The sequence below is a fragment of the Lates calcarifer genome, linkage group LG3 (genome assembly GCF_001640805.2).
Source record: "Lates calcarifer isolate ASB-BC8 linkage group LG3, TLL_Latcal_v3, whole genome shotgun sequence".
Taxonomy (NCBI): Eukaryota; Metazoa; Chordata; class Actinopteri; family Centropomidae; genus Lates; species Lates calcarifer.
Window position 1 is genome coordinate 3690151 of NC_066835.1, and position 288358 is coordinate 3978508.

Below are 288358 nucleotides of genomic sequence, written 5' to 3' on the forward strand. Positions count from 1 at the left end.
CTGTATGTGGAGGATGGCTGCTAAAAATAGCCTGAATGCTGATGAGGCTGCAATGAACAGGTTGGTGTTGAGCTGAAACTTAGAGACATGTGGAAAGATGCTCAGTTCTAGGACATTTTAATTCACATCACCGACAAACTGAGAGTGGAGCATCAAAGGAAAGAAAGACAAGGATCATTTATTTGGTTGGAAGCATTTATTCAGATCAGTGTAGCACTTGAGGAGAACAGAGACCAACAGGCGATCTTGGAAGCAGCTTGTTGATGGCACTGCGCACCGGGAGGACTTGGTTTGGGCAGGTCTTGCGCAGGGTCTCTCGGCTGCAGGGCTCCTGGTCCAGGCGATCGAGCAGTCTCTTGTGTCTCTCCGCGAACCAGGAGCAGGATCTGGGGGTCTGTCACCACAGGGATCACCACAAGGCGGGGGATTTCCACCGCTGCTCCGACTCCGGCGTCCACCGCGACCACCGTCACCGGAGCGCACCTTTCTGCGCCTCCGCCTCCAGGCGCTGTCCACACGGCTTCCCCCACGCTTGCTGCGCCTTCCCGGGGAATCCGAGGGGACATGAGCCCCTCGGTCGCCGGTTCCTGTTGGCCATGAAGCGGCAAAACGTGCGGACCTTGTCCCTGATCATTTGCACGTTTACATACCTGCTCGTCGGGGCCGCCGTCTTTGACGCCCTGGAGTCTGACTTCGAGATGCGGGAGAAAGAGCAGCTGGAAGCCGAGGAGAAGCGTCTCCAGGGGAAATATAACATCAGCGAGGATGATTACCGCAAACTGGAGACCATCATCATGGAGGCAGAGCCCCACAGAGCCGGGGTGCAGTGGAAATTTGCAGGGTCATTTTACTTTGCCATCACGGTTATCACCACCATAGGTAAGTCTCAGTCTTTATTCATGAGTCCCAGTCTCTGAGATCAGTGTAACCGAGCCCCCATCACCAGTACAGGTGCCTCTCGGTGTCTTATCACTGTTACGCAACAGGACGCGGTTTATTATGAGGACAATTACATTTCCAAGGCAGTAAAACGGTCTGTAAGCAGCAGTTGCGCCGGAGCACATGTTCATATTCAGAGCAGTCGCACACAGTCCGACCTGATCACATCAACATCAGCATTTAGACCGGGCCACAAGTCTGTAGGTAAAGTTTTTAAAGCAACATGTTGCAGCACTCTCAGCGGCCCGGGGGGGCAGTTTTAACTGTGAGGACGTGAGCTTTGTGTCATCACGGTCAAACATGTCATACATCTGGGTCTATACTTCTAAAAGAAAAAAAATCACCTTTGTAAAACGGAGGGGTGACGTAGAGTGGCGCGCTCGGGTGCGCTCAGAAGACCGTTAAGACAAACGCATCAGGTCCTCTGGTGCAGCTCCACTACTTGCTCTGTTTACAGTGCGTCACCAGGATGCAGCTCAAAGTCTGACACAGTGGAGGGGGAGTTTGGGGTGTTAGACATCCCGAGGTGTGTGTGTGTTTGTGTGTTTAAAAGGTTGTAGAGAGGAGATAAGGAGCTGAGGGTAAGGAGGCTGTGTGAACAGTTGTGGGAGCAGCAGCAGCAGCAGCAGCGGGGCTGTGTTTGTGGTGCTGAGAGGACAGCTCCACTGAGTTGAGCCGCAGGCAGGACTAGACCTCACCAACTGAAATCTGACGTCACTGATCCCACTCCACTTTCTACATGTAGCGTAATATTTCATGGTTCCTCTCAGGGTGGGCCCACAGCACATTATGAGGCAGCATACGGAGCACTTATTTACCACAGCTAATGACAGTAAATGAGAAAAGATGGTGAACTATGGGAGATGGTGATAAAAACAGTTCCTGTAGGCACAAATCAACATGCATTTATTTATGTTATAATCTCCCCCTCTTTCTTAATGGAAACACATTACATCGGTTTGACGCTTCTTACGATGATGCATGTGCGTCATTAAGATTTATTTCAAGCTGTGAAGGAGGGGTAAAGTGAGTTCCTCTCTGTTTACGCTCCACAATCACACCGCATCCTTTCTGCATTTTAATCACCACAGCACTGAGCGAAGCCTTGGTGAATTAAGTTGGAGTTAATTGAATTAATTCCAATGTGCGTCGCAGTGTTAGGAGGAGGAGGAGGAGGAGGAGGGAAAACCAACAAGAAGTTCAGATTCAACCTTTCAATCAGAGTTAGATTGTGTGCTATAGGCAAGACATTTCAAATGAACTTCCCACACACACAAACACACATAAACACACACACAGCGCATTCTCCATTATGGAAGTCAGATTCTGTTATTCAAGATGAGGACTTGTAGCTGGGGGGAAACTAATGCACCAGGCCTCTCCTCCAGTTTGCCGGGCAACACTTAAAAGGGACGACTGCACAGAGCAGTGGAAGGTGGATCCACTGTTGTTTCTAGGCTACAGCAAACGAGAGCCATTGTAATATTCATGTTCTGTGAAGTGGTTACATTTACTGCAGCGGCCTGTGGCTCCTCTGTAGGAAACAGGACGCTCTTTAGCTATTATCGTACTCTTAACAGCAGTAACAGGCAGTTTAGGGGACATTCTGACTTTTCCTGCAAAATGTACAAGAACGACTCTAATTTCACTGCCTCATGGATACTCGTGGGAATAAAAAGGCAAGCCAGCACTCAGTTCTTTAGGAATAAGTTGGAAGATTTGTCTCATCATGACAGGGGTGAGATAAACCTGCTTATGCGACTGGAGCAGACTGTAGTGGAGGAAAAGACAAAAGAAAAAGCTTAATTTCTTTGTTGGTATTTCCATATTTAACTCCTTTTACAAACACCTCAGAGAATTGAATGACATGGTGAAACAAGCCTGTGACGTGAAGTTTATTATTATTTATCAACTCTCAGTGGAAATACTGAACATTACTGTGTTATCATTTTCTAAAAAGACTGATTGTGAGCAAACTGTTTAACAAAACAAAACAAAATCAGTTATTCAAGGATTCATTACACAGTTTAGTTTGAAGACTTCTGTATGATGTAAAGCAACAACAGAGCATAGCTCACCACACTGAACATCAGTTTGATTCTTATGTACTTATTTCCTGTCTGTGTATTTAAAGCCTGATATATCTTATTCCTCTGTGCCATAGAGCTCCATTCTTGTCCAGAAACTATTAAAACATATAAGTGAGCCACAGTGTTGCACTGGGTGACATGTTCCTTCATTATGACAGACAAAGGTGCTGTATTTATTCAGATTCAGTCCCAAATTCACAATTCTGGTGTTGGAAATGCTCACTGTAGTGCACTAAATGTGTCGTAGTCTGCAGCTGGGAACAATCCCTGACAACATACTATTTATTCCTGGTCACTCAGTGTTTGCTGAAAGCTACAGGGCCCAGCTGTTTAAGAAGGTTATTTGGCCTCTTTTTAAAATGGAAGTATATATTTGTGATATGCTATTAAAAATGCATGTCCTCAGTAAGCTGGTAAGCACAGCTGGTTTTGGTCTTTTTGTTGGATTTTTTGACACTAACAGAAGTATAGAATGTCAGCAGCCTTATCCTTCACCCACAGAAGGAAGGAGAAGGATAGAAGAGAAGCCAGAAAATGAAGGAAAATGAAGGCACAGGTAGTACCCATCCTCAGGTGGAACAGCATGCAGTCATCTGGTCATATTTTAGCAGGTACAATATGTTTGGTACTGTCAGTGATATTTCACCAGGTCTGGGACAAATGTAATGTTCTTGAAATTAAGACAATCAGAGGAAACCACCTTGATGTCAGTTTTCTATCTTTCTTTGTGATATGTTCGACTATCTGGACTTCATAAGTTGGACCCATTTCACCTGGCACTCCAACTATGGCTACAAATTATTCACAGGCAGTCTTTGACCCAGCCATCAGGGTCTTCAGGCGGTGCAGCTTTGATTTGCTGAGTTAACTTGATGATTGGAAGGCCCTGCTCAAACATACCGCTCAGCTGCCAGTGTGAGATCTATCACCTCATACTCTCACCTGTTAATTCCTCAGAAAGAAATTTTTCCTCTTAGAAATAATGAAACTCAATTTGTTCTTCTGCAGCGTATCAATAGATATTCAAATAATTATTTCTGCCACTAAAACTCAAAGAACTGAAACTGGCTTTGTGCAAAATGAAACTGCGAAGATAAGGAAACAATTTGGACTGTGTCAACTATGAGCTGTTTGTGGAAACTAATTAAATTTAGTGTCATCATGTGAGACTGTAAAAATAGGATACAAAGATGTCTATTAAGATATGTGGAGACATGCGCTCGCGTTTCAAGCCGGATGTGTACATTAACGGCAGAATAAATCACGAGAGAGACCAAATACTGCACCACAATACAGATCACCACAGTCCTGTAAAAACACACGTACAGAAAAACATTCAGCCTCACACATTTATCATTTTGTTATTATAAAGCGTACTTCTCTCAATATATTCTTTTCCAATCATTCTTATAGTGTTCTTCATCATTTTAATTAACCGCACATCCTGATGGATTAGGTTTAGGATTATGGCTAAGATACATACAGTATCACAGGCAGGTGACGAATGAAAGGACAGAGTGGAGAAACAGGCAAACAGGCTCGCTGAATGCTTTGGTGTAAATGAATCATATGCTGTGGCCTCTGCAATTACCAGACCCTAACCCCGACTGAACACTTATGGGAGCTTTTGGAGTGGCAGTGCTCTCATCGTCATCACCCCCCCCCCCCAGTTTTCAAAGACTTGGAGAATTTACAGAGTTGCACTGAAGCTCATGGAGGCCTTTGCTGGACAGCTTAGTGAGACGCTTTATATTGGATCTTTGTTTAATTTGTCACCCATATGTATAGTATTACTGTATATGCAGGCAGATTTGTTGGCTTCACATTAACAGCCTCTCCTCTTTCTCCTGCTTTGTCTTCTTCACTGTCTTCCTGCACTGCATTCACTCACCTTCTTATCATTATTCTGAAAAATAACAAAAGGCAAATCGTATTTCCATAAGTCAAAGTCAAACATATACAAAAATGAAGAAAGTCTGTAAAACTCAGTGTAATAAATGATTTAAAAGCTGGTATCAATTTTGCCAGACTAAACTGTTCAGGGACGCAGCAGTTGCTCAGTCAAGGATAGTTAAATGTCTCAGAGGCTGAAGTGGGAGCAGTGGTAATATTAGTAGTATTCATAGTAGAAATACAAGTAGCAGCAGCAGCAGAAGAAAAAGTGACTTTTGTAGTACTAGTAGATATTACCACTGTATAGTAGTAATAGCAGCTAGCAGTAGCAGTATTGGGAGTCATAGCAGTAATAGTAGCAGTAGTAAAAGCAGTAATAGTAGTATTAGCAGCAGAGGTGACAGCAATAGAAGTAGTAAAAGTATGGCAGTAGCAGTAGTAATAATAGTAGTAGCCATAGCAGTAATGGTTGTGGTAGAAGCGACAGAAGTAGGGCTGTAAGTACTGTTGGCAGTAGCAGTATTGCAGTGGTAGAACTTGAAGTAGCTAATTAATAGTCATAGCAGCACCAATAGTAGCAGAGCAGTAGCAGCAGTAGAAATAGTAGAAGCAACAGTATTGGCATCAGCAGTAGTAATAATAGTAGTAGTTATATATGTAATAGATGTAGCTGTATTGGAAGTAGCAGGGGTAGTGATAGTAGCAGTACCAGTAAAAGCAGCAATAGTAGTATTAGCAGAGGTACCAGTGATAGAAGTATCAGTAGCAGTAGTAATAATCATAGTAGTTGTAGACATTGTAGAAGTAGCAGTACTGGCAGTAGTGGTCTAACAAGACACCACAAAATATTACAAGCCAGATCCAGAATCAGATTAAAACATGTACTATATAATGATTATAGTACTGGAGAAATCTGAATGTATTCTAATTAAACATCCATATTTTGCTTTAAGACATCTTATTGTGGTGCTTGACACTAGAATAAACAAACTTCACATTGACAATTTAGATTTTAATCTGTTCTACACCAGAATTATTTTTGCAATTTCATGGAAAATTGAGACTCTTAAAGAAAATGGGACTCACTTCTTCCAGTTCACACAGTTCACACTACCTGTTTTAAATCTCCCTCAGTAACCCAATAACTTACTACTTACTAATTGTGGATAAGTGAGCTATTATGTATGGTTTTGTTTACATGCTGTTAAGTGTACACACTGTACATATATATTTTCTTCAAATGTATGAAAAAAGCTTACTTTAAGTTGAAGTAATATTACAACAACATCAGCCATCTTAAAGACTAATTATTACTTCACTGTTATTGCAGTAATAATAGCAGCAGTACAGATTTCTACCAAAATTCTTGTCTTTGATTGTACATCAGGCAGATGCGATAGCAGACAGATACAGTATAATTGAAAGTGTCATTGAAAAAATGTAATAGTAGATGTAAAAGTAGCAGTAGTAGTAATAGCAGGTGAAGTGGCAGCAGTAGTGGTTCTGATAATAATAGTTGTAGTTGCAGTATGTGAAAGGTTGAATCTCAGGCCTGCACTTTCAACTGAGGATCCACACTCACTCATGAGGGAATAAAGCGTTTATATAATCTACAGCCTGAGGCCTCACTTACAGTAACTGTGCTTTATTGATAACAGGCTAAACAGAGTTTCAGCGAACTTCTGCTGCTAATCCACGATCAGGTGCTCATCCTCATTATCATCACACATCCATTATCTGTGTGAGCATGAGAAAAAAAGAGGCCGGAGGTCTGAAACTGGAGACTAACTGTGATACTGTTAGCACATATCAGAACAGCTGTCTTGAGGGGCCCATCTCAGTTGCCCTGATGAGGTTGTTAGCACTCCCCACATACCCTCCCCCAGCATCCCATCCATCCAGATTGACCTGCAAGTTGACTCTGTTTTATTCCTGAGACTAATTGCACTGAATGTGACACTTAGTGATGACAGCATGTGGTGAGCGCAAGGTGTTCTCACTGAAACCGCTTAGATGGAGAAAAGCAGCCACAGCATGCAGCAGTGTGTATATACACGTACCTTTCTCACAGTATCGAGTCGCCGCTGTTGCTGGGAGACTAAAGACAGCTTAAAAGGTGAAAGTCATCTCTGCTAAGTGTCTGGAAATATCAACATGTATATATACAGTAGATATGCAGCTTAAGGTATGACTGAAATTGGACTTTTGAAGAATGAAACCAGCAACATTTATCAGTAAAACTCTTCCTGAAACCCAAACTAATGAAGTTTAATCAGGGTGAGCAGCACTTTAAGCTTGTATTAAATGGCAGACGAAAAACATAATTGCTTTTTAATGAAGAATATATTTGCTACAAACAATAATTAAATGAAAAATGTGTTCCGAGACTTAAATTTAATAGGAGATTTTACAAGGCGTTTTTTTGCCATTTGAACTTAAAGCGCTTTGTCCACGGATGTCAAACTGTCTAATTTGTCACATTTAGTAAAAAGCCAGTATCAGGAAAATGGGAAGGCAAACAGAAACAGAACAATATACACCTGATGCCACTGAAAAATAACGATTTAGAAATTTTTGGACACTTTTCATGAATGGAAAAAGAGAAGAGCACCACCTACAGCAGTGAACTGTTTGACTGAGGCAGTGGCAGGGCATTAAGCCTTTTTTACTTTTTCATATTTGATTTTAAAAATAATGATAGCAATAATAATCATGAAAATATGAAATGAAAACATAATACATAAATGTATGTATTAAGATTCTACACATCTAAGAATGTAACCACAGTGTGTTAAAGGTGCTATATGTAAGTTTTACTATCGTTTCATAGCCAGCATTAACAGCTGTTTACTGTAGAGCTACGGGAAAGTGCAGAATTTGGTTTGTCACTGCAAGCAACTATGAGTCTTTCACATTAGATATAGGTCTGGTCATCTGACCTGTTGCTGACATTACAGTATTGATTAATGCAGCTTTAATTTAATACATAGTAACACATTACCCCTGAACAGTGGTTGTAAACATGCTCAGTGAATGTTACTGCCCACACTCAGACAAGAACTTACTTAAGGAAATCCCAGTATCCCAAATGTCAACTTAACATGAGTCACTAGTTTGAAAATCGTGCATGATTATTTACATAATAGTAGAGTCAAATGCTGCTGTTTTGTAGTGCTATACAAGTGGGTACCATCCTCACAAATGAATTCATCACCCGTCCTTTTTAGTGAAAGCGCTATGTGAAGATGAGTCAGATGCCGTGTCTTTGTACCTATTGTGCCACTCACAGTTTCCATTACGCCGCACAGCAACTGCCACTTGCAGCACGTCTCTCTGCAGGATTTCTTGACTTGTGGTAACACATTAAATCCAGTTTATGTGCCAGTATGACGAGTCCACTCAAAGAGAGTCCATTATGAATCAACCTATTCAAATAGCCATTACAGAGTATATGGCTTTTTATGATATTTATAAATGATACAGTTGTTGCATAAAATTTTTATTCCTGTATTCTTCAAAACAAGTAGGTGTCCATGTGTGTTTATCTTCTAGTCCAGCCAAACACTATTTGTTTAAAATCCAACCAGTTCCACTAGCACAGAAAAGTATTTTCATTTAGATGCAACATGAGAAACATTTTACTCATCCAAGGAAATAATATGGTTCCTATGGGGGTTAGGGTATTCAAATGTTTTCAAGGGTCTGTTTTCAAGAGGTGTGCTCTGTGATTTGTTGGAGGCCGAGGGCTGCTAAAAGCTGCACTTTGCTTCCACTCAGCTCAACCTCTGGTTGATAATACATACTGTAATCTGAATAAGGATTGTTTGATGGAGCACGTGAAGCATGTGTGTGTGTGTGTGTGTGTTTAAATATATATATATATATATATATATATATACACAGATACATGCTTCACATGCTCCATCAAACAATCCTTATTGAGATTACAGTATGTATTATCATACAGAGTTTGAGCTGAGTGGAAGCAAAGTGCAGCTTTTAGCAGCCCTGTGTGTGTGTAGTGTAGTAGTGTATGTATATATATATATATATATATATATATATATATACATACACACACACACACAGATTGTATTCCTACTCTGCATCTTGTTAAGAACTGATTGGAGGTCTGGATGTGCAATACCACTATACTTGACAGCATTTTTCCCCTTTGCTTTTCCTGGCAGGCAGCAGACTTCATTCATTCTGGTTTCCCAGTTGTGTTGGTGTCCTTTGTTCATGCTCTCATTTGAACATCAAAAAGCCCAACCAGCAGGGTGGTCAATAAGCCCACTCACTCATCTGAATTTTCCTGATGACGTACGGGCTGTAACACCCCGGGTTTCCCATTACTTAGTATGGATTATGTAAATCTCCAAAACATCAAGGGCACCGGATTTCATGACATCTTTTCTCAAGCAGCAGTCAATAAAACGATGAGCATATTCTAAATCCAGGTGATTTGCTCATTCATAATGCATGACACTGAGTTTCATTACATGTGTATATATAATGATTAATGGCTTGTGTCATGTTTTTTATGGTCTGATTAGAGCTGCTCGATTAAAGGAGCAACTTCTAAATGCCATGAAAGTGTTTTTCACTGATTTAGCAAGACTTAAATATTCATCTTAGCAAAATAAATGAATAATTTAGATGATTTGACAGAAATTACACGTCTCAACTCATCTTATAACAGGCAATAAAAGATAACCTCATTTACCCTCGTTCTAAACCACACAACAACCTGTTCTGTTAAAGTGAACCACTAATTCTTCCTGGACTGATAACTAATAGTAGTGAAGCTTCCTTATGGATGTTTCTGCTAAATCTACCAGCATTTGTGATCCCAGACTTTTCCTCCGGTGCCACTATGAGGCTGACTTTTGCGGTTTTGAGTGAAACTTCTAGACAACTTTTGAATTTAATTGTAATGAAATTTAGCACACGCATAACTCACCTGACTTTTCCTTTCAATATCATTTCAGTTTCTTTATTTGATGTGAATTTGTAAGTTTTAGGGGTGCTGGTATGTCAACTTTGCAGTGCTATGCTAGCTTTTTGCCTGTTTCCTGTCCTTATGCTAAGCTAAACTAAGCTAATCATTCATTGCTGCTGGCAGTAGCTTGATAATTACTGTGCAGACGTGAAAGTATAACATCAAGCTACTCATTCATTTAAAGATTTTACATCAGTAAATTAACATCAGTATTTGCATCTGGAATTTTAAATAATAGTGTTTTGAACTTGTTTTACATCTGATTTAATACTTAAATGACAGACCAGTGATTAAAATGAGAAGTAGAACTATTTTCTAAGTCAGTGAAGATTCCTCTGATGTTTTATTACCTGGACATATCCAACTTAATAGAGTGTTTCTGAAGCGTTTAGTGATTTTGTTCACTTGAGGGTTTATTTCCATGCCGCCAGTTTGTGAGACCAAATCTCAGCTGTAAATTAACACCCTGCTGTTTGGCAGCCTGTAATTCCGTCTAATGTAGAGTGAATTTGTGCACACCTTTCTTCTCGAAACAAGAGAGTTGTAAATGTACTGTGTGACTGCTGCTTATTGAAAAATGATTTCAGGCATTCACCCTAGTTGCACTTTGTAGCCAGTAGATTATTTTCACTTTGCCGGAGTGTCCTACCGGGAGCTTGATGGAGGGCTCCACACAGATCGATGGCAATGTGTTCCTGTGGCGCTGATGCTCTCTGTGGGAGTCACTTCTCTGGAGCTGCTCTGTTTTCACTGCTCAGAGGGTAAACTGTGCTCACAAGGTCCCTGGGTGCAGTACAGTTTGCCCCTGTAGCTTTATCCTGAAAAAACAAATGACATGAGATATTATTAGCCCAAAAGAGAGATATAAAGGACTCTAGTATGTCTAAACTATCCTCATGTCAAAAGAGATTTTATCCATCAAAGTCTTAGTTATCATGAGTTGTGGATGGCTCACAAGGGAGCTTTTTAAATTCTTAGACAATTATTTTCTGATTACACTATGAGGATTTATTTCTGTTTAGGATTGGAGACAATGAATGTGTAATAAATCACTTGTTACGTAGGTAAGGTAAAGGTGTGGGTGAGGAGTCTGACAGATGTGGACATTTACCTAGGAACAAAAGATGCTGTTTGAGGTGCATGATGGGAAGGATCTAGTGTTTTTGGTTTTGACCATTCCTTTTAGTTCAGTTGGTCCACTGCTTTAGTCCAGGCTAAACTATCGTAACAAGTATTAAATAAAATGCCATGACATTTTGTGATTTGCAGGGATGAAGTCTACTGACTTTTGTGATCCCCTGTCTTGTTCTGCAGCATCTCCAGTGTGTTGACATTTTTAGCTTTTAGTGAAATATCTGTTGGAAAACTGTTGGATGGATTGCCATCATAACAACTTCTACACTTATTTGGAAGAGAAGACAAAGCTAAACAGAAAATAATGACCTAAACTGTCAGCTGTAAACACACACATCAGACATCACTGGTGTCATGGTTCAACCTCGACCTGCCATACTAGGTATAACTGTGAACACAGTTTTCCTCTGCAATGAGGGATTGTCACATTTCAGTTGCAGTTACTTCATGTTTTAAGATGCAAGATTCATAAATATTATTTATTACATACTTTATATACACGCAGTAAAATGTGGGGTGTTCTTAAGGCTGTGCACAAGTTTCTGGGGTGCAATGAAGAATTATTGTATGAATAGGAATAAAACTAGGAATTTTAAAACTAAACAAAAATAGACATGATAGAGATATATGAGTATTAAAATGGTTAAAACGATTTTAGGATACTACATATTGGGGGTACAGTTTCGCAGTTAGATGGGCTGTGCAATTATACCACCAAATAAAGTCATTTAGATAATCTGGCCATGTTTGCATGTTTATAACATGTCTGATTTCATTGTTAAAGAATACTTCAGTATTTTTCAACCTAGGCCTTATTTTCCCATGTTTTTGGATGTAAATGATTGATATGGACAACAATCTTTGAAATCAGTACAGTATTGAGCAAGAATGTTGTACCCAGCAATGGCAGACAGCTGCTACAATGTAATCCAATGGCCAATTCATGTCAAAGTATGTCCACAATAAAGAAATAAATAGACCAAGGCATGTTGATGTCACAAGTGATAGAAATGATGACTGAAACTATTAAAGGTTACAACCCAAATAGTGATAGACCAGAAAATTCATACTAAAATTCTAAGGCTTGAACTATAAAAAGAATTCTGCATTCCTCCTTCTGATTCAAGTCAGGTACTTCAACAACTCTGAATGACGTGAAAATGTTCACCCATCACAGTCGAGCCACATATCTCAGGGAGCAAGGACCCTCAGAACTATAGTATCAACTCTAGGCAGAACATGCATTTTGAAATCTTGCTGCACTCTCCTCAAGTCGGTCTAATGCCTGGCTCAACACTTTGAGCCAGGCAGAGGTGTCTACATCAAAACAACAACTAGCCTTAGACTGAGGTAAGCAGCAGCCATGAGGATAAAACAGGAGGTGAAGAATCAAACATAGGTAATCTGAAACAAAAAGGCTGAATAGATTCTGTTTGCAGCATTTTTTGCTTCACTGGACTGCACAGTTGTTACTACTTTCCTCCATCATTGTTAGTACCACTTCTCTGCTCTGTGCCACTGATGTCATCCATCACAACAATGTCTTTTTATGAGTGTCTTCTCATCTGTCTGAGGAGAGAAGTCTCTACCATAGAGATAAATGTGCTCAAATGCTCACAGGCCAGCAAGAGGCTTCCGCTCACCCTCTGACTTTCTTAGAGGACTCAAGTGGTGGCGACTGGCTGTTCCACTCCAGCACAGATGAAGCCCGAGTAGAGCGACAAGCACAGTGGGCTCATCCAGGCTCAAGTGGACCAGCGTGAGTGGAGAGTGGGGCTGGCGAGCTGTTACTTGATGAACCAGTGGTGCCACTTTGTAGTCGGGGGGCCCGGATCCAGGTGGTGTCCTTCTTAAGCAGCTTGCAGAGAAAAGCCATATTGGCTTAACACTGAAGATAAAAATGGAGATAGAATGTTGCAGGAGTCAAGAAGATAGAGGGAGATATCTTTGATAAATGACAATATATTCCAAGGATATATTGGATAGGGATGATTCATTATTATATATATATGAGGGGTTATCACCATGACTCAGCTACTCAAATCTTGTTTTCAGACTCTCTGAAACTGTGCTTGGCAGAAATGTCAAAATACAAGAAACTTGATATTATTAGATGCACCAGCTCTAACAAACGTGAACATTGAACTCCTGCACTTTGCAGTTAATACAACATGCACACCTTTTCACCTTCCTGGCACAATGTACTAGCACTGAATATCAATATAAAAGTCATATTTGGTTGACAGAGTGATCCAGGAAGAGGAAAGTTTGCACCAATATACTGCATTACATTAAGTACTTTATACTATTTAACCTAGCTTAGAACTTTGATTTGCTCGTGTCATATCTGAAATGACTCTAATGACTATATGTGACAATAAAAATAACATGAAGGACACCCACTGCAATGGGTCTGCTTATTAATTATACAAACATATTAATGCAGTTACAGTATTTTAAATCATGCATGCTGCACTGGATTATATATAAGACAAGATGAGTTTTTAAAATCAGATTCTGCACTTACACGACTGTGTCAAATACTGACATAAGCATACACTGCAACACATTTAATTCATACCTTAAATGAATTCAACTTTATCCTTCTGCATGGAAACTTATACACCATTCACTTGTTTTTGTCCTGCTGTTATACAGACACTAGTGCAGTACCTGTACTGAAATGTGCCTGTTGGTAGGGATTGGTTGCTTGGCCTTTGTTAACCTAGCTTGCAGTTAGTTACAACTATTGGCTGCTCTGCTCTGATAGTGTCTGGGTGATGGGGTGGAAAGTGCTGTCACAGTGGAGTTCCATCTGTCCTAAAACCCTGGCATGTGTGCAGCCTTTTTCTTCATGTCAGTTATATGTAGAGAAGTGATGTTTAAAGCTTTCTCATGAACCACCCATCCAGAAAACTTCACAGTAGACACTGCACTTTCTCAGGTCCTCAGCAAAACACCTGTAAAGTTTGAAGTTGATTGGATAAGTGATTGTCGAGAAAATCGATGGACAGATAGACAAACAGAGATTCCTTCATCTATAGTTTGATGTTTAAACTAGCCATGATCCCTCAAGTTGCCCATGGACTTTCCTCTGTCTTCAGGTTGTGACATTTAGTCACCAAAGAACTAGGGCTTATGGGTAATGATGTTCTTTAAAGGCAGCTGTAAACTAGAAATACCAAATAAACAACAATATCAGATCATTTATTGTTATTTTTTAAATGATTGAGACATATGAAATGAACCACATGTTGAGAAAGGCTCTGCTCCAAGCTTTGATTGTTAGTGCAGTGCATTATTACAAATGTCAGTTGGTCTCTGAAAGAGGTTTTACCATTTCACTGGCACTGTGTAATGCTCCCTGAATCCACATCTTGACATTTTTGCTTCTTAGTCTGTGTACATTTGAAACAGACAAGATACAATGTGTTAATTATGAGTTTTAGAGGTGCTGGTAGATGCATTTGTTAACTTTGGAGAGAGCCAGGTTGTTCCCCAATGCCTCCAGTCTTTATGCTAAGCTAAGGTAATCGTCTGCTGGCTCTTGCTCCATACTTAAAGGAGATGAGAGTGGTATCGATCTTGTCATCTAGCTCTTGGCAAGAACGCGAATAAGCCTATTAACCAAAATGTCAAACTATTCCTTTTTTGTAAATCTTAGTAGCAACAAATGGGAATTCATAGGAAGTCTGAAAGAATGGAGAGATGGAGTAATGCACTGTTGTTTCCTTTGTTTTTATGAATTTGTTGACAAAAAAACATAGAATAATAACACCCTTTAACTATCTTGGATCATGCGGGTATCTAGTGCATTCTTTCACTGTCATATAACTTTGGAACTTTGAGCTTCATCACCTGAATATAACAGATATTTCACAGCAGTCTCTGAATCAAGTGGGCACTGCAACACTAGTTCTCACGTCATCCTTTGGCTGCTAGTTGCATTTTGATCCACTATGGCCGCCCCAGGCTGTGAGTCAGCATGACACAGTGCCCAGCTGCCAAGCTGCTGGGTGTTCCTTCTTGCAGCTCAGGCACAAGAGGGATTTGCATTTCATCTTATTGTTATGTTCATACACTTTGGTTCCCAGAGTCACACATTCTAATATTCCTTCCTGACATGTCATTCCCTTAAATCACCTGCCCTTAAAACTCCAGGGTATTTTATGTAATTTGTCAGCAAGTGAACTAAGAGTGCAAATGACCACTGCTACTCCATCACCACCACCTGCTGTTAATTCTCTCCTGCTGGACCCTGACAATCATCTTCCCTCTGTAGCGCAGCGCTGTAATGCACTCCCACACAGTCTTATCACAACCACTTTATTCCATCTGTAGAAAGAGTGGGAGTGTGTGGTCTCCTGTATGAGTTATTGCCATGGAACAGCAGCATGAAATCAGCGTCGGCGGCTTGTGCACAGTGTGTGGTCTGCTAGCATTTTTGATACATGAGTAGTGTCTCTGATACTAAATGCGGTACCCCTGGAGGCTGGAAAACAAATACAGTGTGATAGCACAGTGACAGTAGAATTACATAGGTTGGAAAAAACAAATAAACCAGCGGGAGGAGAGCTACAATTCTCACAGTATCACCTGCATTATAAAACAGCATTGCTGTGCTTGCATGCAAACATAGTTTCTTCATAATAGTATGATAATCAATGCATGATAAATTAAGAGACTATAATGTGCAGCTGAATTATTATTTTGAAACATGATATGCAACATGTGCTCTTTGAGACTGCTCAGTTGTGTGATTGCTGCAACATTATGCATGCAGGTGTTCAGTTTGTGCAAAGTAATTGTGATATATATGATAATTTATGTAAATAAAAAGCTTGATTAGTTTCTAGTCGTTGCACGTGTATTAGAAAGACTGATCTCCTGCAGAAGTCACTGCCATGAAATGAGATGTGAAGTGTACAGAGATGCCAGTTTACAGCCTGTTCTGTTTCTACAGCCTTGAGAGGCCACGTGACAAACAAGCAGCAGCATGGAGCCAAGAGGTGACTAGCTGACCATTAGCGAAGGCTGCCCGGCTGCTGTAGTTCGACATAATCACAGACCGGCTGGGACTAACATCGCATGTCTCCATCTTGCAAAAAATAGCAGAGACATCAGTTTGAGATGGCCTTCTGACTAGAGCAAAACATATCCCTGTTACAAGTCTGTTGGTAGAGAGGCGGCAGGGCACGCCAGGCCAAGTGGTGTCAGTTTCTCTGGGGAGGTGATTTTAGTGAGAACAGCGCGAGCGCCTGTTGCTTAGCAGCACTCAATGGCTGTATTTCCCGATGCCGGGCAATGAGCTTCATTAGGTGAAGCCTAACAGGGGATGTAGAGTGACACCTGGGACAGCTCAGAGTCCTGCCAGGGCCAGGCTGCAGGATGTGAACACAACGTGTCTTTAAATATCTGAAGAAATGGTAATGATTCTGCACTGGGAGGATTGTGATGACCACACTGGGCTACAGCTGCTGTAGAATGCTTTCAGTGTAATGTTCTCTACAGAGGTTTAATTGACGTTTTATAGGAAGCACAAGGAGATTAAGCTTTGAAGTTAATGACAGTTATCGACACTGAGCAGAACTGATGCTGTTATTGTGCTGAAGCCAGGTTTCCCCTGACTCTCTAGTTCAGCTGGTAGAACATAACACTACAACTGCCTGAAGCAGTATCTCTATCAGCAGAGCTGGAGAGAAAAACTCCAGCTGGGATGGAGAAATCATTGGTTCTGTGTTTTGAATTTTAATGTTATTCATTCATTTTCACTTGTACTTTTACAGCCAGCATTAATCACTTGACAGATGTAAGCATGTGTGAGAATGAACTAGAATTCTTTTAAAACAGCTGTAATCATTACTTTGAAGTTGTTCATGTTGTTAATGATGAACATAGAATCATCACCATCATCACTCTGCATATTCCTTCAGCTATACAGAGTGTATTAGCATCTTTCAGCTTGTTGTCTTGGTTTCAGGCCCATGAATTTCCTGTTCTGGTTCACTCTCACTGCTCTCATCAACCTCTTTTCCTGGAGCAGCAGCAGATAACCATGAGAAAGCTGTAAACCCCCACTGTGCACTAACTGTCTAGCACAAAACTACAGACAGACAAGAGTTAGCAGCTAGTTGTGAACACAGAGGAGCTTTTCACACCTAAAGAGCCTGATATGTTTCTCAGGAGTTGATGTGGGCCAAAACAGAGCTGTAGTGAGAGTGAATATTGGACTTACACAAGCCACACAGTATATCAACTATCCATCCATCCAGTATCTATACCGAGGGGTGGGGGGTGGGGTGCGAGGGTACACCCTAGATAGATCACCAGTCCATCGCCAGGCCAACACATACAGACAACCAACCATTCGCACTCACATCCACACCTACAGGCAATTTAGACTCACCAATTAAGCTGCATGTCTTTGGACTGTGGGAGGAAGCTGGAGAACCTGGAGAGAACCCACGCAGGCACAGAGAGAACATGTAAACTCCACACAGAAAAACCTGGAGAGAACCCACACAGGCACAGAGAGAACATGTAAACTCCACACAGAAAAGCCCCAGGCTCAAACCGGGGTTTGAACCTAGAACCTTCTTGCTGTGAAGCGACACTGCTAACCACTGCACACCGTGCCGCCCCAGTATATCAACTATACGCGGTAATATCAACTAAAGAGGTGCTGGCATCTTATGGTCTTAAGACTGTTTTGATTAGGAAGGGAAGAGAAAAGTAATATACTGCACATTTCATCATTTTTATAATGATAACAATGACTATATATATATTCTTTCTTTCTTGCATCATTGGTACACACCGCATTACCTCCACATCACACACACAAAAACATTCCTACTCTTACATTTTACACAAAACCTGAGATTTAAATTCCTCTTAACACCCACTAAAAGGCCTTGTTGTTAATATTCTTGCAGATATTTTAGCATAGCTGCATATGAACAGTATGTACTCAGCAGGAGTGTTTCAGTGACAGAGAAATAACCACAAATTGAGTTTCGGGCTGTTAAATCAGATACAGGCTGTGGTGGGATGTAGCACAGTGTAGAATCTCGATCTTCAATGATGAAGCAGAAATCCATACAGCTCCAGCCCATAATTGTCTGCTAAGAATGGGTAAGCCTCCCTGCACAGCACTAATTACTGGCCTTTACATTATTGACAGTTCATTGACATTTCCCTGACTGTTTATTGGTGAAATAACTTTAAAGTTTGAGCAGCTGTTTCTGGAAATAGCTTTCTCCTTCAGTTGCTTCAGTCAAAGTAATCTGGCAGCTCTGTCATTTAAGAAGGTAATATGTTTGCTTTAAATTGAGAGGACCCAATAGGAAAGTGAACTGAGGGGTGTTGACTCAGCTCAGAACCATACTCTCAGTGTATCACGTTTTCAACCCTCCTGGACTGAAGGTCATAAGGGATAATTCCAGTTTATTAAAACTCTGGGCTTATTTTCATAGTTGTGACTATCATCCGTATCAATTATAATAACACCATACTCACCAAAGAAACCAACAGGTATGCCAGATTATATGAACCGCTTTTCCTTTTTAAAACAAATGTTGGTTATAATTTCTCATTGCTCACTGGAGTTGTGTTAAAATTTTCACCATCTGCCTTAGTTTTCTCCTCCAGGTAATTTTGGCTAACCCGGGAGTTTGTTTACAAGTTGTCTGACTGCTCAGGTTTCCCTCTCAGTTGAGGTACCTGAAAAATGTCATCAGTTTCTCATTAGATAGTAGTCACTCAATGTATTTGCATTACTTTACTTACTACTCAGCAGCAAAAGTAATCAGTGACACTGCCAGTTGTATTACTGGTGTAAGTCAGCACAGTTCCACCAGAGGTGCCTTTAAACAACTCCAGAGCCATCACAACCACACCATATAATGTATATTTAAGCTGTGCAATTCAAACAGATCTTTGTACTGACTTGTCTTATTTCTGCTTCTGTTGGGATATTAAATACATACCAGTTGGTGAATTTTTGTTTATTTATGCCATAATAATACACAGTTAACACAGGGAATAAAGTAAAACACTGATTGATTTCAAAAGTTATCAGGCTTATGGAACCTATAGCTTTATATTTTGTGAGGATTATGAAGAACATATTGCTTTTCTTCTACTTCTACTTCCAATAACTTACTAAGTAATGATTTACTATTACTAAGTGACACTGCAATAAGTAGTTGTCTTACTGCCCAACACTGGTGAATGATGACAAAAATAATGTATATGACACCACAAATAATAAACTGAAATGATCTTTTAAAATTGTCTCACAGAACTTTGACAGTGACAAATGGCAGCCACTTTGAAATTTGGTTCATTTTGAATCCTCAGTAATTCAGTAAGTGGATGTCAAAACTGCACACAGCACATTTCATTTTTAGCACCCAGGCTTGTCTATGATCATTTTTAAACCAGTTCATTTTTTATTGGAAGTGAGCGGCAATTGTTTAAAAAAAATGTCACCTAGTGTGTGGTTTTAATTATCATGAAGACTAATATACGAAAGAGCCGCGACAAAATGTCAGTCTAAAAAGAGCTCATACTGTGAGCCTTATGTGGGTTCAGCTCCCTGAGGATTAATCCAGGTTTCACTCATTAATTCACAAATCAAAACAAACCATACATTTTTGACCCAAGTAATCTCCCGAACCGATCCTCACGTCTGGTTGCCCGCTGTGAAGCTCACATGATCGCTGTAGTGTGCCGCTGACAAGCTCAACATCTCACAGTAAACTCCTCCAGTCATGTTTATCAGTGCAGCCGGTGTAGTAGCTCGCTCACAGTCTGAGATCACTGGCAGAGGACACACACAAACAGTCTTCAGAGGGGAGACTTCAAAGACAGCTCACAGCACGCATTTAAAAAGGGGAAAATTAGTGAAACATCCTTTCAAATGAAATATGGAATTATGATTTGCCTTGAAGGTTGCAGAAGCATGAGTCACCTTTGTTAATACTCATCTCCCCCGTGGTGTTTTATCACTGAAATTGCTCCCAGGCAGCGCTGTGCTGGGAGCTGAAGTGAAAAACAGAAGATTGAAGAGCGGTGCTACAATGACTATCTGATAAGGTGTTGGGTGACTCATTGTTGATTAGTAGTTTTCAGGTGATAGGTAGGCCTCTGAGTCCCTTCAGTGAGAGCATGTGTGACTGAAAGATAAACAGAGGAATGTAGGTGTGAATCTTAGTGGGCAGCACCGTTACAATTTGAAATCATTACCATTGACCTCAGATGCTTTATATTTAATCAGTCAGTGTATAGGAATCTTTTTTTTTTTTTTTTTGCTTATCCTCAACTAATCTCACCTGATCCTGCAGCCAGTGTCTGTTTAGCATTTTTAAAGTGGGATTTACCATGACAATAAGTCATATCACTCCACATACATACCTGTGGCAGCTGGCATATTTTTGGCATCTGCAGCAGCTTGGCTGAGTCCATTACGAACACAGAGAACAACAAAACACAACAAAGGCGAGAACGATAAATAATTCAGCCAGCACTTCACATCATAGCTGAATTGTGTTCTAAGCAAAGAAATGGGTGGTATTTTTTGATGTTGTCACTGTGTGGATGTGGGTTACATCCCTCAACAGAACTGCAATCCAAATCCAGTGAGAATGAGTCTGTGTTGTTCTGCTGGTAATCACTCTGAGCAGTCTGATATATAAGTTATCTATGATGTGTGTATCTGGTGTCTACAGTATATATACAGGCACAGTCAGCATGGAGGTGTTCAGATCTTATATTTACATAAAAAATGCTGAAAAGTAACACTTTTTTTCTTCATAATTTCCTTAAAAAAAATCATCTGGTTTTTAGTTGTAAATTAGTCTGATATTTCCAAAAAAGGCAGACACAATTTAGTACTAATCATAAGGGAAATTAGATGTTAGTTGCCACAATTCTTAAATACTCATTATATTCACATTTCTAATTCAAAAAATAGGAATTAATGGGTAAGTGACCAATAGTTCATAAACAAATGTCAATCTCTCAGTCTATCAGAGTTTCCTAAAATGACTCAGATAAATTCTTGTCCAGTCTTGTAATGATAAGGGCAAAAACCTATCCTCAATGATCAGACTAAATTATGACACTGCAGAATGTTCTCAGCTGCTCAGACCAGTTCACCTGCACAGCACTGACATGGCACCTAAACTGCTGTATATTGACAATAGACTGGGCTGAATTTGGTTTAAAAGACTGTTTTTCAGTTGTTTAAGCTGCATGTTGTTTCAGTAGTAATTCTCTGACCACAGTTCATTGAAAAGGAGCTGCTCCTCTTTGAAAGTAATATTCATGCCAAGCTAATTTAGCCACATTTGAATGTCTAAGCCTTTCTCAAGAAAATTAGATATATTTTTTCACCATTTCTCATGATGCTACTGATGCTTGCTGGATATGCTACACATCACTGTTCTCGCTCTGCCATCCCAGCTTCTTCTTCTCCACTTTCTCATTACCATACTTGGCGATGGCATCTCCTGCCTTGTGCATTCTGTGTGTCCCATATCTCAGTGACGTGTGTCTGTTGGCTTCTGTTCTTTATAGCCTTAGGGGGTTGTTTGTTGCGCTTCCCGCTGAATCTTGCACTTCTGCTGGGATTCATCAGGGAGCACACTCATGAGAAGAGCCTGTTTCACAAAATAAAAGTATAACCATTCATGGAATAAATGGATCTACATCCTCTGATGTGAGTGCCATTGAGAGAAGTGCAGTGAGGATAGAAATAACAGGGCTTACTCATGAGATGGATTACATACCTCACATACATTGGCTTTATGCAGAGGTGGGTATCAAATTCTCTGCGGAGCTACAACACCCAACTTCCACAGGCTAGACTGAGGATTACCAGCTTCTCTGTTCAGGCTGCTCAGCTTCTACCTTAGGCTGTTTTTTTTTTTAAAAGAAAAACACTGTCTACCTTGTTTCCCCAAGAAAAATTGAACTCTCTAGAGCAAACAGACAACTGAGGGGACTACAAATTCCAGACAAGACTGTCCTTATTGTAGGCAGACTGTGCAGAGATCCACTCACATCTCTTAATCCAACTGGTCTCACATTGTCTTGCTTGGCACACAAAAACAAAATGACCCTCCACGTACAGAATCCATCCTTGTTTATTTAGCCTTAATTCCTGTCACAGGCAGTCCAGCACTTTTGCTTATGCAGTAACCTTGAGAACTTCACTCCCCGACAGGAAATGCGTAAATATGAATTAAATCAGTGTGAGCCTTTGATGTGCTGGAGCACAGCAGCAGTTTGGTGAGTAATACAGTATTAGCCTTTTGAATCCCCTCATTGCATACTGTCATAATCATGGAGTCTGTCTTTTCTTGTGTTTGTCTTGCATACCTGAAATTAGTCTTGATGTGTCAGGTCACCCCTGTGTTACTGTTCCTGGGGCCAGTAAATTAAAAAAACTGAGAAAAGAAAGTGGAGAGTGCAGGTGGAGTTTAAGGATCAGTAAACAGAGATGTTGCAATGTTAATTATTGAAGAATAAGTAGAAAAAGTGGACGGAACATGACAGAAGTAGCTTTGCAGAAAGTCTTAGGGTGGAGGTCGGGGTGGCTGGGTCAGCACAGAATGTGACTTTGACACATTAGACTGCAGTTTACATCCAGGTTTTACCAACAGCCAGTTCTGGTGTCTATTAATAATGACAGCAATGTTGTCTGAGGTGGATACGTTGGTGTAGTGATAAGAGTTCTCCACCTGGTTTTTTTTGATCATTTAAGGTTTGTGTGTCACTCTTTTAATCACACCATCTCATTGTGGCCTCTTTTTCTGCAATACTTACATGGCATCTGACTGATCAGCACCACTCCCTGTTCATCTTTGCAAATAATATTGGATGAAAATGCACAATAATTCACATCTTCTTTTGCCAATTTTCTGGAAACTAGTTGCAAGTTGCACAAAATTTGGATGGAAACTTGATTTATGTGTAATGTGAAAGGTGGTTCTTTGAGTGACGAACCCATAGAGAGTTATCACTGAACTCTGCAGTTCCCCCCAGCTCTATGGAGAGAGTTTTACGGTCTTTCAGCTCACTGTTGTTATGGCCCCAACATTTTTTTATTATTATTTTGGTTCACTCACTGCATCCATCCTGTTTCCAGCTGCAGCTGTTTTCATAGATAAAAGCTCTGATAAATCTACTGTACACCACCTGCCCAGCACCAAATGGCAAACAGATGAAGTTAGCAATTAGCTGTTAAACACAGAGGAGAATTGAGCAGCTAAAGTGCCAGAAATTTCCCCCAGGAGTTGGTGTAGACCAGAGCTCTGACACTGTGGGCACTCCCTTCAGACAAAATCAAGACAACTGTCTCTTTTTTTGGCAGCGATGCTCTTGTTGGTATTAGAAATCACTTGAATTTGCTACTTCAAGTACTTTAATTGCATCCATGAGCTGCGTGTCGAAGCTACTGCTGCAGCTGGTACTGCTCACTGTGTTGGCCAAATAATTGAGCCAAACTATAATAACTAACTTCTGTTGAACACCAGCATGCACCTGTCCCTTTCACCTCATGCCCACCCCCACCTCTCTTCTGCAACTCTTCCACTCTCCCTCTGTTGATGACCAAGACAGAGCTAAAAGTCCTAAAAGTGGAATTAATATTCTACTTACATTCATTAGGGTGGCCAGAGATATGGTAACTGCTTGATAACACATTCACCACTCCAACAACTTTTAAAGGTGATAACACATCAGTGTGTTGCGTTAAGGGTTGTTCCATTTCCCCGAAAAAGTTCCCATTCGTAACTAAGTACTTTCAGTTGTGTAAATTTAAACCTAAACCATAAAGGTGTCAGTTCAGAAAATGCAGTGATAAATCACTTTTGTAATTTTGAATTGAACCTATTTTCTGTTTAGATATGAGGAGTTATTGGAAATTTGCAGTCCATGACTGAGTGTGGCTGAGACAAAGGAAAGTGTAGATATTCAAACCCACCCTATCCCTGTTCAATGCTTATTATAATTATAGTATTTTTTTAACCACCACCCAGACACACATTAAAAACCATGAAACTTTGAGACCTAAACTAATTGTGGAATGTTTTATGGAAAGTTATGGAAAGCTATTGGTCATTATTAAAATTCCATCTTCTCTGTGGCACTTATATGGCACTGTTATGTTCTCCAAAGCTCCAAAGGACTTTGAGAACACAACAGAGTCGATGGAAACCCCTTTCCTGCATCAAGTCTTCCTTTTCTATTGATTAAGTTTGACTGTGCTGTATGTGACAGCACAAAAAGACATCACTTCCTGAGCCAGACGATTTTTCTCTAGAGCATCCTACAGCTCAGAATAAATGGAAAAAAATTCTTAACAAACATTCATTTATGAGACCGTTGGATGATTACTTTAATGTGAATCTGGTTTTGTCTGTAATTGTTATGTTATTCAATGTGATTCTGTGCTCATTTTAACTCTTCTGAATAACAGCATCGGACGAAACACTTAAAATGTAAATGTGATTTTTCTAAGCTGCAGGCAGACATCTCTGATATCGGTGGAATTGCCTCTTCATCGACAGAATTTCATGTTTGACATTTTAGCCTTAACAATACAGTTAAGACGACTAACAGTAGAAAGACCATAACCATTATAGTAGCATAACAAAGTGGAATTGTGGGGAGACTTAGTGTTTCAAAAAGCACTAATAGTGAAAGGTTCCCTGCCTGTAGTAGGTAACCATGGTGTTCCCACTTCTCAGACACATTAAGCTCTTGTCAGTGACGTGGTGGAGACTGAGAGAGCTGAGAGCTGAACAAGGTGTTCTCACCTCTGTGCTCCCTGCTCTTCTTGACCTTCATTAAAATGCCACGGCCTGTAGCAATGAATGCCACTGGGGCACCTGAAGTAATATGTGGCAGATTAACCTGTCGGATCAAACAAGCAAAAGGCGCTGGTTTAAGCAACTGTTCGACACTTGTAGAGTAACTACCCAGGCTGTGTGCGAGTGCTAATGAGGAACTACCTTGATAGTGTTATGCATAATGGATGATACATATTAGATAACCAGCTGTGTGTGAAAATACATGAAAACCAAAAAGAGGTATCTATTACTTCACTGTAGTCTCTGACAAAATGCAATGTTTAGAGGAGCAAATGTTAAGCACATATTAAATATGTTTTCTAGGTTTCAATTTGGTGTGGATATTAGAAACTGTTTTTCACATTAACAATTTACATGTTCAGTTAAATTAAAAAAAGATAGAATGCAGCAATTTCTTGCTCTGAAGAGTCCTACTGAAAATTAAAGTGTAGTTATAAAATAAAAGTTGCACTTACAGTTTTCTAATAAAGAATACAAATGACATAGAATTCAGACTTAGGTTTCCAACTCTGCCCTTCTCCAACCTAATGCCTGTTCTTGGTAATACAAAAATAAGAGAGGAACGAAGCAAAAATATTAAAGCTTCACAAGTCAATATTCTTATAACAATGGATCAAATGTATAATGTGAGATTAGTTGCTAGTAGTGACAAACCTACACAGGATTAGTGTCAGTGATGTAGTTTCTCTCAGCTGGACTGAGCTTTTTAGCATCTTTCAGCTCATTATTTTGATTTTACGACGTGTAGCTTTAATGTCGTCGTCCATCCATTTCTCACTGACTTTGTGATGAAAGAAGTACTGACTTGAAGCAGTAATATTTATGTCAGGTTCAATTTTAGCTGTGTGGATGTTTGTTTGTGTGTTAAACTGTGTTAAACTCTCTCTCTCTCTTTATAAATAATACCCAAGGATGTTTCCCAGACACTTTAACTTTGATATTCTCTTGTACTTTTTCTTAGGATGTAGGCTGTTGGTTGATTCATTAAGTCACCATTTGACCATGAGATGTCTCTTTTTCTTCCAGTGGAGGAAAAAATTAAATATTTATGGTATAATAGAATGGTATAGTAATTGAATTTAGGCTGCCAGCTGTGTCGTTTTTGAGTTTAAGCAACAATGAGTCACTCTCACTCACACAGACCTATGGAGTTCACATTGTGGGTGTAGGCAGACATTCAAAATAAGTCATAGTAAAGTGGATTGAAGCCAAACAAAGGTTGAGTCATGCAGTTTATGGTGAGAGCTGCCTTGGTGTATTCAGAAATGTGTAAACCATTAGAGGCACTTTGGATATGACTGTGGAGAGACACAGAGGGCGTGATACAATTATTCAATTGAGATATCTGGAAAACACATTTGCATTTCCTTTGAATAATTATATCTATCTGTTTCTCTGTGTCAGTGGGTTTGATGTAGTGATATACCTCTTGATGTAATATCTGTCTAATATTCTGATTTTCAGTTTTCAATCATCTTGGTCCACCACTTTGCTCCAGACTGAAAATCTCAACCACTGATTGATGGTGTCCCATGATACATTGTGCAGACATTCATGGTCTCCAGAGCATAGATTCAAATTCAATTTGGTGACTTAGGACTTTTCTCTTAGTGCCACCATATGGTTGATGTTTTAAGTTTTTAGTAACACATCTTGACCACTTTTGGTTGGACTACTGTTACAAGGTACAGATACTTACAGTGACCAGAGGATGAATCCTGGTGATTAGGGTGATTCCCTGACTTTTTATGTAGTGTCACCAGCAGATAAAAAAAATCACTTATCTAGTGAAATAGCTCAACAACGTTTGGACTTATTGTCAAAACATTTTGTATACACATTCATGGTTTCCAGATGATGTATCCTAATGACTTTTGTAATTTCAGACTTCTCTGTCAGTGCCACCAAGAGGTTGACATTTGTGGGTTTTTTTCAGAGCAAATATCGGATGGATTGTCTGGTATTTGGAGACTGACTTTCATGTTCCTCTTAGGGTGAATTTTAACCACTTATTCCCTCAAGTTTTCATCTAGTGCCAAATTTAGGTCAACATTCCAGTATGTCTTAGATTTTTCTCCCATCAGCCTCAGCTGAAATTTGTGTTAAATGTTAATTAGCAAATGTTAGCATAAAAACATGCTAAAGTAAGATGTTTGTATGCTATACAAATATGTTAGCATGCTAATATATTAACATTTCGCTCAAGGCACCTCTGTATCACAGCCTCATAGAGTTGTTAGAATGACTGTAGACTCTCAGTCTAGTTCCACAGTAACCAGTGTTGTGGAAAAGATTATGGCATGACAGTGTATTGAGCTACAGTTTGTACCTCTTACTGCGCAAAATGACACTAAAACTATTTTCAGGGGGGACCTTTGTGCAGACATGTTATCACACTTCCCACTCTGGTTTGTTCAAACATTTGAAGAGTGACTGAACAGATGTGCAGTGATACAGAAAACTTTTTCAAATTGAAATGTTCTTGTAGAGAGGCTGTTGCGTTAAATTGACCTAAATTGCTGTTCTTTTAAGCTCACATTAAGACTTCTCATTATATTTTTTATGTTTATTCTTTATTAGCAGATGGCCAGTAGCTTTAGTTTAATTCCATTTTTGAAAGCCAGGCTTATGGAGTAATGCCATAAAGTACTGTAAATGATTTTAAGCTGCAGTTTTTTCATGAAATGTGTAATTTTTCCTGAAAGCAATTGTTACATTGTTTATTATAATCCAACTACCTTGAATATATTAAGATGCACTAAAGGAGACCCAGAAGGATTTCTGGAAAATCTGCTTAGGAGACAATTTTTCAAAGATTTCTTTTGTGCATCCCCACATCAGATTTACATTTGGTCATATTTACAGCATCTGATCCATTAGTGGATTGTGGTGTTCTTCTCTGTTGTGGACACACTTTGTGCTTCTGGCTGATAAGAGTGGTGTGTTTTTGCAAACAAATCTTGCCTGCTACAGCTTGTAGGAGAGTATAGATTAAAAATATGTCACATGTCTTCTTTTTGCTTCTTCTGAGTACCTGCATGGATGTACAGAACGCAACCTTCAATTTTCAAAATCTGTCTTATTGTGTAATAGTTGAGTGACCAGGCCTTTCTTGTGCTTTTATCATTAATTAAAGACCGTGACTCTCTTTCCACTGCACTACACACCGCAGTGTACACAAACATGCGCGTTCACCTGTGCACACATGAGTACAAAAGCACCTGTGCATGGCAGGGCTCTGTGTGGCAGAGCAAATATGTCTGTTCCCAAGACAACAGCAGATAATAGAGTCATTATAACAGGACAAACAGATTACACAGTGCAGTGCAGCCGCAGAAAACCACAAATCCCATCAACAACATCACAGAAATACTTTAAGACACTGGCACAGAAAAAACAAAAAGCAAGGTTTAAGTTATAATCCATAATTTTTTTCCCCCTCTTTTACTTATTTAGGGCTAAAAAATCATTTTTATGTGTTTTTCTACCTATAACAGAGGCCATACTCATGAAATGCATCACAACTTGTGGAGTATTTTCTTTTAAAAATAACAAAGTTCTCAGACAACAAAGCAAACTGAAAAGCATTTATGTTCTTATCATCTTATTGTCCTGTACCAATCAATGATACACAGTGGCCAAGTGGACATTATTTGATATGAAAATGTCACAGATGATTACTTTTACAAGTTAATATCCTCTCTGTTGATCTGCAGGTCATCTCCCTGAGTTCCTGTAAATCCCTCTTAATCATCCTGTATTTGATGCCTTAGAAATGTTAAGGATACTAATGAAGGTTGGAACTAAAACTGAAACATGAGCTCTCAAACTGATATGACATCACTGTGTGTCATTTCATTGTTTTGTTTTTTCCTTTTAACACACTGCTTTCATGACTTCCTGTGTTGGTGTTATCACTTACAGATCCAGATTTTGGACATAACAGTGCTATCAGCTGCCATCACATGGTCACTTAGGGTGCTCATTCTGTCCAGTTTTAAACTAAAAAAACAAAAAAACACAGACGGCAAATCTAACAGGAAACACATACAAGTGTGTAGTGGCCCCTGCATTTGGACTCTGTTGAATCGATACCTAATACACTCCAGTGTGATTGCAGCAGGGAGAGGCTGAGATAGTCACACAGAAATCTCAAATGACTCGTCCAAACAGAAATAGCTGTTAGTTGGTATAATGTCTCTGAGTGTAAAACACACACTGTTGATTGGATTATCTGTCGAGGAGATCTGTGGTAATCTGTCTGCACAGTCAAATTTTAGCGCAAATCAAATGAAAGTTGCCATTTTCTTCACAGTACGCACTGTAATTCATTATGTCCTAATTACTCCACAAGAACAAATTTAAGCAATAAGAATCAATATCAATTAATTTGTTAATTTTGAGCAAAGAGGGAGGAAGACAGATGGCTGGGTAGAATGCAAATCTGTCCTGAGATGTAATTATAATTGGCTAACACTTTTGGGATGTCACAAGCGTGTATTGCTGCTCCTTGCACATGATGTTTACTTTGACCCAAATTGATTTTTCACCAGCAGTATGCAAAGTCTCTTAAATATGTTTTTCTCCTGCATGAATTAGAATAAATTCTGATGGAACACTGAGGAGGCAATTTCTATGAATTGCTCAGTCTCTGCTAAAATGATAAAGCAGCTACTTACAGATTTGCATCATATTTGGCTTGGTTATCTTATTTCCAGAAAGTGCACTACCATTAATATCCTATCTGTGTTCCATGAGAGAGCAATGAAGATTTGTGTGTTTTAGATATTTTTAATAAGGTTATTCATGTTGTTGACAGAAGCTGCTCTCCCTCTGTGCGTATGTGGAAATGATGTGCACATTGCTGCTCATTGTTCAAAGAATTCAATCAGCTCATTTGCAGTCAGCACACACCAGCAGCACGGTCGGCTGCTGCTGACCTGCAGTTGGTCCAACAGCCTCCTGCATGGGCCTCAAACTTCAAGGACCGACCAGTGACTCTGCATGTGATAAAATTCTTACACTTAACATTTATACTTACTGTTCTTCAGATAATGCCACGGCGTTTTAGATTTTATTCTGTATCCTCCAGGCAGGCCACAGGGTCCCACTGGCTTCAAAGTTTGCTCAGGTGTCATGTGACCTAAGGATGGAGCTACAGTCATGTGAAAACAAGTGGTCATATGAGGGACATTAGTTCAATTTTTTTTTTTTTTTTTTAGGTAAATGGACCTTGAGTTAAGATAATTCTGTTTCCAAGGTCAAGAATGAGCTGCAAGCATTATTGTTGCTGGATGACATACAGAACTTTCAAATCGGTCTGCACCCTTAAGTGCATTTTGAGCTTAAGTTAAGTTGATTTCCACAGTGCTCTAGACTAAATTGAAATTGATGGCAAAAAAATATGACTGACACTGTGGGTCCCCTCCGCAAGACAGCTGTTTTTTGTTGAGTTTTCAACACAGGGCAAATGGTTAGAGTGCCTGTGTTTCAGGAATAAGAAAGAGCCATGTGACATTCTGAGCCTTATTAAAGTCAGAAAATATTAATAATGCAACATGAAAAAAGTTAATATATTTTGCATAATTCTTTGTCTTACGTCTGTTTGGGTAATTATGCTCTTTGGGGGATGTAAACAGGAAATATAATGTTACCATGGAGTCAGTTAGCTATGAGCTACAACTTGAGCCCATGGAGATAAGGCTTGGATTTTTCTTCCACTTCTGTTTGTACTTTCAGTAGTGAATGAGCTTCAGAATCAAATCTCTACAGCTGACTCTGCTCTAGAAGCAACTTCCAATTAGGAAGCAACTTAAATACCAGTGCTGGGTCTGAGATATAATCTGGAATCGCTCTTTTCCAGCAGATACCAACAAGGCTGAAGGGGTAATCCTCATATTGGTTCCCATTGCTTCTATTTTATTATAGATTAGATCTATCACTACTCTACAATGCACTCATACAGCGACACATACTCTCAAGTGCATCATGTAACTTTAGTCAGGCAAGAAGAAAGCAGGGTTTCTGGAGAGTTTGAACCCAAGTACAATATACAGTAGTTCATTCTAGGAGATTTGCTAGTAAATTTTGATTTTCTTCTTTCATTTTATTACATTCATATCAGTTTACAGGAGCCCCCAGTTGGCTGTTCTTTCTGGCCAGTTGGACAAGCTGAAGATAAAGCAGAAAAAGTTGTGAGAACCAACACATTAGCAAACAATTGCTTGTTCACACATTAGTATTCACTGGGAGTCACGATTCTGGCCACCTTGTGACCTTAACTCAAATATTCTGTCTTGCTCATTATGCACTATGTTAGCTTCTTCTTGCTGATACTGTCAGTCTGCTGTTTGGTGCTGAAGAGGTAGCATATAGAGGGTTTATCAGAGCTTGTTTGCTGCGGGGTAAAGAGGTTGATGAGAGAGGAGTTTGCAGGTGGGAAAACCAAAATAATGAGCTGAAAGAAGCTAAAAAGGTCTGTAGGTCACAACTGACTGACAAAACACACAAATAAGGTATACTGATGAAATCAAACAAATAAATATCAAAGAGATTAAATTCAATAAAAACAAATGTTTGGATCTACCTTTCGAACCTTGCTGCAATGCTGATTACCATACTGGTTCAGTGTGTTCCTTTGAATTCCACTGATGAAATCTCTAGCCAATAACACACATTGCACATGCAAATATACTGTGAGTACTCCGGCTGCTGGTGCAAATCAGATTGCTAGAGCCAGGTTTTTTCTTTCTTTTCTTTTTGAAGTGCATAACTAAACACATGTTTGAGTGGGTGGACAGCCTTATGGGAAAACACTGAATCAATATTTGAGAGCACAAAACAAAACTTGCTCAGGACATATCTAAAAAAAAGAGAGAGAGAGAGAGAAATGGTAAATTAAAAATGCGGTACAGTACACCAAAAATATTATGTCTCCATTTGGAAGGCAGTTGTTGAAGTGATACACATGCCAACTGATGGTGGGTGTTTCTTGGCTATGACTTTGGTGTTTAATACTCGCAGTTATGGGCTGTGGAAGAGGAGAGATAATCAATAAGACACTCTTCTTTCAGCCCTGCATATTCAACAGCAGAATGGCTTCATTCATAATGCAGTCTCTGAAGTCATTTTGTAAATATCCTGTAAAGTACATAAAATCATTTATATTACATTTGAAAATTAAATCTCATATAGTGTATGAATCCTATTGTTAGCCCCACAGCTTGATTTTCAAAAGTCTGTTTGTGTGTGAGTCAGCAGCTTCTGGTCTAAAGATAAAGTTTAATTAAGCTAAAAGCTTCACTGGCTGCTCCATGACTCCTTTCCAATCCCTGATCCAAACTCTTCTACCTCACCGGAAACTTCTGACTAATTGGACGCCCCTCCCGCCATAATCTTTGAGCCCAAATAAGATTAATGAGCAGGAACATTTCTGTGGCATGCACCTATTCAATACCCTCTTTTGGCAGAATGCTCGCAGACACTCAGGGAAATTTCTTGCTTGGTCATGTTTGTAAACAAAAGCTGATCTGGGGCTTTTTGAGTAGCGGGTAGCACCCGTGAACGCCACCGCCGCTTCACAAGCTCTGCGACGCTAATCTCTGGTGTCTGTCTGCTCTCTTCTCAGGCTATGGGCATGCAGCGCCGGGGACCGATGCAGGGAAGGCCTTTTGCATGTTTTATGCCGTCCTGGGAATCCCTTTGACTCTTGTCATGTTCCAAAGTCTGGGCGAGAGGATGAACACTTTTGTCAAGTACCTCCTGAAGCGTATAAAGAAGTGCTGCGGCATGAGCATCACCGATGTGTCCATGGAGAACATGGTGACCGTGGGGTTCTTCTCCTGCATCGGCACGCTGTGTATCGGTGCCGCTGCCTTTTCCCATTACGAGGACTGGAGCTTCTTCCAGTCTTACTATTACTGCTTCATCACATTAACAACCATAGGCTTTGGGGACTTTGTGGCTCTCCAAAAGAACCGGGCCCTCCAGAAGAAGCCCCTGTATGTGGCCTTTAGCTTCATGTACATCCTGGTGGGCCTGACAGTCATTGGGGCCTTCCTCAACCTGGTGGTGCTCCGCTTCCTGACTATGAACAGCGAGGACGAGCGGCGGGATGCAGAGGAACGGGCCTCGCTCGCCGGCAACCGGAACAGCATGATCATCCACATCCAGGACGAGTCGCTGCAGCGTGGCCGGCGGCGTCGTGAGCCGTACCGGGCGGAGGTGACTGATTTGCAGTCGGTCTGCTCCTGTATGCACTACCACTCGCATGACTTCGGCAGCTCTGGGGGAGGGATGGGTGGCCTGGGCTGTGCCTTCTCCCATCAGAACTCGTTCAGCTCGCAGCTGAACCCCAATCAGTACTTTCACTCGGTTTCCTACAGGATCGAGGAGATCTCACCCAGCACCTTGAAAAACAGCTTCTTCCCTTCGCCCATCAGCTCGGTGTCTCCGGGCCTCCACAGCTTCACAGACAATCACCAGCTCATGAGGAGAAGGAAATCTATCTAAACCCTGACACACACAGGACAAATGAGTTTCCATGTTTTATACACAAGGTCAAACATTTCCAATGCTGCTCCTTACCAAATCTTATTTCAGCACTTTTTTTCCCTGTTTGGTTGTATGTAATATAAAAAGTATTCTTGGGAACAGATGAAGAACACTACGCAGAACAGCAAGCGTGGACACAATGGGATGCAAAGCATGAAGCATGGATGTCTATTTTTTCAAGAGATTGCTCCATTTAAAATACTACACAACTACAAGACCTTCCTTATTACAGATTTACAGTACAAAATTGATATATTAACTTTGGTTACATACCAAATGATGCACACTTGGGGAAATGCTATTTTTCAAAAGGGAGTATGCTTGTTTCACCTTAACTTGAAGAAACTTTTACCGTTATGTACTACTCCATTGCCTCACTGCAGACAGAATTTAAAATGACTTAAAGCATCAGGTATTGTTTTCTATAAGCAATTATATATTTCAATGGTTTCAGCCACACATCAAGCCAAAATATTGTTGCCAATATTAGCATGTGCATTAGATGTCATTTAATGAGTGTGCCATGGTTTTGTGACATTCTTTAGTCCGTTTTCAGAACAGCTGAGCAACGGGTGTCTGTCTTGGATTCAGAGGATCATGCTGCTGTTATTGATTTCCACACATTCCCTTGTCTAGAATCAGATTTGGCCACAAAAGCTTTAATTTCACTCACTGCCTTTTTCATAATGAGAGCTCAATTTGATCTAAAGGAAAATCCACCCTCCTCACTGCACTGTTAGACAGATTTGCCAAGTTTTGAGTCTGTATTATTTGTTGGTTGTGTTTTCTTTCCACTGGCTCCTCTCTGCATTGGCTGTTGCACCAATATTCAGCGATCGTATTGGAATACTTCCACTGTACATGAGACAGAGAGACCAGTTTCTTCATTTACAGTCAATTTAGTAGACCAGAATGGAGTACAGTCACTGATATGTCACACAGAGGTAATCTAATGAGGTAGTATTCCCTAAGGTTGCAGACACACAAGAAATAGATTTTTAAAAAAGAATGGTCAAAATTGACATAGTGACTTTCAGTCCCGAGAATGGGCCAGGCTCCAAAAACAAACCCACATTTCCCATGATGCAAATCAGTGGTATCTTTCATTAAATCCTCAGGATGGGGTGTTTCAAGGCCAAGCTGAGATAATTCTGATCACATCACTATGACATCATCAGGGTTATTTTTTCATGCCTGTCCCTTTCTCATAAAAACAACGTTTCTATACAACTTAACTGCAACAGCAGATATGTTTTGACCAGATTACGTTTTCTATTAACATAATGAGGATATATTGTTACTTAATGTATTTGGCAAGTTGCAAATATACTGATATTGAACATACTGGTATAATATTACAGTGTTAACAGATAACATATTTGTTTTCTAGCAAGATATACAATCTTACAACACAACATCCACTTGTGGTGACTACAGAATTATTGAACCAATAGTCATGTTTAGGCACTCACAGCATTTGGTTAAAGTTAAGGAAAAATTATGGCCTGGTTTAACACAGAAAAGATTCACAGTGACTTCAGACACCGTGTGTTTATTTACACTGAACAAAACCACACTCTTTCCCTAACCTTAAACAAAGTACTTTCGTTGCCTAAACCTAACCACAGATGGGAATCTGGGTGTGACAGTTGTGCACTTTATACACCCACCATCCACTGCAACCAAACCCTTTAAACTCTGTTGCCTCTGAACATAATCCAGCAAGTGAATATGTTTCTAATAAAATATATTTGCTGTTTGCCGTTTAGTTGGACAGAAACATAATTTCTGGGAGACAGGGTAGGTTTAGTAGTACTAGTAGTAGTACTAGTGAGCTAAGCATCATTATGGGAAGTATAATTAAACTGAAGCATTATGAGAAATGTTGGCCAGCACTAACTAGGTTGAGCTGATGAGTCACACTGAGGGAAATGAATTTACACACACACACAGTCTGATGACATAAAACAGTGTAAGAGGATCAGAAGGTGGATTTTTCTTTAACCTGCAGCTACCAAAGTGTAATTAGATTACTCCAGCTGAATTTATAAGCAGTGTAAATTTTAATCAAAGGATGTGCATGATCATGCTCCAGAGCCCTGCATAGTACATGATGCATGCCTGTAGCAGCTGACCCGGAGTCAGATCTAACCACGCAGCACTGAGAGCAGAAATGTTTACTGAGACAGGGAGGCATGAAGATCTGAGCTGACAACTCTTGAAGTTTGGATGCACTTTGGAGCCATTAGGGAAAGACAACCTGATAAACGTATCAACATGGAAACAAGCTGAAGTAGTGAGCATAAGCTAATGTGAGGGGACAGCACAAGATCACAGATAAGAAAAACTTAATAACATCAGTATGATCCTTTCAGTTTCTGTAAAATATCAGAGGAAGGATAGGGATGTTTGAAAGATCTGTTAAGTGCATGAACTTTGTGTGATGACTGGGGAAATTGTTTCATAATAACTTTAACCGTATTTTAATGGCAAATAGTCTTAAAGAATGATTTATAACATAACCTGTTTCTTTTGCCAAAGTCCAGCAGTTCTTAAAGGGATACACTTTATTTAACTGCTTTCTAATTTTCCATTCAAAGAAAATGTACAATAATGTTTGTTCTCAGGTTTGAATGAATCATCACTTCTTTCTTTTTTTTTCTTTCTTTCTTTTTTTTTTTTTTTTTTTTTTTTTTTTTGGTTTACCCCTATAACAAACACAATCCCAGAAGTGCAAGTGCATCGGCCAGACAAAACAATGTACATATCAAATCCTCATTCCCAAATAGTAGGAATTTTCTCAGAAATGGGACTGAGATGCATCATCTCACTGAGGCAAGCGTTGCGTCTGATGCAGATGTGAACACTAGGAATCAGTTTGCATTACAGGCATCATTTGTGAGTGCCACAGGACTGGAAAATATTTGATGCAATTCTGGATGTTGATTATTGTTGTTTTAAAGCCCAAGCCGCCTTTTTTTTTTTTTTTTTTTTTTTTTTTTGTCACAGCTGACCCAGCGTTATCTGTCAAAGTTGGATCACTGAGCTCTTAAATTAAGCAGGATTCATGCGCTAAACATGATTTCTAAATGCATTTTAAGCGCTAAATGTATATTTAAGTATGTATTGTTTGTAAAGACTGGAGCAAAGGTGAGCTCTTTTAACACAGGGCTGGGAGCTATTTTATTCCCTTAGCGACTTCTATCCTTAAGAATCGATCAACATTTCTGGAAACCAACAAGTCTTACACCAAATTTCTGGACTTTGACTTTCAAGAAGCATTACCTTCAGTATTCTTTGCAGCTTAGTGTTTAACAGGCTTCTGTTAATTTCCTGGCTAGCTGAGCATGCCTCACAAGGTGAATGCCACTCTGTTTGGGCAAATGGTAAAATGCCATCGATCCTATTCAGTCGTGACGAACGTAACCAGGCGTGGAGCCCGAGATAAGCCCTAAAAGCATTGTTTCATTATTGGAACTATACCGGCTTATCTAAATATCCTGTACAATATGTTTATAACAACCTTTGGAATAAAATGGCCTTTTCATGGCTGAGATGCATATGTATTTTTACACATTAGCATACGTGCCTTGAAGAAACAGTAGTCAGTGTTTCTGTTGAAGTGGGCACATTTGAATATCATGGCTGCGGATCTGTTTGTGCTTTAGCAAACCTATCAGAGGCTTATGGAGGTCTGGCTTCAGGGCTAACAAGAGAGCAGATGTGGTTAATGTATAGACAGATCCAAGTCCTGACAAACAAGTTCATATTATGAGATGAAATGAAAAGTCAACATCTGATCTACCTTCTAGACCCAAGTCCACACCCAGCGCCAAAGCAGATTGAATCACTTCATTACTTTTTAAAGACAAAGATAATTCCAGTTTATGGCAATTTGGGTCTTATTTTCACAGTTTTCACTTTGATTGGTAAGAGTAGTATTGAGCTCACAGAGGTAGTACTGAGACATGGGACACAACACTGCTAAAACAAAGTCAGATGGTGTAAGAAACATAAGCAGTCAGATGATTAGCCAGGTTTAAAGGATAATGCTGGCAGTATTCTGTCAAATCCCAAGAAAATACCAAAACCAACAATGAAATGATCTTACTAATAAGTATTGTCTGTGTAGTGTCAGCCTGATGTATCTTATTCTTCTGTGCCACAGAGCTGCATTGTTGTCCAAAAACTAGAAAAACACATCAATGAGCCACAATGTGCCACCAAGTGAAGTGTGTCACCTTCATTATGAGGCACACTAGTTTATTTTGAGAAAGTTCCATGTATAAAGTCCTTATGCTGGCACACAATGTGTATTAATCCATCTGTCAGAAAATAGTCCCCAGCGAATTTCTGCTTTTTACTCCTGTTTGAGTAACATTTGATAAAAACTACAGTTCCCAGCTGTTTTAGAAAAATATGTAGCCTATAAACCTTTCTTTGACACTGGGTGGCAGTGGAACAAGCTGAAAACACTGACACTTTAGCACCTTCCTTTTAGCTCTGTTTTGATCTCTACTAATTCCTGAGATGTCTGGCTCCATAGCTTCTTAGTTGCTTTGATGTTCTGACCAGCTAGTTCTTTAGATTGTGTTTGGACAGGCAGCATACAGTGGAATTATCAGAGCTTTTCCACTGACAAAAACTGCCTTCTGCATCTGGAAATGATGTTGTTGAGAGTGGGCCAGAAAACCAAACCATCAACCCAGAATACACATAAAAACTTGGCACTGAGGGGAACTATGCTGTTGGGTGGTAATTCTCCCTGGGTTTGTCACCAGAAGAGATACATTACATTACATTACACATGGTCATATGATCCATTGTTTACATAAAAACACTGACTAGTGCAACTTTAAAGGTTTATATCTTCAGTAGTGTCACCAACAAGGTAGGGAAGTCAAAAGGTATTGAGAGCTTAATGCATCATTGGTTTTGGTCTTTTCATGGGATTTATTAACAAAATGGAAAATATAGAATATCACTAGCCTTATCCTTTAAACAAAACCCCTTCACCTCAAAATACAATGGGTTAGGATAATCTGGCCAAACATTTGCATGGTAACACATGTTCTGTCATGTGAATGTTCTTTTCTTGCCTCTCTGAACTTGATTGTAGTAATGTCACTTTGTTCCAAGGTCTCAGCAGTTACTTTAGTGAAAACAATATCATCAGAACTGTTAAGACTGATGGCCAAAAGTACAAAAATAAGAAAATAAGAAGTTGTAATAAACCAGAATTATCCTTTAAACGATTCCAATATGGACAGAGTTGGGTAAATATCTACCTATATTAAGTGTCACTGATGGTGATGAGCCATCCGCCTTCCATTCATTTCACAGTCAAACTTTACCAAGCAACATTTTGGGGAATGTATTAGCCATAATGGATCTTCTTTTGAAAGGAAGCAGCAAACAAATGAACTCATTTGCTCTTCATGAGCTGCAAGTCACATCGTTTTTCATACCCCTCCTACATGTACACATATTACTCAGATTTGTCTGCCATCACGCCACATGTCATACTGATGGTCCTCGACTGAATGTTACTCTATAACACAGATGGTGTGGAGAAACAGCCACACACACCATCACTCTCAACAGTGCGACATTTTTGTTTTCTCCCATGTTTCCCTGCCACATGGCATCAAACAACACAAAGGTGAGCTGAATTCTGATGATATGGTTATTGGCTGTTTGTTGGCGTTTTGTACTCACAGTAGCCGTGCTTGGCTTCCAGGCGTCATTTACTGCATGTGGCAGTATGTGCAGGCCATTTCTCTGTCAACAGTGCCATGTTTTCCTATGACAGGGACAAAGAGACACAAATTGCACTACTATCTGTGTAATACAATATAACAGAAAGGCTGTGTTCCATAACTTTGTGAAATATCCTTTTGCAATAGGTTCTTCTGTAGGTCTGATGAACAAATAATACCATGTACCATGTTCCTTACAGGAGATTATATCCCATCTCGTTGGCATCCATGTGGTTTTGACACTCATGTTGAACCCACTGACGTCTTTTGTCACAATTTTGAAACTGATGTCTGTACAGTACACTCCGGTATGGGTCCCCTCTCTTTTCAACACACAGAGAAGAGATTGTTGAGATTTGTTCAGAGTGAAATGAACATTTTACGTTTGTAGGTTTTATTTTTTCTTTCCTTTTTCTTTTCTTTCTTTTTTTTTTTTTTCTGGTGCGTGTGTGTGCATGATTTGGTGTGGATGACTCACTGGGTTACATGGCCTGGCTGAAGCCATAACACACTTGAATAAAAATGATGAGCCTCCTTCTGAAACCCTCTGTCCTCTTGTAACTTTCTAACAACATCTCTAGCTGCTCCTGCTGAGAATTATTTTCATTCAAAAAATTTGCAAATAAGATTTTCATTGTGAGAAAAGCTGTAAAATTCAAGCCTGGAGTTATATTATTACACATTCATTAAGACAACAGTTTCAATGATTTCAATTGTGCCGTAGGCCAAATTCTCAAACTGACCTGATTCAAGACCAGCTGTGAACTCACTCATACTGTGATAATTAATGAAAAGTACCTCTTAGTAATATTTCAAAAGCCAAATCTAATATTTTTTCTTAAGATTCTCAAGGTTTAGAGAAATGTGGTTTTCGAACATGTCAGGCCAGAGGAGCCTGACCTCCCAGAGTACTTGCTGATATATACAAAGAGACACTGTGAGCTAAACTTAATAGTTTCAGTGTTAAATATTCAGACTTTCAGGCAAGGATCAGATCAGAGTAGAAAAATCGTAGCTGCAAGAAATAAAAGAGATAAACTTATGCAAACTCAACCACTATGCCTCTGTTTTGCTTACTTAACTTTTACTCTATTTTAATAAGTCTCAGTGTTAAAGGAATATTATTTTGGAAATGTGCTTATTGGCTTTCTTGCAGAGAGTAAGATGAGAAGATTGATTCTACTCTTCCACTCTAATTATTGATTAGCTTAGCATATAGATAGGAAACAAGAGGGAAAATATCCTGCCTCAAACAAAATCTGCTTACCAAATGTTTAAAGCCAAATAACACATTACATCTCATTTGTTTAATTTTACCAAAGTGATAGTGATAATGAGATTTAGCTGGACTTTATATCTCATTATTTTACGATGTTAGTGAGCTGTGGAGCTGACTAGCTGTTACCCTGTTTCCAGTTTTTGTAGTAAGCTGGGCAAACCGGCTGCTGGCAACAGACATGTATGAGCAGTGGTATGAATCTTCTCATCTAGCGCTTGGCAAGAAATCTATTGAGTGTATCTCCCAAGATGTCAAACTATTCCTTTCAGGACCATTTCACCATGCTTACATCCATCAGTGAGTAAAAGAGTTTAAAAAAGATCAATAAGTAAAAGCTGTGGAAAACTGCTTGAATCCTTGTAATTCTAAGTTTTGGCATGAAAATGTACCCCAGTGTCTAAGACATTTCTGAATATGGATACAACATAAAAGTATTAAATTAGTCTTCAAAGACCTCTGGCTTTAAGGCCACATATCAGGAATTCTGGCGGAACTTGACTGATGAAAGATTTGCTGTCCAGTCGCCTTCTTCTTCTCTTTGAGTGGCCCAGTGCAGTGCAGCTGGATGTTCAGTAGGTGGGAGAATGAGCAGGCAACATCCCTTTTTATCCCTTCCCACACCGCAGTAATTATACTGTCAGCCACGAACGTCAGGCAACGCAGAGGACGACACAATAAGAACAGTGGCAGAGGGGCGTTCAGGCCTTCTCTTGGCGTTAAGCCTGTAATTTTGCATCTTAAATGATCATGTAAGCAGAGCCAAGTTGTTCTGCAGTGGGACCATCTCCACCGTACCAATGATATGATGAAGCATCGCAATAAGCAGGTGCTGACATGCTGCTTTTTTGGAGGCCCAAGGCGAGAGAACAGTAGATTCTCAACAATGATTGAGTCTGTCTGGCAGATGAGAAATGGATCTACTGCAGGAGGAGCAACTACACACTAACACAAGTCTCATCCATCGCAAGAAAACTCTGCGACAGCCTGCCTCTAAATACAATAAATGAGGCTGACGTGGGAGCGATGGAGCCAAAATTTAAAACAAGCTGCTGTCAGAAAGTGATTAAGATCTGCAGATATTCCTGCAGGCAATGCACACCACATCATTGTCTTATCTAGCCTGTCTGAAGATATTTATACTGAAGAACTATTACCAGCACCAGTGCTTGGAAGAGAATTTGATAAAAGTTTAACTTCAGTGGATGTAGACAATATTAAGGACATCTCAGCATTATAAAATGTAATAGTTACCCCGCCTTTCTTAAATTAGTTATCTCTACTTGGTTATTAACAATATCATCTGCTTACTGGCTTTTATGAAGTAACAGTTAAGTGCGCTGTGAAGAACACAACTTAGTGTTTGTGAGAAAAGTTAACTTAAAATCATCGCGTAAAGGGAGCAATGACGTGACTACATCAGTAGGGGGCAGCAATGCACCAATCTGCTCAATATACCGGAAAGAAGAAGCATACTGGCGCCAACTCGCAAGAGATGTTGTCTGTTGTATTTTGACATTTCAACGTTTGTGGGCTTTCTATTTGTAATATTCCATTGGAATAACCTTCAGGTAGGTTATTAAGCAAACAATATGATTTTTTGTGTTAGTATTCTACATACAAAAGTTGTTTAAGCATATCGTAGGAGGTAAAGCGTGGCGTTGAATTCCCACCACCCAAATAACCTGAAAAACTCTTTTAATTTTTCCAGAACGAAGGTGGAAAGTCCCGCATTGGAAATATTGAAGTTCGAGTTTTTTCCCAGAGCTCCGTCGAACACACCTTGACCGCATGTTAGTAGTTAACAGCCCGGGACTTCCAAGTTACAGTGAAGACAGCAGGTACGTTGTTAACAACAGAAAGTCAATGCTAAACGAAAGTTGTTGCAGTCACGTTGACTGAACAAGTACAACAACAGCAACAACAACAGTAACACAACAGTACAACAGTAAGTTAGCTGACATGCTGCTAGCACTAGCGGTGAAATGACATTGTTAATAGTTACACGAGTGATAGCAAACGCTACCACTCGTATTAGGTCGTGCCCTGGTACTCCTCTGTAGGCTGTGTATGTATGTGTATGGTGCCACAGTAACCCAACAGGCCATTGTTGAGGTTAATTTTACATTGACTCGAGGAACATCATGAAAACATACTAGGCAAGTATGGGTAGGCGGGACAGATGACATTTGATCTTGCCAATCAACATTATCCTGTTGTAATGTTGTTTGATTTCGTACAGGCTTCTGACAGTGATGAGACCTGGACACCTATGCCTGTTGGAGTGCTTGCTGTCATCAGTGAAGATATGCCTCTCTCTCCAAATCATCTCCACCTTGACACGGTATCTATTGCCATCATTATCAAGGGAAGTATTGTAATGGACAATCTCCCAAACCTACCTCAAGCAGTTTGCCTCGATTGGTCTGTCATATGCTTTACACTTGGAGTGTCTATAGCCATGAAAAACACTTTAGAGTTGATTCAAAGAGTGATCCTTGGCTTGGGACAGAATAACCTGCAAAAACTTAAAATTCTCCTGTTGAGTTAGACTGTGAGTAAGCATATAAGAGTGGTGACATTTAGCATCAGATCTCATTTATAACAATAGTTTCAGTTTCTTTTCATTGTTGGTGGTTGTTCTTAATAGGTTAAAGTAACTGTTTCACTGTAACATGAAGCATCCGTTACATGTCTATTTGATTACCAAATTGGAAGTTTACATGTTGGTTAGAACATGAAATTTTTTGTATTGGTTGGTTATTTTTTATACTGTTTTTTAAATGTACAGAAGCCAATATATGCCACATGATGATAGTTGCACGCCATCTCTTTTTAAAGTGGCAAAATATAATTTTAAACTGGCACTGAATTTAAAGTGTGCTTTGACTTTTTGAGATGAAACCAACGGAATCTTGTTTGGGCCAACCTGGTTTAGGCCTCTTGTGACCAAAAACATTACCACACTTAGGCTTATCCTTCTGATACAAGCTCCTCAGGAATCAAAGAGGAACTCATTTTTGCTTTATTCTGATTTGGTTCTGATACATAGTCTGATATAGAAAGTTGTTATGGAAGAAAAATTTATAAATTGAACCTTGAACTTGCTTGATGTTTATGTAATTTCAATTTTTATTTATCTGCTTTATGAATCTTTTTATGTTAGTTTATTTGTCTAGTGTTATGATTATATAAAGACAGTGGAACCTTTTTCATTAGTGTATGGTGGATATATTTGAATCACTCAAGTTCAATGATGAACATTTACTTAGTCTATTTAAGGCAATCAGTTTGCATGGTTTTTAACAAGTACATTGTGCAATTGTTCCAATGCAACTGCGAAATTTTAAGTCACAGGAAATGTCGCAATAGTCAGCCCAACTGAAACAAATTAGTTATTTGGAGTACATACAGTTCATCTTAAGTAAATTATCAAGTACTGTCTGCAGTCTTTTTTTAAGTTACTTAAACTCAGGTGCAAGTAAACTACACTAAATCGACATAGCACAGCATATAATTTCTATTCCACTTTACACAGCATCCACAGCAATATTGTGCACTTCCATTATATAATGTGTAAATAATAATGATAATGAAATTTTTTGCATTTAAAACAGGGACTTTGCTGCTTCACAAAATTAATAGTAGTCCTTTTCATTGTTATTGAACATTAAGAAGCAATGCAATACTCAGTTACATAGGAAGAAAAACTGTTGCTGCCGACCTTTTTAGCTTGCTGCCTTAAAATAAAGTTAATGTAACCCTGTGACTCCTTATCATAGTTTGTTATGCCTCCACACGAGTGACAGTCATGACCATCCCATTCTCGTGAAAGCATTCTCGATATCTCATGAACACCTCGAGGGAATTTCTTCAAATTTGGTACAGTCATCCACTTGAACTCAAGGATAACCTGATTAGAATTTGGTGGTCAAAGGTTAAGGTCACTGTGATCTAATAATTCACCTTTAACTCAGAAATAGAAGGGGAGATTGTGACCATATTTCTTGCAGCTTGACTGGTTGGTGGAGGCATTCAACTGGAAGGCAGTAATTCTGGTTTACTAAAAACTGAATTTATGAAGGATCACAGGCTGAAAGGGAAAAAAATCAAAGATATAATCTTAATTTTTTTATGTATATATAATTTTGAAATATCTGATGACTCCTCAAAGTGTTCTTGGGTCACCATCGGAGAGCTTGAGAACCACATAAATTAAATATTTCCTCTAAAATATTGTGTTCAGTGAAAATGGGATGAGAAATAACAATATTTGACAACATTTTATGACATGTTTGTAATGTGTCAAAATGCAAATGGAAACTACATGGAAAGACTGAAATAGATTCACAAACAGTAATATACACATTATATAAAAATGTGAGGACAATTCAAACAGACTGGGCTCAGAAAACATAAAATTTCAGATTCAAGATGAGGCTCTGTTGTGCTGCTGTCCACCAGCTTGACAGCTGGCTGTGTTCTACAGATGATGACGATGATGATGATGAAGCCACAAAACTCCAGGTTAATGTTGTTATGCAAAGGAGGTCTCTGGTGCCATCTAGTGGTTAGTGAAATACAGAAATTCATGCTGCTCCGACTTCCTCATTATCATTTAAGCAGCATCTTGCTACTCATTTTATATTAATATATAATCCCACTAAGGATAATGAAAACAAACTCTTGTCAACAAGGTCTGGCCATGAGTGCGCATATTGGTTGCCACTAAGCTGGAGATCATTAGAGATCACCGTGCTGCACTGTGACCCTAATCTGCTTAATTACATTAAGGCTGCTAAGACCTATTCCAACTACAGTGTCATTGCCTGCGGTCAGGTGGCACGCACCAAACAAACACAGGGACAATAACAAGACTGTTCCTCTGCACTGCAAGAAATTATTCAGCAAAAAAATCAAGCAGGAGATGTTGCAAACCTGTGAGTATACTGTGGTGTCTCATCAACAACCTGTTATCTATTGTTGGACAGTTTATCACTGGTAATTGACAAGACTGATGTTAGCTGGAGTGACATGCAATGAAAGTGAGGGAACATGCTTTTAATACATTGGGTGCAACCACCTTCTCAAATGCTTCAGATTGATATGAGAGATTACATGCAAGTATGCACTTATTTTTAAAGAGGAAATTGTGTTGTTTGTAGATGTGGATGTGTTATTCCATCTGATGGCTTTACTAATAGTTAATAAAATATTTGTTAATGCTTTTTAGATCAGGTCAATTCTAAGGACAGCTGGTTGGTCTACCAGGTAGTGAAAAATCCCTTTGGTTCATGTTCAGCATAACTTGTTTTGTCTCATTAATTCATCATTAACGCTGCTCCAATATCCTTCAACAACTTATTTACCCTCAACTATTGATATTTAGTTAATTGTTCCAGTAAAGTTACAGCTACAAAGCTTAAAGTCTTTTCTGGTTTCAGTTTCTCATATGTAACAATTTGCAGTTTTTCCTTGTCATATGTGAGCATTAACTGAATATCTGAAAGCTTTGGACAAAACAAGTAAACGGATGACATCATTGTGTTCTCTGAGAAATGGAGAATGGCTCTGTCTCTCTGTCTGAGGTCATTTTAGAGGAATACAAAGTTTGAACCTACAGTATTTCAGAAGAAAAAGCAAAAACTAGAGAAAAGTCTGAATGTACTAGACTTTTTTTGAATTTTATAATTTCATAAAATGACCATGAACTGGTTGATCCATTAGATTGACTTCATGGGCCTTTATAGGGAGTGTGACTCCCAGGTTGGGAACCACGGCTCTGGGAAAGAGCTGTGAAGCATTTGGTCCAAAATAAACTCAGTGATTGTGGTGGAAGAATCATTTAGCAATGACTTAATATATATTGACTACTGTCAATGTATTACCCATAGTAAGAAAACCTATAATAATCCGTTATTGATGATTTGCTTACCTTTACTAAGCCATAATTTTCTAATCAGCTCCACAGATGGAAATGTTAAGATGTTAATGCATGGATTTTAGTTTGGATACTTTTTAACAGAGGATAAATGATGGATATAAAAAACACAAAGTGACCAAAGGCATTTTCCTTTACCTGGCAACCCTGCAGTTGTCTTTATTAATGGCTCATTGCCAGGCTCATGAGCCTTAATAAATAAATGATTAACACCATTACAGCCATTAGTTAGAAACAGTGTTAGGGTTAGAGGCTACAGTTAACTCCAACCCTAGATTCTTTATAGTGTGTGCCTTGTTATAAAGTGGTACAGAAATGATTAATGAAGGGTATTGCACTTGTCAGTAATCAGATAAGTGCCATTATGTTTTATAGTCAGGTAGTAGATGGGGGAATATTATCATTTCAGTAATAAGACTGAAATGAGTCACTGATGTCTCTTTTGTTCAGGGGGCTCCCCAGCAAGAAGAAATGTTGACCATCCAAGTTAAAAATACCATGTTGCATCTGAATGGTCAAAACCTCAGACTGGCAGCTAAAAATGGCCGCATTTCAAAAACACCTGGCCTCCATCTGTCAGCGACACATGGAAAGGAGGCAGCGGGTCGGCTTACGGCCTCCCTGCCGACCCAGGAGGACATGGCACAGTTGGACTTGTTGCCACTCAAGTCGCCTGGGCTTGACTTAGAGAGGGAGGCCGAAAGTCAACCTGTGAGACGCCCTCTCAAGCTTGCCCCTCTGGATCTGACAGAGGAGGTGAGGGAGGCTCAGAGGCAAAAACTTAAGTTTGTCCAGCAAGAAGCCAGACCAGCTCCCTGTAAGCTTGATGTGACACTGAATGAGTCCCAAACAAGGAAGGTCAAGTCCTGTTTGAGACAGAGGCCGCTAAAAGCTGCTGTGTGCCCCCCTGCTTCCCCTCAGCCACTCAAGGCCCAACAGCAAAACAGATCCTCAAGGCCCCAGCTGATGCGTTCTAGCCCCATAGAGCAGACTGGAGACAAGCATCTGGCGGATGTGGTATGTCGAGGTACCCCAGCTCCTCTGCGCAGCAAACCTACCCCTCCTCTACTTTCTCCCCAAGTTAGAGTTCACATGGCACGTGGTGGAGACACGATGCGCCAGAACCCCAGCACTCTCCAGCAGGAGACTGGTGGGAGGCGACTGAGGCTGAGAAGAGCACAACGCTTAGAGGAGGATCAGTGCAACTCAAACCTGTCAACAGGGGGATTAGCTGCAGATGAAGGCAAACTGGCCCAAGGTGTCCAAGGCAAAGGGCAGCGGGCAGAGAGGTCTCTGAGAGGGCAGCCGCATGCTGGAAAAGGCATCAAGGAGTCTCCTGCGGCATCCTGGGAGTACGGAAGCATCAGGAAGAGCCATCAGGAGGTTTGCAGTCAGCAATCTCATAGATGCACTCCGAACCGGCAGTCGGCTGACAGTGGAAGCAGCGAACACGTACTTGACAGTGTTAAACCAAGTGCTTCTAACTTGAGATTAAAGAGGAAAAATCTCAAAGCATAACAACGCAGTCCCTCTGGTACCTCTCCAACTGTGATTAAACCAGATCTCTCTTCTGTTGGGACAAAATGTTGTCGTGCTGATAGATGCAGTAGTATCATGAGGAGGCCCGGCAGACAAAGCTCATCCATAGTCTAATAAACAGTGATATGAAGGATACATGAACCACATAATGTAAACTGAGCATCAGATGCTTTCTAAAGCTGTGTTCTCACACACCACTTTACAGCAGTAGTCCTGTTTATGAGCCCAAATATCTCAAATCTACAAAACAGGTTTTGTTCTATCTAATTATACATGACAACACAGCAAATAAAGCTAATTTTAGAAACTCATTTGCAGGAGTTTTTTCTTTTTCATCTATTCCTTAGAAAGTTCAGCAAAGCAAACAAACAATAGGTAATTGTTGCTTTACAGTCAGCAAAAATCTACCATATCTGCTCTAAACAGACGGACAATAAGTAAAACCTGCAAAACACTTAGATATTAAAACAAAATGACCATTGAAGTCATGACTCAAAGAAGAAAGAGAATACAAAACAAACAGCTGTTCCTTACCTAGACCTACCCCAGGCCCAGACTGTTTTGTTTCATTTTTGTTATTCCTGACTAAGACTAATAATGGGTTTAATTATCAGAATTGCTTCAGTTATCCAGTCTCTCAAGCTGAGGACTCATTCCTCTGTCCAGTATTTTAATATCACATTTACTCATATCTTCGGTCAGCTCTCCTTGTATTCGCACTTAAGAACAAAAAGAAATTCTGATATCCAGATTTTTTTTGTACTTTTCAGGAACTTCTAATGCCACTGCGCTTCCACGGCATATGAAGATGCCTCTTTTTTAGTTTTGGATTTCATGCACTTTTATTTTATTCTCTTTTGTTGAAGTAAAGTCTGTTTAGTTCTTTGTATTGTAACAACTTGGTAATAATCCTATCTACTTTAGACCTCCTTATTTTTCTTTTTCAGTCGTTCACTGATCCAGTGTTCAACACAGTTTGGTTTGTGCAGCTGAATAAACTGAGGAAGGTTCTGAGTTCCATGTTACTAATTTTGTGATTTGACAGTTGTTCTATTTGTAGATTTAAATCAAATTGCTTATTAATCAACCGATGATGGTCACTAATTATATCCTTCAGGCGGTGAATGAATTTTTACTTCCTGCTGGAATGCCTCACTGAATGAGCTGTTTTATTTAAACAGTGCAGTCTATGATATTGTCAGCACTTGCACAAGATTTTTTGGCAGCACTTTACTTGAAGTCCCCTTATTTAGCATTTAAATGCAGTAAACATGTAATAAATTATAAGTTATACTGTGTTATAAACCACTCAGTGTAATGTAGTTATGAGCGGATATAAGAGTTTGTTATCTAGAAGTCCTCCTGGACACTAGAGGCTGCAGTATAAACAGACAGTAAAACACAGTTGTATGTAAGAGTACATTGTTAATACGTTAAACGTAAAATGTCCTCATATCTGCTTAATACTAAATGTGTCATAAAATATTCATCCGATGTTGCTGTACTGGTTTATTATTTTATTTATTATTATTATTTATTGTTTAACTACAAGGGGGAGTTAAAATGTTGCTCTGTGTTAAATGAATTACCCCACATACTGTTTTATGGTGAAACCTCTGAGGAAAACAGCAGCAGAGCAGAGGTGTATTTCACTAACATATTGTCGGCACAAAGCCAGAACGATCTCAAGTTCATTAGTGGTCTGGTGGACTATCCTTCGTGTTCCCAAAATAGAAAATAAATAAATGAGCAGTATTTCATAAAAAGTACACGCCAGGTTGCTCTAAGTTATAGACTGTCCTTTTCTAAAAGCTATTCCCCAGATCAGAGTACACACTCATTCAATTAGGTGAAGTGGGCAAGGCACAAAGAGAAGCTTCTGGCACAAAAGATGAAGAGTTAGACCACTATAGTTGATGCATGATAATGAAACAGCACAAAAATGCCTCATAGAAAAATCATTTTAAATGCTATGATCAATACTTTAGGGGTTGTTTACTGATTAACCAGCAATCAATACTGTAGACATCCTTATATGATGATGGTCCAACTGTTCCACCTGCTGAACATCTAATGTTCATTTCTCTTTCTTTAAATGTAACTTCAATAATAAAATAGGGAACTAAACCATTCACTCTTCTCTAATTGATCTATTTTTCTTTAGTATTTCTGCTTTTCTAATTTAAAACATGACTTACAGCTCTCAGCAGGAGTTTCTAAATGTCAGTGAGTTTGCTCTTCAAAAAGTAAAAGCCTCTATGTTTTGTTGTTGTTTAATGGAGGATTTCGGTGATGGTCAAAATCCTCCATAAAAAAATGTTTGATCTGAACCTCGGTCATTTGCCAGACAGGTAACATCAGCAATATGACTCTGATCTCACTGTCTGTGCTCTTATGCACCTCAACCATCGATTTATCTTTGTCAAAGGAATCAAGGAATCTTTTCAGTTTTTCAGAACAGGTGTATAAGTCATATAAGAACACATTTCTATGTTTTGCCTTGCTGCCAAGAGTATCTTTCTTCTTCTTTCTTCAGTGTTTTTTCTGACTTTACTGAAGAGCATGAACATGTTAAAAGTGATTTTCCCTTCTGTTTTTCACTCAGGGGCATCAGACCAGAACACAGGCTGAGCACCGTGAGGTCCTACAGAGCTATGGTTGACAAGATACAGCCTCTGTTCCACAGTTTACAGGATAGAGGTTTTTTTTGTGTTGATTTTTTTTTTTTTTTTTTGCACTGATCCTTCTGTAAAGCTTAAACATGGAATTTGTCTGTTCATTCTAGTGGTAATAATAATCATCTCTCGGGTATAAAATATCGCCCTCTGTAGATAAGCATGGCTTTGAAAAGTCTGTAGTTTGCTCCTTCTTGGAGGACGGCGAGCTTAAATTCACAGCAGTAAACTGACTCCGGTACTGACCAGGCCAAAGAAAAAAACACTAAAACATCCATAGAGACTTGTCAAAACCAAACTTGCATAAAAATACCCTTCCTGGCTGTGATAGGACGTAATCACAATTCAGAGGAGTGATGTGGCCCTGAGCCTTTAGCCTCAGGCAGAGATGAGGAAGTGTCCAAACAGGTCTGGTAAACTCTCTTTCTAACTCCACACCCTCAGATTTTTTTTATTTTCAAACTTGTAGCACTCAGATGACTCATGTGACATCATCTGAGTCAGTTTTTCAGACAACACAACTTTTCACATATCCAGTGGTACTCCCCAACATCATGTGGTTATTTGATCCATTATCAAAATGAAAACATTGATTAGCGCAACTTTAAAACTCACATTTTCCTCTGTGGTTTAACTCACAGGAGAAAAAACCTCAAACTTCAAGAACGCCAGTCTACAAATAACCTGCCACTGCTTTGAATTAGAATGTACCTTTCAAAAATGCAAAATCTGTTCTGCTTCAACACAAACACACACATCAATATTTTGAACATATTTTGGAAGGATAGCCAGTTTCTGATGTGGGAGGCTGAGAGCTGGCTGTCTGTCAGATGACAGATGGCTTTCTCCGATGCTACACGGTGCCCACAGCCTCTCACTCACCCTACATGATGGTCACCTCTTTAGCCTTCTCACACGAGGCGACAGACGGTTCCTCAGACTGACACCATCACTCATAACGTGCATCTGCCCCAAATCATCAGCCCACTTCCCATCCACTTCACTCTGGGCCTATACGTAGCCCGCCCTGTGCTCACTTTCCTTGGCTACAAAGGCACTGTAAATAGGCCTGGATGTAATGGCTAACTTGTTTGTTGTCCATGACATTCAAATATTGACACTGTGTTTCAGAGTGTTTTGGTGCCTCGACAGCTCCGCGGCAGATTTGGATGTTTTTCCAAATGCAGCAAAAGCATGTGGTGACAGCTGCAGGAGCACTTTAAAGCGGAAGCTTCGACCAAGAGCTGCCAACATGAGACTGAGATGTAGAGGACTTTAGAGGAGAAACACAGAGCGTCTGCCAGGCAGGATGTCTGACACAGACGGAGACAGAGCTGCTGTGTTTCACTGCAGCTTCCTCTGCTGCCAGGGAGCATGAACACACATGATAAGGACATCAGTGTACACTGAATGTGAATCGCACTCATCCTCTGAACACATGTAGAGCTACAAATTCGCAGACAGACTGAGATTTCTATCGTTGAGGACGGGATGGGAAGTAAAAAACTGCATAGTGTGTCTGCTTGTTAAATAAATTAGAAGTACTACAAAAGACAATATATAAAATAAATATGTACATTTTTTTAAATACATTTTCTCTATGAGAAAATTGGGCTGTAGCAAAAAACAACAAAAGATCATGGTAAGAAAACAAAGAGCAAAACTTGTGATTGAAAAAATGTGGGAAAGTCACCACAAGTTATTGTGTCAAGTGAATATATAACTTAAAAGATTTGATGACATTTTATATGATTTATATAAAAATGTATTTAAAAAATGAAAGATGTGCGGTCTGTAAACTTGTCAGAACAGCTCAAAATGAGTAATACAGATCACAGAGCTTTACTGTAAGTCAGTGCAAGGACAGGCATTTAACACAAAGCTGAAAGCACAAGTGTTCTGTAATCATTTCCCCAACTTAAGTACAGCCTTTCTTCATAAGTGTGTGGCTGCTTGAAGCCAGTGCCGCCCGGCCCACCACCAGCCCCAGGGCGGCTCCGTTGTGGCTATCGCAGTGGCAAAGGCCGGACAGTTGAGGCGGTTGCCAACAGGCCGTGCCTTTACTTCAGATGGGTGCAGCCATAAAGGAAGGAGGGGAAAAAAAAAGACAAAAATATCCAGAAAGTTGGGTCTATAATTGGCTGCGCCTCTCAGCCTTTTTTTATGTGCGAGCACAGCCCTGTTGAGAACAGTAGAAGCCACCTCGTCCCCCAGTGAAACCCAACACTTTCCCCCCTCGTAGTTCCCTCCCACTCTATCCACCCATCCACAAGGTTGCTGAAGTGCACCTCACCTCACTTTTTAACAACACTGTACACTGGATTGTCACCCTGGATTATGTTATAATCTCATCTTGATTTCTGGCGCCTGCAGGGGAGATATTTTGGATTATTATCACCTGATAACGATGCTGCCCCGGTGCTGATTCAGGGTGTGAGTGCTGGAGGCAGAGAGACCGACACCTCCAGTAACACTGACTGAGTGACAGGCCAGGTAAGAAAAAAAAATTGGCATCATAAAATCACCCATCTGTCACTGCTTTCTTCCTCTAAAAACTGACCCTAAAATACTTATTTATTCTTCATCAGTTTTGAATTGTTGGCAAAAAGTGCTTTTTTTTGTATCCACATGCTGCTCAGATGCTCCATCGGAGAACAGACTCTTTTCTTTTTTCTCTCCTCTTCGTGGGTTGCACATGGAAAAAAGCTCTTTCTGTTTTTCGCATTTTGGAAATGATAAACGTGGTGCTTCTGTTATAGACATCTACGCTGCAGTCCCAGGTCTGCCATTGAGAGAGGAAGTGGAAACAGGCCTGATGATACAGACCCACAGTTTGTAAGGAATCTGGCCTCAGGTTCAGATGTTGACAGAGGCAAACCAGCTTGTTTTTAGCTCTACTGCAGATACTGTATCTGCTTGTAAAACTGCAGATTAATTCAACACAGCTCTGGGAGACCCATACACTGTATTTAAATGTAATCACAGATGAAAGGGAGACAAATTAGAATATGTTAGACTTATACAAAGTTGGGTAAAAAGGATTAGAAGCATGAATCTAAATCTTGTTCAGCTGCTCTCATAGTTTTCTTGCTGGGCTGAATTTCTCAGATTTTAAATGCACACTAATGGAGGTAATTAGAGCAATTCAGATAGTGTGCTTATTTTGCTCATTAATAGCACCAGTGAAACCAAGTAGCAGAAATAGCCCAATGGAGAATCAGATAAGGAAGCTGGTATCTGGAGGCCAAAACACTTTACCCACAGTAAATAATGCACTCTCTATTTCATATGCTATATAGGCCAAGCCACAGCCAACAGACTGCTGTTTCTAAAATTGTGTCCCTCCACAACATTTCCTGGAATCACTTTCTGTTTAAATCACTTCCTGCTTCATTTATCACTCCCCTTTACTTCAATTTAGACCCAAAATTCCACTGACGTTTGTTGTCATGACAAGTCTAAAAAATACTAAATAAGATGGCAGCCTATTTATCTTTTAAACAGGAGAAAGTCAAAGTCACATTAGAAAATACCCTAATTATCTTTCTTGGTGAGGAATTCGATAAGAAGAGTGATACCACTCTCATATATGTGCATTAAATACAATTCTATAACTAAGACATGGTAGCTCTGCTTAGCATAAACCCTGGAAACAGGCAGAAATAGCTAGCCTGGCTCTGTCAGAAAGTAATAAAATATGTCTATCATGCCTAATCATACTTAACACATTTTTTTTCTCGATTGATTGAGGAGTGCAACAAACTGTGTGTAAAAATAACAATTTGCAGCTTTAATGTGTGTAAATCTTGCTACAGTCTCAACTAGAGACACCTCTGGATGGAAAAAAAGGTCCTCACATTCACAAGTTTTTGACCCATAGGACAACTGCACTGGAGTAATTCTAAAGCTGAGCCAGTTGATAGCATGACTGCCTGTTGACATAAAAAGGACAAAATAATTTAATCATATGATTCCTCCAGACTTTCCAAATGAAAGAAATTTTGATGATACAAAAACAATTCTGAGGGGTGTTTGACAACAAAAACAATGTATTGACCATTTTATAGCTGCTTCTTTTTCAATTATTGTTCATGGGAAAAATGCTCACTTTACAGCTCAGATCCATTCCTGGGGGCATGTAAATAACACACAACACATAATGTCCCATAAAAATGAAATTTGTCATTTCTGCACTTCAGTTTTTGTACAAATAAACAAAATGAAATGTGTTCAATAGGGAGCATTAGATATTTTTTTACCCTTGCACACAGCCAGACTAGCTGTTTACATGTTTCCAGTCTTTATGCTAAGCTATCCTAACCATGTTCTTGACCCAGTGTTATATTTAACAAACAGATATGAGAGTGGTTTCAACCTTTTCATCTATCTTTCTGCAAAAAGGGAACATATTTCCCAAAATACTACTCCTCTAAAGTAAAGTATTCCTCTAAACATTCCATTAAGTTTCACCTCTGGAAAACAAATACATTAACAGCACAATTCAATGGGAATATCAGGGCGCACAGAAAGGTGGTCAAGGATGGTAAATAACTCTTCAGCACATGAGGGAGTGATATTAGTGCTTTCCAAGTTGTGCATCACTCAGACTTTCCTTAACCTCCCACGGTGACCACATGCAACGAGATGCTCTTCCAGTCAGGATGAGTCCATGTTATGGCTATGGTCAGTCACACATCAGCCCTAACAGTCTAAAATACGTGCAAGAATAGTTTTGTGTTTATACAACAGGTTTCTGTCAGTGCCACCCAGGTACAACAGCCTCATAAATGCATCCAACAGAGAGGGGATGAGTTGTTCTTTGTTTCACACTGGCTGCACAAACATCACTGTAGCAGCTCCAAAGGACAATGAGAGATATCTGTGAGAATTTCAAACTTTAACAGATCACACAGTGCAACATCAGCAAACTGTGCTCTCCTGATGTTCTTCAGCTGTCATGTGGGTGGATATAGTTAAAAAAAACAGTTTGGCAGCTAGTTCCAGTAGTCTTTGGTGAGTCCAGTTTTCTCTGGATGAAGTGTTCACTTGCTGCTGTAGAGAGATGTGTATTTCAGACTTAGGTTTCAATTATAACGTGCTGAGAACATTTCCCACCAGCTTCCAAACCAAAGAAAGAAATTCAGGAGACAACAAAAATACTGGACAAAGGGAGGGCTGAGAGTGACATTTTTTTTTTTTTTTTTACTGAATCCCAGGTTATTTTTTGTTGGTTGGTTTTTTTCCTTTTTATACATATATAAAGTGTCTAATGCAATTTTAAAGTAGCTTTCCACCACTACCTTGTCACTGGCCTGCTTTTTACAGCAGTCTCCCTGCACTACAGGAAGTGCTTTATCCACTTTAGTTTCCCTGTTGGAGAGAAATTATCACAAATTGAATTCATGTTTCATTGATGAAAAGGTGGAAGGCTCAGTTTGGCAAACAGGATTTAGATTCTGCAATGTGTTTTAGTTTGGATGTACGTTTACAACTGGCTGTAGTGTCTGCTAGAGCACATGTAACGGTAAATCGTTGATGTTTCCACTGACCTTTCCACAGAGTGGACAGCTTGATGGTGGTAATAAGCTAAACAAAACAGACCCAAACCGAGGCCGAGATGGAATTACGACTGGGATTTAGGATCACCCTGGTCTTGGTCATCCTGGCCTTTACTCTTTCCGGTGAGAGAGTGGAAGCACAGAGGGCAGGTAAGACCATTAAGACTGAAAATTCTAGACCTTATGTTGACTTTATGTGGCTGTTGACTAAATCCTCCTGTATCTGCTTGCTCCAGGGTGTAAAAATGTCCACTATGACCTGGCGTTTATCCTGGATACCTCATCCAGTGTTGGAAAAGAGAACTTTGAGAAGATCAGACAATGGGTGGCCAACCTGGTGGAGTCTTTTGATGTGGCGGCAGACAAGACAAGAGTAGCTGTAGTTCGCTACAGTGACAGACCTACCACTGAGTTCAACCTGGGGAGACACAGGACCCTGGAAGATGTGAAACGAGCTGCCCGTAACATACGCTACCTTGGGGGAAATACAATGACTGGGGATGCTATCAGCTACACCACCGACAACATCTTCACGGAGCAGAACGGAGCGAGGCCCACAGCCAGAGGAATTCAGAAGGTGGCCATCCTTCTCACAGATGGCCGAAGCCAGGATTATGTTCTGGAGCCCTCTAAAGCAGCTGCCAAAGCCGGCATCAGGATGTTTGCCGTGGGCATTGGGGAGGCACTGAAGGAAGAGCTGGAAGAAATCGCGGCTGAGCCAAAGAATGCCCACGTCTTCCATGTGACAGACTTTAACGCCATTGACAAGATCAGGGGCCGGCTGAGGAGGAGGCTGTGCGAGAGTAAGTCAGCCTTTGGGCTTGGTGCCAACACATCACTCACACAGAATGCCACATGGCCTCTTTTTGAAGCCTCACTTTGAAGTGCTTGCCTCACCCTGAACGTGCACTTAATCAAATTAGACTCTTATTTTAACCTTTAACCACTATACGGAGGAGAGACCCTAACCACAAAACCCCACCCTAACCACAAGGAACTGCTGCACATGTACACTGTGCTATCATGGCTTCTATTTGACTGAATATGAAGCATGTGAGGGGGATGTTGCAAAAATTGGCTTGTAAATGACAGATCTCTAACCAAGACATTTCTGTGGTGTAGCTGTTTTTTTCACTGCTGCTCTGGTGCAGAGGTGTTTATCACTGGAAAGCCTGTCTTATGTTAACCTAAATTGTTTTTTCACCAGGATGCTGACAAGAGTCCTTCAACACAGACACAAAGGCAAAGAAAGTAGTTGTCATAGCCTAATGAATTAGCAAAAATAGGCTAGAAAATAACGTAACAGCTTTATGTTGTCCAGTGGCATGTGTTAAGAAGTAGAAATGCATCTGCCTGAGTGTTTTCATGGAGAAGATGGATGCTTTGCACTCCAACGCTTCAAATTCCTGCCTAAAATTAGCCGGACAGGAAAGAAAAGGATGCCATAAGTCTTAGCCACATACAGCAAATACAAAAACGGAAATGACATGATTACATGGTTGAGTGCACTGATGAGCATTGACAAACTCTCAACTGTCACTTTAATCTGGCTCTAAATTGTCAAAACATGGCAAAAGTAGACATTCTTCTGCAGAAAGTGTTGATTCAGACTCTGAAACACCTTTATTCTTTTTCAAGGGCATATCATCTTGCAGGGAGAGATTCATTTTAAAGCCACTGACCTTTGACCCTGCTCTTTGACTCCACAGATTTTCAAACTGCCAACCAATAATGTAGGTTATATATTATGAAACCTGCTGTGCAGCAGCTTTGTAGAACTAACCAAAGGCTAAATTTACACTGAAAGAAAGTTCCAGTGTTTTCTTTCTGTAATCTCTAAAATCACCACGAGTGAGTCTCTAAGTATATCAGTGGTCAGCAAAACTGGCTCACTGAGCAATGTGAGTTATTTTCACCCAGAAAATTATAGATCTAATGTTTCAAGTGGGTCCAGTGCAGCCACTCCAGTGTCCATGTTAAATGTTTTCACCTTTTAATCTATAGGTTTAAAAAAGAACGCTATTTATTCTGCGCTGCACTGATTCATTAACGCATGTGTGGCCTCACTTCAGAATACCAGCGTGTAAGATCACACACTTGACCTCACATGACCCCAGTGACAGATAACTCTAACATCAGAGTCCTTGTCGAACACCTAGATTGTTTTTAAAAAACTCAATAGCCATAGTAATGACAGATAAGATGGCTAATAGTAAGAATTAAAAATGTATCAATCTATGGCTGCAACAAAAAAGAATAGTGTTAGTTAGATCATCATGGTCAAGCTTCTGCTTTTGCTGATTCTATGAACATGTCTGAGACATTCATTTACAAACACAAGTTTTACATTGCTTCCATTTTAACTCACAGCCGGATGCCTAAATTATAGTTTCAGGGCCACAAGTGCAGGGAGTAGCTCAGCTATCTAGCATACTAAGTCTCAGAGCTATGCAACAACACTGTCTTTAAAAAGAGTGACGCACTCGTTGGTAGAAGTGCTGGCTTTATAAACAATATAAACCAAGTATCCCCTCTGAGATCTTCCAGTCTTCCACTTAAAAAGACTTTAAAACCAAGGAAAAAAGACTGCTGCTAAACAAACAGAAGTCAGACACAAACAAGGACAAAGTATACAGCTGAAAATAAAAAAAAGCCATGTGAAACTGAGATTACACCACTTGTTGAATTATAAAGAGTATGCATACGCTGACAGTTAAATTAGCTGCATGGATTTTGCCATTAGGCATGCTCGAGGCTGTGCGTGAAACAGAAAAACAAGCGATGTCAACAGAGCTGTTCCCATAATGAACACCACAAAGGTTAAAAGCCTCTCTGACGTGATGATTTTTATAGCTGTGATTTAAAAAAATTGCAGGGTTTAATAGTAGCTGTTTGGCAGATACTTGATCTATTGAGGATGTTGAAGTGTCTCATTGTGATATTTTTGGCCACAGATAATATTTAGGACTGACAGTCAGGACACAGACAGATTGTTGGGATAATATTAAGTTTAATGAGAAGTTCCTCTGCACAGATTGATTACAAGCTGATGACAGGATCCTGATTTGCTGTTGCTGTCTGATCCACAATGAAAATGAATCTTGTCATGTAAGATGGGTGAGAACGTTTTACTCATATTGGCCTTGTCAGTTGTAAGGTGAAGCAGATCATAGTGATTTTCAAATATTATAATAATATATAGTCCACCCAGGTCTTGATCTACAGCATTAGTTAGTTGGGGATGGGACATTACTCTCTATTGCTGCCATGCTATTTGATGTAAGATGATACATGGAGGGTATTCTCGCATAAAAATCCTGCCCAGTGCCATTTTAAAGTGTCAGTTATGAAAGAAAACATAAATAGATATTCTGGTATCTTGCCATTCAAATAGTTTTGGGTTTATTTCCTAGGTTTTAGATATTGGGCTTGGCAATTTCTTGCAATAAAACAGAGGTAGTCAGTAGTGTATGGTGCTCACAAACTTAAAATATTACCTGAAAACAAGACAACTCTACAGGCACACTAGCAGCTGTGAGGCTGTTCTTTCTAGGCACACTAGTACTTTGCGCTAAATGCTACTGTCAGAATGCTAACATGCTGAAAACTACAATGCTAACATTCTTATGTTCAATGGGATTGTTTCTCAGTCTCAGATACACATTAGTCTTAAAAAAGTGACCATATTTTACAACTAAAAATAAGTATGTCTGTATATTACTAAGCTAACAAGTGTACAACCAAGTTAGCTGCTCTGTGAGGTTTTACTGGGCACAGTCTTGCTTTGAGCTAAATATTACCATGCTAACATGCTCACAGTGACCATATGACGTATGATGTTTGCAATGGCCATTGTCCTGCTTTAGCATGTTAGCATTATAATATTTGTTGATTAGCACTAAACTTCAAGTACATCTTAAATATTGAAAAAAATAAAAAATTGACCTCATAGTGGCACTAGATGAAAAGTTAATGTATGATAAAAGTCATTACAATTCATCCTGACAGGACATGAGTGTCACCCAAGTCACCCAAATGGTTGCTCAGATATTTCAGTCTGGACCAAAGTAGTGGATTCACTGACCGACCAACGGTTCTATCCCACGCCTCTGGCCAGTCTAAAAATGCAAGAGAAATGTCTTTCCAGAAACAGCATCCCTTTTACTCCAGAAAATCCACAGACCTCACAATAAACTGTTTCCACAAAAAAAAGTATATGTCTGCTGGAAGGCAGACAATGAGGTCAGTGGAGGAAGAAAGACGTTTGGAATACTCATGTAAATTTTCAGTGCTGTGCGAGCCATAAACAAAATTCATCACCTCCAAGGTTGAATGAATGTAAATCACATATCTAAGCCAATGTTTACACCTATTAAAGTGAACAGGATCCATATCTGCATTCTTCAGTAGTGAAGCTGGCATCCTGACTCAAATAGAAAATACCCCATCTGCCAATAAAAACTTAACCTGATGGTTTTGGATTTCTTACTGTCATCACCATTACTGAAATATGTGTGAGTGGAAATACAAAACTGTTACAGCTTCTCAGGCCTGTGGATGTGCCCCCTGCCTGCACTAGCATGGTCACCCACCCTTCACTCACCCACACACTTCACTCACCAGACATCAGACAGGAGAGATGGAGGGCAGTCTGTCTGGGCTGGTGCTCTTCAGATCACATGTCAGTTTGGAGACTGTGTTTCAATGAGATCACTGCTTCCTAAAACAATCCACCACTTAACACCTTTTTTGTCTGTCCCCTCATAAAGTTTCAGAAAGACCGCTTCTCATAAAGAAGCAACAACACATAACTACAAGGTTACCAGCAGAAGTGTTTTAACAGTACCTTTTGTTCCCATAGGAGCATCATATTTTGACTTACTACGTGTCTAACTCGACTACTGTCCTTTCTCCTCAGATGTCCTGTGTCCAAACATGAAGGTTCAACCTGATCGCTTTAAGCCCAACAGCACCAGTTATGGTCTTGAAGAGGTTCCAGGTATGTGCAAACTGCTGCTTTCCTAACGGCAACATGCTGTGCTGGCAATACCCATCAACCACAAAGTCAGCTCTTTGTTTTACAAAGCATTTCCTACACTCTCACATTTAGCTTTTTCACATGAAGAGAAAAAAAAGTGAGACTGTCTACACTTCCACGCAGCAACTGCCTTTCATCCTTTCCCATTTGATATGAAAATTAATTAGTAGACCCTTCAAACTTTCTTGAGTCATGTAAATCATCACACTAGTAGTATGTATTAAAAATGGTTAGCAAAATCTAAATTATGCATGACTTATAGCTAAAGGAAAAGACATTTAGGAAAACTTTTTGCTGGTCATCGATAGTTAAAAGGATCAATACCACTATTATGTTTGTACAGTACCATGAAGCTGGCTAGTTAGCTTAAACGGGGGCAAACAGCTAGCCCTCCTCTCCAAAGGAAACAAAATCCTCCTACCAGCAACTATACAGCTCACTGATTAACATGACAATGTCTCCTTTATGTAGTCTTGACAAAAGAAGTGTAGAAACAAGAAGTTGATGTTTGTTTCTGGAGTTTATGCTATGTTAAACTTCATCATTACTGTACTGTAATGACATGAGAGTGGCACCAATCATCTCATCCACGGTAACACTCAAGAAAGCAAAAAGGGTATTTATCAAAATGTCAAACTGTTCCTTTAGGAGGCACTGATATGGCTCTAAATGCAGCTCTGATTTACAAGTTCATTGATTAAACTAGTCTTTTACCAAGTGAAGCGTAAAACTAGCCCTCCGTCATTTGATGCTTTTGCTTCATACATTCCAAGCTGCTGTGTGGAAGGTTTCTCAGAAGTCTTGAATAGCGTTTATCCAGAAAGGTCGGATGTTATAAGAGTGTCTTTTGGGGGATCTGAGTTCCTGTCTGTGTCTCCCACCCACATCCATCACACTGAAGAGAAAAAACAGATGCACATGCATGACTGCTATGGTGAACTTCATGGAAAGAGAGATGTCAGATTGGTGAAAGTTGTGTTTTTGAAATGTTGACTCTTCACACATTTGGCTGGCACAGTGACATTTGACAATCTGATGTGGCTTTTTTCAGGGCAAATTTTGCCATGAAGGTGCTATTTTGTGCTGTAGTAGATTTTTTTTATACACATAAACGCCCCCCTCCTGCATTTGTAGACTTGAAACATAACACAGCATACGGTACATTAGCTGTGGGGCAAGGTGTATGTGTGTGCAAGGTTGTCAGTCTATGACACAGCGAACACGTGGATAAACAAACGCACTCCTCTGGGCAATTTAGAGTTCCTCATTCATCTAACCTGCATGTCTTTGGACTGTGGGAGGAAACCAGAGCAGCCAGAGGAAACCCATGCTCAGTCATAACATGTAAACTCCACACAGAATGACCCCAGCTGGCTATTGATTCAAATACCAGTCCTCTTTGCCATAAGGCTACTGTGCGAACTACTTAGATAATAAAGAATAAAAAAATATATAAATAAATAAATAAATACATAATATATTTATTTATGATATTTGAGATGTAATAAAAAGCTGGTAGCCATCACTGGGTTGTTATATCTTCCTGTCTCCTGGAGCGCTTGGCTGAAATCAAGCCATCTCCTTTTAGACTGTTGCTTCATATCTAGTAATTATACTTATTTAAGATATTTGTTTAAGCCAAGCAGGGGTGAAGGAAGTATTTTCGTATTTAACTAAAAGTGCTCATTGTGCAGAATGACTCTTTCTAAATGTTGTATATGCCTTACATAACTGGATGTTGAATATTGATGCATTAATGTATAACCAGCATTTTAATGTTGTAGTAGATCTAGGTGGAAGTAGCTGAAACTACTTTATACACTGTTGTGTGGTTTAATCTATAGTAGTAAAATGTACTGTGTGAGCATGATCTCTATAGTATGTAGTAACAGCTGTCAAATAAATGCAGTGGAGTTAAAAGAACAGTATTTCAATATGAACTATTGTAAAGTGGAAGCATTAGTAAATATTGATGTATGACATACTGATGTAAAATACAAGTGTATCAAAATTGTACTGAAATACAGCAGGCTACTGTGTTACTTTTGACCACTGACGCCAAGTGAGTCTTGGCCCTCATGGTAAGATAGAGAGAGCTTTAAGTTTGATATCACAAATTGATACACTCATTATTCTCAAAAGTCTCTACAAGTTAGAGTGACTTTTTTGTCAAAGTTAAAAAAAAGGCAGCCAATCAGCAGTGATTTGGCAGAATAGAGCAGAGGAGTGTGTACTTCTGATTAGAGATGACAGCATCACTTCCCACTGTCGAGACACATTAACACATCCTTGCCACTGGGTAAGTGCTAAGTACGTGGTTTTGCTTTTCTTCTAAGCCGCAAAGGAATTAGAACAAACTTTAGATGAAGCACTGCTTTCTTGAGCAGATGTACCACGTTGTCAGATGTGCTGTAAGCGCTCTAACTGCAGTAATCCTCTGGGTTGTGTTTTGTTTGTCTTTCTGAGTTAGATCCACTGTCCGAGTTTTGTTCCACTGGAAAATTATATGAGAATTTTTTTCTCTTGTAACCAAAAGCTAGGTTACTGTGGAATATACCATAAATATACTGTACCCTACACTGATTTATATTTCTTTTACATTTGGCCACCAGCACCACAAATGAAATGGTGCTCCTGAAGAGCTGCTGGTTACTATAATCATTTTAAATCTGTAGTTACTGTCATGATGTATGATTGCTAATTTAGAAATGGATTTCTATATCGTAATGGTTCTGGCATCTTGGTCCAAGGTGCACCAGAGTACATGAGGAGAGCTTTCTTTTTGCTTTGGCACTGTGAGAGAAAGTGTGCCTCTACCTGTAGCACAGACAGTTATGTCATAATCAGATCTACTCTAAGAATCCAAACCTGCACTGCGACCCTCTTGGGGCAAAATGTTATCAAACAGCGGTCTGAGGTCTGACACTCCCTGACATGACAAAGATGTTAGGGGTTTTCCAAACTGCAGTAGGTCTATAACTGTGGCCTAGCTTCAAGACATACATCGTCAAACTTGCCTGAGGGAAATGCTTTTTTTTTCAGTTTGTGGCTAAGCACATAGAGATTTTCTCTACATACAGCAACACTCCAGACAAACAGTACTTATCGTCACTACAACAGCAGCTCCTGTAGGCTCCCACTCATAATTACACAGAAAATGTGCTTTTCATATGCTGGTGCAGAGAGAGTGTAATTCTCCATGAGAAATGTGAAGACTATTTGCTACTGATGACGATTTGACAGCCAAGAGACCTGCGGTTTGAGTCAGACTTGTATTTATCATGAGCTGTCTAGTGTGACCCCTCGGGGTACCGAACACACACAAGGGTTTGCAGAATGTCTTTGCGGCTCTGTGCTCACTATCTACTGTGCAAATGTTGCCATCTGCTCTGATTAAAAGAATGCTGTGAGTAAGCGCCTGCCTTTCGCAGTCAGCGAACTCATCTGGCTTTTCCCGCAGATCACCCCATTGGTCGTTTTTGGCTGTCCAAAATAACTTTTTGGGTTGATTATACGCTATCCGCTGCCAGTCCAAATTACAGCTCTGTGCTCAGATGGCCCCTATGCAGCCACAGAAACGGCGCGGTGAGCAAATGTGCACAATGCAAGTGTGGTGACAGAGAGAATCAAGGCCAGCAAAACTCACAGCTGCATGGCTTCCTCGAGCAACCCTATAGCCAGACTGATAACCAGCGAAACATGATTTTTGTAGCATCATCAGTGCTCAGAAGACAAAGCTGAAGCATTAGAGAGTCATAGACTGTTGTTTTGATTCAAAAGTAAATCAAATACTTTTACATCAGACTTATACCAACACCTTCTGATTGAGATTATAGTTTCTATACTGTTTTGGTAAAACAAAATTAATTTTATCAAAATTTTTGGTAAAACAAAATTAGTTTGATCAAAATTTTTAGCTCAACAGCTCTTGTTTATGAATCTGATTTCAGCTCAAAGTGTCAAGCTGAAGCACACAAGCTGTGCTAAAAAAAACACACTGGTACTAAACTAATCACAACATCAATCACAAGAAGAAGAAGTTGTGAAGACCCCAGACAAACTATATTGAAGTCACAAAAAAAACTGCACCATCTACTGAGCAGTAGAGGTAACTATCACAGGTAAAGGTGAATAAATGGCATCCAAAATGAATGGAAATCTGTTGGAAATGCGTCCACCAAAAAGTTTTTCCTTGAATGTACCAGCACAGAGAAACTCTCTACCCTATGATGAGTTTAGTAAGTCATCTCAGCCCACAGTGATCTGTTATCCCTAGCAGTGCATCTAAGACACTTGGTGGCCTTCACTGACAGATGAAGTAGCTGTGGCTGACTGCTGATCCCCTCAGTTGCTCAGTCTGTTTTGAGGGGGCTTGTTTTTAATGTTATTTTTTACTCTGTTGCTAATGGCACAGGGGCAGTGCGTGTGGCTTACCACCTGTTTCTGGGCTATTTCTAATGACATCCACTAAGCTTTTGCCAGACTCTCTTATTACCACCTTAATCCTCCAGTTTCCTCTTATAAAGATTAGTGCACTGGTGTTAATATTCCCACCGGAACCTTACATCTCATAGATTTTGCTGCATTACTACGACCTTGCAAGAATATGTTGAGGCTGTCCTCATCCAGTTGACCCACTAATGGCACAGTCGGCTTTCAGAAAAACTCAGTCCACACAACATAACCACCAGCTTTCAGTGAGATCTGCTGGACAAACTGGCAGCGTTAGAGCTGTACAAGCTCTCATCCTGCTGGCATTACCATAGCTACAGCTCTTGTTTGTTGTACAAGGGAGTGTCCTCCCTGAACCACCTAAATATGGTCTGTGGTTACACCACTTCAAATCACACGCTGCAGGGCAATGTACACACACGTGCACACACCCTCAGACTCACACGAGGACCGTACCAGTGATGGCAACTAGTTTTTTCCTCTGGCAGCAAATCTAACAGATGCTGAACGGCCAACAAATGGCTCTATTTTCCAGTTATTCAGTGATATTGTGAGTTAAATATCTCTCCACAAACGCAGTGGCGGCAGGGTGTGGTGGGACTGACCCAATTAAACCTCTGTATACCCTGAGAAATCTGACAAAACCATAAGTCAACCTCACGACTCAGGAGCCTGGTGTGCTTATTTATGTGTGTGTAAGACTGTCTTGAGTCCAACTAGGCTATTTTACTGTGCTGCTGCAGGGTTTGACCTGATGGAGTACTTCAATGTGAGAGATATTCTGGGAACGAGAGATGATGAAAGCCAAAGTTCTTATGTTCGCCTTGGCACCATGCCCATTGTACAGCAAACTGAGTAAGTGACCATCCAGATATACTGCAAACAATACACTGTACATTTTCTTCCAAATATCTGTCAATATGTGACTTATAGGCATGGTTTGGGTAACCTGTTGCTGTTAGGCCAATTATGGATTGTGTTTGTGCCCAGTCACATCCTGATTCCCATTAAGTACAGATTATAAATTGTAACTGGACCTATGTTTTCTGTGTCAATTACTTTGATTGGTTAGTTAGTTATTTAGTTTGAAGATATTACGTTGAATTAAATTCACCCACAATTTAGAAAATGTCAAACAGATCTATTTTCCATCTCTCGTGACCTCCTCTTGAATTCTAAATATAACACAAAGCTTTTTTTGTCTGTAATCACAATAATGCAGTGTTACTGTGTTAAGGAAAGCAGGAACTGTAGCTCTAAACAAAGTGGTTGCTAGGTGAAACTTAGACACTGTATTTGATTTTGGGTTTGTCTATTAATATCTAAACTCTTATAAGGTCAATGCAACTGTTCATTACAAATTAAATGAAATGAAGCAAAGTTTATATTAGTAATAACACTGTGCTTTTATTTCACAGAGACGTGTTTCCTCAAGGCTTGCCAGATGAATATGCCTTTGTGACGACATTCAAGTTCAGGAAAACCTCAAGACGTGAAGATTGGTACCTCTGGCAGGTTTTTGACAAATATGGAATCCCACAGGTGGGTCAGCCAAATGTAAATAGTAATAAATGTGACTGTTATGTGCCCAGGTTTGACCAATTATAAGGTCAACAAATGGGTGCAGCACACTGACTATTCGATTCTCTTTGAATTATTAGGTGTAAAACATGGAAAGTGAACACTTGTCAAGCAAGATCAAATTAAATCCAGACTCCTTTTGAATGGAAATTCAAACAATGTGTAAAATTGTAATTCCTCTATTTTCTTCTATAGTTATAGCAGGAGTATTTTTTCTCTCTAAAACTATTAGAATTCTGTTATCTTAAAATAGAAGGCAAAGATTTGAAACTTTCTTGTGCTTGTGTTTCTTTATTATTTACCTCCATAATCTACTTCCCAAGAAAACCAATTTTACATTCTCTGTGCTCCTCTATATCTGAACTAGAACTAGACTGCTCATATTGTTCAGCTTCTATTTTTAACATGATCTTTCCTCTGACTTGTCAGGTGTCCATCCGTCTGGATGGTGAGAACAAGGCGGTGGAGTACAACGCTGTCGGGCTGACAAAAGATGCTGTCAGAGCTGTGTTCAAGAATCCTGAAGTTGACAACCTATTTGACCGCAACTGGCACAAGATTGCCCTCAGTGTGGAGGCCAAGTCTGTGTCTCTGTACCTGGACTGCAAACACATACAGACTCTGCCCATTGAAGACAGGGAGGACATTGATATCCAGGGGAAGACAGTGATCGGAAAGAGACTGTATGACAGTGTGCCAATTGATGTGAGTTTCCACCTGCATGTGTTTAATATATGAATGTAGCTAAGTGTAGTATTATGAGAGGTAGCGGTACATTCAGTCAGTTTCCCTATATAGCCAATTGTAGGGGCTATTCATGTATGTTGTATTGTGTTGTTTTCTTGAGGTTTATGTGCTTGTCTCTGTCCATGCAGTTTGACCTCCAAAGGATGATGATTTACTGTGACTCCAAGCATGCAGAGCTGGAAACCTGCTGTGATCTACCCAATGGACCTGTGAGTATTACAGGCTGTAGACCTACTGTCTGTAGCCTTTTCGTGAATGTGGAACCGTATATTTTGGAAGGTGCAGTGTCACAAATCTCCTCATATCTGGCTCCACCATGGAGATTCATTAAAGATTTGGTTGTGTACAAATGTAGCAATGTATAGTAATTATGTAGATTACAAAAGACAGCTGTATGAAATAAACAGATCTGTTTAAAGTAAAAGTTATAGTCACGTACTTGATTTGTTTGTAATTGCAGGTTATTTTCACACAGTAAACTGTCTTGTTGTTACCCTAAGCTAGTCTCTAATTTAAAAGACTAATTTTTAGCTTGAAAACATATAAATAGGCTAACATGTACAGTTTTTGCCTTTGTTACCTACTGTAGCTAATTTTGTTAAGCAGCAGAATGCTACTACAGGCTACTCGCACAGACCATTACTGCAGTGCTAGTAAATGGACTTGTACTTACATAGCACTTTTCTAGTTGTATCGATCACTCAAAGTGCTTTACACTACGCGTCACATTCACCCGTTCACACACCGATGATACATCAGGGGCAACATGGGGTTCAGTATCTTGCCCAAGGATACTTTGGCACAGACTGGAAAAGCCGGGAATCAAACCGCTGACCTTCCAATTAGTGGGCGACCCGATCTACCTCCTGAGCCACAGCTACCCCAGTCAACTGTGTTCACAACAAGGCAACGCTACTTAGGTGCTAGCTAAGCAGTTACGCCGGCAAACAAAACTAATCAGCTATATCACAATTTTTTTTTGACATTTTTGGAAAATGCCTTGGGTGTCTGCTGGTTAACTAGCAGCCTCACTGTCAAGACAAGGTTCGAGAAAGTCACCGTGGCAGCCATTGTTAGCCAAGATGTGGTTACAGCATGTACAGGAAAATTTCATTTTTTTCTATGGATTAAACAAGTAAGTTAGCTTTTAGTTAGCATTTAGGTGTTGGTGTATTTTTGATATTTGGAGCCAAGCTGTTTCCCCCTCTTTATGCTAAGCTAATTGCACTCTGGCTCTAGTGTCATACTTTTTTTCCCCTTAGTGAATAAATGTATTTCCTAAAATGTCCCATTATTCCCTTAAAAAGCAACAAGCTTCTTACACACATTTTGAATAGAATATTTCTCCATATTTACCATATTTTATTATTATCTTTCAGTGCCCCAAGAAAGTGGTGACAGAGGCTCCTCCTGTGCAGATCCCCACTCCAACACCTACTGTTGTGGAGCAGCAAAGAGGCCCTCAAGTCAACTGCTCCTGTCCTGCAGGAGATAAGGTACAGCCACCTAATTTTATTCCTTTATCCCTGCCTATTACCTCCACGGATGAGTGGCAATCCTTTCTTTAATGGCTTTCGACAGACCTCTGTGTTTCCATTTCTCACAGGGAGAGATCGGTGCACCTGGTGTTGCAGGTCCCAAGGGTGAAAAGGTCATCTTCCACTGTCTTTAAGTACTAGTTTGTGTGTGCAGAAGATTGCAGTTTCATTATGTTCCAGAGCTGCTAGTTCTACTGTTTTATTGTGTGAACATGCCTACGTTTTCAGGGTGACACTGGCCCTGCGGGTGCCATCGGACCGCCTGGCATCAAAGGAGCAAAAGGAGAAACTGTATGAGAATTTAAACTGTGCACATTGACATGTATACTTCTCTTATTAATGGAGAGATAATAGTTAATAAGCTAATAGCTGAGTGATTGAGTTTCAGTGTAGTGCTGTGATCATTGGTAGATATATTGTAAAATCCACTCCAGTCATTTCTGATTGCATGCCTTCCAGCTATTCTGCTTTTTTTCCTCCCCGCCTCGATAATAATTGATCCTTATCGATGAATTATTTGCAGGGCAGCGTAATCTCTGTCAAAGGTGACAGAGGTGAGAAGGTAAGTAAAACTAGACATCCTGATGCTGCATGAGCATCATTAATGGCAATACATGTTTGTCTCCGTGCATATTTTATATGCATGCATGCATGTTGGACAAAACATTGTATCTTATTTTCCATTTTTTTCCTTTTTATATTTTTCTTATTACCCATTTCACCTCTTTTCTGTCAGGGAGTGGCTAGGAAAATGCGCATACAGCTGTTATTGTCAGAATTACAGGTCAGGTTACCACAGAGGCCATGTAGCAGAGAGGGCAGGCCTCTACAGACGCCCACCCAGTCTGTTCAAATCACAGTGTCTGTGCTGGCTGGCAGTGCCAGCTGGGAGTCTCAGAGTATAATTTATTCCTTGAGACAAAATCCTCAGCATGCATCATTCAAGCTGTCCTGAGAGGGACACTTAAAATGGTCACAATAGGTCTGGAGGATGGGATAAGTCTTCTCGCTTGTGTTGTGTCCTTCGGTTGACACTGTTGAATGGAGAATGCACCTGTAAATTATTATGGATCGTACAGGTGTGCATCTATAACTCATTTCTCACTCAAAAAAGAGTAAAAAGTATTTTAAATAATGCAGTCAGACAGACAGCAGAACTCATTTCATGATAAATTTATTTTCATTCTGTAGTTCTTGCTTCTGGAAACCTGGCTGGTTTGATAAAATGGCATTAAATCAAACTTTAATGCAGAGCATCCCTGTTGCTTTTCTGTTTCTTACTTCCTGCATGAGCATCTGTCTTCACTTTCTCCCAGAAAAGGCTGCAATTTGTTGCGAACCTCTAAACCTGATGCACAAACATGACGTAAGTCTACTCCGAGCTGTGGCTAAAAATGGCTATGTCGGTCATCGAGTCGCAGTGGGGTGAAAGTGAATTCATCCTGTTTTGATTGCTTCTAATTGCATCTTTAACAGACTAGAACAGGCAGTCCCCCATGTAGCACAGTTGTTATAGATGATGTCTTTTTCGTTATAGGGCACAGCAGATCAGGGGCCTCTCTCCTAATCTCTGTGATGAAAGAAATGACGTGCGTTAAAATGATATAAGCGCCTAAAATAATTAAAGGACAACCTTCTGTGACTTGTAAAGTGGTTTATGAAGCAGAGGGAAGTCTTGCGGTGGGCAAGACCTCATGGTACTGTGTAATTTAACAGCCATTACTTTTCACTCAGTCCAGCTCTCGAATTCCAAGGGATTCCTTGGCACAGAATATGACATCAGTGTACAAACCAAAAGTGTGAAACTGTGAAGACAATTGAAAGCCATTGTTCCTTGAGTCTTAGGTTGGACATGTGACCAGACCATAGTGGGTCTCGGTAAAGCTTTTGACAGTTGTTAGCTTATTCTGGCTCCCGAGCCTTTACTCAGTTTGTATGTGTTTGTTTGTATGCTTCTTGACTTAACTCTTTCTGTTTTGTGTGAAATGGTATCCTCTGTGTTTTGTCCTAATTTCCATTGTTTCATTAATCAAATCCATCACCTCTAACATGTGTACTTTGTTCTACATTAATACTCAAACCACCATGTACTAAACTATGTTCTGTGATACTACCAGGTTGATTATCTGACAGCACGCCATTGTCTCCTGTGTGACCGGCCATCGTGCATGTGTGTATCCTGTACAGCAGTCAAAGTAAATACTTGCCTTTTGTTTACAGGGTGATAGAGGCAGCATAGGGTTGACAGGTGCTCCTGGACAAAAAGGAGAGAAGGTGTGACACTTGTGAACCTGGACATGTGGAGGATTTGTCTTTCCATATTATGAATTGTACAAGTTCACATATTGACATTAATTATGCGTTTCTAATCGTTTGACAGGGGCTCGGTGGTGTGCCAGGTATTGATGGCTTACCTGGCGACAAAGGAGACCAAGTAAGAAATGCGCTTGTTCACAGTCTGAAGCGTTTGGACCTTGAAAATGTCCAAATGGGTATGTTTTCATCTTTATGGTTTTTTTTAAAATAGGGTGACCCAGGACTGGCTGGTGATCCAGGGCTGCCGGGTCCAGCTGGACCAAAGGTGCGTGAATATGGTCTTCCAATTTTTAATCCATTTATGAACCAGTGCACATGAATTTGGCTCAGCTTGAAGGGTTTTAATGTGGAGGAAATAGAAAAAGAGAATATCTTTAGTCATTCTGGTTTTGGCACTGATTTCAGAGACGCACTTGTTCTGTTAAGTGGGCATACATACGTTTTTCTGGACAATTACCTCTCAGCCTGTTATTGATTTCCTGTGAAAAAGCGGGGCCAGTTTGGTTGACTTTCCCTTGGATGAAACAGCAGCTGGCGAGAGAGCCAGGAGGGGGAGGAGGGAGAAGTGCTGGCTGGCTGGGGTTTGGCCACTGGACTGTGACAGGCTGCCTGACCCAGGACTGATTGCCCATTTTTGATACAACACAGGGAATACTATAACAGGGAAATGCTCATCTCATAGTAGAGGGTAGAGAGATGCATGTGAAAAACTGTATGAAATGATGTGGCATATAGTGTTGGTATGAAATTAACACAAAAGGGAAAAAGTAACTGCATGTTAGGAGGCTGTCCAGGATTTACCCCGCCTCTTGCCAAATGTCAGCTGGGACTGGCTCCAGTCCCTCTGTGACCCTTCAGGACAAACGCTATAGATAATGGATGGATGGATGGATGTTAGGACGGAAACACTCAAATATCTTTACCTTTTATTTTGACAGTTACTTGACTTTTGTTTAGTAACTATGCAAATATGCAGAACTGCAGTATTGTATATGTGATCAAAAACAAAAACACATTTTGCATAACATAACTTACATTCACTTTGTGGTTCAATTTACAATAATTGAATTTACAGTAACAATAAGGCAGCTGCTTTAGCAATATATTCTCTGATACACCCACTTGTGACAGACAGACAAAATTTAGCAACATTAGCTAGTGGCAGTCAAACATCTAGTTAGCAGCTAAAGAAACTGTTTTCTCAGGAGCTGGTAGAGACAAACCAAAGCAAAAGGGAGAGTGAATATTGGACTCACATTTGTCAAGTGGACTGAAAAAAATGAAGGGAGTGTATCAGATTTGTATCAGTTTTTGTTAGCGTGTTAGCCATAACAACTTTTTAAGACTTGTTTTGGAGTTCTACTGCTACCAGAAAGTTAAAATAAAACTCACATTTTGCAGCTTTTCAAGGTGATAGACCCTGGAGGACAGCTGACCCATTTCATATTATAGTATAATTGGCCTTTTTCACAGCAGCAAAAGCAGGAAAAGCAAAAGTGCTGGCAATAAAATTAACAATGGCTTTGCTCTATTTAAGTGTCTCACTGAGCCGTGACAGTGAGTGAAATGGAAAAAAGGCCAATGGAATTAATTATTCTTGAATGATTGTGGTTAGCCAATAGAGTACATAATAGTATATGATGAAGCTGACAATATTGAGGTAAATATTCCACATAATAAAGCATTTTGCTACATATATGTCAATGGTGATTAACCTGAGTAGGAACAAAAAGGAAACAGAAGTTTTCAGTACTGACTGTACAGCTTCAGATGGGTTCCACTGACAGCTATTCTCAAGCATAACTCCAGTAAAAGAGATCGTTAAGATGGGACACTCTCAAGAAGAATACCTTATATAAAATAAGTGATATTAGTGATAAAAATAAAAATACTTTGCAAATGAATTTCAGAAGACACATTTCTTCAGAATGAAAATGAGGTCAGAGGTCAAAGTTCAAGGTTCTCCCATGAGGGGTCTTGTCACTGACAGCTGCAGTTTCTTTTTTGGGGTTTCAGGTTTCTTAGTTAGTCAGTTAAATGTCTTACATTGATTCAGCTCTGACTCAGCAGTCCCCAGTTGGCCTAGAGTATATTGCTGAGTCAGCAACACACTTTTGGAGAGTCTCAAGTCAATAACTTCCACTAATACAATGTTGTTCAACTTATACTATACAGGGTATTCAAGGGGATGAGGGAAGTCCTGGTGCACCTGGACCAAAGGGTGTCACTGTGAGTATAATCTGAATGCACTCAGTTAAGATCTGATGGTGATTAATAATAATGTTCATTTTTGAAATGATATTATGCTGTTTCTGTGTTTTGTTGTAGGGTGAATCAGGTATAAAAGGTGAAAAAGGAACTCCAGGAGCTGCGGTAAGTTGTAATACTGTGGTAGCTCCTTGACTGTTAGAACTAAATACAGTTGAATGTAAACAGATTTCCATGCTTCATATTCACATAACTTATTCTTACATGGAAACTGCCAGCTACAAGAGGGTTGGCCTCACTGTATACAATATGGATTCAGCATCTTGTTTAATGCTAATGTGTTTTGATCCAAAGGGTAGTTGCTGAGGGACAAGACATGTTTTCCCTTTTCCATGTTTTCCCTCCATGTCTTGGGATTTGAACATTAATGTTAGATTGAACCTGTACAGAATAGAGTTCATGCAGCAGATCCTGATGGCAGGGTTATGACAGTCTGAGAGAAAGAAACAGAGGGAGAAACAGAGAGAGAGACCATTCTTCTCAGAGGAACTGAGAAGTGAGGGGTGTAATTGTACAAACAGATGTGGCTTCCTTGATTCACTCTCCACATTTCCTGTCGGATTCTGTGGGGGCGTTTGGCTATAATGCACCTCATTCAGGTCCCGTGAAGCTTTGTTGATGTCTGAGGTTTCCTCTGAGCTGCTAACACCTTCCTCCTTTTGCCATCCCAATGATATGATGTTAGTATGCAGTTCAGACTGCTAATAAACAAGGTTAAACATCAAAACAAACATCAACAATGGCTTCCTGTTGAAAATAAGCTGGTATTGTGATCATGATTTCATTGATACTACAAGTAACAGATCAAGTAAACGCAGCTGGGAGATATAAGGAACAGTTGTAACAATTACATCTGTATCATGCTGAGATGTCAACTTGAATTTGAATTTAAACCTTTAACTAGTTTGTATGAAGCAGTCAACATAGGATCAGTACAGTGATTACCTTAGCATATGGCATGAGGATGTGCCTCTAGGCACACTATAGCTCCATTCAAACATGCTGATGGCAGGTTTGGAGCTGTCTGTCAGCCAGCCAGTCAGTCAGTAAGCAATTTCCTGTAGGTGAAAACTGGAAAAGTATTTGCCTCAGTAAAGTGATAAAGGGAATTGGTGGTTTAGAGGAGGCACTTGGGGTTCAAGTTAGGGCAATGTTTGCAGAAGGAAAAATCAGGGATGTGTTAGGTTACACAGCACTGTCCATTTCTTAAATACCGGCTTTTATTAGCAGTGCCTAGCAGTTACAGTGATGGGAATGTCAGACTGTATGTCAACTGGATGGATGGATGGATCCATAACTGTGATTATTTTTCATCCAGCATCATCATCAGGGCAAAACTTGAATTTGTCCAATACTTTAGTTTATGACCAAATCCCTGCAAAACATTCCCAGCATTGGTGTCAGCATGCTAACATGTTAAATCAATATAGCTAACATAGAAAACATCATACCTACTACACATCAACAACTTGCCAGTTGTCCTCTATAGTCAGACATACTTTATACGTGATTTCATGTACATTTGTATCCACTTTAGGGCTTGGCAGGTTTGGATGGATTACCTGGAAAACCTGGTGTTCCTGGTAAAGATGTAAGTTGTCATCCTCTGTTAAGCTGCTGCAGTCACAAACACACCTCAGACAATAACATTCTGTGGCAGATTTGGTGAGTCACCTTCGTATTAATGAAGCTTTTGTCTAAAATTGATTAGGGTTTGAGAGGACTGGTTGGTGTGCCTGGGCCCAGCGGAATTAAAGGCGACAAGGTATGCCCCCCCCCCCACCTCCTGTGCTGTATGCAAAACACTCTGCACGCTTGATTAGAAACAATTCAAAGAGAACATTGCCTTAAGCATAATGTTATTAAGCTGTGCTGATATAAATCATTTTAAAGAGGTATCATCAGTTTCCCAGGCTACTGTCTGTGCTTTCCAGACATTCCTCAGTCTCCTCTGTGTACCATCAAAGTCAGCCCACTCATTTGTCTGAGAAAATAAAATGCAGAGTTCATTGTCTGTAATTACTGACTTTGATGATTCCTCCAGTGGTGCACACATGCTTATACCACACCCATATGCATGCACAAGGATCCACGCACATGCACACGTGCACAGAGACTTGCCGTGGTACTTTACCCACAAGTTTCACTTTCCTTTGGTCCTACAATGAGTACACACTTTTAGCACACGTCATCTCATGAATTATGGTCGTTGGCGTATCATTACCATATTGCCTGAGGGACTTTACTCTGGAAGTCTCGATTCTAATGAGGGGGTTTTCATCTTTGTTATGTGAACTGTGTCACAGGGGGAGAGAGGCCTTCCCGGATTACCTGGGGATGTGGTAAGTATCAAAAACAGAGCAAAGGGATATACTGTAAGAATGATCTTCTTTAGAATTACAGGCTTGTTTAAGGATAAATGATGAAGGACATAGTAGCATGAAGGAGTTAGAAAATGAACAGCATTTATCTAAAACACAAACCCAAAGAACCCCTGTAATTAAAGCTCATGTCATGCACTTAAACAACAATCAGTTATGCATTTTTTTTTATTATTACTATAAACAAACCAAGTAATTATGGACAAGATTTACCTCCTGACCTTAATGACCTGCTTGGGAGCACAAGGCAAGAGGAGGGGGCACTGTTCCCCAGATAGAAGAGCAGAAAAAGCTAAATCACCGAGAGTCTATTTGTGTAGAAACAAGTAAAGGACTAAAGCTGAAAGAAGCTGTTGATTAATCGACTAGACAACAACAGAAAATTTATTGCCAACTATTTAGATAATTGATTAATCATTTTAGTCATTTTTCAAGCAAAGGTGACAAAACCTCAGCTCCAGATTACAGATTCTACAATAACAGGATGTTGATTCTTTTCTTTGTCATGAATGATAGAAAACTGAAATTTTGTTTTGGACGTTGGGTCAGATCAAACAAGCAATATAAATACACCTTCTTACAGTGATAAATGGTTGATCAAGAAAAGAATTAATTAGTGATCAAAGTAATCATTATCATTACAGAAATTCACATTTTTCCAGTGTATGGTTTTTTTTCTGTAACAAAAAGATGGAATAATTTGACAGGAAAAACAACATCTTATCTACATGAAGCCATAGCAGGGTTTACTGCTGACATATGTGCTTATAGAAGACTGTGGGATTGGGGTTACCAGTTGTCTTGCCCATGGCCTTATTTCATTTCATTAGACCAATTTAGCACACTGGGTTTGACAATATTACACTAATATGAAAATTATTGGTCTCTCTCCTACTAATACGTTTCTCATTGTTTTAATTTCAGGTTCAAAAAGAAGGCTTACGGGGTGAAAAGGTGAGTAATTGTTCACTGATAAAACAGTTTTTCATTTTTGTCTCATTAATAAATGAAATAAAGATTTAAAAACTATCCTATTCATTGTCATAAAGTATAATTACCTGCTGGATATTAGGAGTTGAAATGGGAAGCAGATTCTAAATGAAAAAATACATCACTGTGGACTTGTTTTGGTGTATTTGCTTTCTGATTCCATTTTCAGACACCCTGCTGTACATATTTGAAATTGTCTATATAATGATATGTGTAACATATAGTCATGTGTTCAATCTATTTCAGGGAGATGCTGGACCTCCTGGGCCCCCAGGGCCTGAGGGTCCCCACGGGCCTCCTGTAAGGATCATGATTTATTACATCCTTCCTACATGCTTCCTCTCTCCTGCTGTTTAAATTTTGATATGTTATTGTTGTGGAAAAGTCACCTGGTCAGATGCAGTGCTGAGCAGTTCATGAAAACATCAGTCATGCTAAATGAACTCTTGCTGACTGTGAGCTTATTATTCCTCAGGGTCCTCCTGGTCTACAGGGTCTGCCTGGGGAGCCTGGAGAGTTTGGCCAAAGGGTAAGAATCTCATTCTGATGGAAGACTATCTGAACATTGCTTCCCTGCATTTCTTCATCGTACTTAGACCCTGTACTGCATTATACAAGGAGATGCGCAACAAAGTATACAGTTATTAAACACCCACACACGAAGTGTAATGTGTTATTGTTACAGATGTTTTTCTTGATGATGTCTAATGTGGCAAATATGAACTTTGACAAAACCATTAACTTATAAACTTATACCTCGGTGTGTCAAGACTGCACCAGTGACTTTTGTTGATATCACTGTTTATGAGGTAGCCTCATAAACAGACCAAACCATAGCCATATCCCATGGTCCTCTCTTCCTGTAACCTAAACATTGAAATTACAAGCAAGACTCCATGAATGAAATGAAAACCAGTCTCTCTTGTCAAAGTCCTACCCCAGCAGCAACTATGTTCCCATTTAAATATAAATGCCAAAAGATGTTGGTAATAAACAGAATTTCAAGATGAGTTTGTATTGTAACGAAAATTTTGTAATCATGAGAAAACCAAAATCAAACAGTGTCATGTTTAAATCACAAAAACATAATCATGTGTCAATGACAAATATCTTAATGCACTGTGTGATTTTTACTGCTTTAGTCTGATTTACATATGCAGAAAAACTGTTAAAAATGAGATTATTTTGCCTCCAGGCCTCTCATTTACAGTAACTAGAAGTTTATACTGTGCTCCTATGACTGTATTTATCATATTCCAATGGGATTATTTAGGATGAAGAAAACTGATATTTATTCTTCAAGCTAATCACAGCTGATGCTGTAGTGGTTATCAGTGCAAAAATCTGTCCCTCGTCTCTCATATTCTTTTCCCTCAGTCTCTCTCCACACTGGTCCCATCACACAGCAGTGTGTAATTAAAACAGACGCAGTGGCTCTACATAATTTGTTCTTCCAAAACATTAACAAAGATAGTGACATCCCTTCCCAGTCTTTTCTGGGAGCAATTAACTTCTCATCAGCAATATGTTGGAATCAACATTTGCAGCTGCTCAGTTGGGCAGCAGAGTCAAGCCAAACCTCCTCTGGCCATGAATGAAAGACTTTTCCACCACCAGAAAGCACTTTGTCGTCAGTCAGACAAGCTTCTCAGCGATTGAGGGATTTATAGTTTATTAAGATAAATAAAGCGATCACCCTGGGTTCAGATTCTGCAATATCTAGAAAATCTCCCTCTGTGCAGCTTTGCTTTTATTTTGTAATATCATCGTAGGTTCCCCTGAATCATTTTACAGCCCCATGGGATGCTTTTAAAAAACAGACAGATGGTGAGGAGCTTGACTTATTTTCTCAAGGTTTACAGTAGTTATACCTCAGCTGAAGGTGTGCGGGGGACAGAGTGTGAGGAGGGGGAATGAAGGTGGGCTGAGAGCTGTGATAATAGGGTGGTCTCCACTGCTGCCAGCGCTGATAGAGTTGGCTGTATGGTTGAGTTGGTATAGATTGAGTCGCTCTCACCTCCACTGCAGCAAAGCTCTCATCAGCCATCTGTGTCACCGCTGCTGAGGCCTGTCTATTCACCTTTTCCTGATATGACAACTGAGGGCAGCCCGAGCTGGAATGTGGACAATGGCAAAAGACTGCATCAACAAACATGAAGAAAAATTAAAAAGAATGGATGAAGGGCCATAGTCAGTATTTTTGTGTCTTCTGGGGATGTGACAGGCTTCTGAAATCAAAGTTACTATCTAAATCCAGCTATCACTGGATTTAGCTATTGCCTTTTTCACAGTTATGTGAACTGAATTACCAAGCTGTCAGTTCATCAACAAGTTCCAATTGCAAATCTGTTAGTAAATTTTGTTTTAGCATTAGCTAAGGCTAGCTGACTCTGGCTAGCTTTCACTTGATATAGCTGCCTTGCTTTAGCTGTCCAGTTGTCCATGTGTACAATAAGTGCAATGACGGCTTCTTGAACCCAGAGACATTTTCAAGGAAATTAAACAATTTTATGGCATAATAATTCTTTTTATGGGTTAAAACAGATGTGAAAATTGTTCTGAACAAATGTGTGTGTATACTGTGTTTTGTATTTGTAGGGCAGTGCTGCTCATAAACTCCATCAAAGTTAAACTTCAACCAAAATAGCCATCTCTCTTTTCCCCCTATAATATGTACCAGACTGCATAGTTCTTTCCAGGAAAATTCCTAGGATAATATTAGTTAATTACGAACTCATCAATTAGAGTTCATGCTGCATTTCCCAGCTTTAATGTCTAAATGGCCTTTCCACCCTGCTAATTCTGGTGGAGAGATGAATCGTATATGAATAATGTTGGTTTTAAAAATACTGGAATCGGTCTAAAAATGCAACCATGGGAAAATTTAAGAATGTTTTCTTGAAATATCACATAGTTTGTGAACCTTCCAAATTCATAAATATATATATATATATATATATATATATATATATATATATATATATATATATATGGAGGACATGAAGACATGACCTCAGTGTCCTCAATAGCAGCTTTGATCCTGTAAACAGCTCACCTTACGTATTGAAAGTATGTGATTTAATTTAGCTCTTGTCTTACAGGGAAAGAAGGGTGAAAGTGGATTGCCTGGAGTGGATGGCCTTCCTGGACCCCCTGTAAGAACTGTCTCAGTTTAATAACGTGTCAAATGCATGCACACATATTGGCAATACACTTGTTTTCAATGACCTCTTGCTCATGTACGGATCATCAGTGACCTCTCAAGGAGAACTGAGGAGAATTCATTTGGTATTTTAATTGTGTGGGCTGCTCAGTATTTGTTGTGACCTAAATAGAACAAAAATGACTGCTCTCTCAAAGGTGTCATCACTGTGTGTTTTAATAGAGGGAAAATAAACAAGCTAGATTAAAACCAACAAGTTATGCCAATTAATTTTCCAAATTGCTCCCTGGAGCACAATAAAAATACACCTGTCTTAAAGTGGTATCCAAGGTTGAATGAGCTGTTTACAGCACTTTAATACCCCCCTCTAGTGGCAGCTCAGTGGTACTGACGTACACTGTGTCTTTTGGAAGAAAATTCTTGTGGACAATCTGTGGAGATCTCTGATGTATTTGGCAAGAAAGTATTTCAGAAGTACTGTTTACTGGCAATGGTTCTATAATCTTAATCAAAAATAAAGAAATCCCTTCCCTTTTGTGAGTATCAGTTGATGATCAATCATTACAAAGTTTCACTTAAGTTTTTTTTTTATTTTATTTTGCAGGGTCCTCAGGGTCCACCTGGGCCACCTGGAAACCAAGGACACACCGGGCCTCCTGTAAGTGACCCGAAACCATAATCAACATATGGCAGTGACAGTTATTGTAAAATATGACTATTAAATAATTTCAGAATGATGAACATGTTGACGTATCTTTCTTTCCTTATGAAGGGTCTACCTGGTGAAATTGGATTTTCAGGAAAACCCGGAGAATCTGGAAAGCCTGTGAGTTGGCCTTTTATTCTCAAACATAATTTGTCATTAATGATAGTTTAAGTTATAGGTATTGCTGTTGTTGCTCTACACGTCACTAAATGTCAACCATTTGTCACTGTTGTTCAAAGGGTCTTCCTGGTAAAGATGGTCTCGATGGTCTTCCTGGAAATGATGGTGCCATGGTCAGTACGACCTTTAGAACAACTTCTCTATTCTCTTTTTCCTTCTATGCTTATGGTACCTTAAAGCTGCACCAGTAAAAAGTGTTGCTTAAATGACTGTGTGTAATGTGAAGGGCGCTTGGTTTGGTTCACTTTCGTTGCCCTCATCAACCTTAATAAAGTTTAAATATCTGCTTTAAGTTTAGTTACTGTGAGCACAGCAATGTTATTGACTGTGAAGCTTGTGGCTTCCAAGTCTGAAGTCTACACATATATTTTTTTTCTATTCATTTTTGGCCTTTTATCCACACACATGCTGTGTTTAAGGTCACTGAAAATTGACATTTTGCAAAACTTATTCCAGGGTGAAGATGTTCAGAAACCTTTGGCCATTTTTTTTTTTTTTTTTTGCCTACTGGTAACCGATGATTGGCTAACATGGCTTTATGGTTAGGGTTATATCGCCACCTGTTGGTTTGGCATGCTCTTGACAGTGCTTCACAGCATGTTTTTTCATTTTCATGTGGACAGAGATTTCTTTTAAGAATGAAGAAAGAAAACTTTGATAAATACTTATGATGACTAGGCCTAATCCAGAACTCTGAAAACACCTGCATTACCCACAAAATGGACTATGTATTACTACTTGAGTAACATATACTGTATACTGAAGAAATAGAGTGGAGAGTGCTATAGAAACAAAATGTGTAAGCCACAATTTTACTGGCAAACTCAGTGTGAGGCTAACAACTACTAACCTGATTCCACACCTCTGAATCACTCCCTACATTAATATATGAATCAAGTCAGACAAAAAAGAAAATTCACTCTGACTCAAGGCTAAACAGTTACCAGTATAAGCAAAAATTATTTTTCTGAAAAAACATAACTGTTTAAAACGTTTTAAATGGATATACTTAAATTTATTGTGGTGGCTAAACTGAGTTGTGGTGTATTTACCCATCACTACATACAGTACCTGAGTACTGTTTTTTGCAGTTGCTTCAAAGTATCACATCTAAATCATAATCTTGTGTCTCTGAAGGGGCCCAGGGGAGAGCGTGGAGCAGATGGTTTTCCTGGCAAGCCTGGACCTAAGGTACTGTGACTTCATCCAGAAACACACTGGACATGACTGAAGACATATGCAGCTTATGAGATAGCATGTGTATTTTCCAAATGCAAAACTGACATTTCAATGTCCATGCGTCTTCTCCCCAGGGTGACGATGGGCCACCTGGACCAAGAGGACCTCCAGGGGAGAGAGTAAGTTCACAGCTGTTGACTTTGCTTTAGTTTGGGTATTTTCTTTAACACACAAAATATGTTTTATCATGTAACATTTCATGTTTTTTTTTTTTTTACAGGGAGAAGCTGGATCCCCTGGACAACCAGGTGCTGATGGAGGAAGAGGAGAAAGGGGCATTCCGGTAGGTGTGCCTGTGCTTGTGTCAGAGAATTGTCCAATGTTATTGATTTAATATTGAATTTTACAATGTCCACAACTGTGGGAGAACATCATCTAAAGGTCACTCATATTGTTATTATGCAACAGAAATAATTCTGGTAAACTCTAGTGAAATTAACTGTTCCTAATTTGGCTGAGCAACCTCCTGGGACCCCTTCAAGGGCTAGTGGGTATCCCCAAATGCCACTTTGGGAGCCTCTGCTCATGGTCTACTATTTCCAGTAGAAAAAAAGACTCTATTAATGTGCAAATATGATCTGTGACTGTTTTTTTTTTCTTTTCGTAGGGAGAAAGAGGACTGGAAGGACCAATTGGGCCAAAAGGGGAAAAGGGAGACAAGGTAAATAAGAAACAAGTAACATGTGTCCTATATTGTACAACTTTATAATTACCATGCATGTACAAACAGAAATGCTGAATTCTCACTACCATGTTACAGTAGTTACAGAGTCATCCTCCTGTGTAATGTAATGGTCAGGCTGCATTGTTGGCTGTAATAAGGTCATTTGTATGCAGACAATGTGAACATATTGTCCCTTGCCTCAGGGTGAAGTGGGAGCGAGGGGACCGCCTGGTGCTCCAGGAAATGTAAGGAAAATTCCTGCTCTTTCTAGTGCGCATGTTGACACATTGTACAGCTGCAACCCTGCAACAAATAACATAGCAATGATGGCAGATGTAAAGTTGGTGACACTGTTTGACTCCTCATTCAGTGCAGAGGTGGTAAATTATTATCCTGTGTTTTTTCCTCACAGGTGGCAAATGTCATCCCAGAGCCCGGTGAACCTGTGAGTTGGCTCTTTTTCAGTATGCAAACCAAACTCTGTTGAAAGACTAATTGAACTCTAGAGGACACAGGTTTTTTCACATTTAGTTGGTACTTCTGATGTATTATTCAAAATTACTCAAAACGTCTTTATTGTCATTCGAAACTACACTGGACAGTGCACAATTGAATTCAATTTGGTTTATTGGTATATATATATATATATATATATATATGTGTGTGTGTGTGTGTATGTATGTGTATATATATATGTATGTATATATATATATATATGTGTGTGTGTGTGTGTATATTAGAAATATGACTGTACAGAGCAGCATATGTATATTGCACACATAAACTATATTATTGCACGTGAGGTTTCTTAGTTTAAGTCCAGTGTGAGTGTGAATTGGGGGTGGGTGTCTGTGAATGAGAGTGAACAATCTGATAGCATGTTCATGGAGAGTTTTAAATTGATCAACTGAATGTTGAGTCTTTTCCTTTTGTTCCCTTCCTCTTCCTCTGCTCCTTCTACTTCCTTTTCATTTAAATGTAATACATTGTTTGTTCTCACCTCAAGGGAAGACCTGGAGAAAAAGGAGAGAAAGGAGATCAAGGGAAACCAGGAGAGATGGTGAGTTTTTCTCTGTGTTTCTGTTGCAGCTGATCTTTCTTCTTCTGTTGAACCAAATCTGAAGCCCCAATCTACACCGTGGTAATATGCAGAGATATCCAGTAGGTGTCAGTAGAGATCTGGTATAGGGATAAGGAAACCAAGTAAGCCTGATGTAATGTAAGCGCTCTGGGGACTCTCTTTAATTGGCTAAGTAAATGATATCTTAAGAGACACTAATGCACTGGCCTGATTCTCTGTCCAATTCAGTTTATAGATGTACAGCTCATTATGTGGACCATGCAGAAAATGTTAGTGTATTTAGGATGCAGTAGGCCTGGGAGCAGCATAAAAATCTATGAAAACAATTTAGGTACTCTAATTGATACACACTTAAAAATGAAAGTACATATTTCTGTTATCTTTGACTTTCTCAAGGCTTCTGTGAAGGTGATGGTGTTAATAACAGTTAAAAATTTGTCACAGAGTATCATGTTTATTATCTCCAACCTTTGATTGCACAACCATCATTAGTTTTATGTCTGTCATCTGGAATCATAATAGACCTTCCAACATTACAGTCTTATTTTGACAAGAAACTATGAAAACAGATTTGGCATGTAGACCTACACTGTTAAGACTGACATGTTCATTCATGTGTCTTCTCTGAAGGGCCCAAGAGGATTACCTGGGGAACAAGGTTTTAAGGGACAACCTGGACTACCAGTAAGATGCTCATGACCCCTCACCTCCTTTACTGTACACTCATTGTAAGTGAAATACTGAATCGCTGGTTTTATTTCAGGGTCCAAAAGGTGACACTGGACCTACAGGAGAGACCGGACGTGTTGGAGACCCTGTGAGTTGTCTGTTTTAGTATGATTCACCATTTAACACCAGGAGAGAAGTACTTACTTTAATGGCTGATGTGTTTCTCCCAGGGTCCACCTGGTGTAGCTGGTCCTCAAGGTCCTCGTGGATTACCAGGAAATGTGGTAGGTGGTTTCTAAGCCAAGGCACAAGGCATTGATACCTGCTTGCATTTCCTATGATTTCCTACTAGAGTGATGTCTAACAGTCACCACTGATGACAAGTCACTTCAGTATGAAGCCAACAGTTGTCTGTCATCTAGGGCATACCGGGGATCATTGGGCCTCCTGGTCCAGCTGGACAGAGAGGAGACAAGGTCAGTCACCTGTTTTTAATGACTGTGGTTATATTTGGTTGGATGTAATTTTGAAAGTATTCAGACTATGTTCAGAATGGTTTTGGCAGGGCAGAATGAAAATTAGACTGCAGAGAAGTGAGGGTGACCTTCTATGTCCTCCATTATTGTTTCAGCAGAAAAATCTTTGAATTCATTTCAATCCTTCAGCAGCAGCAGCTACATGTAGGAGTTTCACAGTAACAATTCAGAACACTCTCTACACTTCTCATGGCTTTTCATTTTCTTTGTTTTTCTTTTTCTTTCTTTGTCTTTTTCCACAAGCAGCTGCAGTTTAAATGTGTGATATGCACAATGTTAAATCCCCTGTCCTTACCTGGGGTTACATGATAAGAGGGAAGTAGGTTACACAATACACACAACCAGTAACAATACCAGTATTACTCATGGAACAGTACGGCAGTTAGCCTAAAATATACCATTTAAAGTAGATACCACACACTGTACAGAATTCAGTAACAAAGATTTCACACAGGAATTTGAAAGATGGGATGATGTATCTGTTGTAACCTTAAGAGACTGTAAAATTATCTCTTTATTATACCATTTATTTTAGGGTGAACAAGGTAAACCAGGACAAGCAGGTCCCACAGGCACACCTGGAGAGCCCGGATCGACTGGTCCCCCTGGACCACCAGGGAAGGGGAAAGATGGGCAAAATGTAAGACACTTATTTTTCCCATCACACCATATTTAAAACTGCATTGTACTTCAGTCCTATTGTAGACTTGCAGAATGATGTTTAATCACATTTTAGTGATGGCGTGTTTTGGTGTATGCAAGTTACCTGACATTAGACACTTTTGAGAGTCATTGTTTGCCTTGTGATGTTTGTATTCATTATTTCGCAATTAGATTTAAAGGATATGTTCACTTTTTTATTCATAATGAGAAACTTCAACAATTTAATTTTCAGGTGATAACCACTGTGTTGCTGCTTGATGAACAATTTTAGTCCACTACAATTCAGTTAACATCCAGTTTCTGCCCTTTATCTCCCCTTAAAGGGAAACTCCAACTATTTTATACATCAGTCTGTTCAAAAAGACTTGCAGGGTCCTACTGCATTTGTGGAAAAAAAGGTGTCATAAAACCGGCAATATCAGTGATGTCACTCGAATCAGTGAGGACTACGAGACCTATATTTCATTTGACAATGAAAAAAATCTGGGGTTGTGGAGGTGCAAAGAAGTGAGTTTACCGGACATCTGTAGCCTGCTCCTCATCTCTGCTTCAGGCTAGTAGCAAGAGACAACATTAGTCGCTACTAGCTCAACACACCCAAACCTCAGACCCAGTGGCTGGCAGTCAAGTTGCATTTTGGGTGATCTAGATGCCAGGTTTTTACAAGAAAGAAGAATGGGTGGAATGAAAAAGTCTGGTTCTGGTATCTCTGGTTCTGCTGCGTTGATTTTGATCCTTCTTTTTAAATTCTCTAGTTCATAGAAGTCAAATGCTAAATCAACAGAGCACGATTTCTTAAAGGTTGGAAAAATCATCCAATTCCACCCTATCTACATATATTCTGTATCAGTTTGAAAAATGCTGCAGCCTTTTCATATTTCATGTTCTCACTGAATACGAAAACCTGATTTTCACTCTAGACTCTAGACGTTTTTATAGCTGCAACAATTTATCAGATGCAAATGTTGCAAATGACAAGTGCATCATTTTCTACTCATTTCCTGATATTTAGTCTTTGGAAACTTTTGCATCCCTTCTTGAATTTAGAATTAAGTTCTATTTGTAAGGAATTATCCACCTCCAGGTCAGTGGAGTTCAAGTGATAAGACATGACAGTGGGAGATGTATCATAAGTAAAGTTATTTTAATGAGCACATCCAGCTATTTTAACAGAAATCTCATGAACAGTCTCTCGTATTCCACGTGTTGTGCTTGTAAACATCACCCTGCCTGAACCACTGCACAATATTACCGGCTGTATGGGAGGAAAATGAGTCTGAGTAGGCACATTTTGCTGTGCAGCTCAACATGTTTCTCCATCATTTTTTCATCCCAGACATGTGGCCCGTCCTGCTGACGAGGCAGGAACAAACAGGAAAAACACTGTTAAGACATATCACATTAAAGCAACACAGGAGCGCAGCAGATTTAGCTCACAGCGGTTCTGTTTTTTACAGCTGCCAGGTGCGGCCCCAAGGCCTCGCTACCCATTACGTGCATGAAGAATAGCAACTCATACACACTTCCAAGCCTAAATGATTTATTCAAAAGAAGGTTAATGCCAGTGTTTAAGTAGCAAGTCATTTGATTTATGTCATTTTTTGATATTACAGGGTGAACAAGGACCACCAGGAATTCAAGGACCCCCAGGGCCAAAGGTAATGTCATTTTAGTTTGCAATAAAGTGCATGTGTGTGTGTTTGTATGTGTGTGTGTGTGTGTGTGTTAGCTTTGTAGGTTGCCAGGGGTGGGTTTTTTTATCATGCACAGGTGCTCTTTTGTTGATGTGAAAACTTTTTTTTTTCCTGGCACAGATGAGAAAAACAATTCATTTTTGTTGAAAGCAGCAAAAGCAATTTCTATGTCCACTGCACTGTGACCGTTGCTCTGATTATGACCAGCTCTTTGCTGTGAAGAGCTTGATGTGGAGGGTGCGGAATGGGAGAGGCTGGACAGGGGCATTCGCTGGATTTATGGTGTCAAATCACTCACCCTCATCACCAATGCATTTTCTCTCCTGAGTACCAAAATGTCAACTGCAGATTGTACTTTTTTTTTTGGTCACAGATTAAAAACTCTGTGGTATTTCTGGGATCAGCAGGCATCACTGAATGTGACAGTTTCTGTGCCAAGTTAGACTCTTAGCCAAACATTATGGCCAAACTGACATCATGTGTGGAGCAGGATGGTGAGGTAAATGTTTTTTTTCTTTTTCTACCAGGGTCAACCAGGGTCACGAGGAGAACCAGGGTTACCAGGGGACAGGGGTCCTGCAGGAGAAGGCAAAGTGGGACCACCGGTATGAGCATCAGTGCCAGACAGGGTTACTGCATATTATCTGCCTATAGTGTATTTATTTACACATTTCAAAACTTTGCTATGCTTGTCCTTCACAGGGCCTCCCAGGAAAAAATGGGGAACCCGGACCTGCGGTAAACATTTTCACAAGACCGACATTGAATGTTCAAAATCAGATCACAAGTATTTCTCTAATATGTGTTTATCTCGGTTTCAGGGCTTGAAGGGGACCACCTGGAGTTGCTGGTCCTCAGGGCCCAGCAGGACATAATGTAAGTCCAAACATGATGATGATGCCAGGACTTCTGTCACTGTCCTGGCTTCATTTGTCTTTCCCTCCCCTTGGTTATCTTAACTTTCTATAATTACCATTAGTTTTCATAGATAAGAATGTATCTAATCATCAATGCATCTGCAGTTGATAAGAAGGTAATTCCTTCCTTGCCTTTGCTCCAAATGCAGGGTTTACCAGGAAGGCCGGGAGAGAAGGGATCACCTGGAGAGCCTGTAAGTACAAACATAAGCAGGAAACAACCAGCAACCAGCATCCTAATGTTCTCCAAAAACTGCTTACTAGGCTAATCAGTGAAAAACTTAAATCTGCACGAATTCATATTTTAATGTAAACAATGGGTGGAATGACTGTATGAAATGTCAAAGTCATTGCTTGCAGTAACAAACGCACAGATAACAATCATCAAACCCTGCAGCTCCCCATGGCTCTATGGAGCTGAGATGTTATAGGGTTTTTACAGTCATATTGTTTTTTTCACTCACAACTCCACCATTTTGGACAGTAAACTGTTGCATTGTCGTATGTTTGGCTGCAGCTGGCAGCTGTTTTCAGCAAATAAGCTCTAAAAACTGACTACATGCTACCTGTCCTGTGCCACCCCGACATAGTTAGTAACTAGATGGTGAGAATAGTGGAACATTAAGCAGCTAAAGATATTTCTCGGGAGATGGTGAAGACCATAATAGAGGTAAAAGGAAAATTTATATTTACATTTGGCAGGTCAGCACAAATAGCAACCACTGTTATGTCAACTTTATAAAGACACAACATGTCAAACAGTTGTGATGTTCAGCTTGCTGTGGACGTCTGGCCAAAAACAGATTAGTGCTGCTTTATGTTTTGACATGATTAAACTGAAAAACACCACACTGTGTAAATGTTGTGACCAATTAGTGTTTAAAACTTGACTGGTTGCTTTATATCCAGGGACTTAAAGAGAGAGAGATTTAAAACCATCTAATAATTCAAATCTTCATACTCACTGATGTGTGTTTTCTATATCAAAAATTTATGTGCGTCTATCCAGCTTGTAGCTGTGCATCTTTACTGACTAATATGTTAAGCTAATTTAATTTAAAGCTAATTTATTGTTTTCCCCATTTCCCTCATAGTCCCCCTTTCCTCAGGCCAGACATTCATTTTAAGTAAGCCTCTTTTTCTTGTTTGACTTAGGCTTGCCTAGCTAACTGCAATATACAGTATTTTGCAAAAAAAATAAGGGGCTGTTTAGTTCCAGTTAAGGGAAATATTGATGCAGTGATATTTGAGACAACAGTGTGCCTTCAACGTTCAGTTCGACAGTACGTCCATGCAAAAAAAGCAGGTCCATAAAAAAATGGTTTTCTCAGTTTGATGTGGAAGAATGTGTCTGGCCTGAACAGAGCCAGAACACCTCTGGGATGAACAGGAGAACCGACTGTGAGGCCAGCCTTATCACTGTTAGACTTAACTGATGCGCTCATGGCTGAAAGGGAGAAAATCCCTGCAGACAGGTTCCACTATCTGGTGGAAAGCCTGAGACCAGGAGAATGGAGTTATGCTCTCTGAATTAAATGTTCAGCAGTCACATGTGGGTGTAATGCCCAGGTATGATGCTACGTTTACATACAGTAAGATACTTCTGGGATTGAACCCTCTTTCATTTCCTGTCTCTTAGGGAAAGGCAGCAGACCTCTCTGAGCTAAATCTGAAGGTAAGGAGCATTTCTACCTCTCTTTAATGAGAAAAGACTTTATGTTTGGATGCTGAGGTCACTTAATAACAAACGCTGTCTTTTAGGATGTATGCTCAGACTGCCCTGCAGGTCCACCTGGACCACCGGGTCTTCCAGGGGTCCCCGGAGATAAAGGACTCCAGGGACCTCCAGGGAAAAATGGTCAAGATGGTTACCAAGTAGGACAAAGTCATTAATATTCCAAAATTGTTGTTCATAACCTCACTTCACCTGTAATTATAATAACTCTGCTCATCTTTAAAAGGATATTATAAAGTGTGCTCCTCCTCTATATTAGCCCTGTGTGATGCATGAGGCGAGAGCTGTGCTTTTATCATCATCGGTCACAGTTGGTGTGACGGATGGAGCGGCTCTGTCTGCATCATTAGCTCGGCCTCCTCTGGGGGCAGCAGTGAACAATTAGGACCCGGTGCCAGGGCTCTGCACTGTCTCGCTGGACAGAGACTGATGCTCTGCTATGTCATTACAGGGCCCATCAGGACCCGCCGGACCTCAAGGGCCCCCTGGAGCCGACGGAGCAAAGGCAAGTTAGCACACTAACAGCACCCTTATCGCTCCCAAATGGCCAAACACTAAGTAGTTTCTTTTGTCAACATGCTTTTTTTCACATCACAAGGTTCAGGTAATTGGATGAAAAGTTTACCATCAAAAGACCACTTAAAAAAGTATCGAATCATATTTCCAAAGTAGTGTAGCCATTCCTACATCCTCCTCTCTGGTGTAGATTTTGAACATTTTGTGGTTTTATTTTCTCTTGACAAATAGTTTTTCAGATGGATGCTTTCTTCTTCATCTCATATAATCTTTCTTTCTTTTTCACCATAGGGTATAAAGGGTGATCGAGGACCTCCTGGAGGCCCTGGAGAGAAAGGAGACAAGGTATATTTGTCGTTTATGACTCATAAGTTTCATACTTTACTGTCGCTTTTTCTCCTTTCTCCTTTCCTGTGTTTAAAGAAATATTGGATACTGAAGCATAATTATATTTCCCTATCACTATTTTCTGTATTAACAGGGTCACCCAGGACCTCCTGGTCATCCAGGTTCTGCTGGATTAATGGGTTCACCTGTAAGTTACTAATGGTCTCTGTTGTCTCAGATCGGTCAAAAACGCTTAAGATTTTAGTTTGGATTTGGTCTCACAGTCAGGCTTTCTATTTCTGTTGACCTCCACTGACACTGTCTCTTTCCTCTTCAGGGTAACGATGGACAGCCTGGCCCTCCTGGCCCCCCGGGGCCCCCTGGAGAAAAGGTCAGGCTGCACTCTGTGTACTTTCCCCCTCAGAAAACGTATTACCCATGTGTCATTATTGTACAAACCTCCTCCCGCTAGCATGTAGGTCAGCCAGCCTGTGTGGTAATAGTGGCCATTAATCATTTCTTTTTCTATGGTGACGGTGACCTGTTTGTGTTTGTTGGTTTTCACTAGGGCAAAGAGGGTCTCAAAGGAATCCAGGGACCACCGGGTCTTCCTGGGTTGATAGTAAGAAAAATTATTTGGCCATGACTATACATGAAATTACATACGGTTCTTGCAGTGTGGTGTAAACTGAATTCTAAATGCATTGTAAGACAGTTTCATGTGTTGCTCTGCAGGGTCAGCCCGGAAAAATGGGAAAGGATGGCCGAGCAGGTGAACCAGGAGAACCTGTAAGTAGATCCAAAGTGCATATCAAGTTTGAACACCAACAAAACATTGCATAATATGCTATGACTCTGTAACTATGCCTGACTTCTCTCCAGGGCAAGCAAGGTGAACCTGGGCCACCAGGAAACCCCGGGCTCAGGGGACTCCCAGTAAGTAACCACCAGTAAACAGATCTGATGGAAGAAATTGGCAGTAGAAATCGTTGTCACTGATTCGATGTGTTTTCTCTTCCTGCACAGGGCTTTAAAGGCCACAGAGGAGAACCAGGACCACCAGGATCTAAGGTCAGTGTGCTGCTTATTATTTTTCATGTATTTAAATAGATCAGTTTGCAATTGGGAGACACAAACAAAAGCAGTATTCATCCTTTAGCACCATTTTCCTATCTAATGAACTTCAGAATCTGTAGGGAACCACACTGACTTTCTGTGTGGGAAATTACTCACCCGTTACTATGATGAAAAATGGTGAGGGGAGACATATAAATAGTGACCTAGCATATTGCGCTCTGGCCTTGTGAAGCAATTTTTAGCACATAATTTCTAAAGATTTGAACTGTCTGTCATCAAAATAAAATAATACCACATTTCTGCCATGTCATAAGCAAGAAAAGAACACACAACAAAGGATTTTGAAGGATGAGAAGCAGCAACATTTCTCCTACTCTTACTCTGACAAGGCCACGCAGTGAAAGCTTCCACTTTTTGTGACAGCAGTGTTCAGTTTAAACATTTCACCAGAAAATCTACCCCGGTGCAGCCTTGTGTATATTAGGTGACAGTGTTTTTACTCTATTTTGATGAAGTGTGCAGTTTTTCAGACAGTAAGTCAGTGGATTTATATGTTGGAGCAGCTACCCAAGACAGTGCTGGTGTCTATGTAGGCCTGGTGCTGTCAGGTTTCCTCTATTAAAGTTTGATATAACATGCAAATGTAATAAGTGGCAGTGTAATGTAAGTACTGAGCCCACAATTGCAATTATCACATGCATCAAATCCCTTTCCATTACATACAGTATTTAACAGCTGTGGCACTTTTACACCTACCGTATACAACATCCAGAGCAAGTCCCAACTGATCATATGACAAGCAGACAGCCAATCCCTGACTTTAAAAATGACACATTTACATTTGCTATAGTATCATTTCTGGATATGAAAGCTGTGGTATCTTCATTTTTACAACTGCACCCAAAAGGATTAAACCAGTGAAGAACATTCGGTTATAACTCTCCCCCTCTGCTCAACAGCTATAACTGCAGCCGCTCACTGCAGGAGTTCAGGGAATAGCACACAGCCACAGTCAGCGTTTGGCACGCAGCACTCGCAGTGTCAAGCTGTGTCTGCCACTTGCACTTTTTACACACACCTTTCTCCGAGAGGATCGCTCGCTCCCCGCACAACACACACCCGCAGGAAAGGTTGGTTGCCACAGCGCCGTGACCAATAGCATGGCTCATTACAGACAGCTCTGACTGAGCCACAGCAAGGCAGGCAGCATCTCAGCCCTGCAGCCTGCGCTGCCACGCAGACAGCAGCCAACTTATTAGAGGAACTCTGAAGTTTTCTTACCCTCCACTACTTATAATTACTGTCACTAAATGTCAGTCATATGGAAATTATTTTCACTATTATTCAGGGAACTGACAGTTGATATATATAATAAGAGGTACAGATTTAGCACAGTGCCTCGGTGGACTGTAGAAGAGTCATACAGATCCTCATGATTAACTCTGTGAATCTCTAATCAGCCTTCATCTGTTCTGTGGACAAAATAATATCATGTTATACCCCAAAACTGACAAAAAGCAGTTAAAAGTTAGATGAGATTAAACATGTAAAACCCTTAGTTGAGAAGTTAAAATTTGGCTTAAAAGGAATGCTGATGCTAATGAAATTTTTCATGCCTATGTGATAATGAGATTGGTTTGTCTATGTCATTTATGCCCAGGAATTGTACAAGACTGCATGGCTAGCTAGCTTAAGCAGTTAAAACATTTTAGCTGGCAAGCTAATGCTTAAAAAGTTAGCTTGCTAACACTTACTAGGCATTCACATGACACCATACCCCTGTCTCCATAACACTGTGTCCCTGTAGCTTGTGGTAGTTGCAGAAATACTATATGTAAGTGAAAATCAATGCAGTTACAATAATGAAATAAAAAGGTCAAAAATACATACATCATGTAATGTAATCAATAAAGTCAGTTCTTGGCAGATTGAAACATTTGAAGAACATGACACTACAGAAAAACACAGGATTTCTCCTGAGAAAACAAGTAAACATTATCGTAAATTAGTTTTGATTCTGTGTATTTTTTTCTCACGTGTTGAACAGGGAGAAGATGGAAAGTCTGGATTACCTGGGCGTGACGGCAAACCTGGGAAGGAAGGTATGTTCAACCTTAGGCATTTGACACTATAATGTTTTTAGTGTGTTTGGAGGCTGCATACATACCTAACAAGCTTTATGTGTGAGCCTGTATGCAGCTTGAGATGCAAAAAAACCCAGGGCCAAATGAAATTTGCAAAGCACTTGCTCTTTAAGCTCATTGCTTTGAGTGCACAGTAATAAGTGACTCAGAAGAGTGTACTCAACATTTTCTTTTCACTTAGATCTTCTCTCCTCTGGACTATGTTGGTAGGACAGGTAGAGAGCAATGATCAGCCTGAAACAATAAAAGTCAGGGGGACGGACACAGCATTTTGAAAAGGGAGGGGACATTCCCACCCCCAACCCCCCTTTTTTTTCACGGCTTGCAGTTGTATTTTCGGATATGCATACACATCAAAACTGTGACCTCCAAGAAGGGAAACAAGTAAACTTAGTAATTTAAGTCTGCAGTTCCGTACGTCTCCCACACAGAGAAAACATGGTTGCAATAAAGTGACTATTCATTTTTAAGAACTCTACAATAGAGGGGAATAAGTTAAAAAGTATGGAATCTGCACAAGAAAAAACAAACCAGTTTACCTCTTCCTTAGCTTTCCTTTATGCATTTTCTTTCTAAAAATAGTAATGATGCCCTCACAGCCAATATTTGTCCTCCCTATTAAAAACCTGTATGACATTCTTTTAAATGTAGCATTCCCTTCCTGGCTCAGTCACCCTGTTCCTGAGAATAATCATTACTCAGCCTGGAACCAGTCCTCTATTGATTGATAATACTCCCAAAGATTAAAAAAAAAAAAAAGGTCTTGGGCAGAATGCAACATTTCCTGCAGACCGCAGAATCTTTAATCATAACACTAAAGGTCCAGTGGTAGCAGTGTAACTATAGGAGTTTTTTGACATTTTGTGTTCATCTTCATCAAATGACAAACTGAAATCCCTCTCACATACACAGTTAAAGGCCACTGTGCCTTTATTCTCCCATTTGTTTAGTAGCAGGATGTAACACTTCACCGAAAAACCTTTTTACCTAAGTCATCCTCTGACTGTAGGGCTTGGAGACAGAATGTTCTCACAGCACTCAAGTCTCCTAAAGTGAGAATATGTTTTCCACCTACTCCTTCCACCAAAAAAATGGGAGTTCAAATTTAACTCACTTCTGCAGTAGGGCTGTATTTCAGTAAAGGTTAAAATGGTCATGCCTTCCTTGGAGCAGGAGTATGAAGAAGTCGCAGTTTTTTCAGCATGTAGAAGATATGATAAAACTGTCTGTTTTTTTTTCTTTTTTTATTTTTTGCAGGGCTCTATGGGACCTCCAGGTCCAGAGGGACTTATGGGACTAAGAGGAGAGCCGGTGAGTCATTTTCAATCACTGTCTGATGCAAACAGAAGACAGACGCAGCACCAGTGTCAAGCAGACAGATAGATATGGACGTAAAGTGGCACTCAAGTCATTTCTCTTGCTGTCCTTCCTCATCAATTTTCTCATTCTGTCTTTTTTTTTTCTCTTTTCCATCCTAGGGCAAGCCAGGTGAACCAGGACCATCAGGAAAATCAGGTCTCCCTGGAACTCCAGTGAGTTATCTGTTTCTCCTGCGACATGTTTAAATTCTGTTTTTCTCTCTGTCCAGCTTTTTGCATCAGAATAAAGAGCTCCCAGATGAATAACAGCATAAACAAACAATAGAAACACATCAAAAGGGCCACAGAGATATGGATGAATTAAAAGTTGTTTCACTTGTTTCACAGAAAGATCAAGTTTAGTGAAGAAGTGAAGTGAGTGAGAAGTGAGGGAAAGTAGGAAAAAGTGGCATTTTCAGAGCTAATAGAGCAAGCAGTTGCTGTGGGATGTAACTGAAGGCAAGAGGAGGATGTGAAGTATTTCTAGAAGAGATGAGCTGTCAGGTTATGATGGAAGATTGGAGTAAATGTTGTCCTGACCGGGTGGGAACATCACTTTCCCCTGGGTGAGCTAAGATTGAAAGGAGTTGACCAGGTTGCTGCCAGTAGGAGAAAACTGATTGCCAGGTAATATCAGCACAGAGATCAGGTTGTAGTGGACCAGCTCCAAGAAGCACAAGGCCTGTAATTCCCTCAGCAGGTTTGTGTGTCTTTGTGGAGGTTTTGAATTTCATAAGCACATCCATAGACAAATACCTACGCAGGGTCCCTGGTGACAACTGGGTCTGAATCATCTGATAATGCAGAATGCAAACAAAGTCATGTCGGGACTGGGAGGGCAGCATGTATCAGGGGAAAAAGCTCAGTTTTGTCAAGGTTGTCCTTGGTTTCGGCCTTCATGCCAAGATAAAGATGACTGTGTCAGGATCAGGGGGAAAGTTGTAAATGTTATAAAGCACCTTCACAGCTGGCATCAACAAGCACTCTCAATTTAAATTGAATAGGTAGAAAATTGCATCAAACCTAAGACTCAAATTATACCAAAATAAACCAAACCATCAAAGCAACACTATGTAACTTGTATTTAATTCTGTTGGGCTGAGAGTAGTTAAGTTTCTTTACTGGGGCTCTGACCACAGTAGTCCCACTCACTGAACTGAAACATGGTCAAACAGTGTGAGAACTCCTCATGATCCCTGCCTGTTGGAGCCAAAAATGCTGGTTCTGTAACCAGACATGCCCAACTTATTTTTTTCAAAGTCAAATTCAGATGAATGCTGGTTTTTTAATGACTTTCAAGTCTTTTTAATTGATGTACAGTTCAGCATTACTCTTGAACTTGCGGGGTTTGATTGCGATCAACCCAATTTATGCAGAGCAAGCAACAGGCGTTCAGGTGTGGAGAGGGAAAGACAGAGGCACTATTCTCCTCTCCCTCAGTTCAATTCAATTTATCTATGTAGCACCAAATCACAACAGAAGCTATATCAAGGCACTTTTCATATAGAGCAGCTCTAGACTGACTCACTCTTTATTTTATAATATGTACAAAGACAAAGCCATTCCCACCATGAGCAGCACTAGGCGACAGTGGCAAGAAAAAACTTCCTTTTAAGCGGCAGAAACCTTGAGCATCATTACCATTCAGTGTACTATCAAAATGATTTTGAAGCAGTTATTTTAACATGAAATAAATACATAAAGTTGCTTGAATATCTCTCATTTCAATGGAAATTGGAAAAAAATCCTGAGTGTGAAGCTTTGCCTGGAGAACCTGTTACTTTGCCTGAGAGCGTCTTGAAAATGGAACCAAGCCCAGTTTTTCCTCCATTGCTTTTTGGTAATGTGTCCACCCAATCACAGCCTGCCGTGAAACACACAGGCTGTTATTGACACTTTGGTTTGTGTTTTACATTGTGTTTTAGCCATCAAACAGGCAGCAGGGGGCATTGATGGCTAACATACCTGTGATGTTGATTGTTGTGTGCACAGAACCAGTGGGAACGCGAAGAAAACCAAGAAGAAAAAAAAACATGAATCTCCATGTGAAATGACCAAAAATGTTCTTAATCTGGCAGAAATCACTCACAGCAGTTGTAAATTGTAAAAAAAAAAAAAAAAAAAAAAAAAAAATTCAGGGCCTTTAAAGTCAGCAGCAGACAGATGACTGAGTCAGGTGTAATATATCGAAAAATATTTAAGCTTGTTCCAAAAAGCCATGAACACATTGACTCTATTGAGGCAAACGTTTCTCATGAAATACGTGCTTTACTCTTCACTGACCACAGAAAGGCCTCTGCCCTGGTAACATGTCATTTCAAAGTGTTGTCCCAGTCCTCATAAAGAAACTGGAGCCCTTGTGATCTATGTACTCAGACAATTTCGCTGAGCACACAGATGAGGTTAATTAAAGTGTGTGAGGGTTCAGTGATTAGGGAGTTCAGAGGAGGACACTGGGACTTTAGATGAAGAGGAGGGAGAGGGATACAATGCAGAGGTCATCATGACAGACATCATTTGTTAGCAAAATAAAATGCAGTAAACAAATGCAGAGATCTTGTGAGACCTGTGTTTTGTGATTTGACATGTCAGCATTATCCACAACAGAGTGTTTTGGAAAAAACAGAAGGAGCTGTACACTGGTCCGTGGGCTGAAAGATGGTTTCTTGGGAAGAGGAGTAACTGTTGCTAACTGGAGGGCAGATGATATGCTGCCAGTTATCAGAGAGGAGTCAATGATATCAGTCAGCAGAGGGAGCAGATCATCAGAAATAGCCTGGAGGAGGGAGGAGGGCAGGAACCACATGCAGAAAGGTTAGAGGAGGAGATATACAGTGATTTCAGTGGAGGGTGAAGGTATTTAAAGGCAGGACCAGATATTGCCAAAAATGTTATCAGATGGCCAAATTTACCATGCAAAGGAAGAGGAGCGTAGTAAGTGGATAGGAGCAGAGAAGATCCATTTCCACAATATAAAACAGAGAATTCTTGACAAGTGGAGATGAAAAAGAGGACATGAGACATTCACTGATTTCTGGAAACATTAGAAAATTCCTGCACTCCGTGGCTGCCATAACCAGCTTGTCTTCAGGCCCACATGTCCCTTGTAAATATGAATTTTAATCTCTTCAAGCTGGCATGTCCCACCGCAAGATTGGTTTATGAGATTTTTTTCCAGGGCACTGCTGCATGTAGATAAGAACTGCAGCTAAATGTTAATCTTGCTGAATCCTCAGTAATGAGTGAGAGGCTTTTAGAATACAAGTACAGTATGCCACGTGTGTGCCATATGATGAACTGCCATCTCTCTGCTGTCACACAGGGTCTCAGGGGAGACAAGGGAGAGGCCGGCAACCCGGGATTACCAGGATTTAGTGGGCCCAAAGGCCCTGCGGTGAGTGGGAGATTTTTTGTGTTTTGATTAAAAGATTCATTTTAGCTTCCAAATTCAATCAGCTCATGGCAATGTTAATTTTTATGTTGCTCTCCAGGGTCCAGCTGGTCCAAATGGCCCAGAGGGAAAGCAGGTATGTACTTCCTAAGATCACTGATGAATCGTATCGTATTGCATCGTATTGCATCGTGTCGTATCATATTGTATGAGTGGATTTCTTGCTCATGTCCACTGTTTATGGTTTGTAGGGGATGCCAGGCAGAGTTGGTGATCGTGGCCTTAAAGGAGATAAGGTGAGTACTAGAGAAACAGAAATATTATCTGTACCACAATCAGCTCTGTGATCCAAGTTTGTTATGGATACATGGAATATGACTCCGATTTCTAGTTCAGCTGAACAAGAACAACAAAAGTGAACAAAGATAAGCAAACATAAACATGAAGAAATAGATACAGGCATAAATAAATCTGTATAAAAACAACAAATGGGCAACAATATACAGTGGCTATATCCATAGGTCAGTTTCTGCAAACAACAAGGAATACAAATAGTGAGAGGCAATGTAAGACCAGTGGTGGAGTAAATATTGAATAGGTAAGTTATTTTATAGTTATTTATAGATAGAATACAGTAAGTGGTTATCTACAGAATATGCAATAATATATGTCTACGTGCAGTATACTGTACGTAGCCTGCTTAGATTTCTGTTTGACAATATGTGGATAAGAACAGATATCGACCTCTCAACAAATGCAAACATCCACATTTTTGCAGCAATATTTGTTTTGCCACAGAGCCATAACTCAGTCAAATAATAACACACAGACATCGTTCACACACTGCTGCAGTCAGCAGAATCACATTTCTGAAGTTTGTTCAGGATAAACATAAATCCATTTAGACATTGTCTGAAAAAAAAATGGTGCTTATAATTTGAAATTTTGCTCATCATCACCAGATTCAATGTTTTTCTTCAGTATCAACAGTAATAATCGTAATCCAGGTGATACTTGTACATGCAGCCTGAAAAGGAGCTGCTAGTAGCCAGAGAAGCATGACTGTCCATGATTCAGATATGCTGAAATGTAAACAGCATTGTAGATAGTTTTTAGTCTGATATTCAGACATTCAAGGTTCATCCCTGTCGCCTCTCATCAAAGTTGTTGTGGAGAGCAGAATAAAGTTCAGCTGATGTGGCACAGATGTTATTTTACCTCATTATCCAGTATTTATTGAAGCCTGTGTCTTATGTGACTTCACAGTGAAGTTAGGGGCTGTGCCAAAAGTGCATGCAAGAAGGCCGAGAGAATGTTTCAGAATTTTCTCAATAGCTTTTGCATTAAACCACAGAAACTTTGAATCAGCTTTACATTCATTTATTGTGCATACACAGCCACCATTAAAAATGCAAAATGACTTTTTTCCAGTGTTAAATCCTCCTGTTATTTTTTCACATTAACAGTTACACAGCCTCAGTTTTAAGTTCTTTTTTAAAAGTTGGATTCAAATAGGCACAGTTATTATGATAAATTTAGGTGTATGTTTAACAAGGATATGTTCAAGTTATATTGTATATTTTGCTGGCTGTTCAAGTTACACACACACATGTATATATATAGTGTAGTGTAGCATATGTATAATTAGCAGTACAAACTAATTTAACACAGAAATGAAATAAAATTAAAATTAAATTTAAATACAGAAATAAATACAAATATTTCATACATAAAGAACATATTCTGGTCTTCTCTTATGGCGCTTCTCACTGTCCACTAAGTTATTCTCAACCTCAGTCACTTTCGAGGACTTTTAGCGTAAACATTTTCAATTACTGTAATCTAATCCAGGGTGACCCAGGTGTAAAAGGAGATAAAGGACATTCAGGAGAGCCAGGTATGCCTGGAAACCCTGGACCCCCAGGCAGAAAGGGCCATACAGGAATGATGGGCATGTCAGGACCACCAGGTGAAATAGGGGCTCCTGGGCCACAAGGACAGTCAGGAAACCCTGGTCTCCCAGGCCCAAGGGTGAGTCATATCCATCACACAGTATGCATAGATGAATGAGATTTAGATTTTAATAAGTGAGTTAATCATTAACACTTTGTTGTGTTGTCTCAGGGAGAGTCAGTATCACTGGAGCAGATGAGACGGCTCATCCAGGAGGAGCTGACAAAACAATTAGATGGTGAGGAACAAATTTCCTTTTGGGTCTCATCTTTCCTGTAGCTAGATATTTGCTTCATTTGGGCTAATTTAGGATGGCCTGACCTGAATAGAGTTCTATGAGATTTAAGTCACTCTTCTTTTGTGTCTAGCCAAACTGGCTTACCTCATGGCTCAGATCCAGCCAGCTCACGTGAAGAGTACAGCTGGCCGTCCAGGACCTCCGGGCCCTCCAGGTAAGGACGGCAGTCCTGGACGACCTGGCCCCCCAGGAGAGCCTGGCATGCCTGGGCAGAATGGAGGAGAAGGACCCAGAGGACCTATGGGCCCTAAAGGTAGGACAGAGACTACTATCAGTGTTATTGGTTGTTTGTATGTGTGTGTGTGTGTGTGTGTCCTTTTTAAGGTTTTTCTTCCTCCACAGAGTCATAGCTCCTATTAAGTCAAAGCCATTTCAACTAAAACAATCACAGCTGCAACTTCATGTCTCCAAGACAAGTCAACTCAAATCACTTTCTGTATTAGCAGCAGACAGTATCAACGAGTAGCATTTATTTAAGTAGTCAGGTAATAGAGAAAATAAAGAACACTTGTGCCAAAATGTAATTGTAAATTGCAAAATAATCTCATGTATCTTTAAAGGGGCTATTTGTCTACATAGACGACGATAGCGTAAAAGCTGTTTACTTAACAGTCTGCTCTGCGGCGGTGGAAAGCAGTGGCAATGTTTTATCTCTAGTTCTACCAGTTCTTTTGATTTACTGAATTTAGCATGCTAACCAGCTAGCCCTGGCCTGGCTCGGCTGTCTCGTTACTTTCCGATAGGGACACACCTGATGCTGCAAACCTACATACCCATTTATTTCAAAACTTGGGCAGCAACTAACGTCTAAGCTGATGTTTTCAAATGTTTTGTCTGTCCAACAGTCCAAAACCCAGAGATAGACGTTTAATCATATACCGTAAATGACAAATGCAATGCAATGCAAAACTAAAGACAGCGACTGAGTGTGTATCTGCTGACTAAGCTCTCACCCTCTGTCTCCTGCACTCCCACTCATTTTGTCGATGACCCAGTGTGTTGTATAATTTCTCTAAAATGTTATATGTCATGAACAAATTTTCAGCATACAGTAGTCTCACAGTCATTTGGAATTTTTAATAGAAGCACTATTTTTGTTTCCTCCTCTGTTTCAGGTGAGAAAGGAACAAGAGGAGAGAAGGGAGAGCCTGGTATTGGTGAAAGAGGAGAGCATGGCCCACCTGGCCCGATAGGTAACAACCAGTCTCTCACTGTCTTCATTATTATTGGGTCGGCGTCACCCAGTCCCTAATTGCTCCCCTCTCTGCTCTAGGTCCAGCCGGACTGCCTGGTTACGGTAAAGACGGGAGCCCAGGACAAGCCGGAGCCCAGGGAGAGCCAGGAAACCCCGGCCCCCACGGTCAGCCAGGACCTCCGGGTCCTCCTGGCCAATGTGACCCCACCCAGTGTGCCTACTACGCCAGCCTGGCACAAAGACCCCACACCAAAAACATCAAGGGGACTTAAGAACGGAGAGACACAAAGAGCTTGAAGTCCAGCTGTATTTATGAACTTGGTTGTCTCAGTCTGAATCAAGAACTTTTCCTTTTCAAGATAACCTCAGTACGGAGGGCTGAAGCAATATGTGCTGCCGGTCAGATTGTTTGTTTTGTTTGTTTTTGGTATGAAGCTTGGGACGGATGGGGATTGAGCATCGGGGGACTTTTTAAGATTTAATATGGGGTAAAGAGGGCAGCTAAACAGTTTTTTTTTTTTTTCCTCACTTGCATGCTTCCTGTAAAATATATAGGGAGATAACAAGGATGATGCAGTTCCCTCCCTTTTAAACCCCCCCACTGGGAGCGAAGATTTGGGATTCTGATATTGTATCGTTCCATCAGTAATTATCTCAGAAGTACAGCCAGGCATTTTCTTGCGGGAATAAGTCAGCATCACGGCCTTCTTTTCCCTGCCTCACACCATTTTGCATTAATTACCCATCACAGCCCACACTGTACTAACGTCAAACCATAGCTGTCAGTTACTGCTCACTAAAATGATGTCTTGCTGGGGATCTTCTACCAATCTGTTGGTACTCAGTCAAGGGAATTATCTGTTTTGTTGTCACCGATTAGAAGGAGGGAGGACAGACAGTGTGAGGCACAATCTCAAATACCAATAGTGATTTTGTGTAGGAGTGTTAATGAGTTAGCATGGAGAGTGATGAATGACCACATTTGTGCACTTCTTTGCCTCTGAGCTGGTCGCAGCGTGTTCTCATGTGGCCTTGTTTTGGATCGTATTGGCACCCCAGAACAGGCAGAAAAATAAAATAACTTTTAGAGAAATCCACCCTTAAATAAATTGGAATTTTAGCTTGTAGAAGTAAACATGTCTGATTTATTTAGACAGAAATGAAACCAGATTTTATTCTTGGAATAAACTGGAGGCAGTGAAAATTACCTCTGTCACAACCCATAAATTAGAGTCTTGGCGGTGTTTGTTCAAGCTTTGGGGGAGACTCATTCCAAAATTCTCGTTATTAGCCTTGAATGAAATACAACACACTACCCACACTATCAATCAATTTGTATGAATTTGTATTATATTTGGATTTCTAATGCTGAAATGAAAGTCATTTAAATTTCTTTCCAAAAATATGAATAACATGACATTTATGCATAAGTTACATATGTCATGTAATCATTTTTACACCCACAGCATTCTTATTAAACCTGAGTGTAAAAGGCAGAAGTCGAGACAGGAAGAAATGTTACCGTTAGATTTGTACTTCTATGTTTAATGAAGTGGCTCTGGCCTTTCTCTCTCTATGCATGGACTTGAGCATTGAACAGCTTTGAGGAGGTGGTATAATTGCAGCCTTTGTTCACCTTCCTTGAAAAGCTGCTTGTTTCACACTGCTTTCTCTAAACGTGTCACTTCCTTTCTGTTCAGTGAGGCTCATTAAGTGCCTACGCTGTGGCAGGACCTCGGCCAAACTCAGCCCGGCTCTGAAAAGACATTGCTTTTCTTATTTGTCCCCTGGAACCTAAAATTGGAGAGCTGCTTCCCTGCATCCTGATGACCATAGCATTGTGGTAACCATTTGAAAGATGTTTTGCCTTATGTCCCTCATGGACCAATTACACTTCTCCCCAGCCTCAGACATACTGGTCATCTAGAGCCTATTAAATACCCTCCACAAATGTTTGTCTTCCTTTCAAAAACATGAGGAAACACCTCAAAACCCACAAGAGCAAAAGGAAGGTGGGGGTTCAGTTTTAAGAAGTGAGTATGGAAATATTATGTGAACTTGCCAAGACATTCAATATGTCAAAGGTTATCACTATATAGGCCAGTTATACCTATTATCTCTTGCTCAGGTTACCTAATGGAGGGTCATTCATGAAGAATGTCAAGCTAATTTTGCAAATGTGGGTAAAGCAGACTGGATTACTTAGTTTGACCCAGTATTTCTCCACTGCTCTAGAGGCAAGAGTAATTTAATTTGTGAAGTTAAAGCACACCTGTGTAGCTTTTGAAAGATATAATAGCACATTTTACATCTTACATAAGAAATGTTTAATTCATAAACAATAAAATGCACCCTCACTAAATTCAGTACACTTTTTGGCTAGTTTTGTTGCTACAGCCTTATTTGGTCTGGTTTGACCAGTAGTTTATGGTGGCTAATATGTTAGAAAAAGGTTAAAGTTAGCATTACATTAACTGCAATTCACTTCAGCCACATGTGGACAGTGGTCTCTGTTTGGCAAAAGTTACACAATTCAAGTTACTAAGGCTCATCTTAAACTTTAGTATTTTAGCATTTTTTTAACTGGTAATATATACCAAAGGAAAGGTGGGGTCCTAAAATAGAAAACATATGAACTGAAAAAGAGATATTTTTTATTAATGACCAGTTTAAAATTGGCTAGGCTAACTAGCTAACTAAAACAGGTCAAACTCACGACAGATCATAATATCAAGCATTTTTGCTTACTTATTCGTTTTCAGTAACATTACTTAGCCAACAAAACTGCAGCTGTTACCTCAACTAATGAGATTCTTTTGGCCCTCAGAGCAGCTGCGCCTGAGAAATGTTCGTATCATGGCTAGTGCCTTACGGCTCTATGTATCTAAGTAGAAGAGAGCAGCTTTAAATACAGTGAAGTTCAAATGTACAGTATATTCAGAATCCAAATTGGTCGTAAATGTGGATTCACATTTCATGTAATACACTTGTTAGCTGCTTCTCTCTCACTGGTTTACTATTGATCAGTCCTACCGTATTAGTATTGCTATTTCTTAGATTTGTAAATGCTCGTTACAGTTTCTTATTACAGTGACTATGTGTTACAGGGTGGGATAACAGGTTGCTGCACAAATCTTAATATTTTGTAATGCATATAGGCCATACATATTTCATTATTCAAATTAGCAATTTTTTTAAAGTTATATTGATAAATTATTCACAATTTGAACCAACACAAATGTGTTTCAATGCATTAACAAAATTTTATTAACTTGTTTTTCCCATATTTTTCCTGATAAATTGGTGCTAAGATATTTTAAATAAGTAGCATATTGTAAGTATTGGAAAGACACATGTACTGTACTGTATAATAAAAATGGAACAGATTCATTTTATAATACAGGCCTCGCTGTGTTTTTTGAATAAGTGCTTGTTTCACATTTGACATGGTACTAAAACTTTATGCAATCCCTCTATTCCTTTTTTTAGTGTGACAGCAACACTGTTGTGACTTGAGACGTCTGTTGTACTACTGGCAACGGTAAGTGTGCAATAAAGCTTGACTTTAACCATTATTTATCATAAAAACAATGTTAAATACACATTTTTGTATTCAGACTGAGGGATCTAGCTCAGTTCTGTCACTCGTATATTTAAAATAGGGTCCCTTTGAAGTATATTCTGTTCCTCTGCCATCCATCATGTTTAATATCTGCAAGCTGGAAATGCAAATTAATCTAATATTTTGCTGAATCAAATTTTATGAAACTTGTGCATCCCTCCACTTAAAATCCACTGGCTGTAAACCACGATCTATTAAATCAAAGGCATGTCTTTGGGGTGGCAGCTAAGCTGACTCTTTCCTGCAGCCTGGTAAAGGTCATATTTGATCTGTTAATGTATTTGTGCTGGGCAGACAGCTGTAGGGATGATGTTGACTTTCCTTTGTAACCAAGCAACTGTGAAATGCCCTCCTGAATCCACATCATAGCCATAACAACCCAGGGACTTTGTTTTCAATATGAATTCATCTCCCCATACAGTGGCTGTGGAATTTCATTAATCGACCACCGTGCTATGTGAATTCCAATCTGCTTAATTCTGTTAATCATGCTATGTAATAATGTGACTCACTGCTACCTGGACATCTTTGAACTTCAGTACTCTCTAACACAACACAGCTGCAGCAGCTCTAAGATAGACTGGGTGTTCCAGTAAATAACAGTTTTAATTCAGTATTATCCAAAACATATCACTTTATTACAATGTTTGAAAAAGAACATTAATATGACAAAATCAGGCAAAAGAAATGTATGATTCATTGTTGCAGATGTCAGCTCGGCTCTGCTCTTTTTTTTGTGTAATCGAAGCATAATCTCACTTCACCAAATTCTGTTCCTAACTGGCTCATGATTGCAATGAGAAGAAGTGGGTCAAAATGGCACCTGCATATGCTGTTACCTGGAGCTAGAAGAAATGTCTTCTGTGAGCTTATTCAAGAAATTAAAAAGTCCATGCATAAGTGGAAATCGGAGAGATGTACTTTTTTTTTTTTTTTAATATTTCACACCCTGCTCATATTCGTTTTGATGAAGGTAAAGAAGGAAGGGCGGGGGTCAGCAGCTGTTATTGGACATTTCATGGGCCTGCAGGCCCTGTCGTCAGTCGGAAGACGTTGCTTTGGCATCAGTAGCAGCTATCTTTGAATATGTACCATCAGATAAGCTCTCACTAAAATCACAAACAAGTTAAAACATCTATACAGTATTCTACAGTTGTGTCTTGTCTCTGTTTTTCTTTGCATCTCTTAGATCCATGGTTCAGATTGGAGACATCCGAGGACTCCCAAAAATCACCACAGCCTGACCTCAGAGAAGCCTTTAAACTTGGTTGCGACAGGATGAGATCTGGAATGTGTCAATGAGCTGCGATGTCTCATGGGTTTTTGTAGCCGGCAGATTTCTTCCCGCTGACCATATAGAGTGGTGGAAGTCGGCCTATGCAGGTTGACGGGTCACAGAGGCCAGGAGGTCCTGAGGGTCCCTTTGGGCCAGGTGCTCCTGGGACACCGGGACTTCCTGCTTCACCACGTTCTCCGTTTTTGCCATCCTTGCCGATGCCAGGGGCGCCTGATTGCACCTGAGGCGGAGATACAAAAAGGTAAAAATGATTAAAGCCTAGTTAGCCTTGTCTGCTCGCTTCCACTTTTTGAGCAGAATGAAACTTCACAGCATTTTGGGCTCTCCCATACACTGAACGTCTCCAAACCTACATGTGCTTATATATATATATATATATATATATATATATGTTCGTAGCTATATACTATGGATATATCTACTATTCGACTCTTAGTACAGGAAATTCGAGTTCGACTTATCCAAGAGAAATAAGTGTCCAGACATTTTGAAGACCAGTGGTTTCCTTTGAGCAGATACATTCTCACAAGAATCCAGCCTTACCTGGTGCACCAGGTGCGCCTGGGCTTCCTTTGGTTCCTACGCCATCCTCTCCCCTGTCTCCCTTGTCTCCCTTCTCCCCAGCATCACCTACAGAAGTGAGGAGCACATAGAGGGCGCGCAAATTAATGCGGAGATGAAATGGAGAGGCATGCTGTTTTCACAGTTATGGGGATGTAATTAGGAAACTTAATGACTCCACTCTAATTCAGCCTTGTTTAGCGAATCATTGATTGTATAATGTTATGCATGGGTGAATCTCTTCTATCCGCAGAGCGCCGTACATGACTTCTTTGAGCGCGCTGTGGCAGTGTGTGAAGACAAAGGCGCCCACAGCCTTGTTTTCTCTAAAGGCTTCATTTAATTTCTTGCTGCTACCTCCACTGAAGCTCTGGATGCTCTCCAGGAGAACAGAGGAAAAATAAAAAGCTATCACAGCAGCACAGCTTATCCATCACTGTGCCGGTGAAACACATACAGCATTTGCAAACCACTTAGGGCTTTTCTAAAGATTGCTAAAGCCAGCAGCTTTTGTTATCCTGGGGCTGACTTTGTTGGAGTTCAGTGGAGAACGGGTTTGAAAAGGATTAAGTTAGTGTTATACTCTGTGAGAATGTGAGAATGTGAGGGTTTGCTAGAGCCCGAGTGATGTAAATTTCATCATCAGAGGGTGTGTACAAGGCTCTGCACTGACCTTGAAGCATACTGTGCTACATGGTAACCCACTGTGCATGTGCTCGTCAAAGAGGAAAGCAGTATAATAAGAACAACTATGTGTTGTCTGCAGCTGTCAGTGTGCATGTCCGCAAGGAAACTGAGGCTTCACTGACCTTTCTTGCCTGGTGCGCCTGGAAGTCCAAAGAAGCCTGGAGGGCCTTTGGGACCCATTGGCCCTGGAGCTCCTGCTGTTCCTGCTGCTCCAGCTGGTCCAGGGGGGCCAGGAGGTCCTGCAGGTCCAGGGGTACCAGGGGCACCAATGGCTGCTGGCCTCTTCAGAAGCTCTTTCTTAAACTCTGCTAATTGCTCTGAATGGACAAAGAAAAAAAAAATTAGCTACCTGCGATAAAACAGTCTTATCATGGGTTAAATATGAGTTAAGATATGAACTGCACCTTCTACAACAGCTGAGCACATTTCCCGAAGCTTCTCGTCACTCACTTTTGGGCCCTGTGAATTCATGAACATTAACACTGACAGTGTTTCCAGCCAAGACAATAGATTTGTAGAATGTCAGTCAATGTAGATATCATTTACGACATATGTATACCCTGCATTAGAAGACAACACAGAGTGAATTATGGTAACATAAAAGCAAAGATTAGCAGTAATAATACCCCAAGTCTATAACCATGCCAGCAGCTCTGTGCTTTGATCAAAATACTACATTGCTACATACAATGACAATGCCAACATGTACACACTGAAGTTACAGTGAAATGGAATTTAAGAGTGTTTCTCCCCATTCTGTATTCCCATTCCAACTTTTCCTCTCTGCTCCTCTATAATAACTCTATAATCTTTACCATGCTTACAAAAAGTTATTAAAATCCCAAAACAAGACATTTCCCTGAAACCACAAATGGATAGATCATAATATACACCACTATCTTGATTAGCTGCTCCACTTTACGCTGCACTGTCTGAATTCAGAGGACTTCTACTGCTAGAAAGCGGATAGCAAATATAACACTTACAGGTAGACCTCTGGGACCTGGTGCTCCAGGAAGGCCCGGTTCTCCCTCCAGCCCTCGAGCTCCCATTGGACCGGCCAAACCCTCATGTCCTGGCTGACCTGGTCTGCCATCAATTCCCACTGCTCCTCTTTGGCCCTTCTCTCCACGCTTATGTTGGATAAAACAAATCATCACCACCCGACTCTGACACTCACAGGACTGCAGCTATGTGAAAAGACCCTTAGGCAACAGTTTAGAAATAAATGTGTGGGTTGATGTATAGACATTAGATTTTTAATACCTGTCCTTTGACTCCAGGAACACCGGGAGGACCCTGCAACAAACAAAGATCAGCTGACGTCTCTCAGATCTACTGACAGAAAACACACAAGTTCTTCAAAACAAAATGTAACCCTGCATACCTGGTCTCCCTTCACGCCGGGGTCTCCTGCCATTCCTGGGTCCCCCTGTTTGTGGAAGTAACACAGTGAGTGACTGGTGAAACGGCTGAGAGAGGTCATTCCCACACACATTTAAACAGACACACAGACTGTAATAGTTCTAACCTGACTTCCTTGTGGTCCCATTGGTCCCATAGGTCCCTGGACAACACATGAAAAAACATTATGTACTTCTCTGCACCTGCAGACTCTCATCATCATCAGTGTTTTAAAGTAACAGGTGAAGAAAAATAAAGATTCATCTAACCTGATCACCTTTGTGTCCAGTATGACCCTTCATTCCTTTGGCACCGGTGTTGCCTTTATCTCCTTTGTCACCCTGGAAATACAACAACTTATTTTATAGACATCTTTTCTGTACGTGATTTCACGTTATATTTTTCAAATGTTGGCAATAATGTTTCTAAAAATTCTCTTCATTGTTATCATGAACTGCTTTGTAGAGCATCTGTAAACAAGGTTTCTTATGATTTAATTTAAGTATCAGTTGATGGAACTTAATAATCTCACCTGGATGCCTGGAGGGCCTGCAGGCCCCACTGGACCTTGTTTTCCTGTTTCACCCTGGAAATTGATTATAGACATCATAGATTATAGATCTACTACAGTTTACACATCACCTTAGTCATACATACCTGAAACTGCAATGGGAAAAGAGCAACTAACACAGAACAAAACACAGAAATCAACAGAAAGAAGCAATAAAAATGTAAAGTCAGCGGCACGTCAATGGAAAGGAAATGTAAACTCACAGTTGCTCCTTTGTCTCCTGGTTTTCCGTCTTCTCCATCTAATCCAGGCTCACCCTGTTTGGAAACAAATTAGTCTGGATGGGTTCGAAAACATGACTTGCATCAAAACAGCTTGACAGATGAATATAATGAGACTATGATAGGAGGCGTAATGGGGTAATCTTACAGTCTTTCCAGGAAGTCCAACAGGCCCGATGGGTCCCTCAGCACCAGTATCACCCTAAATCCACAAATGGAAAAGCACAGAATTAGTCATCAAATTCTTATTTCTCTGTGCTCAAACACTCTGCTCGTGAGTTCTACTGCAGCAATAAAATTTTGGATGTATTATGTGGACATGCCTCATTAAATAGAAGATGATTCCAATTACCTTTGCACCAGGGGGTCCAACTACTCCCTGCTTCCCTGGCAGGCCCTAGGAACAACAATACATCATATGAAAAGAAGCAGGAAATGAATGTGTCATAGCTGCTACACCCTTCAATCCTGTGTGGTGTATTTACATGAAAAAAGTCAATGAGGTAGCAGCAAAAACATACAACATTTTTCAAACAGAATCCACAGCCATACCAGGAGCTGAGGCTACAAAGATTAGTTGATCAAATGAGAGGATTTACAACTTTTCTTTGTCTCTTATGACAGTAAATTGATTATCTTTTGGTGTTGGAGTGTTGTTTGTATAAAACAAGCATTTTGAAGGCATCACGTGGGCTCTGAGAAATTGGAAATGGCAGTTCTTCGGTTTTTAAACTGATCGATTAAACTGAGCAATTTTGAAAATGATAGTTAGTTGCAGACCAACATCAGAGTTACCATGGCGAGTTTTCAACCTGTAAATACTGTTCCAAGTCAACTTCCAAAATGGAAACTGTGATTTTTCTGAAAGATCCAACATATCTGACCTGTGCCTGGAAACAAGACAAATATGGACACGCCACATGAGCCAAAGACCACTGTTCAGTGTAATCAAACCTGTTATATTGTTGATGCATCTAATATTAATCCTATTAATCTACTCTGTTTTCATGTAACTCTCTACATAACATGAACACTAACAAGCTGTTAACATGAGAATCTTTCCCCTCTCAAACATTCAGCCCGACTTGAATGTGCCGTTAGCCACAAAGATGGTTTGAGCTAAATGCTAACAGCATGCTAACATAGTAACATTAAGCAGGCATAATGTTTGCCATATTCACCATCTTATTTTTCATTACATTATGATGACAAAAACAAACAAATATATATCCTTACTTCTACATACAGAAGTATGCAGTTTATATAAGCATTGACAAAAATAAAAATAGAGAGGACTGCATCTTCAGCTTCTTTGAGGAAACAGTGAGATAAGGGTATAAATTATGATGTACCTGAGCAGTCTGTTTCTACAGTCAGTTTCACCTTTCAAGCCATATCTGTAGCCTCTCACCTCACTGCTTTACAGGCAGAGGTAGGTGTGAGCTTGGCATCAGATTTTCCTTCCAGCTGGTTGTTTGACTTTAATGTTTTATTTATCTGACCTCCTCTGCAGCCTCAAAGAGGAGCTCTGTCCTCTGTTCATCTGCACTGCCTTCATTTACTTTGCAATAAAAATAAAATGGTCCACATTCGTAAATTAGCAACATGACATATAATTGATGATAACCATAAACAGACTGTTATTGATGGAGAAACACAATGTAAAGAGAATGATGTTGGACTTACTGGAATACCCACAATCCCCCTGACACCAACAGCTCCAGGAGTACCAGGCTCTCCCTGTTGAGTAGATTTACAGTTTATGCATACTTGCATAACAATGAACATATAAATATATATATAGTATGTGCGTGTATGTATGTGATTATAATAATAATATAATATCTACTGTATATATTAGCAGCACATTGACTTAAAATGAATCTAACCTTTGTTGAACAGCGGCCACCGTAGCAACAAGTGGCATTTATGGTTTAATGGTAAAAGCAGTTATAATACAACAGTAGCAGAATTAGCCAAGTTAGCCAACATTAGCCATCAGCAGCTACTGGTCATACCACACCAAGTAAGGCTGTAGTGACCTGCAATGCCTGAGTGTGTTAAATTGAGCAAGGATGTGTCTTGTTGTTTAATTATTATCTTTCAAATGTTACATAGTGTCACTTTAAACATAAAATTAGACAGCCGCATTCCTGAGGGCTACAGCTAATACAATAGGAAACAATAGGAAATTTAACTTGATCCTTGAACATTTTGGCTTTTGTTCACATTTCATTTTGTTGTTTGTTAATTATTTTTTGATGTAGTGAGTTTAAGTTTTAAAATAACTTCTGACAGGATAAATAACACAGTCTTCCTGTTAGAGAGTTCAATTGTCAGGAAATATCTTCAGTTCAGTACATGCATGAGCGGTATGACCACAAGCTTGTGGTGGATAATGTCAGCAAACAAAGTAGATATTAATGTAACTTTCAGTCACCTATGTGGCATTCAGACATTAGGCTGCAATTAAGTGCTTTCAGTGAGTTTTAGTGCCCTATGATGATTCTAAAGATTGTGTTTTGGGTTGAAAGTCAACATGTGGATTGTTTCAGAGGAGTAAAGTTACTGAATATCAGAGCAACATATTGGCTGTTAAAATCAGAAGTCACCTTAGCACCATCAGTTCCAGGAAGTCCATCCAAGCCATCTGCGCCAGGCTCTCCCTGCAATGTCACACCATATGATTAAAACCCAGCCACACTCTAAACAATGGTCTGCTAAAGAATGAATGAGCCACAATGACATCAGCATACTTACAACATCCCCTTTTTCCCCTTGAGGTCCCTGCTCTCCTTGAGGTCCCACATCTCCCTAATCAAAACCAAAGCAAAGTTTTTAAAACTGAAACAGCATTTTTTTTTTAATATGTGGCAAAATAATCCAGAATCAAAGTTGAAATGCACGACTCACATCGTCACCCTTTGGCCCTGGCAAACCTTGACGTCCACGGATTCCCTCCACACCCTAAGGGAAGAATAGCAGAAAGGTACATCAGCAGAGGTAGTTATCAGTTACCTCCGGTCACTTTGATTCTTACAGTAAAAGCCAAGGAGCAGAGGCCATAGAACTGATCAAACTATGACTGCTTACAGGAGCTCCAGGCGGGCCGGTGGGTCCTGGGACGCCATTGAAACCAGGAGGACCCTAGGAACAGAGAGGAGTCAGTATTTACCCACAAACACAATGTAAACACTTTTTTATTAGAGACTCCAGGTTGTGACAAAAGCTTTGGTTTAACTTACTCTGTCTCCCTTCTCTCCCTCAGCTCCAGGGAATCCAATGGGCCCTCTTTGACCCTACAATGACAAGAGAGCTTTTAAAAAATACACATCACTTCTCCTCAACAAGAAACATACAGGACTAAGAAATGAGTTCCCTCACATCATCTCCCATGCGACCTGGTGGCCCCTGAGGACCCGCTGCTCCAGTCTCTCCCTGTGGAAAAAACAAACAAGAACACATTAATTAAATTGAAGAAGGAAGCTAATCACATTAAGCTGTTTATAGGCTGCAATCAAATCAATTACTGTATGTGCAAGTTGCTTTTGGCATCAATCTCTTTCTATACACGTGACCTGTTGCTGGAAATAAGGAATATACTCAGTGACTTAGTGATGCAGAGGAACTCCATTTTGTCAGATGTCGAGGTAAATTAACTGGTAATAGTAATAAACTGTTTTGTTGACGAGACATGTTTCTGTTTTCACTATCTCACATACCTTCTCTCCAGGTATTCCATCTTTTCCATTCTCACCAGGCACACCTTTGTGTCCCTAAATGCAACAATGATTTAATCAACAATTATGTATAACGTTATCAACAAATTTATTAGCATTTATGGTAAAAACAGTTACAGCTTAAGGTTTTGGTTTTTTTTTTTAAATCAAACCTAAGAGTCTACAGTAATGCTAGTGTCTTACTGAGGCTGTGCTGAGGCCATGGATGTGTTATAAGAGCTGGACACCAGATTCAAAGATGAAACCCACTCACTTCACCTGTATGAAATTACTCCTAGTGCACAAGCCAAAGGAGTTCTCTAACTTCCAGGTTTGTTTCTGCATTGTGCGCAGTTCACTTATGCATATACATCATTGTTTCCCCCACTGGCCCTGCCAGTGTGATAACACCTACAGACTGTGGACTGCTGACTTTACATTATGATGACATCATGAAATGATCTTTTCTGGGCTCTGAAAGTGTTCTACAAGTCTAAAACTTCCATGAATCAAAAATTCATAACAGAAGTAGTAATAACCATTCTTGTCTGCAAAAAAGATGTTATTGACAGTTTGACAGATGTCTCTTTTATAATGGTCATCTGTGGGGAAAGTGCTTTTGGTAGACTGACCAACCACCACTTTGAACATTTATTACCTTGAATTTCACTGAAATTATTTACCAAAGTTTACAATTTTAAATAAAATAGATTACTAAGGGGCTGATCAGAAATAACTCTGCTGTGTCAACCACCAAATTCACATCGAGGCTGATTTTATACGCTAAAAAATGGAAATCGACTGCCTTGCTTCTTTTAATGGTCTCCAGTCCTTACAGAATGAAATTAGTGTGAATACAGTTTGATGGTGATGATGGTCTGGACAGGAAGCCTAGTATTTGATAGTCTAAACTTTCCATTTCGGTTATAGTTGTGGCTTTCAGAGTGGTTAAATCACTGGCACTCCTCACCTTCATCCCTGGTAGCCCAGCCATTCCCTGTGGTCCAGCAGGGCAGGCAGCAGGACACTGCCAACGTACACAGACAGGATAGAGGTGAGATACAGGACAGAACAGACATCCAGATCCTCCACCAGCACAGCTGCTGCAGAGCCTCTTTAACTTTAAATGACTCATTTCGACAAGAAATTCACTGGTCACCAATCCAATTGTCATGCATCCAGGGAAACATTTGGCAGTGTGTAAGACAGTAAAACACTCACAGGTTCCCCACTTCCCTCATTGCTGGCACCAGGAGGTCCCTATAAACACAGCAGAGTGACATCTAAAACAGCCGCGGGGGTTTAGATGTCCACAGCAGAGAATCCCAGAGAGGTAGTGTGAAAAGAGAGTGCAGCATGCAACATCATCAGAGATTTCACATGGAGCTCTGAGCTCAAGAGGAAATTCAAGAGATGATGCATTAGTATGAGGGTTATTAGGGTTATACCTGTACAGCAGGTGATCAATATACAGACTGTGGCTGATATTGAGCTTCAAATTAAAAGGCATGCAGATACTGATAATTCAGCTTTGTCAATACATGGTCCATGAGAAGCCCCTGACGACACTCCACAACTGGATGTAAGGAATAATTTAGCCTTCTAATGTCCACTTTTTTTTTTTAACAAATGTCTGCTTACACTGTACAGTGCTTGTAGATTGAAAATGACTAATTCAAATACACTAACATCTGCAAATACTGAAAATCATAAACATCTGCATCTGCATATGGCTCCAAAAACCCTATGTATGAAAACATGAAAGGTGGAAAATTAAAGATACATTAGTAAAAATGTCAAAAAACAGGGGTTAGATCTGGTTCTTACCACAGGCCCCGGTGGACCAGGAGGGCCAGGTGGTCCTGGGGTGCCAGATACCCCTCTGGGTCCTGGTGGACCCTGCCAGTACAAAAGGTATTAACAGACCATTTGATATCAAACATGACCAAACACAAAGTCTCCAGAAATTGTTTGCCATGCTGTAAAAATCTATTTAGACTTGTTGAGAAACCCATTTTATCTGATGCAATCCAATACAACAGATAATCATTGTGATTGTCAATGTCAGACAGGTTTTAATCTAATTGTGTTTATTACTGAGGATGTAGGTTGGATGTGGTGTTGACCTTGACCATTTTACAGAGAGGCTCTTTAGAGGCTCTCGTTTTTCTCATCACATTTACAAACATGAGTTGGGAGGAATATTATGAAAACATTCAATATACAATACACTGTAATACTGACAGCATAACTAACTGTGACCTCTGAATTAGCATCTCTGTGATGGTGTCAACAAAAATCAAACATTGTAAACTTCCTAAATGTAGAATCTTGGTCACATCTTTTCACTTAAATAGTGCAGGTGAATCCAATGAAGAGATTATAGAGTGTACAGTATATTTGGTCCACATTCTAAAAGTTAATGCATGCAGCCATTTTAAATTGTCACTATATTTACAGTGGTGGAACAAATACTCAGGTCCTTTACATTGAAATTAGCAATACAGCAATGCACAAATACTCCATTACAAGCAGTATCACTATTACCTTAAATTCACCTTTCAAAATCAGGCTTAAAGTAAAAGTACCAAAATGTCGGCAAAGTGGACTTAAAGTAATCTGACACATGACAAAGAGCCACAGCCAGACAGTGGGTGTGAAACAGATGAGCTGGAAACCACCAGTCTAATCTTTAGCAACGTGTTATATTCTCAGAAGTGTAATTATAATTATAGCTGTAAAATACATGTAGTGGAGTGAAAAGAACTCTCTCTCTCTCTCTCTCTCTCTCTCTCTCTCTCTCTAGTGAGTATATCCATTTGTGCTGAAGCAGAAATGGATATACTCCAGAGCACAAGGATGTCAAAAATTATACTGTGAGCCTGAGTGCAACACTTGAGTCAAAAGTATTAGTATTTAGACTCTGACCTCAGGCCCGATGTTTCCTTCATCTCCTGGGGTTCCTGGTTTCCCTGGTGGTCCCTGTTACACACAGATACACACCATTTAACGCACTAGAACGTCTGCTGGTAAACCATGTGTAAGTCTGAGAATACTGCAGATGCATAGAAGATGTATCAAACACATACAGGAGGTCCTTCACTTGCTGGGCCCTATGGAACAACAGACAGAGTGTAAGTGTTAGTAGTTTCTTTCTAATCACACACACTGTCATCTACATGCATGTTGCTTTAGTGTGAGATGTTTCCACTTACAGGAGGACCTTGAGGTCCAGGAAAGCCAGGAAGACCCTGCAAGGAGAAAAATAAATCAGCAACATTGTCACTGTACGCATTAAAACAAACAAACAAATAAACAAAAAACTTTTTTTTAAGTGTGTATGTTATCTAAATGTTTACTCACTCTCTCTCCTACAGGCCCTCTGGGACCCATTGGGCCAGGAGAACCCTGCAGGTAACAATCACAAAGTCAAATCAACATGGCATCCTTCTCCCCAACACTCACCACACCGTTTTAAATGTTTTGGATGTTTTTAGTATACAAATAGGGCCTAAGGGAATACACACACACACACACACACACACACACACACACACACACACACAGCACTGGCAAATATTATGAACAATGTGTGTCAGTGGATGAGATGATGTTTCCTACAGCAACTCCTGGAAGACCAGGCAGGCCTCTCTGTCCAGGAAGACCGATCTCCCCCTGCTCCCCTTTGCTGCCCTAGGAAACAGACACAACAAGAATAAAACAGCTTTATCTTCTTCCTGAATCTCCCTGCACTGTTGCTAAGATACACAGAGGCAGCGACAGTCAACATCTAATCAATGCAAGGTGGGCAGCCCTCGTTGTTTCTTAAATCAACGACAGGCCGAGCTTGTGTAAGGCTATGCAGATAACAAATGAGCCGGACAGGAACAGAGCTACGATAAATAAGTAACAGAGACACCAGTAAACATGTTGCCTCCAGTTAAACCTTAGGTTCAATCACTAACAGTTGTTAAAACGTCTGTGGTCTGTTATGTATCAGTACAAATCCATTCTGTCGGCCTGTTTGTTGTGCTGTCTGTGAGGAGAGGAAGTGGAATTTAACATACAGTCCAATACAATGAGGGAAATTTGTGGAGAAGTTACAGAGTGAAAGATAATACTTGTTTTCCTGCATATGTTGATGTCTGTGCAACCCACTTAGAGTAAACACACTGCCATTGTTAGCGAGTCTCTTGCTTGTTAGCGACCGACAACTGTCTTTGAGAATTTACGTGACTTTCCATCAAGCAGCAGTGATTTTTTGCTTCCTGGAAGAGGAGATAAAGAAGAGAGAGACCTAGAAACTACATTAATGATCTCCACAGACACATTTATCCTGTGCAGGTCATGACTAAACTTCTTCTGCTTCAATTTTCCTTTTCACTCTTCCTTTTTTTTTTCCACAAATTACCACAGAGCTTACAAACAAATCTTAGCAAATTTTATTTTAACTTTTTTTTCCTTTATTTCCCTCCTCTTTTTGTGCTCTGCTTGGCCTGATATTCCAAAATACTTGGCAAAGTGATTTGCTTGAGACCTATAGAAGATGAATAGTGAAACTAGCTTGTCTGTTGGCACTGTAACTGGGCCTGCAGAAAATGGACTACTGGATGGATGGTTTTTGTGAACAGAAAAAAGGGTGATTAACAAAAGTCTAACACAGCTTATATAGTGCAGTGTGGTTTAGCGTTCTGCTACCTGACGTGAACCCAACAGGTCCCGACAAAGTACCTGGTTTTTGGTTGGGCTCAAGTGACTTTATTGTAAAGGTTAAGGTCCAATATTACCAAACAGTGGACAGAGTTTGGGTTATTCGAGTCTGGGTTAAAGTCCCGTCTAGAGTAGCGTGGTTGAAACATTTGTAAAATGTATGTTGATTTGGTAAGACTCAGCTTCAGAGTAACTATTAATTCTAGCACCGAGTAATCATGGCAGAAACAACTTAAAAATGTGTCTTCACTAGAAATGATAGTACATGGCACTGAGATACACAGTTTGGGATAAATTTGTTTTGATATTGTGTGGTAAAGTGAATCCTTCCCCTGAGGTATCAGATGGCAAACAAACTGTAAACTACAGTAAATTCTCAAAGGTGAGTATTTGTATTTTCTCAGCAAGTCATTTAGCATTTTATACTTACAGGAGCCCCAGGACTGCCAGGGGACCCTGGAAGACCCTGAAGAGACGGATAAAACAACTCCATCAAAGAAAGCAAAGATGTCGAGAGACACTGCATTTTGACAGAAATGGGTCAGACAAAGGAATTTGTTGAAAGAATGGAGGAAATACTTACATCTCTTCCATCTCTGCCATTTTCTCCTGGGGCCCCTCGGGGGCCCTCGGGGCCAGGGGCTCCTGGGGGGCCTTGGACTGATTTGTCAGGCTGAGAAAGGAAACAACCAGTCAGCAAATGGGATAGATACAGAAGACTCCACTGAAAAAAATCTATAAATATACATTTTTATGAGACTTAATATACAAAATGCTGCTTCTAATATTCCATATAACTCTGCTAAATTGATTTTCAGTCAGAAGTCATTGCTGGTCACATGTGAAACGGTGCATACATTTATGAATATCTATCTACACAACTACCTGAAAAAAACAAAACAAAACCACCACCATAAATTAGATACAGAACAAGGCAATGAGGCAATTAGGCAACCAAAGCACTGAAGTAGATTATTGGTTTAAAATCACAAAGCAAAAAGAAGGTAGAGTAGAAAAATAAATACCTCAGCATTGGCATACATCTGAAGAAGCAAGAGAAATCAGATAAAGGGAGAGTTAGTGAAAGTAGTCACACCACCCTCACCAAAAGTGTCAGCAGAAGCGCACCTGTTCATAATCATAGTAGTGAGTATATCATGCTTTCATTTGAATATACAGCCCGTAGTACCACCAACACTCCCCATGTTAGCCTGAATCTAATAGAGTGCACCAGGCCAGGAAACATTTCTGTCTACAGTGGGTAGAAAAACATTTACATCTTGATACAAGTCATTGAATAAAAACACTCTCCAGCTAATCCTAATTCATTACACTGCAGACTTTACGCACAGTGAGATGTGAGACAGCACAGTGACATTTTCATTACAGGCTGTGAGTATTTCTCACAGGCAGAAATCTCATTAATTGTACTAAAGTCACGCTGAAATAAAGGATGATATTTAGTCGTATAGATGCTATGAGCCTCACTACCTGACACAGTGTATGTGTGTTTTCATGCCTGGATACCACTGTCCTAACTTCCCTGAAAATGCTGCATTTGTAGTTGTATATAAATATGTAAATCAGTGTCTCTACCATCACACACTCCCTCACTGATTTCCAATTAGTTTACACAGTTGAATGATTCCTAACAGCCCTGATGCTGAATGATTCCCAACTGATTGTATGACTGCAGAATTAGCTGTGTGAGAGCAAAATACTGTGCTCTGACAATATTACACTATATCAAGTACATTTGGGTGTCATTACTTTGAATGATAGACTATGGCTGACGTGAGGCATCCATATCTGATTATCTTTTCAGGCACTTCCAAACCACTAAGGGCCAATTTGCTTCTAGAAAATCTGTCTTTCCTCGTCACTGTTAGAACTTGGTTGTTGACATGAAAGACACTGACAGGTCAGAAACAGGTAATGACAATAACTAATTACACAGAATTAGCATAATCTTGTTTAATCATGGAATTGCTTTGCGGAGCTGTCGAGTGTTAATACAGAGCACAAGGCAAATTTTCAAACTGGCACGATTGTTTTCAAACTCGACGAGATTGGATGCAAATTTGCCTGGGGCTTCGTGAAATGATGTTCTTGTGTGTCTTCTTCATAAACATTCGGAGACGTGAGGAAAAGGGAGGAAGACTGGAGGGATAGAAAGAATTAGCTTTCAGTCCCTGTCCAATTCTGGCTAGCTGGTCTGTCTGGCGTATTGGCTGTTTTGGGCAATTTAACACAAACACCACAAATGGTCCAGCAAGCAAATCTGCACAAATGAGCCATGGCTGAAATTTGCTTCAGTCTGAACACACCTTAAGAGAGCCATTTCTAACTTTGAATTTGTTGAAGCTAGTTGTTGAAGAGTCCAATTTTTCTTTAGCCAAATATAACTAAACACAAACCCTGTAAACAATGCAAAAGGTGAGAAAAAATGAAGCCAATGTATAAAACCTATTGCTCTTGTTGAAAGAACAAGAAACTGACTTCATTTGAGGCAGTAATAGTTGCATACGGTCAAGTTAGTAATCTTTGACCCTCCATACAGTACAGAGGGGATAAATGAAGGAAAAAAAGCTACTCCCTTTTTCTTAAACTAGCCTTTGTTCAGTTTGCTGAATGTTCCTTAGCAACAAGAGTGGAGAAAACCACTTTAAATTGTCTTAAACAGCAGGTGGCAGGTGCTGTATTGCATTCCCATCAGCTGATAATCAAGTAGCAGCAGGTAGTATGCCTGAACCAGGGACAGTTATTATTTCAGGTAGGGCAACAAAAGTAACCTGTTAAATCACTGTCTATCACACAACATTATACTATATCACTAAGACTTTAGAAGTTTTTTTTTTTTCATGTTCCAGAAGCTGACAACTGATGTTAACACACGCTGTACATGCTGTATTTCGTGCTGAATATAAAAGAAACAGTAACCACAAAAATCTGGCACCATGCAGACTGTGCAGGTTGGGCTTCTGATCTCACACTTTTGATCACACTTCCTCTTTGTTATTAAAGTTTGCTGTTGGCTAACAAGCATTTGTGTTTTTGGCTCTATGCACTGCGGTTTAGAGCAGCCAATGAGATCATGTCTGCCTGGATCTAAACCTGTAGAACTACAACCCCAATCAACAATAAAAAAAACCAAAACATTCTTGATTTGTTTGTTTTGGATGAACTGCAACTTCTGGATGTACTAAAAGAAACTGCTTTGTGGAGAATTTGTTCCACTTCTGCAGCTCCATCTCAGCATTTCTGCCCTTGTTTTCCTTTCAGCATGCTGGAAGCCCTATCAGCATGAATGAAACCACAACCCACAGCAGATGCTGAGCAGAGCCGAGTCCTTGTTACTGTACCTCGGTGGCAGGCAGCTCATTGCAGCTCTCTCTCTGGGCTCTCTTTGGGTCGCAGTGAATCAACATCCACTGAAGCTCAAACTGAAAAGAGATGTCAATGTTAGTGCAAATACAACACTATTCATTCACTTTTCATACATTACATTGCAAAGGATCTTGGAGTGCTTGGTCACACTGCAGCTACTTCTTTGTGGTTTTAAATCAATGTCCTCTACATGGGTTGTTGAGCTTGATTTTCCACCAATGTGATTTTCTGCAAGGATTAAGTTTACCTTTTTTTTTCCACTGGAACCCAGCTGAGCAGCACTTTAGAATTATAGCAGAGCTCAGCACACATACAAACCTGAATGTGTTTGTTCACAGAGAGCACCATTTCACTGATAGAGCTCGTAAGGAGAGTCAGCGAGGATGATTAAATGCAGCAGGCAATTCTCCATCTTCACTTACCACCACGGAGGCGTCAGGATCAGCATCCAGCCTGCCAATGAGAGTGTCTCCCTCTGTGTTGATGGGGCCTTTGCCCTTGATGGGTTTCTTATCCACGGGCTGGCAGTCCACGTACAGAGTGACCTGGTCGCGCTCCACGCCGATCATCACCTTGTGCCACTTGGTGTTGAAGAGCACAGAGAGGCCAGGGAAGGTGACGGTCTGCAAGTTGCCATCGGCGCCCATCAGGAAGTATTCCAGAGCCTGCTGGTCGCCATTCAGCCTCAGTCCGGCTTGTTTGTTGCCGTCCTCGTCCACTATTTGCCAGACATTCCACACTTTGTTCACCGTGTTCTTGATCATGCGGAAGGTCGCCATGAAGGAGTACTCGTCTGGGAAGCCACGGGGAAAATTTAGCCTGGGGGGTGGGGTGGACAGGGGATAAAATCAGCTGAGTTATCAGGGTAGCCTGTTCAAGTTCATCAAACTCTTTTTACTGAATTATGCTCAAAGACATCTCTCACCCAGCCAAGTCTCTAAATATATTCATGTCAAAGTTAATTCATGATCACACAATAATCACTGCTCAGCAAAACTATCATCAAATGAAGAGTGAGATGTGGATAAAAATAACACAAACCCTTGGCAACACTGTCTTTGAGATTAAAATGAATAAATTAAAGTTACGAGACTCAAAGAAACACAGATATTGTATTAGGTTTTAAGGTGTGCTATTGTATCACAAATGAGATTCTGTGAAAGAAGCTGCTTCAGTGCATAAATCACTGGTTCAATTACAACATGCAGTCCTGGGTAGTATCCCCAGTCTGGTGCTTTCTGTGTTTTTAACGAGCCAGATTCTCAGTAGGTGGTGCGTTCATAGATGGGCACTGCAGCCGGGCTTTTACCATCTTGTAAACGATCAAGGTGAGGCAATAAAGAAAGAGTTTCCTGTACCCCAGTAAAACAAATGAAGACCACTCTCTAGCTTTGCCTGAGGTGAGAAAGTCTAAAGTATGTGCTGCTTTTGCCCTCCAGAAGAAAAGAGAGGGAGTGCAGCTTAGGCAAAGATGGACTTCAAAGCACAGACTGTGCCACTGGACTCGTAGGGGAAATAAACATGTATTTACATTCAGTGTGACAGGCCCGGGTGGTGTAGACGCAGGGTGCCAGTGAGTTACATAACAGCTTCTGAAGGAGAGCTGGCCTGCGGGAAAAGATTAGCCAAAACAGACTGGAGCAGGCATACTGGGAAACACCAGAGACGTCTTTGGTTATGTAAAGTGGTAAAGTCATTAACCTGCACGCTCTGTCCTGAAACCAGTACTTTGCAATTGCGTCTTTCTTTCACTTGTGTTAAATAAAAGACAAAATGTCTCTCGGCCCAGTTCCCATTCAGGAACTATCGAGTGGGCAAAGGAGACAGCTGCTCCAGGGCTCTCCATCCATATTCACTATGTGTCATCTGATTTGTGGCAGTTTGATTCATTGAAAAAGTAGGAGCACCCCACTAATTTTAAATATGAAGCTCAGTTTGCACCCCTGTCACATATATATACACAACTAAATCACATGAACAAATACATAACGCAGACTGGATTACATCTTCTGTTAACATAATGAGGAAATATTAACTGACAAGGCAAAGTCTTAATAGTCTTAATGTACAATATCCTCTTGAGATGACTTATATGGTTATGTTTATACTCTCACAGCACTTGGTTGAGGTTAGAGAAAGATCATGGTCTGGTTTAACCTGGAAAAAGTTCAGACACAATATATTTACTTATATTTAACCAAAACCTTTCCCTAACTAAAGTGATTTTGTTAGAACCACAGATGGAACTTAAGCCTGGTGCTTAATTATCTGATTCATTGTTTAGTCTACAACATTTCAGAAAATGCCAAAATCATTTCCCATAACCCAATGTGATGTCTCCAAATTGCTTGTTCTGTCTGACCATGTAAAAGCACTGAATCTACAGTGATATAAAGCAGTGTAAAGCAGAAACTCCCTGTGGAAAGACTTGAGCATTTAATGAGAGTCTAATGAAAAGATGCATGTAGGAGCCAATGTTTTTGGAGATTCTTAAATGAGTGATAATCTAAATGGTTTTCTATTTTCTGTTTGAACCACTAGACACTTATTATAATTATTTGACTTCCTGTTTGAAAACAACATCCATTTTTCAAAGGGGGTGGGGTGTCCCATAGTATTTTTGCCCAAAGCCTCCCAAGCAGGTCAATCCACCTACATTGCTACGACTAACCTTTAATTACAAACTTGGGGAAATCTTCACAGGAAACAACTGATGTCAGCACCTTCTTATCCTTACCTTGTTATACCTTGTTATTTTATTTTCACACTAAACCATACAATTGATGATAAACCATTACCAAAAAGGAATGGTGAAATATGTCTCTCACATTTCCCAGAGATACAAAATGTTTCAGGTATGACCCAAAACGATGTTTTTTAACACTCACTCACTCACATAAATACACACACAAAAATACCTCTACTCTGGTTTTGCATCTAAGAAATGCCAAATAGGTTCAGACACGTTTGTCTCTACCAATTACATGCTACTCGCCACGCAGTAACATCTGTGCCAGACCTGTAATAATGCAACACCTGCATCAGGAGACCACTGCTGCTGTGCGTGTTTTTATCTGGTTTCTTTTAAACCCCTTTTACTGTACTTACATGGTTGGAATTTGGAAGTTGGCCTCCCTGTCGAGGCGGTAGGCCACCTGGAGGGAAGTGGAGCCATCCACCTTCCTCACACCTTTCAGAGGGATCACGTCCAGCTGGAACTGGGTGATCAGATCAAAACCTACAAGGGATCATGGATGATGCAAACAATGATTATGATCATTGCTCTATTAAAAAGAATATTGAAGTAATCGATATTCATAATAATAATTATATATATATATATATACATATATATATATATATATATATATATATATATATATATACACATATACATATATATATATATATATATATATATAATTATTATTATTATTATCATCTTAATGTTACAAATCATTATATTACAACATTTTGTCATTATCATGAATTCAGTATTTCATAATTACATGGAATTTATCATAAAGTTTATGTTGAAATAACACAGTGGGGAGACAACATAAGAATTCCATATGAAACTAACATCTTTTTTTCTTTTCTTTTTTTGTGATCAACAGAATGTGTGCAGATGTGTTGAAGGAGTGAACTGACTGAAACCGCAGTGAGTAATTACAATCGTGCTGAGTTCGAATTATTCCAAGTAAAATTCTGTAAAGCTCAAGTGGAACATTTTATTTGCCTCATTTGAAATCCGAAGGTGTCTTGAGGCATTAGGCGGCCCACCCTGTTCAACTAATTAAACTCACCACCTTACTTCAGATCAGTCAATTTTCTCTTCTTGGAATTTTTCAGGGCTTAGGCTTGTGGTTTTTTCCAACTGCTGCTTTTACTTCTGTTTGAATGCATCCCAGCAAATAAATGATTATTCCCAAATGTCCCAGCTTCACTTAAGTGACATTTACCTGGAAGGTCATCTTGTCCGCTCCTCATTGGTGGGCAGACGGTATCACCATCCAGTCGGTTGAGGTCTAGTTCTGATTGGACAAAAAAAAAAAAGAAAGAGGAAATAATCTTGTTACGCTTGTTATTTCTGAACTGACAAAGGCAGTATATTATATCAGTTTAATTCAGTTGGTGTTTTGCAGGAGACAGAAACAAGGGAAAAGCAAGGTCTTTAATGTCAGGGTGGATTAACATCACAATGCACTGTGATGCATTTTTAATGTGAGTTTCTCTTATAACAACACGTACAGTGTTTCACATATTCACACATTCCAAAGTGTGAATCCCACAGTCTGTGGGATTTATAATGCAGAGCTCTCAGACAGCCCTTTGTGATCCAAAAATGTCATCAGAAATGGAAATATAATGTTGATAAATACGCGGCTGGCGTTGCATGACTGTGGTCACAGCCATATGTCATCAGAAACATTTAGGAGGTCAATATGGCAGGTGAGCCACTTTCCTTATTATTTATGTGTGTGATTTATCAAGATGGAAGTCTCGTTTGGTGGAAACTGCAACCTGCAATTTATCACACTGCCATTTGATTCCTGCTGTCATCATTAATATTTCTCACTTGTTTGAATCTGTAAAATCTCTCCTTTTATGTTGCCATGCTTTTTGACTCTTATCTACAAAATAAAAGACTGACTTAATTTTTCATTCCAATTAACAAAGTGACATTAATAAATTGTAAGAGACTTTTAAGAGGTTGTTTAACATTAGGTACACACTGTGCTGGTCCCAAGACACGTTTTCTTTTTTTAAAATGAAAGATTTCCCTGTCAATCAGATTTTTTATGCTGTGGACAATGAATACCTGGGATGTGTCAGAAGAGGGCACTATCTTTGAAACCCAACATGAAAGCTGTGAGGGGGGAAAGCCTCTCAAAGAACTCCATGAAACAAGCAGGGTGACAGCCAGAGGGGCTCCCCAGTCAATAACCTGAGTCAGCTCATTTACAGTGAGCAGCATGAGCGCAACACATCTGGAAGCTGTTCCCACATCCCACATAACTGCTGAGAAATGAGATAAAGTGGTGAGACGGTATTTATAATCCCACATTTACTACGGCTAAACACTTATCTGACTGTGCATGTGGGCCTCAAGTTGTTAAAGTTACTGCCTGCCACGGCATTACGCTCAGAAAGCCAGTCATTAGCGCAACGAGTGGGAGATGAACCACAATTAAGATGTCACATGCAGTTGCATGTATGTGCTCTGACAATGAGGCGACTCTTACAAAGCAGTACACCTACTGTATCTGGCACTCACTATGCATTCATGTTAGATTTATTGTGTCCCTAAACAACAGCGGAGAACGGCCTTGTTGTGATTACAGAGGGGACATTTAATCTGATTTAATCCTGCGACACAGACCAGTACAGTGTGTCTGCTATTTCTGGCCTTTGCTTTGTGAGTTCTGATAAAGAGAATGACCTAGCAACAGTCAACATGCGGGTGTTAACATTAACCTGGGTCATCTTTGTCTGTGTTTACAAGACAAACAGATTCACGGTAATGGTGGTTTTCATGCAATGTACGGTACAATGATTTTGTAATGTGTCAGTGATTATGCATTGCTCTGTAGGTGACTTACGTCCAAGTGCTGGAGCGAGGAGGAGGGACAGTAGAGCCATACAGACAGGGGAGTACACTGACTTTGATAGATGCCATGGTTGCTTTCTGTTCAGGAATGATAGAGAAAATCAGTATTCGGTCATGCATTTAATTCTCTTTGACAGTTTCTTGTGTGTCTGAATCAATAAAACACCACAGGGATGACATTAAGTACTTTTGTTGGTGACCTCTGCACTCATCCTGTGCACATGAAGGGAAAGAAAAGGTTTACACTGTTCCTTCAAAACAGGCTTGCTTTGAATCATATTAAAGATAAAAACAAAAGATAACTGTAAATGGGATATGACAATAAATACCAAGTGGAGGTACAGATATCAATAACTGACACTGCATGTCAGCGCAGTCAGACATAATGTATCATGTACAAGATTAAGTTAAACTCCAATTAATTTTGAAGAAAATCAAAACTAAGTAATCAGAACTAATGCTGGTTAACTCATCTGGTCACCTCAGAGAGCTTACTACAAACTGTGATTTAAATATTGCACGTCCACAGCAGCTGAGCCCTGGAAGAGGATCCTAGGTTGGGTTCATTTAAATCAAGCCTTCGGGATCACTGACATCAACATTCACTGAATATATAAATGAACAGGGACATATTATTTGCCACTGCCTGCACTGTAGATGTGGGTTTCTTCTCCACTCAAGTAGACTAATATCTGTATGAGTACTTTTAAATACTGGAGAAGGTGGATGATAAATGACAGCAATACCATGCAGCTTTTCCATGTGATCTTACACAGCAGTACATGTGTCCTTCTATAGCTTTCTTTATGTGTCAGTGATAGCTTTCCACAGCAATCTCAACACCATCATCAACGTGACGGATAGTGATAGTGAGGACTCTTTTCCAAAGGAAAAGGTTGTAGCTCGTCTGCCTGAGAAATAAACAAGGCAGGGGGGGTGGTGTTTCTGAGGGTGTAGCCCATCTCCAGTGTGTGAATTCTGTTGCAAATATGTGTATTTGCTTGGGAATATGTGCATGTGTGTGTAAGCGTACTGTCAGAGAAATGACTAATGGCCAAGTCGGCAAGGTCTCTTCAGAGGAGGTGTTGGGCTCTGACATTATGCCCTTCACTTAAAGGAACGTCTTCAGATCCCCAGAGGGACTCACTGTCTGCTTTGCATGCCAATCCATCTACATCTGGGCTTATCCATCTACAGGTCACTGATGAAATGTGACGTGAGGGAAGCCTTCACTGTTTAACCCTTTTTTAATAAATACACTTACATTTGAATTCTTGTCAAGTTAGATGAGAAGATCGATATCACTCTCGCATTTGTCAGTTAAATATGAAGTTGGCGAAGTTGGCAAAGAGTTAAAATATCCCCCTGAGAATCTACACATCATAATCATTTCATATGAATTCTTAAAGATTAAACAAGATTAACCATGCTTATTAATGACAGAGCCAGGCTTGCTTTTCCCAAACTGCTTCCAGTCTTTATATTAAGCTTAGTAGAGCTTAGATATTTTAGACTGGTCTGCAGTTTGGGCCCAGTCTTAATTTTGCTCTTAAATTAGTCTAATGCTAGTTAGACTGCCTTACAACAATGAAGACAATTTATTTTAAACCTACAATGTTAGCTACCCCTCAGGCTAACACTGAGCTAATGCTGCATTCATGCAATGTTGGGAGAATGTAAGAAACAGGAAAACACGCCTTATTCCAACTTGGGAGTGTTCATGCATTTTCCAGGTTGATTAGGTGGTTAGCTCTAATGCTAACCATGTAATCACACCAGATAAACAGCCCAAATTAGCAGCTCCTGTTGTATTAAGCTTTTGTAGCATTTCATTAGCAAGTGAGACCAGATACAGTGTACAGCTCCTATAAAATGGGCTAAATTTATTGCATTAGTGTTAATATTATTTTATTTTTATGTTGCTGGGACATTTGCAGCTGCTCTGCTCTGTTTGTCGACATGTCTGTATTTTCTTTCACCAAGTGGGAGATGCTGTCGGTGTCAGAAAGTCCCAATATCTCCAACTTGGAATTACAAGCCAGAGGCTCACATTAACAGTTTTTCCTCATTTGGCTGCTCGTAATTATGGTTTAAACAATATGATGTGAATGCATAATCAGTGACGCCACTGATCTAGGCACAAAAATATAAAAAAGAAGGAAGCATGTGTTGTAATTTGTGGTTAGCTAACAACATTGTTAAGTGAGCAATAAGGAATTAATTTGATAAGAGCTGCATTCCAAGTCTATCTTTCTGAAACCAACTCCTGTCTGTGGCTTTTTGCTCAGCAGACAGATCTAAGAGTGAAATAGATGTTCTCATCTAACTTTTGACAAGAAGGCAAATAACTGTATTCAGACTATACTACTTTGTTTTCCTTAAAGGATCTCCTCACATACTTGTACAATAAGCTTCTCGTGTGTCACAATATTTAGCTGCTCTTGTAGTTCTGTACAGAACAATAGTGAAGGAAAGAGCAGAAGGAGACAGAAGGATTAAAAATCAACACAGGATTTGCTTGTGCACTTGGCACAGAATGATTGGGAAGTTTTTCAGGTTGCATCTGTCCTCACATTTATGCTGAGGCAGCAACAAATTTGCAAAGAGAATTGCTGCTTCGAGTCCTTTGTGTATTAGACACATAAATCCACAGGGGTAAGTTGTCATTGTAAGTAACGACATGAAAGCCATCCGAAAGGATTTGGGAAATGGACAGCTGCCTTACCATTGGTTTTAGAGCACAGGCAGGGCTTCCTAAGTGTATATACACTGACATCAAATGTCATCAAACGTTTACATTTACTGTAAATATAACTTGTGTATAATGTGCATGCTCCAAGATTACAGGTGTTTTACAGATGTGGTTACACAGAGATACTGCACTACATTTGGTTCCGCCACAGTTCAAAAGTGAAGAAAATACTTGTAAATGAAACAACATAGGACAAAAAATCCCCATATATTCCAGTAATCAATCAGTCAAGTCAATTAGGTAATGACATGTCATCCACTTTAATTCCTGACATTCATCAACATTTAATGGGACTTTCCCTTTGCTGCCACCCATGTTGTGATGTTCCTAAGGTGCTCCCAGAATGCTGAGCATGAGCCAACACTCCTGGCTTGATTTCTGCTCTCTCATTTGTCTTAATTACCCCCAAAATGGATCGCAGTGGAGCATAAACCAATCAGCTGTACAGTTCAGTCATGTTAAAACTGACTGCGGCAGAAAATGTGCAGACAAAGGTTTTGAGCAATAGATGTGTGAACATGTCTTTAGAGACGATGATGCTGTAATCAAATGTAATTTCAAACTAATGGAAGCACTGAAGGGCTAAAGACCGGAAGCTTGGTGTTGATCACTTAAGAGCTTTTTCCCTTTTACTTTGTTAAAATGTCATGCAGTGAAGGTTTATAGCCTGCATGTGTGCGTGTGTGGGCCAGATTAAAAGGCAAATGGGCAGCTTCTTTAATCTATGCTAAGCTAAAGATCTTGTTGCACCCATAAAGTCACTGAGCTATCAGACAAAAGCAAATGTAGATGTTTCCTCTTTCACAAATGAAAATTAGAAACAGCATCAGTAAATACCCTGTCTGAAACAAGTCTTTGTTGTCATGGAAATTACACAAAAAGCTTGGTTTGTTGATGAAGAGCTCTGACAGAAATTCAACATGAGATATTTACCTCGACAAACCAGAGCTAGGGAAGGCCATGTTTCACTCCCCTCCTTGATGGGAGACAGACAGGCTCAGCAACGAGGTACGGTGGAGAGATGCAGGAGCAGAAGGAGCCACGGACATGAAATTCCCTCCCTGAAGTCAGTCCTACCTGCGCATGTTGAGGACTGACTGAGGGAAGCAGCGCAGGGGATGCTCAAGCATTTTCTGAGGACACATAAAAGTTTGTTCATTGGGTTCCCATTGGCCAGGAGTTCTTCAGGAGGTGGTGACTACTTTTTATTACCAACACTTAAAAAGATGCAGGAGCCCACGGGCCTCCATGTGTAACCCCCCTCTCTGCTTTTTTTTTTTTTTTTTTCTTACAGTGCCTCCTAATGACATGTGCTGCCTGTATGTAGTTCTCTTAATAATTATCGTCAGGATCGGGAAGAAGCAGCCACTGAGTGATGAAATGTGGATTTCATAATAACGTGTACTCATCAGTGTAGCTGAAGAATGCATGCTAGCCTGTAGTGTTGACATGGATTTAGCCTTGTCATTACCTGAAGGGCCTCAGGCAGACATGCTGTTTATGCATCCTGCATGTTATGTAATGGATTTTATGGCGTTTGATCTGTGGCTTTTTGCTGCACTTCAGAAACCCTCAGAGCCTTCAATGTGCTGATGATTTCTTGCGGGAGTGTCACTTTAACTCAAATTAGAAAATACTTGGTGGCATTCTTCATCACTCCTACTCTATTTAGCCTGTACAGACATTTTGACATTTCTTACATGTACAGCTTTCTCATCCCACCAAAGATTTGTCAGCTCCTATGCCACACAACCATTTTGAAGTGACAGATACTGCTGTGCTGTGGGTACAGATCTCTCTGAAGCAAATGTCATTTGTGTTTGAAATGTGCAAATGTGCTGCAAATTTTTTGGAACACCTGCTTTAAAGGAAAGACAATTTTAATCTGAAATAGTGATAGCCACTGCTGTCCAGGAGAAAAATGACAGTTGTTACAAGGGCACATGTAAATGTGTTTTGTACATATGTATATTTTTATTCATAAGACTGTTTTCCTGTGTGTAAATCTTGGATTATTGGTTTATTGACCCTGGCAGTTGCTGTACCTGCTATGTGATATGATATGAAGAATCAATAACATCACAGTCAGCTGATACACTGCAATTAACTACGACCAATAATATAAAGGTCTGGGGAAAAAGTATTTGTTTCTTTATCACATTACATGAATTGATTGTTTTTGTAGCTGCACCATAATACCTGTCTGCGAGAGCTATAAGGGAAACATGATACAGTGGCTGGGCCTCCTCTGAGATCTGGCAGAGAGATCATGTGTCCAGTCTTGATAATTGAGAGCTCATGCTCTCAATGAGAGAGCAGACACAAACAGTGCAGGCAAAGGGAAAGAGAAAACAGTTTGTGATTATCTGTCCACGCGGCACAACCCCATGACTAGCTCACTCGTGACCTGGAGTCACATATCGCCAAGGCCCTCCAGTCAGAGTACAGCTTGATACTGTTGTGGAAATGTAAAAAGACAAGTGTTATGGTCACAAAGCTACAATAACAAGCTGTGGTCCACCAGAATTTGAGCTGAGTGGAAGTGGCACGCTGATAGGTTTTGGTTGCAGTAAAGGCTTAGTAGTGCATTTTATGAGAGGTTATAAATAAATGTTTGTGGATCTGATGAGGATAATTTGTTTCTCAATTGAGGTTAATGTGGCATAATGAACTGTCTTTAGCTCTAATCTCTGCTCTCATACACAGTAGCTTTAAGAGTCAGCTCAGTAAACCTGAACACACACGCTACAGGGCTGTTAGCTTACCAGCTAAACAGTAAGATAATAAAGGAAAGCATGGAATCAACATAAAGTAACTACTAACTAGGGCTGGGCGATATGGGGGAAAAAATCATATCACGGATATGATTTTTCATATCGGTCGTGTGGTAGAAATGGTAGAATGAACTAGCTAACGTTGAGCCAGATTTGTATTGTATTTTGTATTTTCTATCGGCACAAATCCCAAATCCCAGAGTTTTCATCAGCTGTGTCTGTCGCTACCGGCTCTCTGTACCTGTCAGTCCGCTGTCAGTCGGTGCATGTTGGTCCGTTGGGTCGTCTTCTTCAGAAACACTGTCGCTCGAGTTTTCGTTAACATGTTCGGTCATCATTTTCTCTTACCTCACTCCTACTCCTGACGTACAGGTGCGCACCCGTGTTTACTCCTGCGCTCTGTGCTGTGTGCGTCAACCTAACATGATGTTCTTCAAACTCTGTTCCACCCATATGATTGGTTCGGCGCCGGCATTATTCTCATTATCATTGGCTTTTCTTACTGTCTGTCAAAACACAGGTGGAACGAGTTCTGTTGTTATCTGTTTTGATGTAGAAATGTACTTAGTTGTTAACTTTTACTTGAAAGCTAAATAATTATATTTGGTACAGTCTTACCTGAATTTTTTGACAAAATGATATTATTTAGATATGAACAGGTACTAAATCAAAGGGGAAAAAGTGTAGGCTAAGTAAGGGTTGTTCCACCATGACCCTTCATAACAGTTTTACTGCTCCTTGTTATGAGTCAGTTTCATCAAATTAATGCAGATTCAACCAAATTCAAAATCTAAAAAGAAAATGCATGTCAGCACACTGTATAAATATAGAGTGCTCATCAAGAAAATAGCTGCAGCACAAATCTCAGTGGTACAATCAAACACAATATGACATAATATAAGAGTGCTTGTCACATTATATTTCATCAATACACAACTTCCAGATAAAATGTGAAACTCTTGCTATATTTCAACTTTTTTTTGTATTCCTGACATTTCACTCAGGTTTTATGCACAATTGACACATGGATGGAAATGACCCTGTAAATTCTCCAAATGTGTGGAAACCATGAACAGCATTCTTTCAAAAGCTATTTCCTATTTAAATTTTTCATAATAATAGTGGAGAACGTTGTCCAACATTTCCCATAGGTGTTGATTCATGTAATTTTCATGCTCATCAAACCATTCATTGACTTGTTTCACCCTATATGGAAATATTAGCATTCATTTATACAGGTTTTTCTTATACTTGTGTCTGTATACTGTGTTAGCTTTTCATTGGTCTTATTGACAATATAAACCAAACTGAGGGTAAGGTTTGTGTCTGTGATCATCCCCAACACATTAAATCACCAGAACCAAGCCAAATTAAAAGCAAAATACAGCTAGCAGGGCTAGGAGTTACTATCTGAGTTTGATATTGTGAAAATTGGTGTCCTTGTTGAATAATCTGTCTGCAATTTCTGCCAGTCTTTTCTTTTTTTTCCCCAGACTATATGGTCACCTGGGCTCTGGCTACCGTCTGAAAAAAAAAAAAAAAAATCAATAGCGCTCTTCTCTTAATCAAGAGTGCTTGGAGCTTATGGCAGAATGCCATGAGAGAAAGCAGCAATTGACTTTGGGTTTTTAAGCGGAAGGTGAAGCTGGGAACAGAGGAGGAAAACAGCCATCCTGGGCTCACTCATTCAATCAGAGACACAAAAGGAGCAAACAACCTCATAGAAGAAACTAATTTCCTACTGTTGATAGCTGTTAAACACACATAGACTATAGCTTATGGGTCATGGATATTTTTATTCATTTGTTACATAATCCTCCCCTCTTCCTTATCTGACAAGTGTCTGTGAGCAGTTGTTTAACCAGGACAGATGGCATTTTAATTGCAGTACCTGACTGCCAGTAACAAAGAAGACAGCGCTGGTTAGTGCTTGTCTCTGTCTCTCCGTTGTTACTGATTAACTGTCTCTTCAATTATAACATTTACATAAGATTTCTGAATAAATTCATTCCTTAGATTCTTAAAATGGTGCATTACACATAAACTCCACATACTTTAAGTGTAAAATGTAATGCTCTTTAAGTGTCACAGTCTCAGAACTATCTTCGTATCGCTTTTCAAGCTCCCTAATGCAGATTTACCTTAAAATGTCTCCCTTTTCCATTCACCCCTCGTGACTAGGAATGTGTGTTAATATTTTTGCTGAGCAACATGGACAATTTCACTGGACCTTGCATGTGGCTGGATTAACCTGCTGGTGGCCAAGGGGCAAGAGTAAAACGCTGGGCACCCATCAGCATGTCTAAGCTGAACTATTTATGAAATAAAAAACTATGAAAAGGCTTGAACTACACATACAGAAAGAACAAACAACAAACAATATGACAATACAGTATAAAATAACAAACTGCATCATTAGGGACCCACCAGACACATACAGACATGTGATACACAACTTTAGGTGGATGGTAATAAATTTCTGAATGGGTGAGGTATTAATCATTCAATTAATTAAACAAATTCATGATTTAAGATTCATGAAATGGGTGGTAATTGTAGAATGAAAAACTTTTTACAAAATTAAACATTTCATGTGTACCAACTCTTGGAAAAAATCTCTCTCTGAGCAAGCTCTAAATTAGGTGAGGAATGTCTTTGTCTATTTCCAGTGCACCCAAACAGGCACTTTCTGCTGTGCCCCATATGCAATATGCACCCAGGCTGCCATGATCAACCCCCTGTGAGACTCTAGAACCTCTTATTTCCTGTTTTATTTTGAAATCTCTTGTGTCTCTTGTGGTTTTGCTTCCTGTCTTTGTGTTTTCCCCGCCTGTTTTCTGTATCATTTGTGTGTCATTAGTTAATTATCCCTTGTGTATATATATAGTCTGTCCTTTTTTTTTTGCAGGACAGTGAGAGAGACAGGAAACAGGGAGAGACTGGGGGAATGACAGATCGGGAGTCGGGAGTCAGGAGTCAAACCGGGGTCCGCTTGCTCTAGTCCACTAGGGCTCACATGGTACACGCTCTAACCAAGCTATGAGGGCGCCCCTTATAGTCCTGTCTTTTATGTTATGTTAGCTGACAGCCATGTTTCTAGGTTCTCTGTGTTTGCGTATACTGTACCTTCCCTGTGTTGTGACCTTTGCATCTTTTAGTTCCCCAGAGGATTTGTTTTGCTTCTTGACCATCGCCTTCTTCACCTGCTGGAAAATCTTGTGTTCTTTTCATCAACTAATAAATCATTGTACTGCCAGCCCTGTCTTGGTGCGTAGGTTCTCTTCTCCTGTGTCTTGAGCATCAGCCGTGACATAGGCAACCCTGTCAGTGCATCTGCATAGGGTCTCCATGAAGGAGAGTACACCAGAGGCTGTTGCTGCAGTGGTGGAGAAGGCAGGTTTGAGATTCTGGTGCATGTGCCTGGAGAAAGACCTTTTTTTATTTTTAAACAAGGTGATTTATTGAAGGGTTTATATCAAAATAAATGTGATAGCGACCCAAAAATAATGATACAATAATGATTACAAGATGATTTAACATTTTAACATTTTTTCTTTTCAGGTTGAATATGTTGCTTGGTTTATGTACGATGTGGATCCATTGCCTTCCTCCCTGGAATTTGTCAGGGACGTGGAAAAGACTGAAGAATATCTCTATGAGCAGATATGTGAACAGTGTCAGAAGTAATATTGGGTTTGTTAGTAGATTTAATCTTTCATGCATGACATGCTAACTAGGAAACATCAGCTGATGCCACTTGGCAGTTCTGGGAATGTTCTGCCCAGAGCAAAGCACAGTCCTGGAGTCCACTGAGTGCAGCTTGGTTGTGTGTTCCCTTGAGGCAGTGGTGATCGACATCATGAGGGCCAGTCAGCTGCTGGCTAAGCTAGCTGCTGACTCAAGGTAAGCATGTTTTCATATTTGTAAACACAACTGATATAATCAAAATTAAATATGTAAAAATACACCTGACACCTGACACCTGACTGTTTTTTTTTTTATCATAACAGAGGTCACATGTGCATCAACGCATCTGACTTCCTGTGAGCGCTACTCGGAAAAGCAAACTATTGGCGGATGGTCGACCACCCCAGGAGAAGGGATGTCATGTCCAGGCCTTTACAGTGAGGACAAAGCTGGAGAGGAAAAGGATGTCATCCTTTCAACAGGACCGTTGATGTTACTGAGGACCTGCCTCTTGACAACAGTGGTGCAGCCTGCCCTGCATTGGCCTTTAAGACATTAAGCAGATCTCATCTGACGAAGTCTACAAGGACAGCTGATGGACTTTGCTCTTTAGTTGCACACTGTCAATATTTGTTATGAGACTTATGTTACCAAAGTAAAATCTTAATAAAGTGAGTGCTTTGACTTGTGTAAATGGTCTTGTATGAAGCATACAATGCATGTCTCAATTCATTTGGGTGAAATCGTGACATAGGCATAGGCTACAACAGACAACTCATCAATGGACCAACCAAAGAATGTGACCCCCCCCCCCGGAAAAAAGTGTCTCATTGCAACACTCCCTGTACTCCTTTGGTGATGATGACAGCCTGTACACAGAAGTTTGTGGCTCTCATTCTGCCATGGGCTTCCAAGTCACGTGACACCCGCGTGCTTATCACTGCACTATTGTTTTGTTTGCATAACATTCACCCTTTGTTTCTTCGCGTGGTAATTTCACACCGCACGGTTCGCTTCAGCTTTTAGGGGGCAGGCTCTGACGTCAGCTCGCCCGCTGGACGCACACACACGCACACACACACACACACTACAGTGCAGCAGCAGCAAAGCGGCAAAGACACACACTGACCGGCTGCTGACTATTAATATTCCACTTAACTGCCCCACTGTCTATATGCATTGTTTTACAAAACGGGGGGATAAACACTCACACAGACAGATCCCGCGACAGACGCTGCTGCACTTTCCCAAATTGAAATCCCCGTCAGGAGAGAGAGACGTAGAGGGAGAGCAGAGAGAGAGAGAGAGAGGGAGGGAGAGAGAGAGAGGAGGGGGGGTGGGGGGGACTGCAGAACATACAGGGTCTGGATGAATAACCATGGCAACAGCAGCAGCAGCAGGAGAAGCGGTGGTATAAACATTGCAAAACGCGCATCCATCCGCAAACAGCGATTTACTCCAGTAAAGGCTGGACCCCGAGCCCTGTGTGGATATTAGACTTCATCACTGCTAAGGTGAGGCTGCTTTATTCTACATGTGACACCCTCCGCCCGCTTTTAGCGGGATGGTTGTTGGCTGTCTGCATGTGTGGAGGATTCATGAAAGGATTGGGATGCTCGTTGTTGTACATTACAGCAGAGACAGCTGCTACTGTAGACTGCTGGGTGGTTATAGCGCTGTCAGGCTGAATGAGGATGGCTTTAATAGGAAACGAAGTGTCTCATATATACATCATATGTGCTACTGCTTACTGTATGGATGGTCAACATTGGGCTATGTGTGCTTTTGTGAATAGTCTTAAGGACACTCCACGCTGATAAGTTAACAGAACAAAAGGGAACATTTAAATCACACCAGCTTTTCACAATAAAGGTATTAATTACACGCATTCAAGCAGAATGATCTCAGTGAAATACAGAGTCATTTAATTAACAGGAGGATGTTTGTTAAAGCTGCTCTGCAGTACAGTGTTTGCTGTTTATTATCAGTTTTGCACAGATGCTGGAGTCTGAAATAGTCCTACACAGAGTCTGACATGAACAAAGCAAAGCTCCCACTCCAAAATGAAACAATGCACAATTGTTGTCTTTGTCACAGCAGGCTGCAAAAAGATAAAAATAGAGCTAAAGGATGATACAAGGTTAAACAGATTACAGTTAATAAGGCTGCTCAGGCTCTCGTGACTGATGTAAACATTTCATTAGAGCAGAAAACCACAAGACCACGCTGGAGTACTGGACTGTGTCATTTCAGCAGTTAAACTGAAGTAATTCAATCTCATGACCGTCTTCATACTTTTTGACCAGTCCTTCCAAGAATGCAAAAGCACATGCGCGCACACACACACACACACACACCCATAGTAACCAGTACGTGGTCCTCACAGAAACAGAAGGTGTTTTTCCAAGTGGAGAATATGAACTAGCGAATCTCTTTATGATCTTGACTGCAGATTGCATGCTACTCCAGCAGCTCTCCAAACACCACAAAAGACTTCTGAGGCAGTGAAAGTTGGATTTTCTAGCTACGTTGTTAGCAGCAAAAGCCCTTTGATCATTAGAGAATCTCATTTGGAGACAGTAAGGATGCCAGTCACATCCTTTCAAAGTCATACTCTGACTCATTTAACTCGATAACTCAGGCCACTTGGTCTCTTTTTTGCCTTTGTAGGGATTTGGCATTGTAGCTCCAACAACAAAGAGCCTAATACGGCATCATGGAGGGCTTTAGCAAATGTTAGATTATGCCATCACATGATTGCTAGGCTGGCTCAGTGGATTCCTCTTAAGGACACTCTGTCTCCACATATCCAGTTTTTCTCCTTGAAATAGTCAAGGAGAAGCATGGTTGTAATAACTTTGACAGATCTTGATATTCTTGCTACGTCCCCTCTTTTGCCTCTTATCACTATATTTGGTGATAGTCCTTTGTCTGCTGTGTTCTGCAGAGGGAGTTGGATGTTAATGAATGGAATAATGTCTGGGATTAATTTCCGGCCTGTTTTTGAGCCATGCACACACACACACACACACACACACACACACACACACACACACACACACAGAGCAGCTTCCAGTCGTGGCACACAGTGACTCTGTGCTACGATGACACCTACGCCTATACCTGCAAAATCAGCTCATTCCATATTCAGTCACTGTGAACACGTTCCCTTCTTCATCCTCCCCAGATTGAGATTGGAGATGTCAGTCAGCGTTCCCAGCTGAGCTGACACCAACAGGACTGGCTGGGAGGGGAGGAGGATTTTTAGTTTTTCCTTAAGGCGGAGGAATTACTGGAGCTGCAAACTCTACTCATCCAGGAAGGCCAGCGAGTTTGAGTTTGTGTGTGTACGTGTGAGTGGCCCGCATTAAATAGTAATCAGACAGCAGATGGCTGTTTTGTAATGATTAGTGTTTAATGATTTGCAGCGAGTACAAAATCAGATAGTTTGAAAAAGTGCACAAACAGCAAATTATAAGCATTAGCAGGGCTACGGAATCTGTAATATAGGGGGTAACACTGTACAGCTATCAGAGCACTGCATGTAGTCGAACTAGATAAGGTGAAATGGATATGAAAGAAAAATGATTATTACTGATAAACTTTGTGGTGACTGGTTTAATACTACAGGTCCCAGAATTCTTTAGGCAGCAAACATTCATTGATTAGCTGGTAGACTCTGCCACTAACAATGAAATCTGCTATTGTATATAGAAAGCTATTACAGAATGGAAATTGAAGGAAATTTCTCTAAAAATAACAATATATTATAAAATTAACACAACCAAATAAACTAACTAACTTCACTTTTTGTTCTTTTCTTGTTTATTTCCTCTTATTAGAAAATAAATGAAATATAAAGTAATGTATTACCAATTTATTGCTGAACATAATTCGTTGAATTATGTTTCAAAGCCATGTAAAATTTCTAATGGGAAATACTGGATCCTGGTTGAAAAAGTCTAAAAATAGTGCCTACTGCAATCAGCCTAATTTTTTTTTAACCGAAGATGCTGCTAGGATAAGGCTGCCAAAATTCCGTATTTTTTCTTTGTCTGTCAGCAAATCAAATGAAAAGACCAAACCCAATAAAGGATTTATCTCACTAACAAGTATTGCCTGTGCTGCCCCAAGCGAAAAAACAACACACAAACTATAAATTTGGGATCTATCTTATAGACAAGGGGCTGAGTGCTGCAGACAGGCCGCGGAAGTTAGAAAAAATTAAGAGCAGGACAAACACATTGTTGATTTTCTCGTGGGATTTGTTGACAATATGAAAGTAAGAGTAACTTTTACATAAGATATTCTCTTTTGCTGCCCTTCTACTTTTGCTGACAACATCATCATTATCATGATCATCATTGTCACAGTCATCAAAGGACACACAATCTATCCTATTTAGATAAATGACAGCTGTATGCCTTTGAAACTGTCAGCGTGGGTGCTTTGGTCTGTGCCTCGCTGATTTGATTAACTTTTTGATGAATTTTCAGCCGAGGCTGATAATCAGTGCGTGTACTGACTGCGTGCTCCAGCCATATACTGTAGGTAGAGATTGTTTTGATGGGAAAGAAAGCACATTAACTCCCATGTCCCTGGACTGTGAGTCTCCATTTAATCAAGCACACAGTGTTCATTCTCCTCACTGCCTACCGAACACATTGCTGGAGGAGTGCGCAGCTCCCTCTTATGAATCTCTGAGACAGTGGGTAACAGATAACTAGGACGTTCGCTTTCAACTCAGTGAATTAGGGAAGCAATGAGGCACCTTTGGCTAGCTTCATCAACACTGATTGGCTCATGACATTGTGATGACCGCCATCATTTGTGGTCACCCTCATACACACAAAGCTTCACTCTTAGAGTCTGCCGAGTGTGTCAATGTGACACAACATGCCGAGTCAGCAAGAGGAGGACAACAGTTTCACAGTGTCATTTCTTGTCTCTTTAGGCCATTTGCAGCAGTAGCCAGCTGATGTACTGCAAGAGAGAGGGTTACTGTGTTTGTCAGGATTGTTTGACCGTACTGCATGCTTTTATGTCTCTGTGCTATGGAATGGACATCGTCCTCTACACTGTTGGTTTCAACAGAATAGGGTTCAGGTTTTATTTAAGATTTACTGGCTCTCCTTTCTCCACACTTGGCAAGATTCTTATAATACATCATCTTATCAGCATAAGTAAGGCGAGTGTATCCCTGCCAAGTGAGAAGACACCTTAGACTCACCCTATTTGCGCAAATGAAATTCTGGTGTGGGGAAAGGACACTGGAATAGATTTCTCTGCTCATAAGAAGTGACAAATCACTGACAGTGGGTTTAATCAGGACATTTTTTGCATTTAAAGAGGGCGAATCCCAGACAGAAAACTTGCCAGCACCTTTAAACCAGTTCTTCATTCCAGATAACGTACTCAGAACAAAAAAAAATGTTATAGTTGAAATATTGAACATTTCAGATAATTTAATAACTATTCGCTAAGCACCTCTCCCAAACAACAAGTGAAGAATAACTTCATTAGCTAGGTGCAGATTCATAGCTAGGTGCAGGCCCGTCAAGCTTTTATCTCTCCACATGTTGAAGTGGTGTGTATGGGGCTGTAGTGAGACCATTCCAGCCTAAATTACTTTTTGTAATGTTAAGGTGAAAACATAATAGTTGAAAATACAAACAATCAGGCTACAAGTTGCCAGAGTCTACTTCTGTTTTTTCCTTATCATACTTCAAGACCAGCTAGCTACGGTTTTCTACATGTTGATATTATCAGTGACTTATGAAAGATGTTAACTTTTGTGTCACGACATGCAGCTTTAGCCTCAGTGTTATAGCACTATATCATATAGCCATCAAGAGTACACTTTATGTTTTAAGTGAAAGTCAAGTACCCAGTGAAAATGACTATGAATTGTGATGGTTAATCTGCAACCATTATCATTGTGAAGAATAGAAAACTTGCAGATGTAGCAAAGGAGCTAAAGGGGCTTGACTTAGCAAATAATCAACTACTCTAGTAAGAAAAATGTTATCATATTTAGGCCATGATAGAAGATTAGATGGATTCATAGGATATCTGCAAAGTGTAATTAACAGTAAGTTTTATACTTTAGTAGCCACAAATTAACTTCTCACAATATCCCAGTGTTTAAGCTGCAGCGTTATAAAACCTGTCCAGATAAAGCTTCACTACTTAAAGAAAGTGGACTGAAAACAGCATTATGCTTTTAAGCCAGCTAGGCTGAGGACTGACTTCAGTGCACTTCTGAAAGTTTGACAGCAATGACTTTGTTCCTTTATTGTGTGTGCACTTGTGTACATCTTCCTCTCTTGTAATCACTTCCCATGTCTGTTTTTACAGCACTTACAGGAACATTAACCTTACCGCACACATGCGAGGATTTAGTTTCAAAGCATTCAATGAAGGGTTATTTGATACACTTCACAGTAAACACCGTTGGTGTTTCATCTGCGTGTTCAACTCTCAGGGCACTTTCTCTGAATGCTGCAGAGTATAAAGTCCAAATCTGTGTTTCCCCCTAATGGTTTCTGATATTGTGGACTTGAAGTGAAATTAGATGGACTGCGTTTGGAAGTGCTGCAGAAAAACACTGAGCTTTAATTGTTGTTAATGGAAAACATTCCTCACACGGGTGTGAAGTGAGCAAGCCTGGGATATGTTGATCACAGACTCTTTTAGAGGCATCAATTTTCAGTGGTCTGATGCATTCAGGCACACAGAGTAGGCTATTTGCCGGCATTTGTCTTAATGAGCTGAGGGAATGTTTACACAAGCTTGTACCTGAAAGGCCCTAAAGATAACACTCATTTTAGTGATTGCTGAATCTCTTATCTTCAAGACTAACAGGAACATTTGTCAGCAGTTTAGTTTGTTGTCACGTTTAGATTTTTTCATTCAAGAAGATCATGGGTTTCAGTGTTGTATCTCAAAAGGTCAATAACTTACATTTTCCTATTTTAGGAGGAGGAGACCTTCATCTTCTCAGAATTTTATTTACTCATCAAGGTCTCTAGGGCACCTAAGGCCTTTAAAGAAAAACACTACACATAATTGTGTGATAAAATTATCATTTAGATGAACTAAGCAGACAATATGTACATGTAATTGCCAGTTTTGCAGGGATTTGACGTTTAAACAAAGGGCAAAATATAAGGCAACAGAACTGTACAGTTCATCTAGTCCTACTAATTATACAGATACTGAAGACCTGACATTTACATAATAGGTGCTGAACTCAGATCAGTCCCTAAAATCCTATGTTAAGACAGATACAGCAGAGAAGGCACTTTCCAGCTGCATATATCAGTAACCATACTCTGAAATAATGATATCATGGGATGGTATTCATTTTCTGACATTTACCTGAACAGTGATGATGAGAATTATATTCAGACCAAGATGTTTGTCTTGGTCTCATACGTCAGCTCGCCACGCTGGCCTGCATGAGTCACATCACCTCAGCACACAGAAGAAATAACAGTGTGAGCTAGTTTTAGAAATGTCATCATTTGTCTTATTTTTCACTGTGGGCTCTGTCTTATTGTTGCTTATTCCTCTGATATGTCATATTTATTGGTTGTCTTCTCTCTCGGCAGGTGATGAGTGGGATTATATCATGTCTGAAGTACAGGGAACACTGGAGTTTTCTGTAGAGCTACACAAGTTTCACAATGTGGATCTCTTTCAAAGGGGGTAAGCAATTTATCTCTGCAGAGATCACATTTCTGGAGTCATGACTTTTGTTTATTACCTGGCTTTGCAACTGGCAAGTCAGCAAACTCACAGCACATTCTCATGTTGATTGCTGAGGAAGAATCTTCACATTTTAATATTTGTCAAGAGTAGCTATTTTTTTTTATTCTTTTCCTGCTAAAATGACCTTGATTTAATACAAAAGACAGGACTGAATTCAAAACTTACACATTATATGTATAAAAATAGTATAATGGAGTGCAGTGGGTAACTCTGCATTTCAGATCATCTTTGCGAATTGCTAGATAATAGAATAGAAGAGAATAGATCTTAATTGTCATTGTATTCAAAACAATGAAACACAATATGATGTCAGCACACAAATCATAGGAACAAACTGCAGACCTGGTGAGCCACAGCAGCCCAGAGGAATTGCAAGTTAAAGACAGGTTACTCTGACCTTTGATTTTCGTCCGATCGATTATAATGTTGATAAATAGAAAAAAATGGCTTAATACTAATGAAGATATGACTCATCCTGAAATGAAGAAGGCACAATTTTATTTACGGGGTAAATTAAATTGATATGTTGTCTTTCCCCTCTATGTGGGTGGACTACACCTGTCATCAACATTCAGAGAACAGATTACTCTGCTCTTAAACAGGCAAAACATAGCAACTAGACTACTGCGTCTCCTCTACTTGGCTGAGGTAGATGAAGACTCACACGATAAAAGTGCTGGGTTTCAACCTCTGTAAATCCTCATCATAAATCAACATCAGTATGCCTCATTCAACTCCTTTCAAACTAACAAATGTTTGGCCACACACCTGTGTGAGCTGCAGGCTCTGAAGTAACTGAATGGGGCCTAGAGGCTTCACGGTGCATAGCCATCATCTACCGATACAATAACAGAGCAAAAGCAGAGAGGATCTAAAAACAGAGGCAAAAACAGTTAAGCAAGGCAGGCGGGCTATGGTAGGGAAAGCACAATATACAATCTCAATGGGTGGAAATGGGCTTGTATATGTACTACGAAGTGAGTTACGGAATGAGTAACAGGTGAGTACGTGGGTGGAGAGGAGTCAGGTGGCTGAAATGTGGGAGGAGCTGGGGTTACGGCAGAGGAGGAGGGCAGGTCTGAATGACAGAGTAGTATGGAAAAAGAGGCAGAGAATGAACCAAAGTATGACTTAACTATGACATCTTCCTTACCATCTTTCTATCTGTAATAGAAAGCTATCCATTTTGATAAAGTTTTTTTTCTGTAATAGTAGATGAACAGACACTTAGCAAAACAGAAGTATATTCAATCCTCATGAACTGTGAATGAAAGTTTATTTTATAAACTAGTTAAAATGCACAAGAAAATTGAGGAGACACTTTTTATTTGTAGATACTGTTATCTGCATTTTTCCAGTTGCACTTGTAAGGCAGTAGTGACCTATTACATATATAAAAATATCTATATTTAAATAGAACATTTAAATAGTATGATCTGTATCAATAAGCATATTATTGAATAATGAGTGATAAATGAAAGAGCTACCATCAAAATTTTTATTTTTCCAGTTTACTTTTCCGTGATATCCCATGACATAAAAAAGGGCCATGTTTATCCTGCCATGATGCGTCTGCAGGAAGATTAAATCCTTTCATCTGGCCGGCCTCCAGCTCACTGAAACACCAGCTTTATCAAAATGATTTTCCCTCTCCAAATGGGCTGGGCTAAAGCTTTATCATGGTAATCCCTTCAGCTGAGTGCACTAATATGTTTGTTTTTACCGGTTCCCATGTTGCATCAGATAGCAGCAGAGATCTGGTGTGAACACTGAACACTGATCAGAACTGGGTCCCAGTGTAAAGATGAAGCACGTACATATCTCCCCACATTGAAATGTAGTTGCTGAAATCAATACTAATCCCTGCACCAGTCAGGGGGACCACACAGCTGAACACTTGAGGACCCAGTCGTACACTGATTGCATTAAAAATAGTGATTAAATCTGCATTTGATTTGTAAAAATGGCAATGGCGATAAGCACGGCACTTTTACTTTCCACTAATGGAGGCAAAGTCAGAGTCTTAGATTGCTTCAGATAGAACCCAGCTGCATTTTCCTAATGCTATTTATTCTGTGTAAACTAGTGATCAGTTCTATTGTCTTCCAGCACCTGTTTACCAATAAATATTTTAAATGTCTGCCTTACACCTATGAGTTAATGTAAATAATAATGTTTTTGTTTCTTTATTCATCAACCTTGTCAAGCCTCCATCTCAAGGAGCGCTGTCGCTAACACACTGATGTGGTGACTGTGTTCACAGCCGTGCCTCGGTCTCTCAGACTGCTGATGTGTCCCCAGAGAGCGGCAATGTGCTTTTACACAAAGCTGCGTCGACTTGAACTGTCAAAGTGACCTTTTCAACTTGCATCAGTACATTTTCATCTTACCTTAAATGTTTGCCAGCACTGTAAAATTCTAGCACCAGTGCTCATCTGACACCTTATACAGTATATTTACACCTTTTGAACAGAGGTGCGTTATTATGTCTTTTGCATTATCAATAACCATTTGCCTTTTATCCTTTAATAATTTAGCTACATTTGTACAATTCATGGTTGATTTTGTTTAACATGACATTGTTAACTTGTCATCCATGTCATGAAGAGCACTTCTAAAATTCTGAAGCTGCACCCATCAAGGTTATTATGTAAAACCTGTCTTGTCAGTGCCGGAGTGAGGAAAAAAAAAAGCATCCCATATTCCATCTAGACATGTATCCACAATTAAAAGTTAGATCACACTAAGGGTAGCAAAAATGCAATACTATAAACACAAATGTTTTTTTTTAAATCCAGTGAAAACCTTTTCTAAATAAGCAAGCTCTGACCCTGAGCATTGAAAATACAGCGTGAATTATTGTATAAAACAGAGTTGTCCCACTGGCACACATGAACATTCTAGTGTCAAGTATGGTGATCAGTGAAAAATGTAAATTGTCCCCCGACAGAGATAGAGTGATATTATAAATATCTGTGAAACATCAGAGAGTGTAAATACCCATATATTATAGAAAACTGGATCCAAGCAACCTATTGCCACACCAGCATGTACAGTAAATTTTAAATGTATTTCCTTGATACCCTCAGGGCATTTGGAAATATAAATATTTAAATGTATTCCATGCAGTTTTAAGTGACTGTTATGTTTGTGTCCTCCCCTTCAGGTTCTATCAGGTACGAGCAGGGCTGAAGGTCTCACCTCGGGTGCCCCACAGGTTGATAGCGACAACACAAGACAACACAGGTAAGGGGAAGCGACGCATACATCCTCACACACACACACACACACCACACACACACACTCAGTCATAATATTTTTAGACACCACATAGACTTAACCAGTCTGACAACACTATCCTTACTCTCATCTGCAGATAAGCTCCCAATTTGCTATATTGGTTTTCAGTAATCGTAATCTGTTTTTGCACTTTTGCTAAATGAACCCCTGGGCTGATACATTTGTTCAGCAAATACCAACTGTTTCAAAGCATGTGTCGAGACTGAAGGATTTTAGATTTTAAACACCAGAACTCAGATTCAGTCGTGGGCTGCACTGTTTGCTGTGGTTTGTGTATCTTTCTGTGGTCATTTTGGACCTCTCTGGAGTAGTTTTATGTCTCTTCATGTCTCTCCAGTTTTACATTTTCGTACTAATTATGACATCAGCTTGACTCTAGTCCCTATAGTTTAAAACAAGTTAGAACAGGTCAGGCTTTGTCCACAGTGGTCCATGTCCAAAGAGGACTGAGTGTGAGAAAATCTCACCATGCAGTCTGTGTTTGAATTACACACATTGTGTTGGTCATGGTCATCCTTGAAGTCTGTGTGAAAACAGTAATCTTTCACAGTGTTTTGTGTTAAAGTGCATGGTAGTGCAGTGAGTGCTCTTATTCTGTGCCTGTCCTGGAAAAAGAAGATAATTTTACAGTGTCATGTGGATGCAGAATATGAACATGTCCTACAGTGTCCCCTGGTTTTACTTGTCTCACACATTCATTCCTTCATGTCTTGGCTGTATTCCTGACATCTGTGGATTTAGAAGAGCTTCAATTATAGACATGACTAGAGACGTGACTTTCTTAAAATAGAGCTATCCACAGATGCCAGTGGAAAATAAAGCAACCATATATTTTCACATGTGCGTATTATTATTATTATTTTGGCTTTAGTTGATGGGCAGTGTGGGGAGAGACAGGAAACATGAAGAGGGATATGACAAACAACAAAGGTCCCCCGGCCAGGAGACAAACTGTTTATGTTACAGTTATGCAGTCTGTGCCTTAACCACTAGGCCACCAGGGTACCCTGCCATTTGCATGTTAAGCTGTAGTGGATTTACCTCACAATGCAGAGTAATCTTTAATATCAATTGTGGATTAAAAAAAACAGAGAACAAAGACAACCAAATAGTTTCATCCAGTAACATCCTGTCGAATCTATGTGTGTTCCTACTGTTGTCCCAGCTCTCAGAGATGCATCAGAGAATGAGAATGAGAATGGTGTCTGGAAATTTTACGGTTCCACCTTGTCATAGTGATTTAGGATATTGGCTGTCTTTGGATTGACGACTGACTGACTCACACTGCAGAAAATAGCTTGCATTTATAATCGCATAGTCTTTTACTAAATGGGAACGAGATGGTTTCACATGTTTAAAATGTAAATCAGTTTTCGTTTCTCTTTGCTTGGCTTTTGCTTTCCTTAAAAATGGTTGGTAAAGGCCTGTATCTGTTATCAAACCCCTAACTCTTTTGAGAAGGTTGCTGAGTGTGTTGAGTGCTTCAGAATATGTAAACAACAACATGTGCAACATTAAGCATACAAGTGATAATAGTTTGAATTTAAGTTTCCTAAGATATAAATGTAAGGAGCAGTCAAGTTTGTAACATATTCATACGAAGCTAGACTAGTCTTGCCTCTCTAGCCATGTAATTAAAAAATAACAACATAAAATTGGCAATGCAAAAGTCTAGAGGAAAAGTGTCAATCAAGTCAAGGGTTCTATTTATTTATTTATTTTTTACTAATGTATATATTTCAGTTGAGCTTTTTACTCAAAAACAAATGTTTATATGGTCAAAAATTCGCAAAATCTGTGTTTTACCTTTGTCTACAGTATTAAAACCTGTAGATACACTTTCCAGTGCATCCATTACTGAGAGGAGACTGATTTGTGAGTGTCAGCTAAAAAATCAATGAACAACACAGAGGTTTTTTTTTTTTGCCTTCTGGTAGTTATACTGGTGTACTTACCAAATTAACCTCTAATCTTGTGATAGCTCATAGGGAGAGGTTTCCAACAGGTGGTCACATGACCATGTAGCTTCAATCATTGTTGATTTACCTGCATGTGAAATACAGGCTGTGCAGTCCAGTGCAGTGGCCATGTTGTCTGTTTCACTGGCTGCTGTACAATAAAATATACTCCATTTGTAACTGAAAATGAAATGTCTGATTAGTGTATTGTATGCAGAGAAGCATTAGTCATGGAAATAAAGAGATTTTACAGTTAGATTATCTGTCAGGATGCTGCTCTGACTAAACTAGATGTAGCATTGCTGTGCCTCAATTCTTTTGCATCACATTTGGTAGAGTTGCAGTTCAGAAGGTTCAATCTTATCAGTGTCAACTGACTCATTGTTATTCACTCTAAGGGTGTTATTCACTTTCTAATTTAGACTTTCATTTAAGCGAGAGTAAAACAGTGTTATTTTAGTCTAGGAGTTTTTCACATTTCACTCTGGCTTGGTGTTAGGGTACAGGAAGAATTATTGTATTTCAAAAGCATCCACTATCCATAGAGCCTAAGGTTGTTAATTTTGGCCTTGCAGTTGTGGAGCTATAACTAATAGATATCAGGTGAAAATGCCACGAAATACCTAGGACTTAAAACTTAAATGTTCTGGCCTTAACAATTTCCTTTTAAAGTAATTTCATCAGTGGTTTGAGTTAATCTTGAGTTAATCAAGAATGCTATAGATAACCAGAAACCAACTAGGTAAAGGGTAATAAAAGCAGGACTTTATTCATGCACTGTGTGTTTTACATCTTTTAATTTCTAATACAATTACCTACAGATGGTTTCTATCATAAAAGATTCCTTACACCTTGTCCTCTTTTGTATTCATAGGTTGTGACACAGTGTTTCTGAACCTACCCAAGCATTAAAATCTCTGGCAATGCAGGAAGCCGTTTCACTGGCAATACTGATTCACAGTAATAATGGCTATTTTTAGCCTGTCATGACTGGAGCACCATGTGTGTATGTGTGTCTGTGTGTGCACACGGATGGTCTGATGTAACTGCATGTGTGAGGACCACTTCTTGACAGTTCAGCCCACTGTGCCTGCGAGGACACTTTGAATTGTGAGAACATTTACTTCCTGAGTATAATTAAATCTCATTTTTGGGTTATGTAAAGACCAGGACTTTATTTCTGGGCATGTAGTGTCTATGGTTAAGGTAAAAGCCATGTGGGTAATAATGTATCAGTTTCCATGTTCTCACAGATCAGAGCCAGAATCTGTGTGTGTAGTTGTGTGGTGGGAAGAATGTGGCTTATTGTGAAGGCAATCTATCTCAGTCTGAGACTGTGACAGTGTGTCATATTCAGTAAAACACAGTGACAGGACTACCAGCAGGGAAGATTCACCTCATTATGGATGGAGAGAAATCCTAAATAGCCAAAAATATTCATAGATTGTAATGGAAATGATAAAAATAGCAGTTCAGTAGTCTTGCTCTCAATAGTCTATTTTTAGGGTGTTAAATCCTGGAGGTGCAGTTTTACATGATGTCAGGTGAAGAACAGAAGGTAGAGCAATGTCCAGCTGGAGGAGGCTTCAGCATGAAACAAGAAGCGTACTGTGCAATGCCTCAGTCCAGGTGTGTATAAATACAGACAAATCAGTTTCAGTTAAGGATGCACTCGGTTGATTTATTAGTAATTTTATCTGGTTTTTAAAATCAAACCTGTGATGTCAAAGAAACTGACCCTCAGTGAGTCTGCAATACATGCAAACATCCAGTATGAAAAGATATTAATACTATTTATTTATTTACTTCATACTGCTGAAGGAAAATCTTTCTGTCCAAATCTATTGAAATCAGTAACATGTAGATGCATTGAAGTGGCTATTATCAATAATATAATACCAATGGATCACATGACTACTTGTATATGACAGGGGTCACTCATAGTGACAACTGCTGTATTTTAGCATCAGCTCATTGTTTTGACCATTCATTCTCACTGGTTTCATCTGCACTGTTTTGAGACACAGGAGATAGCAGTTAGCAACAAGAAGTTTATGGAGACCAAGATGGGGCTAAACCGATGGTGACTATTGGCCTTTTATTCAATGGGTTTCCAAAAACACCTAACATGCTATACTCTATATGGCACCCCATGCAATAACTAGAGATGCTGTGCTACAGTTCAGGGCTTTTGTTTTCATCAAATCATTTCCAAGTTTAAAAAACCAAAGCCAAAAATACATCTTAAATAAGTTAGGTTTGGAGGTGTTGGTTAGCTTATTTTTTCACACTGGACAAAGCAAGGCTATCTGTTTCCCTTTGCTTCCAGTCTTTATGTTAAGCTAGAGCTCCAAACATAAGCTTGATATGGATCTTCTAATTTGATGCACAGATAGAAGGCAAGCCAATAAGCCTACAACTATTGCATAAATAAATAGTTCACCATTGCATTATATGCATTGCGTATATGCATGTGTTAAATATTTATTTCTAGTTATAGTTATTCCTCTAGTCTATTTCCTGCAGATATTGCAATCCTATATTGCTGTGTATTAACTCTATGAACAAGGTCACATATTCAATAACTGCTCTAAAGAACTGCAGCCTATATATATTCCATTGACTGCAATCCTATATTTTACTAGGCATATGTGGCAAATAAGGAACACTGCAGCAATGTACATTACAGCGAGGATCATATCCATATTGTAATTGGAAGGCTGCAGCCCTCCCCTCCCCTCCACTTTGCAGCTCCTTCCACAAGGTCATGTATTAAGCCTGTACACCTCACAGGCTGAATCCTGAGCATAAATGCACCAGCCAGCACTCCATCCAGCGATAGGCAATGCATTCATCATATACAGACACAGGAAATAATCCCTTACCGTGTTCTCTGTGAAAGTGTATGCTTGACATTTCAATTGTCTGTGCCCTTCAGACAAATGAATTGCGTGTGAAGGATCGTGCCACACTCTCAACCGAAGCATTTAATGACTGTGATTCACGCACAATAACATGATGATTTTCAAGTCATCATGTAAACTGGGAGAACTGGATTGCTGTTTACGGTTAGCCCTACTGGGTGGACTAAGATACTCCCTCATATTAGTATCATGAAGAGCCGTTCTGCGTTGAGAGTTTTGTGTGTTTTACTGATAGGGAGTGACTGGCACGCACACACACACACACAGACACACACACACACACACACTCACACATAGCAGATGTAGAGCACCAGAGGCTGAAAGCAGATTATTTCCAGCACAGACTCACTGTGGCTAAAGCTTAAGGGAATTTCAGCAGGTTTTAATGTGCAGGATGTGATAATGTCCCAACACCTGTGAGAACTGCAGTATACCAAAATGTCAGAGGAGTAGGGGTTTGATGTGTTTCTGTTGCTCTAACTCACTATAAACATGAAAACAGTTAAATCTATAGTAAACACATTTATATAAAATACTATTGAACATTTCAAGTTTTATCTAAGCATTAGCATACTTTGTTGTCAGGTAAATTAGGTAAACATTTTTTTTGCAAATTGTAGTTTATTCAGACATTTAAAAAGACCACTTCTGCCAGGAAAAGAAAAAAGATAGATGAAATCTGGGAAGATTCTCAGTCATCTAGGTCATGATATATCTAGAGGTGCAAAGTCACAAGCAACTGGACTTGCTTTAAATTCTTGAAATTGTTCTGCTGGAAAGTTCTCTCTAAAGCAAGGGTTATAATAAAAAATGACATATAAGTCATGTTTATTTTATTAAGTCAAAATCATGAAATACTAAGGTATGAGTTAGTAAGTCTTATCTTTTGACCTGTCTAATATTTTTGACACACAATCATATGACTTTGGCTCTAATTTAACAGGTACTATGTTAGGCTATATTAGGCTATTCATTTTTATTTAACTGGCAGATATGGGTTTCAATTCCTAGTAATAAAATGCACCTTTTTTTAATTCATTGCACTCAGTGGTTTTGCTGTTGCTGTAGTCCTGCTTAGTCTGGTGTGAGATGTAGCTTGTGGTGACTAAATATTAGCAAACTTTAGACATACATAGATTCAGACTGAGGTTGCTGTGTTACTCTTTGCTAATTGTACCACTTGTGGCCACAGTGGCAAACGCTTAAAGCCTGGCTTTCATTCAAACAAGGAAAAACATACTGTGATATTAGGCAGTTCTGTGAGGACAGTGTTGGGTACGTCTTACAATGTACAGCATAATGAAATCAATGCAATGCAAACATAATCTACAGGCTCAGTCATAACTCTTAACGTTGAAATATTTACAAAAACAGTACTTGTGCATTGCTGTTTTATTGGATTGCATTACATAACATTGTACAGGTGCTGCTCTCTTTTTTTGGCTTCCCCCCTTGAATGCAAATGGCTATCAATGTCAAAGCAGAGATCTTAGCAAAGCAGCTTTGTCATCGAGTCTTATCACTTCTCCCCTGGTACATAGTGTAATGATTGATCAATCCGGTAAAACAAATTGGCATTCAAAGGAAGTACAGCACTGTATGTGTGAGTGTGTGAGAATAGCAAGGGCGACTGCAGCAGCTACAGTTAATTGATTTTGTGACTTTGGCCCCACCGAAGGGCCACCCAGCACAGGAGAGAGGGCATGGAAGCCCCCGGGGGAATCTTGACTCCCTCACGGGTCAAACACACACAGAATCATTTATGATAATTCCTCTGAACAGTCTAGAGTCTTTAATCCACCTAACTTTTCTTTAGACAGAGGGCAGAAACCCAGATGAAGACAAGAAGCACGTCAAAAACAAAAAATCAAAGCCATATTTGTCTGACTGTGAGGAGAGAGTGGTAACGCAGAGCCACAGCTCCTTCCACATACAGTATATTCCCAGAGGGATTACACCGTCTCTGTCACACATCCACCAAGTCTTTGACAACAGTCATGCTCCCACACATCCACACATCCCGTCATCCTGGCTGGGGCTGCTTGATGCTGCAAGTAGTGACAGCATTATCAGGAAGAGGCCTGCAGAGAGGGGGAGAGTAGGAATGAGATAGAAAAGAGCACAGCCTCAGCAGGGGATTTCAAAGACCTCTCACGGCTCCCAGCTGGACAGCAACTCTGCCTCAGTGACTGCAGTCCTGCCAGGGAGAATGCGTCAGTAGCAAAGAGTAAACATCGTGCATAAAGAAGCTGGAACATGGTGAAAATCGAAACACAAGGGGACTCATTTATCAATTCTCGGTACACATAGTCCAGTGCAAAGATGATGATGCACACATCCAATTTATCAACTTTAGGAACACTCCTGACCATGTATACCAAAAAAGCCCTTGCTACAATAGCTTCCTCCATTTTGGACACTCTGTCCCTTTAGAGGTCAGCACTGACAATACGGCTTGCTGTGGTACTGGTGAATCAAAGCTCACCAAAGCTGAACTCAGTGCACTCTCAACTCCAATGAGTGAATCCACTAACTGATGATTCAGTTTAAATGAACTGATATCACCACACAATGTTGGTATTTGGATGTGACCGCACCTTTAGAAGAGAAGATCGTTAAGACTCTCATGTTTCAACGTTAATATGAAGCTACAACCAGCAGATGTTATCTTAGCTTAGCATGAATACTGAAAGCAGAGGAAACAGCTAGTCTGGCTTTATTTAAAGGGAACAAGCAGCAACTTTAAAGCTAACTAACACCCATATTCTATTTTGTTTGATCTATATCAGAAAGTAATGTAAAAATGAGTAAAGTAAATTAGATATTGAAAAATCTGCACTGATGTTTGCAGCTAACTCCCATGAAGAAGATAAACAAAATGCTCCCAACATATTTCCCAAACTGCAGAACTATTTCTTAAAGGCTACTGGGACTTTAAAACAGACATGGTTGACCATATGTCATTTTTAATTTGTTCTATGCATGCTATGGCATTTAGATAGCTCATTTAATGTTCCCAGGTCTATTATTGGCCTTAATCATACCTACTGAATTTAAAACTTGGACAAATGCAAAGCTAGACTTGAGAGTGTAGGGGCATGGGGCATAAATTGGAGGAAACATGACCTATTGCTGTTACACACACATATGTAAAACTACTGTTAAACATATTTTCTTCTGGATCTGGAGAAATAGTCTCAAATCTGTGTCTACATCTGAATATACATAAGATCCCTCACAAATCCCAGTAAGCATTTGCAAATGTCAAGTCAGATATTCACAAGACTTCCACTTTTTCAAATGAGTACATCTGAATGCAAATATCAGGTGATGAAAATGAAAGGCCTAGATTTATTTTTGGCTCTTATTACATATTCATATTCATGTTCATATTCTACTGCAGTTCGGTCAATCAGTGATACTACAGGAGCATTGAGCTGATGGTTATTGTTCATGCTGTTGTGTCCCACATCAGGAGAATGCAGCTTCAGCTCTGCGGGGGTTTACGACGGCACCGTGTTCAGCCGGATATTTCAGATCCTTTACAGAAATGAGGAGATCGCTGTGAATGACTGTATGATCTTCAAAGTCCACCTGCTACTGGACGGAGAAAGGGTGAGTCATGCTGGTGACATTTTCTGCACACACACACACACACACACACACACGCATACACTTCCTGTTGAAGCAGAGAAGAAAAAGAGAGATTAGGGAATACCATTTGGTTGCTTGCATTTTATTAGTAGCCTGGCTGTAAAATGCATGACAGATAATTATAGTGAAAACAGCTGTATAACAATTTTGTTCTATAGCTGCAGCTTGAATTTTTACAACATATTAAATGGTCATTAATTATTGCATTTTATCTTCCTCTGTTCCCTCCAACACACACGTCCCCATTCCCACCATGTGACACAAACAATACTGTCTTCTCATTACATAGAGATTTAAACAGCAGTTCACATAACTGTGTAGTGAAGAAGTAATATCAATATGCTGAATAAGGAAAGAGAAATACTGTTCTGTCATGCTGTCTGTAGACTGTTACTGACTTGCTAAATCTGATGCTGTATGTTTATCAGTGTTTCACACCTACCTAGAAAACCTGGTGATAAAATCAGTGGCTTTTTTGGTCATAGGGTTTAATGTTAATGTGCTAACTTCAAATGTATTGGCAACATATCTACACGCTTGATGCTTGAGTGATCTAAAGCAGTGGTCCCCAAACTTCTTAGCCATGCTAGCAGGTAGCACTAGAGATGACAGCTGAGGGAAATGCATCTCAACACCAACTGATACCATACATTGTTATCATGCTATGTAGCATAAGTTAGCAGGCCAGAAGACAGTGAACATGGTAAATATTACACCAGCTGCTAGCATTGTCATAGTGAGCAGTTTCACACACAAATGTTAGATTTTCTGTTTGTTACAAAAAAACATTTTGAGTCTCTGAGACATATGAATCTACTGCCGGCAATGTGAGCATTGTAGCTGAGGTGGCACCATTTAGTATTATGCCTGTGGGGTTCTGAATTGGTAACAACCAATGCAGCACAGGCAGCGTATGACCCCAGTTTTTTACTGTTATATGAATGCAACTTTAATCTTGCTGCTTGAACCTATTAAAATGAAGCTATCAGTGAAGGGTCTATGTACACACAGGCTGTCACAGATTTTCTTATGTTTATGTGCTGTGAGCAGTTCAACCAAGGACTCTTTAAAAGAAAGGAAACTGATTAGAGGAAAAAAAAATCAAATAGTAAAATCCATGTTTTTTCCCCCTGTTCTTTATCCCGTTAATCATGTTGCACCCCCTCAGATTTATCCTTCAAGCCTCTGGAGGAGGGTCAGATCCCCAGACTGGGAACAATTGATTGTTGTGCTTCACAGACACAACATAGCCCCTTCCTCAGCAAAGTGCAGAAACTGTAGCAAATACAGGCACAAACAAAATGATGATCAGTTGGTTTCATTCCACTTTCAGCCAGCAGCCACTTTCCTTCTAAGCAGTTCTCAACAGTAACAGGACCTGTCTGTGGTCTAGGTTCTCACCCTTCTCTGGGGGGGGGCTACTTGCAAGATTTTTTTTAAACCAGAGATATCAGGTTTCGAAAAAAGACATACAGGGTTCTGCAGAATGGCATAGTTATTTCCTCTGTGTTAACCATTATAGACTCAGAATCATTGTGAGCATTACTGAGTTCAACAACGTGTCTCTCGGTATTAATGTGCTTTAATTGACAGACAAATGCAAATTGTCTGTGCCCCAGACTGCCCATGTTCAGCTCAAATGATCAGGCGTGTAAACCTGTCAGACAGCTATTGACATACTGTCTTTTCCGGTTTAACTGTGAGCATGACCCCGAAAATCCACTCTGCTTGTTTTTTTTGTTTTTTTTTTCTGTTGGGAGCCACCAAACCTCAAATTGATCAGCGGTGACAGCAATGAGACACGTCCCGAGGCTGGGATGTGAGGAGGTTAAGATGGCCCCTCTCAAAGCTAATCATCCATGTGATAGCCATAGCTCACACACTGACATCACCCTGCACCATCATCTGCTCTCTGACATATGTCTACAGTACAGACGCCGACATTACTGTGGAGGGATCCCTGCTTCAGTCAGAACGTGGATATTCTGTCTTGTCGTGGCTCCTAATTTTAGACGTTCATGTGAGGTATGGAGACAGAGGAGCTTAAAGGCATATCAGATTCCAACTGTAAGCTCTCCCGAAGGCTCCCTGCTCATTAACCTTCCGGAGGTTATCTGCTGCTGACAACTACAGATAGCACAGACAAAAATAGCCCCTCATTTCCCCTGTGTAGACTATGTATGTATGCTTAATCAATCAGAACATCAATATTGGGCAGAACTTCAGATCTGTATTTACTGTATGTGTGCGGCTGTGTATGTGTGTGTGTTTGTGTTTTGGTTTAACGTTAGAAAAAAGAGAGGAAGAACTGTGTATAACCTTTATTATAACCAGCAATTCTGCATCTTAATCTTCAAAAGACTCCATTACATCCACTGTCGGCACCACCTTTGTTTGCTCATACCTTTTATTTTTCCACTTTGTTGTTCAAATTTGAATAGGCACTCTGTACTGGCATACGCCACAATATTCTATGGCACTCTGAATATGAGAGTAATTTGATTCTGTTCAGTTCACACTGGATTAAAAGAAACACAGGAATACAGTTTGTAGCCCACACAGAGAACATAAACACTTCATTAAAAAGAACTTTGAAGTGACTAAATCAGAATTGCAAACAAGGCTGGTCACAGTAGGTTGCATTGCAAACAGCACTATTCATCCACACACAACTGTATATATAGTCACCATATTGTTGTTGATTACTTCCATCTCATTGATTTCATGTTTGAAATGCTGATGAGTGACAAATACAACCATATAGGACCACAGTACCACTGTGTGGATATTTGAATGTTGTTGTGATTTTTTTTAAATTTAATTTTTTAATAGTCACAGTAGAAGCATTATTCTACCAATGGCAGTGTCAGGTTGCTGGTTGGTTGGTTGACCACATTGGCCTAGATTTAAACAGCTTAACAAATGTTGAATGGATTGCTGTGAAATTGCAACAAATCCCTAGATGATGAATTCTAGTGACAATCTTTTATTTTAAGTTCAGCTGTGTGCTTACCAGCAAGTGTTAGCACACATGCTAAACTATGATGGCAAACATAGCAAGTGAATATTACCTGCAAAACATCAGCTGTACTTCAGCAGGATGTGCACTTAAGCCTCAAAAAGTAGATTTTCATCTACTTGTTTTCATGCACTTTTTTAACTTGCACATAAAAAAACCTGAGTGGAAACACTGGAACTTTGGAAAAAAAAAAAACTCAAAATATGACAAAAAGCTTTTTATGCTTGGATGAGGTGGTTCACTGAAGCTTCAGCTCCACTCAAGAGACTAACAGTAGTGGCAGAGAAAAACATCAGATCTGTGTGGAGTGATGAGCTGACTGTAAGCCTCCTTTAAATTAATATGTGAAACAAACAGAAATGCCATATTTCCATCATCTTTGGACTGACTTTTATAGACTTCATCTTACTTGTGTTCACCCAAATGGAGAATTAGCACCACCAACTGTTTGTCTTCATGTGCCCAGCTTTTAATATTCACACAGTAGTTGTGGATGGAAGTGTGCATTCATTTGCTTCAACAGTCTGCTTCCATTTCATTATTTTCTCTACCCCCTCCATGTCGCCTATTCCCTGTATTGTTCATGCATTAACAACACTACTGTTCCAATGTTTTGCAGGTGGAGGAAGCCTTGAGTGAGGTGGACTTTCAGTTGAAGCTGGACCTTCACTTCACTGACAATGAACAACAGTAGGTTTTTTTTCTTTTTAGCAGTTTTGGAGTTTTGGAAATGTGTTCCTGTGTGTCTGTGTGTATGTATGTGTTTGAGAGAGAATACTAGAGTTTCCAGTGCAAACTAGGCATGAATAAGGCCTATTATGTTCTTTGGCTCATAGCCATCTCTTTAAGCACCTGATCACAACTTCTGTGCTGGCAATACATGATTACAGTGATTTGTTTGTTTGCTTGGAACAAATGAAAGGAGAAATGAGTACTTTGCATTAGCATACACTGCAAAAGTTTTGTTGAAGCTCTGCTATTGTATCAGCCAGCAGCTGTGCATTTGCTGCAAGTATAGTTAGTGTTTGTGTGTTCAAACATTCAAGTCTCCGTTTTTGTCATACCTGTGTGATTATAGTACTTGAACAGTACTACAGAGGACTGAATTAGGGAGCACCTTCACTATATCATAGCATAGGCACTGGTTGCTTTTACTCTGAGTCTGTATGACTGTAGAATATCTTCAAGGTCTCCATTACCATTCCAGTCAGGACACAGACTTTTTCTCAGACTCTTTCTGAGCGGCAAGGACAATAAACATGTCCTTAATGATGACATCAACACACACACACACATTCCCAGACATTTTTTAATAAAGCTGGCAAAAGGCAAAGACATTTGTCAGTGATAGCTCCCACTCTCTACACAAAGAGCTGCATGCACCCTTTAGTATCAAGGCACATACTCTCCAGGCTCAGAAGTAATATATGCTAACAGTTCTTTTTATTATCTGCAATAAAATCACTTAATTAAGTTTTGCATCAGTACTTAAACACTATAATAAAATCTCAGTCTGTCAGTCTGTTTCTTCTAAATTTGTGTTTACCTGTTGTCACTCTTTGCAAATTTATAATTTATTGCTTGATTTTATTCTGACCATTGATCAGATGTGTCTGTGTTTAACTGAAATAAGCACCAAAGATGAGGGAAACAGTAAGAACATATATTTTACATATTTGCCATTTATGTGCTAATGTCTCTCATCTATCTGTCTCTCCTTCCATTTCTTAGGCTGGCAGAGATAGCAACTGTCCCGTTGATCAGCAGTCGTACCCTCAGCCTCCACTTCCACCCGCGGAGAGGCCTCCACCACCACGTCCCTGTCATGTTTGACTACTTCCACCTGTCCGTCATTTCTGTCTCCATACATGCCTCACTGGTTGCCTTACATCAGCCGCTAATCAGGTAGAGTTAAGATGGGCTTTACAGTTATTTGCATTTGACTAGATTTGGAATTCACAAAAGGCACAAACTCTGATGTGATATAAGCCTTGGGACCCAATTGACTGTTCAATAAGTCTTGCTCTTGCTATGACTGACAAGCTTTTCAGTCCTCTACCCAACGTAATGTTTACAACAGAAGCCAATTTACCAATCGCAATTCTTGATCATTTCTGCAAAAATGGGTTCATGATTTCAGACAGAGGTAGACAAAATCAGGCTTCTTGTTCTGATCGCGACCATTAATTTATCAGCTGTTAGCTAGTTAATTAAGCTTAGCTCCAAGTTGCTTAAAAACAATCTATGGCTGAATTATTAATGTTTCAAAATGAGAATCTTGGCTACATTTCTCTGCTAAAAGTCTGAGGCTAAAGCCATGTGTCCTGGGCAAAAGTATCATCACCAGTTGATGATTCATGTAGAAGACATGGAAATGAAGAAAGAGCATACTTGTTTTTATTTTCAAACACAATGTATTTATTTCTAACTTCACAAGAAAAAAGGCAACTTTGCTGGATTATAAATCTCTCCCTTTCCAACAAAGAGCAGACAAGACCTAAAACTGAGATAGCATCCATACCCATCTTCTGCACGGTGGATAAATTATACAGTGGATGTACTAATCTTGAACAGTTTCCTGTTATATCACAAACAGATGTAGTTTAGTCAGTATATGATGCATTCAAAGTAATGCTTGGTATGCAGGTTGTAAGTTAGTTAGCCAAACATGCTAGGCAGCACAAGTTACTATTTAGTACATTCCTTACAGTTAAGCTCTAGTGTTTGTGGTTTTTGAAAAGCTTACAAAGATACCACTCTTTAAGTACAGAATATTGCTCTTACTACAGCACCATGGACACCACTTTGGCATGTAGAGAAAGCAAAAGCTTAACAGGCCTGCTGTGCCAAGCTACGATTGCTAAATTGAGATTGGACTATCATTTGGGGAAAAGGTTGAGCAATTAGAGAATATGCCTTTATTGTTGGTTGTTTAATTGTAAAACCGTTTAGACCGAAGAGATTTAGGGGTTTGGATGAAAACTGCAGTATAGTTTCATGAATATCAGGAACAGAGAGGAACTCAAGATATTGAACTGTTGGTGCAGCTTGTTGCTTCCTGTATTTGTTCTGCCAGTCGCAATTAAGAGTGTATCAGTTAGCTGCTTTAATGGATCGTTTTCCAAACACTTATCTGATGAATTCAGCTGTCAATATCATAAACTCAGTCTTTAGCCATGCATTACATAGATTACCACAGCACTTGAGTGATTGGAACAGTAGCAACCCCCATTTCTCAACTTATCTGTTCTCCTTCACACACACACACACACACACACAAACACTAATGTTTGTCCCTGCATGTGTCCTCCCTGTTCTCTCTCCAGCTTTGCACGTACAGGGAAGGGCTCCTGGCTGGGAAAGGGCTCGCCAGAGAGCACAAGCGACCCATCTGCCATGTCTGTAGAGAACCTTGTGTTCGGAGCTGGCTACTGCAAGCCTGTCATATCTGAGGTATGTTAACCTTTAGCTGTTCAGCAGTGTTTACATAGAAAGTCACAGAGAGTCAAGCCATTTGTTCACAACGCTTAAAAACATCTCAAAATGAGCGAGGCGTTGTCCCCATTCAGCCGTTTGTTCCTTTTTTTAAAGCAAGCAGCTAAATGCCAAACGATGACGTAAACGTGATCTCTGTTTAGAGGCCGATGGATTTAGCTGTGATTTGTTTTGGCATGTCATCCAGAAGCAACAGGATTCAGCCCAAGAGCTCAGCAGAGAGTCATTTTGGTCTGGATTACAGATCCTGGACCTGTCTGTCCCTCAGAATCATCATTTTTTTGGGCTCCATGGAGTCTTGGAGGCTTAAAGACCAGTGGCCAACACAGAGATTATTACTGTGCTGCACCATGGCTTTTCAGAATATCTGATTAACCCACCTGCCCAGGCATGTAGACTCCAGGTTTAGCATCTGGAAGTGATAGCAGCTCTCACTGGAAATGATGGTGTAGTCTTGTCAACTCACTCTCATGCCTCTGTGCTCATTTACACTGCAGAATTACACGATGACAGAAATGATAATCCAGTTACTGTTATCATAATTATTAATCAGGATTATAGATGTTTGACTTTACAAGAATTTTGTTATTTTATTGGACTGTTATCACCTTATAATACAGTTATATGTTTTTCAGTGCAGTGTTTCTCAAATGGCAGCAGGTGCAAAATGTTGCCGCTCTTATTGTGAACAGTGAACAAATTTAGTCATTTCAGGTGGCTGCTGAGACAAACTTGTTCTATATATAGTTTTATATTTCACAATTTCTATTTGTGATTAGGTTTTAAATTCCTCTCTGCGGAAATCAGGTGTATCTGTGCTACTGATTCCACACAATATAAATTTCTAAGAGTATACAGCTTGTGCTATATATTAATCTTCACTGTGTATTTATCTGTGTTTAACACTTCAAACTGGAAAAAAGTTGTAAGTGTGCCCTGGTGGTAAGTCTCTGCAATGAAAAGGAACAGTATGTATATATAGTTTATACTACTAACTGCTAAAACAGTATATTAATCCTTTGAAGATTAGTATGTAGTATATACTGTATAGAATTACTATACAGATTAGTATGTATATATAATCTGTTATCTGGACTGTTATTACATGTCACTTTGCATGTCATTTTTTCAGTCAATAGTCAGTATTCATTTATAGGATTTTCCTCACCTAACCAAGTAACTGGGTCTTGCTGTAGCCATTATCTTTAATCACATCATGCCTTATCTGTAGTCTTCGTTGGCCAATTATACCTACTGTATGTACAGTTGTAAAGCTGTGGGTTCCATTTTTTCCACCCTTTTATAACGCAGATCTCTCCGTTCCCTGTGGACGTCACAGTCTACACAGTAAATCTTAATGAGCGCCCCAGTTGCCCCCTTCCCTCCTCCCCTTGGTTTTTACTCCCACCCCTGGCTGGGCACTTTAATAAGCTCTGCGTTTAGCCAAGCAGGGGGGTTTCGTTTGATCACAGTAATGAGTTCTGCTCACAAGCGCCACGTACCACATAGCTGCAGGTGAAATCTGCACACAACGCCGCCTCCTCCTTCACCTTTATTTATTTAGAGCTTTTTACCTGCGGCTACGTTTCGTTTTCAGCACTTTCCTCCTTAATGCTGCGCCTTGTCCTCCAAGTGTTATGAAAAAAAAGAATTACATGTTGTAGATTTCCATTGATATCAGCTGTTACATCTCAAAAGGAGAGAAAAAAGTTCCCTCAGTGGTATAAAAGGATATTTTGAGAGGAAAATGATGCTGTTAGAAGTAAGACCTGAAAATGTTTGGAGTCTTTGGTGGAAGTAAAACTGTGTTTTGAGGATAACAACTCAGAAATCACACCAGAATAAAGCTCTCCTTCACCAATATGAACTGTCTTTGTCTTGATGCTTAGCACAACAACACGCTGTGATGTTGAACTTAAAAAAAAAAAAAGCTTCCACAGCAACAGACAAAGGCAGATATTCTCATGTCAGGTGAGTTAGAACTGGGGCGCATCCCAAAGCATTGTCAGCACAGAGAGAAACTATATGGCTTTAAGGATAATGACTAGTTCATACAGAAAAATAGATATTTTTCTTTGCCCTTCACTCACAGACTGATCCTGGCAGGCCTCTATAAAGCTAAAGCAAATTATGAAAGTAAACATACAGATGTTCCTTCCTGGTTTGGGTATACTGCGCTGCTGCAATTACAGAGCACACACAGGTATGATGATAGGGCCGGAGACTTGAGTTGCTTGGGGCAAATTACAGTACATCCCCAGATACTCGGCCGTTGCGTGCCTTTCAAAGCTCTGAGCCCCGCTGGCGCTGCCAAAACATCCCAGCCATGGGAAGAACTCTAGGGGGACCAGAAATTTGCAGGTCAAGGACCAGCGGACGAGGGCAACCGGTGGTCACATTCAAACCTGACTGGCTCCAAATCATGACGGCTGATGTGTACAATGATAGCTGTTCTAGCGCAGGGCCATTATCTCTTCAGAGAGATCAATGAGAGACATGATTAAAGCATTAAGACTGGGATGATTTGTAGCTTTGTGAGCAGAGACTTGTCTTGCACTCAACACTTCCTGTAAATTGCAATGGTGAAATACAGTTAATATCTCTACTACACTGTTAGAGAGCCATCTACTGGAAACATGGTCCATATTACAGCTCGTATTAGGTAATTCACTCAAAAGCAGGGGAGATTGTGCTTGAACTCCAGAAGCTATTCTTATTTTCTCCCTTGTTATTTGCTGCTCCCTCATCAATCTTCTTGGCACCTTCAGCTCTGTATCTCACAAATAATTTTTAAATGTTTCAGCATGTGATCTTAACACAGCAAATAGATCTTCATTTTCTCTGCTCACTATTTCATATACTCTGTTTCAATTTTTTCTTGTTTATCTAGCCATAAAAAACTGTCACGCTGTGGATTCTGGGTCAACCTCCTATGCTTGTGAAATTTTAAATGGTCATAACAGGGATGCGTTACATCCTCTTGTGCTACATACATGTATTGATCTGCTTTTACAGCTCACAGCAAGCTGTGTTTAGGGCCCATTTGTTGCTAACGTCCTTTTTGATCTTCCAAGTAATTATCACAACTTTGCAGACCCAGAAACGAGCTCCCCTTAAAACACAAGGTCATAGATGAGCCTGCACAACTGTTGCAGTGGAGGCTATAAAGTTCAAGTATGTGTCCATGTCCGTTATTAAGGAAGGACATTTTTCTGAGAGGTGACTACTGACCTACATAGCAGCTGACATTTCCTCTGGGTCCTCTTCTCTGCAGGGGAGCTTTTATGTGCCCAGTGAGAACTGCCTACAGAGAGCTCATACATGGCACCGAAGGCTCTGTCGCCTCCTGTTGGTGGCTCACAGAGGCCTGCACACCTACTACACCGCACTGATGAAGGAAATCCCACAGCTCCAGCAGACTCCACTGGACTCAGGTGAGTATATTCAAAGCTCTGTTTTCATTTTTGCTCTCTGGTCCTTAAAATATCTGGAAAAGTCTTCAAATAAATGATTGAAATTTAAAATCTATCAATTGAAACAGGTAAAAGTTCTGCATTCAACAGTTTACTAGCAGTCTGTACAAGTACAGAAGTTTTATCAACAGAATCAGCAGAAAATGAAAAGTAGAAGCACTCATTACCTCTGACACAGTCATGTGTGAGCAATATTTTACTGTTGTTATTAGTTTAGGTGAAACTGATTTGGATCATATACTGTTAATTAGTGTAAATCTGTATCATAGTTTATGAGCTTATCATATGTTTTGGGTGAAAACTGTAAAATCTAAAATGTAACTGTTAACTGTGCAGTAAAAAGTATGATGTTTGCCTCTGAAATGTAGTGGAGCAGAATTGTATGACCTTTAACAATTAATTAGATTAACTTAATCCTCATCATTTATTTTATAGTTTCAGTCTTTACTTCCTAAGGGATCATCTTACAGCTCCGTGTTGTTATTCAAGATTTTAAATTAAATCTTATGTTTGGTCCTAATTAGTACTGCAAAGATTCAAATATATTGCTTTGTGTCATTACATTTGTAGTTACACTGTTTTCTGGCTTAGTACACACAGTGTAATGAAATCCCTTGCACTAAGCTCTACAAATAACCTTCTTTCAACAGAGGTGCTGCCTGTAGAGGAAACTCTAAATCAGCTCACAATAGAATTACAGGTATGTTACAGCCATGTCAAAGACATTTTTATATTGCCTTGTGATGGACAATAAAGTTTTTCTAAGCTAATTTGGATATTATTGTTATAGTTACATTGTTTTTGATTTTTTATTGTGTTTTGATGATGTTTATTTTTTAAATGCCATGTATGTAAATTTGTATAATTATATATGCAAAATTGCAAGGCAGAGCATGGCTTGTCATGTCTGACAGTTTGTTCATTTTTGCTGTACTCACCGGTACAAGCACAATTTGCATATTTTAGAAAATAAATCAAGTGCTTTCATCCTCTTTCTCACAGCAATCTAAATAAATGAAGAACTGCACTGTTGGACAGCGGATGTTACTTTAGATGGTGCTAAACATTGTCTTTGTGAAGTGATGAAGGGGATCATTAAGCCATTAGATAATTATAGCTTTTAAATGTTGATGTATTTGTGGATTTGATATGATGGAGCAGCTGCTATCACATAGAGACAAGCATGTGTTGATTGATTTACACATTTAACAGTAGTTTCCTACAACAATCCAAAGACCTGCAAGTCAGGAAGATTGCAGACGCTCTATTGTTGGTAGGTATAAATATGTTAGCAAGAAAACCAAGGATCCTAGAATAGAATAATGTGAGATGTATTTTGGGCAGTCTTTGACAGCTACTGCATTGAGTTTGATAATATACTTTTCTGTTCCCGTCAGCTGCAGGAGGGCCATGAGAAGGTAGCAGAGCAGATCAGCCGGGATGTGAGCCAGCTCTGCTCCCAGCTGGCTGCTCTGTGGAGCCGCTTCCTGGAGGCCGCTGTGCTCAACCCCCACATCCTCTCCTATCTGGCCCAGGAGCACCACACGCTCAGGGTGAGAATCACACTCCATCAAAGACAGGCTTATACAATGCTCAAACGTCATCATTTACTCGTCTTCCCTGAGCCACGGTCTCCGTATTAGAAGGCAGTGGTGATGATTTGTTTAATATTAGCCATTTCCGTCCTCTCCACCCACACTAAAATACAAAAATACTACAGAACAATCAAAATGGTTTCATAACCATTGACATTCTTAGCACTGTAAGTATCTCCTTAAGGCACGTTGTGAACAATTTTCTAAAAGGTCTAGCAAGCTATTGAATAAAATTTTCTTTCACCACACTGAAATGGTCTCTCTGAGCAGACATATAAAGTAAAATAACATTACAACCAGTTGTGATTAGGAAGGAACCTCTATGTTGGACTAGGAAAATGATCAGAATTATGACCAGTGGTAGCCAAAAACTGGTGAAAGTTTTATCTCTAAGAAGAAATACACATTACTGTCTTTTTCCACTTCCTTTATGTATGTGAATATGGTTATCTATATCTATATATACCATACTACATCTGCTAAGTGTTGTATAAATCAGGACAATATTCCCAATCTGTACCTCTCTAGTGTGATCACAAAATATTACATAAATGTAATACATGTATATATATTTTTTCAATCACAGTCTTTGCTTATCTTCTCTATTACAGTGCATTATGATTCAGCAAATAAAATCAGTTATGAATGGGCCATGACTTTAATGTTGAATATAAAGCATGTCAAGATGTTATTAGATACATGTGTTCACTTCTGGAGGTTTAAATTAGGAAGACAATAGGATGTGTTTGAAATATTATATCGGTCATGTCTACAAAAAAAGTTGTCTCTCTACTTTTCTGTCTCTCTTCATCAGGCTACATGAACACATGACCATGACTAGTTAAATGGTTAATACGGTTTGCAAAGATACACACCATTACCATGGATATTTACATTTCTTACATATCGGTCAATATTGATAATTAGAAATGACTATCAAGGAAAACAATATCATCATTTCTATTTTGTGATATAAAATAATATTGCAACAATTATTATTACGGCTCTAGTTTTGACACGATGCACGTATACAGTACAGTATTAAATTGAATGGCATAAACACAACAAGCACACTTACTGCTCTCTGTCAATTCAGTCCCAACACGATTATCTTATGTACTGATCTTAGACCAGCATTCACAGCAGCAGCTTATATCACTCTGCCCTGTGGTCTTTCAGTATTAACTGCGAATGCTGTTTGTTTGAAAACCACACTAAGATAATGGAAGGCATGTGAGGGCAAGGATGCTTTGTCACATCTAGATAGGATGACAGAGTGCCAGCAGACCTGTGATCAGAAGACCAATCTCTCAACAGAATGTGCATGAATGTGAAAAGATAAGATGCCATTCTAGACCTCAATAGCTTAAACCCAGCTGAGCAGGCTAATATAATTTTCAGTGCAATTTCTATCTAATCACTGGGCTGTTTAATATGAATATGTGTTTCACAGTGGAGTAGCTCTCAAGGCTCTCTTACGTGGCACTGTTTCGTCTCAGTTGTCTGAAAATAATGAACATGTTTGCTTTGGTATTAGATTACCCTGAGGGAATACCATCATTCCGCCACCCACCAGTGGAGTTAGGATTTCAATTAACACTTATTTTGTAATTATTATGGGGTGAAAATACACCAGAAAATAGTGTTTGTGGTGATTTGCCTGTCACAGTGGCTGACTTTCAAGGATGATGCATTTCGAATTGGAGCTGGAGAAGGAGAAAGCTTTGGAAGTGATTTCAATTTTCTTTGTGTGTAAACCTTGAATTTTTGACTCAGTTAGACTGTTAGATTGTTGTAATCATCCTATTGATTAATGCTATTAAAGATGAGATTGAGGCTCTGCTAAAGTGAAAACCTATTTGTCTGTTTCTGGAAACATCAGGTCAGGAGGTTCTCAGAGGCGTACTTCTTTACTGAACACCCCAAAGAGATATCTCTGACTTTTCAAGAGGAATTGTAAGTATAGGTCTTCTCAGGAAAAGACAAATTAATTCTATGAATGGAGAGAAGTGTGATATTTATGATATTACTCCTCTAATGCAGAATCAACAGACATGGCCAGATAGCTGCAGAAGTGCGGAGTTCAGACTACCTGATCAAGATGCCTCCTTTACCGGTTGAGTGCCTGGACATTGATGGAGACTGGAACAGCCTGCCCATCATCTTTGAGGATAGATATGTGGAGTCTCCTCAAACAGGTGATACAAAAGGTCAGTGAAACTGTTGCCTTACTTACACCTAATCACTGATTTCTGCTTTTCAAGGCAAAAGCTTTACTCAAGAACTATAATATCCTTTTTTATTCCAGAGTGGGATTCACATGTGCCAGTGCCTGCAACTACTGAAAAGTGGACCAGCTCAGATCCCGCCATCACTCCTTCCAACAGGATTCTTGAAAGTAGACGGGGAGCCAGATCACCAGCAATACCCTCGGATCCCTTGGACAGTGATGACTGCATGGACCTGCCTACATATGTCTCCTTTATAGCGGAGCAGAGTAAGACCCGCACGAACATCAGACGTATCCAGAGTCCCATTCCTCCTGAGGACAGAGCTGAACTCTCTCAAACAGAGGCAGAAGACTTGAAGGAACCAGTGGAAAAACAAGACCAGGTTGGAGAGGACTGTAGTTCAGGCTTGAGGTACATCACAGCTAAGACATGTGATGCGGATCCATATAGAGATGAAGCAGTCCTGGTTCACTCCTCACACCACAATACCCTCACTGACTCTACCAACAGCACTGATGAGTCTCCTGCTCATCATGTAACAGAAAATACCATCCAACTTTGTGATGCCACAAACGAGAGCAATGCAAGAGAGAGTGAAAACAATGAAGAGGAGTCTGACATTGCAATGCCATTAAATCACTCCATGGATGATGAGAGTGAGGATGTTCCTCTCATAAGCCTACCCACAGCCTATGCACACCCCGTTATATCTCCCTTTCCCGGTGATCTCAAAAAAGAGATGACTCACCGTGGAGGCCTGGTGGGCTCCAAAATCATGAAGCGCTCGTCCTCTGTCATTTCCGACTCAGGTATCGAGAGTGAGCCCAGCTCAGTAGCATGGCCTGTGGAGGCCGCGCTGCGTGGTCGACCTCCACTTGACTTTTCCAGTGAACGGGAGCTGCCACGGCAAATAGTGTGCCGCCACCCAGTCCACCGCAGCTCTCTAGAAGGCCTGCAGATGGAGAGTAATGGCAGCCTTCCAAGTGGAGGTATACAGGCCTCACTCACCTCTATTAGCTCCCTCCCCTATGAGGAGGACCAGCAACAGAGGCAGCTCAGCAAACTGACTAAGTCAGTCTCAGCGCCACAGATAAGTAGCCCAGAAGACACTGAAGAAGACCATATGCTGCTCAACCAGGAAACAGATACTAAGGGCTTAGTGCAACACCAGGATTCATGTAAGATTAACTGTTCTTCTTTGATCAGCAACCTGGATTCAGAGCAATCTGAATCATCTCTATTAGACACAAGTTCAATGACAAATCTTGGCCATATTCTCAAGGAGAGTATTAGCCCTGAAAAGTCAAACATTTCGCAGTACCTGTCAGAGACATACAGACCCAAGACAGTGTTAAGTGGTGTGTCTGAAGTGTTGTGTCTACAAGAGTCTGTTGAAAGCCCTCATGTGAAGGAAAGTACTGTTATTGGCAGCTATGGGGAGAATATTAAACATCAAACACACATCAGTGGAGTGAGTGCCTCAGTGGAGGATGTGCATCTCATTGAGTCGGAAGCAGTGCCCTGCAGCTGTGGAAACAAACCATGTGTGCATAAAAGTGCAGCAGATCAGGAGAGAATTAACACTGGAGATGAGTGCCACCATTTCCATCAGACTGAACTGCTCGGTGTTGAGGACCTGGAGGGTCTGGATCCCTCCCAAACACCTCTAGAGCCTTCAGGTCTTCAATTCTCCCACGACCTTCCCAACAGTACCACCACCACACAGAGGCCAAATGACCTTACAGGACTGACAGCCAGTGATATCATAACATCTTCTGACCTTAATGGGATATCATCCAGTGAGAAAGAGCCTTTAGAATGCCAGGCTAAGTCCGCTAAGATTCCCAACTCAGGGCTGGCCTTTGTGAATAAGAAGATGGTGGAGGTGGTGAACATGTCAGTGTCCTGTGCCCCAACTTGTCTGCCATTTTCTTCTGTTCTGAGAGACTCTCCGTCCATCAGTGGAATGTCCACTCGCCAGGCTACCTCACCTATCACCCATCAGCCCCTGGGCTCCTTTGGTATCATCTCCTCATCCTCTCTCAATCCCCTTAACATGGATGAGGAGACCAATGAACGAATGCTAAAGTAAGTTTATGTTTAAACTGAATTCTGTATTAGCAAAGGACAAATTGTGCTGTAAATGTATCTTTGTCACTACATAGACAGTGACAGTGACTAACAGCCAGACAGCAGCCAGCTACACAACACATAAGAGCCACAGTTTGTGAACTGAAACCACATTGGCTTCTTATGTTCAAGCCAGGATCCATGTCTTAAGTTGAACCTTAGCTTGCTGAGCAAGCTACCAAACAAACTGGTAAAACCACTGATGTTGGCAGGCTACACAGCAAATTAGGTAGTCGGCTGTAGCGCTTTTAGCAGCTTAAAAAAGTACTTGCAAATTTCAAGATGGTTGATGCTAAATTTTTTGTTCCGTGTTCTTCTTCTTCCTTTTTCCCTTCCTTTCAGTAATAATAAAAAATAAATTATGAGCCCTGTATTTGAAAGTCGCTTTCGACAGGATTTTTGACCTAAAAAAGGAATGGCCCATGTGATTTCAGTCAGACTGAGAATAATGCCTTTCTGACCTGGGTGCCAACAAATAATGTTTCTGAAAATGCAGGCCCTCTCCCAAGGAAAACTTTGTAGGAGTGACATTATAATCCACACCAACTGCTAGAAACAAGGCCAAAACACAAGGTTTTATGGGTATGCAGAGACGGCTGTTGACATCTGGTGCAGTAGCTGGCAGTTACTCATGCTTGGAAAGCCTAGCATAACAAAATGAAGTGAGGGCAAATTTGAAGCGAGGAAGTGAAGATGAGGTGAAATGCCTCCTGAGTGTATTAAATCACATCAAAGAGTGTGCAGACAAATCCATCACGATTAACTGAAAGTACAGGAACTGGAATCGGATTTGTTTTGACTCCTGCATGGCTAAAATCTGTAACCTGGCTGGATGACAGGGTAATAAAACTTGAAAAGCTACTTGTAAGTCTACAAGACTTTTGGTCATAAGCCTCCGTTTGCATGGAAAGGGGCAGTGTGAACTGAAATTAATAATTATAATTATAATAATAATTATAAAATTAATAAAATAGAAAAAAGGCTTGTTTTTAAGAGATGGAGTTTTAGTGAAACATCAAGATCAGCATTTCATTTCTGTGTTTGTAACTAAGGTTTGCATTATTTGCTTGTCTTTGCACATTACTGGAAAGTTATTTTTCAATTTATTGCTAACATACAGAATATAATCTCTCTTGTTCTTTTCTGAATGTCATTTCCCTTTTCTCCAGTTTCTACAAAGCCAAAGAGGAGCTGTTCAAAGAGTTGAGCTTTCAGGCCAACTTGTACAGTGACCTCCCTCTCCTGGCATCAGATCTGCCCTACTTCCCCCCTGAGGAGGACGATGAGGAGTTTGATGACGGCATACACCTTGTAGTGTGTGTCCATGGGCTTGATGGTGAGTATGCACACAGCAGAACTGCAAGAACGTTAATAGCTATTAAACGGACACATCCGCAGCATATTGTACATCTTTTTTTAGATCTCAGTGTCCTATTAGCATTGTAAATGTAATATAGTCTCTCAGAGTATGTCCTACAAACTTAAAATATCACATCGCACTGTGGAGCCTGTGAATACTAATTTCTTAAAACTTATTCCAGGTGTCTCTTAAATGATTAATGGGCACTCTTCATAAGAGCTGAGCCAGAAAGAGTGTGTATAATTTCCTCTCTGCTTCCAGGAAACAGTGCAGATCTTCGGCTGGTGAAAACTTTTATTGAGTTAGGGCTGCCAGGATCCAGGCTCGACTTCCTCATGTCTGAGAGGAACCAGGTACGCTTGTAAGATGACGGTGACGGGAGCAAATTGATAACATGTACAGTCGCATTCTGTGAAAGTGCTCTAAGACAATTTGCAGAGTGCTGACGGCCATGCTTTTCTTTTTGCCGTTTCCCTGCCAGACTGACACGTTTGCAGATTTCGACACCATGACAGACAGGCTGCTGGATGAGATCATTCAGCATATCCAACTGTACAATCTCACCATAGGCAGGATAAGGTCAGTCGCTCAACTTTAATACCATGCAACACGCACATTACTGACAACTCTCCTTTTGATCTTGATTGATTATTTGAGGTGGCAACAGAGCTGGAACAATTATCAACTTAAGCAGCATTTAGTTTGGTCAGTAGATGGCAGCAGAGTCTGCACATTGACACTTGTGCTCGGCATGAATGCCTTAACTTATAGGAGTCACTGTCTTCCTGATAATACAGTATATAGAGTGTACAAAGTCAAAATGGATAAGTGGCACAAAATTGATGAAAAGGTCTTATCACTCGGTGCCAATAAGTTTCTGACTTTCACTTGATAGACTATGCTCCTTTATGCAGCTCTACATTGCCTAGTTCCCATCAAATTAAGCTATTCATCTTCCCGCTTAATTGCCCTCAATGTGCCAATTTATTTTTTTTTGTGAGAGTTTCCGCCCAAGTTTGTTAACTTTCTTTATTGTGGCTTATTCTCTAGAGAGTACGAATCAAAGACAAAAGCAATGGACTGCCACCACAGCATCTGGTTCTTTCCACATTACCTCTATATTTAGTTTGGTGGGAGACAGATGAGAAGGAGCAGACATGGTGATGAGGGATTTTGGGTAGAGCTGTAGCAGTACAGTAATTAAACTAAGTGACAGACATAGCTTCATGAATCTAATATTTCCCTCTGCTGGGAAGACGCTATTAATTTGTATGGTATGTCCTCTATGTTAGCATCATTAAGTTGTCATTGCCTTTGAGAATGTTTAAACATTTAGCAAGTTAATGAATTCCCTATAATTACCAGTGTTGTGGTTAAAATCTCCAAATAGCATCCATTGGAACTAGTTTCTACTTACAGCATGAGCCTATAATAAGATATTGTGCAGAGTCAGAGGTCAGTAGCGTTGGAGGCACTGTTTTTCCAGCCACCCACTCAAGTTGCAAGTTTATCTCTCTGAAAGTAGTTTGTCTTCGGCCAACAGCTTCATCGGCCACTCTCTGGGGAACGTCATCATCCGCTCAGTGCTGACGAGGCCCCGCTTCCGCTGCTATTTGCCCAAACTGCACACTTTCCTCTCGCTGTCGGGCCCACACTTGGGAACGCTCTACAACAACAGCACATTGGTCAGCACAGGTGAGGCCACTGTTCAGCTCTGGGAAAACACACACTGCAGATGTGCTGTATTTACAATGCTGCACAGTGCTGCATTTCGATGTTTTATGCTCCTCAGTCTTTTATCTAGGATATCTAGGAATACCATCCATACTGCTCAGCGTCTATGCTGGGTGTTTAAAAAGCAGGAGGCCTGATGGTGTATATGTCTGTGTTGCTTAGGTCTGTGGTTAATGCAGAAGCTGAAGAAATCAGGATCCTTGCTGCAGCTCACCTTCAGAGATCATGTTGATCCACGGAAAACATTCCTCTATCTCCTGAGTCAGAAACCAGGTATGGTATAAAAGTGGCCGAATTTGAAACAGAGGCACTATATTGACTGCCTCACTTTACAGACTATTACTTGAAAGACAGTCTGTTCAAATATTCATGAAAATGTTGTCATCTTGTCTTTTTTGTCAAATTTCTGTGTATGTCAGCTCGCTAATGCTCAAACCCCTGCCAGTGAGCTGTGAGAGGCCTGTGAGAGGCCTCCCCACTGTGCGAGTGGAACAAAGCAGTCGTTTGTCACACAGGCTTGAAGAAGATAAGCCTGAAAACGCTTTTTTTTCCCCCTCCAGAGCTGTGGCAGGCTGACAAAATGATCCAAACCCTGTCATTGGAAACCCACCAGTGCACTCCCTTAAAAGCACACTGACAGGAGACTAGAGAAAAAACACAGTTTTATCGTATCAAGCCTGTCATTGTACTTTGTGACTGTACTTTGCGTTTTACAACCAATTCACTCCTTTCCCCTCTCTCTCACACACACACACACACACATACACACACATTCATACGCTCTGCAGCCTCATTTACTCGTTTGTTTTGTGTCCTTTTAGGGCTCCAGTTCTTCAAGAACGTGGTGTTGGTGGCGTCGCCACAGGACCGCTATGTTCCCTTCCACTCTGCTAGAATAGAGATGTGCAAAACTGCTCTCAAAGACAGAACCACAGGTCAGGAATACATACTGTGTATCAATGCTATACTGGGTTCTCTTATCTGAAATTTTTACAATATCTTTCAATATTTTAGAATGACAATCCCACTTCTTCTTCTTCTGTGCTATTATTGGGTGCTGAGTCAGTTTTCTGACTCCATGGCTCTTCCTTACTTGCGCTTTTGTTATAGGTTACAGTACAATATTATCCTGTAATTTACACATGTGGCCCACTGTGACCATCATTCAACAAAAGTCACATCTGCACACTTGAAGAAATGTTAACCTTTAGCTACACATCACTTCTTATCTACAGTATACTGTAGGCGGATGCATCAACATTCTGTTGGGGCTTCTAAAAAAGTTTTAATTAGGTTGTTTCTGGGGGTTATAAAGTTGTGTTGTTACAATTTTCTGAGACCAGTGACTGAGAAACAATAAATTAAAATGGATTAGTCTCGTCTGGACAATACTCAATCCCCTTAATAAGGTCAGTACCTGAAGCAGTACCAATCCATTGTATCGTGTGAAAGCATCTCTAATAACAAATTACCTTACACTTTGACAGTGCTCTTGACTATTTTGTTTTAAACGAAAGGGTTAGTGTTTCTACCACAGTTTGTTCTTGGCAAGATATATCATGGAACACTGAAACTCACACAATGTTGTCCATCCATATGTGACATGCAGCTGTGTATATACTTTTTTTGGGGGGTGGGGTAGGGGGGGTGTTTATGCTGGTGAGCCAACCCTGGCGCAAAAAAGAGCAGAATTTAGCATTACATATGTGATCTATTAATATAAATGATGTATATAAATAATATTATATAAATATCTATTGAATATAAAATATATTTCTGTACATAGTAGAACGCACTGTAACTTTCCTTATTTTTGCTCTGAAGGGCCTGTGTACACTGAGATGATCAACAACCTCCTGCAGCCACTTGTGGAGGCTAAAGAGTGCCGGCTGATCCGCCAGAATGTGTTCCATGCTCTGCCCAACACAGCCAACACCCTGATTGGCCGTGCCGCCCACATTGCTGTCTTGGACTCTGAGCTTTTCCTGGAGAAGTTCTTCTTAGTGGCAGGACTCAACTACTTCAAATAAAGGTGCTAGTACTGCAGGCCGACAGGACAGAACCTGTTGGTGGCTGACGGAGCTGAATTGGAGGAAAACATACCTTCACCATGTACAGTATATGTAATGTATATAACCCCTGGTATCCAAGAGGCAAGACCTGTATATCCCATTGGTTAGGATTGTTAGCAGCTGTTAAAAAGATCAGTGTATTGTGACTGTTTAACTTGCTGACTCAGAAGTTTGAGTTTGACGTGTAGCCATGCAAAACAAAACACCTGACATCTATCACTGGACTGATTGTAGATGTTTTGTTGGCCTTATGAATAACCTCTCAGCCAGCACACTAACAGATGCTAATTGTGGTCTAAAGCATTTAACTACTATCCCTTTAGAGCTGGTTTAGAGCATTTAGCATCACTGGTTGATTGAATTCTTCTTTAAGGGTTACATTGTTGATAGTCTTGCACAATCCTTAGAAGCGAGGCAACAGATGTGCAGCATTTATCCCCCTTGATTGTACATTACATTGTACAAGTATTTTGTTGTACAAAACATTGATGTTCCTTTATACAGAAATTAGTATATTGTTTAAAATTATTTATTTTTTATCTGCTTATGTACCTACAGTGTAAGTAGTCCATCTAAATGTGATCCTTTGTGTGTTGTTATCATCAAATCCATAAAAATGAAATTAACATGTTCATAATACAATGCAGGTGGAAGTGTTACATTATGTAGCCTATAATTCAGTATATTGGATACTGTAAGAGCCAGCTTTTTCATACATTATTTCATCAGTTTATTAATGTTTAATTGCACATTAGTTCAACCTAACTCATTGACCCTGATTAAGCATTAAGCTATATTATATTACAGTATCTTTGATACTAAATGACTCTGCCTGCTTCGTAGCTTCTGTTGCCTGACTGATGTTGACTGACTAAATTTGTGATCGTTTGCCAAGCCCCACTCCCCTTAATGACCATTGTTAAACCTGTCAGCTTTGCAGAAGTTTCCATTGAAATTAAATTCAAGTTTTTACAATTTTTTTAAGTTACAGAAAATGAAGCCTGAAAATGAAAATCCTAATTAATGCTTGTTTCCATTGGCTGCTTTTATGCCATCAGGAGATGGTTGCATTGAGATAAACAGCTGATAGCATTAATTCTCCTGTTGGCATTAAACCATTGCAGAGAAAGAGAGTTGACATAATTCAACAAACACCAGTCAAACCCCAAACAAACAAACAAACAAAAAAAAAAAATGTGAGAACTAACTAGCTAGCTAATTAAGCTAATGTTAGCTACAGGAGTAGGTTGAAAACATGCTGGGATTTACAAACGGAAAAGGAACCAAAATGCAGAACTCGAAATAACAAAGATGGGTTTATTGTGAAATAACAAAACACTTGACGAAGGCAGGCTTCCAAACGAAAGGTGGACTCAGCCGTGAGTCAAAAACTTAAAATGCTGATGAAGGGACTGGCAGGCAGGCTTCCAAACAAAAGCTGGACTCAGCCGTGAGTCAAAAACTTAGAATGCAGATCTCCAGGGCGTGGCAGATGAACAAAGTTAATAAACTGGTATCTGGGTTTGGGGAGAGACAAAGTTAGCCAACAAATGGAGAGGGTTTCAGAAAAGGAGCTAAGGAGTCTTGAGCTTGAATACCATGCTGGCAAACGTACGATCTGACGAAGACTGAACTGAAGGACCAGGGTATAAATGCAGGTGATAAATCAGGTGAGGTAATGAACCAGATTGATGTCAGGAGTGCTTGATTGAGTGGAGGGAAACTCAGGTAGGAGGAGATAACCAGATAGCCACGCCCTGGAAAACAAACATAGACAGGGGGAGACAAACAGGAGACACAGGGAAGAGAAACACACTGACCACAAGAGGGGAGAGAGGCATACTGCCAAATCCTAACAAAACATCCTTGCATAATTGGACATTATGGAAAAAATAAGATAGACTATTAATTAGTTCTAACAAATCCCCGCTAGCTACTTGTGAATGGACTTTTTACAATGTAGCTTTTTACAATGTAACCCGAGTAATATAACCTAGAAGAACCTTGAATCATGTGACAGGGAGGCAGAAAACAGACTTACTCATGTAATCAACAGCAAATAAACTGTACGTATAACGTGAAAAAGACACACATTATGGATGACTATATAGTGCAATCTTCTGGTCTAATGACCATCACTTTCTTAATGAACCGTTTTAAATTGTAGATTAAAATCCTCATATGTATGGATTTTATAAGGCTCTTTGAAATGTATTATTTTTTAAATGGCGTGAATCAGGGTGTCATTGCTTTTGTTTTCTGGAAAACTGGATTATTTTGTGTAATACGGACCCACTGCCAAGACTCTCCCTCACACGCTATCATTTTCTATAAACTAAGTTCAGTATGATGCATGATGATAGCAGGGAAGCACCGTCGTAGCAGACTCTCATGTTGTTTAACACATGATGCCATATTTTGATCATCTCATCAGCAAAATCCGAACTCTGTAGTGTAAATTATTTTTTATTTTTTCCACCACAACCTTTGCTGTCACATTCAAGCGTGACAGGAGAGGTTTAGTTTTCCAGCATACCAGTGAGTGATGAGGTTTCCTCATCACTGTGCTGTCCATCAAGTGATGTTTACATTCTGGCATCAGAGAACTGTTATCATAAATGTCTCATATCCAGCAGTGGCTGTGCATCTGCTGCATATGTAGTTATGTACATATAGAGAGCTATATTTAACCTTTGCACTGGTTTGATGGCAAGTGCACTTTATTGACAACCTTGAATCAACCTCCACTAGCTTTACAAAGTCCAAACAGCTATTTTTTGTTTATACAAGCACTGCTTCTTTACATCTGAAGGTTGCGTCCCGCACTTGTTGTAAAAACTGACCTCGGCTGTCTGTGTCAGCCATTCAAGCATTGTATTGTCTTCAGAGTGTGCTGTCTCGGAGAACAACCGTTGACATCACAAAGTGGTCTTTTCTACGTGGAAGCTGGTGCCATGGCGCTGCACGGTAAGCAGAGTGTCACCGTGATTGACTCTAATCAAATGGGCCCCTTTAGGACACGGAGATCGCTCTCAAAAAGCCACTAAGCAAAGCTGCGTAAGCAATCTGTAGGTGCTGCCATGCATCATGCATCATTTCCCAACCTCCCCTGCAACACATTCACACGCACACACACATACTGTATATGGATGAGGCTTTAGCTTGTTTGCTTTTCCTCTGAATGTGCGTTTAGGACCACACGTGTTTACCCAAAGGGGTCAGCGAGAATCGATGGAGGGAAAAAGTGTTTCTGGTATTGAGACTGGTCCCCTCAAGGGCAAATGCAGGTTTGAAATTGTTTCATGAGATGGATGGCTGTCCTGTAAAAGATTTCACTTGAACTTGTGGTATTAGATGCGAAAAAAAATTCAACTCCATTCATGTAGAATGGAAAAAAACATTTTTGTTTCTTTGTTTTAATGTCTAAATATGTGTTAAGTGTACAGTAATGCTGCTGTCATAACTGAGAGTGAATTCAGACGTGATCCATAAATCCAATAGATCCTTGCAAGTGCTGTCAACCTTCAAAACTAGCTGACTTGAACCTTTTTGTATTTGATTACCCTTTACTGAGAGTCATGATCATTTGTAGGGTAGGGGTGTGTGTGTGTGTGTGTGTGTGTGTAGGTTGGTGGAGGATGGTGTGTCATATGAATATGTGAACGAAAGGAGATGTGTTGTCATTGTCTGTTCGTCGCTGGAGCATCCTTCATGTGTTTGAACTGAATGTAAAAAATGTTTGATTTCACTGTGAGGAACATGTATTTATTTCATTCTGCAGTTCTTTTGCTGAATGTATAACATGTTAAGTACAGTAAATACTACTTCATCTGTGCCAATACTACTCTAATATTTTTCTATGTTGCTGACTGTATGTATGTACTCCTTAGTAGCTTGTGTTCTATGTAAAAATATAAATACAAATATATATAAATATATATATAGAAAGCATAGCATTATTATAACAGATATGATGTTACAATAAAAACGTTCCTTTTGCATAATTTGTCTGTTTCCTGTTTGTGTTTGTTAAGACTGCTTTCAGTTCCTGTGAACTTCAAATTACGCTTATAGGAAATTATGTTTTTTGACCTGTTTTTATCTTGTGATATTTGCCAGTTTTCCAATTATCCAGTTTCTGTTATATTCCAATTCCTTTAATCCTAAAACATTTTTTACAACAATAACATTTTTGACATCAAGTTAACATTCATGTTACCAAGTTATTTTGTAGTTACTGCAGGCTCACAAGATCTCAAATCATTTGTAAGCTTTTACTGGACTACTACTACTGGACTTCTACAAAAGGTATCCTATTAGGTCCTACTGAAGCTGGAAATCTTTAAAAACAGGTCACAAATATATACTTTCATTTTCTAAAAAGGCTCAGTCATGTCTTAAAGCAGCTGGGCACTGTGGGTTTGAGCAAATGCTGCTCAAACAAGAAGAAATGGTGTATTTATCAGGGACTATTTTAAGATGGGGATTAATACACATCATTTAGTCAGAATAAAATGTCAATGAGAGCAACAGTGTGACATGTTTCACTCGTTCGTTCATTTAATGTTTTTTTTTTTTTGTCTTTGCTCATGACAATAAGGAAACTACACAATATTACCACCCTTATCCTAATGTTCCAGTGTACTAGTTTAATTCATACTGAATGTAGTTAACCAAACGTTATCACTTCCATCATATCAGACTGCTACCTGTTTTTTCCTAAAAGTTCAATAGAGACCACTACGCCCTACCTGCAGACCAATATACTGGTCTCACCCTGGCTGCCATCCTGTCAGTGTCCCTGAGCGGTGCTTGTGCTGTGTGCAGATATGTGGCTGGTTCTTGCCTCAGTCCACAGAGGCAGATTTGTCACAGCCTTTAACTTCTGTCTGTGTATATTCTATTAACGAGCCCTGTTGTGGGACAACAATGACTTGCCATTTGTATTGTCCGTTGGTGACACGCGCAGTAAACGAATCATAGCAGCAATCCCCCACTGATGCCCCATTTCAACTGCATCAATTTATGACTTCCAGGTTTGAGATACCCCAGAGCTATAAATCCAGGCCACAACAATCCATACTCAATTTGATTTCAGGGTGTTCTTTCTCATTCCACCGTCCATTCGTCACTGCATGTTGAACTCATGATCCTACTGAGGCTAGTTAGAGTCCCTCTACTTGCTTTTTTCCCCTCTTTCTTCCCTCCCTGAAATCAATAGAGCTCATTTTTCCACCCCGACCCTAAAGACGTCACCCCCGTCGCCGAAAACTGATGAGGGAACCACGCTCGCACATAGTAATGTCGTTGATTTGCTGCAAGTTAACATCAATTGGTTGGTCACATTCAGTTAATATCAAACGCAATGAAATCATAGCAAATAAAAGGCGTATTCTTGTTTACAGCTCAGCTCGTGTGCAAACACGTCCCCTTGGAGACCTATCTTATTCTGCATGTGTCGCTCCTCCTCGCCCATAAAGCGGAGGAAAAATGATTTTGTCATTAAATCCATCACTCGGAGTTGATTGAAGCGGTGTTCATTCCTTTGTTTGCCTTGTGAAGGAGGGAAACCATTAGTCCCAGGGTGATACTTTGGGCAGGCATCGTCAGTAAGCAAGCCGCCAGTGGGAGTAATTATTGCTGCATGAAACTGTCGGTGCTGGAAGGTAATAAGATCTCACATGGTCTCATTATCTCCCATGACACTGATGAGGATTTCACACCCAAATATCAGGAACATAAAGCAGCACAATTGCAGCAGAACTGGACTTTCAGGATTGCTTTGGAATGATGTCTTTCTAGTTTTGATGTTCTCTTTAAGTCTGGAAGTGTACAAATTGCTACAGAGGAAAAGCAAATTGTTACAGATTTTTCTACACAATCATGTTTATGTAGTTTGCAGAATTTTTCTTTGAAAGCCTCTTCCAACCGAGAACAATAACACCCTGGCACAAAGTACATGCTCTCAAGTGTGTTATTACAACCAGCAGACAGACACGAATAGAATCCTTTTTATTTAAGGCTCTGCTCCATAACACAAAGTGACCATAATGGGACTTGACAGGGCTGTAAATCAATACCAGTAACTGATTTTTGGCTTTCTGAACTCAGTTTCTGGCCTGCTGTCTTCTCATTAGAATATCATATTATACTTCAAAGAAAGTATTTTTAAACCAAAAATCTAAACCTACAATGATGCTAATGAGAGAAACTTTAGCTTTGATAGCGTCAGAAATCCATCATTTTGGTTTAGTCGCTAATTACCATGAAAAACATTCTGTCTGCTACACAATAAAACTGATTTTTTTTCTGTTTGTTTGAAACTTTTTAAATGACATATCTGCATGTAGGCACAGTGCTTAGAACTAAATGCTAATGTGACCTGTGTGTTAATCCGTGAATGCAAACCAAATTTCCTCTGGGACAATAATTTAGTTGAAGTTATACTGGAAAAATTGAAATTTTGATCTGATGATGGTGCTGGGTGAAAAGCAGAGGGTCACCAAAGTCAGTGGGATTCATCCTCCGGGGACCACAAACGTCTGTAGAAGATTTAATGGTAAACCATCCAATGGATACTTCAGTTTGGACTTAAGTGGTGGACAGATTGACGTTACCATCTAAAGCCAGCCTGTTAACATGATTAAGAATTATTAAACAGCTTAATACTTTATATTTTCATACAAAATGATGTATTAATATTTCCCTGTGTTTTACACAAACAGCACGGACATGTAACTCAGAACTACTTGGATAGAAAGAACAAAAATAAATAAATAAAAATACTTTTTATTGGGGCAGCAGACCAAATATATTTTAGGATGATTTAGGATGCTTGATACTCTCAAAATAGCGATGTTAAATGGCCTTGTTGGTTTTTCAGAGATTGATTTATTTTCTTGAGGGCTGAATGTCTAACTTTGTGACTTGACTGTAATGGTAATATTTTTACAATACAGTGACTAAACTGTCCAAGAACTAGAAATGTTTAAGTTGATTATTGATGAGTTTTCTGAACAGTTAGTCCAGTATTTAGATATCATACTGAAATAGAGTTGTGGGACTTTAGGGAGACTAATTAAAACAAATGATCAAATTGAAGAAACACAGCCAGAGATATCCAGACTTTTTGTCCTTAACGTGGGCGAAGCTCCAAAATGACTCTGCAGCTAAGGCAACAACATCTTTTCATTGTATCCTCCCAGCCTGTTGAATGCCGACATCTTTCAAACCCCCCAGGATATAATGGAGTCCATTGTCACTAAAAAAAACAAAATGAAACAAAATGAAAAAACAGCTGAGATTACACTGATGATATCATCAATTTACACATTCCTCCCTTCAGGAGAACCCTAAATGATCATCTTTACTAATATGTTGAGATCATCTCGGACAGAAGCTCATGTCTACTCCACATTTAGTGTCTAGTCTTCATCAGGAAATATCAGTGCTGTTTTCACAGAGAAGTACAGTTTCAGTGAGTGGCTCAGTTGCCAGAGACATATCTGTAAATTATTAAATAAATAAATCTTGGTTTATATCAATTATCTGGTTTCATTGCAGTTTCTCTCATTGAAGCCAGAATCACTCATGTTAAATCCTATGTGAATCAACAATAAATGGTGGCATATATGTAACCATAACTACAATGTGTTCATAAATATTCTCCTAATTTCCATAATTCCTTCTCTTTCCACAGCCATCTTTCTGTTATGATGAATCTGTCCAGCAGATGGTGCTACTACTCTCTTTCCCTGTCTCTTATGTGAAAGGCTCCAGTTATTAAAAGGTTCAGCAATGAGGCCATTTTGTCAGTAATATGAGTTTGTCAGTAATATGAGACAAAAAAAATTACACCATGTCCTTTAAATGGTGATAGATCGTCCCTTGCTTTGTGTTTAGGCAGATCCTGTTTGTGCAGTTTTAGAGCTGGACTGATTAGCTGCAGAGTAACGTGCATGCAGATGTGGTGGTGTGCTTACAGGTATCTCTGTCTGCTGCCAGTTAGCTGATGTAAGCCTATAGGTCAGACACATCTCTAATGAGCAGAGCAGTGTGAGAGACTCAGTACAGTGCAGAGCTATGGGCAACAGTATTGATCCTGAGACATTTAACATTTACTGTAGCATCTGTACTGAGAGTGTCAAGCTGCCTCCTCATCTCTCCAATAAGTGGTTAGAGAACTGGGAAAAAACTTCTGATAAACAAAAGTAGTATTAAAAGGCAAAAAAAAAAAAAAAAAAAAAAAAAACATCCATTCATTTTGGTGCTAAGGAAGTCAGTGAGAGACTGTTAAGTGAACATTTCATTTTCACCTTTCTTCAAGGTGAACAACCATTTTCTGGTGCTGGATAATAGTGAGTCAACTTCTAAAAGTGATTCTGACAATACTTACCAATTTTGTAACACTGCTGGTGAACACACTTCACCAGTCACATCCATATCACTTCTCAGCTGGGGTGGGCTGCAACTGTAGAGGTCAGTGAATCTTGAAACCAGATATATCTGTGGTGGATGACAGCCTGTCAAGAAAGAGAGAGGGGGAGATGCTGAGAAGAAGAGAGATGAGAGGAAAAAGAGATGGGTAACACTATGTTGAACAATGCACTTTGCAAATTTTGGGAAATATATGTATCTGCTTTCTTTCCAGTAGTGGGACCAGAGGTCAGGGCATGGTTAGGATATTTAGCATAAAAGCTGGAGTCAGGGGAAATAGCTAGCATCACCAGTGTGCCTTATTACCTCTAAAATTGATTAACACATTTTTAGAATATTTTTTAAATCCACCCAAATGTAAAAACAGTGATTTGTGACAAATGCTGCAGCTCAGGATATGTACGTAGCTTAGCTTAGCATAAAGACTGGAGGCAGTGGGGAACAGCTAGTTTAGCTATGTACAAAATGAAAAACATGTTTACAACTCAAAAGTTCACTACTGAACATGTGGTTATTTGTTGTATATAAACAGTAATTGTGGCTTTAGTTAACAATTTCTTGATGAACAACAGGTAGGTGCAGTGACTGTGACAGTTTACCAAAGGCTTTTTAACCTGGGCCTTATTGTCGTAAGTGTTGACTTTGTTTCATACTGCCTTTAGAATTTCAGGAAACATGGAATTTACAACCAAACTAGTTGCTTATTAATCGATGTAAACTGTACTAACATGAGAGGTTGCTGACCATTGTCACTTCAGACACCACAACAACTATTGAACTATTGTGTCTTTTCTGTATTTGCTTTTGGTCAGACATGTTAAATGATTACCATGACACTTATATTTATATGGAGAGCTTATAGCAACTCAAGCTGTTTGTCCCGACATTTTTTTGGTCAGGCTAGTTCTTTCCTCTGCCCAGTCTTTATGCTAAGCTAGGCTAAACACATCACAACTCCAGCTCTGTATGAACAGCAAAACCCAGAAAGTTTTATGAATATTCTGATCTCACAAAAAAAGCAAATAAGCATGTTTCGTGAGTGGTATATATCATCAATTTTTTTTTTATTATTACTTCAGCTTCATATGCCTGTTTGGTGCCAAGATTTGTCAACAAATTCTAATAATACAAACCTAATAACGACATACATCAGGACATTATAGCTTGCTGCATTGTTAATGAAGTGTTGTTTCCTACACAGCTCAGCCACTGTAGCTCCTTCAAAGCCTTAGGGACATGGAACAAGTGACACCATAAGTTTTGAGGGAATGTTAAAGCTTGTTTCGTTAATTGGTATAAAGCATGTAAAGACTGAAACATATAATATTAATTTGGTCTTTGAAAAGTAGCTGGAGGTTTTCTGAAATCACTGGAATGAAGAGGGATGTACATAAATCGCAAGTTTTACTAATGCAGGGAATGTGGAAATTAATTCTCTGAGTCCAGTGGATGTTCAGCATCTTACCAAAAACTGCTGGATGGAAAAGATAAAGGCAGATCTGGCATGGGTGTTTCGGAAATATGAAGTAATCTCCTCGTAATCCTAAGAGATCCCAGCATGCAAAGAAATGGTAATCCCATGTAATGATAGATGATCCTTACAAAGGTCCACTCTATCATGCAAAAGAAAGGCTGTGAAAGAAAGGTGAAAGAGGATATACTGTGCTGGAAAAATATCCATATGGGCTTTATGTCTGGACTCTCAAGTAAGTCATCATGACTTTCACCCTTCAACTAAATGTGCTGCACTGGCAAAACCACAAACATGCTGAGCCAGAGATATTGTGTCTTGATATGTTCTGAATCCATTTCATTTTTAACGACAGATTAACCTTGATCCCGCATATCTCGGGATTATCCACTCAGTGACAAGTGCATATGGTGTGCTTTTCTGAAATGCATCCAAATCCAACATTGCAGCCACATGTATTCATATGCGTTCATTCCCCACCCCCCACCCACCCACCCACACACACACACACACGCACACACACACACATCAGGATCCTGTCTCCTGATTTGGAGTGGTGCTAGGACTGCTGGGAATCAACAACACCATCTTTAGATGTCAGGCGCCGCTGTGATCCCCCTCTGAACATCACACAGCTCCTCCAAGGCAGAATCAGATGCTTTTCTCACACAACATTTGTCCTCCAGATGTATTCTTGTTTACTTGTGTTTCTTGCTGCAGACTAAACCTGTTTCTTCTCCAGCGATGCAGAAGCTGCAAAGTTGTAAACTCCTTAACCTCACCTTGCATGAAGCTGCAGCAGTCCTGGAGAGCTTGAGACTCGTAGGCCACCCTTAGGGTGTGGATACTGGTGAAGAGACACAGGTGAAAGTCTGAAGTGAAGATTTAAGCTGAGGAATTGATAACTCCTCATAATATAAGCAAGTCATATATATTAGAGCCTTTAGGAGATATTCATGCAGAGTTATTCATGCAGAGAAAGCAGAGAGAGGTGAGTGAGAAGTTCAAACTTCAAAGCACATCAAAACAAAACTCAGGCTGGTCATGTTTTCTTTATATTTTATATTTCATACATAAAGAATGACAAAGGGTTGAAAGAGACAACAGATCTAATGTTGATGAGTCCAGCTTTTTTTCTGCATAGAGTTTTTGCCCACTGGTGTATAACAGAGTTTGTTTTTCGCTGAGTTTTGATTTGACACTGCCTGGGATTAGAGAATTACTCTACTCGACACCCACATTTCTTTTGAATAAAACTGCAAATTTGCAAGGTCTCAGTCAGTGTGGATGTAGACACAAGGATGAAGGTTTAAATTTTGAAAGTAAATATCAACTAAATTGAGCCGTAAAAGATGTCATCTAGATTGAACTGAATGCAAAACACAGCAAATACACCGGCTGGCCAAATCATTCCAATGTTTCAGGTAACCCTCTTTGGCTCTAGCTTCATACTGAACAGACAGACCTGAAGGTGGTTTCCTGTCATCTAACTCAGAGAGAAAACTAACAAGGGCACATATTTACCAAAATGTTGAACTACAGCTTTAAGAAAAAAACAAAACAAACAAACAAACAAAAAAACTAATTTACACTTAAATTACAAATCTAACCGAATCTTAAAAACCGTACACCATCTATCCATCCATTATTTACACTGCTTATCCTTACAGGTCACAGTCCATCGCTAGGCCAACTAAATAGACAAACAACCATTCACACTCAGATTCACACCTACAGGCAATTTAGTCACCAATTAACGTGCATGTCTTTGGACTGTGGGAGGAAGCCAGAGTACTCAGAGAGAACCCACACAGGCACAGGGAGAACATGCAAACTCCACACAGAAAAACCACAGGTTAACCAGGGCTCAAACCCATAACCCTCTTGCTGTGAAGTGACAGTGCTAACCACTGCTCTGCCATGCTGCCAATCATGCATTCCAAAAATGGTAAATGAATAAAAGAATAAAAGCAAAATCAACTTGTTTACTTATAAAAAAAAGTTGCCTGTAACAGGACATAAACCCAAATGAGAGAAAAGGTCAATTAAAGTGTAAAATGTGGGTGAATGGATATAATATTATGAAATGTTTTAGACTGCTACTGGCCCTGAGAGTGGGTTTAGATCTATGTATAAAACAGTACAGGTTCACAACATCAAGGTCCTTAATGGAAAACAAAATCTTGACTTACTGTTGCTGCATTTTTTCCTAGATGCTTTCTTCCTCATCTACTTTTGACAGTGGGGCTTCGACAGGCATAAGTGGGGGAAGGGTGGATTGAGATGGATGGTGGGACAAATGGGGGAGGATGGGCGTAATAGCTGCCTGTTTCTGGAGCTGTTGCCAGGGTAGTCATGTCTGCAGGACCTCATAATAAGACACGGTACACAAATTTGCTCATCTTTATTATGCTCTCCCCCCCATAATCTGCAAATACTTAGATGTACATATGCAGGTAAATAATTAAGCATCAAAGTCTAATTCAAAGTTAATTAGCGGATTAGTGAACGAAGGTCATCCTCATAAGATTTCATTTGCCTTACAGTTTCATTAAGAGTGAGGAAGAGGAGCAACTGGGATCCATCAATTCTAAACATGTGGCCTCCCCTGCTAATATAGTTAATTGGCAATTTGATTAAATTTCAAAATTGAATTGAGAAGTTAGCTATTCATCCTTTTCATTTTACAGAGATATACTTTTCTCTCTCCAGACTATGAGGGAGAAGTCTATTAATAAAAAAGTAATATGATTCTGAGCTAATTTTTAAAGCCACTGAGACGGTTAATCACCAGCAGATGTGGATTCTCTGTAAAGATAGTTGAGACAAGATTTTGCTCAGGATTACTTTTAAATGTCATCTTTGGTAGAGTTTTCATTGTGGCAGAAAAGCTTACAAGAGGAACTACTCATATATGTTTTTTTTTTTTTTTTTTTAACATGAAGCCTCAGTCCACCTCGGTGGACATCCAGCAGGGATTGTAGCAGCAAGAGAGGGACATATCAGTTAATTTGGAAAGAGGAAAGAAATTATGCTAACGGAGAGCTGTGTCGGCTTCATTGTAGCTCCATGCTAACCTCTGTAGAGCAAAGCAAGCTGCTGGAATTGCTGATGCAGCTGGTTTTGTTGTGCATATTGTATCAGATGGAGCACACATTACATGCTCTTGCATGGGATGTGGTTGTGACCACTCTCTGTTTCATTATCATTTCAAACCTACAGTGGTTTTGACGTGAGGTAACATAAAGTGAGAAAATAGGAGAGCAAGAAAAGAAGAAATACAGTAGAAACCCTGTGAGGTGAATTAATGAGGAGCAGGTGATGAAAGGGTTACAGGGAATCCATGAACATGGGAAGCCCTACATAGAACAGTCAGGAGTCGGTTTTAATTGAAAGGAGGCCTCGTCTCATTTGGGTCGAAGCGATGCCAGAGGCTTTGATGTTGGGGTATCTAACTGTCAGGATTATATTTTAATGGTGACCAGGTAGGACAAAGGATGAATAAGAGAAATATAAGACGACGGTTTGTTCAGGAGAAGTTGACATTATGCAAGATTTGCAACAGAGAGGGGATCAATGGTGATGCATTTTTCATTATCCAACAGTGGGAGGATGTCAGACACTTTTACTGCTGCAGAGCAGGACTTCAGTGAAGATGGCTGAGCTCATATGGGTTGCTACCTGTTGCTGCAAGTCAATACAGTAATATTAAAGTAACACTTAGTTTTTTAAGTTGATGCAATGTTTTCTGCATGGTGTAGGTGTTACATTTGCTATCAAATATTATTTGCACAAGTGCTGAACTACAATGTGCTGGGGTAGAGCTCACAAATCATAGTATTAATACTTAGTATGGGATACTTACAGAGTGCCTTCTAGTACAAAACAGAGTAGTAGTACAGAAATTAAAGGTCCTATATTTTACATTTTTCTGTTGTTTTATTTGAGGTTTTGATATCCAGAAAAAGATATATGTATGATTTTAAGTGCCAAAAACCATCTCAATATAATTTTACATCACCTCTCTCATGCACCCACTGGAGCTCTAGCAAGAACAGGGTGTTTTATGTCTGTCTCAGAGTCTCTCTTCTGATTGGCTGACTGTTTTCAGAGTGACTCACGGCCAGGTCAACCACAGATAACGAATGGATTGTAGCCTTCTACAGCTTGGTAAAAGTCACTGTTAAATCCAACTGTTGATGGCCACTGCTGAGGAAAATGTTAAGCCACCAGCACTGAAATGAGCTGACCAGGCAGTTAAATTTGCAGGCATTTCAGAAAAAGTTTTGAGTCCCCTACAGTGTTTATATAGCATTTAGACCTACTCACAATCTTACTTTCTACATTATGGAACAGAAATGACAGGAATTATTGGCTATAGGTGCTGACTAGGGAGACTTGACAGACAGCAACAACCTGCAAGGCAAAGGTCACGTGACCAAGCTAATCTGCTAGCATGTTTACTACAAGCTGATCACTGTTGGCTGTGTGAGCTATTATCTTGGAGAAGCTGGCTGTGGGTTTGACAATGTTATTTTATGAGTTTTTATATGGAAAACGAGAATGGACATATTTCAATTGGAATTGGTTTAAGGAAAAGTGGCACTGAGGTGGAAGTCCGACTCAAGAATTTGTTGGAAAAAAAACGTAAGACTGTTTTTAATTTTTTTGGGATCCTTCAGTGTAGTTTTTCTGTGATTGACTAGAAGCATTATGTTTTCAGCTTTGCATTATTATTCAGCTGCATATGCCTCAGCAGAAATACCAATTTATCGGACCAGGCTATATTTTTCCCGTCTTCAACTGTCCAGTTTTGGTGAGCCTGTGCCCACTGCAGCCTTAGATTTCTGACAGGAATAGAACATGATGTGTTCTTCTGCTGTTGTTGTCAACGTGTTGAGCATTCTGAGATGCTCCTGTGCTCACCACAGCTGTAAAGAGTGGTTATCTGAGTTACTGTAGCCTTTCTGTGAGCTCTAAGTAGTCTAGCCATTCTCCTCTGACCTCCCTCATCAACAAGGCATTTCTGTTCGCAGAACTGCCACTCACTGGATGTTTCCTTGTTTTCCACACTATTCTCTGTAAACTTTAGAGACTATTGTGTGTGAAAATCCCAGGAGATCAGCAGTTTCAGAAATATTCAGACTAGCCTGTCTGGCACCAAGTCAGTGAGATCACATACCCCCCGCCCCTGTGATGTTTGATGTGAATATTAACTGACCTGTATCTGCATGATTTTATCCACTGCACTGCTACCACATGATTGGTGAATTGGATAATTGCGTGAATAAGCGGGTGTCCAGGTGTTCCTATAAAATGTTTGATTAATATACATACACACACACTCTGACAAGGCTAACAAAAACTAGCCTACTGATGCCTTCAGCTGTGTCTGTTAGCCACATCACTTGTATTGGCCCATCAAGAGTCTTTCATACTAACAAACACTATGTTTTTGTTGGTATGTAACCTGTGAGTCCAAGCTAATGGATCTCTGCCATGGGTCTAAATTGAGTGAATAAGAGCATTAGAGTTTCAGTTCTGATGTGCTGTGTGTGGTTATTTTGCCACTGAAGACAAAAAAGTAAAAGAATTCAGAACTGGGCAACTGACAAAAAAACAAACAAACAAACAAACAAACAAACAAAAACAAAAAACTGGCTAACTTGTTAGCCAGATAATACAGCTTTAGATCAGTGTGATAGATCTTCAAACAAACAAATACTGGACATTCTACTTACTATTTATTCTCTTGCTTGACAGTGAACAACTGGAGCCGTTTTATTTCACAGGTCATGCACGTTGGACTTAAACTGTAATAAACTGGAGCCTTATCTTAGATCTTCAGTGCTTTGTCCTGATGTCTCTGTACTGCCTCTAAAAAATATTGGTCATTACCTCAGCTGTAAAGAGTTGGCAAAAACAGAGGAAACTGACATTATTGGTGAGTGATGAATAGCTGTCTGGCTAGTTTTTATACTCTATATACTACATATCTGTCTTACTATATGTACGGAATAAATACATTGTAATTTACAATACTGGTGCTGCTTTTGCTAAATTTGAAGATACAGTTGTGAAAGCATGATGATGATCATCATTGCTGTTTGACATTAAAATCCACTGAACAATGTAGAGCTTGTGGCCACACAGTGGGGAGTCTTCTGAGGCTAATACTGTGGCAGCATAATTCAGATTTACTGAGGCTGCAATGTGATCTACTGTGATGACCAAAATCAATCCAGTGTGGGCGTACCTTCTGCCTCCCACAGGAGAATACTGCACATTGGTGAAGTGATCTGAAATATGACTTACTTCCCCCTCTTTTTTTCTCTTTTTCTGTACAAACATGCACACGCACACGGCAACTGTCGAGGGAGAGGAGGAATTCGGCAAGCTCCGAAATTTACACAGTCCTCTATTCAAACAGCACCTGTTCGGTAATGATAGATCAACACTGCGAGGAGAATGAGAGAGCATATTTAATTGGATGTTTACATGAGGAATAACTTCAACCATATGGATTAGATTATTGGACCATATGCACTTCGGCACTTCATCTGGGCGCCTTAGATCCTGAGGTAACACACAGCTCTCCAAAAAACTCATAAAAACCTGCCGAAAAGAAATAAAAGCTGCTTCAAAACCCATAAAATCTACCACATATCCATTTTAAAAAATGGTAAAAATAGGGACATAAAACATATTGTTAAAGATCCTGTGAATGCTGTCAAATACATACACACACACTTGTAGACCTATAGCAAATAAAACTGTGACTTATGGCACATTAATACTTTTTCTGAAGACTGAAAAGCTGAAGGTGAAGAGGAAAAGAGCTGCCTAGTTTTTATCATTATCTTTTGGAAGTACAATGTACTCACTGTGATCTCAGCACAGAGAACATTTACTGCATGACTGGAAGTCTCTGTAGGCTCCCATCAAGCCACCTTTAAGAAGACAAACCCATTCATCAAGTCAAATGCAGTTCTGTAACAATTAGTTGGGTAGTCCATTGATCGAAAATTAAGTGACAAAAATTTTGATAATCATTAAAATTTTAACCTTGTTTTCTTGCTGTGAGCAGGTGATGGTGATGGTTGCTTGCCAAGAGCTACAGCCATTGTTGCATTTACAATACAAGAGATAAGAATGCACACTCTGAGCAGTCTAAATGCAAAAATGAGCAGATACTACTGAAAAGTGATGAGACGAGAGCACGTCTCAGTAAAGAAGTGATACAACTAGAAGCACACCATTGGTGTTGCTTTCAACCACTGAATAATAGAATGAACTTTGATGCTGCAACGTTTATTCTAGACTGGTAATGCTAACGTTGCTGATGTAGCAAATGCAAAACTCACAAATACCTCCTTTAAGTTGTTAATCAAGCTAAAAGGCCAAATGTTTGGATAAAAGGTTTTTTTTTATAAAATCAAAAATAAAATGTGTTTCTAACCATAACCAAGTAGTTTATTACAATTGGGGTTTCATTTTCACATGTTCAGTTTAAAAGTCATTTACAGCAATTAACTATGAATTTTAGAATGTTTCACAGACAGCAAACATTTGTTATAGCAGCCACAACAGCAACGCAGGCAAGAACTAATGCATGAAAACTGCAAGAAGAGACAGCACCTGGATGTGGGTGAGTACCAAGTTATTATAGTTGCAATGCAGAGAGGATCCACATCTTTTCATTCAGGGAATGAGTGTATAACTCATGCTCATTCATATGAGATAGCCATCACTCATTTGTCTATATTAGCAAAAACACTGCAGTGTAGTTCATACATATCACACTGATATTAAAATTGTAAAACCTTCATAACCAGACTTCTTTACATACCTCTTTGCTCTTCTATGTCTCTCTCTCTGACCTGCTGACCTGCTTTGAGTCTGCATTGCAAGGAATACAATAACAGTCTAATACATATGCTATGTATTGCATACATACATATGAAAAACAGAGCAAATCCTCTTTTCTACCACATATACTAGTGTCTTACACATATAGTCCATATTGTAGTAAAAAAGGAGACGACTTTATAAGAGTTTAAACTTTATTATCTGATGGATTTTATAATAGCTGTTTGTAGGGGGTTCTGCAGCCCCCGTAGCACCCCTACTTCCTGCACCCATGATCAGAACAGATAGAAATGAACCGCAAATGGTCATATGAATCATTTTGTAACAGTTTTTTGGAGTCATTTTGAAAGGCAATGACAAACTCTTGCAAATATAAATAATCACGTCACAGCTTTAGTGACATGTAAAACTTTACAGGAGCCCAAAACAAGAGAGGGTATCAAGGTTAAGTCCTTTTCTAAATCTCAGGTGATATTGAAATTTACTTTTGGCTTTCATGGCAACTAAGCATCAAGGGACACGGGTTAAAAAAAAAAAAGTAACAGGATAAGATAGATGCAGCCTATAATTTACATTTTGAAATGTTCTGTATATGTGTAAATTTGCCAACTACCACTGCATGACAAAGAATTATACTAAAATACCATTGTGTGACCTAATGTTTAGCTGCGCTCCATTTATCAATCCATTTACCAAAGACAAAACTGTCCATTTCAGTAGCTCAAATAAATATGTTTCCATGTATCATTGCTTTAGGATTACGACTTCATTATCCACTGCACAAACTACAGAAATAACATGTCATTAAAATAAAATTCTATAAAATTGAATTAAGTGAATTCATTAAATAAGTTCATTCATCTGCGGAGTCAATGGGAGGCCGTGCATTACTGAGCTGCATTACAAAAGTGTTATATATTGTGGATGTTTATTTGATTTGATTATACTTTGGTTCAACAGGTAAAGGCTGTGGCTATTATCATGGCCTGAGCTGTAAACAAAAATCCTATTAGGTCATGATAAATGATTATCTTTCTGTGAAAAAACTGTTCCATCTCTCTCCCGTGTGCCTCTTAATTATGTTCCTTGGCCTCGGTGAATTTAAAGAGGTAAATAATGATATGATTTTTTTATTGCGATTCATCAACTTTGCCTTTTGCTGCCATTTGAGCTGGAGAGTGCCCCGAGTCATCATCTCTCATTAAGTAATGAATAGTGATTGGTATGAAATTACTTCACCCCACTCTGCTGCCTGTCCATTAGTCCGTTAATCAACAGCATATGACTGCCAGGCTGCACAAAATCCTCTTGCAAACAAATCACCCTCGCCTTCCATCCCTTCCCTTCCCCTAAAATACAATTCCTAATTTGCATAATGAGGGCCAAAGGAGGGCAATGTTTGCTCATAATCAAAATGCATTTATTCACAGGAAGCTATCCTGTTGCACCCCCTTAATTCACACCTGCTCTTTTCTGTAATCAAAGCCAGGGTTCAGGTGGAAGCACAGGCCTTGTAATGTGCTCTCACAGGGCCCAGAATCTGTGAACTGACAAAAGAAAGATGTTTATGATTCAGAAAGCCTCACAAGCCTGGAAATGTACAAGAGACTCGGGAATGTTAGCCTTGGCCAAAACGATGTGAACAAAACCAAGGAATGATTCTGGGATTAGGGTTTTTGACTAGACACATTTTGTCAATAAATGATTTTAATAGTTGGCTGTAGATCATCAAACTACATTTCATAAGCGGGGAACATTCATCTTGAATGCTCCCCTTGACGTGACCTTTATGTGTGAGACCTTTCTTTGTGCATTTGCTCAGATTGTCTTCTTAGTAAATGACACATTTAAAATGACAGAATACTGGATAATAATGTGCAAATGCTCACAATTTCATCCCCTCTAATGCAAACATTACATAGATTGTTTAGATTTGTCTGCAAGTGCATAAAGATAATCCCAGTGAATAAAAAAAAATTCAAATATAAAATGGCACTGATGCCTTTAAGCATTGCCTCTTAAAGCTGCTGGTGGAGCATTAAGTGGCTAAAGAGCCAGATATTTCCCTAAAGAGCTGGTGGAGACCAAAACAGAGGTAAAAAGAGAGTGACTGACTAACCAACTAACTAACTAACTAAATAACAGGACTGTACTCATGATGGTGGATGCTATATTTAGAAGAGGGCATCGTCACTAATGGCTCAATAGTGGTATTTTTATTCCTTGCATTTAACTGTAGCTATAGCTCATATGGAAAATAGATCATATTGCTAAAGCATGCTGAATTTCTTGTGACCATGGTGCTATTCCATAGTAATAACCAACATGGGCATATTATCTTTATGACTCACAATGTAATACTGAAATAACCTCACAGCTTTAGAACCCTTGGACAACCCTCCATAGAAAATATGCAACCCACACATCTGGTCAAAAGCACTGTAGTGGACTAAAGCTCGAAAAACCTTTTATACTAATGAAGTCATATGGAGCAGATTGATGCCTATGATCCAGTAGTTACTCTAATGGCACATGTAGAGAAGAAAAGAAGTTTCTTCTGGATTTGACTGGTGTTTAATTAGGTGTGTGTGAGTCCTCCCCTCAAATTTTTGATTTGGTACAATCCACCTTTCATACATTTAAATGGCTGAATGATGGTTGTACAAAACGTCAACTGAAACTTCAAGCCCCATCAGAAATGCCTTAATTGCCTGAATGGATTCTATTTTTTACTGACTTATCAAAACTGAACACTTTGTTCCATATTTAGTCCCTATTGTGAGGTGTAAAGGATGTGTGATGATAGGTGGAATGTGTCTGGGTCACTCTGGGTCAAATTTCCACATCCATTCTTTTATCACAGTCTGCCACCACACACCACAGATCCCAGGTGCTAATCCTGATTAGCATCTAGCTGCAGAGTTTCTGCACTGCACCTCCTAGAGGTCACTTGTCAATCAAACAGTGTGTTGTGTGTGTGTGTATGTGTATGTGTGATGTCTCTTTGGTTTACTGTTTGACTTTGTGTAGGCAGCAGCAGTCTTTTCTTCAGCTGTTCAGTGCACTCTTTTCCTCAACTCTTTCTTTACTTCCTGTGCATCTGCTGATTTTTAATATAAAATCCAGCTGTGATTCTGCTATCAAGCTATCATGGAATTGTCATACACTGATTCATTATTATGCTAATAAACAGTAGCAAGTATAGATAGACATTTATTTATCAGAAAATGTCACATAGAGTTACTTAGAATGATTGTTCACCAACACAAAAATAGAAATAAATGATAACATGGTTTTCTTATGGCTTCTTTGTTTCAGTACACCAGCGGCCAGAGCAGCTCATGTTCATTATGAGCTCACCTCAAATATGACAGTCCCAGTGAAACATGTAAATGTGAATATGCTTTGACCTAACAAGGACACCTTGTTAACCAGCATCATTCTATATGATGAAATGAGAAAAAGCGCCCTTATCCATCTCTGTCAGAAAAACAAGCAGCCTAATAGAAGGGATAAGGTCAACACCAAATGTCAAACGTGTTTACCCTTCAGAGGCAGACAGATTGGCCAGTATTCATCATAAACACAACAGGTTCCCATTACTGAAACATTCTCTCATCCCATTTTGAACTGCTCTGGCCCATTTTCCTCTGGTTTAATTGTGTGAAAATAAAATGATACAGGAAAAGTCCAGCTCTGTATTTTCTGGCTAACCACTGTGGCGTTTAGGGATGGTAAAGGTCATCTATTCATGAATGATGACACATTGAGAGCCAGTAAAAAAAAAAAAGATTATCTCTGATCGTGTGTGAGCAGAGTTTGTGTGAGGAGAGAAACCTCATTGCGGCTCTCCATTGCTGCTCTCCACAAAAAATTGGGCAACTATGAGCAGCTAAGTGAGATGGATTCACCTGTTTCTCCTCTTCTATTAGAGAACATGTAGTATATCATGTGAGAACATTCCCAGACAATATTCACTGTCCGTCCGCTGTGTATGGCAATCATGAGGACAAAACTGCGCTATAACACATTTCGAGTGATAAAGATTCATAGCATGGTGACCTCAAATTCCCTCATGTCAGTGTGTAATTCCTATGTTTCATTTCATGTATAATGGAAGGTGAGTGTTTAAAAAGGAGTGCCACCAATGCCAGGGACTATTTATTATTTTCTACAAGGCCCAAACTGTTGGAGATCAATAGAACAGGAGTTAGGAGAGGGCTAGGGGTGCAATGTGTCATCATTTTAATGAAATATAGATTTGGGACTATTAAACAGCTTGCTGGTGCGGGTAAAATTGCTCACTTTTTCACAGCTAAACAAAGCCATCCATTTAACTGTAGAAAAATCGATAGCGGGCTGTGACCAATATGTACCTTTCAAATGTGGGTACAGTTACATTGAACAGTAGCTAATAAATCAAAGGGAACCGCATCTTTTACAGTCATTACATCAATATAAACCAGCATGGTCTCCAGCAGAGTCTTTTATTATGTAGCACCACTGAAACAAAACATAGGATAGAATAAGTCCCTGTCCATACAAGCTGCATATTATGTGCAGGTGTGCACAGGATTGTCTCTCATACTGTATTTTAACCTGTTAGTATGGTCATCGTGTAGGATGGTGTGATGACACCCATATTAACAAACATCCTCAAAGAGCACTGAAGGACAGACAGTCATGGGCATGCATACTGTATGGCAGCATGTCTGGATCCATATGGACATAAACCAAAACTATGGACATTTGTAGCATGTGTACCTGCACCTCCTATGGGTGCAACAAATAGCCAGTCAAATATGGCCTGAATACAAGACAGTATTTTATTTTAATTCTAATTAGGTTTGAAAAAGTGGGGGTCATCTTATATTTGAGGACTAGACAATTAAGTGTTGACAACATCAGATATTAATTTTTGAATGCAGAGAGTACCAGTGTAACTGTGTTCTACAGAGAATGCTTGTTTTTAGCCTTACTGTTGCTAAGATTAACAAATGATTTCAACTTTTGTAGTAAATTTCTTCAGAGCACTGAAAGTCTTTAGTTTAACCCAGTTTAACCTGCAGGAGTTTCTGAAGTCTTGCCTAATGTGTTTTGCTGCCAGGAAAATAAATTAATGACGACTGAAAACGAGTTCCTGCTGTCTGCCGACATCTTGAGAGCAGAAATTAACAAGGTAAAAAATCTGCCAAATAGCTAAGTATCACAGCTGTCACACATGATGACCTTAAAAACACTATGAAATACACCAATTGTCAGAGAAAATTCTTCTTACTGTGGTTGAAAAGGGGTCATCTTGTCACATCAAGTCTGTTTCACCATAGTGATATGTAGCTCTGGTCCTGGACTGTATAAAACATAGCTCTTTGAATTTGGACATTTTGGTCATAGATTCACCAGTAAAAACTAGTTGGGGAAGAAAACACAAACTGGGTGGTAGGAAATCATCTGAGCAACATACAGGTTATAAAGCTCACAAGTGTACATACTTTGTGTGTCCTTGTTTGTCCTTGTGTGCTCCCACAATATAAACAATAGGGACTATGTTTGTTAAAAACAGCCCTGCAGTGCCTCTGGTAGTCAAAACTCCACTGGGATACTTTAAAGGCAATACAAACCGTGGAAATCACTGTGGGCTGCCTCACTCATTGAGTGGAGTGCTGCTCCACAGTAGAACACTCGATGCTGCCTCTAGTGACCAAAACATACACAGATAAGGTTACTGTTATAATCACTAGTATTGCTGCTGTGTAGCCTCTGGCTGTTACTAGATGCTAGTCATGATATACAGTATGTGGTGGTGCAGTTATAAGGTTGAAATAATGTTTTGTTGAGTAGTTTAGTGATGCAGATTATAGAACATACTACGATACCCATGAGCCAACATTGCTGTGAAGAGGAAGCACTTCAAGGAATGAATCAGAGCTATAATTCAAAATTGACCCACAGTCAAAAAGTGAACATAGCTTCGGCTCACAATTAGCGATGCAAATAAGAGAATTTGAAGTCTTGTAATTACATGTCTCTTCCCGAAAAGCACCTTGGGAGTTGTAGTTCTGACACAGTCATGAATCTTTTATACTGATGGTTGAACAAGGAGAGATTCATGCCCATCTAAGTGCTGGAGGAGCTCCAACTGCCAGCCAATTGACACTGCCTATGCGGAGACTGAACAGAACTTTAACTGTTTATTTTCTGCTGGCTAACAGGTTATAAAAAATTTTTACAGCTATTTTTACAGCTTAGAGTTTGCTTTATTACATGTTACATGTTATTTGCAATATGTTACTGTCTGAGTTATAAGTTTTCTTATGGTGTAAAATTAGACTAGGTCATCTTCAACTCAGCATGACAAGGGGGGCAATTTCACAACTTTAATAGTGTAATTTGTGAAAATAAACGTAAACATTGACACCTGGGTATCTCAGAAATTTCCATTTCTCTCCTATTGCCTTGCTCTACAATGTATGTTATTTAGTTTAAATGAAGGAAATGAGTCTTGGTGGGATGCTCAATATTTCTATTAATCTTTCAGCATTTGAAATTAATGGGGGTGATAAGAAAAATTATTTATTTGTTGCAACAGATATTACTGAGAAAAGCACTCATATTACTGTAGTGCATTTTAGTTCACAGCACTCGATGTCAGTCAGCTGACACTCTGTGTAGCAGTAGTTCAGGTAGGTCAAGTCCAACCTATTCATCATGGGCTTTTAAGCAAAGAAGGCTGACACAAATGAACTCAAAAAACAACCCATCAAATAAAGCTAAAAACATGAGAGAAAGAGCAAATCATAGTCATAAGGTATCTAAAATTAGAAGATGTGCTTGAATGGCACAGGAGGACTCACTGTCAGGTTTTTACACCAATAATGCACCACATTTTTTGAGCAAGTCCTATTTAATAAAAAAATAGGCTGTTGAATGTAAATAGAGTGAATACACTTGTTGCATGTGGTGTTAATGTATTTCAAACAAGTTGAGATTTGTTATCTGGACACATTCTAATTTAACCCTGCATGATATGTTTGTTTTGGGCCTGAAGCGTTGCATTTAGACAGAAAGAGCAGGAGAGGAAAGCTCTTTGTATCAAGTGGTGCTCCTCGCACAAGAGGTCCCTGTCTCTGAGAGCTGTGCTAATGGCCACTTTTAAGGCAACCTAAGTGACCCACAAAAGTGTGGGTGATGTTAGAGTGGAATAAATGGTTCCATAAAAGCTGGCTAGGATGTTTTGTCATCCTTCTTGAAAAATATCTCTGGGAAACATGTATTTTTCTTTGTCACTTGTGTCAGACACATATGAGACCAAGACCCTATACTTTACTTCAAGCCTTTCAAGTAACTATCCAACCTGTGACTTGGAGATATCAATTTGAGCTTGGCTGGACTGAATCTCTTTTCATTTTTGCATAAAATTGACAACCATCTGGGGAAGCCTTGGAAAATTGCCTCACACTGAATAAGTGATGAAGAGATGAGTCTACTGTCAGTTGTAATAATGTGGCTACTTTAAATGCATTGGCGCCATTGCGGTGCATAATTACAGAGGCAGAGGGATGCCAGGTCTCTGATCTGTATCATGTAATGCAACTGAGCTTAGAGTCTTTTCATAAGTGATGTACCTCATTTTGGGTGGTCTGTTATCATATTAGCATCTCTTCATCAAACAGATGTGCTGTCGATAGTTATTCACAAGACACAATGAACGTAATGCTGACTGAACTGATGTAGCTGCTTCAAGACAAATGTCAGAATTAATCCCAGCATTGTGCAAACAGGACAGTACAATTACATTCAAAGCAGAGCAGAGCCTGAGCTGAGGCTGGCGAAACACAGACTACACTAATGAAATTGGAGAACTCTGAAATCTGACTCTGCAGAGCTGAGCCTGAGGAGCTGAGTCTGAAATGTTGTGCATAGAGCAGAGGATAAACTTATTTCACTCAGAAAATTGCCTGTGTGCGGCTTCACAGTTTTTGTGCCAGTAGTGGTAATGATTTAAATACATTAGGCAGCCACTGATTTAGTTTTTAGTGAGTAATTACAACTTTTAGCCTTCTCTCACACTACTTGTGATACTCATACATGCTAAAACATATATTTACTTGTGTTCTGAATTGTTGTTTTGTTTTCTGAAATGTCTTCTTGTTTTCTGAATTGTTGCTTTGCTTTTTGAAATTATTATTATTTTTTGTTTGTTTGTTTGTTTGACCTTCAGGGCCACCTGAGGGTCAAAGCACAATAGCATGGCTATTAATGTTAAAAATTTTATACTGGAACATATTAATGTAAACACATTCAACTGTAACTAGGACTGGCATTAAGTTCCAAGCACAGCTGAACCTATGTACAGGTGGTGAAACGAAGTGTAGGTTAATGAAAGAAAAATCTTACAATGCAGAGCCTGATAAGCTCAGCCTGACATACAGATGATAAAGCCCTCTGACTTAGACAACATTTCCCTCGCCTCAGGTCAAGCTTCACATTTTGTGCCCCAGTAGTGGTAATATTTAATGGACCTTCCATCCAATCAGTGATTTTTAATTCTGGCATTTAATGAACATTAATGAACCTCACAGGTCTACTGGTGTGACTATTTTCATCCAGTCTTGTACTCCCCTGATACATGCATATATTAAGATGGTAATGTTAATGGTTTAAACTATGATTAGCATGAAGTCTGAAGCTGAGCCTAAATACAGCTGAAGCTGACAAATTACAGGTTAGAGTAATAAAAGCAGAGAACTTCGTCACAAACACACACACACAAAAAGAATTATTTTTTCTTAACTCAACACTTCCTCCACCATTTCAAACACAGTGTGAGCTAAATATAAATGAAATTTATGATGAAATGAAATGAAACATTATGGCCATTATCAAAGGCACACCCAGTGTAAAAAGATAGGGCTGACAATAGCAGGGGTGCAGCATGCATGTGTCAGTGGACACACTGCCCACCTCTACCTGTGTGAGACGGCAGGCAGCGTGTCCCAGGCATGAATTGCTACAGTACCCCTTTAATTTCAAATTATTTATTAAATATTATATTATTATGTTCAACTCAAAGTCCACAAGCTTTTTCTGCTGCTTTAAACCACATCATGGCCTTAATCAGTGGATTACATTTACGCTATTTACAGTAAGGAATAAAGGAATAAGCGTTAAAGGTTTTCTCAAAAGTTTTCTCTTTAGTTGAAAAACAATTTCCTTACATTTATACTGATTTTTCAAAGAAGTGTAATTGCTCTAACCTTTGGACCCAGGTACCACTTGAAAGGCATCCATTTTCATCTATTGGTTTTAACCTAAATCTACATCAGCTACAGTCATGTCATGTGCAATGGGTATATGTTTTTGTGTTTTTTCCAACCAGCAAATTGACAACTTACATACATTTTCTAAATCCAGCCAATCAAAACAAGATACTAAAATACTTCATAGCTGTGTGATAAGCTTAATGCATTTTTAATTGAATTTAATTGATTCACACTATAAAATCAATGCAGTTAACCCTCCATCCTTGAATCAATAATCATTTATCGTGTCACATTTATTGTAGGGTTGTATTGTATTAGATATAGTTATACATGAAGAGGTGTCATTACCCACTTTATAGCATAGATGCACTCTAAAGCTGCTGCAGGAAGTGAGGGGAGGGAGAGCAGAGATTGAGCTAGGTGCTTGAATAATGCCTCATGGAGTGTTGATAACCTTTCAGCTTATTATCCCAATTAGAGTACACAGCTGGAGGAGAAAATTAATTCAACACTGGGACATTTTGTTTGTTTATTTACTGATGTGTGCGAATTGGAATGGAGTAAACAGAGCTTGATGATCAAGGCTTCTGGTTTTGGCACCGCATTGATGGTCATTGTTTTAATCAGACGCACAATGCAACCATTTCATTTTCACGGCAACTTTAAAAATGCACAAGCTCTAGTAAACACCCAGGCATTCGTAAACATGTGGGTAAATTCCAGCCAATCATGAGCACATTCGTATAATTGCATTTAATGAGGAGTTGATTTTATTGTGTGGCATCTAATAAAAGATGTGACATGCAACTAAGAAGACATTAAACACTGAGGACAAATGAGGAGTGCCATAGCAAAAAGGCTGAAAGCGCTAACTGCAAAGTAAAGAGAAAGGACAGGGAATTCATAATCAAGCAGCAGATGGAAAATTTTCTTTTGAGATCACACAGTTGGCACATTTTAAACTGAGAGATATATGCAAGCCAAGGGGAAATAGTGCTTTCCTCTATTCTCCTCATGCCATAATGTGGGTTTCCTCTGAACTGGTGTAATTCCCCTCCCAAGGGGACAAGGTTGTTCCACATGAGCTGGTTCCCTAATAACCAACCCAAGCCTCCTAGTGAAAAATCCATTAAGGTCAAGTCATGCATAGTTGATTGAACATCTCGTCTGGTGGTCTGCTAAGGAGAGCCATGAGCCTAAGAATACCACATTAATCAGAGGCAAAATGTTTTTATGGTTATGGAACCACAGATTTTCTTTAGGGGACTTTTTGGCACATTTGTATCATTAGCACACAAGTCTGATTTAGCAGCATATTTTCAGCAATGAATTGATGTATGAGCGTGAAGTCGGATGTAAACAAAAGAAAGGGACCTTTAAATTGCAACCCAAAACAGTCCTAAGGGAGCGTCTCCGGTTCTGTCTCCCAGGGAAGATCCGGCAGCACTCACCACTAAATATTACTCTGCTCTCCAAAAAAAACGTGATGACAATAACCTGCTGTTGTGCGAATGCAAAGAGGTGCTTCAAGAGCACCCTGATCTCTCCTCCACCTCCTTCTATTCGCAGCCAGCCTGTGTTCTCCCTGCTCCATTAGTTCAGACACCACATCCATCCCGCCGAGCCTTGCACGGGGGGAGGCAGAACCAAGGACGTCACCGTCTGATGCTGTGTGTGTGTTCTTGTGTGTATGTGTGTGTTTTTGCATTGTGGTGGTGGTGGTTGTGGTGGAGGGTAGCACCTACGAAATGATGCAGCCAAGCATGAAATCACCTCTCTTCAGCTTTAAAGGGCTTACATGGATTTTTAATGATGAGCCCGTATCTTTTATATGCCAAATATACTGAATGACTCCATTCTTTTTAATGCATATTTAACAGTAAGGAAGAGGACGGGACTATGACAAGATTAATGGGATATGCATAGATGCAGGTGTCGCTCTCTCTTTGGGTTAACACTGAAGGTGTCATGTTACATGAGGCCGCTCTTTGCAATTTTAATTCAGTGATTTTTGTGGGTTAAGCACACTGGCCATCAGGCTAGAGGACAAATTATAAAAGGGATAAATCTTAAATCTTAATGAAAATGTTTAGTTTAACCTTAAACACTTTATTACTTATCATTTATAGGCAGTAAATAAACAGTTGATTAATAGTTATAACATTCTATAATGCTGTTGTAAGAAGATATAAGATTCAAATTGTTAACCTGCTTTACTTGTGCCTTGTGACACACTGTTAAATTGTTATCAACCAATACATAAGCATCTTTTGATTGTGATTCATTATCTGCAATTCTAAACCCCAGCCTACAAAGGATTTGTGCATGTGAATTACTATTTATTAAATGTTTATGACACACTACAGAACTGCAGTAAGATGATATAACAATATAACAAACCCAAAACAGACATGTTTTTTGTTTTTAGAAGGCCAAAGTTCTTCAATGAATCACTTGGGATATGATTTGCTTTCCAGGAGTGTGCTGTTGGACATTGATTATTTATACACCAAAGTCAGTGTGTGTTTTCTGCTGAGCATACCCCTGTATTGTATATTTAGAACTGGGGCCTGTTCCAAGAAGCAGGTTTACTGAATAAAACCTGAAACCTCTGCAAAACTGGAACATAATTTCATTCCTTGGAATAACATGCCCAATTTATCTAGATAACTCAGTGAATCTGATGCTCTAATAAATAGATTTTAATGTTGAGGCAAAAGTTATTAAAATAAGTATGGCTTTTATACAAAACTCTATTATCATAACACATCAAAACAGAAACATTTCCTGTGTTTTCATCATGTTAGTACATTCAATGAAACAGCAGTTGTTAATGATCTACAAACATAGTTGTTAACATTTGATTTAATCATTATCATGAATGATTTTAATTTGAAGGGTTAGGGTTTGCATTAGCAGTAACTTAAGAGTCCTGGTTATGTTGTGCTATTAGCTGCTAAAGTAGCCGTGAACCTCAAGCATCAAGCAGAGATGAGATATAAAAATGAAGGAGGAAAAAAAAAGATTAGATGCACAAGCTGTGCTAAACTCACACTAAATATGAGTCATTAACACGTGCTTGATAAAACATTAATTGAAATCTAAAATTGGTTACAATAGGCTGGATTCATAAGACAAAAATACATTAACTGATTACAATTAGACCAGGTAAAATTAATGTATTGACTTATACACACATATATGAAGCCATACTGTAGAATTACAGCTATTTTATACTCTGTTATCAAGCACTGTTATTAACTACCTATTATGACTGTTTCATAGCAGGAGCTATAATTATTAACAATTACATTATCTTACTCGTAAAATGGTCCTTTTTTTATCTACTTACAACGACACTACAGTGTGTTACAAACCATTTATTGATGGTTTATGTTCTGCTTCTAAAAGGTAAAATACATTGTTACTGTTTAGCCTCATGTAAAGCAATTAAAGTATTTGGTTATTTGAAATATAACAGTGACTTCATCACAAGAAAGATAAAACATGTTAGACAAGGTGTTTGTCAGAGGTGAGGTTGTACTCGCATAAAATTTCATCAGAAGCGCAGTAGCAGTTCCCATCTGCTCAGCACAATGAAAAAAGTCTGAGGCTGTGCAGCCGGAGGGGAAAGCCAATCAAATTAATCACTTACTCTTTAACCCTACTGGGAATCACTGTGTGCATGAATAGAGAAAACTGTATTTATAATGGGCCATGACCCACTGATAACTACCATGGGTGAAGTGTATGATTAAATTAATGGGAGCTGGTCACATGTTGCTCATGGGGGGCAAGAAACCCAAAATACATTTCAGCATGAATGAAAGAAAAAATCAACACCCAGGGCTTTATAGAGAATTTTAAAGAATTGAAAATAATCATGTTCACTAATGAAAAGTCAAGACGCTTGAGGAGTTTCACTTCAGGTTCTAATTGTGTCACGAAGAGATGGAGGGCACTGGCCATCAATGTCCCATTTTTCATCTGTACAGACATACTGGAAATGTGTTTGCCTTTCTCCTCTTTAAAATCCACCTGGGCAACTGTGGCTGTATATGCCGCATTCACTGACAAGACAATTTGCATGACATTTCTGCACCAAAGGCACTTTTTAAGTCATTGTTGGCGTGCGTGCCTGTGGCGCTCTGAAGAAGAAGGAACTTGTTGTCTGGGAAAAATAAGCTTCAGCATGTGTGACAAACACTTTAGCGGGAGTCTTTACACAGCCCAGGGCTTCCTCGCCGGCACTTGAGCATGTTGCTGCTGTCAGTGGGAATATTCACCTCTCTGAGCCGCTGTTGTTCAGGTTACAAGTCAATAGAGGGAAAATGTATGCAAATGTGACCTTCAGTTAAGTTGCCCATCTCTCTGCAATTTAGGACAGTTTGTTCAATTTTTATTTAAGTAACTCTAAGTAACTAGTAATTGCTCTACTCCCTGGACTAGAGGGAGAATCACATGAGCTCACATGTGGCTATAGACAAGAAAAGGTTTTAAAAGAAAACCTTATATAGCAAAGAATAACAACATTTTCCCTTCTAGGTATGATGTATTCCTATTCTCTTCTATTCATATAGCACAAATTCATATCTCATTTGTTCATTATCTCAAGCCATTTTACAGTTAAGTAAATATTATAGAGGGAAACTCAACACTTCCCACCATACATAAGCACTTGGCGACAGAGAAAAGAAAAAATTCCCTTTTAACAGGAAGAATTGCAGACAGAACTGGACTTGGGGTGGGTGGCACATCTGCTTCACCCGTTGAGTTGAGAGGAGAAAAATGGGGGAGAAAGGAGAGAGAGGGGAGATGGGAGGAGAGAGAAAAAAGAGAGACCAGGAGCAGCTATGTATACTGTTGTATTAAAGCACTGGGGTGGCACTGTGGTGCAGTGGTTTGCACTGTTGGTTCCTGGTTCAAGCCCTGGTTTGCCTGGAGAGTTTGCATGTTCTCTCTGTGCCTGCGTGGGTTCTCTCTGGGTACTCCAGCTTCCTCCCACAGTCCAAAGACATGTAGGTTAGGTTAATTATAATTTTGCCTATAAATTGCCTGTTGTGTGAATGGTTGTTTGTCTATATATGTGGTGAGACGCTGGGTGAGAGGCGGGTACCCTGCGAGAGGCAGGATAGGCTCCAGCTCCCTTGTGACCCCCTTAGGATAAGCGGATAAGATGGATGGATTAAAGCACTATAAAACTGGGTGTTATAATAATGCCAATAATTGCAGTACTTATAGGTGTAATGTGTTGTTAATAATAAGAGCAGCATTGAGAGTAGCACCAATTAATAATAATAATAACAATAACAATGATGATGATGAGTGTTGAGTAGTAATGACAGATCCTGCAGCTCTGGAGTCAGAGATACCTGCAGAATGAAGACAGGGAGAGAGAAGATGGAGAGGAAAAGCACAAACTATGGGACAGACGTTAATGATTAAGTTAATGATATGCAGTAGTGTAATATAAATGCATGGGGAGAGAGAGAAAGGAAGATAGAAGAGGTGTGCAGTGCATCATGGGAGTTCCCCCAGCAGCCTCGGCCTGTGGCAGAAAAAACTTAAAGACGGTTCAGAGCTCACCTGAGCCAGTCCTAACTATAGGCCTCATCAAAGAGGAAAGTAAGCCTAATCTTAAATGTAGAGAGGGTGTCCGCCTCCTGAACCTGAACTGGGAGCTGGCTCCACAGGAGAAGAGCCTGATAGCTGCAGGCTCTGCCTCCCATTCTACTCCAGAAACTATGTGATGAAGCTTTGTTCACTCAGGTTTTGTACCTAAAGGGAAGGATTTTGAATTTTATTCTAGATGCTGATGTAATGGAACTGTTTTTCTAGTTCCCGTCAATACTCAAGCTGAAGCATTTTGTTAGGACATCCTCATGTAAATTTGACATCCTGATGTACACTTCTTGTTGGGACAGGCTGTCCAAGAGACTAAAGATAAGAGAATACGTTTATAATTTTACAAGAAAAAAGGCCATAATATTTGTTGGACTTCTCTTTAATGGTGAGTGGTCAGTGGTTTATGGACTATCTACTGCTTGGCTGTCTAGTCTTCATTGGATTGTCAAGTAGTCTGCCATTTTGTAGTGTAAACAGGTTAGTCAAGGCAAAGTGCTAAAACATCTTGACTGAATGAAGTCCACATCCTGCGTGTAAAGGAAATCTCTAGGGGAGGGTTCTATAGTGTCTTGTGTACTGAAAGCTGTTATGACAGTACAAATTTTAGGGCTAAGAACTATGCATTAAGAAAAAGGTAAACTCTGAGTGGTTGTTTTGGTTGATGGAGCAAACTGCACAATATCATCACTTATTGATGGCCACATGACCCTCTCCTGCCCTTCCTCTCGTTTCCCTTCCTCTGTAGCATTGTCAACTACTCTGAGTGCAGTGATTTAGGTGTAACTGCTCTGTTTCCTTTCAGAATATTGTTGTTCTCAAAACTCAGTTCACCAGGGAAACCAAAGAATGGTCTCACTTCATTTGGGATGCTGCATGCACATGTTGGCAGGCCTTTTTGAATGATGCAACTAAGTGTTTTTGAGTAGCGTCCTCAGCTGTGTTTGCAGACTTCAGCCAGGCAAAGTGGGGATAACAGCTGGACAGACATCATCTCAAACTCTTCATGCTCCTCCCTCTGGAGGCTGAAGTTCTGTTTTGCAGTGGAGGAAGAAATGTGGTTTACCTTCCCTTGCAAAACTAAAGTGTGAATTTCTATAGCCTCAGCAGTGTAAGCTGCAAAATGCTAGAACCATGTGAAATGGTTACTTATGGATGACTACCTTTCTAACCATGAACATTTTATCGTTACTGATAATGAGAAATTGTCTTACTTACTTATGTCTCTTGAGATTATATGTAAATGTATTATCAGAATCCTGTCTTGGAGCAGGTTTTTGGATGTATGCAGATGATACAATGATATGTGTATCTGGTGGAATTGTTTTGTCAGTTTCTATCCAGTTGCTTATAGCCCTCTCTGGCATCTCATAATGATATATAACCAGTTCTCACAACTGGAATATCAATAAGAAAGTAAATATATTAAGTTTTGATAGTTTCATTTTATTTGCTCATATTAAGTCATCCATAAATGCCAAAATAACCAGGCTCCCAAAGCGCTCAATGACCTGGTGGTTCCTCAGGTTTTCTACCTTAAAAACTCAAGGTGAGTCCACCTTAGATCATGACTGGATATCCTTTGAAACTTAAGTTAAAACACTTTTTGAAGAGAAATCAGACATGTAATCATGAATTATGCATTTTATTGTTGAGTTTAATGTACTTTAAAGGCGGGAGGTTGGGGTGTGTTGCAATGGTTCATGTTATATACTTGCTCAAATAACCATTAAATAACAAATACTGGACAATTTACATAATACAGTGTTCAATATGGATATAATTCTGGGCTGAGGGATAGTGGGCTATGCAAAGACACTGTTTCACTGGTTTGAGGCAAAATCCTCTTTTTGTGATCTACAGCTTCTCTACCTTTAACTATATCTTCAAGTGAGGTACCCTGCTAATATTTTGGTTCAAATTTTCCAAAGTTGTGTTAATGCCAGAGGCTCTTCAGGATGGAGGTGCTGAGGTGTCATCTAATTTTGAACTTTTGTTACATATTAAAGCTTTATTCAAATCTTATGTCGATGCCAACGCGCACACAGTCTCCAGTTTATGTGTATCAGCCATATTGGAAATCCATTCTATAGGATCCTCCTAAAGCATGCCCTCTCTTAAGCTCTCAATTCACATTATTCTAAACTGGTAATGGGATGCATCTTGTGCATTGCAGCATTCTGATGGTGATGATTGTTGCTCTTGTTTGGTCATGCATATTACCTTTAATTTTGTCATGTTGTTGGACAGCACATTTTTGTGTTGTTTGGGGATTTCACTTACAGTGTTTGGCAGATGTGTGTGACTGGCTGATTGTAGATCAGACGTTGTCACTGCTAAGTTTATTTCACATGATGATGATCACTTGATTCTGATGGTGTGTCTTCATTACGTTCCGGATTACATATTCATTTGGATTTTCTTTTGGTTGTGAGCTCCACCTTGTTCATTAAATATCTCTCAAGATTGCAAGTACAACAACATAGAAGTACCTAGATTGTGTTACTGTGCTGAGTAACACTGACTAATTATACTATAATTAATATATATTTAATAAAGAGTTTGTAGCCAACTGTTTTCATAGTTCTAGTAAGTTCTAATAAAACTTCCTGGAGTTAATTTTCCACTATTTCTAAAAAAGAAAAAAAAGAAAAAAAGAAAAAAAAATGAGAGAGATATTGCTATTCATTTTTTAAAATATTATTTTTCAGGGCTCTGAGCTCCACATTAAAATTATTCACTGATTAATTCACGTCCACTGTATTGGGGTATCAGCAGAAATCTCAGACTGATATATAAAACCTTGCCAAATACTAAGAAAACTACCTGCATGCCTAGATACCACATGGGGTGAGTAAAAAGTATCTTTTCCTGTGTTTTGGACCCTTTAAATAATCCTGTATGTATTGCATGTTCAGTACAAAATGTCATGTATTCAAACATGAGATTGTTACTTTGATTTGAATAAACCTGGAAACATCATCCTGTGATTGAATGTTAAGGGGGTTTGTTTTATTCCAGTTCAATGTGTTGTCGACACATCTATCCACTTCAACCATCCTTCCCCAAACAAGGACCTTGTTGCTCTATACAGTATGTCACCTAATGCCACCTGACTTCTTCCTGCTATAGCTGCAAGAGGTCACTTGGAGATAAAATGTAACTATGGATCGTAATAAGCTGCTTACACAGACCACCTATTGGGTCGTTTTTTTTACAGGAGACACTGACACTGGTGACATTAAATGAAAGAGACTCAGCTCTTTAAATACAGTCAGTTTTTTTTTTCTTTTTCTTCTTCTGGTTTTTAAAAAACTCTATGCACTTAATGCACTTGGCATTTCCATTTAAACTGCAGCATTCTAAAGTACCCAGTACTGTGACAACTCTGATGGTTTTATTGAATTCTTCTACAATAAGGTGACCATTTGCATAAAGTGGGATTCATCACTGTATGACTGAGCAGAAATTAAACTGCTTGCAGCACAGAGTGGAGAGCTGGTATTGATTGGTCTGTTTACAGTGTCATAGAGCATTTAGTAGTGGTACTATTGACCATACCAACAGTTGAGGTTGTCCATGTTCAATGCATGATTAGTATTTTATTATTGTATTAGCATATTAGTATTTTTCCATGAAAAAAGTAGATTTTTAAAAGAAACACAACATCAAATTGAAGCCATAAAAAAAGAAAAAAGAAGATGTGTCTACACATCTACATGTTTCCCAGTGGAAGAGGACACTGATCACAGCATTTGACAATAAACAATGGGGACCATGCAACGTTGACAACTCAGAAAAATGCTGGTAATAGAAATTGTTTTTTTCAGATTTAAAAAAAGAAAGAAAGGAACAATGATACCAAAACATCAAACAGTTTTTGCTACCAAATGTAAGCAGGTCACTTTAATACATACACATACACACACATACACACACGTGAAAGAAAGACAAACTCAATTTTTTAAAAATGAGATCTTAAATAATGTACTAGGCTCTATGATCTTTTTTTTTTAACTGTTGCTTCATTTGTGACCAGTTCTCATGCAAATCAGATACTGATTATTCCTCTTAATTGTATGATTGTAATTTTCATATGTCTTCACTTCTTTTGTTCTTTTTTTTCCATCACTGTTAATAAGAATATTTGAGTCAGCTTGCCTGCTCAAGTCAACCAAAAAAAAAAAAAAAAAAAAAAAAAGTCAACTCCTTAAGAGGAAACAGGAGGAAGGGGGAAAAATAAGAAAAGCACAAACATGGTATTTATTCCATAATCTCTGAGCTCTGACTCCACATCATTTGACAGCTGAAAGTTTGTGAGCAGGCAGACAGAGTGACAGCCTGAGACGATTTGTCACGCAGGGCCTGGCGGGGCTCCTTTCAGTCTCAGACGCTCTGGCCCAATGTTTGCACCACTGACAGGATTGTCAGAAGTATTTGTCACAGCTCTGTTTAGCGATCAGATCGGTTGTCCACTCTTTGTACAGATTTTTGTTTCATCCTTTATAACTTCATTGACATATGAAGACAGAGGTACACATTCACCCAACTCATCAAATCATTACACTTAATAAAATATTGTTTGAATGCCCACTTAAAGAATGGGATTGGATTTTGGACAGTCACTGCTTTCTACAAGCTATCAAGTATATGCTAGCAATTCAATTAATGACTGGTGTACTGTAGAAGTATACAGGCTTTACTTAGACACATTACTGAATGGTTGTGCTGAGCAGTTACTGCCTGTGAACATGATCGTACAAAAGACAAATAATAGCACTATATACATATAACTGTTTCCCTGAGGAACTTACTTCCAGTTGGGCTGTTAGCTGGTTGGTCCACAGCTTTGTTCCAGAGAGAAATGTCTCAATAACTACTGGGTGGGTCTCAATCAAACAGGGTACAGATACTTGTGTTCCCTTCAGGCCTAATGTGATAACTTTGGTGGTCCCTGACATCACATTAGAATTCAAGTTTAGTTCACCAAACCACATTTACATCATATCATCCTCAGGCATGTCAGGCAATAATATGATAAACATAACCTTCTGAACACCAGCATGTTTTTGTTTTGGGTATGTTTGTATGACAATTTCAACCAAACCAACCACTACCATTTTGTAACATATTTTTATCGGAATGTAAGTCCAACACTCACTCTCTTGCTGTGCTTCCTGCTGTGTCTGAAAATGAGGTTAATAAGAGCCAGCAAAAAGTTGCAGGCTATAAAACCAAAACAATAAGTTTAAAGATGCTCAAATGCTCCATAGAGCCGAAAGGAACTGCAGATTCAAGTTATAATTCTCAAAGGATTCAATAGTGTGAGTGATCATAGCACATTATTAATATAAAAACACTGATTAGTGCAGCTTTAATGTTTTGTATACTTGCAGTCAAATTTGGATTGCATTCAAATATCGGCCATTCCTTTCTTTTTATGGTAGAAATGCAGCATATCTTCATCTGCAAACAGTGCTAGTAAGAACTAAAGTGAATGAAGCAAAGATTGATTTTCCTCATCACTCATGTAAAACTCAATAGGGATTTGTTGCCTCCTAGTTCTTCCCACTCCCACTGTGAGCCAGACAGTCAGGTAAATGGATCGAGCTGCTCGTTTTCTCGGGATGCTCTTTGATTCTATGCTCCAGTCTTTTTTCTTCCCCCCTTGTCTGTATTTCTGCACAAATTATACATTCAACTTCCAATTATTCCCACCTTTCCAGCATTCAAGGTCTCTGGCAAGAGGAATTGCCATTTTGGCAATATGACAAAATCTGTAACATAATGTGATTGAAAGGAAGTACATATTATCTCAAACTAGTGTCATCTGCCTTTAAATGCACAGTATGTTACTGGAAAACCAGTGAAACCAGCCTCAGTATTATCACAGCTTGTCTTCTCCTCTGTTATTCCCCTCCCTCTATTTCTTTCCTGCTCTTTATCTCTCTCCCTTCGACTCTCACTTCAGAAAATGAACTGTATTAAATTAACTGTGTTGGCATCCACAGGGAAATCAATAGACAAAGGGACTGGGATTGTATAACTTCGCTGTTTCAAATATATTTTTTTGATCGAATGGGAAAAAGTTACATCGCTCACATGGATTTTCTACCTCTCAATATTTCTTTTTCCTTTAATGGATCAAATCAAGCCAAGTGAACTGAGTGTTAAACCTTGGTATGGATAGGTGATTAACAAGTGGATAAGAGCTAAAAAGATGCACTGGCACCTTGAAAAACCCAGTGCGCGCGCACGCACACACACACACACACACACACACACACTTACGCTTACATTTCACACAATTAGTTGGCCCTCAAATTTAGATCAACTTAGAATTCATACTCACACACATACACACACACACACACATACGGTTGTTTTAGATATCAGAGTCATGGGATTTTGTAAGTGCAAGCAAGGTCAGCACACACAGTGCTTTTGTAGCTGTATCACAAATAGATGAACTGTTGCATATACAAGAATCTACCGTTGTGCAAAATACAGTGAAAGAAACTCTGCAATTACAGTGTGGTACTTCTCACTTATAATTTGATTTGTGGCAGCCCTTTTATTTAATTGACCATAATGGTCATGTTTTATTGCACTGCTTTGCATTATAGATAAGTTTAATGGCTTTGAAAAATCGGCCATAGGAATGTAAGGTGCAGGATGTGAGCAGTGAAGTGAGGTGGCTAAAATATATGTATATATATAAAAAAAAAAAAAAAACTTTATCCTGTTACCTTTTGTGGCTTATCCCTTCTGTAAAGTCACCCTTTATGCTGTTAGGAAAGAGTTTTAAAAGTAATGTGATTGAAATGCAAAATAAGTTCAGAGACTGACTTTAGTGTTGAATAGCCTCAGAGGCCTGAGAGTAAAAGTGGATACCTTGAATGTGTTTGCAGCAAAAATCAGCTTTGCTACTGAGTCTCTGATCCACATCTCCTAAAAAGTTCAGAGAAGTCATTAAGTGCTATGTTCTTTTACCACAGTGGAGTTGTGTTTGGGCTAGAATGCGGTGCTGCATCACTTGAGTGAGATTTGGGCCATAAAAAAACACTTGGGTTGAAGCAACACAGTTTAACTTTGCTGAGCCACTGCAGCCTCTGCAGCCATGAGTGGTAATTCATTCTGTTTAGCTCCATGTTCATGTACAGGACACAAAGCCTATAAATTGCTTAACTGTACATTCCCACTCACTGAACTTCCTCATGATCCCCAACTTCCAAGGACATTTAGAATTCTTGCTATTTTCAAAGTTTGCTCACTGGATATTGGAGATGAATGCTGGTTTTTAATGACTTCCAAGTCTTTTTAACTGATCTACACTTCAGAATTACTCTTGAACTTGCTGATTCCTTCTGACTATCACTTAATTATATACTTGCTGAAGCTCATTAAAGTGACACAGTGCAAGAACAGGTGACTGGGCAATGAAAGACTCACCATTCTCCTATTTACAAGTCAGTCTACCATCAAAATGATTCTGAAGCTGTTATCTTAAGGTAAAATAGTCACGTAATATTGCTTTAGGAGGAAAAAAGTAGTAAACAAGTCCAGTTATATTTCACCATTTCAATCTCTAACCAAGATCAAAATCTTTTCCCATCCTTAAAAAATCATGCTTTAGTTGCATCACAAAAATACTGAAGGAAAATAAATGAAGCATATTGACAGTCAAGGTTTTGTAGATATGTTCAGTATGAATCACCGCTGGCTATGTTGCTAGTTTTGCAGATATTTGGTCATGAACCAAAGTGTTGGACAAAGGGAAACTTTGATCTGTTTGATGAACCACAGCAGTCTGTCCCATAGATGTCAAAACATTTCACTCAAAGCTGCATCCCAACCTCATAAAGATGCTGGAGCAAAAGTGGGATCATCACTGTCATTAGGATTCATCACCTAATGGACATGGATGTCAGTGATAAATACAATGAATATTAACAGCTTAAAGAGCAACTTAACTCCTAGCTGAATTTATTATTATTTTTGTCTTTAGCAAATTATATTTTTAAAGTCATATATGATTTAACATGCTTTGCAAGTTCTAATAGAGAAAAAGGTTTTCTTTTTTGTTACGCTGCATCAATAAGCCCATCTGGGTTGTTGTAATACAGTCAATGAATCTTTTTTTTTTTTTTTCAAAACAGTGAGCTATGATGCCGCTGCCCACCTCTCCACTGGCTCTATTTGCCACCAGTGGCTCTTCCTTATCCTCACCAGAAAATAAACACTTCATGTTAGAGTGGAAAACCCCTTCATTAATAATGTATTAACATTTACAATTGCATTGTGCGACAGAACTGAGTGTGAGGCCCTTTTAAGTGGCACTATACACTGATTACAGGCTGAATCCAGGGCTGTACTGCAGGTTCATTATGCAGGGGGAGCACAGCAGGAAGACAAATGGCGGAGTTAATGATGTCACTCTTTCCAAGAAATAAATTTATGATGTCCTTCTGTGATAAATTTCTCTTGGTGGGCCTGTTTCAGTTGATTTGTGATTTTTATAACTGCCAGGGAGGAGACAGCCATGCACTGGGCTTCCTAACAGAATTATCGTGAATTCAACATGGCCTCAGTCTTACCTCAATATTTAATTCTTTCAGTACTGTATTGGCTTATGACTGTGAAAAAGTTTTTCTGTGATGTACAGTATTGAGCAACTTTGAAGTTTCGCTCATTAATCATCATTAATTTAGTACAGTATTGTGAAAATAAGTGAGAATCACATGACAGCCAAGCAGCACAATCCTCAAAAGGTGACGAGACATTTTCCTAATTAAGTCAGCGACAAGCTACAGTACTCAGGGTGAAGAAATGTCAAATGGCCATCAGTTTGGGGAGCTCCCTAGCTTTACCAAACTGACTGCGCGGGTTCAAGCTCCGCTACTTGTGACCGGCGTGTCTGCTGAATATGTGCCTGCCTACTTAGTGTCAGATGAAAATTAATAGACACAGATGTACTCCACAGCTTAGGATAATCACGTAGCCCTCAGGGCAGTGGGGAAAGAAAACCACAGTCTAAATATCTCATTAATTCAAATTCTGAGAGGTCACGGGAAGGTTTTGCCTTCGTGGCACTGACATTTTAATCAGAAGTCTGCCCAAGTCTCCATTAATAGAATAATGGCGATTATGATAGCAGGCATTGTGTAATAATACCTTACCACGTTCGGAGTAAGGTCTTCACTGTTTACTGTTCTCTCTGGATTCCACCTGTGTGAGATATCCCGGCATTGATCGCCGCTCCGCTGATAGTGAGGAGATATTTTTCTCTGTGCTCTGCTTGTCTCTGCATGAGATGTACCTCCCTTAGATGCGAGTACGATTTGAGCAACATTTAATTTATAGCCCAAGGTGCTACTAAATGGCACACACACATCTAAGCTGTAAAGGGAGCATTGCAGGGACAGGTCCAGTGATTCAATAATGCACCTCTCACAGACACAAAAAAGCAGTCTTTATGGGGAACATTTTTATTCCCATCTTTCACTGTGTGTGTACATTTAAGAGAAAGACAGACAGCATCCCACTTCCATGAAGCGCCACTCACTGTTAACAGCATAAGGGGCTGTTGATATGATGTGTTGCAACACAGGGTAAGAGAGGAACGTGAAAAGTCTTTAGTGAGATTGAGGTATTAATTTGTGGCATCTTCAATTCATGATTAATTTCACGGCTTCAAAGCTAATTAGCGAGGGCTGCATAATGATGACGCCAACCTTTACTAATGGGAACACACTCAAAGGCTGTGTAACTGTAACTGAAAGAAACAGCAATAAATTAAGAAGTTCTTTGTAATTTTGAATGATCTGTAACAGCCAGATATATAAATAAGTCTCCTCCACAGCTAAAAAAATAAAGAAGAATAAATAAATCAGTGAGAGCAGGTGAAACTCTGCTCCATGAAGGGTGAACGGTGAAAGATGGTTTTCTGAAGTACATGCATTGTCTAGTGTCGGTGTGTGTGCTCACGTGTGTGTTTTTAATTAACAACTTTAAACACATTCATGTTGACTTTGTGAATGGAACCTCGTGTGCATAAAGGAGAAAATGTGTCTTGCATATATCCAAATGGAGTCGGCTCAGATAAGGAGGAGATTAGAATAAAATTCATTCCTGTTATCCAGGCTGGATTATCTCAGTTGGAGCCCCCCGGGGGCAGAGGTTTGCTGTTGGATCCACCTCATACACACACACACACACACACACACACACACTGTGCTCACTCACCATTCAACCCTGTAAATGAACCAAGAATGTTTGCTGTGCTTTATCCAGTTGACTACTTGAAATTTCTCAGTAGAAGATAATTTTATTTGTTTTCAGTCACCTCTGTGTCAACTTAATGTCATTTTGTTGATTCTAGTGCAGGTTGTGTGTGTGTGTGTGTGTGTGTGTATACTGTTTTGTATTTGAAAAGTAATCTTAGTTATTTAAAAAACATAAAACATTTAAAAAACATAAGAGATAATTAAACAAAATAAGTTTGACTGTGAGGTTCAGTTTAAAGCTTCATTGGTCTTTACATCGTAAAATCATACTGGCAACCAAAACCAATGAGATGACAATACAGCATGTGATGATAAACAAGAAGAATTAATTTGCTGATGCATACAAGTGTCTATTATTATAGCAATATAATTATTACACATATTTAAAGTAAGTGTCCTCCTTCAAAACTTTGGATACATTAAGTGTTTTTTTCCTTACTTTTACACCTTCCTGTCTCTCCTCAGTCTGACTGCCAGCAGCCAGGACAGGTGAGGGAGAGAAGAGATTGGAGAGGCTGTCCGGTCCTATTAGGTTGTGCTGAGTGAGTGGGTTCTAAAGGGAGATTTTGCAACCCAGGAGGCTAGGGGAAAATCATGGCTTTTCACTTTTTCACCAAACTCACCTATAGTCACTGATATTTTTATACAGGATTTAGTTTTGCAACTTCGTCACCAAATTGCAGAACACCAATGCTGAAATACGTACGCAAATGTTTCCATTTGTCTCGTAGGACTTTTCTGGAAAACGGTGAAACAGGAGGAGATGAGGTCAGTGTAGTTGTAATAATAAGCAGAACTGGGATTTTAGCATGAAAATGACCTTAAAGTATCATTCACGGAACATCCAAGATAATGATGATAATAATGGGATTGAACAGAGTGATTGATGCGTGATGTGTGCAGTGCAGAAACACTACAGTAATAAGCACTGATGTCTAAAAATGTGAAAATATAGCTTAAAGCTGCTGTAATCAATATTTCTTTATATTAAAATTATACAAATGACTGTTATGTGACATTGGTCACTTGTAGAGACAAACACACGGAATTTTACCTGATGCAACAGTTACACTTAGTTCTACAGAGCAGTTTACGTTGTTGTAATTTCCACAGCTTTAAAGTTTCACTCTCACCAGTTTTGTTTCAAGCAGCTGATAAAGTTAGCAGCTATCTGCTACAACTAACAACATAGTGGATCATTTTAACTAGAGCCAGATATTCTCCTCAGGAGTTGGAGGCGGCTAAAACAGAGCCAAAAGGACAGAGAATACTGGACTGTATTCATCAGATGGCCAGAGACATGACTCCAAATGAATGCTGGATGTGTGAAAAGGCTGCTGTTTGCTAACATGTACATCATAACAACTTTATAACATGGAGATATGTTCATGTGGTGGCTATATGTGACCAAAAATCAATAAACACAGCATTAAGATGGACAGAAATTTGAAGGTAAGAGGTAAATTTCTGTTCAAATAAATGAAGTGTGTGTTTCTGCACACTGGGTCTTAGCAGTTAAAATCCATTAATACTTATATAATTCTTGACCTTCTTGACCTCATCATATCACATGAAGCTGTCATGGAACTGTAGATGTTAAAATTTCACTTTTAAGACTTCTCGTCCATAGTAACTTAAAAGAGCTTCAAAGTTTATTCTTGATACTGAAAACTGCAGTTTACTCAAGTTTATGTGACCAGACAGAAAGCTCCAGAACAGCTACTGTATGGATCCTGGGGTGAGTTTATTTTGTCAACATAAATCATATTTTTATGAAATATACAAACATCCGTTCAATTCTGTTTTCTGCACAAGCCCAGACAGACACACCGAGGCTCCACTGTCAAGCCAAGAAAACCACATTAGTGAGTTCCACTGTACATACTGTTACTGCTAGGATCTCTTGTATAAAGAGTGAGCCATAATTCAGTCAGACAGTGAAATGGGAATATTGTGATTATTGATTTATTTTGTGGTGACAGAAACATTCAATAACAGGGTATCAAAAGTTCACATAAACAGCTTAACCTGAATAAGACCTGAACTTGTGTGAAACCAGTTGCTAAGTTACTCAGAGTATTTAAAAACAGCTGATGATTCCCCTCTGGATGCAGATGACATCTCAGACAAGCATATATACTTTTCACTGGTGGCCTCCTCCATACACAATTCAGACTCATTGTTTTCAGCCTTGGCAATGTCTGTGGCCATGTCTGCCTTCAAGGTCACACTTAAGAATTTTTACCAGTGTACTACATTACTTGCGGCAATATGGTAGGGGGCGGCAAAATGAGTCTGGAATAACTCATTAAAGCTCAGCATTAGAAAAAACAGAGAACATTTATGAGTCAGTGCATTATCTGTAGTTATTGATTACAAGTGTCAAAATCTGACAGAAAACAGCGATTCACTCACACATTCATATTAAAAGAACCTGATGATAAATTTAAGAGGTGAACAGAAATAGAGATGAGAGAATGATATGACTTCTATTCATAGAGGGAAGCTCTGCAGTAGCTTGTCATGTTGAGGAATAAGGAACATAATAGCTACTAAACTGAGAAGCCTATAAAATTTCAATGCCACAAGTTGTAAATCATTCATATCACTGATATGAAATGTAATTTAACAAGACTAAGAATCTAAAGTCTCACTAGCAGCCTATAAAGGTTGCAGTATTCATGACGTTACAACACAAAGGTAAATGACCAAGGAAAGAGATGATTTAATAAATCTTAAACTGTGTCCCAAGACAAAATCACACACTAAGAAGAAGAGGTCAATAACATGTAGAACATGAAGCTCTAAAATCACATGTAGATTTAATTTGAAATTTGAGACTCCACTAAGAACATTAAGATGAGGTTATCATTAATGTTCTACGATCAGCTACTGTGAGGTCAGTTTTGTCTAGTTTCATTTTACAGACTGCCCACCTTCAACTTCTCAGTAAGGTAGACAACTCTGTTGCGCTCTGCTGTTGCATGGAAATTGACTTGTGCTGTGCAGCATTAGTACGGCAGTGGTGTGGCTGAGGGTGGCGCAAGAGGAAAGACCCCTGAGTGACTGTAATGAAATCGTCCCTTATCCCTTTGTGTAGCAGTTTCATGGCAATTTGCCTTTAAGATTATGAGATATCTTGTGTACATGTGAAAAATTTGGCCTGATGGCTGTACAGCATGTACAGCACATTTCATGGAAATCAAGCCATAGTCATAGTGTTCTGTAGTGTTCTGGACAAATGTGTGCCATTTAGTAGCACAAGGGTCTGGAGACCATACATTTCAAAAAAACTTCATATCACATGACTTTTGATGATTAAATATATCGTCAACCCAACAACTACCAAGAAACTGTAACAGAAGACTTATTTAATTTGATTATTTCCCAGGTAGAGGGAAAGCTCTCCTTTTGTGGTCTGCATTGAGTTCTAAAGTGGCATACTTGTGTGTTAGAATGGAAGGAAACTGTTCGCTCCTAAGCAGGGCACATATTTTGATATTGATTGCAGCCTATCGCCGCTTTTCGAGGAGATTAGCTAAATTACCCTCCCCATAATTGGGACTTGCACTTAAGAAGAACTCCACTGTGAGGGAAGATTTAAAATTCCATTAGTGTCAATGACAGCTCGGCAGTGGGTTTAAGACGGGTCTCGTCTGATCAGCGTCTAAAATGTTCAAGGTAATTGATGATGAAAAAATTAGCCTGCCACTGGCGGGTGATTGATACCAGTGACTCTTTAATTACAGAGCGGTGCCTTTCAGAGAGGCCCTGGCACTTATGCATTGTTGGAAAATCTCTACCCTTTTCCCCTCGACTCAAAGAACAAATGACAGGGGATCATAATTTTCATTTACAGTGTACGTATGTGGTCTAATCACATAGTGACTCCTGAGTCATTGTATGACTTTCAGTTTCCTTGCATTCTCACGCCCTCTCTTCATTATTATGACATTTCATTTGAGCTAATTTTGTCAGAAATACAGAAAATGGTGTTTTTTTTCTCTCCCTCTCCTCCTCAGTCATATGTGCTTTCACCAATGGAAACCTGACTGAATTCTGCACTTATCTACACAATTTCCTAATTGAAGTATATGGATCACAGAAATGACCAAGTGTAATAAAGATACATTGAAAATCAGTACATAAAGTCAGTCAAAATTAGTCAAATAATGAAATGGAGTGAAAGAGCTTTGCTCACAAAAAGTTGGTAAAATTAATGTGCTCTTTTATCTTTCTCTCCTCCTTAGAGTTGAGGTTGCTGAGGTTGGAGTTGATGTAGAAGGCAGTTGTTGATATGATTAATGACTTTTCTAAGATATGATTTTTTTGGTGTGAATCATGCAGATGACACTACACAGTGCAACTATGCTTAAGATTTCAATATTGTCCACATGACTCATTTGGTAAAAATAGCCTTGCCACTATCTGTCCAGCATCATTTCTGCTAATATTAAATGTGCAAATGGATAGTCACAGCACATTCTTGATGACATTTCCATCTCCTGAGGAAAGTATTATAAAAGTGATTGAAATATACTGTTTCTTATGTTTTAAAGAGAGAAATTAAAGCCTAGATATTTGTACACTTTATATTCCTGGTACCTGTTATGACAGTCACAAGATCTCTGTACCCCTCGTTTGCAATCTCCGTCCTCCTTCTCCACCACCATAAGAGAACAAGGTCTCATCTGCTGCCTTTATTTCACACTTCACTTGCCATATTCTTCACCGAGCAGGACCTGCGACTCATCGGAGCCCCACACCAGCTACAGAAATGTTATGCAAATGTACCCGTGGTCTGTGAAAAGTGGAGAGGAGGGGAAGCATATTTGAGTAAAACCCTCATCCACCACTGTACTAGTTTTCTTTTAAAGGGCAAACTATTTCCCTTTAAAACATCTTTAGCTAAGTGGATATGAATTTCTCTAGAGAAAAATACCAGCAGGGCAAAAAGGTGAAGTGGAAAACAAAGTTGAATCAATCTGAGCTATGGAAATGGGAAAAAAAACAACCCTTGAAATAAGGTATGTTTCCATGTCTCTGTATAGAAGCAGCTGAATAATGGATGTATTTTTGAGGAAAGATGCCATTTGTCCCTGCTGGTGAACTAAGTTTCACCCCAGTGTCACTAGGTGCCCTGTTTTAAGATCAACCACGCCACACCTTTAACCACACTACACATCAATAAAATATTGACAGTAAAAGCAAACGGCGTGGTTGAATACTCATGGGCAGACATTGTGAATGCAGGCATATTGTGACTGAGCTGAGGAGGTCAGAGAATTTCCAAGATGTTCTAATATTCCCACCTGAAAATGTGTTTCAGAGGAAGGTTTTTATCACCCATGACATGATATTATACATAAATGTCACTCCTTAGCAGGTATTACAACGTTGTGTCATTTTAACAGCGTCTGGTTTCGGTCTGTCCTTTGCTCCCACTTGATATTGTGCTGGTTAACTGTGCCTCTTTAATGCTCTGAGACACTTGCCACTGGACTGATCTGATCCTTTTTATGCCCTTGATATCCAGACACCGGGAAATGAGAGTAAATTGAATCAGCATTTTGAGTGACAGAAGCATTATGGTCCGGGTTTGGCTGTCAGGAGCCAAACACCCAACACGAATGGAGAAAAAAAGATGAATCACAAGGGCTTTGTTGCTTGTAACTGTTAATGTACATAGTTAATAGACTGTAAACAAATATGAATATATTATTTGGATATATACAAATACTATGCTCTGAATGGATACTAACAGCATCCAATTTTTTTACATGTCACGCCATTTCCATTTTCAGTCAAAACCGTTAAATTGAAATAAACACGTATCATACACAGTTACCATCTGTGTAATTCACTATTTACAGTGGATATGTGTCAGAGATTAACATCTATAAATACATTTAGAGACATAAAAAAATGGTCTCTCAGTCGTCACCATCTTCACACTTTTCTCCGGCCGCAACAGTGATCTAAGTGATTGTTTGCACAGGACCTGCTAGTACTAAAAGAAACATGACTTCTAATAATACAGATTTATTTTTAATACATTTTTTTTAATTTAAACAAATAGACTGTGGACTAAACCATGGAGGTGTAGCTAGTTTTAAGTTTGATATTGTGACACTCTAGTTCCTCATCATAAACAAAAAATAAATGAATAAAATTTTTTTTTTTTTTAAATCTAAATTGTTGGGCAGATCAGGATTTAACTTGAATAAGTGTTATTTTTGACCTCATGATCCAAAATTGAAATATGACTGAAGTGTCTCAATAACAATAGTAAAATACTGCAAACCACAAAATTTGGTCCATGCCCACCTCAGGATGAATTGTAATAATTTACAAAAGAAAAAAGAAAATCTAGATTTTTTTCGACAACTTCTGGCCCAGTTCCAGAAAGAGTCCAAGTACATCCATTTTTGTGACAGAAACAGACACAGATAGCCAGTTTGCCTTACATCTCTGATAGTTACATAAGGCAAGAAATAATTCTGTCGTGTCAGTGAATGGATAATCTTTGAAACCTCATTTGAATGTGTAAACTTTTCCCTTCAGATTAGATTTAGATTGCTGTATATAAAAGTAAATACTTGCCTGGAAAAGCAAAGAGAAAGAAGAAGGGGATATAATGTAAAGGTCAGCTATTAATTCACTTCTCCCTGGGGACACAACTGCCAAGGTCATTCTGCACCATGGCCCTGAGTATTTCTCACCTCTGAAGCAAATGAGCACTGTGTCATCTTACATTGGGATGTGATGGCTTTTATTTTCTCAAAAGCTTCATCCTGCTGTTAGAATCCACACTCTGAGTAAAGCAGCTCATCCTTGCACCTTTACAGGAGCTGCTGGAGGACTGCTGTATACAGGGGCATGTGCCAGAGAGAATAAAAATGGATTCACGTGTTTGATGGTAATTCATGCTCTCCTAGGATGTTGTTGGTGGATTTTTGTTTGGGCTTTGTTTACTTTAGATTTTAATAAGATAAAATGGCTCTCCTTTTTCTTACTAGTTGGTAACCCCCACACACATTTCTCTCACTTCAGCCTGCCAGTTGGTGAACTAATGTTCTAGCTCTTAATTCTCCAGATACTGCAACTATAAACAAAAACATTTTACTGGCTGAGAAGGAATATGCAGGTTGTATATTTATCCTAGATTTACTTGTTCTAGCTGTGGATTTCTAAATCATATGCCAATAACCTTGTAATTCCTTGGGAAAAAAACAAAAACATTTTATTTTACAGGCTCATTTCACTTTGGTATCTGAAGATTAGAGGCTGTTTCTCACTGATGCATCCACGCCATTCAGTACCATACAATCAACTTTACAGATAGACCTAAAAGAATGTATTCAATATTTAAAGGTACAATAAGTATTATTTTTGTATTTGTGGTAGTCAATCAGTACTGGGTGTTGATCAAAGGCAGCATTAACTTTACCCTCTGCTGGGACTTTTGCAGAGCCAATTTAACCAAATTTCTGGAAAATCAGCAAGAGAAAATGTGTCTCTACATATCATCCACTATGAGTATGTGAGTATTAGGAGTTGATGCATCATGATAAACAGCTGGTGGTGCTTAATCTCCATTTGGGTGCTGTTAAACCATTGCAGAAGAAGAGGGTTTGTTAGTCAAACCTCACAAACAAATGTGATGGAAATATGGCATTAATGGTTTGTTTATGTTTTATTATGTTTTCCTATTGGTATTTTATTGGTATTTGGTATAAGTGTGATGTAGTGCAGAGTAACAGAAAAATGACTGGACACACTTTACCTGAAGCATAGATTACCATCAGTTCAATGCATCCAGTAATGTCAAAAAGGGGACTCCTCTCCACATCAGTGGCAGGGGGTGGGGTGTAACATAGTTGGTTGAAGTTTTGGTCAGGTTACTAAAACTACTTGGTTTAGGCTTAGTGAAAGACAGAAGACATGGTTAAACAAGACTAAATCTACAGCATACTTCTATGTGTTTGTGTGCCTGTAAATAAGCAGAATATGTGTCTGCCTGTGCCCTCTGCCAATGACTAAGCCTGCACAGTAATCTTGTTACAGCTGCAGTAAAAATGCTGGAACTATTTGTACAATACTGAATCTTTGTTGCAGAACATGATCTCCTCAGAACTTTCCACTGCGGCTCGCCTTGATCAGCAGCTTAGTTGTAGAGAAAAAACAAAAAACAAAAAACAACACAAAACAAACTTTAACAACAATCTTGAATAAACTGCTATTCCAAACAGGAATATTTATGTCTTTCTCCATTCTCATCTTCAGCTCAGAGGTAAGACTGTAGCTAGAACCTAGTGCGAAAACGGAGCTTAAACTGTGGCACAGTTGGTTTACATTGACCAGTTCTTAAGCACATTATCAATATGCACCAAACCAAGTTTCAAGCTGCATGCTAAAGGACTGACAGCAGTGACAGTGAAATGAAACTGGATATTTGGAAGCTGTAAAACCAAAACAATGAGCTGAAGGCCACTATAAAGCTCTTCTGAGTGGAGGGGAACTGTAGAGTTGGGTGATAATTCTCTCTGAGTTTGTCTCTATGAACGACTCCTTTTACATTACACAGTCATTTGATCCATTTATATTAATAAAAATATTCATTATAGCTGCTTTAATCTTTGTGTTGACTTTGTGTTTTATCATTTTGAAAATATATGCACTGCCTTCTACACCATGTAGCCAACAACCCTTCCTGGAACTGTGATTTTTCAGTGTGCCTGACATTACTGTTGTGTGTGACATTATGATGTTGTGTGCCATTAAGGTCTCAAAAGTTGATTTGTCAACACATTGTAATGTGCCAAGTATAAAAGCATGACGCCTGGGAGGACATGCATGAGAATAATAGAGAGCCGAGGGGGACATTAACTCACCCATCTATTAATTGCACTGACTGTTGTCTGCAGCCTGACATTATGAAAGAGAGATCTGGTGCACAGCCAGGCAACAACACACAAGGTGAAAAGAGTGCACTAGCTTTATAAAAGGCATCTGATACCATTCAGTGTAATAACTAGAAAGCACTTGAAATTCATCTTATGACTTGTGACAACTGTACTGCATCACACAGGAGAAATCAAAGGATGCTATCTAAATACTTTTATTAGCTTTTGATGGTAGCAAACCACACTACAGGAGTTACACAGGAGCCTCTCTGTCAATGTGACATACTTATGAGAAATTCATGCTGAATTTAATCTATTATTCACTATTTACATAATTGATCAGATTGTCTGCAGGCTGTATTAATAGAAAGTGACAGTTCTTAAGATGAGAGGTTTTGGAGGGTGATGAGGCAGGTTCAAGAAGCCAAGCAGCTGATTTAATGCCCCATTTTTTTGTCCCCTGTGGCCCCAGAGCTGGATGGCGACGAGATCATCGGAGGCTCTTAATGAGCAAATCGAGTTAGGTAAATCACCACCTGTACCCCACCAAACAAGATGATTTCGAGCTCAGAGAGAGAGAGAGAGAGAGAGAGAGCGAGCTCTGGCGTCGTTTGTCTTCCTCTTCAGTTTCCGCGGGATAACTGGAATTAAATGGGCCATATTTATCATCAGTGACAAATGTAAGGGATATGGTCTACCTGTCACAGCAGGGAGACACTTTGATAAAGTCAAACCAAACAAATAATATGCTTTAGCCTTGCTTGGACTGACAGTGATTCACATTTGCGAATTAATAATCCATGACAAAGAAAGTGGTTACACATATCATCGTTGCCACAAAAGCCCAATAAACCTGTAATAATTTCACTCAGTTTATCTTCCTTCCTTCTTTGTTCACGTCATACCTTCTGCTTGTCCAAAGGCTGTGGCCCACATTTTGATGTTAGATGTACAGTCAAATCAAAATCAATTAAAATTTTCCTAATGACTACAAGTTGTTTTGGTTTTTTTTTTTTTTTTTTTTTGTCTTTACCTACACTTAGCCTGTGGCAAAGAGACACAAATGTGGACATGCAAACACAGTGACAGGAGTAATGATACTGAGCTGGTGTTAGTAGAAGAGGGAGACCTTTGATGGCTAATTAGCACAGGCAGCTGTCAGAACAGTAATGGCAGAGATTTGAAAGTTTTGATACTATGGTTATATTTATGCTTTCACAGCTCGCTTTGTTCTCTCTGGGATTATTGGGTTGCTGAGGATGGCGCTGGAGAGAGCGAGGAGAGGAGAGGGGAACATCAGATTTCCTCTTCCCGCGCTGGATGTGACCACATTAATTATAGATCTTGGGAAGCAGCAGTTACGTTCATTTGGCATATTTTTAGAATATGAGAGGCTGATTTAGTTCTTTAATCAAGACGACAGGTGTCGGCACGGTTCAGAAAAAAGATACTGAAAGCTGCTTAAAGCTGTCAGTTGACAGTGACATTTTGAGCAGGCTGAGGTGTGAAGTGTCTATTTGTGAATTCTTGCCTGAGGCTAAAGGTGCGGGTGAGGGTCTTACATACTGTGGATTTCAAATTACTATAATATATAACCATTTACAGCAGAGAGTACAATCTGAAAACCTCCTCATCAGTCAGGGCCAGGGGAGGACAGAAATCTAAGGAAGTACTCTTAAGATTTTGTGAGGGGGAAGTTACATGAAAAAATTAGCGCAACTCCTCTAAATGCAAATATGTGCTTGGTGTAGCAAAAGGGAGAGAACCACAGTACATCTCCCACTGCAGAATTTGCTTCCATCAAAGCAAGATGGAAGTCAGTCTACAGCGAGAAAGCTCAAGAGCGTGCTCTCCTACCTGATATTTTTTTCATATACTGGGTATTAACATCTTTTAATTATAGAATTATTAATATAACATATTCACTATCTTGCTGTGAGGCGACAGTGCTATCCACTACAGCACTGTGCCGCCCACTGACAGAGACCATCCTTGGAAAAAATTATTTTAAGTGGATTTTGATATTTTTGTCTGACTTTTGTCAAAGGAGCAGGGTTTAGGATCAGGGGGCGATTGAGATGTTTGGGGAGCAATCATGTCGCCCATCTCTTCATACAGCCATTGACTAGAGGAGTGGAGGAGTTTCATTGAGTTCCAAGAGTTTTTGTGGCCGTCCTCTGTAGGTGTAGTCCATCCATGTTGACCACTGCTCCAACTAAAAACTTTCCAAAAAACTAGTTAATGCAACTGCATAGTAACAAACAGAAAGGCTTGGTAAAATATAAGCAAGCAGATGCAGCTATCAGGTTTGTTAAAAAACAGTGTGTGAGTGTAGGAATCTATTGCTAAAATTAACACTGGAGCTAAAGTAGTGCCATTGGGTACACTGGGAGTTCTGTAGAGGTAAATACCATGCTATCATGTGAGAATATGCCTTTAGCTTGTAACATGACCCATGGAATTCCAGTGGGAAACAGCAGATGGTAGCAATGACAATGCTAACCAAGCTTCACAAAGTTAGCTCTACAGGTAGCACAAACCATTAACCATCATCAAAGGTTAAAAATCCTTTCAAAGAAGAAAAAGCAGTAAGTAGCTCAAAGTAACATTAGCATTTACTGTATGAATGTCCTGCTGTTCGTCAGAGCACAGAACTCTCCTAACTCTGGATATGTTAATAATGTCAGCATGTATGAAAATCCTGCTGTTCCCTTAAAATAGACACTAGATATATATTTTGTATCAGTTGCACAGGATCATGGAAAGAGATCTTCTTTCTCTGAAATATAATAATAATAACCAGTATAATGAGATGTATTTTCAATCCAAAGCCATCAGTCTGCACCTCTATCAGCTGTCACCAAGTCCCACACTGAAACTCTGAACACATGTCAAACTGATCACCAAAGCACTGATCATAAAGCCTGACAAACATTTGTGAAAATCATTTCTCAGTATCCAGCAGTGAGCCTGCTGTACCTGTAAACTGAAAACCAGACCACACTGCAAGTGGTAATAGTTAGTAGAGCTAAGAGTTAGTGATTAATGAATGTTTCGTTCACTTTGTGCCTTAAACATTTTACACTAATCTCCCCTAACTGCAAACCTTTCAAGTTCCACCCCTATTGCAGCTGTACTACACATTTACTACACCATATTTACTGTAAAAAACACAACTCACACTGCTACAGTGGGTGACAACAATGTGTTCGCCTTTAGTTTTTTCTCAAAGTGCCAGTGTCTTTTTAAAGTTGTTATCAGTGATTGTAGAGCACTTGTGGCACTCTCTGAGTGCTCCCCAAGTGCTTCTGAGTGCTTCCGAGCACTGGCATCCTTTATTTGTTAGAGCACTAAGCCTTAGAGTAGGTTAAATTCAGGCTCACCTTATCATGGTGCTGTTCTCCATACTCCATACAGCTGAAGTCTGGAATTTAAAGTTTTAAAGATTTTCAGTGTAGTCTCAGTAAGAGAACATTAATGCTGCGAATAAAGTGTTAAAGTTGGTTGTTCAAAGGTGCACTTGGTCTAGTCCACTCCTACAATACCTTCAGATAAAACTGGATTGACTCCACATGCTGTTTGTGGTTAGCACTGATAAGAGCTCCAAGGAACTTCTGAGCAATCATCTTCCCAAAAAAGTGAAGTCGGAATACAAAAGTAAGTAGTAAAGTAAGTCAGAGGTAACAAACAAGCAGTATGAGGGAAAAAACAACAACAAACTTTTGCATGAGTATGGATGTATTAAAGGTAAGCTTCACTAATCTTACACATTGGGGAGTTACCATTACATATGTGAACTGTGTGAAGTCTGAAATGTCACGAGTCAGCATCAGTTAAGAGTAAGACTATAAAAATGAAAACAAAACAAAACAAAGCTAAAACTGGAAGCATAGACTCAGAGAGAAACATGAATGTACCAGACTTCTGCAACCGACTAATTTTGATCTCCTTTTTTCCACTGTGAGTGTGATAACATGGATGAAATGCTAAATTGGCTGAGTTTTATTTTAAGGGGGTAAGGGGTCTACTGAGACTACATATGTGCAGGGCCCAGATTTTTGCACTACAGCACTGCTTGTCAGATTCACTTTTCACACACTGTCTAATCACAGTAGAGGAGGCTGAAGTTTACAGCTGGTTAACCTAACTGTTAAAGAAAGATTGGCAGCCACAGAAATGAAGGCAAGGAAAGAAGAATACTTTGTGGAAGCATATTGAACATTAAATGTATTTGCGTGTGTTTTTAAATGCCAGCCACCACTGTACGTTGCCTAAGAGGTGTGATTATCTTTCACACCTCTAAATTTGCTGCTTGTGCAGAAGCAGTGTACTTAATGGAAATTTAGATTTTGGCATTAGCATAACATTACAGTAACACAACCTGTCAGCATACATTTCAATCAGCTGACACTTTTCATTTCCATACTGACTTCTGGAAAGGAAAAAAAATAAAAATAAAAATAAAAATAACTATATTAAAAAAACATGGCTTTGGGTGAGTCATCCAAATAAAATCTCTGAATGGAAAACACTTGGACCACAGTCTCATTTTAGCTAATAATGGGATAATAGTGTGTAATCACTAACAGCAATTTTCTAAGAGAGAGGAGTCAATTTCTAAAATAAGCCTAAACTTCAGTCAGCAGTTGTGGAATCCCAGCACATTATCCGACAGGCAGAAGGAGTTTGTGCCATTCCCATGATAAGGCAATTTACTGCCTGGTTAACTAAAGTTTATGTGGCTACTCATTAGATAAACAACCATCAAGCGCATTTACTCTTAAGCACTGGTTGCCAGTTATCCCTGTCTATTCATAGGGTATCCATTAGATACTAGCTGTGTGACTAATGGATGAGAAAGCAACTTACCTGTCTTTTGTGGATGCATTTTATGAGGCAGTGCTGAGGGACTCTCTCATTCACACATGGTGGTTCAGAAACAATGAGGCCATTAGGACTTGGCAGAGAACATGATACATCCTAACTCTAATTTGTTTAGTCCAGGGATTAAATTAACTCATCTAAGAGCTCATTTGCAAAGGAGAGGATAAAGTCCTGCCCTCTCTGGTGTTTTCTAGTGTCACCTTGGGTGGAATTTCCTCTAAATGTGGTGCAAAATGATCAATACCCTGAGTAGTGTAAAATGGCAGGTGACATCCTCTGAAGGGGAGATGTGATAATGGATCCCACGCCACGTCTGATACCAGCGGCATGTCAGTAGCCTCTTCCTCCGATCTCTCCTGCGGTCTGTGCAGGGTGTATCATATCAGCTGATTGTTTTCAATGTGACTTTGATTGATATCAGATCCACGCTGTTGTCTAGTTCACAGACCAGAAGCTGGCTCTCATGGGGTATCAGTTACCTGCAAGTCACCACATTACCTTTGCTACAACTATACTTTGATACATGTGATGGCACCACAATACCCCACATCTGCTCCATCTGCCCATCCAGGATGTGTCATGTTCTGTAGATCAAAGGGACTGAATGGAGTCACTCAATTTTGACAGATCAATACACCCCTGAGGAATGTTTCCTACAGCGTGACAGTTGAAGTATGAGCTATTTGACTATCATTCTTCTTTCTTTTTTCTCCCTTTCTTTTTTTTTTTTTGTTCATTTCCTTTTACCCACAATTGGAAGAAGCTGGAAACTGCTGAGGTTTGATTTGCTTCAGTGACATGATGGTAAAAGTAAAGACTATAAGGAGAGAAATATATGAAATACATATTTGAACATACACTTAATGGCTGCAGGAAACTTGAAGTCCATTACCATTCACTGTGGAAGAGAGCATGAGTACAAAAAGATACTGTAGGATGTGTCTTTTTCTGCTTTGACAGTGAGCAGTCAGCACAATTTTGAACAGGTAGCAGGTGGTGCTGGTTACCATCTATGTCTGTACAGATCCCTCTTTTATAATACTGCTTTTCCAGCCTCAAATCCCCAGGAATTCTATCCATATGGCATAATTTCCCCCCTTACGATTTACATCACATGGCCAGCTCTAGCACCAATGCAGGAAGTAGTGTGCCATCAAGCCAGCAAGGGTGGGTCCCACTTTGATGTGTTAAACTGAGGTTTGTGTTCTGTCATGGGTCTACAATTAACATTTGCCTTTTTGTTAACTGCAACTATGATTTTTTTTAAATGATGAGCTTCAACAAACTGTTTTTTTTCCCCAACACTTCATTGAAAAGTGAAAGTGTTCAGTACGTTCTTGTTTGAAAATAAAGTTTATTTTCCAGATCTTCTTATCTCATAATGTTATATCTACTGCATACAAGGGTTGACTGATACATTTGTGGCCTAAGGTAGAAGGAGATGGGTTATACAGCCCTTATTAAAAAATGGTCCACAGCAGTAATGACATCCTCCATCCACTGACCTCCTTCTTCATCTTGAGGTAGTGGTCTGAGAGTGCCAAATCAGGTGAATAGTGCAGGTGTTAGATGAGCTTTCCCAGACTTGTCTTTTCAATTACACAAACAAACATCCTAAAAGTCATTAAGTTTCTGCATAATCACTCAAATGTTGAACTCCATGTGCATTTAACAAGAACTATTTTTTCCTTAGGCTACAAACTTATCAACCACCCGTCATATTTTTTCTTCCTCAGCTCAGAATAAAGAAAATAGGTGTTAGTGGAGTCAATAAAATGGGAGGAAGGCCATTAATGGATGCCTTTTCCTCAGTTAGAACTGACCTCATTTACATGGTGCTTGAAATGTTCTTCCTTCTAGCCAAAAGCCACTTTTTCTAAATAGAAAAGCAAAAGAGAACCAAATGGAAAAGATTTCAACTACGAGTTTGTCGAGTCGGTTTTATTGTTTGCAGCCCTGCTGCTGGGTCAGGTGGCAGCATCAAGGAGATAGAGCGAGACTGCCACTGTATGTACAAATATCTATTTGCTTATGCCACATTAGCTGACAACTGTCAAACTTTTCCAGCTGCTTAAAACTGCACGCTACCTGCCATGTGACCATAGCAACCTTCTGAACCACGGCTGAGTTTAGCTGCAGCTAATATGACTCTTAGCAGTCTGAGTTTAATGACTTAGAAACAGTTTCTTTGTTTCGTTTTCATTTCAAACCCAGTGACTAATATCTCCTTCAACATAGACAAGACATATAATTGTTGTACTAAGATAGAGTTTGAAAAACTACTACCTACCCATAAATGGTATCTAAATAAACCGGCATAGCTGTATTTTGCAAGTGTTGCAAATATGTTAATGAAAAAGGGCTTCAAGCAATATCAGCTTCAAAGTTCATCAATAACATCTTGCTGCCTTTTTTAAACATATGCAGTGGCTTCAGTAATCCATTTTGTCCACTCAGAGCTGAGCCGGCGGTGAGTGGAAGTGAAGTAGCAGGCAGAAAGAGAGAGAGGCAGCTTCTCTCTGTTACACTGACTCTGTGGCACTGGGTCACCACATTAGAGAGGCTACCTGGATATTTTGTGCTGCTCAGCAAATTTTACATTTTGACACACTTCTAAAGTTTTCACATTTCCTATAACCCTGAAGGAAGGTTGGTTAATCACTCTCACAGTTTAGGTGTAGTTAACTTTGGCCCATATTTGAATCATGTCCTACATGTTTTTGAATTATGATAGTCTTGCCTGAAAATGACTGTAAATAGACTGCACTTAGTAAAGCTAGACAGAGTTTGCCTCTCCTTCATCCATTCACATACTCGCACACTGACACACAGATGGTGGTGGAGCTGCCATGAAAGATGCTGGCCTGCCCATTGGGAGCTGCTTGAGGTTCAGTGTCTTGCCCAAGGACATTTTGACATGTTGGCAGCCGGTTTCTGTGATCAACAGATGACTCCTGAGCCAGCGTCTGTACAATATATTATCACTAGACAAAAAAAATTAAGCTCCTTGTATCTTGGATAGTGGTATGGAAGTGGTATACAGTCTTTCACATTGGGGACCTGGGGCCATATCTGAGTACACTTGTCCTCAATGTCCACACAGTTCGTTTGATTAGTGTGACTGCTGTGTATCTGGACCATTTGTAAAGGTGGTCTTGAGCATGGTTCACATTCAGATGTGAAAACAACTGTACAAAAACATGGAAGTGGACTGATATTTAGATTGCGTGATGTATGTATACTGTTCTTCCTATTTGTGTTTATTAGCGGATCGTAAACCAAAAAGATGCATACACCACCTACTGTATCTGAGTGTGAATAACACAAGAGTACACGGGTACAGATTGTACGGGTACAATAATAACGTGAAAGCAGAATGGTGGAATTTTGGTGGTGGTGGTGGGGGGGGCAACAACCATTCACTCTCACATTCACACTTACTTTAGAGTCAGCTGAATGTCTTTGGACTGTGGGAGGAAATCTGGAGTGAACCCATGCAGACACATAGAGAACATGCAAACTCAACACACTCCGCAACTCCACACAGAAAAGCCCGAACCTGGAGCCTTCTTGCTGTGAGGCGACAGTGCTAACCGCTGTACCACCATGCCGCCCTTTTATTGTAGCATGTTACAAAGTAATGTGTTACTGCCCAATACTAATACTCAGTTGTCTAAATGTAATACTACTGCTTTATGGTACAATGCATATTGTATTGGTTGATTTTTATGATATCATCTGCTCACTAGAAATACATATACTGTACATATATGCACCACTGTTTCCACAGGTGCATTGGTAAGCTGTCATATTTTCTTTACAACTGAAAACTGCTGAAGATTAAAAGGAGAATTGCATCCTGTGGCTTGTTTATTGCTTTCTGGACTTCATGGACAGGGGCCAAAGAATTCTGCAAAGAAGGAATGTTTAGTTGCTGTAAAGACAATGAAAGCGCTGCACAGGGATCAGTGTGCTGAAGAGAAGAGCAGAGAAGTATTCATTATACACAGGGTATAGGGAGATGTTCACACCATATGGCCTCGTAAATATTAACAATGTCGCTACTTATACCTACAAGCTACTTAAACCAATTAGGCAACCACAGCGGCACAACTGCTGCTCATTAACATTTGTGCAAAGCGTGCCACATGTGTCTGTGCTGAAGTCAATGCTGAACTGTATGAAAAAGTGCCACTGATTCTACAGTCACATGGTTTACTGGTTGTACATATGTAACTGTCACATTGCTGCCTGCTGATGTATTCTTGTCCTGTCAACTGAACTACATGTCCCCAAATTGCGTCAGTCTTACTGCAGACAAGCGTGCACAAGTGGCAAATCAGACTAATACTATTCAGCTATCTAGAGGCAATCACAAAATGAGCATGCTGACCAAGCCAATATATTATTACCAACCCTGTCTGGGTTCTTTTCATATACAAATACAAAAATAGATGTTTTTTCTGGTGGAGAATGTAAAGGAGGGATGCAGTAACTCAGGTATTAGGGTGTACAGATACCGCTGCATGTATAAATAAACAACCATGGTCAACAAAAACATGCTGTGATTCCTATCAACAGAAAATGCAGGCAATTTGTGTAGAGGCAGCCTTTTTTGTCAGCTCTATTTGCTAGATTTCCATACCCCCCGCCCCTGCTGTTCCGTCAGCCCCCTCTCACACCGAGCAGCAGGAAATAGGCATTCAATGCTTTCTAGATGACTTCCTGAAAGAAATGAATCTCTCATGGAAAATGAGAACAATGAATAATGAAACGCTGGGATGGGATGTGCCTGACCCATGCTATTCATACAACCTGTGCCGTTGCATAGAGCCATGTATGAAATTGAAGGTTCTGATGACAGGGCTGGAAAGAGCCATGGGTAGGACCATTAGAGTGGGAAACAAATAGGTTTTCTTGGAGCACATATAATCATTTGATTTAGGCTAGATGCAGACCAGAGCGCTTCAGTCGGGATAAATCTGGCATTTTGCAACTGTAAAATAGATTTAATATTTTTTTCCTTTATTCATAACATCCTGTATTTCTTATGGGAACAGTGGAATGTTCAATCACAGCTGTTTGACAACTATTTTTGTGTAAAATTGAAAAATTTCTATAAAACGTAAACTGTCAGTGGAGTATTTGCCTTGAGTGTAAGTGAACGCAAAGTTCCTCAGGGAGGAATAATACAGTCGGAAGTGAATAGAGCATTTCCACTGTGCGCAGCCACTTTACGGCAGGAAAAGTGTCTTAATAACACCATAACACCACAGAGAAAATCATCTACCAGTGACAGTGAACACGGCTGTATAGCATTAGAAGAATGCCCAGACCAGGAGGTATTCTTTGAATTGGATGCTTCTCAGCCTCACATTAGCCTCAGCAGGGCATCCAGGAAAAGCCAGACAAAAAAAATGTTGCTTGCGCTGTTTCAAAAAAAAAAAAAAAAAAAAAAGAGTCCGACTGCGGCCCTCCAGCTACCGCTACAATCCTGATATGAAGGAGTCAGCTTGAGCACTTACAAATCTTTCTAATCCCTTTCAACATAGAGCAGCATTTGCCAGACCCCTGCTCCTCCAGGGTTTTAGAGAGAGAGAGAGAGAGAGAGAGAGAGAGAGAGAGAGAGAGAGAGAGAGAGAGTGCATAGGTCTGTCAGTTAGGGTAAGTTAGGATGTGCGAAGGACTTTTGAGAGTCACTAAGAGGAGAGACGAAGCGCAGCGGCTGCTCAGTATGAAACTCCACATTGTGCTGTAGAGCTATCATTTACCCTATGGGTGTGTGGGGGGTGGCTTACCGCCTGTGTGTTACCAAAGGCTGTGAACGGCATGATCAAGTAATTACTGAACACTGCCGAGGCTCCAGAGTGTGTGTTTCATGTCACACATTTTTATCGATGTGAATGACTTCAGTGTTCATTTGTCCATGAATAATCGTATTGAACGTGGTGTCATGGGGTGCCTAGCTGACACCCAGCACCGACCGCTGAGTTTCGGGTCACCGAGCGCTGTTTACGAATCATTGATTTTGTTGTACAACAGCAAAAGACACAAGGCAAGGCGTCGCCTCATCACAGACATTCCTAGTGAGACACCAACAAATGGAGGGGGTGTGTGTGTGTGTGGGGGGGGGGCACCGTGAAGTGTCACAACAGCCCAATTGTGTTTTTGTAAAGAGCCAGTGCTGCCAGGCCAGTTGCAGGCCCCCCCAGGATGGGGGCTGGTGGGTGGCACTGTCAGCGCTCACTAATTTTACCAGAGTCACCAATTCCAATCTAATCCACCGCATCATTTTCATCTTCGAAATGTTGGAATGGGTAATCAGATGATTGATTGAAGAGAACTGCTGTTCTGACAGAATACTGACATGGACACAGCTGGCTGCCTGTCAGAGGGGATGACTGAATGATATATGAGTGTCTGCGCTCAAAACAAAGCAAAAACCGCCCACATTTGCAAGGTGATACCGAAAGCCCTCGATGGTATCTGTGTTCGCTCATTTTCAGAGCACGTGAAGCATATCCAAAGACCTTTTCGCCTCATGGCTGTTGATTGCATCCCCGCACTTGTGCTTTTTGTCTGCTCTGAAAAACCTCTGCTGCTCAGCAAGCCTCCAACAACTCCAAATTATTAATTATTTCACGCCTATCAGATACCAGATACCCTCAGTGATAAAACAGTGAAGATCTTAATTTCACTTTGCCAGAGAACGAACCACCTCAGCATCAAATCACCATCTATCTCCTCCCTTATTTTAATGAATGCTGAGAGTACAGTGCAGCAGAGTGATATTGAAATGCAAGAGTACTCCCACACATACAATCTCATAACTCATTTTAAGTACAGACACAATCATTAGAGGGAGAAAACACAATAGAGCTACACTCCATTAAAGGTTAGCACTGTAGATAGCTGCTGCTGCTGCTGGATGATAATAAAAGATACTGTGTTATAATTAAAGTTTGAAATGGTAAAATTATTATACCCAATATAGTATGATACACAGATGCCAACAAACTGGGACTACAAACAACCAAAAATGCACATTGTAAGTTTTATAAAAGGTAGTATTTAGTGTAGAGCTGTTGTACAGGATTGCATCACATTGAGTCCACCCCCTCCATTAAATATTTAAGAATGAGAGAATGTGTAAGAAAAAGTCTTAAATCCACCTGATAGTACTCCTGTGATAAGATAGATGCTGGAGAAAAGTGGTATTGATTGATTAGAGTCTCTTTATCATGTTTATCGATTGTGTTTCGTTGTGCTATGGATTACAGCCACATGTCCATACTCTCACTTTCAAAGGAGAGAAGACGACAAAGAAAAAAGCCGCTTCAGGTAATGAAATATGAGGATCTATTGAATTGGAAAAATAAATGCTTTCGAAAATATTGCTCCACAAAGCTAAATTGACGGGCTTCTGAAACAATCATTATTTATGTGGGGGGGGGCAAGCTGGAGAAGATGACATGGCTCATCCAGTTCAGCATTTTTCATGCAACAAGATACTACACAATGGCCAGATTGTCTCTACACAAAAGACTGGGGCAGAGAGAGAGAAAAAAAGTGCATGCGGCAATATGCGTAAAGAAAGCAGGATCAATAACCAATCTAGCGAGCAGAGAGGGTCAGGTTCAGCACGGGGAGGTTATCATATACTGTACCTCCACACGTATAATGGAGGACTCCTCAGTGTGTGGAGCACCTTTAAGATACAGTGTGGGTTTCAGAGGAGTGTCTGGTGGTAATATACATAAAGGAAAGGAGTTGTATATGGCTTACAGAGGAGAAACCATACAGAGCTTCTTTACACCTGTAGCTCTCGTATGCAACAACAAAAACATAATATGAGACACTGTTGTAATGTACTGTTGCTCTTCAAAGCTCTGGACTCTGAAGAGGTCTTTGGTGATATAATCAACAAGATCTATGAAAATCTCATTTCCTTTTAGTCCTTTATACCTATGTACAGCAATCATTTTTTCAGCACTGTTCACTGTTTGTTTTACATTTTTCAATGATGACAGTATTTTTTTTTATTTTTGAGTATTTTATTTATTCTACAAATAAAACTGATTAATCAAACTGGCTGTGTTATTATGTCTGAGGGCATTATAACTGGGTATGCTTTTTTCCCCATTAGCTTGTGTATGCTAATGCTACAACAGCTTATGTTATAGTCAGACTCATTTGGCAAATAATTGCTCATATACACAAATGCACAAAATAAATAGGTTATAAACACTAACTCCTGTATTGGACTGGTGATCGGTCCACAGTGTACCCTGCCTCCTGCCCAGTGTTAGCTGGGATAGGCTCCAGCCCGCCACCCCGTGGGATAGATAATGGATAGATGGAATGGATGGAGGGATGGAAACACTAACTCTCTGAGCTTGAGACATAAGTAATTGATTATGTTTGTTGTAACAAGGTCATGTTTACTGGATTAACACAAGCCTGTTAATTACATTGCTACCTATAATAGATACCTAAAAAGGGGCCAGCTTTCATTGGCAATAACAGCTTTATGGTATTTGTCTTAAATGTTGTCAGTATAGTGAGTGCCAGTTTGAATAGTTTAGTAGCATATTCCTTTGGTCTTTATTGCATTTTATTGATAGCAGCCAGTAAGTCTGACCAAGAGGTTCCTCAAACGAAGGGGAAGACTTATTTGACAGTTGGCTGTCACAGGTAATAATTCACTAGTTTATGCACTTATTAAATTTGAAGACTGTGGAATATTTGTAACACACCTACTGTACAGATTGTCACACAGTGCAATGGTAACACACTGTGCTTACCAGTGATACTATTTCAATTTTAGTAAAAACACAGTGCTGCAGCTATGATGTGCAGCTGCTGTCACACCAGGAGTCCCTGAAAGCTGGCTGACACCAAATCCTAACTACTGCCTGCTGACTAATTAACTACACCAACCAAACTAACATGTTAAATGCAATGTAGAGACGATGGTTAAAAACAAGAGTTTGCTGTGTCACAGTAACCTAAACCTAAAAATAGATTTTAGAACGCTCACTTTTCTTATCACCAACTGAACAGACCTACACTGACAGACAGACAATCTTTCTCCAGGTGTCTCTCTGCAGTTTGTGCGGTGGTTATATTGTTATACAGTACGTATAGTGGATGTCCACAATGTCAGTGGCTGTGATTGCCTGGGAGATTTGGAACTGCAGCTGCAAAGCCTCTGTTTATACAATGAATGAGGATGTTTCTGACAGCTGTTTCACTTATGCATAGGGAACAAGTGACTGACAACATGGGCTTCATTAAGCAATTGTATACCCAATTATACACCTACATGCTGCCAGCCAAACAACCATAACCTAAGACTGAGAAAGTATGAGCAAGGAATACGTCAAACAAGAGATAACCAAAATCTGATTGGTGTGTTTCCCATTGAGGCAGGCTCAAACATTTACACTAGTTAGCAAATGACCCACATTAATGCAGTGTCTTACAGTGTGGTTTGGCTGGTGGAAACAGGGTGTGCAGATCAGATATAACTTACTGTGATAAGAGTACTAATAATGGACTCATCTATGACTCAACTCTCTGCTCTTTATGAACTTGATTGTTGTTTATCCCTGCACATCACAAAAACATTTCACACTACACAGCGATGTCATTGTGTCTAAAAAAAATGTTAAGGGGATAGTAGAAGCAAAACTGTTTGTCAAGCATTTTTAATTCCAAAGGGAATATAAATGTAGACTTCTATTTTTTGGGGAATCCCAGAACTGCATAACAAGAACTACAGCTGTGAAAAAAAAATATGCAGTTTTGTTCTTCGCCTCATTATAATGCTGATATTTCCTTATATGCTTGCTAGAGTAAAAAGTTACAGTTAGGTGCTATGTGACTACCAGGACCTCAAACACTGATTGCAGGTCTGTGATCTGCAAGGTGAACTCTGATCTCATACATAATAATCCACCATCTCAGTGTCCACACCCTTACAGTCTTCCTCACTACACATAGGACACACTACTTCTTACTTTTGCTCTGAATGTTGATACTAGACGTAAATTGTAAGGTGCAGAATAGGCTGGAATTCTAGGATTTGTCACAGCCCATTTAATCACTTAATGTCGTGAAAACAAATCTACCTCACTGTTTAAGGGAATACTCCACAGATTTAGCATTGCACTCACTACGAATGACACTGTTAGACTCAGTATGAACAATTAAAAAAATGATCAAAATCAGTGCAGCAGAACCAGAAATTTCATCTTTTTTATTACAAGCTTTTTTTTTCTTGTAAAATCAGGCACCAAATTACTCACAGTGTAATTCAAGTGCCAATAGTTGACCTGGAGATTTGGATGTGTTATGCTAGTAGCAGCTAATGTAGCACCTAGCTTCATTTATACAGTACTGCAATGTAAATGTGTTTGAGTTAAGAAAAATGAGTTTTGGTGAAAGGTAAACCCACCTAAACGCACCGTTGTGCTACCAATGAGGCCAAGGACTTCAACAGAGATCAGCTACTGGACAATTTGCCCCATAATTTGAAATCAAATCATGGTCCCCAGAGGATGACTTTTTTCTCACTTTTGTACTTTTGATCTTGTGCTACCATCAGATCATAATTTTTACTTGTACATGTGGAATACCAAAAACTCAAGGTCAGATTGCAATTCATACTCCCCAGGGAATTAATCCTGTTTCTTTGGACTTGTATACAAGATAGTATTGAGTGACTTAACAGGAAAATTTCCATAAAATTTGAAATGGATTGCAACAGAGCATCTTTTTTTGTGACCCCTGACTTTTCATTTTGTGCCATCATCATACAGAAGTTTCTGGATTTACACAGGAAATATTCATTCTTGGAGTTGGAGTTCCACTAACATATTCATACTCCCTAAGGGTTCATCCACCCTTTTCCCTTTGGACTCACACTGATGTTTTCTTTAGCACCACCCATAAATATCTACTTGCACACAAGAAACAGAATTTTATGATTGAACAGAAACGTTGTCATGCACCAAGGGTAATACTCTATTACCACTGGACTCTCATTTAGCACCCACCTCGGGGTAAAATTCACCTTTTAGCACCATTACCAGTGATAAGGATTCAAAAAATGTTTTGAATTTCCCAGTAGAATTATCAGAATACGCTTTTCTGAATTTTGTAGCTAAAATTTTAGATGTAATGCCGACTGATGCTCACTGACTGATCCACAAAATTACAGTTTACCCCCATAATTTTATTTACCCAAACCCTGAAAATGATAGAAAACTCAGTGAACACAAACAGCTCAGGCGTGGTTTTGCTCCAGCTTGGCAGTAACCCCTCACAGAGTCCAGCTGTATTTATGGCTCTGCTTTAACAAAAAACTCAGCAGGCTGGCTCCAAAACAGAGGGGAATCTCTGCAGGAGCGACATGATGAACATGACCACAAATGCAATTTCAGTCTCACATTTAGCAGCTTCACACCGCTTGATTCACAAGAATCATGGCGTATCAGAGCAGTTCTTTATCACCTTATTACTGTTCATTCTGCAATAGTAGTATTAAAAATCACATAGTACTACCTGTCGCAGTCACTCACCTCAGATATGATATTCATGTGAAGAATGTTATAGGACACTGTCTTTATTGATAAGGCTTGTAATATTGTATTTTTTTGTCAACAAATCCCATGAAAAGACCAAAACCAACAAGGAACTGATCCTACTAACAAATAGTCCGTGTATCCAAAATCTGGCGTATCTTATTCCTCTGTGCTCTATTGCTATCCAAAACACACACACCAGTGAACCACACTTTAACAGTGTGACATGTTCCCGGAATAAATACTAACCTGTCCACCAAATTTTTATTAACTTGCATCATAAAATAATTCCCATCACAGGCACCGTTCACCCTGTGCCCAGCTGTTTTGGGAAATTACCGAGCCTTTGTAGCCATATTAGCACCATGGCTGAAGATATGCTTGGTCTGTCAGTCAGTCAGTTGGTCCACCGCTTTTGGTTAATATTCTTCTCTGTGATGTCAATTGGATGGATTTCCATGTAGTTTTTTTACAGACATCCATGTCCCTATCAGGATAATGATCTTGGTGATCTGGACTTTATCTAGCTCCATCATCAAGTCAAAATTCTTATTTGCCCTATACTAATGACATTTCCATCAGCTTCAGCTGTACTTTGTGTTAGTGATTAGCAAATGTTAGCATGCTAATATGCTCAACTATGATGTACATAGTAAACATCAACATGTGTTTTACCTTATCATTTCTGTATGTGGAGTACACGGATGCTTTATTTTTTATTTTTGCCAGGATTAAGACAAGTTAAGACAAGTTCTGTGAGTTACTAGGTTCTGTAAGAGTTTATTTTAAATGTGTCATTGAATGTCAAAATCATCATCATGATCTCGTCATAAATTCTAACTTCAAGAATCAGGGCATCTGTATCAAAAGACAACACAGTCCATAGCCACCCATAATCTCTTTAGCTCTGATAAAGATCAAAAACATTAAGAGAAACAAAAACTAATCACAACAGGAACTTTAAATACTTCTGACATCCATCAGATATGACTGATCTCAAAAACAAGACTTGCATCAGGTGTAATGTTATATAAATAAGCTGCTTTAAAGAATGTAACACAGCAGCCAAAATAACTCACTTAGTTAATTAAAACTGGTAAAAGATCAATAAAGCTCCTAGTCCCTCTCTTCTAATTCTCCAGTATTAATTAAAGATACTCACTTTGAAGAGTGTTTTTTCTCTGTTCTGTATCTAGTTAATTAGAAACTTTGAAGCTGCTCCAAACTGGATGACCGAAACAACAGTAGATCAAATTAAGCCACGGGATCTAAATCAGAATGTTAACACTGAACCATTTTGTGCTGCAATCAGTAAGAACTGGTATCATGCAACTCGATCTGTCAGTTTAGTCCTGCAAGGTTGTGGCATTAGAAGTGGATTTCAGTTTTTGACCGATCTGGTTTCACAGTCAGAATTTAAATGACATGTTAGGGGTCTGGGACAAAGCAGCAGCACCCTGAAATTGTTCCACAGTGGCCTAAAGCGTAGGAATATGAGGCAAATGGCTTTCATTGCATCATAACCTTGACCGCAGCGGCTGCTCTGCTTTGAGCTTTGGCCATTGATGCACTCGAGGGCCACTTTGTGCCAGTATTACGCCCTCCATGTCGTCCTGCCATCACAGTGCAGCAAGCCCAGTGGCAAAAAATAATAAAATGAAATGTCAAATCAAAGAGAGGACAGAGAATGGTCTTTACCACAGGGCTTAGATTTTTGAGTGAAATGGAAAAGTGGATTTACTGCTGCTTTTCTCTGCATCGGGCGGATATGCTGCAAATTGAGTCGATGAAATATGGAATGAGCTAAATTCACGCTCAGCTTGTGAGTAAGACAATCGTCCTGCGACGAGAACTATGATGTTTAGAGCTACATGCAGGATTTTAACATGAGTTAAACACTGACATTACAACTATATTAAATTGGGGATAATAGTATTGTTACTGTAATAAATGAGACCCTGTATCTTCCAGAGTTTGAGCTTAATTTTTTAATTAGAGCATGTGTCAGCAGATCACACCTGGGGGTAAATCTGCTCAGTGTTAGTACACAACTTCACAGTATCAGATGGTAAGATCCACAAACACTACTCGTTTGCTTTCTTTTAAAAACTGCCATCATTTAAATGCTATGTCAAAGCTTGTAAAGGTTTTATGCTTTCGCACTAAGATTCACACCAATAAACAGACTCCAAGAATCCTAGTCCACACCACAGTCTTCCTCCTTCAGTCTAGTTTTATAAATAGTGCATTATACAGTACTGGAATCAGTAACATTTTATCTAATCATCCATGCTTCCACATTCCTTGAGAAGCAGGTCATCAGTCCATCATTCTATAACATTTGATGGACAAAGAATGAAAAATAAAAAATCAAAGTTGTTGCCATAGAATCCGATATACATTCAGTTTTATTCCATACATTCTTCTTCCTTGTCAAAACCTGGCACCTACGTTACCCACAGTGCAACTCAACCTGGAAGATTCAGGTAGTAGTGAGGGTGGCACAGTGGTTAGCACTGTTGCCTCACAGCAAGAAAGTTGTGGGGCTTTTGTGTGTGGAGTTTTCACATTCTCTCTCTGCCTGCATGGGTTCAGGTACTCCAGCTTCCTCCCACAGTCCAGACACATGCAGGTTCATTGGTGACTCTAAATTGCCTGTAGGTGAGGAAGTGAATGTGAATGGTGGTTTGTCTCCGTATGTCAGCTCTGCAATAGACTGGCAACCTGGACAGGCCTCTCGCCCAGTGTCGGCTGGGATTGGCTCCAGTACCCCACAACCCTTAAAGGATAACCAGCATAATGGATGGATGGATGGATGTCTGCTTATAGTGGCTAATGTAGCTTTAAGCCTCAAGCAGAGATGAGGAGCGTGCTACAGAGGTCTGATAAGCTCACTGGTAATCTTCCTTGTCTAAGCCTGGTGCCTACATTACCCAGAATGCAACTTGTCTGTCGAATTCTTTCTACCTCCCCCAGATGTTTTTTGACTCAAATGACATCACTTGGGGTTATTTATGGCTTTAATCCATTTGGCCTTTACTACAACTCTTACCACTTCTACTCTACTACTTTAATAATAAGATTTTTTGAACAGAAATTTTCCACGTAAAAGGAACTCTGCTGAGTTTTCAACCACTAGTAATGCAATTTTTTTTTTTTACATAGGGAAGTTGGGATGTTTTTTTAAACGTATTATTAACAATAATTTGATCTTGCTCTTTACCAGGTCAAGAGCCTGAGCCAAGAGTGCGTTTCATCAAATTTGCATCATTTTTCAGATTTCATGTAGTTATAATGACCAGGTCATCATAAAAAAGGGAGACACATTGCAATCTTAACCATAATTAATCATTAAATAAAGCTAGAGAAATAAATGTGGTGTGTGAGGAACAGTGTCAGAGGAGTACTGTAATGCATGCGTACGTTGGTGTAAGTAAGTGCAAAACAAAACTGAAAGATAACACAAACACAAGATGATGTTGGAGACAGGCACCAGCAAAGAGACAAAACCCATGGGCCCTTAAGGGACTGGCCAGGTGGCTTCGTACTCCAGCTTAAATCATTCCCCCTCAGCTCCACTCAAAGGAAGCCCTGCAACAACACAACACACAGCAACACAGTTTGCTGTAGCACAAGGCATCCCGGGAACCCCTCTGGCTTGCCCACAGGTCAAAGTGATCATTGAAAGAGTGGTATTAATGAACAATCTTTTGCGATCAAGAGTCAAAACACTGCGCAGTATCTCTAAGACTTCATGTGAAATTGCATGTTATGTGTTAGAGATACAACACAATACAAAAGCCTTATACTGTGAGACAGATTGCCTTCCTCTTGCCCACTGAGACATGATGCATGTTGGTTCACCTCACACTCTTTGCTCATGCAGTGATATTATCAACACTCCATGGATCAAGCAGTTGTGGCAGCCTCCTGAGAGTCCAGATGCTGCAGGGAGGACCTCTGTTGACCTCACAGCAGACCTGGGATCAGTGTACTGTGGGCCCACAATGATCATCCTAGGGCCCTTTTAGATGAGGTGTGCATAATGGGGAGGTTTCTCTCACTGAAGGATGAATCAATGTGGCATGAAGAAGAGAATTTCCACCCCATTTCCCCCCCTGATTACCCCACCACATACAGCTCCTTAATAGCTTGTTGTGTGTCATAAATCTCTTTTTACCACCATAGCATCACAGATGTACTACAGTGTATGCCTTACATATTAAACCAGAGGTGTCATTGGGAGTTGGTGCCAGTGGCATGTTGAAACAGTGCTGTGAGGCAACATGTTTCTTTTGTGGGGCTGTCTGAGCTGGCACACACAGAGCCATGATGTGCATCTTCAAACAGCTCTCTGGTTCATAATAAAGCTGTCCCTGGATGGGATGGAGTGAGGGATGCTGCTGCTTTCACCTCACAGGTGGGACCGTGGTGGACGAGGCCCACAGGCAATACAGAGAGCACAAACTGTCGGTGTGCAGGGGCTCAGGGATCCCTGGGAGAGGCTGTCAGAAAGATCAGGTACCAGTCAGAGGCTGAGGTGGAAAATATTGTTCAAATGGAACCAAGCTGACAGAAATCCCTCCTAATTTACAATTTAATTTATCTATAAAATGATCTATGTAAAATACATTTTGGACACTTTGAGGCAACAATATTAACATATTACTATTGTATAACATTGTTATGGTGAACGTGCTGGCCTATATACACATCCAGCACTGAGTAACATTATAATTCATTTTGAGTTGTGTTTGTGGCCACCTGACGAGTCTAAGCCCATTATTTACTCTCTTTTAAGTCTGTTTTTTTTTATCTCCACTCTCTCCCTTGTGAACTGCCTGCCTGTTGTTTGGTGCTGAGCAGGTAGTGTACAGCAGGTTCTGCAGAGCTTTCTCACTGAAAACAGCTCCCTGCTAAGACCAGAAATGATGCTATGAGAGCAGTGAGTGTGAACCAAAACAATAAACTGGAAGGTGCTAAGAACTTTTAACTTTTCCTCCCCTCCCCCTCCTGCTCTCTCTGACCCATAACTAGCCACTTGGACTTCTCTCCTATCCCCTGTCTCCTGTGTTTGATGTAGCAATTTAGTTTATATGTTTGGAATTAATGAGTATCAATCAGATGTTGATCTTTCAAAGATTTTAAATACAGCTCATCAAGAATGCAGTTATTGTGAAGATCTACTCATTGCAAAGTAACTCAAAAACTGTGACAGTGTGCCATGTTACCTGCACGAAGCACTACACACTGTTCCCTGCACCGGCACCAGTGTTGCCAATGGATGTAAAAGGTGAAGTGCGGAATTGTTCGAAATGAACATACATAGTTCCTGATTAACTGACTGAGTACAGGACTGTGGTGGAAAATTGTTACTTGGTGTGAGCAGAATCATCTGCAGCTCAACGGGGCAAAGACTAAGGAACTGGTGGTGGACATAGATATGTCACATACTGTTGAGGATTACAAGTACTTAGGGGTGTACTTAGACAATAAACTGGACTGGACCAAAAATACAGATGCCCTCTATAGGAAGGGCCAAAGCTGTCTCTACTTTCAACATCTGCTGGACTATACTGCAGATGTTTTTAGAGTCTGTGGTGGCTAGTGCCATCCTTTATGCTGTTGTGTGCTGGGCAGCAGACTGAAAGTGAAGGACGCCAACAGACTGAATAAGCTCATCCGCAAAGCCAGCCACATTGTGGGAGGGGAGCTGGATTCTCTGACAGCAGTGTCAGAGAGGAGAATGTTGTCCAAGATTAGGACTATATTAGACAACCCTTCACACCCTCTCTATGATGTACTGGTCAGCAGAAGAAGCACATTCAGTCACAGAATCCCCCCACGATGCACCACACGAATGCCACAGGAAATCATTCCTGCCAGTGGTGATCAACCTGTTCAACTCCTCCCTCTAAGATTCAGCCTGTTTTAGGAGACAGTTTTTCCTTCACACGTGTAAAATAAACACAAATCATATCTATTCTGTATATAATTTTATCTGCACAATTTAATTTGAATAATTAAAATGTCTGTAAATATTAACAATGTATATAGTGTCCATTTTGAAGGGGTATGTTTCTTTATTTTTTTATATTTTGAAGATTGGGTTATATCACTATTTTATTTTATTTGTATCTTTCACTATTATTTATTTATTATCTATTATTATTTATATACTATATTTATTATTATTTCACATTATTTCATTCCTCTTGATTTATCTGTACTTATGAAATAGAGCTCGGCAATGCAACAGTTTCCCGCATGAGATTAATAAAGGATTCTGATTCAGATTCTGATGGCTGATATGCTTCACTAAGAGGGAGTTCCAAACTACTTTTTGGATGGTTGGAGAGCTTTGGGAACCTCCTCCCCTTTCTGACATAGCATGAGGGGCATTTGTGTCCTACCAACTTTCAGTGTGTCTTGTTCACTAGTAAGGACATTGACCAGCAGACTGGTGTAATATCAGCAGTAACGTGGACGTATTGGACCTTTGTGTTGAAGAGGAGGCTGAGCTGGAAGTTAAAGCTTTCAATTTACCAGTTGATCTATGTTCTAACCCTCACCTATGATCAAGAGCTTTGGGTAGTATCCGAAAGAACAAAATTGTGAATACAAGCAGCCAAAATGATTGTTTTAAGTTCTCTTAGTCTAGGACCCCAAAGCAGAGATGCGCACACACACTGGTGAGTCTGAACAGAAGGTTCCTTTAATCACCAAACTGACCAAACCCAGAACAGAAAGCAGACAGGGAAGGCAGGGAGCTGGCTGGCAGGAGGAAGTCTTAAGCAGCAGAGCACAGGAGAATTTTGCCACTGGTAACGCTGGGAAAACTGCATGCAGAGTGGGAGCAAGGAACACTCTGGCAGCGAGCAGGAGTGAAGGCCGGGCTTATAAGGTGGAGGGAAATGGACTGAGTGAAAACAGGTGTGCTGCAGCAGGCCAACAGGCGGAGCCAGCCACACCCCCTGCCACACACAAGCTCTGCAAAAGAACAGAAAAGGGAGGGGGAACAGAGAGAGCACAAAAAGAGAAACACAACACAAAAACAAACTAAGCCAAACCATAACAGATTGTCCTCCGTAGGGTGTCGAAGGGGGTTCAGCCTTAGAGATAGGGTGAAGAGCTGGAGGGAGCTCGGAGGTGATTCAGGCATCTGATCAGGATGCCTCTTAGGGCACCTTCCAGTGAAAGTTTTCTGGGCATGTCCAACCAGGAAGAGACCCTGGGGTAAACCCACATATCCAATCTCGTCTGGGAATACCTTGGGATCTGAGACTGAGTTGGCATAGCAGACTATTATTATCCTCCGAGATTTGTGATGCCACAGGTCACAGCCATGCATCACCACCGACTCAGCTATAGAAAGGCGTTTAGTCTTGAGCTGAAGAATGTAAGAATAGCCTTATTGTGGAAAACCTGTGTATACGTTGCAGTCAAATTCAAACATCCAAGGAAACAACAACAACAAAAAACCTTTTGAGGTAAGGGGGGCGTTAAAGCAAAGTCAAAGCAAAGGATTAAAAAAAGCATTATGTAACAATTAAAAAACTACCAGGAATCCTCATTACATCAGCAACCTTTCTATATCAGCAGTCAGAGTGTGGTGCCACAATATTTTCATTGGATCTCAGCCTGTAACCACCATCTTACAAAACCTCTCAGATGATTTAGATGATGGGGTCCAGAGGGAAATGTTTATTTGTCGGAGAGGATGAAGAAACAGATTGTGCTTCACCCTTAAATTAAATCAAAATAGAGTTTGATACAACACTTGGCATGTCTCAGCGCAGCAGTAGAGGTGCAAATGGGTGTATTTATGCTATTCAGCAGAGATACGTCCTCACAACTTACTGTAAGTCATTTTATAGTCAACCAATTACTGATGTAAGGCAGCTATCCTGTTGCTTTTATGTCATCTTGTTTCAGAGAGAGAAGTGCAGAGTCTGTACTAGAATACACAGACTGCACACAGAACTCCAGCTACATTAATAGGCGATGGGATTTTTCTTTGCTGTCAGAGCTACATATGCAAATGTGACAGCAATGTACCAACTGGTCATGAGGAGCAGTGGGAGAGCTCTATGCATTAGTCATCCCCGCAGAATGAACCACACTGACAGAACCACTAATTAATGGTTAAAAAAAGATTCAAGAGTGATTTCCATCCAACTCTCCTCCACCTAATCAGTTTATAATAGCGTTTTTGTCCTCTGGGATGATAATGTCTTCTCTCAGATGTCTGCTTGCTCTGTCATTAAGCCCTTGCAGGAGTTGAAATGGATTTGTCTGTAGGTGTTTTGCAGGAATTGCACTCCAACTGTAAAGACCATAGTAAATAAGACAAAAAAAAAAACAAGGTGTGAGAGGAAAAAGTTGAGGATAAACACCCAGTCAGCACACAAGGGTAACTTGTGTCTGACACATTCGAATACAGACTTAACACCAAAACACGGGTTTATGCTGGAATTAGTCATGGACTAATGTCTTCAGCTTTTTTTAAGAGATTTAAGTAATGAATTTGGACAATTATCTACCTCCTGATTTATGTCCAGTACAAATGCACCAATGCTGGGGACCTGCAATTAATGTTAACCTTTTTATTAACTGTAACCACAGTCTGTCCAAGTGTTTTACTGGTCTAATCCTAACCCTCACATTAACCCTCACCTTAAAATCACCTTAGCATCCATCATGTGACATATTTTCAAATGAAATTGAACATGTGGCCAGAGTTTAATTACAAGACAGAGATTTAAATGTAATCCTACACATTTGAAAGGATTGCTCAGATGTGTGTGTGGTTGAGTGTATACTGCATGATATGGACCTGTGAAAAGACATGGAGTTGCCTCCACCCCCACCTCCCTCACCCTTGTTGTGAAATGAGGAGGAGGACAAGGGAGAAATAAAAATCTGGATCTCAACCACATTTTGTGGATATGCAAACACATTTTTGCCAAATGAAATCCAAGCACACACCTCCTATGATATCACACTGTTAGATACTACAACCCACAAATTAGCACTGTGCAGTTTTATATGATGGGCAGGGTTACCTAGTTGCTCCAAATCCAGTGGTAGAAAGCAACTAAGTACATTTACACATGTATTGTACTTAAATACAATTTTGAGGTGCTTGTACTTGAGTATTAATTAAGTAATTAAGTTTTATGTAAGTACATCAATATGTCTTCCACCAGTGCCAAATCCCATTTTGATCATTCTGATATAAAATCAACAGTGACGTTTGATATGTATTTTGAACATACCATGAGAGAACCGAACAATACCCACATACAGCCTGACTGTCACATGCTATTCCCACATATGGACCAATTCTGGTGCTCACATAGGAAATCGTCCTGGCCGAGGATTTGTGCGTGTATTGGGCTTATCTGTATTTGCCGTAACCACAAACTTTCTGTGACATTATTGTAGACATACTGTAGTTCTCATGCATTTTAAAAATGTTGGCATTGGACATAATCCAGTGTTTTGTAGAATTGTCTAGTATAGATTCCCTTGTCTAGCAATAGGTCTGGTAATGTCTTAAGTTCAGGTACACCTGAAAGAAATAAATTGATATGATACTCCTGCAAAAAAAAAGTTGACTTATTAACATCCCACAGCAAAATTCTTGTTTCTTGCTTTTTAGTTTAATTGTCGATTTATTCTGGCCAAGCGTTAATTCACGAAAAAAAGGAGTGGAAAAACAGTAATGATAAAACGAAGCGTGTGTGATTTTTTAAAGACTTTGCCCACAGGTCAGGAGAAGTGTAACCCATAATAGGCAAATAAATGAGAAATATGTAAATTACAGAGGATTCAGAGCAGAATGGGATGTCTTTTGGGGACATAGTTTATTTTCTTTTTTATAGGATATTGGTATACCAGGACTAATATAAACGCCACATTGAAATATTAGTTATAGACACACTGTATGAGAATTGCATATACAGTAGATGTTCTTACAGTACGTGACTATAGACCATTTGCTTGATAATTCCAGCGTTTAAACTGATATATTCTCTCCACATGAAAAGAATAGACTGAGAAAGCAGCTGCCGTCGGGGTGACGCTGAGTTCATTCATACCTTTGCTATGGAAATGAAGTCACCGCAGCACTTGATATTTGTTTTCCCAGCCTTGTTTTTAAAAAAAGGTGTCTGAGCAGTAACTTGTTTATCACAATAGCAATTCAATTGAGTGTTTGTCATAGACCGCTGCACTGACACTGTTTATTTGAATAAACAAAAATAAATCACCCTCCCTCTCTTGCATGAAGTGAATGCAATAATCATACACTGTAAGTGAAAGGCTTAGCTCAGTCCATGAAAAACCACCGACTGTTAAGCACGACAATAAATTCATTTTAGTCTGGCCTGAACGTCTTTTTCTCTTTAATGTCGCATTGATTGTTGGTTTTGGTGAATCTACGTTGTTTACAAAGACAAATGCTGCCCAGCACCTGTCTGATTGTCTGAGACAACAGCAGATTTTTCTCTTTGAAAGCTGAGCAGGATTATGATGTATGTGATCACTGGTCTGTATTGATCCAGCTCATGCATTATCTGTAAACCCAATAATCAATGCTGCAAGAGCTATGAGATGAAACTATCACCCAATTATGTTGGTGTCTTGTATGAATTACTGTCAAAAGGGTTTTAGTCATTCAGTTAGAGCATGATGGATAACACACACGTATGTGATTACATACATGAACAAACTCATACAGTGTTATAAAGCATTAACCAGCTGTTTATACACATGTACATTTCTTACAGCTGGTATTTTAAAACTGTTGTAAATGTGTTTGAAACTCAAGAAGAAACTGAAATTTTCAAATCTGAAATTTTGGGGTAAAAAAATTACTCAAAGTCTTCTTACTAAATTTCTCAGAGAGCTTTCATCTAATGTGAGTCACTAAGACTCACAGGCTGGCAAGCCTGAGCAGAGACAGCACAGCGTGATGAGGATGCAGGTGAAGGGCTGGGTGGAGATGGAGTGGTAGGAGCAGCAGAGTTGTCTGCTCGTCAGTCTCATTTTAGCACTAGCTTGTTTGCATATTGTGGCTTTAAATGCTTTAAAACTCAAAATGCTGAATCCTCATTTTTTCATTTTATTGGTCTTAGCCTTTACACTGTGTAAAATAAATTGATTAGTCAAATTAAAATTCAGGTTAATACAACAAAATTAGGATTTTAGAAAATGTTGGTATATTGGTGGTAGCCAGTAGCTTATTGTTGTAGCTGTTATCAGAAAATAGAATTGGCTATTTGAATGAGGGACTCATTTTTTAAGTGTGTGCTTCTATAACCCACAGTCAAGTCTGCAAGGTTTTTATTTTATTTCTGCTGCGTGTGTTTTAATAGTATTTTTGCAGACACAGAGCAGTTAGTTCAGTGATTATGAGACAAGGTGAGGAGGAAGCAGAGAGACTTTTTTTTTGTGAATGCACTTATGATTTTAATTTAGTTTCTCATTAACTAGTTGATTATTCAATGGAGTGCTGTCTTTGTTGGTTTGAAACGGTGTCTACAGTGTATAAGGGGTGTAAGGGCTTCTCAGTAGCCTTACCCACACTGAGGTTGGCCATTCTGGGACTAAAAGTGAGACCCACTCTAAACTGGGCCACAACATAAACCTACAATGCCTGACTATCCATCACATGTGTAAATTACTACAATTTACAGTGAAATGCAAATAAAAAGTAAAATCAGCAAGTCTAATACTGCGAACTGACATGGCTGTCTTGTCAAAAAAGTCAGGAATTTGATATGAATATACTTCAACTTCATCAAGTACATCTGGCTGAAAGGGAACAGGTATTTAGGACATGGCAGCCTAACAAGGGCATTATGAAAACCTTACAGTTCCTCAAGATGCTGAGTTTTCTGAGAAGCCTACACAAGGAGTCTGTTCTGGTAGAAATCAGGGGAAATAGCAGCTTGCGAGACAAAGGCAGAATGCAGTGAAACAATAGTCACTGTAGTATGCATATTTAAGTGAGGGATTTCAAACTTAATCATATCCATTTATCTTTGTGTTTTCCTTTTAGAGACAGAGACAGACTGAGGAGCTGAGGGCTTCAGTCAGAGTTCATGCAGACTGCAGGACAGCACTGCCTGATCCGCCTGCCGTCACAGCGGAGTCCTCCTCTGGCCCTGCATGCTGAGCAGCCACCAGACGACCTCTGACCTCTGGCTAGTCACGGGGTTTTGATCCCACCGTCAGCCAGCGGCAGCACAGCTGTAGCAGCAGAGGGAAGTGTCCTCGGGCCCCAATTAGGCTCCCGAGTCCCAGCCGGCCCCGCCGCGGCAGCCCTCCTCCAGGGAACCTGAGCCTGACACTGATGTGGCTGTACAGCAGCTGAAGGGGAGGGCAGCAGGAGGTGCAACCTTTGAGGCAATGCCAATAAGTGGTTTAAAAATGTATGGAACCCCTGTCAAACTTTCTTCATTTCACGGTGCCATAGCAACCGACTTGTGCTTGTGGCGTGGTTGGAGGTAAGAAAAAGGAGGGTCACATTTGTTCCCTCTATCTCGCTCTCACTTACACACATGCACACACACTATTCACATTTCAGTAACTCTATTGCCATATTCAGTTACTACTGGCGCAGCCTAGTACATGCCTCAGTTTGGTACTTTTCTGGTAGAGCTGGGAAAAGAGGCCAAGGGTAAAAGAAATGCAGAAGATTTTTGTCATTTATTTTGAAAAAGTTGTGGCTGATTGTCCTTAATTCTTACTGTAAATGTTTCTTTAATGTAAATGTTAAAGGAACTTAAATATTGGCATACAGTTGCTAGAACAAAACAAACACTAACCTTGAAATGTCAATATTAAAAAAGAAGCTGTATCTATATCCATAATGAACGAATGTATCCATATGGACAAAGTGCAGCTGACAGTATTGGTAGGTAACTCAAATTGACCTTTAGAGCCGGGAGTGCAGTTTAATCTTTTTCCTTTTATTTCAACAGTTTATGCTCATACTCAGTTATACTCACTATAATTTCTGCACTTTAAGCAGCTGCTGGGCAGTGGGTAATTCCTGGGTGACTACAGTTTGTGTTTGTTTATAGACAGGAACAATAGACTGACTGATGCACGCAGGAAAAAACATTACAGTAGACCTCAAGCCTTGTCACAGAGCCAATCAGGTGATGCAGTTGCAAGTGGTTTAGCATGTTTGTGTTTGAGAGGCATCTTTGGCTCAACAATGTTGGCGCACACACACGCACAGTGTTAATGTATAAAAGAGCTACATGACTTGGGAAGTTTTTCCAGCTCTGATTTCTCATTTGCATTTGCCATACTGACAACACTTGCTCAATGAGATACATCTGTAGGCTGACAAGATTAGCATGGTACAGCTAACAGACAACAACTGACCTACTGCCCAAGCTGTCTGGGTGGAACTGTCACTCTTTAGAAGTGGACTGCATTAGGCTAGCCATCTATCTATAGACAAATCCAGTGGCTGATTAATGTGTTGCACTTTGAAGTGCTACCAACATTAATATGGCGGAAACACTGACTCTGACAGTTGTTCAGTTTCTAAATACTACATTATAATACCACTTTTGTTCAACCTCCACAGTCTGGATGAAACTGCTCTGTAGAGTAGCTAAATCATGCAGGAACCTGCCAGCTTAAGTCACGAAACAAAGATTCATTGCATTTTAATCAGAAGAAATACATCATCCAATAAAAAACAGAGGCATTTTGTCCCCTGGTGGTGGCACAGGACTCAGTCCTCAGTGGACCCTTGTTGGTCCTTTATCCAAGGCTTAAAAAGTGAAATCTTCTGCGTAGGTTACATTATGCCTACAACCTGGATTTGTCTTGAGGTGCAAAGTAAGTATTGTATATACAGGAACAGTTAAACATTTTTTTTTTCTTGGTAAGAGTTAGACATAAACATCAAGAACCTGGGGGGGTGGGAGTGAGTACAACACACAACATGCTGCCAACAACATTGTTATGCGAGTGTTGTTTGAGTAATACAGTGTCTTGGTGTTCACCTCCAACCCATATATACATACACACACACACACACACACACACACACACACACATATATATATATATATATATATATATATATATATATATATATATAAAGATATATAAAGGATATATAAAGGTATATATACACTGCATGATGTACATCAATATGTTCATATTATGTAATGTAAAAATTGTTCACAGCAGAACACTTGGCTGACAGCACCTTCCCAACTTATGTTAATGAGCATCTCCCATGTTGAATTGTGGCCAGCAGCCTGGCAGTGCGAGGGAGTGAGAATCTGTGCTGTCAATTATCCAATGTGAAAGTAGCCTGGTAGGGACAGCTTGTAGCCTCACCGCTCATCCACCAAATATAGTCAGCCTAATGCACGCTGCCATTCCATCAGCCATTTTATAATGCTTGTGTAATGCACATCAGATCCTTTAAATGAAGTCTGAGCTGTGCGTTATGAGAAACAGTCGGTTCAAAGGAAAATTTGGTTTGATTTGAGGAGCTGACATGTGAGGGTTTTCTGCCCTGATACACAAAAATGATCATAATGTGTCCACAAGAGGTTTTTGATCAATACAAAATGACTCAGTAATTGTTTGGCATGGAGCTGAGGTTTCTGGTTTCCTTCCTAACCTAAACCCCCTGCTGCTCACACACACCAAAACATCCCCCCCCCCCCCCCCACTGGCATTTTCACCCACTTTGCGAAGCAGGGCAGTGCTAAAAGCAGCCAAATGGCATCACAGAACATTTCAGCTCTGAAGGTTAAAAAGTGAAGCTGACACACTGACAAAGCAGCATTGTTATTCCAACATTTATCATGGCAACATGTTTCCTCTTCACCAGCCGTTTCTGTTGGATCCCTGTTAATTACCCAGCATGCTGCTCTACATTGTGAAAATGGGACTTGTAAAGGGGTGGGGAGGTCTGTGCCAAACACCTGGTGATGATGTTGGAATTCCTCCTGCTGACAGACCTTAAAATAGATGACTTAATGACCCTTTAGTGTGTGTTTTAAAAAAATTATAACCTCTTGGTTCATTTTCTTGGTTTGACAGAAGGGTGTATTAAATGTGATCTGCTCTATAAGCTTTTTTTCCCCCAACATTATGTGCATGTGAAGTAGACAAAGCCTTCATTAAGGCATGAGAGTATGGTCATGGTAGTCCTATCAAATTCCACCAGACCAGCTGAAGCTATTCAGCCTGGATGCAAACCTCTCTGGAGGGGTTCAGCCCTTGCCAATCATTCCAGTGCTTTGTTCATTTGCAATTTTGCTCTTTTTGTTATATTTAATTACATTTGAGAGAAGTCGATTGTTTCTCTGGCATTGAAATAATTGCATTTTCAGAAAATCCAAGTTTTGTATTTGGAGCTCGTCACAAGATGCATTAGATCCTCCTCAGCTGGGCAAAACATGGAAGAAAAGATTGATGAATGGAAACTGCACACTACAAGCTAACACAGGATCTAAGTTTTAGTGGTGAAGGTCATGTTTTAACATTTTCACTGATAGAAACAATAGCCTTCTCATTTAATATACATCGATGTGATCAAAGCACAGTTAGCTACTAGTGATGTGTTCCAATAAATGGCAGACTTTGTGGGTTTTAAAATGTACTTTAAAATGTTGAAACTTTAAAGGTATATCATTCAGAATTTGAAAAAACAAATGTGTCACACAGAGTCACACAAGAATAATCCTTCTCCATCATCACTTATGACCCACTAGAATTATGTGGTGATGTATTCATGTGAAAAACGTATGGATGTATGGATGGATGTATAAAGAGCTGCATGTCTGTGTCTGTTAGGCTGAGCTAGAGCTGCATTCATTCAAAATCCTGCACCTTCCCGCAGCGTTGTGCAGAGGTGAGCAGCGGTGTGTATCAGAAAATAAAGTTTTATTTCTCTGATTCACTCCTTTGTCCTCATCTTTCATTTACTCTCTAGCTCGCTCGACCACCACTGCTCTCTCTAGGGAGGAGGGGCAAACCTTGAAACAGAAACCACAAATCCTGCATATTATACCTTTAATTAAAAACCAAGGTGAGTGTGAGGGAGACCTGCACCCTCTTCTCACAGATAAATCCATGGATAAACTTTCTCATCAAGCCCATCATTTATTAAATGCAGAACTATGCTGCTCATTAAACATAAAATGACAAGACTTTGAAAGAATAGTTACACATCTGGGAAATACTCTACACTTCTTTGCTTTCTTGCTGGGAGTTGATGAAAGTTAATACTACTCTCATATCTAAACATTAAATATGAAGTTGCTGCTAATTTACAGGAGGTGACTGTGCCAGAAACAGTACAACACATTACCCCCATCAAATCACAAATTGTTGTTTTTCTTATTTGTACATATTTGTACTTTTAATATATAATGCGTGTTGTCTGTCATTATGCTATGCTAACCGTCTCTTGTGTGAAAGTAACATTCAGATATGAGAGCAGTATTTCTCTCCTCATCTATCTTTAATCTGAAAGCCAATGAGTGGCTTAGGGACAGGGTTGCTGTGGTGTAGCAGTGACAGAATTACTGATATTGAAAAAGTAACTCATTCTGTTGATAGAGTATTTTTTGCAGTACCACCAGACAGTGTTAGCTGAATTAAAAGTTAGCCGTTGCTGTTGCTATAGCACAGGCATCATTCCTCCTCCTCTACGGCCCTCACTACCGGTGTTGTGGAGCTGCGTTAGCTTGCAGGTGCTTCTTCAAATTTGAACACACTGTAGGATGGGATACCTTCTACTAGTATGCAGTTGCTAAGTGGTAGGAAAGAAATAGACGTGTTTTTGTATTGGTTTTCTTGTAACACTAAGGTATTGCTTGCTTGAAAATGTAACTGACTGATGGTTACTTGGATTGCAAAACTAGTGCATTATGTTACTCATTTCAACAAAAAAGTAATCACAATACTCAAACGTGTTACTTTACAGCATGTTATCGCCCCCAACACTGGGAGTAAGACAGCAACCACGAACAGCAACTTAAACAGCCTTTTAGACAATATTTCCCGGCTATGACCTTTGTCATCATGGTTACAATAATAAACACACGGTTAATGCTGTGGAACTCTTGTAGAGCAGCGCTCTTATTAAGGTGAGAATTTCTCTCTGTCTGTATTAAACATTTATCTAACCTGTGTCACATCGAAGCTGTTACACAGAACGCTCTCGTGACTTTTACACAAAAGTAAGTTATTCACACATGAGACCAATGTGTAAATTACCACCATATTTACCTATGGCACAATTGAAAAAAAAAAAAGTTTAATTTATTTATCAAAGCGATGATGAGTAACTGGAGGAGAGTACTAAAATAAGTACACTAGGTTTTGTATGAAATGATTATTTTGGAGCGGAAGCTGCAGAAATCAGAGAGGCAGGAAGGAAAAGTAAGATGACGCCCCCCCGGCTCATTTCCTGTGGTGTTCTTGAATCACAACATGAGCTTCCTTGAAAGTGTGATGCCAGTTTTCAAAATCAAAATGTGGTTGTCGGTTTCTCATTCACAGTGATGGATCACCTTTACTTATTGCACTTGCAGTTGTTGTGTTGTATCCTGTTAGGAACTCAATGGGAGTGAAAAAGCCTCAGACATTTGGAAAAGTTAAAGATGGCTTGCTTGTAAAAGGCTGTGTCGCAGTATCCAACAAATGGCTGGGGGGGTAAAAAAAGAAGCAAATTTGAAATTAGGATAGAGCTGTCCTTTTACAAAGACAGTAAAAGCACAGAGTACCCTTGAGTATCGTTTGTGGAAGTCATTTGAAGAAGCCCAGTTTTGTTCCCTGTGAAGAATTGCTTGGATAAAGACAAAAAAATGCTAATTTCACCAGCTCTTGTACGAACGTGACCCTGTTGGAACTCCAGGGGAGGATTTCTTGTCTAAGGTACCCTGGAGATGTGATATTTTTCCCCAAGTGATTTATTAAATGGGGCTGGCTGTAGAGCAGTGGAGGGGTATGATTGGGAGGGAGGCCCACTATCATTTTCCCTCAGGATGTGTGTGCACACGGGTATGTGACAAATTAACATCAAAAAGTGCCTCTTGTTTCTAGAAGCGAGGGGGGAAACTTCCTTATTGCTGATTTATGTCATCTCACCACCTCCTACAGACGGCAGCCACCCTGACCATTCTGGCAGCTCTCAGCCACATTAAACGGAGCCATTTAATTAAATCTAAAACTAAATTACCTCATTGTATTTGCCCTAAATATGACCCACCATAACATGCAATGATCTCTCAGGATGAGCAGCCACATGAGATTTCTCTGTCTCCAGGGATTTTATGAGTGTGAAGGTAAAGGAAACATAAAGCAGAGGTGGTGTGGTTATTTTAGATCCAAAAGCTCTCCTCTTTGAACTGACAGTCTATAAAGACATCATTCTTTGCTGTTTTGAAGCTTTGTATTTAATTAAAATCTGGGCTAAGTATATACCATGAAATATATTCCTCATGAAGTAAAGATTATATATATTTGTCTTCTAAGACTGCAATAAAAAATAGCATGGTTACCACAGAGTATTCTTAAAATCATTGTAAATTTTGGCTCTGGTGCAGACATTATACAGGATGCATTTTCACTGCTTAGTTCTGTTCAGAAAAGAGAACAGTTTATGCTTTTTTACAAAGACAGAGGAAAAAAGTAAGATGCACCTGAGATAACCATTACATTTGAGGGATAGCACAGGGGCAAAGTTCAGTCCCGTTGTGTATTCCAACCAAAACAGTTGGCTGTGTATGTGGGTGGGAAGCCAGTGGGGGATCATAAATCAAATTATTACTGTATTCCTGATGTTTTAATGCAGTGGTTCCAAACCTGGGGGTCACAAGAGAAATCTGATCAAGAGGCTAAGAAATGAGAATAAACTGTTTTTTTTTTTTTTAAATGAGCGGATCATACCTGCCTGAGTGGTGTGACACATACACCAGTCAGCCACAGCATTAAAACCACTGACAGATGAAGTGAATAACATTGATGTTAATATCTATAATACAATGTTCTGCTGGGAAACCTTGGGTCCTGACATTCATCTGAATGTTACTGTGACATGTACCACCTACCTAAACATCGTTGTAGACCAAGACCCCACCCCCTCGAAAGCACTCCCCAATGGCAGGAGCCTCCCCCAGCAGGACAGTGCTCCCACCACACCACAAAAACTGCTCAGAAATGGCTCAAGGAAACCCACAACAAGCCCAAGGTGTTGACCTGGCCTCCACTGATCCCAATCTGATCCAGCCAGGTCAACACGTTGGGATCTTTGTCGAGTTCCTTGAGTCACGTGGTGTGTTGGGAGCATTGTAAGCCTGTCAGTGGTTTCACACTATTCATTTTTTTAGACATGAAGGATACACACAATGTGTTTTGGGGAAGAACAAGTTTACAAGAAAACTCCATGGGGCACCTTTACTTGGTAAAAATGGAAGTTTGTCTACTATGTGCTGTTGAGTAGTTTAATTCATAACAACGAAACATATTTTATAGACTGTTTATTTGTTTTGTGATAACTAACTATAGCAGCTAAATAAAGGAAGTACAGTAAAAGCTACAATAATATCTTGATAGCCATTGTACTCAAGTATGTTACTGTACTATAGAAAATTTAATTTAGTTACATTCAACAAAGCTAGTACATGTCAGGAGTGGAGTTAGCAGATATTTGTTTAATATCTGGACATTGCTATAGAATGTGTATCTATAGGACAACTGTTTTATTCTTGATTTAAACCTGGAAGAATGTGAGTATACACACTGGCAGGCAGTAAGAGGTCAATACCAGGGGTTACTTTTCCACTGCTATGAAACTAATCAGCATTATCAGGCTGACTTGAGGTAACAAAGGGAATAAAAATGGATGGGAAAAAGAAAAAAAAAAAACAAATGAAGAGGTCGGTCTGAAGTGGAGGATGAAAGTACACGAAATCCTCCACTACCCTGTCAGACAGAGGAGGCACACAGATGGACAATCCCACAGGTCAGGAGGTCCATCTCTGTACCTTTATTCTGAGGGCACGGAGAGAAAGGAGCGCTGACAGTTTCATCATCTCATCCGACACTGATGTAACACTAAAGCTGAGACGTGTTGCCCAGGGGATTGCCCCAAACCCTGAGACAAAATCATTGCCAGCTGCACTGAACCAGCAGAAATGACCGGCCAGAGACGCTGGCATTTTAAAAGAAAAGATTGTGTTTGGAGTTCTTCAGGTACCATTGTCCAACAGTGCAACCTTTATAATAGGTTTATAAGTTGTAACTGATGATTTTAATATTGACTAATACATAATTGACCAATGTTTTAAATTTATGTATAAGAAGAACTTTTAATTAAGTCATTAATGAAGGATTTTTATTAAAATCCATTCAGTCTGCAGTCGGAAATGAGTAGGAGCTGGTAGGATCTCATTATACATGTGTCTAAAAGAGCATCAACTCTGAGGATGGCCACTCAGGGGCATGCCCAGGCCAAGGATCTAAAAATTAGCTCCAAAGTTTCTTTCTTTTACTGTGGCGGGGGCAGACTGCTCTGCCAGTTTAATTCTTCCTGTTGCCCCCTTGGCGGGCCCCTGCTCACTTAGTAAAGGTCATAAACTGTCAAGTGGGAGAGCTCACAAATTGTGAGGTGGTAACCAATATCCATGTCTCATTCATTCAGTATTATCTCTTCATTTTAAACCATCTTGAGTAAAGATTACAGAATCATTTCTCAACACAGTGGTTCATTGTGGCAACAAACGGGACAGGAAGCTGAATCCACTGAATACAGGTAACTAGAGAACTTAATTAGCAGACTGTTGCATGTCACAGCTCTGATTTGATTGCACTCACTAGCTAACATCTAGCTAACATCTATCCATCCAGCCAATGTCAGACTGATAAACTTTAAACCAAAGTTGAAATACTTTTCTTTCAGTTTAGTTTTGCGTAAAGGGTTGAAATCCACGTTAAAATGAAGTGGAGGGGGGGGACTTTACATATAAATACCAATTGAAAACTCAGCTTTGGGGATAAAGAGATATGAGACAAATAGAGGAGACTGAGATAAAAAGAAGAGAGGAAGAGCAGGCTGTTCGACACAGACAAAACTAACCTGATCACATTCAGACAGTGTAGGCCTAGTGTAGCTTACCACAGAGATATATGTTCTTTGGTAATTACAGTGGAACCTATAGGGTCAATTTAATAACAACACAAACCTAGCATGATTAATTATAAGTGTCATAATAAGGTGTGGCATAAATATTGTGTAAAACACATTTGCTTTACACTTATGTACTGTTAAAGACACATTTCTGTAATTCAAACCCCCTTCCTCAACACACATGGGTACATCCCACCTGTTATTAAATAACAAATCACCTACAGGCCACAGTGTCCTTGCATCAAACTCTTCTGTAACTGACTAAGGCGAGTGACAGTGGGCATTATAATTATGTACTCATACTGGAGAGCTAGTGTATGTTGTAAACAGTCATTTAGGGCCTTACATTTGTACTCTGTTTTTGCACTCATGCTGTTGCACCTGTGTAATTGCACTGTATATTAGCAGACTATAATTTCCTACATACGATATTTTACCTCAGCTAATATACAACACAAGTTACTACACTACTATTAAAGCACCATAAAGTGTAATCAGACTTTTCCTCTGGATGAGGAGGGCAGCACATTGATCCTTTCCTCCACTGTTTACCATGTTCCTGGGCAGAGTTAAGGTGTAGTGGCTGAACAAGGACATTTTAAATGCCAAACACACTCAGCTTACCAGGAGGCAAATGTCATTTAGAAGGTCAATGTTCCATGAGTGGAAATAGGTGTTAAGGTAAACACTATAGGTGATGGGCTTTTAACTTTTCCTCATGGTGGTGTCTTTGCAATATCCTCTTATCCTGCGAGTCTATTCATATTGAGTTAGCAATATGGGAATATTTCTGTGCTATTTCATTTTGAGCACTCTGTCTGCTAATATTGCTTATATCTCCCTGTATGCGCTGAAAAGCATAAACAATTGTTTTAATCTCCCAGCTCTGCCAGAGCTGTTGGCTTACAGTGAATATTTACAGTGAGACTATTTATGCTCCTTCACTGTTGCTGCTGCAGCTGGAATGAAAAGCGAACAATACAGTAGAGGTGGGACTGGATAATCATCAGAATGCATCAGTTTATTAACTGGGGCTGACCAGTGGAGAAGCCAACAAACCTGCTGCAGCATCATGCTGGATGTATTGGGGAAATATAGGAAGTTGCTATTCTCTCCTGAAAGAAAGAATGAAAGAAGAATATTTGTTTGCGATGCACACAAGCCCAGGTTTACATATATAGGCCCAGAGGACTGAACAATCAACTGGCCTCAACACATTTTTTTTCTGATGAATGAATAAAAATTAGATAAGAAATTCATTGTCTGCAATAGCATGTGTCAGATGTAATTGATCCAGTGAGGCTGAAAGCGCTCATCTGGGCCGTTATGATTTCTGGGCTCGATCATATTACTGCTGCCTTTGACCTATTAAAAACAACAAGCATCTTTTTTTTCCTTTCCTCTTTTTTTGTTTTTGTTTATATCTGTAGATGTATTGATGGGGAGGGGGCGCGAACAGATGGACTTTAATCTCAAATTTCACACAGCTGAGAAACAACTTCAAAGTGGAACAGCCTGAAGGATGGAAGCACAGAGAGAGAGGGAGAAAGAAAAAAAGCTGAAAGAATAAAGAACAGCAGCATTTACATGAGGAGAGAGATGTATCCAAGGCAGCAGTGGAGGGGAACATACAATATTTAAAAGGTTGGAGACTGAGACAGCCTTTGGAACACAAACTTGTTTGAGCTGTAACTATTATTTCAAGGGCGTATAAAGGTAAATAATATCCCTGCAGTGGTGAGGGGTTTGAAGTTCGAAAAACATGCCAACTGCCAAAGCTCATCATGAGCCTTCCCATCGGAGAGTTAATAAAACTATATTTAGTTCATATTTCATTACACAGTGTCAATCCTCCACAGTCGGGACAGTGGAATTGCCTTTATGAATTGTTTCATGACACATACATAACATATACTGACTTTGAAGCGTGGTATCAAAGGGAAGAGAGAGAGAGCTATGCATTGTGGTCGGTGCTGCAAAATCACAACACATTATCACTCATTCTTTTTTATCAGCAAGAGGAGAGCTTTATTACGGTCGGGGATATCCACGACCTAAACATGTATTTACTCACAGACTCAGACTCACATGGAAATTATACAGAAACATCATGTACAATATGCACAATTTGTTCACAGCATATGGTAGACAAGTACATACATTGACTTTGCATACATATGTATTTAAAAAGTTTTGTTTTTCAGTCTGTTGATATCTGCTTTCCCCTACAAAGACTTTGTGTGCACCTGATCTCACCTTGTGTTCCCCTTTTGTTTTCCCTTTCTTTTTTTCTCAGCCTTTTGTCTACCCGTGGCTGATTTTTCTTGTTTTTGTTTCTTTTAAAGCCTCTCTGATATTTTTTAAAATATGTGCTGTTCTGCCCTGGTGTCTCCTCTGGTACCCTTGCTTTTATTTCCCTTGCTTGTTTTTTTCATCTCTTGTTCTATGCTTTGACTAAAATGCTAATTACAAAAGTAATTATACTTCCTATATAAATAAGAAATGGTTTAATGAGTATATTGTCATCATCATCATCTCCATTGGCCGGCATTACATTTGTGGGAACATTCGCTCTCTCTATTATTGCTTTTATTCACCCCTGTTCACTCAAATCCCTGTACTAATCGATCCTTCACAATCTGAGTTTCCACTTAGCAAACGGCGCGCACTGACCTGTGGTCGCATTAGCGCTCGCTGCTAAAGGAGACAGAGGGACACTTCAACATCGATCAGGGTGTTTTAATCTCAATAAGATTAAGAGCCCTCCAGTTAATTACAGAACAAAAGGCAGGAGGCGGCTGCTTTAGATCCTGAACACGATTAAGAGGAACACAAGTGGATAAGCACACTTCACATATCAAAAAGCTATTGCTTAAAGAAATTATTAGCAAAAAGCAAAAAACGGTATAATATGTAAAACTGACAGAAGATAGTAGCGTTAAAGGTGCTGGTAGATGGATTTTGTTATCTTTGGACAGAGCCAGGCTAGCTGTTTTTGCCCTGTTCCCAGTCTTTATGCTAAGCTAAGCTAACCAGCTGCTGTGTCCAGTTACATGTTCAGGAGTGTGTGGGGGTTTGTTCACATTTGATTGACAGTGGAGGCAACACAAGGAAGCAATCCCAAAACTCATTACATCTTGATTCAAATGTTGGTCCATGGAAATACATGAAAACACTTTTTTTTTTTCCTTCTAAGGATAAATAGACAAACACAGAAATTTCCTATTGGAAACATTCAAAATGTGAGGCCTCATTGCTCATAGCAAGAAACTGATTGAGGTTTCAGGGCCTTTAAGCTTTTTCTAATTTTGTTCCAGATCCTCTGAAGCCTTTTAGAAACACATCCAGTGGTCCCAGTGCCCAATGTTCGTGACCCATCGATCTGTATTCTAGTGCTGAAATGGACTTGTCTTCCAGTTACATATCACTACAGTCTCCTTTGTATGCATTCTTAATCAAATAAGCTGCTCTTCTTTTATTAACTTGGACAAGCTTACTTCAGATAAGCCTGTCGTTTTAAGCCACTTCAGAGGAGGAATCAGCCCCTCGGGGTGATGAGAGTTGACTCTGGGAGCCTGAGATGCAAGCTTTAGGTTGCCTTGTTATTGTCTGAGGCTTGGCCTGAGGCTCCAGAGAGAATCACTTCCTCTAATGGAAAACTATTGTCTGCCACTAAGGACATACAACTGTGCGGAATACGGATCAGTCTATCTGGACTTATGCACAAGACAGAATGAAGCTCTCTATCCGATAGAAAGCTATTTTAGAATTGTAATATCCACTGAAGTCGATTCTGATTAAGCAATACATCTGAAATAGACCTACTCTTGTGTGTGGCTGTGAGTGGTGTTTTCCAGCACCATTGGTAATGCATAAAGAAAACCAAAAAACAGCATAAAAGAAGAAAAAATAGCTACCTTTACTAATGTACTGCCCCATATTTTAACTCTGGCAATGGGACTAAACATCCAAAACTGTCATAACAATGCAACAGTAAGGCACTTGGTGAATTATTTATTCATTGGAGTGGATTGGATATAGGTTAATGAGCACAACAATATGAGTTTAGAAGTGTCTTTGCTAGAAATATGGTGGCATTCCCTTAGCATATTGCATTATTTATATACTCATCCTCCTTAGTAGGCAACAGTTAATGCCTAATGTAAGAGGTAGACACATCCCCTCTAACAAGTCTGAATCAAGAAAGACATGGGGCAGGTTCACAGTCAGTTCAGAGCACTAGTTTGTGTATGTAAAATGTATACAGAGCTGGTGAAGCTCTGAAATAAATATTCTCTGACAGATCGTCCCAGAGGATGAGGAACTCCATTTGCCTCATGGGTTTCCTTTCCCCTTCCCTTTCTATGGAAAATGACGATGTGTGATACATGCATTACCTTTCCCCCCCTTTTTTCTGTATCTCAACAGGTCACTCCATCTCGTCCCCTGCAGAATTCACCGCAGACTGTGAAAATTTTAAAGTCCAGTGTTTGGCCAGGGGGAGATCCTTTGTGAAATTGGATGATGGCCTTTCTGGGATTTGATTTGACATTGTGGCTTGAATGTTTGGAGGAACGCTCGTGTGTGGTTCATCAAGTCTATTAAGAAAGGAAAGAGGAGAAAGAGGAACAATTTGAACTTCAACAAAAATGAGGAATCAAAGTACAGAGGGAAATCTTCTATAACTATCCTTTGTCACATTCTGTTAGCTGCATTTCAAGTTGTTTTTTTTTTTTTTTTTTTTTGGCTAACGCAATCAGGCATTACATGTCTCCACTTAATACAAGCTTGGGGTGTCAATTTCAAACTCTAGCAACAAGGGCCCCGTTGTGGTTCAGATGACTCAGAGTGCTCTCATACACTAATTGCAGAGGTACAAAGTGAGGCAGAGAGTCCAGCGGGAGAGGAATCCTCTTGAGAGGATTGTGGAAGGGTATAACAGGAGAGCTGAGGGTCAAGCTTCCAAACTAGGGGTGATTCTGAAGGATTTCACAAGCTCCAGAAAAAAAATATTTTAAACATTAAACATCTGTCAAGAGACATCAAGTTGCCTCAAAGTCACATTAATATTTGATATGTCACGATAATGCTGTGTCCTCTGTAGAATATTTCATTTTGTAATTCTTAAGGGTTTTTAAATTGACACCCAAACAGGTTAGACCATCATTTGTGAATTTTCTCCAAAGATCACCCCTTCATCTGGGAGGATTTCTGTTGTTAGATTGTGGCTAAATGTAACCCTTTACCCCAGTACTCATATAACTGCTTATACTGCATGGTTTAGCTTGATACATGATCACACATCCTTAAATAATTGAACACATTTCACATTTTTGGTATATTATGATGTTTACATGCAGAAAATCATAATTTAACACTGATTGAACACTGAAATTAAGCCAAAGCCAAATGTCTTGGAACCTTTCAAGAATACCAAAAGGTTGCCAGCTCCAACCTTGAGGTTAAAAATACTTTTGTATATTATCATATATTTACATGTGTAAAATCTTCATAGATATCAGAGAGATAACAGACACCTTTTAGTAATCTAAATAACTAAAAATTTAACTATTGCCCATTTCTGCAGATATTGTGGAGACCTGTTAAGAATCTTGCCAAATCCAGCCTTCCAGCTTTGAATATTTTTGACCCTCATTTGACCCTGTAGATCCTGTACATTATCAGGTTTACATGCTCAAACTGTCACAGGCATAACTCACATCTTTTAATAATTTAATAATAATTTTTCTGCAGACTTCTTGAAAGCTTTTCAGGAACCCCAGGGTTTGCAAGATCCAACCTTAAAGTGTTAGATATTTTTGAACCTTATTTGAACTAAAAGAATCATCAACATCAGAGACTTAACAAGTTTCAATAACTGAAAGGTAAATATTATGCTCAATTTTTGAGTGGATTTCTTAGACCCTTTCCAAGAATTCCTGAAGTTTGCCAAAATATTTTTGCCCCGTATTTGGTCCAATACTTTAAGTATATTTTAATATTTTCATGCAAAACAGCATCATCAACAACATACATTGCAGAAAACAACATACCTTTAGCACCAGTCAGATAATTGGAGAGATGGCCTGGTATAGCTGGGACATCAGCCTAGAAATGAATATAAACAACAGTATGAGCATGCAAGTTCACAACATAAACATATTTTACAACTTATGAAAATAATGTCAAGACATAATATTTTATGGTTCAATTATTGTAACAGAGGATATATGGATATATTTTATCAAAGTCTTAGGATATAGTTATTTTACTACACAGTTCGTTGAAATATTACTGCTATTTATATACTTTTTTACAGTTTTTTTGTTACAGGTATTTGATTATTCCCAGCTTTGTGTCTAGATTACGGACTTAACAGAGACAGGAAAACATATTACATTTAAGTTTAGAGAGGGTTTATGAGCAACTACGTTAGGGGAGAGGTTAAACTGGGTCAGGTTGTTTACCTTGTGGGACGGAGGTCTTTTTAAACAGCTACTGCCATCCTCTCTCTGCGGAGGTCAGCTGGGGGTCATTTAGAGTCTCTTTAATGGACGGGGCAAAGGCAGGCTCTTTAAACGACTGAGAGAGGGTCACATGACCGGAGGAGAGCAGAAAGAGCAAAACAAGAAGAGAGAGCAAACCCTCCCCACCCCACCCTCGTACTGGACTGAGCAAGGCCTAGAGGAGGTCAAGGAGGCTTTCATGCTGCGCTACGAGCCGTTTCTGTCAGGGTAAACACTCAGGAAGTTAATGTGTGTTTACTGATGATGCTTGACGTGATCAGCGTTCGCTTCACATCGAATTATATGAACAAACAGAGTGGATAGAGTTTCAAGAGTGGCGATGTCGCTATCGCTAAATCCTCTAAATCTCAGTCGGAGAGATTTCCTACAAAATACATCACATGGTGTTCAAATACAAATAGGAAACCATTCTTATCAGATTACCAAGGTCATCTACAAGGTCAAAAACAGCCATTTGCTGTTTGCACTGTTTGTAAGTATTTTTGGAAGTGCCATCTTGCAGCCACATTGGATTTTATGCTGGAACATATGATGTTTTTGTTTAGTTTTTCACTTAGTTAAAAGGACATCCATTGTAGTTTAATTCACGACAGGCTTCTGTCTGTTCACTAAATATTCCAAACATATCTATTTGGGTTTGTTAGTTTAAATTATAAATCGTTTTTATGAGTCCATAATTATTCTCTCAAACACAAGTGTTTTCTTTCAAAATGTTTATTCAGCATCAACAAAGAGGAAAATATTAAAGGGCTTACATAAGCTCAAAATCAATATAATCTCTAGATGGAAATGATTACCAATTCACCAGCATGTGATTTAGTATCTTAAAATTGATTATTATGCCTACAAAGTCAGAAAGGTATCTTGTTTTAAATCATAAAATGACATCAAAATTACTTATTTAGAGCATCTAAAAATAAAAAATAAAAAAAAATCACAAAAATTATAAAGCTCCTGGACTGTTTCGCAGCTCTGGTTGATCAATGTACATAATGTATGAGCAGCTATTTATAGATGTATTAAAGTGGATGTTTGGGGGCATAATCATGAACACAACTACATAGGCTTTTCAGAATAAAACAGCTGACAATATCCACAGTTGCACACCATGCTTTTATAAGCCCTTTAACACTAAAGAACTATTATTTTACAAAAAGGAGGAAACAGCAATACAATATGTATACAGTATGACTTTTTTCTTTTTCAGTTGGTAAATGCTCAATTTACAAGGGACACAATTTCACCAATTACCCCTCAGAAAAAAATATCTACAGTACTGCACTTTCCTAGAACTAAGCTACTACATTTTAAAGTGATCAACCACGCAGTTCAAGGTTTAAAGAATAGAGGGTGATAAATTAGGTTGCGCTGGTAGCTGTGTAGAAACATTGTATCAAACAGCTTATAGTGATTTACTAATCATTACCAAGTAAATAGCTTGATACAATGTCATTCTTCACAATCACATAGTTGAGAGAGAAACTTAATGTACTATGGAGTCTTTCTTAGTCTCAGCGTCCAGTTGATTTTTCCTAGAGGACAGGATAGATTACCTTAATTGCTCTACACATTTTACCCAGTGGGAGTATGTTTTTATGGTCAGAGTAATTTTTGAGAAACTGTTTTCTTTAACCAATTCATTGTCTCGCTATCAATAATTCATTTGTTTTATTTTTGTGGTTTAGCTTTCAATTCTAAAAAGGTGGGAGCGTCCATAAAAAATCCATTACTTGGGTTGAAACAGCCATGAGGACTCAGGTGCGGGTTGTATAAACAGTTCAATATCTGGAGTATGGCTGATCTCTGTACACTCCCTTGGTTGTTCGTGCTGACGGTGCCTTGCCGCGATTGTTTGCCCACTCTTCCTGACCTGATTAGAAGAAAAGAAAAGAAACAGATGGAGAGTGATTACAGAAGCGTTATACTTAAATCATTCATTCATAACAACTTGTGTTAAGTCTTTCAAGCTCTATGCAAATGTTGTAAATATGCTCCCTTCGATGAAAATAATGCAACAGAAAAGTTGTGTTGTATGTCTGGTATCGACGCAGCTCATAAAAACAAAAGCACCGTGGCAAGCCGCAAATACAAACAGTGACTCACACGGAGAAGCTTGACTTTCACCTGGAAAGATGCATCTCAGATAATTGAATGAGAGGATCAAATAGCTACTTGAAAAGGACCCGTTTAGTGGCTCCCAGCAAAAAGGTCACATTTACCATTAGCCCAAATCAGCCCCTGTTCACCCCTGGTACTGTCAATGTGAAAGTGCCAGTATCGATGGCACCCTTTGTCTGATCTTCAGCCAGCACTGAGACTTCCCTAGAGCTGAGGCTCACAAAGGGTTGTTTTTTTCCCTGTGTACAGGCTCTGTGATGGCAGCACACAGCCAATACCCCTTAATTAAACCTGTCACCCTTTCACTGACAGTCACTTTGAAGAAATAGACCAAGGTAACCTTGTGTTTCAAGAACAAGGATGCACATCAGCGCTGTTTATCTGTTTTGTTTGAACTGTCGCCTTCTTTCTATGTGACCCACACTGCGGCAGTTTTTATTTTATGTGCAGGTGCGCACCACTCTAATGAGTTGAAGGTGCTTAGTTCCCCTACTTGTGTGGTCAGAAAAGTTGGGAAAGTTTTTTTTTTATTGGTGGTGACTTACTTCCAAAAACACATTCAGATCTCTAAAGCATGAAAGGAACACACATGGGTCTTCAATAAGTTTAATGATGCAGAGGATGGATGCATTTTAAAGGAACAAACTTCTCAAAATAAAATCCCAGCAGTCATGTTCATTCCATTCTACGACAGGAAAATTTTGCAACAAATATCTCTGTAACACATAGAATTATGCATTGCAGAAATTAAACTAATAATGACATGTGTTTGCAGTCAGTTGCTAACTATAAATATAAAAACAACATTACATATTATACATAATACATTTAAGAAATTTCTTCTGAGAGCTGAATTCAAACTTCAAGGCTTAGCTAAGCCCAGCAGACACAAGGGCACAAGTCAGATTGTCTTTGTTCAACACTATATTCTTAAAATTGTAACAGCATTGCCAGATAGCACTGCCAGAGGAGAGTCTGTCTTTGAGAGTTAAATGGTATACAGGAACCAGAATCTGTAAAGACTTTACCACGTATCCTGTCATTCCAGTTTTAGGTTCCGGTTTCTTGACAATACTCCACTATATTTCCAAATAAGATGTATCAGATTTCGTCAGGGATAGAACGATCAGTTGTAAGAACTGACACCTGCCAACATGAGTCCCTGGCTCAAGCCTGAGGATGACTCTCATAAGTTTATTTTGTGCTACTTCAAGTTTCTGTTTCAGCTTTTCTGTAAGGGCCCAATATCAAGAACTGATATAGTCAAAATAACACTGGAGCTGGTAGGATACTAATATCTTGAGGTTGTTTCTTTCAAGTCAAGTATGCCTTTCTGGATAGATATCTATATATAATACTTTTAAAGCTACTGAAGCACCTAGGTTGTTATCAAGGATGCAGACCAATTAGTTAACCAAGTACTATCCAGTTCATATAAAAGCTACACATACATTATTAGCGACAGATCGACCTTCAGCTGTACAGCAGCATGGTCTACTGTGCTTTACTGTACTGTATATTAGCTCTACTGTCACTTGAGTGCTGCAGCAGAAATGACCTTGGCCCACTTTTTACTGTATTTGACAGTACGCTGACACAGTATTGTTGAACATTATCTCTGAACTTTGTTGCAACTAGAGCTGTTCACACCTCTTGTCAGACATTATAATATCTCCATACTGGAAAAAAGTTCATTAAAGTGGCCTTAAACATAAAGCTGTTTTGTTTAGCTGACTGCAAAGATAGACATTACAATCAAACAAAGTAAAGTTACATGCACTGAAAAATTGTTTGTTGATACTGCTTTTGGTAATCTGTCAGTAAATGTACTGGTGGCTGAGTGAAAGAGTACTTGGATTCTTGCCCTCTAAATTTGACTAACCATAATAAAGATGATAATCAGAACACATAAAGAGATTTAGGATTTTATTTTTATTTCAACTGTTTTTTTCTATCAAAAGACCTCAAATCTAGTGTGTGTGCTGCGTGGACAGCAGTATAGGTTTAGAACCACTAGGACTACTTCTCTTGCACTAATTGAAATTGTTGAAGAAATATTATCTGCAACAGAAAATAATGAATATACAGTGGGCACATTCCTGGATATCAAAAAAGTATCTGGTAGAACTAACCATGGCTTACTACTAAGAAAATTAGAAAGACATGGGGGTCTCAGTTTGTTCAAATTAATAATTCTAATTCAAGTTAATTCCACACAAGTTACTTGAGGGATTCCCCAAGGCTCAGTGTTTGGCCCATCATTGTTTATTTTGTACATAAATGATGTATGTAAGGTTTCCAAAACATGAAGCATTTTATTTGCAGATGATACTAATTTTTATTTTTGTTGTGGTAATAATTTGAAAAAACTTTTGAAGACAGTGGAAAAGGAACTGAAATCTTTTAAGAGTTGGTTTGATTTTAAGAAACTATCACTGAATTTAAGCAGGACTAAATTCATAATTTTTGGGAGCAAACAAGTACTTACTGTGTTGGGGTAAAATCTGATTTTGAAAGGACTTGAAAAGAAGACCACAAGAGCTGTAAACATAACTAACTACCACAGACCAGTTTTTTAAATTGATGACTAAATTTTATAGATTTTCTTGACTGTAAAACTGCTCAAGCCATATGTAGAGTTTAAAAACAATTATTACCTGGAAGTATCCAAAGATAGTTTAAAATAAAAGGAAATCAATATAATTTAGAGGATTGCGCATGTTTAAAAACAAAATTGTGACCAAAATACAAAATCATTGTACTTAAATTAAAGGGGTGAATTTATAGAACAATTGTAGTGAGGAGTGCAGAACATGTAGGACACTGTTTTAATATTTAGGGTAATTTCCTGTTATGAAACACCACCAAAAAGACTTGAATTGCTCTTGTGCATTTCTCCCACCTTATCAGCCAGATAAACTGAAGGAGTCATATGTTAATAAATCACTTGTGCTTATTATGGACATGCTTATTATGAATGTGTCTAACACATTACACAATTACCCAAGTGCTATGGCAACTGAGATGAAGCCAACAGTGCAGAGCCAGGAACTAGAAATTGATATTGTTCTGACAATTGACACAAGATATGTTGGAGGAGGAGAGGTCTGCAACTCACCATACGAATCATATGATTCCCCACTGTGTCCATATTCATAGTAGTCATCTGAGCTGTAAACAGACAGAATAGTGTGGTGAATATAAGAGAAAAATACATTCTGCATCAAACAAATTACAGTTATCAGCAAATAAATGGAATGTAACTTATTTTCTGTATTACTGTAGAACATCAAAGTCATATTTATTACAATGCAATCACATATCACATATACTGTAATTTATGGTAATAAGGAAAAAACACACAGAAAGTGTTTTTAAGATATACTCTGTCAGACATAAAGTGAGACACAAACAAGAGGCAGCTTTCAATCACTCAAAAGTTTGGCCACATTTGTGGTTCTACAAGGCAATTTCCTCCACCGTATTTCTGCACAAACTTCCAGTTCCATATCACTGCATATGGAGATCTATGAGAGGTGGCAACTTTAATGAAAAATAAAAAGATGGGGAGGCAAGTTGCATAGCGGTTCATTTCTCGCTTATTTATTTATTTCTTTATTTGCGGTCGCCGTTGAGATGCTGACAGAACAATCCTGCGTCAGTATCATTCAGTAACAGCGCTATCATTCAAGAGAGGCAATTCATCATAAGGCTGCCACTGAGCCGACACCAGCCATCACAGCTGGGTCCTCTCCGCCTGCCTGTCAGTCAGTCTGTCAGCGACAGCAGCACCTCTCTGCTCTCCAGATTAGAGAGCCGAAGGCACCATCCAAAGCCCTAACACACCACATCAACACCACCCGACTGCTGAGGGCAAAGAGGTGACAGTAATGACACACCAGTGTGGAAGTAACGCATTACATCTTACTCTTGTTACTGTAATGGAGTAGCATTTTGCGGTGTGAACTTTAAAAGCCAAACTGAAGTCCCAGAGTCAGGGTTGAGACACTCCACTCCTTCATCAGATTACACCAGTTTGCAGCACTCCAGGAAATCAATTTCTACAAATTCAGTCTGCTATTAAGTCTGCTTTTCTTTAGGCAATATCTACTTCATGAAAAGAAACTGGACCACTGTGAAAAAGTTTAAGTAATTATTCACTTTCACAGACTCAGAAGTTTTCATTAATCTCTCTATATTTTCCAATAAAATAAATTTGTGTTTTCTCCATTAGTTTTCATAAATTGTCACAGGCTACCTGCCTATGATTTTGTGATTATACAACACATATTCCATTAAAGGTTTTGAATTCATTTTGTAGACAATCACCTTTAATGGACAAACTGTTAATGTTATGCTAGATGCTACATTTTAGCAAAATGATAAAGCTAAACTGGTCAGTTACTTTACATTAGCATAACTGCTGTCTTGCTAGATTGCTGTGATAGCTAGCATACTAGATAACTTACTTTATTTAGTTTTAATTTTATTCATGCTACCAGAGTTAGGACAGAACTGCTCAGCTGTTCAAATGAAAGAGTTCACTCATATTACAAAAATTGTTTTTTTGTGAATAGAATTTCATTTGTGGTGCACACAGCATTAAAAATACACTGTATCATATCCTTCCAGGAACAGTGTTCCTGTTACTCTGGATAATGCTAAGAATACACCCAACAGTTTTCAGAGTTACTGTTTTTCAGTTAACAGGAGTTCCAGTGCAAATTGTTCACAGTGTGTTCTGTGGATTATCTACCATAAAGGGAACACTGTGTCTTGCACAAAACTTGAATATCTAGGCAACATAATTGTAAAATCTTGTGTGGCTAGACATCACAAATGGTAAGTGGAAAAAATATGCTTTCTTGTAATTTGGGTGAAATGATGCTTGGGCTTTGGCAGCCTCCCCACCACTGATAATGCCTCTCAACAGCAAGAACATGACAAACTGATTGGCTGTTTCATTGTTTTCTGCAACAATTTCTTGGAAAGGATGAACAAGACAACATGACCAATAGAGGACAGTCGGAGGAATCATTTTAAGTGCACTATAGCGGCTCAATGAGACATGAGACAGCTCCCTAAAGAGGCTTGCGCCTTAAGTCGGGCTTAGCATAAATTTTACACAGTCCATAATTCAACTACAAACAATGCCAAGGCAGCAGGAGCAAACAAGGCTTTTCCCCTGTGCTAATGTAGTCTCCCTCCAAGAAGCTAGGCCAGCTGCTGCTGCTCTGAGCGCATGGCTTCCAGTCAGCCCTTGTGGCTGGGGTGCCACCACGCATCTGCCATGGATGTCAAGTGACTGGAATATCCTTGAAACCACTCAGCAGAGACAGAGAGAGGGAGAAGAGAGGGGGACAGAGAGACAAGTGACAACTGAATGCATGTTTTGGCTCGTCATATTGTGTACCCCACGACAAGACCTGACAGGATACTAAATAATTAGATTTCACACTATGCTAAAATTCAGGGGTGTATTCCAGAGAGGTCAGCTTTGAAATAAACATCAATTTTTATGAATGTCAGAAAATCAATTTGCCACAATTCACAGGTGCCCACAGACATATTTCGAAGTATGTGAAACTCTGGATAATTTTGGGCTCCCCTGTACAGCTCTGTGTCATATTCAGCAACAAAAAATATCCAGATACCACAAACCAGGATGGTACACAGTTCTGCTAACACTATCTCAGAGGCTTGCTTACATGCTGTAGCTGTCAGCATTTTTCCATAATTTATTTTCACTATGTTTATTTCACAAAAAAACTGGAGCAAGATACCTGTTAAAAAAAAATCTTTTCTCACTTAACCCTTGAAGTTTCTCTGTTGCTAAAGGCAGAAAGGACCGATAATAGTAGTCTGCTGTGCTGAAAGCTGCCAGTGCAGAGCTGCTCTTTGCACAAGGGAGAAGAGTGCAACAAAAGCTGTTAGGCGCCTCTAATTTCTGAGGTGACATTTTATCAATATTGCTACACAACTTCTCTCCGTTGCTACTTTCTCTTCTCAATTACAGAGACTGGCGAGTCTTGAGACGCATCCTGAAGGTCAGAATGCGCCAGGTCCGGTAAAATTCTACTTTGTGTAGCCAAGAGTTCGGCAGCATCTACAATCCTACAGGACATCTAACATCAGTCAGGTCTATGTAGGGTATACATCAGCATTCTAACTGAAAATCTTTTTTATTAATGCTCCACAGAGGAGTATAGCACTAATGGGAAGGGATACTTATCTGTGTTTATGTTATTTGGCAATTAAATTAGAAGAGTGGCTGCTTAGCTCTGATTTTCTTAGAATGATTAAACTGATCACCGAGTGCTACATGTTGAATGTTATTTGCTCACATAAAGTGAAACAATTGATGCAACCGATCTACCTGTATCATTTAGCTTAATTTAAAGCAACATTACGTAATTTTGCCTAAAAATAACCTGTTCTTGTACCATTTAACTTTGGTGAGTGGATACGATGCTGACAGTGATGGTCAGCAGCTTAAATTGCTGAAATCAGGCCCACCAAGTTCAAGAGTAATACTGAATTATAGAACACTTACAAAGACTGCGAAGTAATTGAGAACCAGTGTTCATCTCCCATATCCAGTGAGGAAACTTTGAAAAGAATTCTAGAGGGAATTCTTCAGTTGGAGCTCTTGTAAAGAGATTGATAGCCTTTCTGTACACGAAAACTACTTGGACTCAGAAGCCAACTGATTTAATTACCATTCATGACTGCAGAGGCCGCTGTTGCTCAGCAAAGTTTTTTTTTTTTTTTTTTGGTTGCATTCTCTGGTCACTGGCTTTGTTTGGGAATTTGAGGTTCCCTCAAGTAAAAAAAAAAAGAAATGTTCTGAGTGGAAGTAATATAAGGATGCTTGAGATAAAAAGAAAAAACAGGAGAAACTTTGACCTGAAAAGACACACAAGAAAAACACACATCTGTTTAAAGCACCAGTGAGGACCATGAGAGAGGAACACAGCAGCTATTAGATAAGTGTGTCTCTTTCATCAGGCATCTCATTCCAGGCCTACTTTTCCTCAGGTAAAGACCCTGCCTCTCTAACACATCTGTCATCTCTGTAAATGCTTTGTCTTAAGCACTGATGTTGCTGTTCCTGGGCACCACGAAACAGATGGCAGTGTTAAATCTGAATGATGTAGTACATGTCCCTAGTGGACTTTGTTTTCTTACATCGCCATTACTCTTCCAGTCCTCTGTGATAAATTTGAAAAAATCTAGTAGGGCATTAGGAAGGGCTGCAGAGGTAATATAGCACTGGTCCTGTCATGGAGAGAGGCTGCTTTTCTTCTGTTAGCCTATTTCTTGCATATGGCACACTTCAACTGATCATTACTCCAGATCTTTAAGCAAAAATACTTCCATGATGCCTCTTGTGTAACTGTGTTTTTCATTCACTCTTGGTACAAGGTTGAAAAAGTAAAATGCTGATGGAAAAAAAAAAGACCCACACTGAAAGCTCTGATTATACTGGCTCAGTGGTGATTTCCACAGACAACAATAAAATGAAAATGGATGAAAAAAAAAATCAGCACTACCTCTTTTTCTCACCATTTAGTATGAAATGAAGCTCACATAATTTCAAATGGAAACCATCCTTATGGATACACTGGTGATTGCTCAATGTGGTGGCTGATTGCAAAGCTATATCCACTGCTCACCCCCTGCTGCAGAGTCACAAAGAGGGACAAAATGGCCTACGGCAAAGATTTGACTTTATAAATGAGCCTTTTTTTCTGGTTTTTGAGCGACCATTTACGCTACTTTCCTGCTTTTTTGGAAAGTACATGAAATCATCCTTCAAGGAAAACACTGCCTCTTCAAGTCAGTCCACAGTATTCTTTAAAATCCCTCTTCTGGAGACATGTTTGAATTGTTAAATGGCAACTATCTGAAGTCTGTGGAAGACAATGTTATGTCTTATTGAAAAGGCATTAAATTTACAATATGCCACACTTAGTCTTGAGACAGTGAGGGTGGTGTATATCCCGCCCTCTGTTCCCTTGGATGGTATAATTCCCGCCACAGCACCTGTCAGTCATCTTGACAAGCTGTCTACCTTGAAAACAGCATCTAGGCACCGAGCATCTGTGAAGCAACCGCTGGTCTCTCAGAGGTAGACAGCAAACACAACCAATCTGTACCTTGAATAAAAAAAATACAATGAATTGTACTAAATGGATATTGTCTACCTTAGGGCTCTGACACAAAAAGCGGCACTCAAAGTAGTAGCTTTGACAAAGGCGGACCGATCAAACACTTTGCATCATCTACCAGTGAAACACACAGCAGAGATTACAACCGTGGCCAACCGACTGCAAACGTACATGTATGCTCTGGGCCTGTGTGACAGGTCTCTATTCTGTAAGTTAAAAACAAAACAAAATAAACAAAGCATGAGCTACCATTTTACACCCCACTGTCAATATATTGGAAATGGTTTCATTATATGCTTGGAACATACAGATTTTGCTTTGATTTTGTCCAGTGTTCAGGGCTTCAGACTAACCAAAGTGAATGTAACCCTCCCCAAAAACAAAATGTTGTTTCTTTACTTCATTATTATCATCTACTGTTGTTGTGTTTTTTTAAACTCTAGTAAAGTCAAATTGGGGCAAAGAGTTCTGGAAACACTGCAAAAATATTTGTACTTGCCATGAAATATTACACAGACATTCATGGTTCCCAGTGGATGGATTATACTGACTTGGGCAAATTCAGTGATCAAGGCTCCCGGTGTCACTATGTGCTTCCTGGTTTCACTGTAGGCAGCTACTACCTGCTACTGTGGGCGGGGAAATAAAAATCAATGTATCAATAAATAAAAACTATGCTGTTTTTAATCAGAAGATTTCTGTTATCAGTCAGCCCATTAGACAGTTTGACTGGCTGATGCTACTCCATGGGTGGTTCTGATAATACAGACAGTTGAATGGAGCTTGGTGTCCATGTGGACTAATAGATGTAACACTCCAGTTGTGTCTTAAGAAAAATATACAGCAATTGCAGCTGTAGGTCTAGTTCACCTGTTGTTTGCCTGGAACTGTCACCAACTTTCATCTTACTCGCAATGGCTTTCTTCCATTTCTGTCTACTTAGCTGCTGGGCTGCCTTGGTGACCACATCACAGTTTATCGCAGGCAGCACTGTAGATATAAAAAATATAGATAGATCATAGACATCCTATCCTACCTCTGTATTCACAGGCCCTTACAGTGCAAGGGGACAGTGATTCACTGCTATAATGACCATGTCTTATAGCAGCAAGCTGGGTGATGATATCTCTTTTGTTGTATTCCTTTATGTTACAACAATAAGCAGACAGCTACAAGCATACTTGTGAATGTATCTTGGCATTAGCTATTGTTAACTACTTCAGGCCCTCCCTATATGTTGTATAATGAGTGCTCTTGTCTGAAAGAGCATAGAAAGATTTGAAAAAAAAAAAAAACTGTCAAGGAAGTTGAAATGGTTTGATATCTTGCTTTTTAGAGTTTCTAAGGACCATCCCAATGAAATATTCACACATTAGTCCTCTTCAGTTATATTAGTCTTTTTGTAATATTTGGCAGTGTAAAAAATGACTGACTCGCCCTAAGTGATTCATTGAATAACAGTGGTTTGTGTGTGTGCTGCCGTTGAGGCTTGTTTAAGTAGTTTTGGGGCTCTCTCAAGCAATTGATTCTAAAGTGCTACACCATGAAACTTAGAAATCCAGCCACTCTCCTCGTCTCTTCTCCGTGCCCGTCTCGTGTACTAAGATTTACAGTTGTTCCTCGGGGATGCGTCTGCCCTTTAAAACACTGTCACACAGCTATCCTTGTACCTGCGGGCCTCTGGGATCCAGCCTACGATGTAGCGTACCAAAGCAAGGTGCAAGGGAAGGTGCGAGGTGTCAGCAGCCGGCAGTCTCCGAGGTGTCAAGTATGAAATAATGCTTTGATCGCGCCCGAGCTGTGAGGGACGACCTCGCTGCGACCTCACCAAGTGTCCGGCCAGGGCTGTGCCACAGCTGTCATCCCTCTCATTTCCCTACAGAGACATCACCTTCTCTCTGCTAATAAAATTAAAGACGCTCTCCACACAAGCAGCCCTCCTCCAGCCATCCTTGACCTTAGCACTTGATTGGTACCTAACCGCTGCAGCTTCCGATAACTCTCCAGAGATGAAGCACTCTGCTGCCTCTCCAAAAAAGATGATAGCTCAGTGCTCTGTGTTGTATAAACACGGTAAGAGGAGGCTGTGATCTGGGAGCTGGCGGACCGACTGCCATGGCTGTCATGCTGAGGCAGCGTTCCACGAGGTTCCCCCTGGCATCAGCTCTCTTCTGAAAGATTTAAATGTCGTGAAATGTCTTCAGGGCATCTAAAAACTGCTTTTTAGCTTAAGTCTCATGTCTTAACGTTGTGAGTGCCTTATTTGCCTTTCAAATTTAATTATGTCTAAATTACTCAATTCTAGCTGTTGTGTGTGACAGAATGTGTACAGTGTAGTTACACAGGCTGTCTTGTCTCATTTGTCAGTGGATACAGTTTTTTGTCATTGTGGACAGTGCTGTGCAGCCAAACATTTTGTATCAGTTTAAACCAGCAGAGAACATTAAGATTTTATCATCTTCACTGCAGTGACACAGACACGTAAAGTAACTGAGTATATTTGATTGAGCTCTGCAGGTACAATGTTAAAGTCACTATGTGTACAATTTTATATTCACCCGTATTACAGTATTATTACAGTAGCAAAAGGTTTGACAATTGGCACAGTCTATGTGTCATAAATGTTCAAATTCTACACAGACACACCTCATGATGCGTCTTATTCAAGCTGGCATTGACTTGAATGAACTTCACATTTTCTCTCAGAGTGATCGTTTTATAAGTAAACCCAAATCCCAGCATAGCCACTGTCTAACTTATGTGTTTGGTGATTTTTGTCAGATGATGTTAGAGTTATAAACCTGAGATTTTCAGGCGCTTCAATAAGTATTTCATACTTATTCTGTTGTTGACAACAGAGACAGAAAAACATGTAAGTGAGAACAGCTTTGCTGGGAATCTGGCTGTATTAAAATATTGTGTATGTGAGCACAAAGAGTAGGGTGTAAAGGGCTGGAACAGGCTGACACTAGAATATGCTAATTAGAGTATTATGTCCTCTAGCATCATGTAGAGATTTTTTGAGCAGACTTTAGCAACCTACCAGTGAAAGCAGTTGTTTGCAGTTTTCACCTACATGATTCAGCAATGTAAAAGGTTTTCAACTAGTCTTGTTTTCTTTTATTTATTTATGCTTCATCTATAGTTACTTTGCAAAATGGTACAAAGTGCAAATCAAACCAATACCATCAGTACATTAAATATTATGCACTTTTAAGTGAGAGTTTTAACTCACCAGCTGTATACTGTA

At 39.6% G+C, this 288358-nt stretch overlaps 6 protein-coding genes across 9 annotated transcripts in view; 4 read left to right on the forward strand and 2 right to left on the reverse strand.

Moving 5' to 3' along the window:
• Window positions 1-263: 263 nt before the first annotated feature.
• kcnk9 (potassium channel, subfamily K, member 9) lies at window positions 264-33449 on the forward strand. Its single transcript, XM_018701301.2, has 2 exons — window positions 264-879; window positions 32566-33449. The coding sequence occupies exons 1-2, from the start codon at window positions 264-266 to the stop codon at window positions 33447-33449; spliced, it is 1500 nt and encodes a 499-aa protein (XP_018556817.1).
• An 8515-nt stretch (window positions 33450-41964) lies between these two features.
• Window positions 41965-50811, forward strand: LOC108900288 (uncharacterized). 2 transcript variants are annotated; one of them, XR_001963695.1, is made up of 4 exons: window positions 41965-42097; window positions 42238-42367; window positions 42769-42870; window positions 50612-50811. XR_001963695.1 is itself a non-coding variant. In XM_018701276.2 (4 exons), the coding sequence occupies exons 3-4, from the start codon at window positions 42799-42801 to the stop codon at window positions 47983-47985; spliced, it is 1140 nt and encodes a 379-aa protein (XP_018556792.1). In that variant the 5' UTR covers window positions 41965-42097; window positions 42238-42367; window positions 42769-42798; the 3' UTR covers window positions 47986-48379. The 2 variants fall into 2 exon arrangements, 1 of the variants encoding a protein (XP_018556792.1); XM_018701276.2 differs by lacking the exon at window positions 50612-50811 and adding an exon at window positions 46918-48379.
• Window positions 50812-52368: 1557 nt separating this feature from the next.
• LOC108900286 (collagen, type XXII, alpha 1) lies at window positions 52369-105517 on the forward strand. The gene is given in 66 exon segments (XM_051065383.1): window positions 52369-53174; window positions 56241-56389; window positions 56476-57042; window positions 61158-61238; window positions 66473-66584; window positions 67148-67271; window positions 67740-68015; window positions 68186-68266; window positions 69437-69553; window positions 69664-69708; window positions 69824-69886; window positions 70119-70157; window positions 71816-71869; window positions 71976-72029; window positions 72123-72176; window positions 74087-74140; window positions 74240-74284; window positions 75717-75770; window positions 75891-75944; window positions 76486-76521; window positions 77485-77514; window positions 77797-77850; window positions 78026-78079; window positions 80652-80705; window positions 81318-81371; window positions 81486-81539; window positions 81659-81712; window positions 82737-82790; window positions 82913-82957; window positions 83059-83121; window positions 83446-83499; window positions 83706-83747; window positions 83915-83947; window positions 84509-84562; window positions 85214-85267; window positions 85347-85400; window positions 85483-85536; window positions 85675-85728; window positions 86324-86428; window positions 88065-88109; window positions 88673-88750; window positions 88848-88883; window positions 88967-88972; window positions 88974-89021; window positions 89212-89256; window positions 90702-90737; window positions 90824-90937; window positions 91249-91302; window positions 91605-91658; window positions 91795-91848; window positions 91978-92031; window positions 92209-92262; window positions 92376-92429; window positions 92523-92576; window positions 92667-92711; window positions 94765-94816; window positions 96117-96172; window positions 96340-96393; window positions 99542-99613; window positions 99711-99746; window positions 99862-99906; window positions 101462-101641; window positions 101735-101801; window positions 101932-102114; window positions 102977-103054; window positions 103135-105517. Coding segments are annotated over 65 exon segments (4869 nt in total). The 5' UTR covers window positions 52369-53174; window positions 56241-56298; the 3' UTR covers window positions 103329-105517.
• Window positions 105518-108445: 2928 nt separating this feature from the next.
• On the reverse strand, window positions 108446-134763 carry LOC108900287 (collagen alpha-1(IX) chain). 2 transcript variants are annotated; one of them, XM_018701272.2, is made up of 38 exons: window positions 134614-134763; window positions 132532-132731; window positions 128839-128924; window positions 127198-127269; window positions 126344-126473; window positions 123658-124054; window positions 123211-123291; window positions 120874-120891; window positions 120432-120521; window positions 120279-120314; window positions 118760-118831; window positions 118502-118546; window positions 118354-118389; window positions 118228-118251; window positions 118067-118120; window positions 116966-117037; window positions 116360-116398; window positions 116109-116165; window positions 115142-115195; window positions 114804-114857; window positions 114665-114718; window positions 114513-114566; window positions 114333-114386; window positions 114180-114233; window positions 114032-114085; window positions 113106-113159; window positions 111772-111816; window positions 111568-111621; window positions 111402-111455; window positions 111160-111213; window positions 110897-110968; window positions 110755-110790; window positions 110611-110655; window positions 110490-110522; window positions 110210-110356; window positions 109628-109682; window positions 109346-109540; window positions 108446-108605 (listed from the first exon to the last, which is right to left on the reverse strand). In XM_018701272.2, exons 2-38 carry the CDS (start codon window positions 132558-132560, stop codon window positions 108499-108501), a joined length of 2667 nt encoding a protein of 888 aa, XP_018556788.1. In that variant the 5' UTR covers window positions 132561-132731; window positions 134614-134763; the 3' UTR covers window positions 108446-108498. The 2 variants fall into 2 exon arrangements, with proteins under 2 accessions (XP_018556788.1, XP_018556790.1); XM_018701274.2 differs by lacking the exon at window positions 120874-120891 and having other exon boundaries at window positions 108447-108605.
• Window positions 134764-139431: 4668 nt separating this feature from the next.
• On the forward strand, window positions 139432-179612 carry fam135b (family with sequence similarity 135 member B). The gene is made up of 20 exons (XM_018701292.2): window positions 139432-139573; window positions 145673-145769; window positions 148999-149078; window positions 157490-157629; window positions 161307-161377; window positions 162419-162592; window positions 164014-164140; window positions 167457-167616; window positions 168306-168355; window positions 169053-169208; window positions 171133-171206; window positions 171294-171460; window positions 171559-173569; window positions 174781-174947; window positions 175233-175324; window positions 175453-175550; window positions 176515-176666; window positions 176868-176978; window positions 177527-177640; window positions 178530-179612. Exons 2-20 carry the CDS (start codon window positions 145693-145695, stop codon window positions 178733-178735), a joined length of 4227 nt encoding a protein of 1408 aa, XP_018556808.1. The 5' UTR covers window positions 139432-139573; window positions 145673-145692; the 3' UTR covers window positions 178736-179612.
• Window positions 179613-275517: 95905 nt separating this feature from the next.
• khdrbs3 (KH domain containing, RNA binding, signal transduction associated 3) overlaps window positions 275518-288358 on the reverse strand; it is a 116031-nt gene continuing 103190 nt past the window's right edge. For both annotated transcript variants that reach the window (XM_051065394.1, XM_018701228.2), the window contains exons 8-9: window positions 280056-280108; window positions 275518-276689 (exon numbers count right to left, since the gene is read on the reverse strand). In XM_051065394.1, coding sequence (XP_050921351.1) covers window positions 276598-276689; window positions 280056-280108 — 145 coding nt within the window. In that variant the 3' untranslated portion in view covers window positions 275518-276597. The remainder of the gene's footprint in view (window positions 276690-280055; window positions 280109-288358) is intronic.

Excerpts from the sequence above, each read along its gene's own strand:
- fam135b (XM_018701292.2), top strand. The coding sequence starts at position 145,693 with ATGTCTGAAGTACAGGGAACACTGGAGTTTTCTGTAGAGCTACACAAG. Across the intron at positions 174,948-175,232 it reads GTGTGTCCATGGGCTTGATG|GAAACAGTGCAGATCTTCGG; the intron begins GTGAGTATGCAC and ends CTCTGCTTCCAG. Across the intron at positions 176,667-176,867 it reads CAGCACATTGGTCAGCACAG|GTCTGTGGTTAATGCAGAAG; the intron begins GTGAGGCCACTG and ends TGTGTTGCTTAG.
- LOC108900287 (XM_018701272.2), bottom strand. The coding sequence starts at position 132,560 with ATGGCCTTCCCTAGCTCTGGTTTGTCGAG. Across the intron at positions 123,292-123,657 it reads ATCCTGACGCCTCCGTGGTG|TTTGAGCTTCAGTGGATGTT; the intron begins GTAAGTGAAGAT and ends ATCTCTTTTCAG. Across the intron at positions 110,357-110,489 it reads TTCCTGGAGTCAAAGGACAG|CGTGGAGAGAAGGGCCAAAG; the intron begins GTATTAAAAATC and ends ATCCAACATAAG.
- LOC108900288 (XM_018701276.2), top strand. The coding sequence starts at position 42,799 with ATGCCTGTTGGAGTGCTTGCTGTCATCAGTGAAGATATGCCTCTCTCT. Across the intron at positions 42,871-46,917 it reads ATCATCTCCACCTTGACACG|GGGGCTCCCCAGCAAGAAGA; the intron begins GTATCTATTGCC and ends TCTTTTGTTCAG.
- kcnk9 (XM_018701301.2), top strand. The coding sequence starts at position 264 with ATGGCACTGCGCACCGGGAGGACTTGGTTTGGGCAGGTCTTGCGCAGG. Across the intron at positions 880-32,565 it reads CACGGTTATCACCACCATAG|GCTATGGGCATGCAGCGCCG; the intron begins GTAAGTCTCAGT and ends CTCTCTTCTCAG.